At 44.6% G+C, this 287,094-nt stretch overlaps 3 protein-coding genes and 1 long non-coding RNA gene across 15 annotated transcripts; 3 read left to right on the top strand and 1 right to left on the bottom strand.

The window, feature by feature from the left end:
* The first annotated feature begins 2,425 nt into the window (after positions 1-2,425).
* Positions 2,426-96,384, top strand: WNK2 (WNK lysine deficient protein kinase 2). Of its 7 annotated transcripts, none has more exons than XM_053989212.1 (28): positions 2,426-3,250; positions 36,775-36,947; positions 37,927-38,147; positions 41,198-41,355; positions 48,055-48,143; positions 48,931-49,150; positions 51,528-51,816; positions 53,878-54,074; positions 54,647-54,793; positions 56,931-57,122; positions 58,150-58,635; positions 61,630-61,944; positions 64,718-64,767; positions 65,407-65,572; positions 65,653-65,769; positions 65,923-66,090; positions 66,300-66,345; positions 66,522-66,638; positions 67,080-68,104; positions 69,665-69,716; positions 70,163-70,218; positions 70,292-70,983; positions 71,486-71,700; positions 72,948-73,163; positions 74,062-74,160; positions 79,620-79,664; positions 81,149-81,402; positions 96,150-96,384. In XM_053989212.1, the coding sequence occupies exons 1-28, from the start codon at positions 2,543-2,545 to the stop codon at positions 96,255-96,257; spliced, it is 6,621 nt and encodes a 2,206-aa protein (XP_053845187.1). In that variant the 5' UTR covers positions 2,426-2,542; the 3' UTR covers positions 96,258-96,384. The 7 variants fall into 7 exon arrangements, with proteins under 7 accessions (XP_053845187.1, XP_053845185.1, XP_053845184.1 ...); XM_053989210.1 differs by lacking the exon at positions 96,150-96,384 and adding an exon at positions 88,414-88,800 and having other exon boundaries at positions 67,080-68,038; XM_053989209.1 differs by lacking the exon at positions 96,150-96,384 and adding an exon at positions 88,414-88,800.
* Positions 96,385-119,400: 23,016 nt separating this feature from the next.
* LOC128813681 (uncharacterized) lies at positions 119,401-139,655 on the bottom strand. 3 transcript variants are annotated; one of them, XR_008439129.1, is made up of 8 exons: positions 139,571-139,655; positions 136,814-136,971; positions 131,974-132,114; positions 129,087-129,173; positions 126,560-126,646; positions 124,960-125,499; positions 122,596-122,862; positions 119,401-121,518 (listed from the first exon to the last, which is right to left on the bottom strand). It is a non-coding gene; the product is annotated as an uncharacterized LOC128813681 (long non-coding RNA). The 3 variants fall into 3 exon arrangements; XR_008439130.1 differs by lacking the exon at positions 139,571-139,655 and adding an exon at positions 138,299-138,873; XR_008439131.1 differs by lacking the exon at positions 119,401-121,518 and adding an exon at positions 122,182-122,263.
* Positions 139,091-187,069, top strand: FAM120A (family with sequence similarity 120A). 3 transcript variants are annotated; one of them, XM_053988972.1, is made up of 18 exons: positions 139,091-140,045; positions 145,461-145,707; positions 150,383-150,465; positions 158,016-158,144; positions 158,622-158,718; positions 159,803-159,900; positions 160,185-160,468; positions 161,146-161,233; positions 164,557-164,781; positions 167,112-167,286; positions 172,895-173,144; positions 173,862-173,976; positions 175,512-175,721; positions 176,501-176,684; positions 177,547-177,684; positions 179,101-179,242; positions 182,556-182,652; positions 185,148-187,069. In XM_053988972.1, exons 1-18 carry the CDS (start codon positions 139,572-139,574, stop codon positions 185,457-185,459), a joined length of 3,348 nt encoding a protein of 1,115 aa, XP_053844947.1. In that variant the 5' UTR covers positions 139,091-139,571; the 3' UTR covers positions 185,460-187,069. The 3 variants fall into 3 exon arrangements, with proteins under 3 accessions (XP_053844947.1, XP_053844946.1, XP_053844948.1); XM_053988971.1 differs by having other exon boundaries at positions 159,800-159,900; XM_053988973.1 differs by lacking the exon at positions 177,547-177,684 and having other exon boundaries at positions 159,800-159,900.
* Positions 187,070-192,928: 5,859 nt separating this feature from the next.
* On the top strand, positions 192,929-247,050 carry PHF2 (PHD finger protein 2). Of its 2 annotated transcripts, XM_053989509.1 has the most exons (22): positions 192,930-193,388; positions 216,621-216,706; positions 222,363-222,477; positions 224,811-224,971; positions 225,475-225,616; positions 227,976-228,162; positions 228,712-228,874; positions 229,723-229,810; positions 230,369-230,475; positions 230,741-230,832; positions 231,231-231,320; positions 232,081-232,443; positions 233,227-233,346; positions 233,935-234,053; positions 234,390-234,568; positions 234,776-234,849; positions 235,981-236,138; positions 240,532-240,809; positions 241,870-241,965; positions 242,857-242,966; positions 244,115-244,376; positions 245,926-247,050. In XM_053989509.1, the coding sequence occupies exons 1-22, from the start codon at positions 193,291-193,293 to the stop codon at positions 246,012-246,014; spliced, it is 3,177 nt and encodes a 1,058-aa protein (XP_053845484.1). In that variant the 5' UTR covers positions 192,930-193,290; the 3' UTR covers positions 246,015-247,050. The 2 variants fall into 2 exon arrangements, with proteins under 2 accessions (XP_053845485.1, XP_053845484.1); XM_053989510.1 differs by lacking the exon at positions 244,115-244,376 and having other exon boundaries at positions 192,929-193,388.
* The last annotated feature ends 40,044 nt before the right edge of the window (positions 247,051-287,094 follow it).

Below are 287,094 nucleotides of genomic sequence, written 5' to 3'. Positions count from 1 at the left end.
CCCTTCTTTTCTCTTGGTAACTGCAGACTGCTCTCTGTGTACCAAATCTCCCTGTGCAGAGAGGTGCAGAGCGCAGCATACAGGACTAATATTTGGGAATTCGGGTTTCTATACAGCACACAAATCCGTATTTCATGCCACAATTGCAAGTCCTAGAAATATCACTGATATTTGAACACTTCAAAAAGCAAACCACTGAAAGATCAAATGCATCCATGAAGCTGAATTATTAGTGAAGTGTAATTTATAAAAATAAACCACCAGTGATTCTATTGACAATAACTATCCAGTTTCTTATTTTAAAAGGTTTTTTTAAAAAAATCGTTCCTAACTAAAAAATAATTAATTAAAAGAAGAACTAATTATGGTTGCCTGGCAGTCAACTTCCCTTCCCTCAGAAATCTCAGAGAATAATTACTTGGTAAACCTTCTCTTTTTATTTTTCTTTATTTACTTAAATTTTAATTATATATGGTATGTTTGTATGAACCTAATACTTGAGAAAGGAGCTTGGCAATAGTGGCAACCAGAGTCCTTTTGTGAATTTACAGAGCAGAAATGTCACAGCTGTTACAAGGCACAGCCTTTGGCAAAGCTGGTGTCCCATGTCTCTGACCTCACCTAAGGATGAATTACAGAAGTTTGGGCTGGAAGAAATCTTAAAGCCCATCTCATTCCTAACCCTGCCATGGGCAGGGACACCTTCCACTATCCCAGGATGCTCCAAGCCCTGTTCAAACTGGCCTTGGATATTTTCAGGGATGGGGCAGCCACAGCTTCTCTTGGAAACCTCTTCCAGGACCTCCCCACCCTCACAGCCAATAATTCCTTCCCCATATCCCATTTAACCCTGCCCCCTGGCAGTGGGAAGCCATTCCCTTCTGTCCTGGCCCTCTAGGCTGTTGCCCAAAGTCCCTCTCCAGCTCTCCTAGAGCCCTTCTTCTCCAGGTGAACACCCCCAGCTCTTCCAGCCTGTCTCCAGAGCAGATGGGCTCCAGCCCTCCAATTGTTTTTGTGGCTTCCTCTGTACCAGCTCCAACAAGTACAGGTATTCTTCTTGTGCTGAGGCCCCCAGAACTGGAGGCAGTGCTCCAGGTGGGTTCTTCGAATCACAGATGGGTGTCAAGATCAAAGTTTCCCTCTATCTAGGCTAATTTAAAGTGTTGGTCACAGGGAATTATGGGGTCAATATCCACAGAGTGATTATTGAACTGCCTGGAATAAAGAAAAAAAAAAAAACAAACAAAAAAGATAACCCAAGGTTTTGAGGCTTGTCATGTGTTGTGACCTGCCATGCAGTACATAGGTGGGCTGTGTGGTGTTTGTAGTGGCCACACCTGAGTCGGTCCCTGGTCACATTTTGCATTTGAGGAATGCTGAAAGGCACTGTGTGCAGAGAGCATCCAGTTCCCTTCAAGTCACCTTCCCTTTGCTTAAAACCGTGATAATCGGCTGCTTGCCACAGCCACCTCTTGGATCCAGAAATCAGATAGAGTTGAGGCCTGCGCCCTGCACTCATCCCACACCTGTGCGGGAGCTGAGCGCTCGGAGAGATGCTCTGGGGGAGATGTCTGGGAATGATGCACTCGGGGAACGCTTTGGAAGGGATGCTGTGGAGGGCAGGCTCTCGGTGGATGCTCTCGGCGGGATACTCTGGAGGGGATACACTCGGGAGATGACTGTAAGGAGGATGCCATGGGAAGACGCTCTCGGGGGATGGTCTCTGGGGATGCTCTCGGGCCCGTGGGGACACCTGCCAAGGGGCGGACGTTGCCGGACGCGGAGCGAGGCGGCGGCGGGGCGCGAGACCCTCCCATTGTCTGCGGCGGAGCGAGGCGGGGCGGGGGAACCGAGGACGGGGGGTGGCCGCCCACCCTCCGCAGCCTCATTGGCGGCCGCCGAGCACCGGTGCCCTAAATGGGCGCTGCCCGGGAGCGCTGCCATTGACAAAAAAAGCGGCGGCGGGTGGGGGCGCGGCAGGGCTGCCGCAGGGTGCCCGCGGGCGGGAGCGCAAGCCGCCGGGCGCGGACCGGGAGGCGCGGCAGGGCCGGCGCTGCGGCGGGGGCGGGCTGCGGCGCAGGGGCGGGCCGAGCCGAGCCGCGGAACCCCGCACCGGCAACGGCTCCCTCGGCCCCGCCGCGCACCCGGGCAGGCGCACGCTCGGCGGAGCCGCCCCTCCTCCGCCGCCCGCCTTCCCCCGCGCATGGCGCTGAGCGCGGTAGCCCCCAGCTCCGCACGTAAGTAACGGCCCCGCCGCGCCTTTGTGCGCGGGCCCTCCGCAGGTGAGGGGCTGCACCGGTCGTCTGGCGCTTTCGGCCGTGCCCCTGCCGGGGACAGGGGGGAGCCCGGTCAGAGCGGCCGCGGCCCGGCCCGGGGGCCCGGCTGGTCGGAGCCCCGGGGCCGGGGGAAGTGCCCGGGCGCCGGGCCGGGCCGTGGCGGCGCCTCAGCGCTGCGCTCTGCCCCGCGCAGGTGGTGGCGCGGGTGCGGCTCGCGGTGACTCCCCCGGGCCGGGGCGGCGGCGGGCGCTGAGCCCTCAGCCCGGATGGAAACTGGGGGTGATGCTAGAGCGGCACCTCGGCGGGGCAGCAGAGGTGGCGGCCGTGGCGGGGTTCCGGTGGCTGCCGAGCCCGGCGCTCCCCCGGCCGCGGAGACCGGCGTGAATATGGATGGGCCCGGCGGCAGGGGGAGCGGGGCAGCCGCGGACACGGACGCTGCTGCAGCGCCGGCGGCCCCCGGGGCCCCCGCCCGCCCGCCGGCCCGCGGCCCCGGGTCCAGGGACCCCAAGCTGGTCCATCAGCGGTTCCTGCGGAGGAGCGTGGTGGACTCGGACCAGGAGGAGCCTGCCTTCGACCTGCCCGAGGCGGAGCACCAGCGGAGAATCATCCTGCTCCCCAAAACCAGGAGGATAATCGCGGAGCGGGCGAAGACGGGTCAGGACGCGGCGGGCCGGGAGGCCGAGTGCTCCGGGGAGCCGCGGGCATCGCCGGCCGCGGGCAGCGCCGCGGGTGCCGAGGAGCAGAAGGAGCCAGGCAAGGATGCGGAGCGGAGAGAGGCGCAGGATGCTGCCAAGGACCAGGGCAAGGCTAAGAAAGAGGAGCCTGAGGAGGAGGCTGATATGAAAGCTGTTGCCACCTCGCCGGACGGCAGGTTCCTGAAGTTTGATATTGAACTCGGGCGAGGATCCTTCAAAACGGTCTACAAGGGTCTGGACACGGAGACGTGGGTGGAAGTCGCGTGGTGTGAACTGCAGGTAAGCCCAGCTGATCCTTCTGTACTTTTTTTTTTCTGCCTCATGAGCCGGGAACTAAAGGCACTGTGCTGGTGTCATTCAGAGCAGCTCAGCCCTGAGCAGCCTTTATGGTCACCATCGCGGTAGAATCCAGTGTCTAACTATAGCGCAATATCCCCATTGGCTCCGGATCCACCACCTTATGTACACTCCTCCCACGCTTAACCCCCTCGGTCCGGCGCCGCAGCCGCCGCGGGGGTTGCACAGGACCCGCCTGGTACAGAGAAGGTCACGCGTGGCTCCCGCGGCGTGGGAAAGGGCGGAGCGGGGATGCTCGGCTCGGCCCCAGCCCCTTCTCGGGGCAGCAGCTGCTGGTTAAAATGACGCCGTCAGTGATTTGAGTGCGTTTGCAGGAGGAAAATCTCCTTTTGTGTTATGGCTTCATAAAGGCTGAGGAGCTGCTCCCCCCGACCTTCCCTCTCCCTTGCCATGAAATTGTCACTGTCCTGGTGAATATGCCTGCCACATCAAACCTCCTAATATGCCCTGGTGCTTGCCCTTTTTTAGGCACCGTTTAGCAGTATTTTGGTTAGGTCAAAGACTTATCTGTCCAAATACCTTTTAAAAGGCGGATTTTTACATTAAAGTTCTAGATCTTCAGAATGAAGTAGTATCATTCAGTAATATCTAAAGGGAACGAAGGTTTAGATGCTGTCTTTTGCTGTTACCCTGTTCTTGGTGGGTTTTGTAGCTTTTGGTAAAAGTCACAGTAGTACATGCCTTTTTTTTTTTTTTTTTTTTTTTTTTTTTGCTTATAGTGAAGCTTATAGTGCCTGTTACCTCACTTTTGTTGGCATCCATTGGAATGAGACCTAGCTAAGAGAAAAAGCTAACACAGAATTAATATTGTTTTATTTTCAGTCTGAGTTACTCTGCAACTTAGGCGAAAGGAGATTTAACTCTTCATTATAATTTGGGATCTTTGCACTTCCATTGGGTAGCTGAGCTTTATGGCCTACAAGAGTGTTTGAAACTTACAATAACGTACTATTGGAGGGCTGAGCTCCTGGTCGGGTGTTTGTATTTTAACGTTGGCCCAATCTGTTTGTAAATTACTCCTGGCTGCCTGGGATAGCTAGGGATGGATGTACAGCCACATCTTTATTCTCTGATGATTTCATTACACAACATACTCATAGTTCACTGCAGTAGTGCTCTCTTTATAAGAATTATGGGGAACACTTCTCAGTCTTCATAGTCGTGCATTCCCCGGCTTTTATCAGACAGGGATGCAGAATGGGAGACATAGCAGCCAGGCAAGGTATGGAGGGCTGGTGGTGAAGGGCTGAACCCCTCTCTCCTCCAGCTCGGGGGTCCTGGTGGGTTTGTGGGGAAATGGGATCTGGGGGATTGTTAAGGGGATTTAAAAGAGAGCTGCTGGAGGAAAGCCTGGGGGCAGGCCTGGGCTTTTGTCTGGCTTTGCTGGGAACTGAATCCGGAGTCTGTAAATCTTCTACTTCAGCAGCCTGAAAACCACGAGGGATAGTGGCTGAGATGCTGCTGGAGGGCAGGTTGGAAGAGGCTGATGCTGCTCTTGTCAGTCCATGCAGCCCAGGCCAGCCCCATCACTGCCCAGCCATAGCACAGACCCAGAATTCAGCATGATGCCAGGTTTTCTCAGAATGCTCTAGCAGGGGGATTGACATGGATTTTCCACGTATTTTCTGTAATAGAGCAGTTTTAACAACCAAAGCCTGTCAAATGTATTGGTGAACACTGCTTGGAAGTGCTAGTCTGGATCATGTACACCTGAGGAAGAGACTGGGAAGGGAAAACTGCAGTGTGAAAGCATTCTTACCTGGTGAATGGCCTTCATATTCTTGATTACACTTGTTTAGGAATTCTTGTACTGACTGCGTGTGAAGAAATCTGTATAATGCTCAAATTTCCATTAGTTACATGTGCTTCAGCCCAAATCAGTTCTTACTGCTAGGTATTTTCAATTTGATACAGGATTTACTTTAGGATTCTAATTGGAAAGAAAACTATTGTTTGGCTGCTTTAGAGAATATGGTGTGAATCCCTTGGAGGCAGGGGCTGCTGGGTCTCCTTAAACTCTACTGTGTGCAGTTTTGAGTGATGCCGAAGATAAATGCGAGATGGTATGTGACTTTGGGAGCCAGTACTTCGGTCTGGATTGGGAAAGCCTCATTGAATGACGAAAGCCTTTAACGACTACAGGATTAAAGCCTGTGCCTCTGGACTGGATTTGCATGGAGGAGGCAATGGGAGAAGGTGTGAATGGCTGTGTTGTCTCTTTGATTTGTAGAATACTCTCATTTCAGCTGGGGAATTTTAGGGAAAACATTCAGAGGGTGCTGTCAAGTAAATCACTTTATTCATGGCTGCTTTTTTTTTTTTTTTTTTTTAACTGTGAGCTGTGCCAGTTAGATCTGCCCCGATTTGTGTTTCTCTGCACAAATTTGAAGTTCCCTATAGGTAGCAGGAGACTGAGTGGAAGCCATCATATCACCATGTCGTTGGAGGCAAAATGCCTTCCTCTGCAGCCTCACACCGTCAGAACCCAGGCCAGAGCCTTTTTGTGGAAAAGTTGCTGCAACCTGTAGTGTTTTTCTTGTAGAGATGCGCTTGTGCTTGTTCCACTTGGAGCAGGGAAATTTAAAGTGGACAGTGTTGAGGTTCCATGCAGGCATTAATCCTGTCCTGGCTCAGCGGTTTTTCAGCCCACTTGTGCTGTTGTCTGTGTGTCTTTGTCCATCTGTACAAAGGCCTTGCGAGCCATTCTTGTTCAGTAGCTTTATTTCATTGAAAAGACGGCTCTAGGGTTCAGAGCTGAAGTCATAGCTCTGGTTAGGGTGGGCCCCAAGCGCTAACCAAATGATCTGGGTTTTAGACCTGTCTGAAGAGGTGAAAGCTGTAGTTGAATTCTAGCTAGAAAATAAGGCTATTGTTCCTTCATGAAGTTAGAAGTGCTAGAGCAGGATTAGTGTGCCCTTGCAGTTTTGGAAGAGTTTGCATTCCAAGGTTTTCAGCAACTATAATTAATATTAATTGATGGCGTACAATTGCTGTGTGGTGAGGCTTTGGCATAACAGTATTGCAGTGTTGTACTCCTAAGTAAAGTGTTGGGTCATGAATAAGGAATACAGGCTTTGCCACTCCCCTGCTTACAAGCCAAATATTCGGTTTAGTTAGATCAATGGTTTCAAAATACCTATCATGTTTCCCTTTGGGAATATATAGGGACTCTGCAAAGAGTCAGACCTGGTATTGTGAAATGCAGAGGCCTCATTGTACTTCATGGTTCTTGCTTGCACTGTGAATACCACCATTGTATTTAATTTTAATTTTTTTAAATTGAGAAATGGGGAAAGGTTGAGTTGTCTTATCCTGCTGTTGCAGGAAGGTGCGAGATGCCTGGTGATCATCACAGTCTTATGCCCTGTATCAAAATTCCAGGGTTTTTTTTCCTGAAAAGGGTAGTAACTCCAGGATTTCAAGTAGTGTGGTAGTTTGGCTTTTGTTAGTGTCCTTGCTGGCTGGCAGCATTCATCTGATGTTGAAATAGTAGCAGGTTACTATCTGTGCTGGTAATTTATTGGCCAGATAGACTTCGTAGTGTAAATGAACAGAATAATTTAGAAAATCTGGGAGAAGAAGTGAGACAGACTATATCTGAAAGCTTGAGTTTGGTATTGCTGTCTGCTCACACTAAGTGAACTTCAAGACCAATTTTGTCTGTTTCCAATTAATAATTGTGACTGTGACTTCTGTTTAAATTGAAACAATTGGTATAGCTGTGCTCTACGGTGTCAGTGTGAAAATGTTTGCCTCTATCACTGGTGTTTGTTAGCAGAGCTGTTGCCCTGGCATGGAGAAGCAGGGCAGGGATATGGTAGTGAACTATTAATAGACTGCTTCTCAAATTCAGTAAATAAAATAGAGCTGGGTCAGGCTTCACATTCTGCTTGTGAATCACATAAGACTCCTTTCTTTTGCTTTGAGCACACTGTGCCTCAAGGTTGATTGTGTGCTCTTAATTCTGGTGAAACTCTTTATGCTAAATGTGTGGGTCCAGCTGCCATGAGAAAAAATTACTTCAAATCAGAGCTAGGTGTAAAGGATATTTCTGGTCCCTTTGGTCATCTCATATCCACATCTGATGGGGGGTGGAAAAAGTTGATGTTGCCAGCTGTCACTCTGGTGATCCTTGCAATTGATACACAGTCTGACATGAGTGACGTCTACACTGGTCATGTTGTTTTGTGTCTAGGGCGTAGCAGAGGTTTAAGAGTTTGGAGGCAATGGTAATGATGTGCTAAAATATGCTGGCTACTGGAGTTAATGCATTTTGGTAGTCTGAACGACTAGAGATGCTGCAGAAGTTTGAAAGAGTGTCTCCTGGAAGGTAGAAGACCCACTGTAAGGGTTAGGTGTGAAAGCATTGTTGAGGAAGGAGGCTCCTGCCTCAGGAGCCTACTGCAGTGGTGCATGTGGGTTCAGTGAGAATTGAGAAGTTTGGTTTTTAGATTTGCCACGATGTGGCTGTTGATGGCCAGCAGCAGGACACTTAGCTGTGTGTGCCTTAAGCTCTGGACTGGGTCTGCTGGCCAGAACACATAAATACAAGCTAAGTGCTGATGTGTGATGCCTGGACAGGCCATAGGTGTAAGGCAAGGGCAGCCAAAGGTGTGTCACACAAGATACGTGACACTTGGCACTCTTACTGGAAGAGACATCTTCACTGCACTGCAACAGGAGGGGCTTGCAGATAGCAGCTGGAGGATATCCAGAAGGGTCATGTGGAAGCAGAACTGGTTTGCTTCATGTTTAAATGTATATGTATGTAGTTATGTTTGGAAATGTATCTTTTCCCTCAAGTGACACTTGTGGACAGCATGAGTGCTATCCCAGTGTTGTTTTTGATGTGCCTGAAACCGAGGTTGGTCAAGAAGGGCAGCAGAGGATTTTCCTTGTGGTGTTGATGTCAAGTGGAAACAACCTTCAGTCCAGTACCTTGCTATTCCTGTGTAGCTCTGAAAGGAGGGAGCCCTCCTGCCTCCTGGGAAGCAGAGGTCAGCCCTCCTATAGGAGGGGTCACAGCCACCTTCTCCAACACTGCCTGGCTGCAGCTACTTCTGCCTGGACTCTGCACCAGTACAAGAGTAGTTGTACGTCCTTCTAAACCCAGTCTCTACATAAATCACAAAATAGAGCCCTTTTTATGTGTGACTGGTCCCTTGCTCTGGAATGGACTGATCTTCAAACCATAAGCAACTTCCTTTATCCTTGATTAAAATTTTGTTGTCCTCCAATGGAATCAGGTCCATATCTCATTCTGCCTTTATGCTTATCCCAAACAGTGTGCTTGTTGGGAATTTTTGTCCATTCAGAATTAGCTACATAGCTTCTGAGAGATTCTTTTCACATGCAAATACCCATGCCCTGTAAAAGACAATGGGAGTTTGGACATAGAGTGGATCACAAGTCCTGTTTGTTCTTCCCTGTCCCCTGCCATCACCTGTGTTGTGAATACAAGTTGTGACATGTCACTGAACACCTCTAAGCCTTAGGAAGGATCTTATTTTCCAGCTGGTTGTCTGTAACAATTGGTAAACCTGGATTGAGTTTCAAATCAGGTGGTAAAAAATGTGCACTGAAAACTTTCTGGAGTGACTCTTCTATGATGTGCAGATAGTGGGGGGTAGTGATACCTCTTCTCAATCCATTAAAGAAATATAAATAAACTCATACCTATACTCATCTTGAGTATCTGCTGCCCTTCTTGACCAGCCTCAGTTTCAGGCACATCAAAATCAACACTGGGATAGCACCCGTGCTGTCCACAAGTGTCACTTCAGGGAAAAGGTATTTTATGGGATATGCTCCATCTTGGTCTTTAATGGTCTTACTTGTGCTTTCAGTTTGCCATAATCCCCAAAATACTTTAAAAAAAAATTACACACACTGGAAAATTATTTTACTGTATAGTGTTAGTACAGCAATATGGCTGTGTGATACAGTGGTTAAATGTGCGATGGGAGTAATGGGCAAAATGAAAGACCATGTTCTGGGAATGTCCATCTTGTTTAAACTGTTAAGGAAGGGGTAACTGAAGACCTAGTACCATCTGTTCTTCAGTTGTTTGCTGCAGAGGGCTATAAAACACTTATTCATGATCTCTAAGGACAACCGAGAGAAGGCAGGGCTGAGTAACACTGTGGGGGATTCTAACTTGGCCATGTGAATTCAATCTGATCTTCATACTTAAAGGAAAATTAAATGTTAATTTAATTAACAGGTCTTAAAGGACCTTTTTAAAGGAAAATTAAATGTTTTTAGAATTTGATCCTGTGATGTATCTCAGCATCACCTTATTAAAGTTAATTTGAGTTTTAGATATTGATTAGATTAACATTTTTTGTTAAAAAAAAAAAAAGAGAAAACCTAAAAGGAAATGAGCATTTTTTTGTTACACACCAGTTGTGTTTTGTAATGCTTTTGTGTGGGGGAAGGCTGTACAGTAGCTGGTTGCTAAAGCTATTAATTAATATCTCTTTCAGATTCTGGACGTCCTGACCTAGTTCATCTCTCTCTATTTTAAAGACCTTTTGTTTCATCAAAATTCAGAGAATTTGAAAGCTGTATGGATGATGGCTGCCTTATTGTTTGTTTGGGGATTTGTTTATTTATGTAGTTTTGGGGAGCTGTCAAGTATTTTCCATCCATTAACTTTTTTGCAAAGCATGAGTCTCTAAACTGTGGTTCAGAACTGAGCATGGTAATGTGATATTCTGTATTCCTGAATTAACAGGGCTTGTCCAAAGGCAGTGTCAGTGCATCTCACATGCTTAAACTGCCTAAAACCCAGTCAGACTAAACAGATGGAGGAAGGGTTTTTTTCTTTAGCTGAATAATAAAATTTGTTCTATAGTCTATAAAATAAAACTTCATTAAAAAGAACAAATGATAGTTGATCACCTCATGTATTGAGACCTGAGTATTGATTTTACAGAAGTAGGATTTGATTGTAGCCACACAAATACTATCTGGACCAGGAACTGCCTCTGTCTGCTTATGAAATGGATGTTCCTTTCTCTCACTAGTGCGTGCTCAAAGAATTAAAGTTGTGGTGTATATTCCAGATTTTTATACAATAAGCAGCTTTTTCACGTGTCCTTTCCTGGTGCTGGATTGCTTCAGTTAGAGGAGCATTCCAGGTGCCCCACTGTGCTGGCCAGGGCTGGTGCAGCTGTGGTGCTTGACTGAGCAGAATCAATCCTACTGTTCAAATGGAATGCTTGGGAATGTGGTGGGGGGGAAATCACAAAATTTCCAGTGGATGTAGCTCTTTGCTGCAGGCCTGTGCTGCACTCTGCTGAAACCCTGGCATCAGTTTTACAGGAGACAAATATTATCAAAATAGGCTTGTTTTGTTTCAGGCTTTGCAGATTAAGGGAAACAGGCATGGTTGTGTGCATCTGAACTTGTTTTGTTTCTCTTTCATATCAGTGTGTGTTTGGAGAGTTGTTGTAGATAATATAGCAAGTGTTACACTAATGAAATGGGCTTGCTTTTATCTCAATTGTATTGCTAAGAATGGCAGAATATTCTGTTTTGAAAGCATGAAAGTGCAGGAGCTGTGCCTCTCACTCTTTCCTTAGCTGCCAGGGCACTAGTTTAAGGCAGTTTGGTCAAGGCTCCAATGAGCCTTACACATGTGAGAGGAGCTGGGAATGAATCTCCCCTCATGGTGTGAGTTCTTTAGTCTAAGTTTGGTCATGGTAGGAGGGGAGATGGGCACTACCTCTTCTAGGTGTCATGTCAGAGGAGAGTAGGTGCCATCACTCAGCTCTGTCTCCGTGTGATGGGTGTGCAGTTTGAGGAATGGCTGAAGAGTTAATTTCTGGGTCCCAGCTGTGCTCACACGTCGGGGGGCACATTGCAAGGCTGAAGCCATTGGGGTGTGTGCTGGAGGCAGGAGCTGTTGCGGGCACCTCACCTTGAGGAAAGGCACAGAGACCTTAGTCTGCTGGCAGCTGAGGACTGGCTGTCAGAGCCCAAGTGCCTTCAACTGAGTTCATTTGGACCCAGGTCAATTTTATGCCTTATTTTTACGGTCTCATGTTAAATTAAGCCGACTGGATATATTCTGATGTGATACAGGATATTGCTGTGGAGGCACGCTGTGGCTTCCTCTAGGCTATGGACGGCTCCGAATCCCTCTGTGAGCAAGAGGGTTAAGCTTTCTTTTCAAAGTACAGAAAGAAGAAACTTGTAGCAAATAACTGGTTGAAAGAGGGAAGTGAAATGTCTTTTTAAGTTGCTGGAATAAATGATAATTTTTATGTTTAGGACTTGATTGGTTGAATTTCTGTCCTCGCTCATGAGCACTCTGCCAGAACCCATTCTCCTGCCATACAATAGGTACACAACATCCCCAGAGGGGCTGCTAACATGGAAGGCTTTGATGAGAGACTGACATCCCTGACCATGAGAAACAGTTAGTGATTAAAAAGTGTGTGATTAAGATGTGTATCTGTTCTCTTGGATGAATCCATAACGACAAGTTTTTAACCAGTAAAGCTACAAAACTGTTAGAAAGAGCAATTCTTTCTCTAAGTAACACTAAAACATTAAATACAGCTTCATTTACTGAAGTATGGATATACTTTTTTTTTAGTATGTTTTTTGTTTGAGGGAAGGACATAACAAGCTCAGGCTTATGCATCTGTGGGCTTCAAAGAATGTTTTGCTTCATGGCTGTGTTTTGAGGCTTTCCAGTGGGAAATGAGACACTTGGTATAATGAATCCTGGGTATTCAAAAGCAACTGCCACAAGGACAGGGCTGGAGATTTGATTTTAGCCAGACAAATAGTATCCAGACTTCCTTTTACTTGTGATGTCTCTGAGTAACAGCCCCATTTATAACAAACACTGCTGGGGTTGTAGCCATGTTGGGAGGGAATCTCCCAGCCTGGAGCTGCTGATGGAGAGTGCCTGGAATGGGAAGGTCTGTGCCTGGGGCAGTTGGCTTTGTCCAAGCAGGACACCACAAAAAATACACACTTTACGAACTCGGGCCCTGAAAATTAAATCCAGTGATTGCTACTGAACCCTGCATTCTCTGGGTGTGATAGGTGTTACTGGTGCTGGTCTGTGGATTTGTTACAGGTTAGGGAAGGGTTACAGCGTGGTTCATCAGCCCCTTCCTGCCTGCCTTTGACATTTTTAGAATCACAGAAGGGTTTGGATTATAAAGGAACTTAAAGACCATCTCGTTTCAGTCCCCTGCCATGAGCTTGGACAATTTCCACTACACCAAGTTGTCCCAAGCTCCATCCACCCTGGCCTTGAACATGTCCAAGGATGGGGCATTCGCTGCTTCTCTGAGCAACCTGTGTCAGTGCCTCATCACTCTCACTGCCTTGTTAGGAAGGCTTTATTAGTAAAATGGATGCTACCTCACAAAAGCTTTCCAGCAGGCCTTTAATAAGCAGTTTAAATGACTTTTTTCCTTCTCATTCCTTCTCTTTCCTGTTTTCTGCCACCCCTCTAAAAGTTAAAAGGACCCGGTTCTGCTCTTAATACCTTCTACACTGCCACAGGGTATATACACATATCCTTTTTTCACATTCCTTATTTTTCTTTAGAGGGTCTTCTTAACAATTGCATTAAATTATCTTCTGTGATTAATCTGATGAGATGCCATTTTATCTGAGAGCCTCCCAGTTGTGCAGGGTGTTTCCTTGGGCACTGCTTTGTGCAGCCTTGGGACCATCAGTCAGTGAGCATCTGGTGTCTCTGAACATTCTGATGAACTGGGGAGAGAAATCAGAATTTGCAGAGAAACAAAGGAAAATAGGGTGGTACCTAGTGAGACAAGATACAAAGGCAATTTATAACCTCTTGTGCAATAATTGTTTCTGATTCTTAGCAGTGACCGATGGCTATCTTTCTGCCTGCCTTGTTGATGCTTTGGTACTGCAGTTCTGCTCCTGCAAGTACAGTCCACATGCAGGAAGTGCTTTTTTTAAAAACAAGCTTCCATAAAGCTTATATATTCTGCATTTTTTGTAGGCTTTATCCTGTTTGCAATATCTCTTGAGTTTTAGAATTGAAATTGTAATTTATGATTTCTGTTAGAGAAAGAAAAAAAGTCATTAAAACAATTTCCACAAAGCTAATTTTTGAGTGCAAAAAGAGATAACAGTGTAATGTTTTGTGAACTGTGACCTTGGTGCCTTGAAAGATGTATATATTTCCTAATGGATTTCTGACAGCTGGGTAACTAATGAAATTCTCTGGCAGTGCAGTCCTTGGTGCCTAATAGGATGTGAACTCCCTGTGTGGCTGCTTCAACAGTTTGGTTATTTCTGATAGTGCTCTATCAAGTTTACCAAAAATTGAGAAGTGCTTTGTTTCCATGTGTTGCTACCATGATTTACTCACTAAATGTATTGTGGAACATATTTTCCTCAAGAAGTAAAGGCCTTTGAATCAACCTTTGAATGTGTTTTTGACAATCACTAGAAATAACAAGAATGGGTGACTTTTCTTACTCTTATGATCACACAGTGGTTTATTTTAGAAGCCACCTTAAAGCCCATCCAGTGCCACCCCTGCCATGGCCAAGGACGCCTTCCACTGTCCCAGGCTGCTCCAAGCCCCATCCAGCCTGGCCTTGGACACTGCCAGGGATCCAGGGGTAGCCACAGCTGCTTTGGGCACCTGTGCCAGGGCCTCTCCACCCTCACAGGGAACAATTTGTCCCGTAAAAGAATTCTTTCTCTTCATAAGTTTAAGTTGATGCAAGATAACAAATTCCCAGTAGTTTTGTATGTATTTTTCTTGGACGATACATCCTTCACTAATCTATAATCTGTGACACAGCAAAGTGTTTAATTGTGTGACTGAAAAAAATGGATGGACTGGTTTAACTGGAAGATCTTACATATGCTGGAATGTTAATTAGTCTTAGAGGTCTAAGACAGATGACTAATTAGTCATAAAAACCTGATCACCTGTTTTTAAGGTGTTCAGTTAAAAAAAAAAAAAAACAACCAAACCTTAAAAAAGAAACATACTGTTTCTAAGGTGCTTGTGTACCGAAGTTTTAACCCCCCTGTGGCAGGGTTTATACATGTTTCAGTAAGTAAATAATTCTATCTAGTCTGTTCTTTAAGGATGTGACATATTTTGAAATGTGGTAACATTCTCAGAGCAGAAGCTTTTATTCTTAGGTTGCCCAAAATTCCCGTGTAAATTTACCTGCTTTAAAAATAACTGCATGCACTGATCGTGCTGGCATGGTGGCAGGTCTTAAGAATCTGGCATGATCAAAGTGAGTGCACAATTGTTTTAAATGGATGGGAGGCATGAGAAGCCATGCTGCAGCTGTGTAGAGTATGCAGCAGTGTGTAAGCCTGGACTGGGGCTGTAATCTCCACAGGGGAAATCTCAGTGCAAAATCAGCATGTTTGCAAATACGTGTATTTTTATAACACAGAGAGAGTTGGTGGTTCCAGGGCTTGACTTCTCCTTAACCTTAGATACAGAGGTGAAAATACAGGCTCAAATGCTTCCTTTGCTTTTCAGAGAATATTCTGATAATTCTACCTTTCTTTATGAAGCTGATTTAAGGAACATTGTAGCTGCTCTCTGGCTTCCTTTTTTAGTGTTACACTTTGTTTAAAAGCTGATGTGGGATAAATCTGGGAACAACAGTGCAAGTGGAGGTGGAATCCCTAAAGAGATGGCTGTGGAGTGATTTCACTTGATTTAGGTTGCTTCGGTCTCACTGTTGAATTGCTGTTTTCTTCCATGCTCATTGCAAGTGTTTTCTCTTTGTATTCTTAAGCCTTTGCTTAAGGCTTGTCCCTAAGAAGTATGTGAGCATTACTTTAAAAGACCACACACACCTGTGCAATAATTACCATAATAAAATGTTTGGACAGGTGACATAAATACAAGAATCTAAATTTGTCAGTGTCCTCCTAAATTTAAGAACTAGTAAATGAGATTATGGCAATGAGTATTAGTCTTTGTTAAAAGGTGTTTTGAGGCATATGGGCTTTGAAAGTTAATTGCAGTACATGGCATTCATAATGGAATAGGTAATGTGCTTCTGGTAGGTTGAATGATATAAAAAAAAACCCAAATCTTCTTTAGCTTGTGAGTTCTCAGGTGTTTTCTTTTAAAAGTGCCTGGAGTCATTTAGGTGGACTGTAAACGGTTAGGTAGTTCTGCCTAAGGCTTTTACAAACGTCTGGAAATGTCTTTACTCTGCAGCTGATGAATCAGCTCTCCCTTGAGTGCTGTGTGTGAGACGGGGCAGACATTCACTGTCATACTCTAAGGTGCTAGAAAGTTAAGAAATTTGGGGTTTAAAATGGAATTGCAGCTCCAATTAGGGCTGTGCTAAAACTTTTGTTTCATTGCAGTCAATAAATTTTTCATGACAGTTCTAATTTTGAAAGCTTCTGAAGGCAAAACTTTAAAATATTTTAAGTGAATCACTTCATGACTTACAGGTTTTTTTTTCCATCTTGAAAATGTCTGGGCTTTTGTATGGGATGGTAATCCATGTCTAGATCTTGATGTTTTATTGTTATCACTTTTGTGATATTGAAACCATTGACTTTCGTGAAAAACAGCTGAATCTGATGGCAAGACTAATCCAGCCTCCTGCTGCAAAAAGCCCTTTGCTGAATCCCTCTGAGCATCCTCTTCTGAGAGATCTAGAATTTAACTACAGCTACTTAGAATATCTTAGAGCTCCAACTTGTACATTTTTAATCTTGTAGACCAACATAATATACAAGAGCTGGAGTATTTAGTGCATTTATAATCTTGTAGACTAAAATAGGGATACCAAATGGATATCCCTATTATAAAGGGATCCCAGCTTACTGATGTCACAGACAATATTTTAAAGTACTCTACCTGAATTTTAGCCTTGCAGACTAAAAAACATGTTCTGGTAAAAGAATGCTATTTGCAGTAGATCATATTCTGTTTGTTTTCAAGAGTGCTAACACAAACTGAGTGGTCTCTGAGAACTTTCTAATTTAGAGCTTGATGAAAACCAAGCTTTTTTCCAGATGAAAAGCTTGGCATAGTGTGATGCTGCTACTGAATACCCAGGGAGGCTGCCCACTGCTCTAGTTCTTTGCACTGCAGCAGAGAAATCTCACTGATTATTTCTATAATCAGGTTAATTGAAAGAGTGGAAAGGGTAAGGAGAATTTTCCTGGATTTATAATTAAGGGAGAGTGGGAAGGACTGATGTGGCCTGTGCTGTGTCTTGGTAGCCAGAAGCTGGGAGTGCCTGCTGGGGGCCAGTGCCTGCAATGCTCTTTTAATAACATATTTTTCATGTGTATAGTGTTACAGGGGGAATTAATGTGTTTTTGTCTCATGGAAATGTCTAGTAAGAAAGGTGTGTGATAAGAAAAATCTCTTCAACCAGCCTTGTCTCAGTTTTCAGGGGAGAAAACTCCTGACCCTCACTTGTTTCTTCCATTCTAGGAAAGGTCATGGGAATTAAACGCAAAAAAGAAACTACCCTGGTGTAGTTCCGTTTTTTCCTTTTCGTGTTCAGTAGGTAAGGGCGTTTATTTTTCATCTTGTATTTCCTGGTTCCTTTCAGAAGCTGCAGATTGAGCCTGGTCTTTTACCTGTGCCACCTGCATAGTTGAAAGTTGGAATTACTGAATCCTATTCCAGGCCAAGCTCACAAGATTTTTAGAAGAAATTTGTTGTGTGTGTTTATTAAGTTGCAAAATCTTATTTTCATGTGAAATGTCTTAATATTGTGGTGCATGTTCTTGGTGTATGGTGCTTGTAGGGCTCCAGGTGTGTCATAGTAAGACCAAGGACTTCCCTTGCTTACCCACAGGGTGTACATCTGGGAGGTTTGTCAATTGAATCATAGCCCAAACCTCTGTTGACATATTTGTTTCCTATCCTATTTTCTTCTGTGTCATTTGAAACCATTTTTATTCAGGGTAGTGTTCTGAAGGACCTACTGTGTACTTCAATAGATTTTTTTAAGAAAGAAAAACCAACTAAAAATGTCCCATTAGGAATGAAGGGTCATCACAGAGCTTTTAATATGATATCCAACCAAGCAGCCGTGGTATTTAATCCGTCCTTGGAACAGCAGCCAACATATAAAAGCCACAATACGCAAATTATTAGTTATATCCTCCTCTCGGTTTAATGGGACGTCCTCTAAACTTACCTATATGGGCCTATGGTGGCTTCCTTTAAATGTGGTTTAGTTTTTTCCTCTAAGGTTTTAATAAATAATGAGAAGCTGTCTGGGCCTTATGGGATAACTCATTGCATTTAATCTCTTTATTTCCAGATAATTGTTCTTTGCAATGGGTATCCCTATTGTAACGGATTCCAACTACTAATGCCACAGAAAATATTTATTTATTCTGAACAGACCTATTCCTGTAATTTCTTCAGACTCCTATTTTTAGGTTAGTTAAGCTCTGCTGAGTTACTTAAGAGGTGTTTTTTGTTCTGGATTTAAGTGCACACCTATTTTTTGTAAGAGATTGTTTATATTCTCTCCATCTGTTTTGCATAACTTTTTAGGCTGAAGTATTCCTGAATTTCTTTCTCAAGAGCCTGCAAATTAAATTGAGTAAGGAAATCTTTTCTTCACTTTACACAACAATTTAAATAAACTATTGCATATCAAATCAAGCTTTTATTATAATGAATGCAAGGTGCACTGTAAGACTTGGTTGTGCCATATAATATTCTGTAGTTAATGAAAGATCTTCTGTCTGAAGGTAAAAATATGAAAACAATCAAGCAGATTCTTCTGTGACAGACAGTAGTTCTCAGCTGTTGCTTAGAAATTGAAGCTGTCTTCTGAGGAATGTATTCAGATATCTTTTTTTGTCATCAGAAATGAAACTTGGACAGAGATGGCTGCAGGTGTGTCTCCCTGTGTGGCCTCTGCATCTCCCCATTCTGCCTGGTGTGCAGGGTGGGCTGGGGCATCTCCATGGGTCCAAGCTGTGTCTGTAGGGCAGCAGCTCGGGGAGAGGGGTCTGGCCAAGCAGGGCACATGGGGCAGAGCAGGAAGGCAAGGATTAGTTGGGTTACCTGCTGTGAAATCTGTTTAGCGAGACATGTGTGGGTGTTTTGGGAATGGGAGATAAACTGTGATGGGATCAGTGGGTGGTGGTGATGGCCATGAGGCTACTGGGGGCCTTTGTGGGCACTGCCCTCCTGCTCTCTTAACTGGCACCGGCGAACAGAATCATAGACAAATTAAGGTTGGAAAAGATCTCTTAAGACCATCAAGTCCAACCATCCCCAGCACCACCACCATGTACACCACTAGACTGTGTCCCAAAGTGCCAAATCCACGCATTTCTTGGATACTTCTAGGGATGGTGACTCCACCACTGCCCTGGGCAGCCTGTGCTGGGGCTGAACAATAATTTCCATGAAGAATTTTTTCCTAATACTCAACTTCACCTTCCCTTAGTGCGACCTTAGGCCATCTCCTCTTGTCCCATCTCATTTGTTGCCTGGCTTGTTACCTGCATAACTTGTTGCATGAATAACTTCAGCTGTTTGGAAACAGGGAATTGTAACAGAGCCTCTTGTAAAGCAGGGCTGCAGGTCAGTCTGCCATTAGGGCCTTTTCTTCCCATGCACAAGTATTTCTTGCACAGGCTGTTGCTTGATTGCCTGTGCTATTGAGGAAGAGAATGGTTCATAGGAGCGAGTTCCTAATGTTCCTTCCTCTCAAAGCTGCTGTGAATGTACATGGGGAAATGCAGTGAAAGCTGGTCATGGAGAGCTCCGTCCACATGCAGAGGCACAGTTACACGACGTGGGCATGAGGAACAACAAGAGCTGTTGTCTGCAGTGAAACCGTGAGTGGTGGAGAACAGTGAGTTTGGCATTCCACACCAAAACACAGGGCAAAGGGAATTTGGATTGTCCCAGACACTGATTGGTCTGCTTGATCTCAGATGTCTGCATAGTATTCACTACTGTTTGGACACAGCAGAGGGAAAATGTAGCTCAGGAAAGTTAATCAAGGTCTTAAGATGAGTGAACCGTGCACTGCGCTGCCTTGTTGGGCACGCCAGGGCTTTCTGCCCGGCTGGTTTCTCATGGGCAGGTTATCCTTAGGGCTCTGCAGTAGCCTGGAACCTGACACACATCCAGCTTGTGTCAAGTTGAATTTGGCTACTGCTGGAAATCATGTTGCACTGCTTGGCTCTTTGGGTTTGGGCTTTTTTTTTTTTTCTTTTTTTGGGGAGGTAAATAATAACATAATGTCAGTGCAGCAGAAAATTGGGATGGCACTCCAAGTGTTTTTCCAGGGAAGATAAGGGAAATGAATGGATGCTTGCAAGAAGGGTGACTCAGGATGACTGAGGGAGGGGAGGAGGGAGGAGTTGGGATGTATTGGGATGGATGGTTGTGGAAAGGAACAAGCTCACAGTTCAGAAGCTGCCAGCAATATGCAGTCAGAGCAGGGATACCTTCTTATCCCCCTCTCTCCTGGGATGCCTGAACCCTCTCCTGGTTCCTTCACCTAAGTGGAGCTGGCTTGAGTCTTCAGTGTGAGGTGGGGCTTGGAGGCTTTCTTCCCTCTGGGTAGGATTTTGCCTGAATTACTCTTTCTCCTTTCGCATTACATTTGCAGTGAGTCCTGGAGAAAGTCCTTGCCCTTTCTCTGCCTTCCAGGTGGGATTCAGGATTGGTGCTGCCTTTCAGCTGCTGCTCTGAGCAGCACCTTTTGTGTCTGACTGGCCACCTGCCTTGCTGTGGTGGGCAGGGACAGCTGGCATCACATGCATGCAGCAGTGGGGCTGGGGGGAGATGTACACAAGTGGGCTGGCCCAGGTGGCTTGGATGTGAATGCAGTTGCTGGGAGAGGAGGATGCAGAACCTCCTCTGAGGTGTTGCTTTAGGAGGGATGTATCTAATTGGGATATATGAGCCACTTCAGGCTGTTCTGAAAAGCTGATTCTGTTGAAAGATTAATATCCCAAATGCTGCAGTGCCTGTTGCCTTTCCTGGATTTTCCTTCTAACTGGAGTGCCTTGTCCCATGGTTCTAAGGCAGAGCAAGTGCACCAAGATCCAAAAGGTTTTCCAGAAAATGAGTCAGTGCTGTATTGTGTACCTGGTCCCACAGGTAAACTAAACCTATGGCTCAATGTCTGAGCACTCACGTTAACCTCAGCTGGTGCTGAGTGTTGCAATGTCTGCTTTTCAGATTCATTTTAATTAAGAATCTGTTGAACACCTGCTGGGGCTCTGCTCTTCCCAAAAGCAGGGATATGTATCAGTAAGAGAGTTGTGAACCATGAACTCTGCTCTCAGATGATGTTCCCCAACCTTATTGTACAAAATGTTGGGCACTTCCCTTGGATAACTGGCCACAGGTTACTGGTGCAAACCACTGCATGCATCTCACTTCAAGAAAGATGTGGGACTGGTCCTTCAGAATCCAGCACGTGGTTACAACACCACACAGAGATCTCACATACATGGCTGATAGTGAGAGATGGTTTGTCCATTTGAAGAATAGCATCTGAAAAACAACCCTAACACTTTCTTAGAGGAGGACTTGAGTGAATGAGTCTTCCTGGCTGCCATGTACGGGCAAATAATTAATGGGCTCAAAATGAAACCAAGGACATGTAGGTTAGAGAACAGGGAGACCTTTCTAACTAAGAGCAGTTAGGCATTGACAAATATTCTGTAGGCAGGCTCACTGGAGCTGTGTGCAGGTCTGTCAGGAATAGTTTAAAAATCATTGCTCCTATCTTGGAGCAAGGGAGCAGATGTGATATTTCCTGGTGACTTCCAGATCCACTTGCTGTAATTCTCTTACTCTCTCCCATGGCATTGGTCACACACTCAGTGTCACAAGGTTTGCACTGACATTGATATGGTCAGTCCTGTGAGCACTGTTATTTCAACCAGCACATGGATAATATAAGTTTGGTTTAGTTTGGTAAGGAGGCAGCCTGAACTGAATAGTAATTTCATCTTTAAACTGAGATGTTGGCAAGTTCTGTTTGCAATTATTTCATAAACAGTGGGTTGAACTGGTTTGAGATAGCATAAGGCTTATGGTACATAACTGCAAATAACAGCCAGGCAACAAAAATTGTCCCTGTTCTGCTGCAGAGGAATCAAGCACCCGAGAGCAGCAGGGACTTGTCTGGGTGCAGGGACTGCCCTGACAGTTGTCTTTAAAATGGAAGAATATATCATGAAGGGCCACCAGAGTGAGTCAATGAAAGGAGAACCTTGCTTCTAAAACAAGGCTGGACCTCAGCTCAGTTAGCCTGGCAAGCCAAGAGGTTTGTAATAACTCTGTAGAAAGGCAAAGGCAGGGAGGGAGAAGGCACTATAAGGAAGAGAGCTGTGAAGGCCAGACGATGAAGTTGGCTTGGGAAGGACTGGCTTTGAGCAAACTAAACGAGGAGGAGTAAAGGTTTAGCACAGGTTTGCTTTTGCAGTAACATGACAAGAATTCTAATTGTTTTAATATGAAGGTTGCTAAGTTTATGAACAAGGTTGGTTATCTGGCATGTCCTGCACTTGACCTTGGCTCTCATGTAAGAGGCTTCCACAAGAAGAAGCTCTTTCTTCTAAGATCTTGAGCTACTGCTTGTCTCTTTTTTCAAATGTCAGGAACATATTGTCAAAATCTTTAGGTTTCATCCAACACCTTGTACTAGTGAAGGTGGAAACTTCAGAAAGAGAAAGATTAACCCCCCACACACACTTTAATTTGTAAATATATATTTTAAGAGCTCAAATTGCTTCTGAATTGCGAGTTTTTGTTTTTGTTTTTTTTTTTTTAAGATCTGTAGTATCCTGAAGTTATGTCAAGTTTGCTCCTGCAGGAATCCTTAAGTTTTGAATGTACCGGTAAACACAAAGATGTCTGTTTTCCAGAGAGTGCTTCCTATTTAAAAAGAAACAGGACAAAAGGCTCTTTTACTGCTGATGAGCCTTGGTGCCTCTAAGGTTGTGCATTTACACTTTTATTTATAGGTTTGATTTTTGTTGGAGTTGTTGGTGATGGCTGGAGGCTCAGAATCAGAAAACTCACCCAAAAGTATTATGCCAGTGGAGCCTTGAACTTGAAAGCAGAGATAAACTGATGTGACCTGATTAATAGTGGTTTATCCAGCACTGGAGGACTGGACTGGTTTTAAGCAAAATATTGCTCTGCACAGGAAGAGTGTGTGACTTGCTCAGTGTGCAGAGATGGTCACGGAGCCTTGTCAGCCGAGTCACTGAAGCCTCAGAGCAACGGGGGGCAGCATCAGTGCCTGCCCCTGGCTTTTGGGGTCTTGCCATTCCTCTGGGATTCACCTTCCAGCCCAAAGTGATTGGTGTCATATGTGAACTGATATTGTCATCCTTACTTTATCAACCTTCATTGTTACAACTGTGGAAGTGATGGTAGGGCGTTCCCAGTAGATGTTGATGTTTCCTGCTGTCTTTCTGATCTTGTTTTAAATAGCCTGTTAGTAGTGATTCTTTTTCCTTTTTTTCTTAATGACAGGGTTGAAAAAAAGGTTTTCAACCCGTGTTTCTATGACTTAATTTGCAAGGGTACCTGGACATCATACAGAATCCTGCTGAATGAAGGAGCCTTATCGTGACATCTTCTAGAAATGCTGGGAGCATTTGCCAAGGTTACTGTTTGTAAGAACACAGTCTTCCCAAGGATGCTATATCGAGTGTCTTGCTACCTTCTGTTCAGCATAATCTGAAAGTGTCGAGCTGGTGCCAATACTGCCACAGCATACATGGTGGGGTTTGGTCATAGTAGAGGAAAAAGGCAGCACTTAAATCTCAAAAGCAGTGAAGTGTTAATGTGCCATTTTTGGCTGATGCTAAAACACTGAGGTTAATGCTTACTTTTCCACAAAACCTCATATCTTGAGGGTAGGTCTGTTCCTGGCTTAGTGCATATTTAGTGATGAAGCCACATAAATAGACTAGAAGAAACTGTTGGTTATTAACTTAAGGTTGGTAAAGAAAGACAGCAGTAATAACAAAAGAGGAACTAATCTGATTTGTTGTAGTGGTAAATCAGCTCTAAATTTGTTACTGTAGTATCATTATGTTGAAGGGTTTTTTTGGTGAAATAATAACACTTTATTGGAAAGATTATTAAATTATTACTGTTTTTACTAGGCATTATTTTAACATACTGTATGGTTTCTATAAGGACACAGAATGAGTGTGTGTTTGCCCTCCTCCCTTTCTGTTATGGTAATACAGTTGCTTTCCTTTCTTCTTAATATAGCCCAAAATGAAATGGAAATGGTGTTGCTGTTGTGGCCAAGGTTTACAGTTGTGAACTATCTCATCAATCACACCTGCTTGCCTTCCAAATGTTTCCTTTGGCAAGAACATCTGTTGAGGAGAATAGCTTTATTCCCTAGGGTACCATTTTCCATGTGCTCCCATTTCAGGATAAAATTAAACCAGTGGACCTTGTCAGTGTTTTTGTAACCAAAAATGGGTCCTTGTGCTTCTGTTAGTAGAACATGAACAGTATTATTTAATAATGGCATGAGTCACTTCCACTGGTGCTCTTCTAGAGAGTAGTGCTGGCTGGTTGTGAGTGGAATTGTTCTTTGGCAAATGAAGCAGATGGCGTTTAGTCAGAGAAGTGTCGTATGTCCAATCTGGTGCTGCCTGGCTTGCTGGCAGAGTAGTAGTTTGTGGAATGAAGAGCTTGGAGGTATGGTAAGCACCAGGAGGAAGAAAACAGGGCTTCTGTATATTTCCTGTGAGGCTAGTAGAGTTGTCAAATGCCCAGATTTCCATGGGCATCTCCTCTTGATGAGTCTGTACATTTTGTGCAGGAAACTGAGGGCTCCCTGTGTGGTTGGCAGGGATCTGAGATGAGTGGGCAGGCTGTGCTCAGCCCAGCTCTCATGTGTGGGTGTGTGAATTTATTGTACATGCACAGTAAGTCCAGCCTGCTCTGGGTGATGATGGTCACAGGGTGGGATCAGGCTGACATCTCTGCCTCTCTGGGGATGGACCTGTATGGAAGCTGTATGGAGAGGGACAACCCAGGTGGGTTCAGGCTGGTGGTCATTTCTTGCTGCCCAGAAATCCCTGGCAGCTTTCAGGGATTGAAGCCCGTTGATAGTGTGTGCACATGAGGCTAAAGAGGTGCCAAATTGCACAGTGATGTAAAAAACAAACAAACCCCTTTTGTTTAAACTGTGCTTTCTGAACTTTTTCAGTACCTCTCCCCAACTACACATAAGCATGAACTGTGAAGAAAAGCAAAAATTGCTATTCCTGACTTCCTCTGGACTTTCAGGTGGACTCATACTGCTGTATGTGCCTTGTACTTGAGTAGAGTCCATGGCAGGCGACTGCGTGGCCTTGGGTTTTAATGTGCCAGTGAGTTCTAAAGACAGCCCTGCCCTCTTATGCAAGCTTTTAAGGCATGTTCATGGCTTGTGCTATTTATCATGGTGTCTTACTTGCATTTCCTCTGCAGTATTCAAAAATATGTTTCCTGCAAGGTCCTATCCTACAACCTTTCTTTTTTCCCAGGATGAGGCAGGTACTGCTGATACATGGTTAATACGCTGCTGCTTTTTTTCAAACGATGCTGCAGACATCTGCGCTTTTGTTTTTCTGTACAAGTACCATTTTCCCCAAGACTGCACAATAACTTGTTCACTGATGAAACCCTTTCATGTACTCACCTACCATTTATCCTGGGGACTGTGGGAAACAGTCCCAGGATTTAAATTCCGTACACCGGGCGTCCATTACTGCTGGTAATTTAAAAAGTCTTACTGCAATTGCAGTTTCCCTTTCAGTAGTAATTAAACTGTTGGTTTCACAGTTGGAAAAAGCTTTTATTCTATGCAATCACAAGGACCTCAGAGAGACCAGTTTTTGCAATCATAAATGGGCATATTGATTGGTCTTTATTAATAGAAAAGCCTTCATCCTCTAAGGAGAGATGAAGTACCTGAATTTTGTAAAGGTAAAAAAATAATTACAGAGCCTTTTAAAGTCACATGGAAACTAGGCATAGTTCCTAGGTCATTTCTCTAAACTTCTAGTCATGTTTTTCACGATGCTGTATTTTGTTTTCTAAAAAGTTTTACTGAGAAAAGAGATCCATCTTCAGAGAAAAAAAAAAAGATTTATTTTAAAAAATAACTTCTTAGTGAAAGTGTGTACCAGTAATGCTATTTATGGATTGATCTATCGAACCATTTTAAGGTGCATTGAACCCAATGGTTCTTCAATCCTACATTTTGCTGGCAATGCAATTTTCTTAAAAAAAACCCAAATAAACCAATCCAAGCAATCAAATGAAGTGCTGTTCACTGTAATTAATATGATATGTGTTTGCACTGCTGTTCTTTTCTTCAGATGTCTAATTCGAAGAGATTTTAGTCCTTTTATTTACTTAAATTGGTAGAGGGCAAATCCTTCTGTTGGGCTGTCTCTCTGGGGGGGGGGGTTCTTCAGTTCCATAGTACCTTGTTGGTGTGCCTGAAGTCAAACAGCAGCCAAATGGAAAGGATTTTTAGTTTGCTTTGTGTGGGTGCATGTCAAGGTAGCCAAGAGCAGTGTCATGTCTATAGATCCCCTCTTAAGGGAGTTGATAAAGTCAGCTTTTGCTGTTTTTTCCTGTCAGCTGAAAAGAGAGAGAGAACAGAGCAGAAGGTTTCCGTATTTTTTTCTAACTTGCATTGGGTTTTATGAATGTAGGAAACAATATGAGATTAAACATAAAACAAACCTTTTTTGGCAAATAGTCTCTGTAAACACTATCTTCTTGCACTACTCCATGAAATCTGAGTATGGAGCTCAAACTACCAGTCAGTTCTTTCCCATAATCTAGTTTTCCCATTTGAAAGCCTTTTGAGCATTCTTTAACCGTCTGGATCCTGGGCTGTGTCATCAGCCGGTTGAGGGACAGAATTCTCCCTCTCTGGTGGGGCCTGGAGCACTGCACCCAGCTCTTTGGCCTCCACAGGAGAATGGGGTGGACCTGCTGGAGAGATGCAGAGGAGGCATGGAACTGCTCCAGGGCTGGAGCCCCTCTGCTCTGGAGCCAGGCTGTGAGAGCTGGGAGTGCTCACCTGGAGAGGAGAAGGCTCCAGAGAGAGCTCGGAGCCCCTTGCAGGGCCTAAAGGGGCTCCAGGAGAGCTGGAGAGGGACTGGGGACAAGGGATGGAGGGACAGGACACAGGGAATGGCTTCCACTGCCAGAGGGCAGGGACAGATGGGATATGGGGAAGGAATTGTCCCCTGTGAGGGTGGTGAGGCTCTGGCACAGGGTGCCCAGAGCAGCTGTGGCTGCCCCTGGATCCCTGGAAGTGTCCAAGGCCAGGTTGGACAGGGCTTGGAGCAGCCTGGGATAGTGAAAGATATCCCTGCCTGTGGTTGGGGGAACAAGATGATCTTTAAGGTCCCTTCCAACTCAAATCATTCAGTGATTCTGTTCTTGAAATCTTTCAGGAAATTAATTGTAGCATTTCCTGATTATTGTTGCTTGACACAGAGTCTCTGTCCAATGTTGTTTGTTAACTACAGTCCATGTAATAATTCTTGCATCACATTGTAAAATCCAAACTGCTGTGGGCCACAGATTTTAAATTATGAAACAGCAGTGATCAAGGCTGAACAGACCAACTCATAAGGAATGTGTCTGTGCCCACCAGTTGGGAATCTGCAAGTATGAGATGGGGTTGTTTTTGCTGGTTTTTTTTTTGCTTATCCAGTTTTCAAATTCTTGCCATGTTGGGCTGCAGGGACTCCTATCACAGAGCATCACTAACATTTGTTTAGATTTGGGACTGCTGACTTTGTGTTTTCATAGGTGGTGTCTAGCCAAGATTTGAACTTTCTTGTTTGCATTTCGTAACGACCTTTTGAATCAGTATTTTGGGCCTTAGCCAAGGTCATGTGTCCTGTAACATAATGGGGGGCTGTAACAGAATAGTTTCACAGACTTCAAGCTACAAAGTACTTCTGTGGTTGTCTAATCGAGCCTCCTGTATGTGCCTTGGTTTGTAAGAGTTTCTTCAGTGAATTTGGTAATCCCTGACACTCTCAGAGAAACTGTTCAACCTGAACTCCTCAGCATGGACAGTATGGCCCAGTGCTCTACTGGTTATCACAGCCAGTCCTTAAATCAGGGTCTGTGCTAAGGGGCACAGTGCTCTCTGCGCTGGGAGCTGTTCTTCTCAGCAGGAGAGTACCTCAGTCTCTTTTGGGATCAGTCCCTGGCCAGGCTGGCTGTCCAGCCCCTGTGCTGCATCCCCTGCTCTGCTGGGATCAGTCTATGACTAGGCTGGCTGTCTAGCACCAGCATTGTTGAGCTCCTCGCACGCAGTTTACATGAGAAGCTCAGTCCCTCTTTGTGGCCTGTCACTTTTATGCTGCAGAATTCTCCTAATTATTTCTAAAGTGTCACATTTCTTACTAGTGATGAGCTTTTTTTCCACATTTTTTTTGTATAAATTCAAATCACTTTGTTAGAATAAAAACTGAGCCCTGCAAAACCTCATGAAAAATCCTCAAGGACGTGTATTTTTATTGCTTACCCAATTTTTAATTATTTTATGTAAACAGATATTTTCTGTTTCATTATCATTCTTAATGTGAAGCAAATGCATTGCAGAAATCTGAGTTTATTATGTCAATGTTATTATATTTATCAACCCAAACATATAATCTCCTTGGAAAATGGCCCAGATCTGTTTCTCACATACCCATGTTGACGTTACCCTTTCATGTCTTGCTGTCCAAGGGATGGAGAGTTCAATTTTTAACTATTAGTGTGTTTTAGTTGACAAGCTCCTGTTATTCTTTTGAGCAGGACTATAGAATGTCAAGTTTTGCTGGGGGGGAAATCAAGAAAAAGGAACTATTTCATTACAAATGGGATGCTTTCAGCTTAATTCCTAACCATTATGGGAGACTGTGATGAATGTATCCTGTCTGGGAGTGCAGCATTTGCCTTGGAGTGTTTTCTAACAGGTTGTCAAGTGGTGTTAGGAATGCACCAGAAGTGACAGCTCCTTACAGCACTTAGAAAGGTTCACAAGGAAGACGTTTCCAAACTCCAGACACATAGCTCTGTTAAATATTTAGGAGCTGGGATACCCCAGTCTGAAGAGTGGCATTGTGACAGTGAAAGGTCCCTCTCCTCAGTTTCCCAGAGCTTTGCAAGCATTGCAGCAAGGAATGCTTGTCCAGTCTCTTGAGTTGTTACAGCAGTTGGGCTGTTTGCTTTTTCCTTCGACTCCACACTATATTTTCCTCACTCATGTTTTCTTTGAATTTTACCTCCAGCAGCAGCAGTAAGCAGTTGGTCCTTTCTTGGGTGCTGCATACTGTGGAGCCAGACTGGAACAAGAGCAGAGTGTCCCTGGAGCACCTTCAGGGCCTCTGAGGCTCATGACTTTTCAGGTGCAGAAGTTTATAGGATCATGGAATCACAGGATGGTTTGAGTTAGAAGGGACCTTTAGGCAGGGACACCTTCCGTTAGACCAAGACCTGTCCAACCTGGCATTGGACATTTCCTGGGGAGCTGGGTATTTGCAATTATGTGACCCTCTTCAAGGATGTTTTTTTCAAAACAGAAAGAGGAAATTATTTTAAAGGAATATTTTCCTGTATTTCCCCCAAAGGTCCCTAGCTAGAACTAGAAGCAGGTTGGGATGAGAAGAGTTCTCAATACTGCAGGTTAGGGTGCTGCTCTTCCATAGATCTCCAGGGTGCACTGAGGAACTCCTTATCCTTTTTCTGTGTGCGTTAGAAATGTAAAATGTGGGCACAGAAGCATTAAATGACTTGGTGTAGGAGGCTCAGTAGGCCGCAGTGTGAGGGAAGAACTGAGAAAATTTAAATTCCAACAGTGGCTCAATGAATCCTGGAGAGAAACTAAGATCTGTGCAAAGACCCATCACTTTTATGTTTTCCAGCTATTTTACATTCCTATCCCTCAGTATAATTAAGTTCAGCATGTCTGTATAAAGGCACATATGAACTTGGTCAGTCTTACATGTTTTGTAGAAACAGGGACGTGAAAAGTTCTGAGATGCTGAACTTACACTGAAGTCTGTGCAGGCCTTGCTTTTGCTTGGCACCAGGACAGCTCTTCACTGGGAACAAGATAAAATATGTCCAGCTCAATAAGACTCCAGTCACTGGGGTGATAAAAGATGTGGCTATTACAAGATGTTCTCCTGCATAGAGAGCTCGAGGCAGCTGCTGCAGCTCTGGCCAGTGAGACTGATAATGGTGATGATGATGGTGACAATGAAAGACCTCATTGTGGTCTGCAGCTTCCTCCTGAGGGACAGGAGAGGGGGCAGGCACTGATCTCTTCCCTTTGGTGACCAATGATAGGACCTGAGTGACCAGCATGGAGCTGTGCCAGGGCAAGTTTAGGTTGGATCTCAGGGAAAGGTTCTTTCCCAGAGGGTACTGGGCACTGCCCAGGCTCCTCAGGGAATGGGCACGGCCCCGAGGCTGCCAGAGCTCCAGGAGCCTTTGGACATGGCTGCCAGGGATGCACAGGTGAGATTATTGGCATGTCTGGGCAGAGCTGGCGTTGGATTCAATGATCCTAGTGGGTTCTTCCCAACTCAGGGGATTCTGTGCTTCACTGGCCAAGGGGCTCTCCTCATGCTCAGTGCTCTCCTGGGCTCAGCACAGAATCAAGTGAGAAATGGCTTTTTAGTGCTGCTTTTATGTGACACAAGGTGATTTTATTGGAAGAGTGGTCACATTAGAGGTATATTCATGGCTGTGAGGAAAGATGATTTGAGGAACTGTGAAAATCTCGCCTACTGTTTACTCCATCTGTCTGGTTTGGTGGGGAATCTTAGGGTGTTTTGTGGGTTTCTGGTGATTTTCTTACTAATTTGAACTTGAGGTAGTTTCCTAAAATAAATGTACTTAGTGTGTAATTGAAGACTGCCAACCCTTCAGGGACATCAGCACAAGGCTTGAAGGGCTATTCCATGTGCATCTTCTAGGATTGGTAAGGCTGCCTAACCTGGGGTTCACTGTCAAATGCAACACAGTCCAAGGGCTTTATTTGAGAGTCAGAAAATACATATTCTACTCTCCATCCTGCCACAGAGGGCAAGGGGAAACAGGGTAGCGAGAGAAAGCAGTGTTTGGCTTGGAGAGTCTCATTGGGCAGAACTGAAATGGGGAATACCATTCCTAAGCCATCATCTCAGACCAACTGAGCATCCTATTGCCTGCTTAGGGTTCCTGGTGGACTATGATTAATTCACTGGTACAAATATTTCACTTTAAGAGTGTTCTACAGATTGAAGTATGCAATTGCTGGGTTATAACTAGACATAAAATGGTAGCAATAATGGCATGAAAAATCCTATTTTCTTGTTAGAAAGGCAGGATTGAATGCTGCCCCAAGATTAAACTTTCCAGAGCAAAGCTAAATCAAACTTTGCTGGTTCTGCTAATTCTTTGCACTGTTTATTTTAGTTGGTGAAGCTCATTGGCCAAGGGAGCATTAATGTCTGCATGCTGTTTGGTAGCATTGGGTAAATAACAACAGTTTTGGTGCCTCCTCTCAGGCTGCAGAGGGTGGTAGGGCTTCTCTGGCAGGCTCTCTGGTGGGCAAGGGGTGGCATCTCTCTTCTTTAGGAAAAATACCGTGTCTGTGTAGCAAACACACAGCAAAGCGAATCATAGAATCCATGAATGGTTTGAGTTGGAAGTGACCTCAGAGATCATCTTCCAAGCCCCATGAGTTCCATGGGGGTTGGAAGACCAGAAAATATAAGGGGATTTCATATCTATACAATAAGTTAATTTGCAAACTGCTGTAGAGTAAGGAGGTGAGATGGAAGAAGCACAAAGGGGATAGTTCTTCCCAGCACATGAGCGCTCTGCTGCTGGGCTGGTGCTGAGATGGGTTTTAATGGTCACAGCACACCAGGAAGCACAGCCCTTCAAGGGCAGTGGATTCTCTCTGGCTCCTCTCCCCCATTTCCACCTCTCTAAAGGTGATTTTTTAGGCAGCAGCACTGAAATGTCTCTCTCCACTCCTGCCGTGTGCCAACCCAGGATTGAGCCTCCAAGGGATAGCTGGAGCATCCCTCCTGTGCTGACAAGTCCAGCACTGGAATGAAGGTAATTTACCTGCCCAGTTACTGTGTTTGTGGGTTACAGGAAGTAGGTGAAGCAAAACGCTTTTTAAAAACACAACCAACTGTTGCTTAAACTTCAGTAAATGCTGGGCTCAGATGGGATTCCAGAAAATACTGAAACACCAGGTTCTCATGACATGCCTGAAGTGTGTTTTTTGTTTTTTTTTGTGGTTAGGGCTTTTTCTTTCAGGGAGGATCTGGTGTCATGGAGCTTTTTTCACACATTGATTTCAGAGTTTTCTTTGAAAAAGGTGTTTTGTGAGGCAAGTCAGAACTGTTTTGCTAGTCATTTGCAATCACAAGCTTATGTGGAACCTGTGAAGCACTGGTAATTAAGGAAGTTAAGGAGGTGCTACCTGAAGTTAATTTAATTACTTGTGGCAAGAACTTCTTTTGTTTGTTGGTTGTCATGGTGGGGTTATGTTTGAAGGTTTTCACCTCTAAAACGCGAGGTCTGTCCATAGTGTTGTGTTTCTTGGGTGTTTTTGTGGCTCTTCTGGGATTGGAGATTTGGGGTATTGATTCCCCTTCCTCCTGCCCTTGCAGGACGAGCTGCTGAAGTTCTGAGGTTCAATAGAATATATGAATCCCACTGTTCCTCTGCTGTAAAACTTTGAGGTGTACCTTAATTTAGAAAGCAGCAAGCTATGATTGCATCCAGCAATAAAGCACACTTAGCCTCTTCTACTGTGCCAAATTTAGCCATAAAGGTCTGAATTCAATTCCTAATTTTCCATAGATTTCTAACAATGACTCAGGCAAATAAGTAAATCTTCCTCAGCCTGTTCCATAGCTCCAGTTCACTGAATTGTGAGTATCCATGGGGACAAGGACTGCTTTTATGCCTTTGGAAAATGAGTTCCCCCTGGGAAAACCTCCCTGCGCTTCAGTAGTGCCGCTGACAAATAGCAGGCTGTAATTTGGCTGAGGGTTACTGACTGAAGAAGAATGTTGGCTGGATTCTGATAGGGAATGAAGCTGTAAAATCTTTTTTCTTCATTTGCAAGTTGTCTCATGGCATCTGCTGTTTGTTCACAGAGAGGGGATTTTATCCTTTAGGATTGCTGTAAGTGATAAGTGCTTATAACTGAGTATATGGGGTGTGGGAATGAAAGGTCCTGGGTGCTATTAAACAGTTATCGCATAGGCAGGATAATACTAAAGATATAGGGCTGGTACATGAACGCAGAACTGTGCTCCTGTCCATAAATCCACGGGAAACCGACAGACAGTTCCACAGAAGATAGCTGGCAGTGGATCCTGTGGCTGATTTCACACTTGAGGCCATCTCTGATTAGAAGAGTAGTTGCGGTACATGAGCAAAAGTATGTACTTGGAATGCAGATGTGAAAATGGAATGATCTGGACAGATGTTCATTCTGCTGTAGGTATTTGATTTCTGTCCCTGGCTCAGAAGTGGCTCTGGTTTTTCTTTCTTCGTCACCAGCATGGGTCAGGCTTCTGCATGATGGAGGTGGGCCCTGCCCTCATTTCTGACCTAGTGCTCCTACTTGCCTTACAGTCAGGCCTTCATCTGTTCAAAATGAGAGAAAATTAAATAACCATCAGTAAATGCAGCTATGTCACTTTTAAGAATTTAAAAACAAAACACAAAATTCTCAAGAAAACAGTATTTATAGGCTAGCTGGACACAGAAGTCCTTAGGCCAGGAAGTAGGTAAGATATCCAAGTGTTGAAAGTAATTTAAAATTTTCTAACATTTGTGAAAATTCAAGACTTTAAAAGGAGAAAAATTTAAAAATTCTGTGAAACTGCAAAGCAGCACAACTTTATAGTTTGCAACAGCCATCCTCCAGACCCTACTCCTACACAGTTCTATACATTGAATGTGAAAAATTTATGTAGTCTTCTTTGCAAGAACCCCTTTTCTTCATGGTGGGGGGATGGAGTTGTTTCCCAAATCTCTTTGCTCCTTGTAAGGAATTAGGCAAGAAACTTGACCTCATTTGTTAATCTTGGAAATCTTCTGAAGGCTCAGGTGAAAGCCAGTCTCCTGCTTGTATAATTTTCAGATCCTTAGTCAGAGCCCATATGTTACAACCTGGAGGAAATGATGCTTGGGGATGACTAACTGAACACGTTCCTGCTGTTAATTTGGGTGTCATTCCAGAAATTTAATTAGTAAGTTTTCCCTTTCCTTTTGTTAACACATCTACTTACTAATTCCTGTCTTTGCTGTTGTTCCCCATAAGGAACTTAATGAAGGGATAAATTTTATATTAACAGAGAGAAGCATTTTTCCCCCTAGCTGTGATAAGCAGGGAGAAGCAGAGAAGATGCATGTGTTGGATTAGCAGAAATTTGATTATAGATAGGATATTCACTTCTTTGTATCTTCCTGCTGTAACCATCATGTTAATCCAGTTTAAATGAGTGTGGGATTTACCAGAATTGAGGCTCTAAAGTGCTAGTTGGAAATTCGTGGAATCACAGAATGGTTTTTGTTGGAAGGGACCTTAAATCCCATCTTGTTCACCCCCTGCATGAGCAGGGACACCTTCCACTGTCCCAGGTTGCTCCAAGCCCTGTCCAGCCTGGCCGTGGACCCTTCCAGGGATCCAGGGGCAGCCACAGCTTCTCTGGGAAACCTGTGCCAGGGCCTCCCCACCCTCGCAGTGCAGAATTTCTTCCTCATACCCAGATGATCTTTCAGGCCCCTTCCAACCCAAACTATTCCATGAGTCTGTGACCACCTTTCTTTGTCATGACCTTTCCAAACAGTCCTGTTCCCTATCTTAAAATGTAATGCATGGAGGTTTCAGGCTTACACCCTTAGCTTCAGGATGAGGACATTTTGCCTTATGTAGGTTATATGACGGGGAATGAGTGTCTGTGACCCCAGTGAAGGTTTCTTGGGTTTGGATTAAACCCTGAGTGAGTCATGCAGTTAAACAGGTGTTTCTGCTGCTTCAGAGTAGAAAACACTTTGACCCTTAAGCCCTTTCAGAATCAGCTTATGTTTTTGCCAGTGACTCATGTGTCAGGTTCAGCCTGGAGGAATTTAGAGAGGCTGCTTGAGCCCTGATGGCACCGAGACCCCTCCCATGGTGGAGGCTGCAGCCGCAGGAGTGGCCACTCTGCCCTGGCCCTTGCCTTGCCTCTCCAGCTGGAAAACAATGCTCAATGCTTTTTCATCAATCTAATGAAAAAAAAAATCCAGATTTTTTTCTACTGTAATTACAAATAAAACACACATTTGCCTTCCAGAATCACGTTATTGCAGTTGCCAAAAAGGTCCTGCTCGTAATATGTAGAATATACAGAATATGGTTGTGTGCTGAAGGATAGTTTTCAAAGTTACCAATAAAGTAGCAGTGAAAAAGTTCTCACAGTGCTCAGAAACCTGGAAATGAGAGTCAAGGACTATGGTATTTTTTTTTTTTAATTGGAAAATATTTGCAAATCTGCTGGATCTATGTGGCCACTTTTCCTTTTCTCTGCCAGCTCCCACTCTGCTCTTCCTGCCTTGAACAGGGACATGCTCCTTCTCCTTCCTAACAGCAGTGTCTCTGATTTATTCTACAGGTTTTAAATTAGACGGAAACTCAGCAGTAGGGAAGAAGTGATGGATTTGAGAGCAGTTCTCTGGCTCTTCTTGCCTGTCTCGTTAGACAACCTGGTTTTTTGGTTGGGTTTTTTTGGTTTTATTTTTTGCTTTAGAAGAAAGGCAGCTGGTGCAGAGCAGCAGAGGTGCTGCCTGGCTCGGCTGTGGGTGTTCTGCGTGCTGCTGTCCCTGTGGGGCACGGGGGGCTCTGGCTGCCCTGGGGACCCAGGCTAGGTGACCACAGGCACCCTGCACTGCCCAGCCCCAGGGCTGCTGCTGCTGCTTGGGCAAGGTTTGCTCCACAGATCTGAGGGAACAGAGAGCACCACGGATCCTGCTCCATGGATCTCAGAGGGAACAGAGAGCACACTGAACAGCCCCAGTACCAATGGGAACGTTCCCCCCATGCACACACAGAGCTGTGGCAGGGTTTTGTCATCCACCAAGAGCCAAATCACAGTTCCAATCCTGTGTTTCCTCTGATGAAGTCTCTGTGTGAAGCGTTTGTAGCCATGGGAGTTCTCATTCCCATCTTGAACTGTCTGGGATTGTGAGTGAGGACAGGCTGTAGAAATGGCAGTGGCTGATCCTTTTGCATCTTGGCTACAAGTCAGCTGTGTTCCCATTTAATTCACTCTGTGTGCATAGGAGTGCAGCTCGTATAGATGCACCTAAGTGACTTGAGAGAAGAAAGAAGTCTGAGGTTAAAATATTAACTAATTAATCTTGGTTATTGGTGAGCCTCTGGCTTTCTGAGTAAGAGCACCTTCTAAAGATCCCAAAAGCTCCATTTCTAGGGTAGGGGTGGGCAGTGCTTTGGCCAAGTGGGGCAAACCAGGCAGGCATGATGGTGGGGTCTGGAGTGGAACTCCCCTGCTGCTCTGTTTCATCATCCTGAGATGTTGGAGTGAGTCTCCAGGCTGCTTGTTGAGGTCTCCATGTGCTGGGGAGGTCCAGGCAGCCCCGGAGCTTCTCCTGTGGGAGAGACAGAGAGGCTCTGCATGGACAGGCTGGACAGGCTCATGTCACAGCCAGGAGCTTGTGGGAAATGCCCTGAAATTCCCTAGGAAAACCAGAGTAGTAGAACATGACATTTTCATATTTCTAATCTAAAGAATTTCCATGCAGCCTATGCAAGAAGCTGGAGGACAGCTGCAAACACTTCCTTTACCAACAAAAAGGGAAAAGTCTGTAAAATGAAGCAGAACAGCAAACACATAGAAAAATTGATGCATTTGGATTTTTTTGGAAGGTACCATGGTTTTAATTTAGCCTGAGGTGAACAGGATGGGCTGTAGAGCCCAGTGTGGTGAGCAGCACAGACCTCAGCTGGTGCTCTGTACCAGAGCATCCCAGGAGCAGCTGAAGGCAGTGGGAGCCATCCTGGCTGTGAGAACATCAATACCTGGAAATGGCATCCTGTGGGTATTAATCCCTTGGATGAGGAGCCTCACAACACCCAAACATGAAGAAATAGCTGAGGGTTGATCCATCATGCCATGGGTGTGTTCATGGTGCCTGAAATATTAGTGCTGTCATGAGCATGGTGTAGCACAGGCATCTCTTTGTCTTCTTAATACTGGATTTAGGCCAAGTGCCCTAGTTCATAATGCTGCTGCTCTCTTACATATAATTGCTCTTGACACAAGCATAAAACAAATTTAAAATTCTGAATACCCTGGCAATGCAGAGCCTTTATTTTTGTCCATCACTAATAATAATGTCTCATTTTGGCTTATAGGACAGAAAACTCACAAAAGTAGAGAGGCAGAGATTTAAAGAGGAAGCAGAAATGTTGAAAGGTCTACAGCACCCAAACATCGTGAGGTTTTATGACTTCTGGGAATCCTGTGCAAAAGGCAAAAGATGCATTGTGCTGGTTACCGAGCTGATGACCTCTGGAACGCTGAAGACGTAAGTACTGCGCTCCTGGCAAAGGGCTAAGAATAGCAGCAGACATTTATAGCAAAATCCTACTTCTGTATGCTGAAAAAAGCCATCTTCAGATAAAAGCAAAAAATGGAGCTGTTCTCTGGTGTCTGTCATTTGTCCCTGCATTTGAACCGCAGTGGTTTGACAGGCAGAATTTGGCCTTCATCTCTTTCTGCCTGCTTCCCTGTTTTGGTTATGCAACTCGAAGCCGCTCTCTGGCGTGTTTCATCTTCCACCTGTGACGTTTGCATTTGTCAGGGTGTGTTTTGTGCTTGCTTTTGGGCTTGTATTTGCATGTTTTGTTAGGGAATTCAAATGGAATAGCATTTGAATGGTAGAATCTCTCAGAAGCTGAAGGTGCTCTAGGTTAACTCCTAAACAATATTAATTAATAGCTTCTGGTACCGACAGTCTTGTTAAGGCTGATGTAAAGCATTTGGCATGAATTCTGGAACAGATTTTCAGCCCCAATGGGAGCAGTACTCAACCAGTGTGCTGCTCTGCCAGTGCATTAGCAGATCCAACGTCTTCCCCAAATGTCCCCTTGCAACCAGCGCTTCAGGTAAATAGAAAGAAATGCAGGTGCGTGCTACAAAGGTCTAAGTCTTGTGGTTAAAATTAAACTTCGGTATTCTTCTGATTCGAAATATATGAGCATATTCTAAAGCTCTTCTCTGCATGAAATGAATCGCTGAACTATAAGACTTCAAAATATTTGGTTGTATTTGCACCCAAAATGCTTATCATCCTCCCTAAAACTGAATGCTCTAATTCCTCCTTTGAAAAGATCTATTTCATTCAATTTTGGGATATTTCTGTGTTGCTCTTGTGGCATCTAATAAGGGGCTTTTATCCACAGTGGAGTTTCAGAAAACTTAAGCTATCCTGTTAAAGCCCCTTAAATCTCTAACAAAATGCTTTCACTTCCTTTATACCTGCTTGTGTGTATGTTGTGCTCCAGGTACCTGAAGAGGTTTAAAGTGATGAAACCTAAAGTCCTGCGGAGTTGGTGTCGGCAAATCCTGAAGGGTCTTCTTTTCTTACATACAAGAACTCCACCAATAATTCACAGAGACTTGAAATGTGATAATATTTTTATTACTGGACCAACTGGATCTGTGAAAATAGGAGACTTGGGTCTGGCAACACTCAAAAGAGCTTCATTTGCCAAAAGTGTCATAGGTAATGCTCCTGTTCTCCTTGGCTTCCCTCGGTCAGTATTGTGGCTGTCTATTTAACGTCTTTCTTTCCCAATTTGCATTAGTGGTTTTTAAGTTGCAGATTGGTAGTGGAAGTTAAAGTGGGTTTGGGACTGTTGCCTCTATACCCCTATAAAAATAGGAATCAGTAGGTAATGGTGTCATAACTTGCTCTTCTCCTTCCTCCTGTATCATACTTAATGCATAGGGAGCCCAGAACCAGTGAAGTCAAAACAATAGAAATTTCATATATGTGCTTGACTGCTGTGGGTCTGCTTAATTTAATTGATTTTAATGAACTTGTGTTTGTTTATATTTGTTAAGTGTCTCTCATTTTTAACTTCTAGTAACTGGTGGTGTTTTTCTCTCTTGAGGGTCAGTATTTCTTAAAATAAATTTTTTGCAGGGTAGCAGTTGTTCATGGGACATATTGGAATAATATCAATAATAACAATAGCGGGAATAATATAAGTAATACCAATATTGGGAATAATTCCACAAGTACTAATACTGGGAATAGTATCAGTAGTACCAATCCAAGGAGTAGCATCAGTAATACCAATATTGGTAAGAATATTAGTAATACTTATACAGGTTTTTGTAAAATCAGTTATGAACAGAATACCATCAAAATACACTCATGTCTAAAGGAATTTGATACCTTTAAGGGCAGGATGCTGGCAAAGTGTCTGTGTTCATTTTGGCAATAAAACTGAGCTTATAATTTTCATGAGTAGTACTGCTCCAAGGTGAGAATTAAGGAGGCTTGGAAACACTGGTGATGAGTAATGCTGCCCCCTCTGCAGAGGGAGTAGCTCTAAAGGCATATCAGTAGCTGCATTTCACGTTGGCTGGAAGGGATGAAATCAGCACACTGCAGTGTCTCTGCAGGAGCCCAGCCAGGGCAAACCTGCTCCTGCCAAGAGCAGCTGAGTGGGTGCTGAACAGCTTCACGTTTAGCTGGGCTGTTGTGTTGAAGGATGCTTGTAGGTATTCCTTTCCACTTCAAGGAATGGGAGAAAATATAATTTTTGTCCTGTTTTGGAGTGGTGCCAAGTATTCAATTTGCTTCTTAGACTGTCGCTATCACTTTTTCAGATTTGTTTTAAATGCTCTGTAATTCATGAAATTCACTCCTGCTGCTGAGTCGTGTTCCTTCTAAAGCAAGGCAGCAGCTCCAAAATAATTTCCTGTGGCAGCTCTTAACCCTTTATGAGCAGCAGCCTCTGCCTTGGTGACAGCTGTAACAAACATCCAGAGAGAGGGACTGAGCCTCCATGACGCGGGTTTGGCTGATCTGCTAAGGCTGGAGGAGGAGGAAAGAGTGTCTTTGAGGTGGAAGGACAAGGTGGAAGAACATAAACAAGGGAAGAGATCAATCTTGAATTTTGCGAAATTAATTTTACAGAAATGCTTGTTCGCGAGTTAAGTCGAGTCTGCTTCAGAAATGTGTGCAAAAGCAGCCCCTAATTTTGAGGGTTGTCCTTTATGTTACCATTTAAACAGAGTTTAGGACAAGTCAGAAAATCCTAGAATGGTTTGGATTGGAAGGGGTCATAAAGATCATCTTGTCTGCTATGGCTGGGACACCTTCCACTACCCCAGGTTGCTCCAAGCTACATCCAACCTGGCCTGGGACACCTCCAGGTAGACATTTCCTTGATTTCTTTAGGGACTTGGCTGATGGCTTGTAACTGGAGGAGGGGAGATTTAGATTGGCTATTGGGAAGAAACATATTACTGTGAAGGTGCTGAGGCCCTGGCACAGGGTGCCCCGAGCAGATGTGGCTGCCCCTGGATCCCTGGAAGTGTTCAAGGCCAGGTTGGACAGGGCTTGGAGCCACATGGGATAGTGAGAGGTGTCCCTGCCTCTCAGGGTGTGGATCAGATGATTTTTAAGGTACCTTCCAATCCAAACCATCCTGAGATATGCCAGAACTACTTTTTCTCATTATATGTTACTTTAATTACAGTTGTGCTTTTGCTGCTGATTAGTGATGACATAACAAAGCATTGATGCAATCTGCCAGGGCTGGGGCAGTTTGGGTGCTGAGGCTGGACAAGCAGAGTTTATCTGGGTCTTTCTCATGGTCCAAGACCTGCCACTCTCTTTTTGGCATCCCAACAGCTTGCTGCTACTGTCCCTTGACACACCATTGCATTGATCTCTCTTCTTTCATCTTTTCTATGTAGAAAGGAAATAAATTAATTACAATATGAGATACAGTTCTTGGAATTAATTACCCAAGTGTTAATAGTTTTCTGTTTTGCTTTGTAAACCCCCCTCTTTTCAGAGTAGTTTGCTGAGCAAATGTTGCAGGTGTTGGAAGTTGCTGCTTGTCCCCAAGCTGCAGCTCCCAGTGCCTCACTTCATATTTACTGCGTTGCATCAGATTCCTGACACCCTAATTCCTATTGAATAGGACCTTGTTCTGTGAGTAGCCTCGTTGATTTGTCCCACTAAACCAGTGACAGAATTAGGTTTGATGTTTTGTGCATGACTCTGTAGGTGATTTATGATACTAGTGGCTTCCAAAGTGCTGTCTGCCTACTGGTGGTTACTCTGTATCTCTGGAGGAAACAAAAAAAAAAAAAGCAAATTCGCACTGATAAAAACAAGAGTGAAGGTTCTCGTTTCTTCTTCCCTTTTCACCTTCCCGGCTCTGTACAAATCCTTCTCTTCAGCGAGTCATAAACCATTCTGTCACTTCAGTATGGGCAGGAAATGAACCATAGCTCATTTTCATGTTCATTTTTGAAATTTTTCTTTCTTTTCCTTCCCCCTCCCTTCTGTCCTGTTTTTCCCTCTGCCCTGCTTCCCTGCTTTGGATTATTGTCAGCAAGCCATGGGCATGGAAGTACATACATTGACCTTGGATTTCCTCCCTGGAGGATGCTTGAGCTCTTTTGAAATTATCTTGCATGCACCTATACACAGTTGTACTGGGCACACTTCTCACAGGTGAAAAAGCTTGTGGTTAAAGCCATTTGACTCCTGTAAAAAATCAACATTATCTTTGTGTGTCTGTGTAGGAACTCCAGAATTCATGGCCCCGGAAATGTATGAGGAACACTATGATGAATCTGTGGATGTCTACGCGTTTGGAATGTGCATGCTGGAAATGGCTACCTCAGAATACCCTTACTCAGAATGCCAGAATGCTGCTCAAATCTACCGAAAAGTAACCTGTGTGAGTACGCATCCTTAATTGGTATTGGATCTTGTCACTGGAAGGTTCAAAAGCATATTTTGATGAGGTGTCAGTACTGCTGAGTGTATACTGCGTTCTAGAAGTTGAGGTATCTGAGCTCTGGGTTGTACAAACCTGTTTCAGTCTCATGTGTAAGTTTACAATTCTACACTTGGAGTGTGTTTTGATACAGCTACATCAAATATTTTCAGTTATCTTTGTCACTGATTTTATCTCCATCGGCCACAAATATAGCCCAATGGGCTGGTGCTTGGTAGTTTAATTCTTCTTAGAGTTTTGCTTTCAATCCAGAGCCACTTAGAAATAATTTTAAAGTCCACAAAAGGCCTCAGAAACTGCTCGGCAGTGCAGTTATCTTCATCCTGTGGATGCAGTGGCTCCCATGGCGTTGCAGGGAGGTGAATGTGTGCAGCCATGGATCTGCTAGCTGCTGACCATGCTCTGCACCATGCACTGGCTGCAAACCATGCTGCAGCTTCTCAGAGACATGGAATGGGTTTGATGGCTCAGGGGAGTTCCTTGCCTTTATCTCTGTTATTCAAGGCTAGGTTGGGCAGTGTTTGGAGCTACATGACCTAGTTTTCCTACTAGGGAAGGTGTCCCTGCCCATTAAAGGGAGGTTGGAATGAGATGGTTTTTAAGGTGCCTTCCAACCCAAACCATTCTGTGATTCTGTGATACTAGAGCCATATGGTTACTCCATGTTGTTATTCCATGGTTCTTTATCACAGTGTTTATTAGCTTTGGCACAAGGGATGTTGGCTCTGTCTTGATATGGTACTTCAGATGTGGCCTAAATGCTACCAGTGTGGGCAGCTTGGGGGACACCTCCTTGGACTCTATTTACAGAATGGCTGCAAGAGGCTCTACTAATTTCGGGCTCTATAGCCTCATGTGTCCTGCATGTGAGACCTGTCAGGTACTCAGTATCACTGTGGGAGCTGGTGTTACTGGGAAGGATTAGATGGTAAATTACTATAGTTTTGTAAAACTGGCTTTATAGTGGTGGCTTCAGAGAGGTGGGAGATGATGTTTATCACATAGAAAAAGTAATGGCGGAGAAGCTGTTGAAAGGTCCTTGTAGGGGGGTATTTTTGAAGCAGAACTGTCTGGCAGGGAAAGCTGAAGACAAAAGCATCAGGTACCAGCATGGAGGGTGTGCAGTTTTCATCTGAATTCAGGGTAGTAGCAGTGGGAGCAAAGGCACCAAGATTCCTTAGATGGCAAAATTGGCATTACTGTTTTTCCAAGGAAAGGGTTAACCAGCTCCCTGTGGAGTGAGGAAAGCCCTGTCAAAAGCCATGAGCTACACCACTGTCAGGCAGGTAGGAGGAGCAGGGGGTGGACCTCTGGGGTGAGGGTGCAGGAGGAGCCTCATCCTGGGGGAGATCCTCTGTCCCAGGAGGAACCTTCTGGTGGGCTCAACAGCTTCTCTAGCAGAGCTACGTCTGAAGGGGAGCTGCCGACAGAAGGGACCCTGCTCCAAGCAGCGTGAGTGGCCTGTGGGCTCTGAGGAGGAGGTGGAGGACTTTGGGGTGTGGGGTCCTGAGCCAGCACCATGCAGTGGGGTCTGCCCTAAGCTGGGGCAGTGACTACAAAAAGACAAAGTGACTCTAAGATCACTTGGATGAAGAGTTAGGTTTGGCGATGCAGCAGCCTTGTGTGAGCCTTGGGGCTTATTAGACTGAAATACAGTCCAAAATGGAGTGTAGGCTTGAACACAAGAGGCTGATTTAGACTGTTTTCTTCCAGTATTAGATTAGTTTTGGGGCTCTCACTAGAGCAGAAGGTGGCTCTGACCTTCTTGGATGGAGAGGATGCAGAGTCTCTGAATGCTGCAGCTTCTCAGTGGGACATTTGCTTCTTTATGAAGCTGGGACTTTTTTGCACCAGAAATATAAATATATTTCTAGTGTTTAAAATTGAGAGTCAGTGCATTGTGAAATGTGTTTGCTGGGTCTAGCTGTCTGATGCCTTTATTTAAAAAGTATAAAATAAAATAACTTTCTTTTCCTGCACTGGGCTCAGCATTGCAGTGGCAACCACCAGAGGTGTTTATAGCATCCTTAGGGATTGGAATTGCTGGCTAGAGTTTGCATCAAGGAGTGACAACCAACAAAATGTTTAGTCTGCCTACCTTCTGTTGGGTCCCACTGAACTGATATTCCCTCTGCTGCCCAGCATAGGCAGGGTGTGATTTGGGTTTTGCCACTATAGTATCTTTTTCAGTCATTTCTACTCTGTGTCCTAACACTCTACCACGCCCTTGCCTGCTACTGAGACATGAGATACACCCCAAGTCCCGGCTGTCCAAGTACCACACGTTGGTCATTGTTAATGGTGTAGAAAATGTAAACATTACCTCTCTGAGACATTATTTCAGCATATGTAACATTCTGCATGTCTTTAGTGTAAGATTATTATACTTAATTTATTTCAGTGACCTTTTATTCTGCCTGACTATTCTTATGGCTAAATTGATGCTTTAAGTTTTGCATTCCTGTTTTTCTGTGTGTGCCTGTACGTTTGCAGTTGTCTGGGATAAGGAGGTGATCATGTTTGGGAATGTGCAGAGGGGCTCATTTCTCTGCCAGATGAGACATGCTTGTTCCAACTTGTCACCTCTCTCTGCCCTTTCAGCCTGAATGATGGAGTGTAAACATTTCAAAAATGGATATGTATCATAAATAGAAAACACATCTTTCCCATGCAATGGAGCCAAGCCATGTTTACCACAGCTCACTTTGAAGTGATTTCCTGGTCAGCATATTTGCAGTGCCCTTCGTTCTGATGCCATAATCTCATTTTTCATGCATAACTTGATGGTTTTTCTTACTCAGATTTTTTTTGTGTTTAATCATTCTGCCAAGTGATTTTGATGTAGACAATAGTGATGAAAAGTTGGAATCTGTGACCTTCCCAGGCTGCTCCAGCCTAGTGTTTTCTTAGGCATGCGCTGCAGAATGCACAGCAGAGCAGCTGCATCTCCAGCGAGTTCCTGGCCATCTCCTTGGGTTTCGTGGTACAAACCTGTGCTTCAGAACAACCCACCCTATGACAGTGTTCTGGTTTGCATGTAAAGCTTTCCTATTGTTTGTTCTCATCAACTACTGAAGGTTTTCTCAGCATTCACAGGCTGCATGCCATAGTGCACACAGACAGAATTAATGCTGTGGCTGTGGCACAATGACAGCAGGCAAATAATGCTGTCAGTGTCATTGCATGGACTTCTTGTGGCTTTCTGAGATCTTCTTAGATCTGCAGGTAACCCTCTTAGCTTCGCATTAAGATGGAGCATCATTCTGGAGGGAAACAGAGATGAGTTTATAACTGTACACAGTGATGTCATGGAACAAAATCCTGGTAGAATTTAGAGCTTTACCTTCATTTCAGTGACTTCAGAGAGTGTGTGCCAGGGTGCAGTTTCAGTTGGAAACATGGCTTCACCTTTTGCTAGAGGGTTTTTTCCTTTTTTAGGAATGACATGAGCCTAGAGTTACCTTCAGGTGGAAGGTGGAGTGGTAGCCCAGAGCAGGCTGTCTCTGGGGTGGAAGGGCACTTCTAGGGGCCAGGAAAGCCTCTAGAAAACTGACTGATGTGGGTCAGACGTGCCAGTGACTTGTGTGGCATTCGCTGTGTCCCTTCAGAGCGTCAACGTGCTGCTCTTCCAAAGTGTGCTCTCTGATGGAAAATGGCAAGCGGCTGTTTTTAGACCCTGCAGAATAAGCAGCACGTTTTTTCCCTCAGCATGAAGGATGCAACTTTTTCTGTATGTTTCTGGCTGTAGACTCAGCTGCCTTGTACTGGAGGGCAATGGATCACAAATCTAAGTGCTTCAGAAAGAAGGGAATGGGAATAAGTGGTGGTGAGGGAGTCAGAATAAATCATCCTGTTTGAGACAGAGAAGCTCTCAATTTGATCTCTTGTTTTGCTGCTGGTTTATATATTTGTATATCTATTTTAACATTTAAGGAGTCTGTATTTTCAATATGCCCCTTATGCCACCCAATGAGCCCTGCCTTTCACATGTGGTGGCATTGAATTTATTTTAATTTATAAGAGGTTGTACAGTTTTCAAACGGTCATGGAATAATCTCTTAGCTAATACACTTTGAATTTTGGTGCCGTGTTTCCTTGGGAATGCTCAGGGAAGACCGATGGCTTTTGTTTATGTGAATTAGATGAGTCCTTTGATGGCAAATAGAGTCCCCCTTCATTGTCAGGGGCACTGTGCTGCAAGGGAGGCCAATGAGCTGGCCTTGGAGAGTTTAATGAAGAGTAAGGAAGAAAAGCATCCTATAGCACAGGGACACTGAGAAAACTACTTTGCAAAAGCAGCTCTGTTCAGTACTTCACCCCGCATGTTTTGTCCTCATTTGTTTTAGTCATCTAATCATAGCTTAGCTGTTCAGCAGATTAACGCAATGGATATTTGGAGAGGAGTCAGTGTTCCATTCAAAGATGGGGAAAATAAAGTGTTGGTGGAAGAGTCACTGTTTTAATTTGTGGAAGCAATTTGTAAGGGCAATATTGGGAACCAGTCGTCGAGGATCTGATGCTCTGGGCTCACTGTGCCAGGCTCTCCCCACCATCACAGGGAGGAATTTCTTTCTTATGTCTAATCTAAACCTGCCTCTCTTCAGGTTAAAGCCTTTATTAGATCTTATTACGCTTTCTTCCTGGAGAGTGTCACTCTAATATGGAAATCAGTTTTCTCATAGCAAACAACAGTGAATTGAAATGTATAGATTTATCCTTCTTCCTGATGGAGAGCACACTAGACTCCTGTAGCTTAAAGGTGAATTATGGTACAGAGGAGTCCTGCTGAAAATACATTTTGTTGGTGCTTTGTTTTCTTTCATTTCTAATTCAGGTATCAGAGCTCTCCTAAGAGCTCACCTTGGCACAGTGGAGCCAGGCTGGGCTTTGCACCCTGGGCACTCCAGTACCTTTTGACACGTTTTTCTAATATACAAAATTTGAACCCTTGTCTCATCAGTAAGATTTAGGTTTGCTTAAGCAAATCATTCTTGTTCTCACAAAAATGGGTTTCTTTGGATCTCCGCAGCTTTCTGCTGAAGCAAAACCAAGGAGATGAGTCTTTGAGTGACTGTTCTGTATATTTATTACTTTCTTTTCAAAATCTACAATTTACATATTTCACGCTAGAATTTCAAGACAAATAGGGGGTTGTTGAGCTAAAATTAATTAATAAAGTTTGAAGTAGAATCTGAGGCTGGAATAGCAACAGAATGTTCATAAAAGGATAAAAGTACAATCTGATGCTGAAATATTCGGAAATTCTGAGAGAGGCTCCAGCCCTCATTGAAATTCATCCATAAAATTTATTCAATACTTAATTCAGTGTATTACTTGCAGACCCTCTTTGAAAATACTTGTTTTCTTCTTTTAATCCATTGGGTGAGCCAAAAGTCCACTCTGTAGAGCTCCTTATCTGTGACTGCATGAGCCATTATTTACTGTTATTTCAGAGTGAAACTTTAAAAGGATTTGTATGGAGCTAAATGTCCAATTCCCATTCAGTTATGTGCTTAACCACATTCTGTTTTTTTAGATAAAGGAAATTGTGTTTCCTTTTTGTTCTGCTCATTGACTTCATTGGAAGTGCTTGGGTCCTTAAGTGATAGGGTCCAACTGCATAATCTCTTCTCAAACAGATTTTGTCATATTTTCATCCATATACATCTTGGTTTAGTAGGTAGAGGTAATAATGTGTTTTTAAAAGGGAACCAATTAATTCTGTGATTTATGCTGGACATCAAAAATAAACAGAAGAACTTCTTGCGCTGCCACTTTTCACCTGTATGCATGGATGTGGGGACACTGATTCTGCTTCCCAGGGTTTTATTCTGCAGTGGGTAGTTGGTTTTTCTCCTTGAAAGGCCATGCTCCTAGGTTGCTGTTCCAAATCTGTTCCCAGCAAAAATGCTAACATTTGACAGAGATTTAACTAGATTTATAGGTCGCACCTGCTCTATCACATATTCCCAAGGGGTTTCTAATAATATCCTGGGAAATTCAGGAGCAATGCAGAGATGTTGCATTCCTCCTGCTTCCCTGCTTGGTTTTGGGGATGATCTTTAATTTTTTATGAAGAGGGGAATGTCTTGGAGAGTGTTTGGGTCATGGAAAAGCAAAAGGTTTGTGGGAAACAGGCATATGGATGATTCCAAGGTATTTTTTACTCATTTTCAGTACTAGCTATCTGAAGAAAACTATGATTATCTGTCTTTATTCATTCAGTGCTTTGGGAGTTGAGGCAAAAGCATAAATGGAATAATTTCAGAAAATAGTTATTTTTGAAATTTAAAGTTAGCTGTTTCTTGAATATTCACTTCAGAGTCCAGAAGATATAAAGGTAAAATTTGCAAAGGTTGGTAAAGAAAAAGGCATACTTTCCCTGTGTATGGCTGAGCTCGTGTAAACTAGTGTATTAATTTTGAAGTGCAATGGTATTTAGAAATACCATTCTAAATGAGGATCCATGAGGATTAGTACCCATAAATCCTCAACTCAATTTTGCATTAAGACTAACAACTTAAAAGTATTAGTAACTTCCTGGGCTGAGTTACCTTTAAAATGCAGATAAAATATGCTTAATTAAGAGGTATAATGTAATTCTTCTTCACATTAAATTGTTTTTCTTTATGCTTTTAGGGTATAAAGCCAGCAAGCTTTGAGAAAGTTACTGATCCTGAAATTAAGGAGATAATTGGGGAGTGCATCTGCAAAAACAAAGAAGAAAGGTTTGTTTCAAGGGATCAAGTTTTATATTAAATAATGTGTATGCAGGGATTTCAGAACTGTCTGTGGATTTCTGCTCTGGTCTGTGGGTCTCCCCTGTGCATTAGAAAATGCAGCATGAAAGTGAAAATGTAAATTTTTTCTGCTTTCCTGACATTCAGTGTCAGGATAAGCAGTGCTGTTGTGTCTTTTGGCTGCTCAGCATCATGTGGAGCTGAGCTAGGGTATTCTTGCAATTTCTGGTTCAGCAGTCCAAAAAAAGTCACTGGGAAGGTTCTGTAGGGGGCAGGGAGGGTGATAAAAGTTGGTGTGGTGGATTCATCACGAGCTGTGGTAGCAGATTTCATTGCCCACTGGACATGGAGACATGCCTAGTTTCCAGCTTTGGTTTTAAAAATTAATGTTTTACTGGTCTCTCCCAGTTTGTCTCGTGCTGAGTATTTCCTGACTTTCGCGAATACAGTTTTTAGGGACTGCAGCTGACTGCCTACAGAGAATCTCTTCTCTGGTACTCTTTAAGCTTAAGAAAAGTTGAACAAAGCTATAATCTGCATTTCTCTAAGTTCTTGTGGTGTATGAATATTACTAAAACTTTGAGAAATGGGAAATGTAATTTTTTCAATTTTACTTCCTTTTCAAAATCCCACATCTTTTTAAAAAGAACACAAATTCATTATGGGTGAACACCAAACAGTGTAAATGTTTCCACCTTCAACAGCAGTTTCTTTTTACAAACCTTTCTAAATTTGTTGACTTGCAGTGTTTGATTCTTCTTTGTATCCTTTGCAGATATGAAATTAAAGATTTATTAAGCCATGCCTTTTTTGCTGAAGATACTGGGGTAAGAGTGGAACTTGCGGAGGAAGACCATGGTAGGAAATCCTCTATTGCCTTAAGACTCTGGGTAGAAGATCCTAAGAAACTGAAAGGAAAACCCAAAGATAATGGAGCCATTGAGTTTACTTTTGATCTGGAAAAGGAAACTCCTGATGATGTTGCACAAGAAATGGTAAAGTACATTTCTGATAAAAATGTGTATATATAGAAAGTAGTGCATAAATCTCCAAGGACAACAGGAACGAACTGGGTAAAGTAACTTCACTTGAACCACTCTAGGTGTCCAGTTTAGGCACTTTGCATTAATTTTGGAATGACTACTGCAAGAAAGGGGTGAACGGGGAGCAACTAACTGAAACATATTGTTTAAAAACAGATGCCTGAACTCACAGTTTACATAGCTTAGGGACCATAGAGGTCTGGTCTACTTTTATATTTTGCATGCTCTTCTGCCATTTTCTATAGGCTGATGAATGTCTTTAAATTTATTTGGAATCTGTTTAGTTCCAGACAGCAGCTAGAAATACATTAGAAGAATTCAGAAGTTCAAGAAGTTTACCCCATCTTTTCTGTTAGTGTTCCTTAGAAGGAATCTAGATGAGAAAGGTCTGTGTTAAGCTTCTCTACCCCCAAACTGTGATAGGAAACTGGATTCACTGAGTTAGGAGTAAGCTTTGGATTTTTTAACAGATAAGTTTCACTTGCTGAATTTCTGTACTTTTATAATTGTGGGGTTAGAGAATCTGTGTTCTGTTTTCCCCACATTGTCCTTGAACTCCTATTTTGATGGTGTCTTTGCTGCAGTTGTTTTGGTGTTCTAATGTCACAGAGGCTCGGGGTCAGTAAGCACTGAGCCAAGGGTCTGAACGTTCCTGCACTTGCAGAAACATTCCTGTGCTTGTGGAAACGTTCCTATTAGACTCTAAATCCCGAGGGATCCCATTTAATGATATCATCACCACGCGTGTTCTGCTCAGGAGGCACTCATTTTGGTAATGCTGCCTTGCTCTGCTGGAACTCATCACCATCTGCCCCAAGTTCAGTGGGAGGAATTCAGGCTCCTTTGTCTTCTTGTCGTTAGTAGCAGTAGGTCCAATGTTTTTCCAGCAATATATGATTACAGAACTCATTTAGTTTAAAAATTGCTCTGGTAATATTACTTACTGTTATATTTTACATGTAAATATTGATGGAAATATTTGGAATTTCAAAGTTCTCTAAATTGCTTGGTCCATAGTTGTGATGTTTTATTTTGAAGAGGAAATAATTCTCATCAAAAGTATATTTAAAAGGATCATGCCCAAACTACAGTGACACTGTACCCATTCCAAATAATTCAAAAATCTGTATTCTATATTAATGCGTACCTAAGAGACTGCCCATTAAATGCTTTCAAACCGGAGGCGCAGAAAAGGGGGACGTTTATTCCTAAATGTCTTTTTCTAGTCCTTATGAATTGTGGAACACCAAAGCCACATGCTTTCATCTGTTTGTTGCTTTGTGTGCTGTGAAAGAGAAGAATGCAGGAAACCTTCTGAGTACAGGGAATTATTTATCATTGCGGATGAGTTTTTGGTAGTCAGGCAATCCCACCTGCCCAAAGGATATGGGCAAAGGGAACTGGAAACATTGTAGTGGGTTGAAGTCTTGAAGCTGTGTTTTAAGATGCTTTACACCCATTAATTTTAGCAGTGAAAATCTAAGCTGTGAAAATGTCTTACGTTTGGACAAGAGCAAAGCAGGAAAGCCTCTAGATGTAAGTGGTTTCAAATCTGTCTAATATGCATGTTAAGAATGTAGAGAGCAGACAGAACTCTGGTAGGTCATTATTAAATGAAAATCCATACCCTACGCTGCAGGAGATTATGCAAACAAATAACACAAAGATGAATTTCCATTTTATCTGTTGAACAGTTGAGTTCTGAGAAGCCTTGTCCCTTTTTCCATCAAATGGGAACAGTCTGCTTTTTCTTTATAAAAGTCAATCAATACTGACTGACTTCACTATTTGAGAGAAGTTAATTTGAAGCATAATTCTGTTTACATCTTGTCCTTCATGATTTGCTGTGTTATTAAGCAGAGCAATTTGTATAACTCTGTGTGCTGGACAGGTTAAGACAATAAATTCAGATTTAGGGGCAGTTTGATTCACTCCAGGTACATTGTTCAGAGATGCTTTTTACTGTTATGTCTATTATTTTAGTGTTAAAAAGAAAAAAAAAAAAGGGAAACCCATCTGAGCCCATCTGCCATTAAACTTGCTCTCCTCAATGAATGTTCAGTGGTGGATAATTAGAGCCAGTATATATTCAGGTCTTAGACATTGCATCCTGGTTTTTTTTTAATTCATTAGGAATAGAAGTTTTACTGAGAAAGAACTCCACTCCATTAAGCTCTTGAGTTCCTGTTCTTGTCAGAAATTTATATAAATTCGTGTTGTTTCAATCGGATGTTTTTTGTTGGGAAGAAGTTCCAGTATTGTGTGTGTGTGCTTGTGTGCATGCCCAGCCACGTGCTCAGGACCTTGCTAAGTGTGTGCTCCTCTGCAGATTGACTCGGGGTTTTTCCACGAGAATGATCTCAAGATCGTGGCCAAGTCCATCCGTGACCGAGTGGCGCTGATCCTCTGGAGGAGGGAGCGCATCTGGCCCAGGATGCAGTCAGAGGAGCGCCGCGACTCGGAGTGCCTGGACAAGCTGAAGGCGCCGCACGCACAGCAGGTCCAAGTCACCTACCTGTCCCACACAGGCCACCACATCCTGTCGGAGCCTGAGGAGCCAGAGGCGGACCAGCACCCCTTCCAGCAGAACCTGCCCACCAGCGTCACCTCTGTTGCCTGTAAGTCCCATGTTGGCTTCGTGGGCACACAGGGATGAATGTCTGAAGGGGAAACCCACAGTGACCTGAGCTCAGATGAACTGATGTGGGTGGTTTTGCACAGTAGCTCAAAACCCACAAACATCTGGAACAGATGCATGACAAGTTTGAAAGCAATGAAGTTTCAAGAAAACAGTATTATATAGATATCTCTATATAACTCTCTATATTTTGGTACTAAATAATTATCACAGAGTTTCTGTTTTACTGTTCTGGGCTTGTACGTAAGCACATTTAAGTAAAAGATGCATTACCTTTAGCAAGGCAGCTGCTGCTTCAATTCAGGTATTTTATAAAGGGCTACAATGAGGTCTGCTTTGAATACTGAAATATCCATGTGTACCTGTACAGGAAAAATCCCTTTACATGATATAAGAAATAGCTACATTTGCATAACACTCACAACATTGCCACATTCACAGAGCTTTTTATCTGAAGCTAAAATGAGCTCATTTCATTTTTTGGGATCATGCACTCATTTCATGCTAATTCCTTTGAGGAACACTGCAATTATGGCTCTCTGTTTCTAGTGCTGTAATGAAGTGACTTGTGCTTCCCATGGCTGTGCTGGACATGAGTTGGCAAAATGTTATACTAAATATAACCCCCACAATTTATTTCCTACTCCTCCTCAACTTTTAACCAGAACTTGGTATTATTTGGCAATTTGCTATCAGTTTATTTGAACATTTTCTTAGCATAGGACCTCTATAAATTAGGGTGGCCCTCTATCATATAATTTGAGATTAAGTGTAAAAGTGGAAATGAATATCTTAATGTGTGCAATGTACATTCTATAAAAACCTGAGACTGACTCACAGCTTTTACTTTAGCTCTCTACCATTAGACTCTTTTTTTTCCTTTGAGTTCCTCAATAATTGTTTGTAATAAAACAGAATGTTAATGCAGCAGAAATCCCATCATGAGAGTAGGCCTATGTTGGCTCTTCAGAAATGAATTGAATAAATAGAGAGGGGAGTTTAATTTTGGGAAAAAAAAAAAAACAGTTGGGAGGATAGCTTGGGAGTACTGAAGAGAAATGTCATCTCTGGTGCTATTAAAAATAATTTGTTATTTAAAAGCCAAATAAGTAAAACTTTATTTAGAATATGGAAAAAAGAGACAGTGGAAGGTGTTGGGAAAAGAAATAGTATTTAAGTTTAGCTGTAACTTAAGATAGTTTTTGAAACTGTGTTGCAGTTTTCTTTCAATTTTGAACTTTAAATCCCTATTAGAAGCTATTTGTCCTTGGGATACATCTAGCTGCAGTCTGGTTGTCTCACTTCCTTTCTCAAGTGAAGAAAGCAGTAACTTAGGCTCAAACAGAGCTGGGCACTTTTTTTTACACACTTTAAAAGTTGTGAAAAGATTTTTTTAAGTCAGTAGTACCAATATTTCCAGTTCCCAAAGGACTCAGTACTTGCCCAGTGCCCGTAGCTGTGCAGTTCCACAGGTTAGCTGGGCAAATGAGAAACTCTCACAGAGCTGAGTGTGCCAAACCCACTGGAACCTGCACAGGGGTTTGTGTCTTACTTTAATTGCGCTACAGTGAAGCAGAACATGACTTGTTGAACTAAAATCATACAGCATAAAGAATTTTGTAATTTTCAGTGCTGCTAATAAAAGCAGTGTTAAAGTCAGTGCATCCCTGGAACATGGAACTCTAAAAGACCCCATGATCTGCTCTGAACATGACAATCGGGATTTCCTCTCCTTTCATCCTACAAAATCTATAAGCATCTGCAATTCATAATGTCAACCCAATATGCCAATTAAAGGATATAGTAATGTGCCTGAAATATCAGTGTGTGCAGAAATCCATGGGGATGGGTTTTGGCTTAAGAGAAGCATTGTGTGCCTTTTGTAGAGACTAACATTGGTGTTGTATAATTTATTTATATAAAGAAAGGGCTAGAGTAGTAAAAAGGTTAATTACATAAACTATATGGTTACCTTGCTCTAAAATCATCATTTGAACATGGGTGGCTGTTGAACTTTTAATAAAAATGACTGTTCTTCCAGCTGACAGCACATTTGACAGTGGCCAGGGCTCCACGGTTTATTCAGACTCACAGAGCAGCCAGCAAAGCGTCATCTACTCGTCCCTGCCAGACACTGTCCCTCCTGCCATCCAGAGGGTGTACAGCCCCCCCCTGAGTGAGGGCCAGCCTGTGCCCCACAGCCTCCCCCAGCTCAGCCACTACCAGCAGCCCTCAGCAGTAAGTCCAAAGCTTTTTCAAATAGTTCTGTATCCTGGGTCATATTTCATATTATCATTTATGCTCTTGTTCCCAGAGGATATGGGTTCCAGGGGTGTCTGTATGTATTCCTCACTCACCTCTGCGCATCATGATCTGCTCAGTCCCTTATCAGTGTGTTGGCACTGAACTGCATTAGTGGCTTTGCAGTAAAGCACAAGAAGGACATGGACCTGTTGAGTGTGTCCAGAGGAGGCAACAAAGATGCTCTGAGGGCTGGAGCCCCTCTACTCTGGAGCCAGGCTGGCAGAGCTGGGGGTGCTCACCTGGAGAAGAGAAGGCTCCAGGGAGAGCTCAGAGCTCCTTCCAGGGCCTAAAGCACCTCCAGGAGAGCTGGAGAAGGACTGGGGACAATGGATGGAGGGACAGGACACAGGGAATGGCTTCCACTGCCAGAGGGCAGGGTTTTATGGGATATTGAGAGGGAATTGTTCCCTGTGAGGGTGGGGAGGCCCTGGAAGAGGTTTCCCAGAGAAGCTGTAGTTGCTCTATCCATGGAAGTGTCCGTCTCTCATGCTGCTGTCTCTCTGCAGCCTGTCCTGCCCACGGTGCCAGCCACGCCTGCCGTGGTGCCCCAGCACTACCAGGAGCCAGCGATGCCATTCCCCGTGGTCCCCAGCACCGTGGCCTCACTCCCGCTGGGGCAGCCGCCGCCGCCACCCGTGCTGGCCGGCCAGCAGGTGAGAGCTGGGCTCTGCCATGGAGCCGTGTCCATCTCAGCCCTTCCCTATGGCTGCTCTGCCTCACACAGGGCACCCAGAGAAGCTGTGGCTGCCCCTGGATTCCTGGAAGTGTCCAAGGCCAGGTTGGACAGGGCTTGGAGCACACAGGGACAGTGGAAGGTATCTCAAGTTTCTCTGTAAAATGTCCCAGAGCACCTATGTTCCACAGAGACAGCAGTGACCAGTGAATGTCCATGCTATGGAGGGTAGGGTAGGACAGCAGAAGAACGGAAACTAGGGTGAGAAATTCATCACCTACAGAATGAATTGTTTTGATCTTGTATCAATATGCACTGGTGGATCAGACATGTGGAATCAATGTTTTATCTCCTAATTTTTATTTGTTTTTCCAATTTGGGTGTCTGTGCATGTATACTGCTAAAGTTATAATGAGGGAAAGTTACCTAATCTGCCTGCATATTTTCCCTTCCCTGTGCCTTACCCAACTCACAAGCATTTTTAAAGACACAAGCTGGATTTGAGAGGGAAGTTTTAGGAAGCAGCACAGTTTTCCTGCTCTAATGCCATGTCTCCTGGAGTGGGAGGTGACTGAGCCACAAGTGCCAGTGCCCTCTGTGCCCTTGGTGAACCGTGGGCAGCTGTTTGAGCTGCAGATTAACCCAGCTGGGGTGCGAGAGCAGAGCTAGCTCTGGGAGCTGGCAGCTTTATGAACTCCAGCCCAGCGCTGTGGGCATGTGGCTCTTCCACGCTGGAGCTGGGGCATGGTCCTGCAGGAGTTCCTCCATGGAGTGAGTGGGGTCCCTCCCATTCCAGGTGGGCCCCCTCCATCCCTCAGACAGTGTTCAGGTGCCTCAGCTGGTTTGCTCTGTCCCATCACCAGAGCCATGCCAGCCCCCGTGCTGCCGTTCCTGTGCATTTGGGATTGTAAATGGGGAGACGCCACATCTTTCCCAAAACATGAGGGGACAGAGGTTCTGGGTACTGCACGGCCTGGTGAAGCCACATGCTGTGGTCCCAAGTAAGTCACCCTGATGCCTCAGGGTCATCCTTTTGAACCAGAAGGGTATTTCAGAACTAATTAGAGGAACTGAAGAAGAAGATGCCAATAGCACATAAAATGTGGGGGTTTGTTACTGATGATTTCCAGCTTTAATGCAACTTTTTCTCTGTTCTGCTGTCTAAAGCCCGGCAGGCCAGGGGAACACTATTTTCTCTGGAAAAGTAAAGCTGCATTTTTGGCTACCACATTTTCACTACAGTACATCAGAAAAATCTGGAACCTAGCTTTTACTGCAATTATTGTTATTGATTGTGTCTCAGGTAATATGTATTGTATTTTCCGTGCCTGCTCCGTTATGTAGCAACTTCTGTTTGCCAGGATGAGCTGGGTATCAACTGTATCTTGGAAGTTAGTGATTGGGGATTTCACAGGACCAACTGGAACAATCTCTGGGATTTAAAGAGTCTGAGCCACTCCAAGACAGTTAGCACTTGTCATTTTAGGTACTGTATCTTGCATTTAAATATGTTTTGAGCGTGGGCTCCTGTGCAGTGTTTGAATTAAGAGTGCTTGTCTCTCTTGGGAGCTGTCCCTGCTGGAGCACATCCTGAGGGGCTGGAGCATGACCAAGGCAGGGAATGGAGCTGGGAAAAGGGCTCCATGCCTGGAGAAAAGGGGGCTCAGGGAGGACCTTCTGACTGCACAACTCCCACACAGGAGGGGGCAGCCAGGGAAGGGTTGGGCTTTGCTCCCGGGCAACAGGGACAGGATGAGAGAGAATGTGCTGGGGAAGGTTTAAGTCATATAGCAGCAAAATTTTCATCACTGAAATAGTGGTTAAGCATTGAAATAGGCTACCATGGGGAGTGGGGGAATCACCGTCCCTTGAAGTGTTCAAAAAACATCTTGATGTGGCACATGAGGACATGTTTTAATGGTGGACCTTTCAGTGCTTTGTTAGTGGTTGGACTCAGTGATCTTATAGGTGTTTTCCAATCTTAATGAGCCTGTGATTCTGTACTCCAAGCGCCAGGTCTGTCCTGACAGTGAGTTAGGGAGAAATGGGGAGCTTGGCTGGCCATCTGGTTCTTTTGCAGTACACAAGCAGTAATGTTTTCCTTCTTGTCCCTGCAGCAGCAGCCCATGTCGCAGGCAACCTCCCTGCAGCAGGTGCTCAGCAGCCAGCCTGTGTGCCCACTGCCGCCAGCCCCCCACCTGCTGCCGCCCTTCCCGGCGCAGGGCTCACAGGTGCCTGCTAGCAGCACCCCCCTGAAGCCCCTGCAGATCTCCACTGTGCCACAGCTCCCGCCCGCAGCCCCTTCCCAGGTAAGGAAAGTCTGTGAGCACAGCCATTTGAGGAGAAATTTACAGCTAATAATTAACATGATTTGCAGGTTTTGTGTGGCTATTTTCACTGCATGCCAGTTTAATTAGGCAATAAGAATATTATTGCTCTTTCCTATTCCTTGATATTTTTGTTATTTGTTTGGTGAATCAGAAATCTCCTTTGTGTCCAACTCTGTGCCATCCAGTTAATGGCGGTTCCAAAATGGCAATAATTTTTTTAGGGTTGGTTTCGCTTGGTCTTTTGCGCTGTCCCCTCTGGCACAATCTCTTCCTCATCCCAGGCTTTGAGGGCATGAGCAGTTGCCTGTTTTTATTGCTATTTTCTGATCTCCTGACTTTGCCACTTCCCCCAACACCTGCCAGCCATGTCGGTGTCATGCTGCTCTGGGTCTGTTCTCTGGAGCAGGGACAAACCCTTCCCTTGTCCTGGGAAGGTGGATGGTGCTGTCACTGTGTTTGGTAGTGACAGGCACCATAATGTGAAGCAGCTTGTGCCAAAGGGCAGGAGCAAACTGCTGCCATGATGCCAATGTCTGCTCCATCACTGGGAAGTTTTGCTTGTAAAAACTCTTTTTCTGGGCTCTTCTGTGCTGCCTGAGTTGAAGCTTGTTCGAAAACAAGGGTTTAAATTGCGCCACTGAATTTCGCATGAAAGAGTTTTGCATTAGGTCTGGCCCAATTCCTTTTAATTTCTGTTAAAATGACAGCAGCTTTTAATTAGGATGTTGCTTGAAGGCTTCAAGCTGGTGTTAGAAGTAGTCCTAAGCTTCTAAGGTATAAAAGAGTCCCCCTCAAATGTTGTTTTTTTGCTTTTAATAATGATTTAAGCATAAATCAGTTTTTATTACTGCTTGCGAAGCTCAGGGAATGAATGGAAGTGTGATTAACAAACAGACATAATTATCCTCCTGGCACAGGTGGTTTTTAGGGACTTGTGTAGCAAATTAATTGCTTTATACCATCAGTGAAAGTACTGGCAATTTATGCAATATTATATTTTTTTCAGATTCCTCAGTTTCCTGTCATTCCTGCAATTACTCCTCTGGCAGGACTTGACAGCCTTCCTCCAAATCTGTCTGACATCCCTGCTGCAAACGTGCCCCCCATTCCTGCTCCCTCCCAGTACTTTGCTCCAGCCGTGATCCTGCCCAGCCTGCCCATGAACCCCACGCTGCCCATGGCGCCTAACTCTCCTGCCCTGCCCATGCAGGCTGTCAACCTGCCTCACACCACCGTGGCTTCTCTGGTCCTGCCCTGCCAGCCCATCGTTCCAAACATGCCGGCAGCCACCATTCCGCTGCTGGCGGTGGCGCCACCGGGGGTGCCGCCGCTACCGCCACAGCCCGTGTTCCAGCCCGCCTTCCAGCCGCTGCTGCCCAGCGACACGCCCTCGCCACACCACGCGCCGAGCTCCCAGCCCATGTCCCAGCCACAGCCACCTCCTCCAGCCCTGCAGCCCAGCATGATCCACCCTCCTGAGCCGGCTCACCAGGTAAGTCCACCAGGCGCAGGGCCGTGCGCTGCAGCATGCTCCAGGGCACGGCCCTTCCTGGGGCTCTCTCCCTTGCCAACATTAATCCTTGTTCTTGAGATGTTTTGTTCACTTCTTGCCCTCAGTTCTGGAGGTGGTGGCTGAAGCTGTGAGCTGTGGGGTAGCAGGTGATATCCTCAGCCAAGAACAGGGTTATCAAGGATATAGGGCATAATACAACTGGTTTTGGACAGTAAATGAGCAGAACACTTTCTGAATTTTTTCTTCCTTCTTGGTCTCAGATCTTGGCAAGTGTGAGCTGTGGTTCTCCCAGGTCAGGAGGGTGTACCGAGCCTTGGCAGTGCCTGTAGCCCGGTCCATGTGGGATGCAGGGGCTGCTGGGTACACACAGCAAATACAGCGGAGCTGGTGGGAGCAGTGGAGTTGTTTTGGTGCAGAACATATTTAAAACAGCAAAGGGAAGTGGCCCTCTGGTAAGGACTCTGGAAAGAGAGTGCTCTGTGGAAGAGCACTGTCAGACTTGCAGGGCAGGGATGGATTCTAGCTGCAGACCGTTTCCCCCTTGAAAAAAAAACATAAGAAGCATAAACGAGCTCAAGCAGTATTTACACAGAAACTGCCTCAGGACTGAGAGTCTGTAAATACTTCTGTCGCCACATCTGTGATATGTCAATGTGAAACACAGTCTGACCAGAGCAGGAGAGGGCACTCAACCTGTTAATAAAGCATTTGGAAAATCTGTATTCTGCCACATCCCTTCACCATAACACACTAATAAAAATTTGTAACATCCCATCCCAACCTGTCATGGCGTCTTCAGAGCAGTACGTAGTTTTTTAAATTTCTCTCTTCAGCCATATATTTCGTACAGGATTAGTGTAGTTGAGAATGTCAGCAGCATGCAGCTTGGGAATGTTACTCAGTGTTCCCTGTGCCTTTAGAGGGAATGGAATCAAGCACATAGGACGCAGTGAGCATGGCAAATACCAGAACTGGAGAGCTGATGTTCCCAAACCATCCTGGCACAGTCATTAGCTATCAAATATGTGTAGAAGAATTGCATATGGAAGAATTTAGGATAAAAACCAGCTATTACAATGTGCAGAGGAATATTTTAAAAAACATTGTTTTGATTTGAAGACTTCTAATGGAGAGGTATTTCTGTATATAATGCCATGCCACAATTGATGTTTAGTACCTCTGAGTTTTGTTTTGCCTGGGTACATCTGTATGGGCATTCACTTAAGAGCTGCACTTGATGATCCTTTTGGGTGCCTTGCAAGTCAGAATATTCTGTGATTCTGTGATTTGACATTGAAATATTTTGTGAATTATTTTAGTTATACAAGAATTAAAATTGAACCACCCTTCTGTGGCATTACACTACACTTGTCAGTCTAACAACTCCCCCTTGGGCAGCCATGTAACTCTGAGGTGTTGTGAGGCACATCCTGCCTTTACTTTTATCTACATTAAAACCTGGAATAATAGCTTTGGCTCATACCCAGAGCCTTCTGAGAGCATGCAGCAATGAAATCATGTGGCCTAGTTCTCATCTGAGTCTTATTTTTTTTAGTGTATTTTCCAGTAGCCTTAAGTCTCTATCTGATGATACTTTGAAAAAATTAAAAATTGTGCACCCTTTTACCTAATATTAAAAGTCTTTTTTTCTTCCATATGCATCTTTCTTTCCCTCTTCCTCTTTCCACAAGCTCAGTCCCCTGGAAAAATACATGATGTACCTAAAAGGAGAATGTTCTGATTTTAAATGTACAACCTAAAAGGACTGATATGCAGAATAACAACCCAGTCTCTAAGGTAGCTGCCATGCTGTCACCTGAGTCTGGTTCCCACCAAGTGCTTACACACTCGAGTTATTTTAATGCACTGGAGAAATCCACTGAGATAAGTGAAACTCCCTCTGTCCACATGGAAGTGTTGGTAGGATTGGGGCCTTGGGGCTTGGCATATCAAAAGTTAAGTTGGGACTTCAGTGTGTAAGCTGCACTAAACTGAAGTAGGACACTGTTGTATTATTGTAAATAATACAATAAATGCAGATATGTGCCTGCCACAGGTGTATATTCAGTGAAAGGGTTTATTGTGTCATTTGTTCCAGCTCCTGGTTCTACTTATCTGGCAGATTTCTTAAAATATGCTGTTAGGTTATGGGTAGAATGTGTTTTTCTCTGCATGGAGAGTGTGGGGTTGTTGAAAGCAGAGCAAAGTATTCAGGAGAATGAATTCATCACCTAAGATCTTAAAAGGAAGTCCAGAGGAGGCCATGGAGATGCTCTGAGAGCTGGAGCCCCTCTGCTCTGGAGCCAGCCTGGGAGAGCTCACCTGGAGAGGAGAAGGATCCAGGGAGAGCTCAGAGCCCCTTGCAGGGCCTAAAGGGGCTCCAGGAGAGCTGGAGAGGGACTGGGAACCAAGGGATGGAGGGACAGGACACAGGGAATGGCTTCCCACTGCCAGAGGGCAGGGATGGATGGGATATGGGGAAAAAATTCTTGGCTGTGAGAGCGGGGAGACCGTGACACAGGTTGCCCAGAGCAGCTGTGGCTGCCCCTGGATCCCTGGAAGTGTCCATGGCCAGGTTGGACAGGGCTTGGAGCTCCCTGGGATAGTGGAAGGTGTCACTGCCCATGGCAGGGGATGGAATGAGATGAGCTTTGAGGTTCCATCTATCACAAACCATTCTGAAATTATGCAATTTTTCCTTTCTTAGCAAAATCTGGCTTTGTCCCTACTAATAAACTAGTACCTGAGCAATGCACATTGTCCTAATGGTACAGAAAGAATCCTTAGCGTTTATTTGGTTATTTCATAGGAGGTTTATCTCTGTAGTTGCTACTGAGAACACCCAAACCCAATCGACTCAAACTGCAAAGTTGGAGTCCTTTCTTCATGAACACCAGTGACTTTGCTTCCTTGTCACGTATGTGTTGAGCCTTGGCGCAGAGATGTGTGCTAACAGCTCTCGTTGTGTTGCAGCCTGTGCCTGGACACACTCAGTTTGCTCTGGAAGCTGGAGCCCAGGTGCCTGTGCTGCAAGTGCAACCCTCCATGGTCATGTCACCGCCGTTGCAGCTGCAGCCGGAGCTGGTGCCACCCTGCGTCGCTCCCGAAGGCGTTCCCCAGGTCCATGGCAGCCTTGCCACAGCTGCCCCATCCGCCCCCATAGAGCCTGGCCTGCCTCTCCAGCCCTCTGCTCTGCTGCAGCTTCAGCCTGATCTTTCCCAGCCACTGGGCCAGCAGCTCCCAGCTCCCTGCTTGGCTGTCACGGCAGGCACAGAGACATCTCAAGAGGTAGAGCCTTTCCTCTGAAGTAACTCATCAGCCTCAACCTTAATCTTCTTCGTTACTCCTGTGTGAAACAGTGGGCTTGTTGCACAAGAGAGGTTATCCCCTCAGTGTGTCGAGCTGCTGCTCCTTGATGCTAGAAGCTCTGGGTCAGCAAATAATTGGCTATTCCAAATGAACCTTCATGTTGTAGCTCAGGAAATGTCTCACTGAATTCATGAGGCAGCAGGACTAAGCACCTCCTTGTCCGTAGCTGAGCACAATCACGGAGATAGAAATCAAGAAATTCTCACTGTGGGTGAGTTAGAAATTGTTCTGTAGAGTTTCACCCATGTTTTGTCCAGTCTTGTTTTAAATGTCTCAAGCACTTGTTCAACCAACCATCATTTGCCTTAAGAAACTACTCCACAATCTGAGTCTTTGTATTGTGGAAGCCCTTCATACTCTTCAGTTTGAGCCTTATTCCCATTTCATTTAGCATTGTATCCTCATGTATTGCCTGGTGTCTGCTGTAGCCCTGGGATGCCTAGATACTCATAGGCATTCCCAATTCTCTGTGGTCACAGAAGCAGGATGCTTTTTATTGTTTTCTGTATAGAATTGTCAGCTCCTCGTCTGCTATTTTGACTTTTCTTTCCACTCCCATAATCGTTTAATCTTCAGTCTTGACAGAACATTTCCTTCTCTTCAGCTACCTGTTAACAAAACAAAAGCTTTGGCATTTCTACCTGATTTCAGGAAATAAGTCTGATTTTTTTCTCCACTCCTGGATGGAAATGTCCCTCTGTGATTCTTCATTCAGAGTGGTTCCTCTTGAGTCTCTGTTCTGAGTTATGCTTCCTCCCAAAGTATGTATTTCACCTTTTCAAAATTAATCTCATGGTTTTCCCACGTTTCCACGGCTTGTCACATGCCTTGACCCCAGTGCAGCCTGAAATTCCATTGGAGATACAACTTAATGCTGTCTCCAGAAGATGCTCCGGAAGGGCTGTGCTAACACTAAAAATGGATTCTAGTTCCCCATATTTCCTGTCCTTCAATGGCAGTTTAATTCTTACTGCATCAGCGTGCCTGCTGTGATGTAGGGTGTTTCCTGGTGAATGTCTGTATCCTGTTGGTTAAGTGTAGCAGGAATGGTAGAGCCTGTCTGCAGTGCTTCACCTGCAGACTCCCCAGAAAAGCTAGGCTGAGTCAGGCATATCCATCACTCAAGGTATTCCTTCTCCAGCTGTCTTTTTTCTGAATGCATAGCTCATGGCAGGGTCAGTGCTGGTGCCTTCAGTGCAGGGTCCATTCCATTAGAGATTCTGGAAATATGAACAAATCTCATTGCTGTGCACTGTGATATGGGGGATACAAGTTCTCCTAAGAAACTGATGGCCACTGAGGCACATGTCTGTCCTTCACATCTCGTATCCCTCAGAACATTTAACCACTGGTTTGCTAATTTCATTCTCATGTCCATCTCTAAGTTAACCCCTTTCTCTCATTCACTTTAAGAAATTAAGCAAGTACCAATCCACATCCTCTCCATGCTGGTTTTCTGACGTACATTGCTAAAGTTTCCCAGACTGTAAGAAAAGTTTCATACCTGTCTATATAATCAAAACACTACATTTTGTTGCTACTCTGCCATGACATTTTTATCTCTTCTGTTGTGTTCAGGCACGTGGCAGCACTTGCACTCAAACCTGAACCAGCCAGACAAAAGAGGTTTTGTAAGGCACTTGGTTAAGTGCTTTACCAGAATGTTGGTACATTATGTCTGTGTTCTCACTGTTCATTGATGTTGCAGTTTTATTGAAACTGCATTTAATAACTGGCATGGCTTATGTATGGTGCTTACAGCCAAGGAGTGGGCCTGGCTGGTTAGCTGCAGAGAACCAGTGGGGCTGACTGGTTAAGTGACACAGAACCAGTGGGGCTGACCAGTTTCCTTCTGAGCTTTTAACCCCAGCTCATCACTGCTTGAGTGCTCAGCGTAGCAATGGCAGTCGAGGGGCTTGTTTCAAGGTGTGTGTCTATAGAAGGCTTTTATAGATGTGTTTTTATAAATATATATAATATTATATATATTTATGGGTGTATCTGTTGCGAGTGTATATACACAGCTATATACATGTATGGATGTGTGTGTCTTTGTGCATACATGGTAAGTTTGTTACAGCAGGGCCTGCAGCATTGTCACAAATTCTGTGAGAATGAGTCTACCCGATGTGAAAATCATGCTATGATGTCTGTCCCAAAGCTGCAGCCAGTGAAGAGGGAAGCTTTTAGGGGAAATTCATGTAGAGGACAAGAGGACATTATGCAAGGGTGGTGTTCTTAAATGATGAATTTTCATCTTTTGTTTATAAGTTCCTCAGAAATTTTCCCACTAAGCCAAACACAATGAAAATACTGAGTATATTTCAGAAAACTATATAAAACAATGAACCAAATTAGCAGATACATTCAAAAATAAAAGACAGTGGGTGCTGATGTGGAATTGTCCCTCAATCCGGTTTTGCCACGGTGGTGAGAACTGCTTTATTCCTTTCACCATCTCATCTGCTGTGGGCAGAGGAAGGGAACTAGCAGGTTAGTGTCTCTGAAAAAGTGGTTGGTGCCTTGGACAGAAGTGATGTTGAAAGGGTAAAATAAGACATTTATTTTATTTCCAGGTTCCAAGAACTGGTTAACCAGAATGGTTTTAGAGTTACTGGTGCCAACCCTTTCCTAAAGGTGTTTTTCATCTGCTAATATGTGTTTGCTTAAATTACTTTTTCTTGCTTTTTAGGAGCAGGCAATACAGGACAAACTCCAGGCTCTGTCCCAGAGTTGCGAAAGGTATTATCACCTCTTTGGTGTAAGAAATGCTTGCATTTTGGAGGCTGTTTTTTCTGACATGATCAGAAGGAGGAGGACTGGGAGCATGTCTAGGGAGAAGCTGACAGTGGTCTGTGTTTAGTGTGCCCATTCTGGCACCTGCAACTCTTTTAATTCCGTAGTTTGGATGCAGCATCCTAGCCTTGGTGTATGTACAGCTGTATGGAACTTCTCTTTTCCTCCCTCTACAGCAAACCTAACCTGTTTGCCCTTCTGCTGGAAGGGCAGAAAGACAGGAGGTGTGAAAAATTCACCTTAGAAAAGTAGGAACTGGTGCAGTTCAGAGAGGGACTGTCAGGGCCCCTTAAGTGAAGGGATTAGGGGATGTAGGGATATATTCAGAGTGATGGGACTTTTGCTGTGTTACTACCAGAAACATTAATAGATCATTTCCTGGTAGGTGTTGCAGCCAGAGTATGTGCCTGGTGTAGAGTAGTGCCTTTCACTCACTGAGTATCTTCCAGCTGACTCAGTTTGGGCCAAAAAAATTGCAATTGTGCCCTTTTTTGCAACCTCTCTTATAGCTTAGATGTGATGCATGACTCCATTGTGTGTGACTCTGCCTTTATTTTGGGGCTGTTCTTTCTTTCCCTTGTGAAGCTACATGAGTCCAGATGTTGCTTCTGGTAAAGAGATGAGTGACAGCTTGGAAGGAGCAACAGGAAGTGGAAAGCAAGAAGGAAAGTCTTCAAAGAAGCATAAGAAATCCACGCGTGCTCGTTCGCGCCAGGAGAAGTCCAACAGACCCAAACTGACCATATTAAATGCAAGTACAACCTAGTGGAGGGTAACTCTAGGGTTCCTTTGGCTTTGCCAGGAATAAGGGTTGTTGATCTCTGCATGCAGGTGTGTAACACAGGGGATAAGATGGTGGAGTGCCAGCTTGAAACCCATAACCACAAAATGGTGACGTTCAAATTTGACTTGGATGGTGATGCGCCAGAGGAAATTGCTACTTACATGGTGAGATGTGGCTGCCCACAGGCTCTCAGTGTTCCCAGTTGCTTCAGGCAGCTCCTTGTGTGTGCTTATTGCCTGAGCTGCCTGGCAGCTGTGGAATGAGGCATTAATAAAAAAAATTACTCTTTTCCCCTTTATTTTGATGTGGCCTTCTAGGTGGAGAATGAATTCATCTTGCAAAGTGAAAAAGAGACTTTTATTGAGCAAATGAAGGATATCATTGATAAAGCAGAAGATATGCTCAGTGAGGATACAGAAGGAGAGCGAAGTTCTGACCAGGGAGCAAGTCCCCAACAAGATGCAGATAGGCTAGAAATAAGCGAGGTAAGAAAGACTAAATACAGATTGCTAGTTTGATTCCTTTTTCTTAACAGCCAGACACTTAAATTACTTTTGCATCTTGTGTTAAAAAAAAATAGAAAGGTTTCTTAACTAGAAAAATAATGCTTTTGCTGTGTTAAACCTTACAATATGAGTGGGATGCTGGTCCTCTTGCACTGATCCATCTACTTCTTCTGTTCTTTCTTTAACAGGAGAAGCGTCAGTCTCAAATGAAGACACCTGTGTATCAGCAAAATGGTAAGAGTGCCTTTGAATTTCTAGTGGAAGGTGTCCCTGCTCATAACAAGGAGTTGGAACTAGATGGCCTTTAAGGTCTCTTCCAACCCAAACCATCCTGCGAAATTAAGACAAAGTCATGATCTGGAGACAATGGAGATTCATGTGTTTACTTGTTATTTTCTTTTCATCCCTAGTTTTGCATACTGGAAAAAGGTGGTTTATTATATGTCCAGTGGTGGAAAACCCTACTACAGATGCCCCTGAGTTTTCTCCCCCAGTGCCTCCCAGTGCCCAGCAGACAGAAGGGCCAGGTATCTCTAAACTTTATAGAAAATGTCATCTCCAGAGCTGCTGTGTTGTCTTCCTTCTGTCCTCACCTCACTCGGCTGTGATGGTTTCACTTGATTTAGTCAGAGGAAGAAAATGATTAATTTTGTTAAGCTGTGCTTTTACATGTGCATGCGCATTTACATATGATCCTGGTGTTGAACCAAATTGGGAATCTTTATCTGAGTTTCAGTAAAGTGTCAGTATTTTAGCTATACCTTATGTTACGGGGTAGCTGAAATTTTCATCACTATAGTGTCTTTTCAGTTAAATATTTTTTGCATAATCTGAAAATTCTCGTTTGGTGTACGTAACAGCTATTTGCTGGTGGGAATTGCTAGTGGGTTGTCTCTGCAGCTGACCGGAGGGCTTGGCAATGATTTCCTTTCCTTTAAAGGTTGACCTTTTGCTTGTGTTCTCTTTAGACCCGGAGCAGTCAGATGACCAGCCGGTGAGCTCTGCAGTGACAGAGGCACCTGGGCTCGGGGCTGACCAGCAGCTTCCCCTGCACACAGGGGTCAGTGACAGCCCCCTTGGAGTCACCCCGTCCTTGGCACCAGCTCCTGTTGCAGCAGTTCCTGCCAGCATAGCAAGCCAGCCAGAGTTCCCAGCTCCAGCCCTGCTGGCATCTGGCCCGAGCATCGCAGAGCCTGCAATGGCCAGCAGGGCTCAGCCAGAGTACCCCCAGCCCGGCCCCATAACCCGAGCCGTGGGGCTGGAGGAGCCCCCCGAGGCCCTGGCCCCGCACCTGCAGCCACAGGCGGACGAGCCGGCGTGCGTGCCCGATGTGGAGATTGCCTGTTGCAGCGTGGGGCCGCCCGCGGCCGTGCCGGCAGCTCTGGGGCCGCTGCCTGTGCTTCCAGACGCCGCAGTGCTGGAGCGGCAGCCGGTGCCGCAGGGGCCACACCTGCTGGAGGGCGGCCAGCCCGGTGCGGGACTCTTCGGCATCCAGCCCTTCCCTGCGGCTGCCGGCCCTGACACCCTGGGCTTGGTGGGGTCCCAGCTCCAGAGCCCCACGCAGGTGCCGCTGGCCACGTCCCAGCAGCTGCCGATGGCACAGGGTAGCACGGGGATGGCTGGGGCAGGGGTCAGCCTGCTCCAGCAGCAGAACCCCCCTGGCACCGCCGAGTCCGATGGTGAGGGCCCCCCCAGGGTGGACTTCGTGGACAACACGATTAAAAGCCTTGATGAGAAGCTTCGCAATTTGCTGTACCAGGAATATGTTCCAACTTCTTCAGCATCAGCAGGGACGCCGGACACCTCTGTGCCACTCGAACAGGGTGATAGTGAATTTACCTTATCCCCTTTTCCTGAAGAGCAAGTTCCTGCCCCAGCGTTGGATGGGAGAGAACCAGCCTATAGCATCCCGGACACCGGCCAGGAGGTGAAAGCTGCTGCTGAGCCGCTGGTGCCCCTCGTGCCCTTGGAGATCTTGCCTTGCCCACCTCTGGTCAGTCCCCCACTGGCTCTGCCCTTCATCCCCTTAAAGCCAGCCTGCAGGGCTGGCCCCAGGGCAGAGCTCAGGACTCGCTCTCCTGCGGTGGGACAGGCATAGATCTTTTGCTTCCCTAAACATTTCCTATCTCTGTTCCAGGGTATGTTACCTTTGCCTGCTGACTGCTTTGCAGTGTGAAAGCTCACTTAAATTTTTCTTGTCAGATGCATCCCAACTCATTTTTCAGAAATGCTAGTTAGTGAAAGCCAGACTTTCCTTTTGGGTTTAGAAGTTGTATAATACTTTAATTCATCTCCTCTTGTGTCCTGTCCAAACAGGCAGAAATGTGTCAATTTCTTTGTAGTTTAAGAATGTAAAACACATGCATGGTATAATCATTCTAGTTCTAATGAAGGTGATTTTGCTTCAATTTTAAGTATAAATGAATGGTTGCAATTACTGCCTTCAAAGTCAGCCTGGATAAAGCAAACACTTCAAGTACCTTTGCCTTGTCCACATGCTGCAGCCAAAGGCAGACATTCCATTGGCAGGAGTTTCTTCTGTTTCCTGTAATAGTTTCTTTTGTCTTCTCCTGAGCTTGGTAGAGCAAGACTGCCACGGAAGCCTCTAAGGAAAGAGGTAGCAGGCAGTCTGGGTTACTCTGTCTCAGTTGAGCCCCCATGTTAGGTTTTTTCAGATAAAATTCCAAGTTTATGAAATCATCAGATTTGCAGCACATTGTGCTAGATCACTATCTATTCCAGGCCCTGGCACAGGTTACGCAGAGAAGCTGTGGCTGTCCCATTCCTATCAGTGTCCAGGGCCAGGTTGGATGGGGCTTGGAGCAACCTGGGATTAATGGAAAGTGCTCCTGTACGTGGCAGGGGAGGGAATGGCATGAGTTTTGAAGTCCTTTTCAACCCAAACCATTCTGTGATTCTATATCTTACTCAAAAGTAGCATTTCTGGAGACAACTCCATCCCCACTAGCAAGGCTGAGCCTGTTCTGTGTAGCGTCAGCTGGAGGGACTCTTATCAGCTGCTTGAGAGGTGCTGTATGGTATAGGAAAGTAGCTGTACTGGAGTGACTTTTTAGAGCGTCTTGTTTTCTAATGATAAATGACTTTCTACAGCAAACCAAATTCTCTCTCTGTGAAAGGTGCTATGTCTCTCTAGTAATTGGAATTTGTCCTGTTAAAATCTGTGCCAGTAAGGAAAGAGACATAGAACTTCTGAAGACAGACGTATAGATGAGGAATGTGTAGTCTGGCTGGAAAAGCAAACCAGAACAAAGCTCCAAGCGTGTGTGTATATATATATATATATAGTATACTGGGTTTCAGTAGCTTGGGCTGCAGTTCCAACTGTGATGCTGCCACTGCTTAATTTCTTCCAAGGAAAGAGGAAAAAATGGGGGAGTTGGAGGCACGACTTGAAGGCCATTTCCACAGGCATGTGAAATAGTTCAGTATTCACTGATAGTGCCCGGGCAACAAGGGGAAGTGAGGGAAGGAGAGCACATTCTGCTGTATGAGTGAGACTGAAATTGTGTTTCTTTTTTCCTTTTACTGAAAGTTGAACAAGCTGGAAATCACTGGTGTGAGTGCTCATCCCTCAGAGGCAAGAGGTGGGTCAGCAGGCAGAACAGGTAATGCTCCTGTGGCCATCCCTGCTCCGTGTCAGTGGGTGTCAGTGGCAGGAGTGGGGCAACAGCCCGTCCATGCCCAGCAGCCCTGTGTGTCTCTGAGACACCAAGGACACCAGAATAGTTCAGGCCCAATGTACCATGCAGGTTTCATTCTTCTTCTGTTTTTCTCCTTAAGCATTTTTAACTGAGTAATGAAATTCCACACACCTATTATTATTTGAATTCACAAAATCACGAGATCTGCCAACCTGCAGATATTTTATATCACCATTGCTATTGCCTCCTGCATTTTCAATCCTGTATTACAAAGACTGGGGTTTTAAATTATTCCTTAGTGGTACACTTCAGTTTATCACAATAAAACATTGGTTTTTATTATATTAAAGTATTCCAGACATAAATATTTTTTCCCAACTTTAAATCAGGTCCAGCCACAAGCATTGCTTCAGCTCCTGCTGCTCCAGCAAAAGGCCTCCTTCAGGTAACCAGAACTAGGAGTGGTTTTCTGCTTGATTGTTACAGTTCCTTTTGTTAAGCTCTCTTATTTTTTCCAGGTTGCACCTCTGTCATCAGGCACAGCACCACAGATGGAGACTTTCCAGAGGAGCAAGGAGGCAGAGAGGACAACTTCGCCCGCACACGCAGAGAGCGTAATGCGGCAAGCGACAGCAGATGGGGCAATGAGTAACTTCCACAGGGAAGGCTCTCCGGGCTCTGTTTCCTATGAAAAACAGGCTGAGGCTCAGGAGAGTGGCATGCCAGCCAAAACCATTGGCAGGTTTTCAGTCATCAGCACGCAGGATGAATTAACTTTAGCGGCACCACACTGCTTGAGGTTCTCAGCCCCCCCGGACGTGTACCTGGACGAGCTGCCCTCCAGCCCGGACATGAAGGCTGCTGTCCGCAGGGTCCAGACGGCCTCTTCTGTGGATGTCCTGTGTGACCAGGCCTCGAGCGACTCTGCCGATGAGCCCTTCCCGCGGCAGCCCGCAGCTGCTGCGGCTGCACAGCTCTCCCCCCCGAGCAGCAGCACAGCCACGGATTTAATCAAAAAAGCAGCTGCTTTTCTGCAGAGGTCTGCCAAAGTTGGCTCCCCTGGCCCAGAGTCGCCCAATGGGCAAGGTGCGAAGATTCCTACCATCAACATCACGTCCTTCCACTCACAGTCGTCCTATATGAGCAGTGACAATGACTCAGAGTTTGAAGATGCTGATATGAAGAAAGAATTGCAGAACCTGAGAGAAAAGTATGTTGGGTTGCAAGTAATGTGAGGGAAGCTTGTGTTACCATACCTTAGCAGCAACTCAGCTTAGGATGAGCAGAACTGTAAGGAGTAAACTGATTCTAGGCAAATCAGGCATTGCCAGGACCTTCCCCCACCTTCCTGCTTTTCATCACCTTATCTGCCAGTTCCAGTTAGAAGAATAACTCATAGAATCCCAGAATGTTTTGGGTTGGAAAGGACCTTAAAGATCATCTCATTCCAACCACTGCCATAGGCAGGGACACCTTCTATTATATAAAGTTGCTCCAAGCCCCATCCAACCTGGCCTTGGAGCCAGAGACTCCCCCTTCCAGGGATGGGGAGTCACCACAGATAGATTGTTGTAGCTTTGCATACTTAGGGATGAGCAGCTGATTGTTTTATAACCAACAACTGTTTTGTTTCTTCTTTTACAATTAATTATGCTGCCAGGATATGGTGCTTTATCAAATACATTGCTAGCAGAATCCTTTTATCTTTTTAGGCATATGAAAGAGATTGCTGAGCTGCAGACGCAGCAGAAGAACGAGATAGAGGCACTGTATATTCGCCTGGGGAAACCCCTTCCTCCCAACCTGGGCTTCCTTCACTCTGCCCCACCAAGCAGCCGGCGACGAAGAACCAGCAAAAACAAATTGAAAGCTGGAAAACTCTTAAACCCTCTGGTCCAGCAGCTAAGGAGCGGAACATCAAGCACAAGTAGGTAAACTAGGTGCTTCCCTTCACCTGTTGTTTGTATCAGTTGTGGCTGTGCTGTGTGATGTCTGGGACTGCTGGAAAGGATGGAGTTTTTGTTGATTTTGAGCTGGCATGCTTTTGGACGGGCTTGTCCCAGGTCCTAGTGGCAAGCCATACCTACCTGCTCTGCATTGGCTACAGTGCTTGGCAGAGGAATAACATTCCACTCTAATTTGGAAAACAGCCTGGTTACATCTTCTCCATTCTTCAAATGCAATTTACTAATGTTTGTATTCACTTCTTAGGTGCTGTTATGCTGTATTGATTAGGTGTTGTATCTTGTTGTTGTTTCCTTTTTTCTCCAAGATGCCATATATAAAAGATGGGATTGCATTTGCTCCCCTGAAGGATGGGAAGGAAGGATGGGAGATAAAGCATTTACAGAACTGTGGTGGATGCTTGGACCATCTGAAGTAGTGTGAGATTTTCACACAGCACTACAGTCTTGAGTTTTTATCTCTTGGAAAAGTACAAAAATATAATTTACCTGGGAAATAGCAATAAACCCCAGGCAATAAATTCTGTGGCCCATCTTGAGACTGAGTGCTTTTGCCCACAGGGACAGAAGCAGTGTTTGATACTGTCTGTACTTCTATATCTATCTAGATTATTATATATTGATACTTATCTGTAGATAAATGTCTCTATCTGTACTTTTGTCTACACAAATATCTCAGGTAAAGAGGCTTAAAAACCAAAATACCTTTGCAATCATGTGTTACATGAATTTATCAGTAGAAGTATCTAACAGTGGCAATGACAATTATACTCAAATAGCTAGTAATAAAAAGTTCCTTGTGTCTTTGCTGAAACTTTTTATTCTTCTCCATTTGCTTAATTTCACCTTTGGTGTGGGAAAGCAGACCTCTATGTCCTGTTTCGTTATTCTGTGTGTTCATCCTCCTCCTCTGCACCCCAGCTCTTTTATTCCAGCAGTGCTCCTTCTGAGGCATCTGAAAACAGAGGAGAAACTGTAAAAATCAAACCTGTTCCAGGAGCTTCTTGGAGAAACAGGATCAGTGATAGGAGGTGTGGATTATTTTCTGGTGCAGGCTGTCCCCATAGTCTGTGCTCCATCCAGTACATCAGAATGGTGAACAGCTGTTCCTCTTGGGGTCAAGATACGGATTATTTTTAGGCAGGGATTTTTTATTCAGAGTTTTCCTAGCTTTTGCCATTGCATGTGTTGTGTTTGTTTGCTCTTTCAGGTTACCTTTCAGACTCTAAAGACTCGCCCCACAAAGAAAGCAGTAACTCGCAGCCGGGCTTCCCCGAAGCCGCCGCGGTGCCTCCCGGTGCAGCCCCCGCCTTTGGCAAGGCTGTGCAGACCCAGCAGCCCTGCTCTGTCAAAGCCTCTCTGTCATCTGACATCTGCTCTGGCCTGGGCCCCGATGCAGCCGACGCCAACACAGGCTCTGGCCAAGGTGATTCTTCCTGCCGCCTGTTTCGTGTCTCTTCCAGCACGTGCTAAAAATTAGTTCCCTTCCCTTAGGCTTGAACTTTTTAGGAGTGATAGAGGAATGTGAACCTTTGGCAATCCAAATTACTGGCTTATCCTTAAAAAGAGTATTGCAGTATTGTCAGCAGAGCAAAATTTAAGTATCTTGCTGAGTGTTACCAGCACTTGAGAAGGCATGCCCCAAGACATCCCTAATTCTTAGGAAAGAAATACCTTTCAGTTTTGCCAGCAGTGGTTTTATCCTAATACCTTCTCTAGAGTCTGCCTTACAGATTCCTGAGAAAATATGAATGGAAAAACAAATAAGATAGAAAAGGCTAGGAGAGTGTTTGCTTTGTTTCATTTTTTTAGCCCCTTGATTCTGGTATAACCCCAAGTTCCTCATTATGAACTACCAAACCGTCTTGGGCATGAGAGAAAATAAAAATTATATGAAAAGTAAACCAAACACAGGGGACCAAGTTATGTTTCCTTTCTATGAGGGGTTCACTTTGTGCATAATTTTGGAGTCCAGCCACAGGACTGTGCTCCCATGACCCCAGTCCTGAGACCTCTGTGTATTGCCCCTGTCGTAGGCTTTGATTGATCTTGTTACCATGCATATGGGAAGTTCCAATGATGATTAAAATACCTTCCTCTCATTGCACATCCTGCCAAACTAATCTACAAAATATCTGTCCTCTTCTGCTGTTATTGCATCCTTTGTGTATGGTCAGTGAACTTGCTCCTCTTTGGCAGAGTTAAGAGGGAGATGTGGAGATTTAACTAACAAAGCTGATTTGACTGATGGTTTAGGACATCTGATCACAGCTACTTGTACTTTATAAGTGTCTTTGTTTTCTTCCCTTTATATTCATTTACAGGCTGGACGGTTTTCCACCAAACGTCTGAGAGAGTGACCTATAAATCTAGTAGCAAACCTCGTACCAGATTCCTCAGTGGACCTGTGTCTTTGTCCATCTGTTTGTATTTGTTCTTTTGTATTTTATCACAGTCCATCTTTCTTTTACCCCCTTTTCCCGATTCCATGGTTTATATCTCTAATATGTTTGGCAGGATGCCTCTTTTTCTCAACCATCTTTTCTTTCTTTTTCTCTTTCTTTTAAGTAATCATCATGAACACACCTTATTTATATTAATTTTTCATGTGAAAGCTTTTTTTGCACTGCTTTTGGCTCATGCCTGGGCACCAAAAGCATGTGTGGAAGATCTCATCATTTATTATATATAGCCTGATGATAAATTTTACCCTGGAGTTATCAAAGCTTTTGTACTTTATGTTCTGTTGAAGTAATTTTATTTGCAATGTGGCAAATATATATGTCTGCTGTCCCGGTTCCAGCGACAACAAAACGAAATCCATCCTTCTGTAGACGAATGGTCTCTTTCACACATGTTTGGACTCTGAAGACATGCATGTAGCAAGCTGATACAATTCTAGAAGGTCACTGGAGGGTATAACTTCCATACAAGGGCTGTATTAAATCAATATACAGTACTGTTTATATCCACTCTATTTTCTTTAATTTTTTTCCCCGCTCTTTGCATGTGGAAATGCTGAGACAACAGTGCTCCAGCTAGTTCTTTCCAAATCTGTGTCCCAGGTGGGCTTTTCCCCATGCAGTCACTTTAATTTAAGTGAGCAATTTTTTTATGGAGTCATAAGGCGCAGGAAGATCTGGTTACTCTAAGGGAGAGTCCCATCAACTTTTTGTGTAAGCTGATCTGGCTGAAGCACTTGACTCAGTTTATTTTCTTATGACCTTATGTGACCTCAGAGATGAAGTCAATTAGCAGTTCATCAAAGCATAAATAAGTAAAAAGCAATATCAGATATTTAGATGATACTTGGAAATGGATTGCTAGGATCCAGGAGTTTTGTCTCAAATAACTGTGCACCTTCTATTTGCGCCCTATTTGTCTGATTTCTAAAGTAATTGGCAATTCCACCAAACAATATCAAGCTATTTAATGAAAAAATTAAGACTTTTTTACCCAATTGTAGATGCTGCTTTTTAGGCAAACGGATTTTGCTTGTACAATAAAGATATGTTGTGCTGAACAGGTACTATAGGCCACTTACATATAACCTTAGAAGGGCTGATAATGTTTTTGAGAAAGTGTTTGGTTAAATAACTGTGGGTTTACCAGTAGTATCAGATCTCTCCTTGGAGTTCTGCACTGTTCATTACTATCCAAGTGGGTCAGGTCAAAGGCACAAGACCACTCCAATACACTCCTCCTAATTTATGAATAAACAGTGTTTTAAGAAAAAATCTCGAAATTTTTTCTTGTTTGAGCTCCCTGAAAGCACAAGCACTCATATGACTGACGTTTACAGAATTTATTATCATCTAAGCTTTTAATGACTGGTGAAGTCATGAGACAATTTTGCATTTAGGGATTTTTTCTGAGAACCTGCGGCCAATTCTCAGCTCCCAAATATTCCTGTTTGGTGTTATAGTGGCCACAGTAATTTCTTCTTCTGCACATGTAATTCCCAGAAGATGTTTCATTAATCTTCCATGGAATTACTATTCAGTAGGATGCAAAAAGTCTGGGAGATGGCAATTAAAAACAAGTGTATTAAAAATGTTTGGGTGCATGGATGTTGTGAATGAAACCAAGGGAATATGTAAATCCTTTGAATCGTGAAGTTTCCTCACGCTTAAATGACTCAGCATGACTAATTGCTTTCTGTTGTCAGCCCATGTGCTCTCTCGGGTTCTGGGTGAGTGCTGGGGGAGGTTTGGCCTCCCCCGTCCCTGTGTCACACCAGGAGATGGGTGCAGTTCAGGCACTTAATGTGACATTGCAATCCTAGGTGGATCCCTAAGGGTCCCATCCTGAGAGCACAGCTTGGCTGCCAGGGGAGCCTCTCACCTGAGGTGCCTCTCACCTGGGGAGCTTGGCAGGTCCCCATGGCTGAGCTGTGGGCAGGTTGGGTGGGGCAGGAGGCTATTCCAGCTTGATTTCCTGTGAGCCCAGCAGGTGGGATGTGTGTGTGAGTGCAGGACTGGGGCTGTGTGCATTCCTGTCCTTCCCCAGGGCGGCTGGGGCTGGGACAGCAGCTGGCAGGATGGACAGCAGGAAGTTCTGTGGAGCTGGGATCCAGAGCAGCTGTGTCTGGAGCCTCAGGAAGAGCAGTGCTTGAGGAAGGCCAAGTTGGATGGAGCTTGGAGCAGCCTAGTCTAGTGGAAGGTGTCCCTGCCCGTGGCAGGGGTTTGGAACAAGATGGGCTTTTAAGCTCTTCCAACATAAACCATCCTTTGATTCTATTATTTGAAGGTGATGATGTTGGCAATACCATCTGGCTCATGTTCCTTTCCCTCTGGAAAGGACGTCAGTGGACCCAGCAGGCAGGCAAAGCCAAGCACTTGCATTAGGTGCTAAGCATGTTTGCATCCACACCCCATCCCTGGAAGTGTTCCAGGACAGGCTGGATGGGGCTTGTAGCAGTTGGGATAGTGGAAGGTGTCCATGCCCATGGCAGGGGATGGAACTAGATGGGCTTTAAAGTCCCTTCCAACCCAAACCATTGTAAGTAGGAGTCCATCCTCTGTGCAGTTGTACAGGACTGGGACATGGCTGTCCAGTGCCAGCAGCTCAGTGGCACCTCCAGACAGTTGAGAGTCCTGTGTCTATTCCATAAGTTAAGGTTTCCCTGGTATTTTTTGTTTGAGAGCTGCTTGGAAACACTGTGTTGCATTTTCAGAAATGCTCTGAATGTTTGGTTAAGGAAAACCAGCCCCTTGGCGAGGTGGGATATGCCAGCAGGAGACCTGCTGCACTGGCAGAAAAGTTGGTGACAACTTTAAAAATAAATTTTCAGATGGATTAAAGACAGTATCACAAGGACCTTGCTCTGGTTACAAGATCCATTGGACTCGAACACTTTCACAGTGTTCTCCAGGGCATTTTGATTTGTTGCCTATGTCCAATATTGACTTCACCTTTGTATGTTTCATGAAATAAAATATTTTTTATGGGCTTTGGCATAATTTTATCCTGAGTTTCTTTCCTGGGTTAAACTGCAAGGGTGCCCTAGGGAAGAGTTTTCACTGATCGCGAGTGGAATTTTCAAAGCTCCATTTGGCCTAGGCTTGGAATCTTGTGTAATGCAATTTTTGCCAGGTTCATAGCAATTCATATACTGTATGTGCATATGCAATTATGGAAATGGTCTAGCAGTTTATTGCCATTTCCATTTTTTTGTAGCTTTCCAGCTTTTTGGCAGCTGTTAGTGCAAATATGGGACAGTGGATTTTTTCTGTTCTGTATGATATAATAGCTATTTAATTCCTCAAATAAGAGATCTGGAATTGGAGGTAAAATGCTCTGCTGAACTTTCACAGTCTTACATTAAATCTTAATTATGATTCATCTCCTTAACTTTACTGTTCTTAAATGTGTTAATTTTAGCAGTAATACAATTAATCAAGTAAATTAGATCTACAAAGTGAATTGTTAATTGAATTTGAGTTCATAACCAGCTGTTGCTGGTAACTGTCAGTCCCTGCTTGAGGCAGTCTCACCGCTTAGGGAATATTTCCCATCTCCCAAGCCCCACACTGGAGTGATGCTGCTGGAAAGAGCAGCTCTCTTCTCGGTGCCTGACTCTCCTGTGATATTTTCCTCAGAGCTGGAGCCCCTCATGCAGGTGTTTCGTGAGTGTGTCAAGAATTGCAGCTTCTGTCGCTTCCCTGGGTCGGATTTGACACCTGAGGTGCTGGGAAACCTGTGCCTGGGTGTACAGGAAGCAGAGGGCTTGGCAATGAATGTGTTTTTACACACATTCAAGCATGTACTGCAGTCAGCTGCCTGCTTTTATTTCTCGCAGGCAGGTGCTTTCCATTTGCATTCATATTGTGCTAAGAAGTGCCTGTTACTGCAGGAAATAGGCTCTAGGATTGCTGCTGTGGCCACTGCCTTCGAGGGGACTTGTTTCCATTGTGGGAATTGATAGCTAACTTTGGGATAGGCAAGGTAAGGTATATCTGAGGGAAAAGAAGGTAAAAGATATAAGAATGCAAGACAGATGGTTGAGTTGTGAATGTGACTGTGTTTGCTATCTGGGCTTTGAGATGAAAACTGAACTTGGTCTTGCTTGTGTTGTTGTAGTCATGTCCTTCTGATTTTCTCAGGGTAGAAATCCATATGAACAATATGAAATAATAAGAAATTCTTTCAAAGCAGTCTTCTGTTCCTCATGCCACCCATATCTAAGCACAAACATCTCTTCTCCCTTACTTCCTCTCTCCCTCGTTTCTTCACTTTCTCTTCCTCAGTCTCTGACTGAAATTGCTTTCTTCTCCTCTGAAGTCTCATTCAGGGCCTGTGTCAGCCTGGACCTGCAATATCTGAGTTTAAAGCTGCATTTTTGGCACAGTAACAAAATGTTACACCACTGTTTACTCTAGAGAAAAAGCACACCATCCTCTATCTTACTTTTTTGCCCCAGTCTGATTTTGCTCATGGTTTCAAGTGCTTCTTCCCAATGAACCCACCATAGCCCATGTCAGACACTCATCCCCCCCATCCCATAACAATATTCTTCTTATCAAGTCCAAAATACCTTTCAGGAAATTTTGGCACCCAAATAGCAACGGTGCCGATGTCTGGCAAGATCTGACAGTCGAGTTGGGGTCTCGGCACACTTCTAGCACTCTGCTATCTATCAACAGACTGTAAAATCATGATGAATGATGGAACGAGACAATAATGAAAAAAACAAGTAGTTTAGTTAAATTAAAACTCGACTACCCTGACGGATTAATTTTCTGCACTCGGACAAGGCATAAGGGAAACTCATTCACAGTTCCACTCAGTTGAAGTTCAGAGTCTCACATTTAGACATAAATCCTACAAATAAACTATTTGGAAACAATTGGCCTCAGACCTGCAGAACAATGTATCTTTTTGGACTTGTAAAACAAGATTTTTGGGGTTGTTTTATGGTTTGTCTTTGCAGCCAGACTAGCTTGACTTGTTCCTGAAAGCATTTTTGGCCTCCAATCACAAACTAAATTGACTTTATTTCCGGCATTAATAGGAAACAAATCAACACCTTCTATTAGGAAGCCAAGGCAATTTGGAAAAAAAATAAAAGAAAATAAGTTTAAAAAAATTTTAAAAACCAACAAACAAAAAAAAATCCAAACAAATGCATCTTTAAGTCACGAGCCCTTGCTTTTGGCATGCTGTGGTACTTCCCAAAGCTTTTGAATGGCTGCACATTAAGAAAGGTTTGAGCTGTCCAGTTATTTAGGCTTCCTTTACTCACCTGAACTGCTGACTTTGTCTGTCCTTTCTTGCATAATAACTACTTTTTGATTGCTTAAAAGTACAGAAGCTTGTCCGTCTGATTTGCTGTGTTTAGTCTTACCTAATTCTGTGTGTCTTGTATTGTTTTACCTTGTAGGGTCCACCTTGAAACGACTATGTCTAGGCAAAGATCACAGTAGTAGTAACTATCCCATTTTTGTTTATCAGTATTTCCTTCATGGCATGGGATGTTCTTTGCTTTTTTATTATTATTTTTTACTAAAAGCTAGTTCTTTAGTAACTAGAGCTGATGCACTTAGCGGAAGCTAGACTGTATAAATTGTGATACTTTGAGAGTAATGCATGTGCTGTGATGTCTTGAGAACCTTGCATGCTGTAAGAGAGTCGTGGTGTTCTGTGTGTGAGACCGTGCACGCATGCGGCCAGGAAACTGGGTCCAGTGTCTGTCTCTGAAATACACACCTCTATATGACTGCAGTTCTCTGCTGGAGGAATTGATAGCTTAAAACCATTCCAGCCCCCTTGAACTGCATGAAGTAATAAACACCAATTGAAGAGCTTTCTTCTAAAAATCTTTACTTTTCTCACTTATACCCCAAGAAAAGGAAAAGGAGTTAAGCGGTATTCACTTAGAAGTGACATTGCAGGTTGAATGCATGATCATTTAAAGATTATTAATGTATTTTATATAACTGTAAGACTAATTAGTGTACTCGGTTTCATTGGCTGGTAACTGATTAACAGAGGAAATATTCCATGTTCATGTTTGCTTATATAATCATTTTACTACAGTTCTATGAACTTTTTGCTTGGAGAGATGGTCTTTATTTCCAATCTTTAGCTGTCTCAAGTATGTTAGCTGAGAAGTTACTTTACATTTTCTACTTAGGTCAGATTCACACTCCTTCAGCTGCAGTCCCATGCTGAGCTTGCTGTGTCAGACTTGTAGTCACTGAGCAGAAAAAGGACAATTTTTTTTTTTTACTAGTTCTTCTAGAAAGAAGTGAACATACCAAATTAAATCTCTATCAATACTCTTCCTGATTGCTTTTATCTATACCAAAAGTTCTCTATGTTTGTCTCAAACAGTCACCCTGCCCACTACATCCTCTCTCCTCTCTCTTCTATACTTTCATGGTCCTGATGGGGTTTTTTCCCCCCAAAATACACAAATAGCCATGTGAATGGTCCTGGCATCATCGAGAAAGGTGGTGGGCTCCCAGAGGAGCAGGAATCAGCCCTGCCTGTAACCTCTGTGACAATAACATTTTTCCAGGAGGACAGTAAACTTAGGCAAGTGAAATGAATGGTAAATTCATTTTTAAAATGCTTGCAGTGTTAGCAATACATCCCACCTCCCTCTTCCTCATGGTTGTGTCTGAGGAGATGTTTTATGGGATGTCAGCTTTATAGGGCTGCATTCCTGGCTTTACTCCCTGTCCCTAATTTCACCTAAGACAAATTAGTAGCCAAGGTAACATGATGTGATAGAAAATGCAAACCCATTGGACTTGGACCATTTCTTTAAGCAAAGGTGTTCTGCAGCCAGGAAGGGGAGGGTTAGAAATCTGAAAAGCCAACATTGGAATGGCAGTAGGTGAGAAGGGCTTTGAGCTGCAGAGGTGAGGCAGAGACACCATCTCAGCTCTCTGTGTGATTTTCCAGGATCCTCGACCAACAGCCTGGTGACATGTCCTGAGCCTCTCCCACAGTCAACACTACAGGTTCAGGCCAACAACAGTAACAACAAGAAAGGGACGTTCACAGATGACCTGCACAAGCTGGTGGACCAGTGGACGAGCAAAACTGTTGGAGCTGCGCAAACAAAACCTTCTTTAAACCAACTGAAGCAGAACCAAAAAAGGCAAGACATGGAGCCAAAGGCTAACCCCATGCAAACGCAGAATGAGACATGTGGAGTAAGTGGCCCTCCTTGAAGGACATACCTTTTGCTATGTGTCTGACAGCCTTTGCAGAACTCAGATGTGGATGAGGACATAGACTAAAATTACTCCAGATAAATGCTTTCTATAAATGTCCAGCTCGTTTCATTCAGTACTAAATCAATTTTTTTTTAATTGTCCTTTGGAATAATCTTAAGGGATATATGGGCAGCAATATATATATATATAAATATATATTTTAAAATTCCAAACTGCTTATTAACAGTGATGCAGAGCAATACTCCTATTGTTATCATCTGTTGCTCAACTTCAGTTTCAACTATTACTAAAGTTTTCTTTTTGATGTTTAATATTAACCTTCCTCAGAGCAGGGGCTGGTGCCTCTGTACTTGGGAGTCATTGTTTGAGTGGAATTGGAGTGAGTCCTGTGCTGGGAGAGGGGACAGCTGGGAGTGTGCTGACCCTTGCGTGTTGGACAATACTATCCTCAGAAATGCTTTCAAAGTATCCTACAACAAATAGGGAACTGGAAAGCCCCCATTGGTCCCTTTATGTTCTCAGCAGCAGGACAAAGCCATTGCATCGTGTCTGCGTTCAGTGCTACTGAGGGCTGATACAGAGGCAGCACAGCAAGGAACGAGCACACATCCAGAGTCCCAGTTCACCATTCTGGCCCAGCCTGGTCTGGGTTTCCAAACCTCTTCCTTCTCACAGTTGGAGATTCTTTGACTAGTAATTTTTGCTGGGTTAATTTTCTTGGAAGACTGCAAATTGAGCTGAAATAGACGAAAATAACAGTGAGGAGCTATTTTGTAATCCCCTAAAAGCAAAACAACTAGATCTGGATAGCAAACCACTGCCTTTTTGGGATGTAGAAAGAAAAAATCCTGTAACAGTAGTAGCTCTGTAGCTGTTGGTGAGGTTAAATGTACCAAAGCAGGAACCTCACCAGTGCGTCTGCTTTGGTACCTGCTGCTTCCTGAGTCAGTAAATAATCCTTTTACTCAGTAATGCTTTAACCAGCTCAGGAGTAAGCAATGTCTACTTAAGACCCTAACAGTTTTCATAAAATAAGTCAAAATTGGTGCTAGTAAACCCAAACTAAAGATTTCCATAAAGGGGCAAGGAGGGCACAGATTTTGTTAAGTCACTTCTTACTTTCTTGTGATATACTTTTTGCAGCATTTTGGTGTCTTTCCCCTGAGACTGCTGCAGAAGTTTGAAGTATTAGATGTGGATGTTTGCCCACCTGTATCTCTGGAGAAACAAGTGGTTATTTTACGTATTCAAATCACCTGTTAGTATCAATTTAGGGTTGATTTTGCCTCCTGCAGTCTTGGTGTCTCTGTCTCAACGCCTGTGGAGAAGGCAGTGTGTCACTGTGAGAGCAGCAGGAATGTCCCTGTCTCAGTAGACTGATCTTAGAGGGTTTGTGTCTTTCTCAACTGTGGCAGTTGTTCCAGAGAATCAGCAGAGCTGACTGAAGTTTTTTGGAGGTGATTTACCAGGAGCATGGAGAGGCTGGGATTCCCTGCTCTTCATTTTGTGTCATTCCTGTTGTGTGGAGGAGTGGCATCAGCTGGAGCCCTGGGGTGGTATGGGGCATGAAGGCCTTGTAAAGACCGTGCTGGCTGCAGCAGAGATGCAAGGGCAGATAGCAAACACTCCTGGTGTAGCTTTTGTTGAGTGTTTAGCCATGAAGATAGCACAGGATGCTGCAAGTGGCAGGCATTATATAGAAGAGTTTGATAAGGGTTGGTTTGGGAGTTCAGCATTATTTTGCTGTTTGTACCCTCTGAAATTGACTCTAACGGGGAAATTGAAGTTGAGGGAGAAGAGGGCTGCATGGTGTTGGGAGAGAAATGGCCAAAGGAGGAGGAAGGGAACAGCATGAGAGGACTCCTGGTGTGGACAGCTGTACAAGTGACCTGTGTATTGGAGGGATGAGCTCCACTGGCAGATGTCCATGTGCTGAATCACAGCTAAGTCAACTGGAAAGACAAAAAGAACTTGGAAAATCACATAAAGGATGGAAAAAATAGCTTTCCAAGAGAGAAAATCTGAAGCTCAGGCTGTACTTCTTCAGTTCATCTGGTAACACCGTCTTTTGTCGCCTCTTTTGATCAAAAATGCCTTTTCAAGAAAAGAATAAGGAGCACTAAGCAGATTTCCAGCCCATCAGAGAAGGTTATAAGGTTTTATGTTGGAAATAAAGGCTGGATAAGTAGGAAACAAGGTGATTCTTATGCTTTTTGTGTTTTGTTTTTTTTTTTTTTTAAACTGGAACAAACTGGTATGGAGCTGTTAGGGTGGGCTGTCTCACATGGGCGTAGTTTTGGGAAAAGCTGTTGTTTTGGGAAAAGCAGTCCCTTGTGATGGTCAGAAATGAGGAGCTGGGAGTGGCAGGATTTGTACCTTCACTTCTGCCTTGTCTCTGGGGATTGTTGTAAAGAGAAATGCCTCCCTAAAGGATTTCATACAGGAGTAGGAGTGAAGGGAGTTGTCCCACAATGAAAAATACGCTAAACAATAAAAAAACCCCAAAATATTAACTATACATTTAAATAGAAAAATACATTTTTTACTTTAAAATTTTCTCTTACTGTTCACCCACTGTTATGAATATGCTGGGCAGTTGTGTGGCTGACTCAGAATCTTCTCTTTCCCCCTGGAACAGAGGACTCACTCCCTGAGTTACCTCTTTTTACTCAAGACTCCTACCATTAGCAGCAAATTGTTTGCTGTGAATAAAATATATTATTTTTTTATCTAAGTGAAAGCTACTCTTTAAGGCTGGAAATAGAAGAGAAACTGGTACTGTGTTTAATAAGAGTGAGTGATTTTCTTTTCATCCTCTGCCATCAGAGGTGTAGACAGCAATAATGTAATTGGGATGTGAAGGAAGACTTCATATTCTGCTTTGTTTCTATGGAAGTTACCTGTCCATTTGCCTGCAGATCCTGGTTGATCATATTAGAAATCTGGGGGAGACCTTTCAAAGGGGGAGGAGCCTTCATCCAGTTGTGTCACAGGAGCATTGAAATGTTCCTTTTCAAAAGGTTTTATGAAGCATGGAAATGCAGGTAGATTCTCATCAGCAGCAGTCTGAAATGCAGTAGGAAGTATTAGAAAGAACTGAGGTTAAACTGCCTGAGTGATTTCTCTCTGTGATCTTTGTGAAGATATGATGAAATAATCATTTTTACAGGTAATTTTGGTTAGCATTAGTCCAGGAATAAGTTTAGGAATATGAGCAGCCTTCTATGCAAAGAATACTGAATATTGTGTACTTAAAGACACTATTTGGAAATGCCTGAGAATTGAAGGGCTTGCCAAAAATGTTTATTATTCTCCATGCGGTGTGTAGCTCCATGGGATTTACAGAAAAAACATTACCCCCAAAAAGCTGAAACATGTTCCCAGTGCATAGTGAGGTTGTTTCTGAAAACACACAGGTCTGTGTCACTGGGTGCTGGGGGCTTGGGCACCTTCAGCAGCATCTGAACCTCTGCTGGCATTTCCTGACTCGTGGGCTTGGGTGTGCTGGCGGGAGCAGCCGGGCTGGACACGGCCACAATGCCAAAACCAAGCCATAGCCCCTTCACTGTGTCTTCCCTCTCCGTTGGATTGGGGAAATAAAAAATGAATCTGTATTTGAAACTATTCAACACTGCCTTGGTCTGAATAGTTTTCCAGGAATTAGAAAAGCACACACACATCTCTTCAGGAGTGCCTAAAAGCTTTGGGTTTTTGACAAACTGGGCAGAAGTGATAAAAGAGCTATCCACCTCTTTTATCATCCTTACCAGCTCGTGTTGGTAGCCAGCTCTGACTCTGCCCTATGACTCAGTTTCGTTTCAGTGGTAGCTGATCCATACAGGAGGAAAACAATGATGCTAATGGGGTAGCAAGCAAAAGAAAAATCATCTAAATCCTGCCTTTTCAAATGGGTTGTGATAGATATGGTCAGCTTTCACAACAGAATTACCTGTTTTCCTCTGTTCTGATATAAACCTAGAAGTATTTATGATGATGTTAAGTCACACCCAGTGCTTGGCTGTGTAATTTGACAGTACTGGAGCTGTGAGTATCACTGAGGTGGCACTTTGAAGTTTGCCTGATAGAGCACAGGAAAAATTGTAACAAGTCCAAACAATAGATTTGGGGTATTTGAACTACCCTAGCCTTTGTCTTGTGAGGTTTTTTCATTTTTACCAGTGTTTTCTGGTATGTTGTTCTCTGTGTATGTATTATTCTTGTTTTCTAAATGAGTTTGTGTGATTATGTGGGGGAAGGGGAGTAAACAGCCACAAAGGAAAAACTGTCAGGAGAGGGCAGGTGTGGGGGAAGCAGGAGCTGGTGGCTGGTACCTGCAGGGACATGTACAGGTGCTCAGAGCAGAAGTGTGTCCGTGCAGGGAGAGTTGGGTGTGTGCAGGTGAGGAGGTGGCACGAGCAGAGGTGCAAGGGTGGCGGGTGGAGGTGCCACTGTCTTTCTTGGCTCAGTGAGTTCATAGCTTCAGCAGAGGAGCCTAGTGGGATATGTAGAGGGGAAGAGCTTCCCTTCCTACCCATATGATACATGGCACCCTGCCCTCCTGAGACCTCACCCTCAGGACTGCCTGCAGGTCTAGGGTCCTCAGCACAGGGAGGCCATGGGGATGCTATGAGGGCTAAAGCTGGCCAGGCAGGAGTGACGGGAGCCCACGCAGGCTCATGGCTGCACCGGTGACTATCACCCCCAGCAACTCAGGCTCCTCCTCAGGTGAACCCTAACCATGGACACAGCAGTGTGCAGCACAGGGGCTTCCCTGGCTGTCATCCCACATCAGCCTGGCTGGCTTGAGATGCTGAGCCGGTCCTGTTCAGGGCTGTGCTGTGATCCCAGCAGAGCAATGCGCACATCTCGTTCAGTACTGCCTGAATGTCCACCTGCTGCCCTTTGAACGGGACCAGCAGAGGGACTTGCAGTCTCATGGCTTTCCTGGAGCTGGGAAATCCACAGCTTTGAGGCTGCTTTTCTGGCACATGTTAATTTCAGTCAGCACCTCCATGCAGGAATTGATAGGATGTGTGGACCTCCATCAGTGTTGAGTCATCAGAATTGGTTAAAAAGGTGATGGTTAAAAAAGGCCATACCCAAGAGGCTCCTACCAAGGGGAAGACACAAGAGCCAGGTGCCATAGCTCTTAAAGTGTGTATTTAGCTCACTTGAAGCATGGGAGGAAGGTAGAGAAAGCAAACTTAAACCATTAACTTGTGTTTGTCGTGATATTATCATGTTTAATGTGTATGTGTAATGTTGGGTTTGGGGCATGACAGTTTTTTCTGGTCACACATATGTAGCATTAAATGCAGCCACTGCTTTACTGAGGAATTCAGCTGAGAAGGAAAAAGTTCAGAACTGGAATGAGTCAGATTTCTCAGTACTTTAAAAGAGCTGAAAATAAGCTTTTTCAAATTAATTTTTTAAAACTGCAAAAATGTCACCTCGCATTTTTAGTGCCACCGAATAATCTCTTGCTAGTATAGTCCAACTCCTGGCTCTGCACAGGGCACCCCAAGAGCCCCACACATGCTTGGGAGCGTTGTCCAAAATGCAGCATTTTCACAAACATCTGTTGGCATTCCTCACAGGTACTTAGTTTGGTGGAAAACACCATTTTGAGGATGTTAAAACAAGAATCTAATAACAGCATACAGAAGTCTGCAGGTCTTAAAAATATATCCTTGATTCCTCTGTTTCTTGTTCTTTGGTTTCTGTTAATTTTGGTGGGGTTTTATACATTATTGGTGTTAAATTCATGATCCTGAAGCATCTCTTTCAGTTCAATGTTCACCATCAGATTCAGGTTTCAGGTGAGAAGGAGAGACAGGGAAGTGAAGGAGAGTATCAAATAGTTCTGTATTTTTCTAAAATTGCCCTTGGAACAGAGATTAATGCCCCAAAGTAGGACATCCTGGAGGACATTGCAATTTTTATTGTTCACAAACGTGGAGTAAGCATCCCACACAACCTTAAACATATATTCATTTTTTATGCTGAAATTTCACCTTCATACCAGTTTTATCAATTGAATGTGAAATACCACATTGATGGGAGACTCCCAGAATTAAATAACACCCTTTTTTCCTTATGCCATAAATAGGTGATGGCCTGGTAGGAACCCTGGCAGGGAGCTGTAAATTCTGTGACATGAAAAATGTAATGACATGCTGCAAACATTTGGGGTAACAGCAGTTCCCATGGCATCATGCAGGATGGAGTGTGTAATTTGGGAAGCTCTGCCATCCCATATTGAGGGAGGAGAGCTCTTTCTCTGCCCCTCACATGCAAAAGCTGAATAATTTAAGTGTATGTTAATAGAATTTTAGAAAAACAGCTGAAATTGATCCTGGCAGCCCATGAGGGAGAGCAGCCCAGTTGTGTCCTCACTGGCTTTGCCTCACCTGGCACGACCAGCACCAGTGCCAGGCACTGAGCCGCCGCGAGAGGTCTCCTGCCACCTCCAGCACCATCAGCTCCCTGCGGCTGTGTGAAACAATTTTGGATGGAAATAAGGGCTAGAATTTTTAAAGCTCTTTTGAGGCTGGCAGTAAAAGCATGGGATTTGGGTTAATTCTGTGTTTAGTGAAATTTATTTACTTTCATGCACAAGTTAACATTGAGTTCCTTTGGACATGCAAGGGTGTTAATTTTCACTTGTTTAATGATGCTTCCTCTCTTCTTAAAAAATGAGGTTATAGTGAGGTAACTGTCCCCTGTGCCTCATATCAGCCTTTTCTATTAAATTCCAAATATTCTGTCTTTTAAAAAACCCAAAAAAAAAAAACCAAAAAAAACCCCAACCCCCCAGCAAAAGTATAAAAGGAAAAAAGAAATGAGCCCAAAAGAAAGCCCCAAGGGCACCATGGCACTCCTGTGCCTGTGTCCGCAGCTGCCCAGGGTCCAGCGTTGGGCCGGGACGCTGCTGGCATGGGGACAGCAGTGACCTGTAGCAACATTTCTTGTGTTTCTCTTTTGTAGGTAAGTTCAGTAAGGACAGGACTGGGGAGCAAGTGCCCTGTTCCAGTGGCTTGCCCCATGCCCACAGGATTAGCTCCTGGAGCTGTGCCATCCCTGCCAGTGCCCGTGCCAGGGCCTGCCCTGGCTGGCGCAGTGACACCGTACGTGATGCCTCTCTGTCAGTACGGAGCAGTGTTCCCTTCGCCCGTGTATGGAGTGCCATGGCCGGGGCCGGTGGCACAGCCGGGACTGGTCCGAGGGCCCAGCATTGTGCGCTTCTCGCCGCTGGGCCGGAGCTGCCTGCGGATGTACCCGGTGCCGCTGCAGCACCCGGCCCGGCCAGCCAGCCCACGGCTGCGCATGACCTAGCATGGGGACCCTGCCACGGGGACCTTGATGTGGGTGACCTTGCCATGGGTGATCCTGCCCTGGGTCCCGGTGGTTTTGATGCCGTCATGTTGGAGTGCTTGCTCTGTACATGCCATGGTCTGTGTGGGGTGAGGTGGGCCCCCAGGCACAGCCATACCCTGCATCAGCAATCACTGTGAGGCGGCATCACCACAGATCATTTGTTGTCGAGGCAATACCTGCGTCTGTCCAATTGCTGAAGACACTTTATTCCTTGTATTCTGTTTCACACTTGCGATCCTTAACATAATTGTACTTGAATTGATAATTAGGAAATTGTACTAACCCTGCAGGAGTTCAGTGCCTTGAATCTCAGCTTTCCAGTCCCAGCTGGAAAGAGATGTACAATTATTTGAAAGGTGTATTTTATTTACAATCTGCTTGTGAGATGGAGGTCTTTTTATTTGCAAAGATATTGCAAGTTTACAGTTGATGTTCCTCATCAGCTTCATTCTGCTGTAAATGCTTTGTTTTTATTCACAGGTTGAATTTTCATTTCTGAAGCTTTTAGAAGTAAGAATTGTGAGGTGAGGTTTGTTTGACATGCTTGTTTGATGCACTGATCGTAAAATTGTTGGTGTTTGTACAAGGAGTAGTGAAGTGCACATTGTAATGTAGGAGCATTTACAGAGTGATCCAAGGAAGGTGTGATACAAGGACTCGGGAACAGCTTTGGGCAGCGCTCTCCATTCTCCTTCCCAGCCTGTGGTAAAGTAATTGTAGATGGCGACTTAATTCTGTAACAGGCAGCAAATGCTCTTTTTCCTCTGGATCAGCAGCACACTGGATTTCATTTCCTTTCCCTATATTGTGGGCTTTTCTAATTTAGTTAAATCACAAGCTCATGCATGTTCCATAAGTGAAGACAAGTAATGGAACTGTTGATTCTAGCAAATCATATCTGCAGGTGGCTGTGAGCCCCATGTGAGCAGAGCACGCACATGTTCAGGTTCTGCTCTGGCCACTGAGCTTGAGGGCGATGTCTGGTCCCTGGTGTGCCAGCTGTGTTCATGCTAAAACAGAATAAAAATGTGAAGCTGTTCTTTTTCATATCTGACACTTTAGGTTTTGTGTCTCACTGCCTTCTGTTTGGAATTACTTATTTATTTATTTATTTATCTTTATTTTTACCCAAGTTTGCGCTCCAGGTGGCATGGACACCTCTCTCCTGTTCGAAAGTTGCTTTTTTCCTATTTTACTGTGCATAGAGCCTCCACCTGCACTTAGTGTAAAGGCACAAGGTAACCACTAGAGCTGGTTTGCCATGGTAAGTCTCCTTCCTTCCCTGAGCGCTATGGACAGCGTTACAGGCACAGGACCCAGGTGTGGGCACACCCTAAGGCCCCACAACAACATTTTGTAGCCCTCTGCTGAGGGGCAGAGACATCCTGTGCTGCCAAGCTGTGAATTGTATAGTTCTATTGTACTTCAAGCATTATACCTGTCTAAATTACTTTGTTTGTACCCTTTGAAAATATTATTCCATCAATTCAGTTAGAATTGAATTTTATAGACAATTATGCAGAGTCTTCTGCCTGGGCAAAATACTTACTGCAGTAAGAGATTTCTGTTCTCTGTACCATGTATCTTTAATTTGTTTGGGTTTTTTAGATTCATGTCTGTATGTTTCATGAGCAAACATGGAAAATGTTCTCACACCGGGTTCCCTTCGGCTCACACTGAATCCTACAGTTTATGTCGCTGTTGCCTGTATAGTCTATCCCTTGTATACTGACAAAGTCAGTGGCACTAAAAGCCCCAAGAAATTGTATAGATTAAAAAGAAAAATAAACATTTTGTGCTTGAAAAAGGTGTGAAAAACCCAGTGTTTTCCTAAAACATAGAGCAGTGTCAATTTCCAGCTGTTCCAGGTAATTCTGTGTTTGTTTTCCAGACTCCTTGTGCCTGGATTGTGTAGCAGGAGCAGATGTGGTGCCTCCAGCAGTTGTTGGGTGCTCTCCACAGCGGTGCCCAGGGTGCATGATGGCACCCTGGGGGCACTGAGCCCTGAGCCCTACCTGGGGCTGCTCCTGGGGCTGCAGCCTCAGCTGGTTCCTTTGAGCATGTGGCTCCCTCAGGGCTGCTGGTGCTGCTCGTGAGGATGCTCAGTTTGGTAGGTGGGAAAGAGGCCCATGAACTGAGGCTCCTGAGCTGCAAAGCACTAGGGAAACCCTTCTGAAGGATCCTGGCATCATTTAAGTGTGAGGAAGCTCGGTCCTGTTGCCAGCACCCTCTTGGCATTGGGTGAGGCTGCAGGAGAAATGAGAGAAGGGCATGCAGGTGTGGCACTCCTGCTCTTGTCTCCGTGTGGCTTTGCTGTCTGTGCTATGTTGGTTGGGAAGTCTCTGGTCCACGCTGGTGCCCGTCTGCCCCACAGTGGCTGCGTTGCATGGCTGTGCTCCCGGGAGAGGTGGGGTAGCTGGGGAGCAGGGCATGGGCACAGCTTCCAGGGCCTTGGGAGGTGTGCACCTTCCTGTTGCACGGGGCCCAAGCAAGAGCTCAGAATGTGTTGCTGACATGGTCATACTCGTGATTTTTTAATTTCCTGATGGCCCTCTTGGCTGCAGCTCTTCTGGCTGTTCACTTCAAGCCATGTTTTTTTTTGCCCTCCGTTGTGAGGATTGTGTCACAGGGTACTTTGACCTCAGTGGCAATTAAGTAAATGACATGAGATTAAATAAATGGAGCAACTTCTTGAGCAAAAGGTGAGCCAAGAGTAAGACAGAACTGAGGGGTCCATGCTGCACCATCAGCGTGGGAAAACTGCACCTAAAAAGATCCCCTACAGATCCCAGAAATTAACTCGTTTTATTCCTGACTGAATATTGCTTCAACATGCAGCAAATGGGTCAAACATGCTGGTAGAATTCCTGGCCTTGCTGGTTCCAGTCCTGCATGTCCTGTAGCTCTGCCATCACCCAACATTCCAAACCAGCACTGTACTGCAGGGACATGTGGGAAGTCAGCACAGAGGCTCAGCTTCAAATACCAGGTTTCAATGAGGGAGCTCACAGATCTCCTGATTTTTAGTCTTTCAGTTATAGAAATTTAATACAAATCTTGAAAAAATGTTTATCCCCCCAAGGTCACTCACCCAATAGTGGGAAAGTTTTGCAGTTTTCAGTTTGGGAATTTGGGAAAGTAGTTGAAGTTTGCCTGTGTGACTTTTATTTGGCTTTCTGATTGCCTTATGTCGTGATGGAATATCTTAATGCACATCCTGCTTTCCCACTGCATTCCCAGCTTGCTTGGAGTAAGACTGGACATGGAGAGGAGCTGCTGCCATTGGCACTGCTCATCTGCCACAGGGATGCAAAGCTGGGCACTGGAGATGTCAGGGAGGAACACTGCAGTGGTTTAAGGCTCTTTTGCAAATCTGGATTCAACCTCCCTGGAACAGATTTCACTCAAAAGAATAATCGGGCCCTTGCAGATCGTTTTCGTGTTTAACTCTTGTCTCCAGTCCACAACTTTAAAGAGAGAATATTTTTTTAATTCCTTTAAAAAAGAAAAAAAAAAATCTTTAAGAAGGTGTTTTAAAGAGGAAATGTTGCCCAGAGAAGCTGTGGCTGGCCCTGGATCCCTGGAAGTGTCCAAGGCCGTGTTGGATGGGGCTTGGAACAGCCTGGGATAGTGGAAGGTGTCCCTGCCCAGGACAAGGAGTGGGGTGAGATGGGCTTTAAGGTCCCTTCCAACTTAAACCATTCTGGGACTCTGTGATTACTTAACCATTACTCCATATCTGTCTTTACAGTGCTCCGTCTGTGCCTTCTACTTTTCTCTGAAATCCTTGACATTAGCTGAGGGCAAGACAGGGGACTGAATGGGTGAGATGTGGCATTCTCTGTGCTCCTGCAGAGTTACCTGTGTTGGGAACAGGGTGCTAAGAGACAGGATTCCTGAAATGAGCTTCTTCCTCCAGGGGCAGGTATTGCTGTTTGGTGTTTGTGGAAGGAAATCACTAATACTTTGAATCATTAGTTTAACTTGGCTTTGCCAATGGTAGCTCTTTCCCTTCAAGCATTTTTCATTATCCCAGTGCATTACTGTCTGGTCTGGGAACATGCAGAGTTTTTCCAGAGAAGCCCCATGGATGTTTTGTGGGTCTGTGTTGATTTTGTTCAGCTTGTGCATATTTGAGCAGGAAAAAAATCTGTCCTCACACATGCCTTGGAAGTTGGCTTTGGAGAGTTTTAACCAGAAGTATCCCTTCTAAAATTTATATGATGTCAGTATTGCTTTGCCTGTCATCCCCACTCTCCCTACCACCCCCACTGTAATGTAGGAAAAGGTTCAAGGTTTTTGGAGTGAGATCGATGTTAATAATCAGGTACCAGCTATTATGGCAAAAGCTTGCCTTGTTTTCTGCCTTGCTACCAGCTAGTTCCCCCCAAGTTTTCCATGGATGCTGTTGAAATTGTTGGCTCAGAGACAGTCACATGTGAAACAGTTTCTGACTGTGTGTCATGTACAGTGAGGTTTCTTTGCCTTCTCCAATTCTGTGTCTGCCCTCCTCTGTCCTGATTTTGGGCAATTCCTGTGGGACAGTGTGGGCACGATCTCTCTACAGAGCATATGACAAGGAGATCACGCTCTTGTTGTCATGGCTGGATGAATGTTTGATATGGGATTGATTTTATAAAACCACAAAACCATGATTGTGTTTTATTTCTGGCTATGATTATTTATCATGGATTGAGTCCTTGAGGAGCACCTCAGTGGTTTGTGGTGTTGGGCACCTGACTGGTGCTTGGGCAGACTGAGCTTCAGTGGAGTTGTCTGATGTGCTGATCTCTGTTACAGTTTTATCCCTGACAGTCAGTTTCCTGTCTGAATACCCTAGAAATGAATACCCCAGTTTGTTGATCTGGTGGGAATTGTGCTGTGACTCATGTGTGCCTTTTGGCAGGGGCAACATTTCTGGCTATGGAGTGATCCCTGTAGATTCAGCAGGGCAAGGATGCTCCAGCCCAAACCATGCTGCTGCAGGGCTCCAGAAGTGCAGTGTAATGAGATAGATTTTAGGGGCTGTCAGGCTACAAATTCTGCTTTATGAAGAAATTTGTTGCTGCACTGCTGACTGTGTGAGCACAGAGATCACTTACACCTGATTCAGGTGGAAGTCAGGCTCGGACCAGGAGGTGGCTACTGTTGGGAATGATGTGATTCTCTCTCTGCTCCCTTCTCAGGGGTAGTTGTGTCCTATCAAGGCTGTTTCAGTCTGACACACAAAGTCTCAGGAAGCTTTAGGGCTCACTTGGTCATTGTGGAGAAGCTGTTCATAGACAATGCCCTATGATTTGATAAAATATCTGTTACAACAGTGAAATTCTTGTGAGAAGCTCTTGATTTTTCCAAATCTGGTAAGCATAGAGCACTTGGATGAATTTCTTTGTGCAGCAGGGTTGAATGCATGGTGAATATTGAGCGCATTGTTGTAGTCACAAGGTAGAGGGGAAAGTTAGGATTGTTTTTTCCTCTCAGAATGGAGCACATCCCTACACTTTGCCTTTCATGACTGAGGCACCACTTGAGCACCAGCTGTGGCACTGTGGCTTTTGAAGAGCTGGGGATGATGAGAGTCTCTCCAGACGCTTTTCAGGGGACTTCTCTGGGCCTGTTGCAGTTTTTGTGAGGCATTTAGGGCCCTGACACCTTGTAAAAACTTAGGAGATTTAGAAGGAAATAACCAGCTGCCAGTCTTTTTCAAATGGGGATTCTTCAGGTCTGACATAAAATAGCCCCAAAAAGTATTTACTCTGGTGTTGGTTTTTTTTTTCAATGACTTTGCAAATAAAGTAAAAACTTCCTCAGCATATCTAGTTTGTTTATCAGACTAGACAGACTGAATCTGGTATCTTTGTCCCTGTTAGGCAGCAACTACAGGGTGTGCCATGGCTGCCTTTTCCCACAGTTCTGCTGTCACCGAGCAAACTTGTGGGTGACTGCACTCCCCATCCTCTCCAGCACTGCTGCCCACCCAGCCTGGGAAAGCTCAGGTTGACTGAGCCTGGAGTAAGAAGTGGGCTGGTTGCCCATAGCTGAAGACCTGTTGGGGTTTGTTTTAGGAGCTAAGTGCCTGGGAAGCTGGCTCTGCTCTGGGTGTTGTGGCTGCCAGATTTTTTTTTTCCCAGTTACCTGGGGATAGTTAATTTTGTCCTATTTTCCTGGATGAAACTCCATGCCAAATGCTGGTTATCCACCATGAGCAGGCGTTGGGGTAGATCCAGGCAGATCTTCAGAGCTGATGTTGATCAGAAGCTCAGGAAGGAATTATGAGGAAGATATGCTTTTCCTTCCCTTAAAAGTCAATTCTTCCCATGAACAGGCAGAGCAGGCAATACAGGAGGGAGGAAGTTAGGGTTGCGTCTAACAAACACAAAGCCCAGACCACAGAGACACAGCAGAAGTTGTGCCAGATCCTGGCAGCGTCTGCACCGCGCGCTATCCCCAGCGTCAGCGTCTCCTGCCTCCCCCACTGCTCCAGGGACTCCCTGCATGGGCTCTGAGCGCTTCCCAAAGCTGTCTGCTCTGTCAGACCTGTCTGTGCTGCCCCTCCACAGCAGTATGCACGTGTTTGTCTGTCTCCGGGGTGCATGTCCCCCAGTATGTCCCCAGCGTGGCCAGTGCATGTGGTGGGCATGTGGTGCAGGCTGGGGAACACAAGGTGACAGCCTGTGCTGCTGCTGCCTCAGTGATGTGCTGCTCTCGGCACCTCCCTTGCCTTTTACGCTGGTTCTGTCATTGCTGTGCCCTTCATGTCTGTCCAAGCACCTTCCCTGTGCTCTGCTCCTGTGGCAGTGGATGGATCCCATCCCTGCCAGGATGGGGCACAGCATCTCTGTGGCCCTGCTGCAGGGAGGTCTCTTCCAAACCAACCATTCTGTGATCCTGTGATCCAAGGCTTGGACAAGGGAGTCTAGCTTGCAGGTGTGGGATCCGGTGCCACGACCTGCCCTGGCAAAACCACCCTCCCCTGACACCTGCACACAGCCTCACATCCATCTCCCCTCCTCCCAGCAAACTGAGCCAAACGCCGGCTGTCTCTGCTGGCTCTTTCCATCTCTGCCTCCTGGGAGCCTGGGTTTCCCCCCACAGGAATGAGAGCTCTGGGCTGAGGACCCTGTGAGGTGCCGAGGTTCTGCCACCAAAAAAAATGGTTTACACACCTGAGCTCTCAGCACAAGCGCCCATCCCAGCTCTGTCCCTGTTTCCAGGGAGTGGGACCAGATTGCGCTCTGGCAGCAGCACCTCTCACACACTTGAGGTGCCCTAGCTCACATGGCCTTTTTGGGTTTGGTTTGGGTTTTCCTAGATGTGAAATCCATATATGGATTTTTTTCTTTTAGATTCTGAAAATGAGACCATCAGTGACTGACACGTGGCCCCCACAGCTACAGTGCCAAGTGCAAGGCCCTGCCATGGCCAAGGAGGAGGAAGAAGAAGATGGGAAATGATTTATCGTGTGTGAGGAATTCTGTGCTGTTCTGGTCCATTCAACGCTATTTTGTAACTTCTTTCTAACCATTTTTTTATTTATAGTTGGAAATACAAAAATGTTATGCAATAAAAAATAAAGGAGAATTATTTTGGGGGAAAAGGATTTTGTTCCAAATTGTTCCCTTCTGTTGTGAGCCAGGTTTCCGTGAGCAGCAGATGGAGAAGAGGGAGGAAGAGGAAGAGGCACTCCTTCAAATGCTTTTTGTTTCACACAGTTAATTGTCATTTAAGCAATTTTCCAAGTGATAAACTAGGCATGCATATGAGAAAGAGAAGTTCCAGTTCCATTTAAATTTCTCACAGTTCTTTTTTAAAGATGAGATTCTATTTTAAATCAACTTAAATCAAGTTACAAACCTCCGGATCCTTCACCGGAGAATGAGTCTGCTTGTCACTTCCCTTTTTACCTCTCTCTTTTTCTCATAGTCTGGCCACATTTTCTCGCCAGATTTAAATACAGTCTCAAGTCACTGTTGATTTTAAATGTAAGACTAAAATACTTCCAAATATGAGTGGGTAATTTGAGCCATTTTTAAGACTCTAAAATGCCTTCAAAGATCTAAACCGATGCAGTGGGGGTTTCTTTCTCTGGGTTCACTGGTGGTGGCTTTCAGCTGTCTCATGGACTGAGGTGATGGACAGAGTAGTTCGTAGCAATAATCTCATGAGTAACCATTTATCCAAGGACTACTCACCTGATTTTCAGAAAGATGGGTTAGCATTGTCCTAAGAAGTGGGAAAATGCTGCTCCTGCTGTTACATCTGGCCCCCAAAGTCTCTGCACCCACGGGCCTCCCTTGTTCCCCCTGCATTCCCAGCCCCGGCTGTTCTCACCCTCACTCTTGTTTTTGGTACCAGAGCCACAGGAGCCTCCCCTGCCCATCAGCCTCTCAATACCACCCTCCCTCGCAGCTGGAGCCAGGCGTTCTTTTTTGTTGTTATCTGCCATGTCTGTCTCTTCCAAATCTTGGTTCTAAGTAATAAATCTTATTTTGATTCTGTTGTTCCCTATTTCCTTTCCACCGTGGCCCCTCCTGTCCACCAGCAGGGGTGAGGAGAGCACAGGTGGAGGTACATGTAAAGCTCCAGAACCATTCAAACATTTGGTTAATTCAGAATTTTGAAGCCCCAGGGCCAAAATATACATATTTGTGTTAATTTTCTGCTTCTCTGAGGTGCCTCCTGGCCTTTTTCTGAGGAAATGGGATGGATCCACCTGCACCAGGAGCAGGGACTGGTGAGTGGTAAATCATTGCTGGCCTTGGGCTTCCCTGCTCACAGGGGGTACCAACCTCTGTCCCTTCCCTAATGGGGGGAGAAGGGGGACCCAGGTGAGTGGGGCACCTTCCTGTTTCTCTTATGGTTCTCTTTTCCCTGGCTGGGAGTGCAGCTCCCTGCTGAGTGGGGGGACAGGGTGTCATGTCCCTGAGGTGCTTCTCCAGGGATGAGTCACTACTCCAGTGATCACAGAAACAAAGTACTGTGCCTTCATCTCAGATTTTTATTCCCGAGTTTAAAAGATGGTTTTCTCCAGGGAAATCCCTTGCAGGGTCTCCTGGGGTCCAGAACTTCCTTCATCAATTGTTCTGAACCTCTCCACTGCTTCTACAGACCCTTAAGCTCCTCCACAGTTGCAGGAAACCAAGGGGCCTCTGTCTCCAAATCAGCATTTTATAAATATTCTATTAATATTCAGATTAAAAAGAAGGATTAGCACCAGGATTAAGGTTCAGGAGTGGAAGCTGCAGCAAGCCCTGGCTGGTGGCTGCTCCCCACATCTGCCCAGCCCACCTAGCTTTGGATAATCTCTCCTCTGAAGGACTTGTCCCTCTGGGAGGGTACCCCTGTGTTTGCTGCTTGCTCTATACTTTGGAGCGGTTAAGGGTCCCTGAGCTCCTCTGGGATGAACCACTGAATGGGATCTGCTAATTCACCCCATGGTTCTGTGAGGGGGAACAGGTTTAAACTAAATAAGAATAAATTTAGATTGGATTCTAAGAAGACATTGTTCCCTGGGAGGGTGGGGAGGCCCTGGCACAGGGTACCCAGAGCAGCTGTGGCTGCCCCTGGATCCCTGGCAGTGTCCAAGGCCAGACTGGACAGGGCTTGGAGCAGCCTGGGACACTGGAAGGTGTCCTTGCCATGGCAGGGGTGTGAAAGGATGGCTTGTAAAGTCCCTTTCAACCCAAACCATCCCAGGATTCTGTGGTCCCAATGTTTCATCCCAGCCTCCCTGCTGGAGAAGAAGAAGATGTGAGTACTGGGGGTTTATGGCAATGGAAGGAAATTCCTGCAAATGTTGAAAGCACAGCTTAGTTCCCTGTGGCTTCAGGGGCTGCTGAAGCAGTGAAGTGTTTGGGTGGCTGCTGATTTGAGGGGCAGGGAAGACTGGAAATGTTTCAAATCCCCTCTGGATTTTTGCAGTTTCTGTAAGACTTTAGAGAATGTTTAAATGGTTTCTTTTCTGTGCAGTTTCTCAATGCTTTAGTTATCTGAGCAGGAGAGTTTCTGGAAAGTAAAAGAGGGAATACATTTGGTGAGAGACTGATGTGATGCCTGGGGGCATGTGGAGATGTTTGAGGCTGCTGGATGTTTAACAGGGATTCCAGGGGCTTGTAACACACTCATGGAAATGCAGAGCCAGTTAAAAATGTCAAAATGCAACATCATTCTCAAGTGTTTGCTGATGGCACGTGAGCTGCTGGACTCAATGGTGTGTGCTTTGGGAGAGGGATGGCTTGGGGACCCCATAGGGCTTTGCAGCCCTAAACCTTTTGTTTGGGGGCATTTTGGGAGGTAACTTGTGTTTATTATCCTTCTTAGAGCATGCACTGGTTTTTTTGTTTTTTTTTTTTTTAACCATAAACTGGTGTCAGTGGAGCTCTGCATTGCTGTGCTGCTTATTGGTGGCAGAATGAACTTTCTGTGTCCCGGTGCTGGCTGGTGATGCAGGGATGGGAGAAGGCATCTGGAAGAAGACACTCTCCTCCCAACACCCTCCCTGTGGGTTTGCTCTCACACATGAGAAACGATGAACACACTAAAAATCACTGGCAGTATCCCATTTGCTCTTGCAGTAGGATTCTAGGAGCATATTTCTGTATTTATTTTACATTTATTCAACACTGAGAGATGATATGAAGAAGCTGACAATTAGCAATGCAGAATATTTCTGCTTACTGATGAGCAAAGACAAGCAAAGGGACATGCAACTTGTAGAGTTCAGCAGTTGGAGACTTCTATTTGTCCTTTTCCTTCTATTTCCTTCTACCTACTGGAAGGTCTCCCTGCCTCTGGCAGGGGGTTGGAATTAGAAGAGCTTTAAGGTCACTTCAAACACAAACCATTCTGTGATTATATGATTATTCTTCACTGTTTTCTACCACCTCTTATTACAAAAGCAGACAAGGAAAATTGGAAATCACTTGCCTGGATGGTTTCTTCATGGGAAAACACAATTGCTGCAAAGCAAACCCAAATGCTCCACTTCAGCTGGAGCTGACACTATGAGCAGGTTTCCTGTGTCCAGCTCCAGCTGAATTAGAAGTGCCCAGAGTGGAGCTGTGCCCCTGTTCCAGAGGTGTGGGACCCTCTCGGAGCCAGGCTGGGCTCTCCATCTCTTTTTAATCAGCTCTGAGATGCTTTGAGTTACCTCCCTTCCCTGGGTGCTTCATCTCCATTCACACACATGCGGAGTTGGTCCTGTGGGAAAGTGCCTCAATTCCGTGCCTTTCTCACAGCACTGTTTATTTTCTTTATTTAATCTCTCTGGGTAAACTTTTGGCTGTGCTCAGCATCAGCAGCTCAGGCTCTAGTGACACACACAGTGTCCCCAGGAGTGATGGCCCCTGTGCAGGGCAGGTGGGACTGTGCTGGCCACCAGTGGGCAAGTGAGTGGGGAGCTCAGCTGGGCCAAGGGGTCCCTGCTGGACCCCAGTGGGGGGACAGCCTGAGATGACCTTTTCCAGATGAAAAAGCAAAGTTCCCCTTTCTTCTTTCCTCCCCTCCTTGTTCTGCAAAGCTGGAGCATCCCAAGGGGCTGTGCCCACCCTGGGGAAAGGGTCTCGGGGAGCTGGGGCTGTTCCATGAGGGCACCAGGATAGAAAAGGATACTCTGGGCTTTGGAGGGGATGCATGCCTGTACACCCTGTGACAATGTCATCCCTGTGACTGCCAACTCACTGCTCAGCCTGTCTCTTACCACAGAGTGAACCAGAGGGAAGGGCTGGGAGCAAACGGAGATTTTTTTATTGTCTTTTTGAATCAGATCTAGGACAAAATGTTCAAGATATGGGCTGGAGCCTGGAGAATTCCCCTGTGCCAGGCTGGGAGCTTGGGGCAGGCAGAGGCGCAGCATTCTGTTACAGGCCTCTAACTATTCAAATCTCTATTTTTTAAGAAACCTCTGTGTTACATCCTGGCTTCACTAGATACTCCTGTTACTGTTCATGAAATGACATGGACATGTGTGAGCTGCCCAAATCTGTTCCCAAACACTGATTTTTGCAGGGGACTAGAACTGGAGCGTGGAGTACAGCAGTGGCGGGGTGAGTTTTTCAGGGCCTGTTTTTCAGGGTGGGTTTTTCCACTCACACCGAATGCCTGATGGGCCGGAGCTGGCTCTCAGTGGCAGCAGTCCTCGGCTCTTTGTCATGGTGATCAGCAATGCTTCGCTGTTGTCATGGTTGCGGGGTTACTACTGAAGCCAAAGAACTGCACAGCCTCTTTATTCATAGTTTCAGTGTATAAACTAATTAAGTCAACTGAAAGCAGCAGTCTGTTCCCTGTGCCTTTTTTTTCTAATATGCGGGATCAGATAGACCTGATTCCTGCTGTATTCCAAAATATCCAGTCTGACTCCACTTCAGCTCCTTAGCTGAGTTTTGTACCTTAACACTGTCAGGAAAATTAATCCACAAACATCAGAGGTTTATGTCCAAAAAGGAGACAGAGGAGTCTTTTTTCTTTATTCGAATAAAGAGAGAGGCCATGGGGCATTCCCCTGAGGTCTCTCCAATTTTTGGAGGACACAGCCTCCTTTTTACCCTAATTTCCCGGCCACATTTCCCTTCTCTCTTTCCCCACTGGCTGAGGTACTTGAGAGGTACAGACTTCCCAATATGCCTGGTACCAGAGATTTCCCTCTAATGTATAACCCTCCCTTTTAATTTTTAATTCTTATGGAATTTAGGGTTTTCTCCCATTGTTTCTTTCATCTGTCAATGTCTAATTTAATTTATCAGCAAACCTAAAGTTTATTTGTAAAAGCAAATATCTTTTTCCATTCATCAATCAGTGGAATCCTTCCCATTGTTTCTTTTATCTCCCAGTGCTAGTTTTATCTACCAGCAGACCCACAGCTTGTTTGTAAAGACAAATTCACTATTCCTCTCAATCCCTCCTCTTTTATTTTTAATAATTGTCTTTACAAATTTTAGTTATCATTGACTTCATTTTCTGTTCCTGCGTCCTTTTTTGGTTTTGCAATTATTTGCAGAGACATCAGTTTCTGCCCTTTTGTAGCCATCTCTGGATCAGTAGGCATGGCTATTATCTGCACCCCTTTGATCACATGTTGAATAAGTTGTACTCAGCAAGGGATCGTGTATGGTAAAAAGATTAGAGTTGCCACAGCACATATGAGGAAAAAAGCATTTTTTAAACCCATAGTCCACCAGGTAGCCACAAAACATGTCCCATTCCCATCCTTTCCTTGTTTGGACCACCACCTTTCCATTGTAATTATGGAAGGAACACCTTACCCAGCTACGATTAGTGAGCTTAACAGGCCTTTGATTCCATCTGCCTTTATATCTGGAACACTCATAAGGGGAGCAGTTGGGGTCAAACAATCTAAACCCAAAGATAAAGTCCAGTCACAAACGCTTTTTCCCACATATATGTTCCCTGTTCTATTTAGACAATAAATGCCTCTTTCAGAAGAATTAAGCTCTTCCATGGACTTCCTTCTTCATCCCAAAATCCTCTTCCATTATGGACCTCACTCAGGGTGCTAACCCACCATTTAGGCTTGACTGGGCTGGCCACCCATGGCCAACTTTCAGATCCCTCTGGCCCTCCACAGACCCAACAATTGCTAAGGTTAAAGGTTTTTGCTACTTCTCCCAAAGTGATAAAAATTATTTTCCCACTTTTGGCCCCAACCTAACGGACAATATAAGGGTAAGATTATTAAGAGAAACATTCTAATGGTGTAATGTAATCTTCTAACCTAATTTTCACTTTCATGTTATCTTCCACACCACCTGTGGCGAGAGAAGGCACAGAAACAGCTTAACATAAAGAAAACAATGACAGCGAGGATGGGCCCCCAGTGACTGGAGGTCCAAGAGCAGAGATGCCCACACAGACTATTTCACCAGGCAGTCTGAGTAGGCACACAGGGATTCCCCCGATGTTGATGCACTGGCTGCTGCTCCAGTTCACCCCTGCGGAGTGTCAGTCGTGCCTTCCCATCCTTCTCCTCCCGCTGAGATGTCCAAATCTCCAGGGCTTCAGAGACCTTGACCCAAGTGTATGGGTCCTCCCATGTTCAGCTGTCTTGACGGCTGTTTCTCTGGTCAGTAACACATGGAAAGGTCCACCCACTTCGCCACCAGGGGTGCTTCTTTCCGCTCCTTAACTAGGACCCAATCTCCTGGATGGATGTGGTGAACAGCAAAGTCCAGAGGCAGGGGCTGTGCCAGCTGAGCTTCCTGTAGAAAAGATTTCACAAGAGATAGTATCCTGGCCACATATTGTTTCAAATATACATCACTTATCTCTACCCCCCCCCCTACTAGGCTGAGAATTACACGGGTAAGGAATTCCAAACATCAATTCAAAGGGAGATAACTGAATATCTCCCTTGGGTCTGGCCCTTATTTTTGCCAAAGCCAGTGGCAAGAGTCGTACCCACAGCATCTTAGTTTCTATCAGCAGCTTCAGGAGGTGTTTCTTTATTTCTCCATTCCTCCTCTCAACCCGGCCTGAACTCTGGGGGTGCCAGGGGGTATGGAGATTCCATTGTATCCCTAAGGCAGCCATAACTCCTTGAACAATTTTCCCTGTAAAATGAGTTCCATTATCTGAGTCTATTGCTTCCACAATCCCATATCTTGGAATTATTTGTTCCAAAAATACTTTAATAATGGATCCTGTAGTTGCTGAAACGGCTGGAAATGCTTCCAGCCGCCCTGTTAACTGACTCACTATTACCAGAAGACATTTAAATCTTGCCACTCCGGGCATTTCAGTAAAATCTACCTGGCATCTCTGGAAGGGACGTATAGCCCAAGGCCTCCCTCCCCTGGCATGTTTCTTTGTAACTCTGTTATTGGTTTTAGCACAAATAAAACGACCCTCAATAGCCTGCTTTGCCAGAGTAAAAAAACCCACAGCAGCATACGTTTTGAGGAAGGATTCTGCCAGTCCTCGGGAGCCCCAATGACTCCCTTCATAATGTTCTTTTAATAATTGTAAGGCCAGAGCTTTTGGTATCCACTGCTTACCATCCCTTGTAAACCAATTATCCCTTCTTTCCTCTGCCCCACTCTTTTTAATTATCTCAGGTTCCTCTGGTGGAAAAGACAGTTTCTCTGGCAGTGGTGCAGTTATTGGGAGCAAAGGGAGGATCTTAGATATTTTTGGCAACAATGCAGCTTTCTGAGCCTCTTCATCAGCCAGTCGGTTTCCTGTTACCTCCTCCCAGCACCCTGCCTGGTGCCCCCTTGATATGTTTGGGGGCTTTTTTTTTTTTGTTGGTTTTTTTTTTTTTTTTTTTTTTTTTTTTTTTTTTTTGTAAATTCATCACCTCCAATAGGCGAGAGATTAAGCTCTCATGAGCTAACGTCTCTTTCCCCTGCAGGTTAATAAAACCTCTTTCTTCCCATATTTTCTCAAATCCATATATCACCCCATATGCGTACTTAGAATCAGTAAAAACATTCCCTGTTTTGTGCCCGTATAATTCACAGGCTCTCACGAGGGCATACAGCTCCGCTGTCCGAGCTGACCAGCTGGGCGGTAACCTCCCCCCTTCCTTTAATTGCCTTCCATTCACGATAGAATATCCTGTAAATAGTTTCCGTTCTATCACCCCTGAAGACCCATCAATAAACACATTTTCTCCCTCAGGCCGGGGAGCATCCAAAAACCCTCCCCAGCCGGGTCCGGAGGCCAACCACCCCAACACAGCCATGGGTCTCCTCTTGGCCTCCCTCCCCAGGGCCGCCCAAACATGAGGCTGGGTTAAACCCCTCCCCACTTCCAAATTCTAAATCCTTCTGTTCCATCAAACAAGATTCACACTGTAACAACTGAGCGCTGGTCATCCACTTAGAGGCCCTCTCAGCTAACAAAGCTTTAATCTGATATGAAACTTCAACACCCTCCCCTTGTCAGCCTTCAGCCACCACCAGAGCTGTGGCTGCACAGTTCAGCAGACAATGGGGCCAGCTTCCGGCCACCAGCTCTAACAGCTTAGAAAAAAAGCAACAGGCCTCGGTGTTCCCCCATACTCTTGCACCAAAATTCCTTTAGCATGATCCTTTTTAACATCCACGTATAGTTCAAATTCCCCCTCCGAGTCCAGAAGAGCCAAGACTGGGGCATCAACCAACCCATCCTCCAATTCTCCCAAGCTTTGCTCTCCTTCTGACACCAGGACTATCCTGGTTAAAAAGTCACACAAAGGTCTGGCCACAACAGAGAAATCCTCAATCCATGCTCTGCAGCACCCCACCAACCCCAAAAACTGCCACAACTCCTTTCCTTGTATGGGGTAATGGTACTTGTAAAATCCCTTGTATTCTTTCTGGATCAACTCCCCAGTCAGAATGTGTCCCAAATATTTGACCTTTTTTTTTTTTTTTTTTTTTTTTTTTTTTTTTTTTTTTTTTTTTAACCCACCAACTGGGCCTTCTTTTTGGACACTCTAAGTCCTTTTTTAGCAAGAAAGTTAAGCAGCTTTACAGTAGCCTCCTCAAACACCTTTTCATGCTCCCCTGATAAAAGCAAATCATCCACATACTGCAACAACCTAACTCCTGAAGGTGGAGTAAACTCTCTTAATATTTTCTGCAAATAAAATCCCCAAAAGAAAATCCCAATCCTTCCATGTATAATCTGCATTTCCCAAATATTCCTCTATCTTTTCCCCCACCCCTATGGGATCATCCAAATATGGAGGTAATTCTTTTTTTTCAACTTTCTTATATCCTGGGTAGTAAGTGGTACAATTACAAACCCAAACCCTCCTCCTTGACCTCCCAAAGGAACTTGGCAGTGTGGCATCTGGTGTACCCCTGTCTCTTGGGTCCAAGGGGCTTGTGATGTCCTAAATTCAGTTCCTCTTCTAATTCTAGGGAGAGATACAATATGCTGCTGCCCTCCCCCCACACCATCATTATTCTCAGGTGAGGCCGTAGGAACAGCATTTCCCTGATCCCCTTGCTCCAGCAGGTGAGGATACAGGGGACTTGCATCCCAATCCTCACTGTTTTCCTCTTCCTCCCTTTTTTACTTAACACATAGATTTCTCCTGTTGCTTGTCTAATCTATATCAATCCACATTCCCTTTCAATCCATCCTTTCCAATTATCCTCTAAATATCTCCACAAAATGCAACACAAACAAATTCTATCTGTTCCAGAAGATGGCCATATAAGCCCCTTCAGCAACTTATACTCTGGCTACACAAGATAACAATATTTTACCATGATCTCTATAGTTATCTCTGGGTGAATGCCTGTTCCAAAACCTCAGCATTCTCCCCAAAGGACTCTCTGGGGGTATTATGGGATCGTCATCCCTTTTGCCAGGGCCCCTTCCCGGCTTTAACCCTGCAAACCTCCATGGGAGCCTTGTTTTACCTGTGCTACCGTCCATGGGTGCCCTCCCAGGTTTGCTCCCTGAAGATCCCATTTTACTCGCCGGTGAGATTTTCAGTGTTCCTTCCCTGTGGACTCTTCACAGACACCCCCTGGTCCGCCACTCATCTGCCAGTCTCGGGAACCCAAGGGGAGCTGATCACCAAAGCTGGGTGAGGCTCCCGTGGAAAGATCCCGGCCCGAGCCCCCAGCTTGTCAGGAAAATTAATCCACAAACATCAGAGGCTTATGTCCAAAAAGGAGACAGAGGAGTCCTTTTTCTTTATTTGAATAAAGGGAGAGGCCATGGGGCATTCCCCTGAGGTCTCTCCAATTTTTGGAGGATGAAGCCTCCTTTTTATCTTAATCTTTTTATCTTTTATCTTAATTTCCCGGCCACATTTCCCTTCTCTCTTTCCCCACTGGCTGAGGTACTTGAGAGGTACAGACTTCCCAATATGCCTGGTACCAGAGATTTCCCTCTAATGTATAACCCTCCCTTTTAATTTTTAATTCTTATGGAATTTAGGGTTTTCCCCCATTGTTTCTTTCATCTGTCAATGTCTAATTTAATTTATCAGCAAACCTAAAGTTTATTTGTAAAAGCAAATATCTTTTTCCATTCATCAATCAGTGGAATCCTTCCCATTGTTTCTTTTATTCCCAGTGCTAGTTTTATCTACCAGCAGACCCACAGCTTATTTGTAAAGACAAATCCACTATTCCTCTCAACACCAAGCAAAGTTCACTGATCATTTAATTGTCCCGAAACCTCCTTGCAAAATTGAAAAGGTCTGTGGAAAATGTCTTTTGAGCTGCTAAGATGAGGCGGAGAGCCAGTGTGTTGCAGCTGTGCTGCATTCCTTATCACTACTTTGCTCGGGGCAGGAACCTGGTCACTATGTTTAGTTTCTGAGTTTATGAATTGCTGGGTAAAAAAAGAAAATGGTGGCAAAATGCCTAGGGGAGGATCTCAGAGAAGCACCTCACTCCTGCCCCACCATGGGAGGATGGGAGGATGGAGAAGGACAACTTGGCATGGCACCAGCTGCAGCTGGCAGGCACAGAGTCCCCTCTGGCCAGGGGAAGGTCGGCTGCACAGTGACACACAGGCTCATTTTTTATTAAAACCAAATCTAAGCAGAAGCTCTTTGTGAGCCCGGGAGCGGTGGAAGGAGCCCCACTGTCTGTGTGAGGCAGCAGTGGTGGCGGCGGAGTTAGCCGCCGTCAGGGAAGGGTTTGGGAGATTTGGTGTCCTTGTCACTGCTCAGCTCAGGTGCAAAATAAAACCAGACAAAAATTATCTTAGCCCTGTCTGAGTGCTGCTGTGGTGTCTCCCAGGCTCGCTCTGGCACACAGCCCTGGAGGGCAGTGCCATGGGGGCAACCCCTCACCATCCTCCCAGGAAGGGGAGCAGCGATGGAGGAGATGTAGATGTCATTGGACCTTCTCAGGATACAAAGGGAGCTGGAATTTGCACTCTTGTCCCACATGGAGCTGGAATTTACACTCTTGTCCTACATGGAGCTGTTGGCTGTGGCCAGCACAGTGTCTGGGGGACATGTGCCCCTTCCAACGCTTTGTTGCTCCACAAACATGCAGCAATAATTACTTTGTTTGCTTTCTTAGCAAATATTTTTACTGTTAATCTCATTTTCACTGAATATTTGTGGGGAGCAAATACAATGCAGGCCCAAATATACTAAATCTATGAGTGGGAGATATCTTCTCTAGCTCCAGCCCCAGCTTGGGGGCTTTTATGGTGCTGAATGCACCAGCTGGAGTTTGTGCCCCTCCAGATGCCACAGGTTCACTGCTGGCATTGTCCTGGTACAGGAGATATGTGAGATTTGGGACAGGGGCGGAGGGAGGGGTGAAGTAGGGCTGTGCCCTGCCCAGCAGAGCTCAGAACTTGCAAGAACTCGCTGTAATAGTGCAGGGGCTAGAGATGGCAAACAGAGCAGGGTGTGAGGAAGGCAGTAGGGCATGGAGTGCAAGGCAGGGACAGGGCAACCCAGCAATCACCACAGAGAATTTAACCAGAACTGAAGGAAGTGCTCCCAAAGGCTCTTCAGTTTGCTAGTCAAAATCTGCCAGGATAATTTTTTTTTTTAAAGTAGTAATACTGTAGGAAAGTGACAGAGACAGGTCTGCAGAGGGAGGTGACAGTGACTCTTTGCTGCTGAGGGACGCTGGCACAGCTGAGCCCTCCCCCGCCAACGTGGCGGCTTTGTGAATTCACTGACCAGGACTCCTGCCCTGGTACCTGATCACCTTCGCTGCAAGCCAAAATTAAGCAACTTTTACATGTGAGAATACTGTGTTTTAGCAAACTGCAGACCCATGTGATAAATGGAAGTGATTTGTGCTGAATAAGTTGTACTTATATCAATAATTTGGGAAAATAATTGGAAAAGTATATGTGATTAGTGTTATGAAGCAGATGGGTTTCTTCAAGAATACATGTGGAAAGCAGGATACAGGAGTTGGATTCGGCCTTGGGAATGGAGGAAATCAGGAACTGACTCCCAAACCAAAACAGGCATCAACTGAAGTTAGAAGACAACTCCCAGAGCAGGATTGACCTTGAATATGAATAAAATTGGGACCATTCCAGATAGGGAAGCTAAAATAGTTGTCTTACCTACGAAATAATAAGGCTCAATTGGAACAAAATGCATCGAGCTCAATGTGCATGCGCAACCTGCCAGGTCATTCAGAGGACAGCGAGGAAGACCTTCGGCCTTCCTCCAAGAAGACCCCCAAAGACACAAGAAGACCCCCCAGCAACAATGGGAGCATGCACTGTGCAGTAGAGTGACGTAGATTTCAAGAATCAAAAATGGGAGGAGAGTTACAGGAACTATTGATGAATATGTATCAGCATGCAGTATGAAAGTTGTGCTTGGATTCTTCTGCCCTTTATACAGGTGGCAGGGCAAGAAGCCCTCCCCGTACCCCGATCAGTTTCGCTTTATTTGAACCATTGCCAAATAACACTTTGTAACCACTTTATTATATTTGATTGCATTATTATTATTTTATACCCCAATTAAAAATTGCTGCTAAATTTCAGTCTTGTGATTTATGAAATTGGACATATGGGACCCCATTCGTAACACCCATTCTGGGCTCCCCGGTGAAGGGACACACTCATTCCTGTAAACGAAGGATTTCATAAACATCAGTTTCTCTTTTTCAGCCCCACCAAAGAAAGCACAGCAAAATACAACTATTGGTAAATACACTTAGGGACAAGTATCAGGCTGGAAGAACTCAATCAGCTAAAAGTTAACTCCTCCCTTTTAACAGGAATCAATTAGTCTTGAGTTAATGCAGGCTGGAAATTAGAATACAGTTAATTGTAATGGGTGGATAAAAATTCAGAAGCACCTTGTGATTGCAGAGGTAGTTTGAGAAGCTTGTGGAAGGATTGTGGAACTAAGCAGAAATTCCGCAAGGGAGAAAATGGCTTTTTGTTGTGAGTCCTGAGGGATTTGGTGGACTACTGTAGTTGGAAACAGAAGGCACTTTTTGGTTTTCCCCTGCTAAACACACTACGGGCAGTGCCTGCACACCCAGAGGATCCAAATAAATTATCTATTCACCTTCTTTCCGCAACAGAGAAATAAAATCACTGGTTGATATATCATTATTAAAGTACATATATTTTTGGAATAAAATTCCATGTAGCACTAGAGAGTGATGTTTTATCACACATCATAAACTTTCCAGCTCTCCTGTGGATTTCTTTGGTCCCCTGTTAGCAGCCTCAGGACTGATTAAATGGTCTATTTCTGCCCGTTCTGTCACAGCCATAGCACTTCTGTGGCCTCTTAAGTGAACACCTTGCACTCTCCAGGCCATCGTCCTTTCTTGCTGTTACACAGTACAAGCCCAGAATATTTAAAGCATATGTGTTTCGTACCACATCAGGCTACTCTCAGAAAGAGCTCTTCACTGATTGTAAAGTAATTATGGAGGATGAGTTTCACTTAGTCCCAGAATAGCCTGGCATCAAATTCTCAGCTGAAATAAACTGCTGTCTTGCCATTGCCTTGGGCATAAACCAAACAGGATGGAGAAGCACAGGTCTGATCCCCAGTGGGAGCTGTGAATGCGGCAGAAGAGCTTGGTCATAAAACTAATGGTGACTCAGACTAATTTATTTTATTTCATTTCATTTATTGTTATGCTATTTCATCTTATTCTATTGTTTTTGCTTTATTTTAGGAACTGCTGTGAAGGCTGAGATTTAGTGGGGCCTCTCAGAATATCCAGGCCAAAGTAATTAATGATTTAAACCAAAGAGAGCTTTCTTCTGAGCCATTTTAGGTTGGTGGCGAAAAATAACCTCTGGTTGAAGGCTGGGAAAGCGAGCCATGAGGATCATGATTTAGCACAAGGATGACCTGTTCCTTTATGCCTGCATATGGGGCATGTGGGCATGGGGCAATATAAGCAAACATGAATAACAAAACTAGAGTATTCCTTGTTCAAGCAGCACAGCTCTAGCAGGAAAGGACTGGCAGATGGATTAGCCCACACTTCTTGTTCAGATTTAAGCCCTATTTAAGCAGTGAGGGTTTCTGCCTCCTGATCTTGATTCCTATTCTGAGAAAAGCTGCTTTTCTGATACATATCCTGATACAAACTCTCCTTGATAGCCCATAGGATCATCAGTAGAATCAAGCACCTGGTGAATGCTGCAAATACAGGGATGGACCTGTAGTTGCCACCCTTTAGGCATAACTTTGCAAAGTTTGAGTGGTTACTGGACTCATGGACTCCTGTAGGTCAGGATGCTGCTGGCTGAGAGCTGTTGGTCCTCATAGCTGTCATCTGTTCACTGTTGCTCCTCTAATTTTGAGGAAACACAGTGGCTCAAGGAGAAAGGAGTGCTGGGACAAGGGGCTTTACAGAGAAAACTGTGGGATTAAAAGATGGGGTCAGCTGTTACCATCAATAGTCTAAAGGCTTTGAGCTGGTGATAGAACGAGGGGGCAACAGGTAATAGCTGGGTTGCCAGCTGTTTCTGACCGAGGACTAGAGAGGGATGAGGATGAAGACATCTCAATAAATCATGTAAAAAAAAAAAGGAGCCTCCATGAGAAAGGTGCAGAGGAAGCAGCATCAACAAGGGTGGCTGCAGCTGGTGGTGAGCAAAGAGAGACAGAGGGGGACATGACCTCTTCAAAGTAAATCGAAGAGTTCGGTGACTTTACATCTTTCACTGTGCTCTGAGAATTTTTACTGGGTCACAGTTCCCCAACTTCCTAAATGTTTTTTCAATCTTAATAATATTTTAATATCAAACCAAGTAACTAGTGAACAGCATTGAAATCAAGCACATGAATGCTGTAAATGACACAGCAAAGTGGAAGACTAAGAGAATGAGAACGTATGACTGTGATGACAGTTTGGGATGTCAGGATTATCACGTGATGGCTGGATATAAGACAAAATATGTTTTTTATTAATTTAGTTAAAGCCATCTGTTTTTTTTTTTTTCACATATTGTCTCAAATTCTTTCATCTTCTTGCAGTGCCAGAGCTGACCCCTGTTGACTAAGTATCTTGGATTAGGGTAAATTTGGGAGAAAACCACCAAAGGGATTCCTCAAGACAGCAGATTTAAGTGGCCCTTCCTTTATCTGGCTTGGGAAAAGATTTCTTTGGAGGAAAGTTGAAAAAAACTCTTTATTTAACAGGCAAAATATTCACCAGCACAAAAAAATGAACAATATTAAACAACAAAATCTCTCGCTGCTTAGAAGAAATGACAAACTCAGAAAGTCCCCTTTGTGGGCTGTGGCTCTGCTCACTCATTCTGTTGTCAGTCCCTCTGGCCCTGGAAATGCCACAGCCCAGACCCAGCTCACAGGTGTGAGCTGCTGGTGTTCTTCTGGGTGTTCAGTCCAGAGCAGATTTAAACAGTTCCACAAAGAAAGAAAAACCACAGTCCAGCAAAATTCTCTGCCTCGGCTAGCTAAATACTAACTAAAAAGCAAAGGAGAGCTCTATCCCGCTGTCTGTCCCTGCCGCAGACAACACAGTCCAGGAGAAGGATGCAGGGGAGCAAGTGCAGTTTCTGATAACAAACTCCTTCTCGCCCCCCCTTCACTCTTGGAACCAGTCCTAAAGGTGCAAAACTTATTTCTGGGTTGAATAGACGAATGGGGATACAAGCATCAGAAAGTCACTGCAGGACATTCTACCTCTTATCTTTATATTGTCAGCTTACGACCAAAATTAATATATATTCTAACTCTACAAACACATACATTATATACACACACACATATATATATATATATATATATATATATATATATATATATACAGTATACAGCTATATACAATGGTAGTGATATTTAGTAAATAGTGATATATATATAAAGTGATATATATATAAATATATATATGATTTTCATTCAATAATCAGAGTTCTCTGAACAACACTGTGTTGTTTTATCTTTTTGCACTATCTACTATGTGTAACTTGGTCTCTGAGTAAAGACAATCCCACTAATGGATTTGTCTGTACTTGAGGCAGAATTAATTTAAACTGTTTTCTCTAACAAACTTTTGATATGTACTACTGGGTCTTTGTTTCTGTCTACTGTATGTAAGGGTTTAGATTGGGTAGGGCTTGCTTGGTTGGTGGAGCTTCTGGTGTTAACTAACTAGATGGTCTTTGTTAGATGCTGGTTTTAATTTTTGAAAGATCTTCTACTTAATGCTTTTAAGGTGGTTTTTAACAGTCTATTGTATCTCTCTACTTTGCTTGCAACAAGTGCATGGTAGGTGATATGGTACACCTACTCAATGTTCCTTAGACTAGGTTGATAAGGCTGTTCTTGAAATGAGTCTTGTTGTCTGACTCAATCTTCTCAGGGGTACCATGCCTCCAAAGCACTTGCTTTTTAAGGCTTAGGATGGTGTTACAGTCCATAGTGTGAGGTACAAGGTAGGTTTCCAGCTATCTCATGGTGGCTTCTACCATTGTGAGCCCACAGTGCTTACCTTGGCATGTCTGGAGCAGCATGATGTAGTCAGTCTGCCAGGCCTCCCCATACTTCTGTTTGGACCACCGCCCACCATACCATAGGGGTTTTAACTGCTTGGCTTGCTTGATTACAGCACATGTTTTACAGTCATGGATAACTTGAGAAATACTGTTCATAGTTAAATCTACCTCTCAGTCTCATGCCCACTTATACTTTGCATCTTTACTTCGATGACTTGAGGCATCATGAGCCTATTTAGCCAAGAACAACTTTCCCTTGTGTTGCTAATCTAAGTTTATCTTTGACACCTCTATCTTTGTAGCTTGATTTACTTACTTGTTATTTTGGTGCTCTTCATTGGCTTTACTCTTGGGGACATAGGCATCTACATGGTGGACTGATTGCTTTTCTACTTTGGTAGTGATGTCTTTCTACTCTTCAGCAGCCCAAATTAGTTTTCCTTTACCCTGCCAATTAGCCTTTTTCCACTTTTTCAGCCATCCCTATAGAGCACTGGCTACTATCTATGAATTAGTGTAGAGGTAGAGCTTTGGCTACTTTTTTCTTTTAGCAATGTTTAGAGCTAATTGAATGGCTTTGAGTTCAGTGAGTTGGCTTGATTTACTTTCTCTTTTAGTAGCTTCTGCAACTTGTCGTGTTGGGCTCCATACGGCTGCTTTCTACTTTTGCTTCATCCCTACAATGTGACAGGAAAAGTGAAGTAAAAAGTGTGTAACATTTTTTCTGCTGGCAGTTGGTTGTATGGTGGAGTTTTTATAGCACATGTCACTTGCTCTTATTCTTCTTTGTCAGCGAGACCAAAATTTTTACCTTCAGGCCAATTTGTAATTATCTCTAAAATCCCAGGGCAATTCAATTTTCTAACATGGGCGCACTGTGTGATGAGAGCAATCAATTTGCTCCATGTGGCATTGGTGGGCAGAGGAAACCTTTGCTTTGAACATCCACTCCAGCACTGGTAGAAGGGGTGCCAGGAGGAGTTGTGTTTCAGTGCTGATCACCTCTGAGGCAGCTTGGATTCCTTCATAGGCTGCTAAAATTTCTTTTTCTGTTGGAGTGTAGCTGGGCCTTAGACCCTCCATAGCTTTGGCTCCAAAATCCTAGTGTTTGACCTTGAGTTTCACTAGGCTTCAGGACAGACCATGGCTCCCAGCTGCAGAGAAGAGCACATTCTTCATATCTGGTTCTGTCTTGACTGGGCCAAAGGCTACTGCATGAGCAATCTCCTGCTTGATCTTGGTGAAGGCTTGTTGCTGTTCAGGGCTCCAGTAGAAATTGTTCTTTTTGCGGGTAACCAGGTACAGAGGGCTCACAATCTGGCTGTACTCAGGAATATGCATTCTCCAAAAACCTATGGTGCCTAGGAAAGCTTGTGTTTCCTTCTTGCTGGTTGGTGGAGACATTGCTGTGACCTCGTTGATGACATCAATAGAAATCTGATGCTGTCCATCTTGCCACTTCACTCCCAGAAACTGGATGTCTCGGGCAGGTCTCCTAACTTTGCTCTTCTTGATGGCAAAACCAGCTTTTAGGAGAATCTGGATGATTTTTTTCCCCTTCTTAAACACTTCTGCGGCTGTGTTCCCACACACAATGATGTCATCAATGTACTGCAGCTGTTCTGGAGCCTCACCCTTTTCTAGTGTAGTCTGAATCAGTTCCATGGCAGGTGGTGGGGCTGTGCTTCCACCCCTGGGGCAGTCAGTTCCAGGTGTACTGCACTTCCCTCTTCCCTCCATGTGAAGGTAAGCTGAGACCTGCATTCTGTTGTCAGAGGAATGGAGAAAAACGCGTTACAATGTCAACAGTGGCGTACCACTTCGCTGCCTTGGACTCCAGCTCGTACTGGAGTTCCAGCATGCAGCGCTCCGTGTGGAGTCACTTCATTTAAGCCACGATAGTCCACAGTCAATCTCCATTATTTTACAGATTTATGCACAGGCTAAATGGGGCTGTTGAAGGGTGTGTCCGTTTTGCTGACCACCCCTTGGCTCTCCAGATCACAGATCATTTTATGGGTGGGAATCACAGCATCTTGAGTTGTTCTGTACTGTCAGCGATGCATTGTTGAGGTGGCAATTGGCACTCGTTGCTCTTCCACCTTCAGGAGTCCTACTGCAGATGGGTTCTCTCATAGTACAGGCAAGGTGTTCAACTGCTTGATGCCCTCTGTCTCTACAGCCCTTATCCCGAACACCCTCCTTTTGGGTCTTTGAAATAACTGCTTCCGAGAAAGTCTATGCCCAAAATGCATGTGGCCTCTGGACCAGTCACAATAGAGTGTTTCTTCCACTCATTTCCAGTCAGGCTCGCATCAGCTTCCACCAAAGTAAAATCCTGTGATCCCCCTGTGATCACACCAGCAATAGAAACAGGTTCTGCCCTCTCCCAGATTGAAAGGCAAGATGTATTCCATTTGCCATCTGCATGGCAGTTGTCTTTTGTTAAGTGAGCAGTTTTTCCTTATCTCTTCCACAGCCAATCCTCTCTCAGGGGAGACATCTGCTGATAATGGGCTATTGAATGCCACTGCATGACTGATAAGAACTATAACATCCCATTGTGAGATGCTCCGCCCAGAGGGAGCAGCCAAGCATTCCTAACTAGGTATAATAATCTTGAGTTTCTGGAACCCCAGCACAGCTTTTTCTGCACTGGATTTCCCAGAGGAAGAGCTGCATCTTCCACTGCAGGAAGACTACACCCTTTTCTACAAGATCACTACTCCAACAGAACCACACCTGACACTCCAGGAGGACTGCAGCCATAATTCCCAACTGGACTGCTGCCAACACCCTGACCAACAGGGTGTCAGGTTGTATTCTGACTCTGTCAGTGTTGTTTTGGTTCACTGCATTTTATCTTTTTATTTTCTTCCCTAATAAAGAACTGTTATTCCTGCTCCCATATTTTTGCCTGAGAGCCCCACCTTAACTTCAAATTTATAACAATTTGGAGGGGGGGGGTGTCTACTTTTTTTTTTTTTTTTTTTTTTTATTTCAGGGAAGGCTCCTGCCTTCCTTAGCAGATACCTGTCTTTCCAAACCAAGACATGCCCCTACATGTCTCCATGGGATTAATGTGCACTGCGAACCACCAGTGACTAAAGCCTTATATTTTTGTGGTTCAGATGTGCCAGGCCAATGAATCTACACAATTCAAAAAACATGGTTTTCCCTAGCCCCTACCTGGATAGAGGCAGGGCGTCTCTAAGCTTGGTGATCCTTCTTTCCTTGGGCATATGTTTTGGAAGTTCTTTCAAGGGAATTGGACGTCATCATCATTATACCTGGCAGTTTGGCTATGGGCTACTGGAGCTGCTTCTTTTTTGGTGGAACTTCTCCTCTGTGTCTTGCTGTCTTTCAATTCAAGCACCCGTTGTGCAAGAGCAGCAGTGGATTTAGCAGCAGTAGATTTTCTATCCCATTTCTTCATATTTTCTCCACAATCACTCAGAAAGAACCACAGCTCATCTTGTAGGGTGTACCTTCTCTCCCTATCTGGGGGACGTCTGTGTTTGGTACCAGACATTTTGATTTGTATTGCTGAGATTTGGAGAAGGTAGTTTTTAATCTCTTCTCTGAGTTTCTTGAGAGTCTCCTCTATCTTATCTTTTAATTTCTGCAGATGTGTTTCAATAGCTGTGATTCTTGCATATGTTGGGCCATGCACAGCATCTGCATATGCTCAGAGCTTCTTTGCCATATTAAGTATGGTCTTCTCTCCGTCATCCTGCTTTATTATTGCTAAAACAGAAGCATATTCATGTGGCCCAAGTTGTACAAGTTTTTGCCACATCGCAGATGTACGTGGTACTAAGTTTGGATTTACAGTGTTTAGGTCATCTGGGAAGATAATCTCTGCCACTGCTATTTTTCTCAAGCATTGAATCTCTTGTTTTATGGTCTTCCATCGGATTTGCTGCATATAGAGATCATCTGCACACAGGTATCTTTGTGCCACACTTTCCAGGACCCGTGCCCAGAGGCTGTGAGGGTTAGCCCCCCTCATCATTCCTTGGTTGATGACAGGATCATGTGACAGGGATCCCAAATGCCTCACTTCAGTACCATCCAGAATTGTAGCCTCACCTGCAGCATCCCAAAGACAGACTAACCAACTAATTATAGACTCATCAGGTCTTTGAGTGTAATCCTTTCTTAGGCCACAAAGGTCTTTCAGGGAAAAGGACTCAGTATTGGCTTCTGATCTTTTGCCATTTGCTTTGACTCTGACTTTTGTGTCAGGAATTGGCATTGAGGGTCCTTCCCCCATATCATCATCATTGATCACTGGCTGTGTGCTGATTGTGTGCTTCTTTCCAGAGGTGACTACCAGTGGCTTAGGCTCACTGTCTGGCTTAGCTGCGGGCTTAGGCTCACTGTCTGGTTTAGCTACAACCTGAGTAGCTGTTGGCTACAGCCTGAGTGACTGGGGTAGCTGCTGATTTATCTCCCTGCCCCCTTTCCTCTGTCTGCTGCCCTACAGTATCTAGCAGTGTGCAATAAGCATATGCCAGGGCCCAGCTTACTGCAATGATCTTTTTCTCCTTAGAGTCATCATGGCACTTCTCTTCCAGATATTTCCCCACTTCATCTGGGTTCTAAATTTGTTTATGTAAAAATTCCCAAGCTGGGGGATAAGAAAATTCCTTCAGGGTTCGACCCGTTCTCATTCATTCTCCACACCATTCAGAATTTTCCACAGCTGGGTCTACTCCTGGGTCAGGGGTCTCATCATCTCTGCTGGACATCTCAGCCCACATTCTAGAGAAGTTGCAGACCACATAGAGGAAGCTTACCAGATTAAATACTAGGAAAGAGGTCTCTTTAACATTCAGGGACACTGAATATTCTCAAAAAGTGACTTAAAGAAGGGAAGGGAAGGGAAAGGGAGAGGGAGAGGGAGAGGGAGAGGGAGAGGGAGAGGGAGAGGGAGAGGGAGAGGGAGAGGGAGAGGGAGAGGGAGAGGGAAAGGGGAAGGGGAAGGGAAAGGGGAAGGGAAAGGGAAAGGGAAAGGGAAAGGGAAAGGGAAAGGGAAAGGGAAAGGGAAAGGGAAAGGGAAAGGGAAAGGGAAAGGGAAAGGGAAAGGAAAGGAAAGGAAAGGAAAGGAAAGGAAAGGAAAGGAAAGGAAAGGAAAGGAAAGGAAAGGAAAGGAAAGGAAAGGAAAGGAAAGGTTGAAAAGCCTTATCCCTTTCTCCTCCTCTAACAAACTGGGTGCAATTACTAATAAACCCCCAAAACATGCTACTGGTACAGGCACACAAAGTAGGATGAAGAAACCATAAACCATACATATCTTGAACAGACTCCAGTACCTTTGTACACTCCCTATAAATCATTATCACCAAACCCAGCACAATAGCTATTCTAATCTGTGCCCCTCTACTGTAAAAGCTACGTGTAAGGGACAATATTGGAGCTATTTCTGTACAAGAAAACAAGCCTAGAGACCAGAAAGTTATTAAAACTTTAAAAAAGCCTAGGGACTAAAAACAAATGAAGGGGTCTACCCCAAGAGACATTATGAATTCAAGCAACATAGCTACTGACAGCTTTATCCCATTACAGGATAACAAAAGGACAACAAAAATATCAATCAGTACAGGTTTTTTCCACTTTCTTGAGCCCAGTGTTGGGCACCAAAAAATTGTGTTTGTCTTGGTTTAGGGAAAATTTGGGAGAAAACTTCCAAAGGGGTTTCTCTAGACAGCAGATTCAAGTGGGTCCTCCTCCAACCGGTTCGGGAGAAGATTTCTTTGGAGGAAAGTGGAAAAAACATGCTTAACAGGCAAAATATTCACCAGCACAAAAAAAAATGAACAATATTAAACAATAAATCCTCTCACCGCTCTGAAGAGATGACAAACTCAGAAAGTCCCCTTTGTGGGCTGTGGCTCTGCTCACTCATTCTGTTGTCAGTCCCTCTGGCCCTGGAAATGCCACAGCCCAGACCCAGCCTGGTGTGCCACAGGTGTGAGCTGCTGGTGCTCTTCTGGGTGTTCAGTCCAGAGCAGGTTTAAACAGTTCCACAAAGAAAGAAAAACCACAGTCCAGCAAAATTCTCTGCCTCGGCTAGCTAAATACTAACTAAAAAGCAAAGGAGAGCTCTATCCCGCTGTCTGTCCCTGCTGCAGACAACACAGTCCAGGAGAAGGATGCAGGGGAGCAAGTGCAGTTTCTGATAACAAACTCCTCGCCCCCCCTTCACTCTTGGAACCAGTCCTAAAGGTGCAAAACTTATTTCTGGGTTGAATAGACGAATGGGGATACAAGCAACAGAAAGTCACCCCAGAACACAAAGATAACTCTCACTGAATAGGTTTGTACCCAAAAAAGCCCACTCCTTTTCCTTCAGTGAAGAAAATAGCAAGAATCATGTTTTTCCAAGGTTAAATGGGTTCTTTATTTCTATAGGCAGGAAAAGAGTACTTCTCAGTAGTACTACAATTGACTAAAATATCAAAGGATAATTACTTTTTGACCCTATCAAAGGACACCTGTGATTAGCATGTAATCAAACAAGGGCATACAGGCCTAGAATCACCCTGTCATGAACTAATGAGGTATTTTCTAGCCCAGAAAATGCTTTTCATTACCATTAGGGGCAACAGAAAAGTGCATATGATGCTAAGGGTTTGTTCTCAAGTTCTGAGATCTGCATGTTGCTGTAGCAAAACCTAATCTTTTTAACTCCTAATAATGCAAAGCTTTTTCCAGAAAAAAGGAAATTGCATAATTCATGAAGAATGATAGAACTGATGATAGAAGAATTGATGATAGAAGAACAATAATTAGAACTTCTCAGATTTAAAAGCCATGCAAAGATTTTGCATTAGATCCATATGATACAGATGATTTAGATGGCAATGTCTGTGCTATAAACTGAAGGCAAGGCCAGACATCCCTGATATTGACAAGACTGCAAGTCCAGAGTGCCTGCATTCATGACTGGACTTTGATCACCCACAGGAGGTAACAGGAAATCTGCAAAACTGAGAGTTGCAAATGGACTACCACTATTAGAAAAGGAAGTGCAGGTAGCTGGGAAATACCTTTACTTACTTTGTAAACCTTACTTTTGAACCACCTGTCCCCAGAATCATGGGGTAAATCAGGCTATCCTGATCTGGTTTTGGTCTTATATGTGATATTATATCAACAAACAGCACATTGGTACTAGTGGGAATGATTTCCCATGTTCACTGGCACAGAAGAGGCTCCAGTGACAGATAGTCTGAGAGACTCACATTACCACTATACCAACAACCAAAGCATGTGCACAGAGAAAAGGACTAAAATTCCCAGGAGAGGAACTAGCAGGGGAAAAAAAATCTCATTTCCTGATTTCCATTTATAGCCTAAAATAGCCTGTCTGCTATACCTGATATTTGGAAAAACAGCGATTATGAAGAATGGTGGTATTCAATTCCTGGCAGTGCTGCAGCACACTCATGGGGTACTTTGAGTTGCAAATTCTGCCTGGCAGAAACTCAGTGGAGTTAATCATATATAGCAAATTAAACAAACAAACAAAAAAGCTGGTGGGTTTAGGAGGATCTGCAGCAGCTGAATGTTTTCTTATCCTTTCTAGGCAAATGTTCCCAAATTGTAGGGAATAGGGAAGGTAAAGACAGAGGGCAGTTGTGGGTATTCTCAGCTCAGTCAGAGAGAAAGAGAAAGGTTTTCTAACTACTTCTCAGGCTCTCACCTTGTTAGAAAACCTTTCTCTTTCTGTCTGACTGAGCTGAGAATACCCACAGGCAGTGGTGGGTTTCGTATCCAGGATCAAACAACCTACACATGTATCTGCAATTCGTAGACTGAAGCAGACTGAGAAAATTGTCTATATTCTTACAAGAGTTAGAATTAAAGCTCTCCTGCAGTGAAATTGTTGAAGTTAGTCCACCAACATATCAGCTGTGCTCTGACAATGAGGTGATGAACTACTGTATGCCCCAGCTCCTGTCCCAAGGAGGCAGGTGCTACCGAAAGGGCTCCTAAAGCAGGAGGATGTTCACCAGCCATGGGCTGGCATTGCCAGCCACAGACATTTCAAGCAGTCTTGAAGCTAACATGGATTTGCAGCATGGAAAGAAAGGTATAAGAGGCAGGAAGTCAAGGTAGTTTTGGCACAGCTCAGCTGGATGCAGATATCCTCATCCTGAATCCTCGTGGAAACGGCTCCTGAACATCACCTTCTGCAGCACATCCTTCTGTTGCTGAGGAGGTTGCCTATAATATTCTTGCAGAAATGCACCTTTTTGCCATAGTTGACTTCGATGACATGAAAGAGTCTCAGTCCTGGTATCTTTCTCTCTAAAACCACAGAAAGGGTAAAATTAATCTCTGGTCAATGGTTAGGGTTAAGTTATAACAAGCTAACTCAAGCTCAGTGTAACTAAGCCCAGAACTTACAATAGAATCATGGCAGTTAGCATTTGTGGAAAGGAACACATGACTGCTTTAAAGGAAAACTATTTTGCCATTAGCTCAAAGTAGCTTGTAAAAGCTTTCACTGTGACTAAGATTTGCAGTAACGTTGGAGATCATTCAGCCAAAGATTGTGGTATAATGCCTATTTATGGCTTTAGCATTTTAAGGTTTTTGTGAAGTAAAGCAGTAGCGATGAAGCGGACTCCCTCACATCTGCTATGCCTTGGAAGAGAGCATGTGCCTGCTCAGGAATAAATTAGGAGTTACATATTCAAGAATACACGTGTACGGAGTTAAGAAAAGTTGAATGCTAAACTCTTATCCACCACTCCACAGGCATAAACAGAGCATGCTATAGTCACTTTGTTTGGAAAAGAAGACAACTCTGCTGGCATCTCACTGCAGCATCCCAGAGCCTCTCACCAAAAGGGTGGCTGGCTTCATCCCAGGAGTGGGGAAGGAGAAGCAAAAGGTGCTCTTAGTTCAGAGATGTCCCAGATGTGCTTTGTATTCTTCCAAAAGGAAAGTAAATCAGTGTTTGTACCAAAAAATGGGCTGTGGAGGTGAAGCTTACACAAGGCTCCACAACTCAAAGATGCACCAAGTTGAGATCCATTACATGTCTTTCCTGGGAAGATGCAAAAAGGATTGTGATTGCAATATCCTTCCTTAGGCAGGCTTTGTTTTTTTTTTTTTTTTCCCTGGCAAGAGAGATCTTTTCTAATAAATAACTGCTCTTTCTTATGAGCTAGCCATTGTCAGTGTCTAGAGGACATAAAATAGATCCTATCTGCCCACAACAGCTCACAGAAATCAACTATCATTTTGTTTTCTTTACTGGGTAAAAGGAGGAAGATGGCTTTTAAATTAGAAATTGAAGCCCTTCCAGAATTGCAATATAAGATATCAAACCAATCATTCTTCACACAGTTACCTCCTACTCCATCAGCTCCTACTTACCACAAAAATTGGTTGTTGCCAACTCAGCTGACTGAATAATTTGCAGTTTCATATTTGTTAGAGGAATTTTTCCTTTTTCTCTTTTCATTATTTGTCCACAAGCAGATTGATTTGCTTGAATATCTTTTTTCCAAACATGTGTGCAGTAACCATTCTGGAAGTAGCTCTTGCTGTAGATCATTTGTGAGCAACTGGTTGCAAGAAGTTTTCAAACATTTGTCCCAAGTCTATTCATTCTATATATACACTTGCATCACATGTCTATTTCTGTGAACAAAACATTAAAAGAGCCAGTCTTGAGTATTCTCCCTGAGAACAATTGAAATTATGCACAATTTTACCATTTAAAAATTACTTCATTCCTAGAAATAAGGGCAGGATTCTCCTGGTTGTTTTAACACGTGAATGAAAAGCAAGGCTGTATCGGAACCCCAGCTGAAGAGTCTAACCAGGACCATGCAAAGTTCTTCTTTCTCCATTTTTTAGATGGAGGAAAGTGCCCTCCTCAGACTGTAAAACACTGTCTTTTAAAAGAAAAGTTGAAAGGAGTGATTGCACTTTTCAGTGGGAGCTGGATTGGGTATCTTGCATCCTCTCACAAAGAAAAGCATTGGAGTGACTCTGACAATATGGAAAAGGAGGTAAAAGTCAAAGCCCAAGTGCCATGGCACATCAGAGCTAAGGAGCTTTAGAACTTCAAATCCAAGTCTCACGACCTGAAATGTTTGCTTTGAAGGTGCCTGTAAATTACAGACTTGCTTCTGGTTGATATGCCAGGGAAATGCTTTGCTGGTATTCCAGCTACAGTAAACAGCTGCTGCAGCTGCCACCCCAGCACTCTGTGATGTTAAGTAGGAAAAATGGAAATGAAAAAGTCATGGAATTCATGGATGATGATGTTTCTGATTGTAAATGGGACATGGACGGGCTCTCTTCCCTTGTTCCTTACTGTCCACTATGAAAACAGGAAGATTTTATTTAAAAATAAAATATTTTTATTTAAAATATTTTTAATTTAATTTTTTTAAAAAATCCACATAGAAATACTGCTAGTGAGAAACCAATTACCATTTTTTCAAATATGAATTTTGGAAAAGAAGTTTTATTTTATTTTTGCTCTCTAACTTCTTTTGAAATGATATTTAAATCTGTCAGTGCAGAAAAGACTTAGTGCACTGTGTTCATGTCCTTAACCAGCACCATCTGAGATGGACTGAAATGTTAACTCTTGCTGCTCATGAACAACTCCTCAGATAATGCAGTTTGTGACAGAAATAAGTTATTGATGTTAAGCATCAAAGTTCCCTGAACCCAAGGTTTAAACAATCAGTTTTAGGCTTGTCCACCAAGGTGGGCGCCAGATGCAGCCCAGTTATGGGGATGGGGGAGCCCCACCCATCTTGCCAAGGTCAACGGAACCCATAAAACCCATGAGAGCTCTGGCTGCGGCACAGAGTGAAATCACTGTGAGACATTCAAATGAAATAATTATATTGTTGCAATTTGTATCTCATTTTGGTGATGTAGTCGAACACTGCCAATACAGGGCTAGAAATCAATACAGCACAGCTCACGCCCTGTCATGTCACACTGCTGGCCCTTCAGAGTGAGAATCTGTTAACTCTGTACTCAGAAATCAAGTGCCCCAAGACAGGAAAATTATTATGAATCTGAACAACAATAATTTACACGTAGAAAAGCTCCCTACTTTTCCTTCCACCTGGAGCAGAACAGGGTTTAAGATGGTTTTACTGTCTGCTGAAGTGAAATTTTACTCTTTGGCAACAGCAAATAAATCCATGTTTCTTCTGCTGAGTTGCTTAACTAGTGTGGTGCTGTATTCATGCTATAGAAAGGCCTGTGCTTTCTTCTCAGAGAAGGCAATACTGCATGCAGGAGTGGAAAGTCTGCTTTGGAGCAGTGGCACAGCAATTTCTGCACCAAGTGATGTGTACAGTATTCCCCCTCCTGTTTGATGTGGATCTCAAACATAATAGAAACTTTAAATTTAGTTTTACTTATAGTTTATGCTGAATCATATAAAATGTGATCAACTCAGAGGCACAGCATTATTTCTTTACACTTTTCACCACTTGCTGATATTTTTTTCCCAGCACTTACGTGCTGCAACTTCACATTTGGTATTGTGATACCAATGGAGTTTGTACCAATAGGGCAAAGCAGTGAGGATGTGCTAGCATCAAATAAACTTTAAAAAATTAAAACTTTGTAAGAAGATAGATTCTTCCCATGCCTTTCTGGTAAGTAGTACAGAAACCTACCACAGTATACATCAGAGGGGAAAGCTACTATACTAAAAAACCTGCCTGCCTGACTTTGAATGTGCATGTTCAAGTTGACTACCTCACTGCAAGGGTGGCAGTCCCAAATGCAAGCCCCGTGAGCTGCAGCAGGCAGGCTGTGACCCCAGGCAGCCCCGATGCGGCGCTGCTCCGGACCGCGGCTCTCTGTGCAGCTCCCGCCTGCTCCCTGCCTGCGGCTCCCTTCCACCCGCTGCAGAATGGAATTTTCTTTCAGCTTCGTTGCGCTGGGGTCTGCTTTGCTGGAGTGAAATAGCACAAAATGAGGTACACCAGGTACTCCTACTCTAGAGAGCAGGCATAATCTCCATAATTACACCACAACTGCACGGCAAATACCAGGTAAATAGAGAGCAACTGCATGTTCCTGCAGCTTACTTGTTAATTATGCACCACTACTAACCAGTTCAAAGATAAATTATCATTGCAGGATTTAGGTGCCTGCTAGGGCGGGTCATAATGAAATTCATGCTATTGAAGGCTTGCTTTTGTTGATTTTCCAGTGGAATGGGGAAGGGGAAAAACTCACCTCATATGCCCAAAGGCTTAAGTGCCTATCATGTCCTGGTACAGCAGAGGCACACTACCATACAAAATAACATGGCACAATTAGGAAAACTGGGTGAATAAACAATCAAAAATAATTTCCAAGAATAAATCACTTCTCAAATTCCATTTAGTAATCCTCCTAAGCAAATATGTTTAAAATCACTGGTATTGCATGCAGTAGAACTCCTATGGGTTTCCTGGCTCAGTATTTAAACTTGTATGGGCTAAAATCAGAGGAAAACATCAATTCACCGATGTCACTAGCAAACCTGTCATTGCAGCAAGAACAGGGCTCTACCTATACAGCTTACCTGGGCTCTTGAAATAGTGCATTTCTTATGGCATCAGACATAGACCACCATGTGAGGCCAGTTCACAGCCTGTGCTAACTCTCCTCTGAGCTGCACTGCAGCATTTTGGACGACAACTTGTTACTTTTAATAGGTATTTTAATAGTATTCAAAAAGATAAAATTCACTTCTCTATAAACATTGCTCTTCTTCAAAGTGAAGATTCCCTTTAAATTATGACTCCATGACAGTTGTTTGGTCAGCCATTTATAATGACTTTTACAACCTGTGTTGGATCACCTTGGGTTTTATTTGTATTTTTTTTTTAATTTAATTAATCTCATATTGATTTTCTTCCTGAAAGGTGTTGTTGATGTTTCTGAGCCTTTTTTCTATTGAAGTTCTTGATGTATTTCTTCCCAAAAATGTCCAGGGTCTATTGCAAAGGAAGATGTTGGTCTTCAGGGATTGCAAAATCCAGACTAGCAGAGACAAAATAGCCAACTGTTATTGTCTGTTGCTTATAGAAACCTGAGGTAGAGAATGAGACCTCACTGAAACTGGCTGTGCATAACTGCAGATGAAAACAGCAAATAGCTTCAGATACAGAATGGCTGTTGGTTTGAATGGGTTTATGTTTATGCAATGTACATTGACTTCAAATAAAAGGGAACTTTTCATCTCCAGCACTGTGAACTGGGCAGTCTAATCGAGGCTCCTTAGCACAGCTGCTGCAGCTGATGGAATCCTCTGAAGATGGAAACCTGGACCATAAGGAGGATGAAAAAAGAGAAGGCAACATACCTTGTTTACTTTCACGCATTTTACTCCCTCCTCAGTCCACCCTGGAGCCTCAAGAACTGTTTGTAGGTTCTCCTAGAACACAGGCATCTGCCAAAGTGAATGCAAATGATGTTTCTTCACTCCCAGGGTCTGCTCTTGCTCTCCCTGAAATCTGCAGCAAGATTCTTGCTGTCTTCAGTAGTACCAGGCACAGGTTAACCAGGCCTTGAAAGTCCCTTAATGAAAAAGAGCTAAGAGTACTGAATGGGAAAGATATTAATAACTATTTAGGAGAACATGGTTTCCTTGAAAGGCTAATTTTCTTGAGAGTTACCCGTGAAAAAAGAAGTGTGATTAATGGAAGAACAAATTAAAAATGAAGAATCTCTCATAAAACCAGACAGTGAAATACTGCATTCAAGAGGACAGTCACAAATTAAAAGAAATGTCAACATATCAAGTGGCAGGAACTTCAGTAGGCATTTTTTCCCTCATTTCCATAGACATTCTTCATGAGCAACATCAAGAAGTATAACATGCTAATAGCTAATAAGAGGATAGGATTCACTAATTTACTAACTTAATGTGTATCAAAAGAATAGTTTTCTGATTTCATTCTTTATTTTTTAGATCTAACACTAAGCTGGGTATTATCAAGTAGACAAAACTGCATAGATTACAAGTCATTACTAAAATAGCCATTTTAGAATTAAGATTGCTTTTTTATGTTAGATGTCTCCTTTAGGTTTAAGGAATCACATACCATTTATCCTCATTATAACTCAGATTTCAAAAAAGAAATCAGGAAGGTATCTTTGTGGACATGTGATGTTTTGCTAAAAACAGTGTTTTGCAGAGACAGACCTGTCATGATCTTAAAATCTGATAATGTTGAGGACTGCAGAGGGAAGAGGTTACCCAGAGGGGGATACCAAACATTTGGCCAGATAAAATCAGAGGAGACCTAATTCAGTGTTGGCTCAGTCCTGCTTTGAGCAGAAGCTGATCTAAAGGCCCCGTCCAACCAGTATTTCTATGGTATAACTCAGATTTAAGCCAGTGGTGTTATGAAAATCTTAACACAGATGATGTCAAACAACTAAGTTAATATTCACACACCAGAAAAGAGGAAGGAAGACACACCTCCCCAGCTGGCTTGTTTTCTCAGAGCCAACTCCTTGCCAACAGGACACACCACTGCAATGTGTCACACACTGGTATCACCTTCCTCTACTCATATCTCAGCCACAAACATGAGGTGTTGTGATGCCCCTTTAATGGGGAAGGTCAGGCTGTTGGAACTAATGGTTTTGTGGCACATGGAGCAACATTTGCAATTGGGGAAAAAACAATCTCACGCTGCCAAGACATCAATAATTCCACTTTCTTGGAAATATTCTGTCACTGTCACCGCAACATGTAAAGTTCTCATGTAAATATGACTTCTTCCATGGAAAAAGGCGTGGTTCAACAGGCTTTTTGAGGACAAGGACCTCTCTGCACCTGTTTTGTCTCTCCTTCAAAACCATTTGCTTCCAGTCACAAATTTTCAGAGCTGCAGCCCCATGGGGGTGATACTCGTGGTGATTTCAGTGAGAGACAGGTGTAAGCAGGGCTGGCTTGGGCAGGCTGTCCCATGGTCCCCACTCAGTTGAACCAGGCAGACAGGACACAGTGAAATCCAGCAGGGAATGGCTTTCTTTGGTTTGTTTGCATATTTTTGCACACTGTATCTCATTGTGTGAATGCCTGTGTGCCTTACACTGTGAGAAAACCAAGAATTTCCAGATCTTCCTTTATACCACACAGTATTTTTCATAGCCTTACAATGTCTTTTATTAATTTACTTTTAGAAATAGACACTCATAATCCTTTCAAATTCTGCATCTATACAACGTCAAGTATTTCAGTGAATTTTTTCAGTCCATTTATATTCCAGCTGCCTGGTGCTGGAGTCAGATATGTGGTAGTCGTACTGCAGACAGTAAAGATGTCCAACCTCTCTGCAGTTCTCCTTGCTGTAATTATTGATCTCTGGGGAAAACACCAAAAAACCTTTCTGTGAAGCCCGACTGTTTAGCAGAAGGCAATGTCACCAGTGGGCTTTTAGTTTAAAAAGACAGCCATTGTCCCTCCACTGAGGAGGAGCTGAGATTTATTTTTAACTATACACTTTTCTATACATCATGACAAAAAGCTGAATAATTCTATTTTCATTTAGGAGGAAATTACAAGACAAAGAAATAGTCTGATAGATTTTAGATTAGAGCTGCTTCCCTGAGAGCAGGGGCTGTTGCAGTGTGGGTCCATGACAGAGATAATCTTCTTTTCCCCAATACTGTCAGCTGGACCAATATATTTTCAAGAATTGCTGCACTTAACTGAGAGTTCTCCAACATGATGTTTCTGCAAATTTAGATTACTCTCTCTCGGTCAGCACTGAGATTAAGAAGTCATGAAGGTAATCTGCATCACAGTGATATTATAATATTGCTCTGAAATGGAAAAATATCACACATCTGTTTGTATTCTCCAACTTGAGACATACCTTTAGGAAGTCAGTGTCTGATGACATGTTTGGGCAAATGATGCTTTATCTGCATGCTTTTTCCATGCATCATCCTGATCTGGGAACCTGAATGCCATAAGCAGAAAGCTATGTTAATTGTACAGTTTTGGAAGTCAGTGTAGTCCAAAACATATTCTTCAAGACCATCAGCCTCACAAGGTCTGCTCCAGAAGCTAGAGATGTTCTGTATCTGTTAGAGGAATCACAGAAAGTGTTTGTAACAAGAATCTCCAACAAAGCATCTTGGCCTTACGGATGTGACATATTTCTGTTTCCTAAAACTAAAACTCACTACATGTGTGAACTGCTACTGTAAACACAAGTGCAAGTAAAAGACTTCTACTGTTGCTGGATTCCTCCTCTTCCTCCGTTTAGGCAGTCAGCAAAATTACTTTCTCAGTATTGAGTTACATTTAAGAATTGTTAACTGTGATATAACTTAGAGCAAAGACAAAGTCAAGTCAAAGGGATTTGCTTCAGCTTGTGACACTTCAAATAAAGCCTCTATATTTGTTTAGATCATAAAATTGAAAGTATGAAATCCAGAGAAAATAATCATAAAAGTATAGAGAAAATATATGCTACAAAAATATAAGTTTCTTACTAAAGCAGTTTTTATGGAAATGCTCACAGTTGAGTTAGTGTAATTTGCTTCTAATTTGGGCTTCGTTCTCCATACTGTACGTTAACAAACTTAAGCCACTTAATGCCAAGTGCCTTACACATTTTTCTTTAATTAAATTTCTCCAAAGAATCACATTACACGAGCATTTGCCAATACAAAAAGCACACTCAGAGATTCTGGGTAAAATCCAGGCACCCCTACAGTGACCAGTAAAATTCCCATTGAAGACATTATTCTACTGTACAGATCTTTGCTATATATGGGTAATAAAAAGAATCTTGTCACTTATGAATTAAGTTCTTCAGTACACTAATTCTAAGTACCTCAGCTCTGAATGAGCTCCACACTAGCACTTACCACCTCCCTTACTAGATAAAAGCAATGCTACTTCAGAGTCCAATAATGTCCATTTTCAGGTATGTTTATAATTGCTGGAATATGCAGCAGATGTCAGTTTAGACAAGCTTCCTGCCTGTGGATAGAAGTAGGTACTCAGTCTAATAATATGCAGTTTTACTACAGAGTTTGAGCACAGGATTGCCTGCCCTGAGCTCTGGGAGAAACCTGAACCATTAGAATTTAGGGATCCTCTTAACTGTTCACTAATAAGTTATAGGTGATTAGTACATGAAAGTAGTGCAAAAATTAAGAAGATTTAGGACAATCTTTATGATCATTAACAGAAGACCAGGTGTAACAATTTACTTGTATTTCATTTTGAGCTATTTTTTGTCTGAGATGCTGAAGTGGGTAGTTCCGCGATTCTTCCTCTGACACAGGTTTTTAGCATCATTTTTTCTTCCAGAACTCAGCCATACATTACTGTGGGATTTGATGTTTGGGGAAAAAAAATCGATCAAGTCTTCTCTAGGCCAGCACTGCTCAGCAAGGGCACGAGCAGGGGGGTTTGAGCTGGTGCCAGCTCCTGCCATGGCTCTTGGGACATCACCATCCTGCAGCTGCAAGAAGGACAAAGGGCTGAGGGCTGCTTGTTTGCTTCAGCGCAAAGTTATTTTCCTAAATGGTATTTTTTTGCAGCTCTAAGATGTTACCTAGTTACCAGTGAATCACAGCCTGGTAACCACTCAGAGAATTCTGGGTTTATTTACAACAAGGTAAGTGACCCCGAATAAGTCAGGCTGGGGACACTTAGGCTGTCCAATTGTACAACAGGATGAGACTCACACAAAATTTATTTGAAGTGTTAAGATTAAACTTGCGGTATGAAATTCATTACCATTAGTCTTGACAACACTAATTCTATTTAAAATCTGTTGAACTGGTTTAAATTTAAACTTCAGGCTCCCTTCACCTGCAACCCAGCCCTGAAGCTGTCAAACCCTGTCTTGTCCATCCCATGCCAGATTTTACCATTTAGTTGGAAGATTGCTATTAAAAGACTGTAAGTGGATACAAAAAAAAAAAAAAAAGGAAAAGGTGAGATTACCCAATTACCCAATTCTGCAAGCAGCTATGTTTGCTTGCTTCAGTTTTGAGAAAGATTAGTTTCCAAAATTTAGTTTCCTGACAGGGCTTAATCCTCCCCTTTTGTGGCTCTGGACCATCCATCCCTCCTGCCTCCTCCAGTGCTGGCTAAGCGGGGTTGCTAAGCGACATGTTCTTCTCTTCTGTACTTTAGCAGAGAGGAACAGATCAAAGACACCCACAGCCCTGAATTATTTTATAAATGAATTTAAAGAGACACTCTCCAGTGCTGTATTATATGGGGGGAGATCAAAAGGGTATAGTGAGAGTAACTGGAGAATTAAGCTGACGTCTTCTGGAAGATAAGAATGCTCTCATATATGAGAGCTGTGTAGTATTTACCTTTTTTCTTGGTGTTTTTTTTTTCTTTTTCAGAACTTGATTACAAATTTTTTATGCTAATTAATGTTTCTAGTTTCATGGTAGTCAAGACACTGAGCACAGGCCAGGCTGCATGTGTGTACAACTTCCAGAAGTCAGGGTTTCTGTCATCAAGTGACAAGCTTGCAGGGTTTAACTCTTTTCGTCTCTTGCAAAAGAGATTATCTATTATACAAAAATATTTAATTCTTTAATTTTTAAACACTTTAAACATTCCTGACTGATCTTAGACAAGAAAGCCACAGGACAAAGTTCAAGTGATGTATCTTTAAAAGAATAAATGAAGCTATGAAGTAACCAGTGTAGATCAGACAGAAAACCTATGACACCAACATCTCAGATTTTGCTGAAAAGAATGAAAACCAAATGACTAACCTGTAATTACAAAAGCTGGGAATACACAAGTTTAAACATCGTCTTACAAGATCTTCACTTTCCTGGCATCAACTCAGCTCGGCTGCTCTGTGCAAGCTGTGAGGTTTGTAGGAGCAGGCTGGCAGCTGAGGCAGGTGCTTGCTGAAACAGAAAAGGGAGGAATTATTTGCCCTTGTATCTACTCAGTTTCAAATACCATCAACGACGTAAAAGGAAAAAAACCCCGGCACTTGGTAACAAAGTGCAAGAATTTTTCATGACTTTTCATTTCCAAAGCTGCCATGGTTCGTACAGCATTCAGAAAACGGAGAGACACACAAAAAACACACTTAAAACCTTCCTCAGACAAGCAAGACAGACAATTTATATAGAAAGTAAAACTCTTAGGTAAGTTTGCTGCAAAAAATTGCATGTAAAATTTTTCCCACATGTGAATCTCATTGTTCTGTACCAGCCACCTGAGCTGCACAAGCAAATGTCTCCTTTAAGGCTGTTTCAGGGGTTTGCTCAGGCAGAGGTGCTCTTGCAGCTCCAGGCACAACACCACTGGGGGAAGGAGTGCACAGAGGATCCCACTCTCTTCACCGCATGTCAGAGAGTGGAGCAAGCTCCTCACTCTTGTCCTAAGCCAGCAATCTCACATCAAATTGAGGGTAAATTTGTGAAACTAATACAGTCCAGGACTATAAAGTGATTAATCTCACATAAATCTTCATAAAAACAAACAAACAAACAAACAAACAAACAAAACCAAATAGCATTAGGATTTGTTTACATGCATTTTATTTTCCAATGAGAAAACAAGCCTCCCTTTTGTTCTTGCATCATTAACAGTCTCTTCCAAATTCTGACCACTTAGGTTTGGCATGTAAAATCCACTGTACTAGAGCTAACCTACATTCTTGTAAAAGCATGTATTTTAGAACAGGGCTCAGCCAGATTCCCCATTGGTAGATATCAATTACACAGGCAAGATATGTGCTTTACTCTCACTGACAGAGTGTTTTATGTATAAACATCTTGACCAGCACTACACTGCCCATGGATAGCACATTTGGTGTGTTTTGGCTGAATTTCTGAAGGGGAAAACTGTGACTTGCACTCTAAATATTTTTTCTGGAGAATAGATTGCTCCACACACTATGAGCATCTTGTACAGAATACAAGTAAACATTTGGGAAGGAATTTCATGCTTATGGCAGGTATTGATTTACTAGCCTTGGAAACTCTACTCCCTTGGACTCACTGCACAGCACAGCTCTGGCAGTGTGAGCTCTGCAGGCCAGCCACATTCCCACCACCTCACTGCTCCTGCTGCAACAGCAAGGAGAGAGTCAGAGAACCCTAGAGCTGAATGGCTTGGAAGGGACCTCAAAGATCATCCAGTGCCACCCCTGCATGGGCAGGGACATCTTCCACTATCCCAGGATCTTCCAAGCCCTGTCCAACCTGGCCTTGGACACTTCCAGGGATGGGGCTGACACAGCTTCTCTGGGCAGCCTTTGCCAGGGCCTCACCACTCTCACAGCCAAGAATTTCTTTCTATTATCTAACTTAAACCTGTCCTCTCTCAGTCTAAAGCCATTCTCCCTTGTTTGGTCACTCCAGGTTCTTGTAAACAGCCTCTTTTCATTTCTCTTGTAAGCTCCCTTCAGGTACTGGAAGGCTGCAACTGAGTCAGCCTGAAGCTTCTCTTCTCCAGGCTGAACAGCCCCAGTGCTCTCAGCCTTTCCCTGCAGCAGAGGTGCTCCATCCTGATCATCTTGGCAGCCTCCTCAGGACTTGCTCCAACAGATTGATGTTCTTCCTGGCTGTGCAGGCAGCTTGTTAGCATCTGCATTTCTGGTGAGTTTATTCAAACATTCTGACCACGCTGTGTTCAGGGATGCAGTTCAATTGAGCTAGTATTTTATTTTAAAGGAAAAAATATCTGAAGCAGCATTGTTGTAACAATTTTAGTTAATTTTTATTAATATTGGTAGAATTTTGTTTAATGAATGTAAGTAATTTTGATTCACTGCTTCTCTTTCTTTACTTCCAGACTGCTGCAACAACCTGTGGTGCAGCTGGGCTGCTGGATCCCAGATGTCAGCAGCCAGGGCTGTGCTTGGGATGCTTTTGACATGTGGGAGGGCAGTGAAGGCCTTTGAGAACATTAATAACATTACTTGATGCTTCTACATTGCTGCGCCCGCGCCTGCTTAAAGCTCAACACAGACTATGAGTAATTAGTGATCTGGATGTCTCTGAAAATATCAGCAGCAGCATTTAAATCATCATTAAAATACAATTAGCAGCCCTTTGAACAGAATGCTGTCATTCAGAGCAGTCTAATTGGTGGCTCGTGGGCCAGTTCTGGACAACAGGAAGATTGTCTGGAAATTCACCAGCTCAAGGTGCACCCTGTCGCAGGAGTGGTGGCTGTGCCTCTGGGATGGACATGGGAGAGCCATTATGTGACAGGAAAGGCAACAGCACAAAGTATCCCTTGTGTCCAGGCCACTACTTTGAAAACTTTGGATTTATGGACCTCATTTCATCCTGTGTGCTGATTCAAGCAGGTGCAGCACCAGAACTTTATACTTTGCAATTCAAATAAATTGAAATTTTTTTATACTTCCATTTTAGACTCTGCAGCAAGAACTGTAGGGATGAAATACAGGCAGACCACGGTAAGACAAATAACTGAGTGATCCACACCTACGGGTGGCGCGCTGGCAGATTGTGCTGCTGTGCGTTTGGGCAAGATGAAGAATTCAGTTGCTGTAGCAGACTGAAAGTGAAGGTCTGGCATGGATGGTATTCCCAAACCTGGCAGCCCTACCCCACATTTAGGTAGCTATTTCTACTACTTCCATGCCTGAGATACTTGTGTTAATTTCATAAATGCCAACAAAAATGACATGTTTTAAAAGTATTCCAAGTGTAAATAGCTGCTCTTCTGAAATGGCCACAGTAGATGTATTTTAGCTCAGATGTGCTCTCACAATACCACTGGCAAGTGGATCTTATCCGTTATAATATTAACCTGTAGAATTCTATTAGTATCTTTTTGTAATATTATTGATAGTCTTGCAAAAACTGCAGTAGAATATACTTTAAATACTGGCTTTTTGTATGTTTCACACAACTGCCACAGGAACAGCAGACTACTGTTCCAGTTTTTGAAGAAGCAGTGCTACTGCTCCCCAGCAGCTCCCACTGCCTGCTCCATAATGCCCTTATTATTTATGCTTTTTCTCTTGAAAATTCAAGTTTAGAACTTAAAATTTTCATGCTTTTGTCTCTTAAAACTAATCAAAGGAAGCTAATGGCCCTGATGTAATCTGTGTAGAGTGTGCTGTGGCTGAGCATCCAATCCTGTGAAAGCGCTGCTTGTTCTCTGAAAGGAGGAATTCTTTCAGCCAGCATCTTTGCCCCCTCCTCCTCCAGCCTGCTTCTCCCAGGCACTCGGAGGACTCACTGCCAGTCATTTTCTTGCCCTAAAAGTTTGCTGGAGCAACACCATCATACTCCATGTTACCCGACATATGCCAAGGGCCAAACTCCTCAAGGGTTGGCCTCTATGGACAATCAGAAATTTTGAGTATAGCAGTGGCTCTAGTAAAGTATGCTACCTTTTGAATCATCTTTTCTTTGGACTGGTGGTCCCTAGAGAGCTGATGCAGAGACCAATAAGTGTTTTAAATAACTCAGTGATGTGCCTTCTACATTCACATCTTTGTCCTAAGAGGAAAATCTTCCATCTGAAGTATCACAGATATTTGAAAAAGTTATTTTATGCTTAAGCAAGATGGTGTTTGTTGATGTTTTGTGGAGATATCTGAACATGAAAAAACCTCCTTCTATAAATGTTGTGTGCTGGTGTGTAATTTAATTGCAGCAACATAAGAGACAGGAACGGGATGTCACACATGGTAGTAAATATGATGATACAAAATCAGAGCAAGATTGCAACAAGTGACAAATTTTTTCCCCAATACTTTTTCAAACCTCAACATGTTTTTCTTCAATTTATTTTATTTTTGCAACTTTTTTCAACTAAGTGACAGGCACGCCTAGAACTGCAAGTGCTGAAGTAGCAATGCAGAAAAGCACCTGCCCATAGGGTGAGCCCATGGCCACTTGTAGAACTGGCAATGAGGTAAAGGGTGGGAGCTCTTCTACAGCAGCAAGAATGGGGAAATTCTGGGGCAGCAGGTCTACAGCATGATGCACCAGGCTGAGAAAAGAGGAGAAATATTAAAGGAAATTACACTGAACAACTGTTTCCCATGGATAACGTATGTATCTATTCCTCCCAGGCAGACATACCTTTCAGGTCACAGTGGCTAGTCTTTTCCGCAGTCTGTGTCCATGTTCATCTTGCTGTGCGACTGACCTTCCTTAACAGAGGAACCAAGACTAAACTGATAACATTCACCTCTGTTCTTGCTCTGACATGGTTATTTGTTAGTTCTTCCTAATGACTGTTCAGTTCCTTCCTTTGAGGGAGCCACTCCTAATTTGCCTCTGTTCAGGTTGGATAATGAGTCACTGACTTTAATACCAACTGCTATTAACCCTTCCTTTACACAACCAGCATCTGGGAACTGTGGAACACATTGTGCCTCAGTGCTAAGGAAGAAGATTGATGAATCCTGCAGCCTTTCTGCTGCTGGTTGATGAAAAACACTTTGTTTGCCTCATGTCTTTGATTAATTGCTCTTTAAGTCTAGCTTAATCTACCTGCTTTCCAGAGTAATTTTGTTTTCCATAAATTTAACTTATTTTCCACTGTCTTCTTGTCTGGCCAAACTTTTAGTTTATATTAAGTAAGTTCTGGAAGCACCTTGCTTACCCTTATGCTTTTCCTCGCTCCTTCTTCTCAATGGAGAGCGAGGGCTGTGTTTGTGGCTGGGCACAAGCTGGCAGTGCTCAGCTCTGCTGCGCCTCCCTGACTGCAAGGATGCTGACAGCCAGGCTTCTGGTGGCAGATGCTCTGGACTAGTTTCCTTCCTAAACAACAAAACAGAAAAAAAAACCAAGCAAATTTATCATCTTTTATTTATAGATTATTTGGCATTCTTATGACCATTGATCTTAAAGACCCTGTGAGACAATTAACAACAAGAAGTGAATTCTTCTTGACTCAGTTATTGCTCACAAGGCTACTTACAGAATGGCTTGTTTCTGATCAAGCTTTGCACTGTTGGAGCATTGGATAGATGCAGGGCTGTCTGAAAGTCTGATTTTTAGACACCTCATGGATGGCAGTACTTGTTATTTTGACCAAATTTTGGTGATTTTTAGGATATTTGAAATTCTGAAGTTCTTTCTCCTTGATCCCCTTTCCTTGTATTAGCACTATTGGCCTGTTACCATGTTTTCTGTGTTCCTCAAAGTGTTCCAAATAGTTTTATGATTTCAATGTTACTATAACATATCTATTCTTATAGGGTAATCTAAGAATTCTAAGGGAAAAGTAGTTCAGAAAAAGACCAGAATATTTACTTAGGAAACCACACTCTCAGATTACTGCAAAAACAGATCTCCAAGAAACATGCACTTGTCATTGATTACTTCCATAGCTTTTCCAGGATTCTTTATTCCATCATCCTGATGCTGCACCAGTTGGGCTCAGACACACACCCACGGCACTCACTGCTTGGGAGTGAGCTGGCCCACTCCTGCTGCAACAGCTATTCCCTGCTGGGAATATTTACTGTGGGTGCCAATCCAGCCTGACTGAAATCTCATTAACAATATACTTTTCCTCATTAACAAAATATTAATGTGAACATACAGCATCAGCAGCTTGACACTTCCTGTAGTTTTCCAACACCTGAACAGCAGAGAACTGCTCAGGTGTTGTGGTATTATTGCAATGATAAACTTGCAGGAAACCTCTGGAGCTCAGGCACCTTGGCCTTTTAAAAAATAACTTCTTCTGGTAAAATCCAAGACAGTTAATTCCTCACTGCCCGTGCAGTGAAGAGCAGGTTTCTTCCAGTAGTTGATACTAATGCTCATTTATGGGTTTCTTCCCTGGTAGTTGATACTTATGCTCATTTACCAGATATGGCAACAGTTTGGCTGCCCTGTTGATGGCAGATCTCAAGATGCAAGCAGTTGCCACTTTAAGTATGTCTAAGGTGAAAAGGCTACCACCTCAAGTCTCGTGTGCAGTTTCAGATGCCACGATACAAGAAAGATCTTAAGCAATTAGAGAATGTCCAAAGGAGGGCAGTGAAGATGGTGAAGGGTCTGAAGGGGCCCTACAAAGAGTGGCTGAGGGCACTTGGTTTGCTCAGCTGGAGAAGGGAAGATTGAGGTCAGAACTCACCAGGGGCTGCAGCTCCTGCCGAGGGCCAGCTCCAATCTCTGCTCCCTGAGACAGGGACAGCACCCAGGGAACAGCTGGAGCTGGGCCAGGGGAGGCTTAGGGTGGATATCGGGGAAAGATTCTTCCCCCAGAGGGTGCTGGGGCACTGAAGAGACTCCCCAGGGTTTGGCCATGTCCCCAAAGCTGCCAGAGCTCCAGGAGCATTTGGACAACACTCTCAGGGGTGGGATTGCTGGGGTGTCCTGTGCAGGGCTGGGAGCTGGACTCGATGATCCTTGTAGGTCCCTTCCAGCTCGGGGTATTCTACGATCTGGAAGCTTTACCACCAGCAGCAAGTGCTCAGCCGGGAGAAGCCAAGCCAACCGATCACTTTTCCCGGAGGCGCTATGGCCAGGTCGGGCGCGGCATCAGGCCAGGAGCCCCGCGGCGCCCCGCCGGAACCGAACCGCTGCGGGAACATTTCTCCTGCCCTGTCACGGCCGAAAACCCCCGAGCAACAGGTGCCCGGGGCGCCGCTCTCCCGAGCTGGGCCCGCCACGGCGGCCGCGGGGCTGATGGAGCGCCGCTGCCCGGCAGCACGGGGCTAGGACCAGGCCAGGCCGATCCGGGCCGAGACCGGAGAATTCTGCCCCGGTTCCCGCCGCCGCTCCCCGCCCCCGGCCCCCTCCCCTCCCCTCCCCTCCCCTCCCCTCCGCTCCCCCCCCCCGCCACTCGCTTCCGCCGTGCTCCCGCGCATGCCCGGGTTATGCAACGGCCCCGGCGGTCGGGCCGGGCCGGGCCAGAGCCGCAGGGTAGGGCAGAGCAGGGGGCCGTGAGGGGCTCCGGGCTCCGAGCACGGGCGGCGCCGAGGGCGCTCCGCTCTCCCCGCGCTCCCGCCGCGGCTCCGCGCGGTGTGTGAGTGGCAGCGGCGCCGCCGCCAAGTCCCGCCCGTTCCGCTCTCGCTGCCGCAGGCGGCGGCGGCGGCGGGTTGGCTTCCTGCGCGCCCGGCCGCTCCCCCGCCCCCCGGCAGTCGGAGCCGCAGCCGCCCGGATCCCCGAGCTATGGCTCTGTGAGCGCAGCACATGGCGGCCGTGGCAGCCATGAGCCCCCCACTAATCCATACAACTCCCCCCTGATCGGCCACCGACGGCAGCCAGCGCTCCCACCCGGCTCCACCGCTCCCACCGCCCGCCCGCCGCCGCCGCGCCGCCCGGCCCGAGCCCAGACCCCGCTGCTGCCGCCGCCGCCGCCGGGCCCCCGCTCGCCCGCCCGCCGCCGCCGCCCGGTCCTCACCATGGGAGTGCAGGGATTCCAGGACTACATCGAGAAGCACTGCCCCAGCGCCGTGGTGCCCGTCGAGCTGCAGAAGCTGGCGCGGGGCAGCCTCGTGGGTGGGGGCCGCCAGCGGCCCCCCCAGACCCCGCTGCGCCTCCTCATCGACGCCGACAACTGCCTGCACCGGCTCTACGGCGGCTTCTACACGGACTGGGTGAGCGGCGGGCAGTGGAATCACATGCTGGGCTACCTGGCGGCCCTGGCCAAGGCCTGCTTCAACGGGAACATCGAGCTCTTCGTCTTCTTCAACGGCGCCCTGGAGAAGGCCCGGCTGCACGAGTGGGTGAAGCGCCAGGGCAACGAGCGCCAGACGGCGCAGCAGATCGTCAGCCACGTCCAGAACAAGGGCACCCCGCCGCCCAAGGTCTGGTTCCTGCCGCCTGTCTGCATGGCGCACTGCATCCGCCTGGCCCTCATCCGCTTCCACATCAAGGTGAGGAGGAGCCTGGGGTCCCCCCCGCCCGGGGGTCCCGGCGCCCCCTCCCCGCCGCTCCCTCCCGGCTCCAAGATGGCAGCGGGGGCTGCCCGCGGGGGGAGGGAGGGCACCCTCAGCCGCTCCCCTCAGCGCCTCAAAATGTCGCCCAGACCCGCGGGGGCGGCACAACTTTCGGCGGCCTCAATCCCCGGGGGATTTTGGTTTATTTACATGGCGTTGCCCGCCGCCTCGCCAAGGCCGGAGGCCGGGAGGCCTTGGCGGGGCGACTGGCAGCGCCCATGGCCCGGCCCGGCAGCAGGGCGGCTTCTGCCTCCATGTTCTTTCGCTCCGTTGCCTCAAAATGTCCCTTCTTGCCTTGTGGCCTGTAGTACGGCAGGGGAGAGCGGGTGGGCGAAAAGCATCTCCGTAATTATTGAGGGGAGGAAATAATAATTAATCACTTTAGTTCTCGCGCAGGATGGATCTGCAACAAGTTCCTGGCTGAGCCGAGGTGTTTTAAACTTGGGCTGAAGGGGAAATGCCTCGCTGCAAAAAACACAGAGGTGCTACTTCTGGCTTTATGGAGGTTTTTGTGTTTGCTCAGCGTTTTTTCAGTATCAACAAGCTTTTAAAACCAGTTGTAGACTAACTGGCTCCTTACTCTGTAACAGCAACACTTCTAGTTTGTGCAATCAGCAATAGCAAGCTGAAAGTCCTTCTTTTAAACGCCTTATTTTGAGGGGCAACCTCAGTTTTCCCGCCCCACAAACAGCTCTTCATGTCGGAGCTAGGCTCCATGGCATCTTGTGCTCGAAGGCTAGTATTTCAAAGGTTGCAGGATATGACCACGTCGCATCTCTCCACATGGCGTTCCTGATTTAGGATGGTTTCTGTTCAGCTGAGCGATTGTGTATATTGAAACACAAGACGCTGGAAAAGCAATCCCAGGGATGAAGCTGCAGTTTTCGGAGTTGCCTGCTCACCTTCCTGCTAGGGAGAGAAGAGCAGCAGGAGGGAAGCACATACTCGTAGGCTTTATTATCTTTAATTGCTCTTCTGTGTAGAAAAATATTATGTAACCTTCGGAATTGCTCTGTCGCTAGCAGCACCTTAATGTTACTTGGCCTTTCAGCGGATTAGAAACATTCTGGCTGGGCTGCAGCCCTGGGGGTAGGGAGGCCTCTCTCCAAGGAACTCAGCCCACAGGTGGCTTTGGGTGAAGTTTCTCCTGGTTCTGCCAACAGGGCGGGAATCATATTGCTCCCTTGTAGTGCCCTGCTCGCTGGGCCAGGCCCATCCGTGGAGGAGCACCGAGCTGGAGCACAGCCATCCTGAGTTCAGTCCACTCGGCAATGGAGGTCCCACCCCGTGGTGGCTCCGGCCGTGGTGAGGATTGGGTCACCAGGCCGGGGCTGCTGCGCCAGGCAAAGCATGTGTGGAATGAACTGGAAGCGGAGGCGAAGCTTGTTCTTGCAGGGCACGTGCAGCTCTGCCAAACGTGATGCCTTGGGCTTGGCCTTGGTTAAAGTGAGGAGGTTATGGCCGTGTCTGCTGCAGTCATTTCTCCTGGTCATCGCAGAAGCCAAGTGGTGTTATGTTTTTTGGATGGTGGGAATTTGCAGGATAAGTAAAACATTCTATCATTTGAACTTTTGGGGACCTTTTGTAGCTAAGAAATAATTTTGTTCTTTCAGCAAAAAGTTTTAGGGCCCGTGCGGTGAAGGTCCTTACCTTGACCTGTTTGTGGATGCATTATAAATCTTATTTGTTATTGAGACCTAGAGATCATTAGTAAAAACAATGAATGGGGTAAAATAAGGATTTTTTTTTTCTTTTAATGTGTTAGAGACTTGGTTTAATGCAACATTGAAATGCATAGTACTCAACAGGAAGCCAGCTGTTTTGATATCAATGGGAATTTAGTGGTTGCAGTAGCTTTGTGGTATGTTGAAGTGGCTGTTAGTTTGTTAAGCATTTTCTGTTACAGACCTGACTCAGGTACATTAGATCTGAACCGAGTTGCTGCATTTCACAGTGGTATTACCTGTAGCATTTTGTTTACTTTCCAGTGCAGCTGCTTTAGCTCGTTTATGGTTTCTTGGTGACAGGCCTTATTCCTAATCTCTGGAAGCAGTTATAAGAGTGTAAGCACACTTATACTGTGTCCCTTTTCTGTCATTAAAAAAATACCCCAAACTTGCAAAATCTTGTTAAATACAGTATCCCCCCAGTTTGATGGAGAAGGTTTATGAGGTGTATATTTATTTGTCGGTGTTGGGTTAGCCCTGAGAGTTGGCAGCTTATTACAAGACACTGAGGGGTGTGGGGAGAGAGGTTGCTGTCCACACCACTGAGCTACCACCATGCATGTCCCAACTGCGCTGGTTCTTTGCATTGCTCAGCTGTCCCATTGGGGATGGGAAGGATATCAGCAATTTCTTTTTGATGCCTCATTTTTTTCAGTTGTCAAAAAACTCGGCTGATAAATCTAGTTGTAATGGATTAATTGTCAGGTTAGGAACGATGTTTCATGGTTATAGTGGTCACATGCATAATACACATCAAAGATACTGCTGAGCTTAAAGCACTTCTCTGCTGTTCTTCTTCTCTTACATGATTCATTATATTTCTAAACCTGCTTTGTTACATGTATCTCTTTTTCTCTAAATCCTCCTTCAGTTTTATTCTCTCACTCTGGTGTAGCCCTCCTCATGGGCACAGAGCAAATGCATCTTGAAAATGTGATTTTTATTTACATGTATATGTGATTTTAAAAATCTACATATGCATAAAGCAGTTGTTAAATTGTAGCATTTTCTCACTTTGTTTTGAGAACTTGGGTTTGAGAATACTGATTGACTTTAAATATGAAACTGATTTTCATATTTTTAGGAACATTTGAGTCTGGAGTAGATTTCTGTGTGAAGCAAGGAACTGGCCATTAATTTAATCAATTTTGGTAGTTAGAGAGGAGAAAAGGTAATGTCTTCTATTCAGAACAATTATAAATCACTCACAGGTGGTTTCAGCAGGATGTAAAAATAACAGGTTCCTCCAGGTTATAACAAATATCCTGCGGGTTCTTAGTTTCATCGTGACCTGGTGGTTTTCAGTTTGGGGAGAATAATTCTTAAAATAAACTTTTATGCTAAGTAGGTTTGCTAAAATTTAAATATTTAGGCAGTGGAGTTCTTAATAACTCTAATACTTGGGGTGACTTTTGTTCTCAGTACCTAAAGGTGCTCATGTGTATTTACTCAGGCAGGATTCTCTCTTTCTGAGCCAGCACCATTAATGTTTATACAAGATTTAGACTTGAAAATTATTCCAATTCCTGGCTGTGATTTCCACCACATCCCTCTCCCTGGGTTGCTTTTGAAGCCTGCGTATTCCTGAGTACCTCTGCATTTGTGGGAGCCATGAGGTATATCTCTGACTCCCATCTTGTTAGAGCTTTATGGGTTAACTGTACTTTGGTAAATACAACTCCTTTCCTTGTGATGGTTCAGTTATTTGAACATGGATTCTGGTATTCCCTGAACACACAGCAGGTTTGTGCTGGGTTAAAGAGCTCTATAAAATGGGGAGGGAACTGGACGCTGTGGAGGTAGAGGAAATAACTCATAGAAAATCAGAGGAGCTGCACACAGAGCTTCCTCTTGTGTTATCTGCACACCCATGTCACACCTAGTGCTGCAGAAGGAGTTTTCACTTGGTTTTTTATAGATCAGAGCTCTTTGTGAATGCAGAGAGGTTGGGTTTAGAGATAGGGACATAATTTAAATCTATCTACCCTTAATTAAAAAACATCGGAGGGATTTTTCTAATTTAAAACCTGTGAAGACTGGTGGGTGGGGGTGGTGGGGTGAAGCCTAAGTTGACTTCCTTTAGTTAGGAACTATGTAAATCTGATGTCTTTAAATTTTTCCAAAAATGTTTATGGTTTCTCCCACACCTTATGCTAGAGGGCAGCATCATTGCAAGAAAAATGTGTTTGTGTTCTTCTCACAAAGTGAATTTCAAAAACAGTCCATCAAGGAAGTTTCTGAAGAAGTAACATTTTCTGAAGACTACAGGATGGTAGAATTAGTAGTAGTGAGAGCTTAGTGAACTGGTCTTTGTTTGCAGGAGCAGGTGAGGTACCGACTGTTTCGCTGCTCAGGATCTGACTTGAAAGGGAGCATCTCACGAAAGTGCACGGGAGAAGTAAAATTTGACATACCTCTCTGGAATACGGTAGTTCAGCATCAGGTTCAGCAAGTGCAAGACATGAGTAGAAGAGGAAGGGTCACTGTAAACTTGCTGTGGGTGACTGCAGGGGCTGTGGAGTTTGGGGCCTTATCTCCTATTCTGCAGAGGAAATAAATAGCCTTGCTGGCACTAAGGCTGTGGTTATGTGTGCTGTGGAGACTGAAGCTAATAATTTTGTACTAGTCTGTTTTGGGATAGCTTGCTATCTATATTGTTGTTAAAAGGGAATACTCAATGAGGGTGGGTTATACCAACACCCAACTTCCAAGGGGATTTTCTGTATCACTGAATGTGTATTATGTCTGTGGATGGCAGAAGCATTAGGGATCCAAAGCCCTCAGCTGACTGTAGTTGAGTGTGCTTGTATGCATTCTGTAATTGTAGCAGTTCTGAAGCTGTGTTGGAATGCAGGACTGTAGGTCCTGACCTGTCCTCATGGGATTTTCAGTATAAGCTTCTTGATTAGAAAGGGTTCCTTCTATATATCCAATATTGGGCATTGGCCTATGTCTTCCTGCACATGTCTATTCAAGTCATCTGATTTCTGTAGCCCAAAATACATGCTTTGCTAGGCAACAGGAGTGGAGAGGTGAAGTTTGGGCTAAAAACTCAAAGCAGTTTGCACTCAGATACAGTTGTGCATGAAGGGATTAGGCTGAAGGTGGAAATGGGAAAACAGTTGGCTTAATACAGCAAGGTTTGCATTTGAAAGGTCAACAAAGTTATCTCTGCTCATCTGGGGTTGTGTTTGGCCCATTTAAAAGAGGGCCAAAAAACTTTAAAAAAGGTATCATGGGTTTGTTTGGTCATGGGAGGGCATCTTGGTGTGCTGAGCTGCTGGAGTACCCACAGCCTCAAGGCTTTCCCCATGAGCTGGTACGGACACTGGAACAGTAATGTCTTCAGAGTTCAAGTGTTTCTGGTAATAAGCAGTTTTTTCAGATAAGTTCACTATGCCACTGCAGCGTGCGGGCTTCCAGAAGTGTGTGCTGTGCTTCCGAGTGCTCCTTACATCCTGTTTGTATGTGCTGCATCACTGGATTTTTTTAAATTACTTAAATAATATCTCGAGTATTTTAAATTCACATGTATAGTTTCAGAAAGACCCACTATATCATAATAGTTGTGATCAATCAGTGCTTCCATTTACACTGAAGGTAATTTCTCTGTCTTCCACTATAGGTTGCGCAGAGCATTGAGGATCATCATCAAGAAGTAATTGCTTTCTGCAGAGAAAAAGGTTTCCATGGTTTGGTTGCATATGACTCCGATTATGCATTGTGCAACATCCCTTACTATTTCAGTGCCCATGCCCTAAAACTGAGCCGGAATGGGAAAAGCCTCACAACAAGCCAATACCTAATGCATGAAGTTGCCAAGCAACTGGACCTGAATCCAAATCGCTTTCCTATTTTTGCTGCTCTTTTAGGTAAGTGAAGATGCTGCTAGTCAGCCTTATGATTTCAGTTGCTATTAATGGTTTTAAAATAATATGTGTGTAATTTGACAAAGTACCTGGGGAAAGGCATCCCTTTGTTCCAGACATTCCTGCTGTGTGAGGTGGACTGGATGTGTGTTTAAGGTCAGACATGCCCAGATTATAGAAACCTTCGAGCAATGCAAATTGTGGCTGTCTAGAAAGAAGAGTTGAAAGCAAGGGTTCAGCAGAGCTCTGCCTAGCCAGAATGTTCTCTGTGGGTGGGGGAAATCAGGACAGTTGTGGTTCTAGTTTGGGTCTTGTATAGTGTATGAGGTCTAGTTTCAGTGGTACACTTTGCTGACAGGAAGTATGCTTTTGTCCTGAATTCTACCTAAAAATAAGACCTATGGAGTGAAGGTGCTTGGTTTGCTGGGGCATTTTTTTCTCCTCAGAAATGAGTATTGGGCAAATATGGCACCATGTCAGGTGCAACAGAAATATACTGAGCTATAATTGAGTGAAACTCTGCATTTCTGAAAGCACATGACTGACATTGTACCATTCCATTGGTTTTGGCTGTATGCTTTCTTAGCACTCCTGCTTCTCATGCCCATGAGGTTCTCATACTCAGTAGCATAGGTGGGAATGTCTCCAGTTTCACATTTCTGCTTAAATGGGACAGTTTTAAGACACTCTATTTCCATAGCAGTGATAGAGTATAACTGTCATACTCTCTCAGACAGAAGACTGAATTAAGTGCTCACAAAGTTGACTTTAATAAGATTTATTTATAATAGCATTCTAAATGCTCTTTGGGAACAGCCATGTTCTTGATCTTGTCATGCTGTGCAAACAAATTAAGAAAACTGAATTTTCTTTTTAGTTTCTCACTCACTTTGTTTCAGTATGGTTACACGATAGAGGAATAAAACCTCCTTGAAAGCTCTCAATGAGAGAGGCTTTGTGTTACTGTTTTAAATGCTAATATTTTAGCAGTCTTTAACATTGTTCCCAGTCCAGGAGGGCACCTTCTTTGTTAAGAAGGAAAGATCCAATGGATCTTGCAGTAGATAGCCACAAGTATTTGACTAGTTGGACTTGATTTTTGTCAGTTTGTTTTTCCTGCCTGCATGGGTGTAGGGAGGAAAGGCAATAGTAGGGATGGCTGAGCTGCCATTGCAGGAATTGCATGACAGACTACTATTCCTTGGCTTTGTTTTGGAGTCTATAAATAAGTTGGGGCATGCCAGTTCAGCGAGTAAGAATTACTGCTAGAAAAGCAGTTTCCCAGCTGCAGATATGCTTTATGGACTTCATGGGAGGTGTGGCTTTATGTTGCCACACAATGCCAGCTGCATGGCCTGCTAGGGCTTTGCTTGCTTATATCAAACAGTAGGTGAGATAAGTTCTGATAAAGTTTCTGAAGGCTTTGCAGTTTTATACAAGAAACTCTTGGTTGGTTTTCCTCTCGTGTCTTTCATGACCAAATAGTTTTCAGCATGTTCTTAGGAGAAAGAAATTGAAGGTAATTTCACTTGATTACTCTAGAGAGATTTGATTGCTTTCCCCCTTCCCTGTCAAATTGGTACAAAGGTTAAAAACCCCCAGGTCAGATACAAGTTTAGTTCTGAGTATTCCTTTGTATTTCTTGTGTATATGTATTCAGTATGAGTAAGAATAAAAGTTCATGGAAATCAGGGTTAGAACAGAAGATACTCTGAAGATCTTCCTGTGCTTGGAGCTTTTTTGTTATTTTTGTATGAGTGAATTTTAGGAACCTTAGATATTTGGATAGAAAGTGATTACGTAAGCTGACAACAGACAGATACAGTTTGGCTTGAAGTATGGGCAACATGTTTAACTTTTGCAAACTTGGTAATATAGTAACTTTTTTTTACCTATATGCATACAGGTGTGTGTAGCATGGAATGTGTTTAAATTAGGCTGGGTCATTTTCTAATCTAAATTTTTATATTTTTGTTGAATATCTGAGGACTTCTCTGGCTTCATAGGTTATTCTGTCCTTGTTCCTGTGGCCTCTTTGGGTCTTTTTTGATTGTGTTAAATAGAATAAAGAAAAGCACAATGGGAAGGAATTGAGTGAGCATTTCATGACATGGGAAGGCACGTGAATTTTTTTCTGGGTACAGCAGTATAACTCCCCATGCTAGTACTTTGTGTAGGAATAAAATAATGTATTCAGAAATAATCACAATTAAGTTGCTGGTTTAATGCTTGCAATTCCAGCAGGCCCAAACAATCACTATAGCTGTGATATCCATATTCAGCTTTAGGGCTGCAGATGTATTTCCTTGTATCCAGAAGACTAAAGTTTCTTTGTGTTCAGAATCTTTCTTGTCATTAATTCCAAGAATTAATTTGAGGAATGCTGAAAAAGGAAAATCATTCTCAACGTTTCAGTCTCACATTGGACAGTTGGAGATGTCTGAGGAACAACACTAAACTGGGCAGTTAAAAAATTGTTCTCAATGGCAAGTGATTTGGGATTGAGTTCTGATCAGGGATAAAGTCTCTATTGAAATATTCCCTCAAAATATTTTTCTGACTGTATCAACGAGGCAAACTTGTAAAGATTGCTTTCAGATGAGGTTCTGTGTACACTGTGGTTGGTTGGCTTGGTTTACAGGTTTTTTTCCTTCTTACAGCTTCTCATCAGAAAGGGGTTTATAGTTTGTAGCATTGTAATATAAAGGGTTATTCTTGGAATGGGTGGTTAAAATGTGGCCTGGATACTGCATCCTCCGAGCATGCTGTTAAAAATTTCTATTCTAATTGCTGCTGATGTAAACAGGGAGTTGATTTGGGTTATTTTGTAACTTTTGACTCAAATGCTTTGGAATAATTTTAAAAAATATAAACAACCCAAGCATCAGCAAGTAGAAAAATCCTGTATGAGATATAGGCTCTAATGCAGTGAACTCTTTAGAAAGAACAGCGGCTTCAATTAGTATCTAATTGCTTTAAAAAAAAAAACATACACTAAAATAAGTCATTAAATTGGCAAAAATCAATATATGTTGAGGTTGCTCAGCCAGGTCAAGAAATAGAGGTTGCTTATGTAACGCTGATCTCTTTCCCACTGTGACAGCACTTTGTAACATGTTTAGTTATGGAATCTTGTTCTGCTCCTCAGTAAAATTTTAGAACTACATAAGGTAAGTACAGGCATCACTTCTTAATTGGACCACAGAAGACACTGTTGCACTTCAGAGTACATGGTGAGAATTGATTGAACGCTGCCTATGTGTGTTCTGGGGGATGAATTAACTGCAATGACAGATGGAGACCAAACAAAATTGAGGTTTTGGTGGAAGGGAGAGAGGCCCTGACTGTTTTTAAAGGTAGCATCTGCAGGAGTGATTGTCAGTTATCACAGAACTGTCCTGCTCTGGCTACAATAGATTTTTGCAGGCCTGTACTAGAAAGACTGTCTAATCTTACCTTGACCAGATTAGTGGGTGTGGCTGTTATATGCAAACTTGTTGAATCTTTCTGATGTGAGATTAAAGTTTAGCTCCTAATGAAAAAAAATGATAGCATCTCCTTGCTGGAGATCTCTGTAGTGGGTGAAGTATTGATTGGACACAAAGACTTCCCACTCTTGAGAAGACAACTGCTTGTCACCAGGCAGCTTTCCAGGCTTTCACAGGTTAAAGAGCATTAAGAGCAAACTACATGATTTTATCAACAATATACCAAGAAAGAAAACAATTGTTGTAATATTCAAAGAATCTTTTCATATTCTTTATGAACAGTGCATTCACTAATAAACTGCTGCTCCATAAAGTCAGGTGTTGAACATATCCTGAAGTTTTCTTCCAGAATTAGCACATTCTGTTTAGCTCTTTGTAAAGTTGGGGTCCATAGCCACTGGACTCTAGCAGAGGTTGATTAGTTGTGTCTTTGATTAATACAAATATTTTAAATGTTTCCTAGTATTAATTTTTTTGAGTGTGATGTGCTTTGGGAAAAAAAAAACAACAATATAGGTGATCTTCCATTAGGTATGAGCAGTGTGGTAAATACAGTCTCTATCTCTGTCCATGGAAACAACAGAATAATTTCCCAGTTCCTTCTCTGCTGCCAGCCCAAGGTCCCATCTGACCTGGTCAGATCATCAAAAGAAACTTCAGGAACTGGGGACCTGCTATGTGTCACTGGAGCTGCTGGTGTTACTGAGGGTTAGATAAACCTGGCTGGTGCCTTGCTGCTTGACCCATGCTAGCAGAGTGCAGATTCCAGAGGCAGCTCCCGTGTGGATCAGTAATGGCATATGCTGGGCTGCAGAAAGGCCTTACCAGCATGTGTCGAGGAGCAACAGAACGGGTTCTTACTCTCTTGCACCTGCATTGTGAAATCTATTGAGGATTCCCTAATAGGACATGCTGGCTTGAGGTGGACTCTGTGTTGTGCCTGGATCTGTTGCTGCTGTAGGTGGGCTGGTTTCATGGAAGAGTGGTCCTCTCACACCAAGTGGCTCTTGCTGCTGCAGCAGCAGCATGCTAATTAGGTTCTTCTGGAGTAACAGAACGCTATCTGCGAGTTCAACCTGTTAATCCTCTTGATCAGGAGTTGAGGACTGATTGCAGATTTGTTTGCTGTATGTAGAAACAGTGTATAATGTTTTACAGCGCACTTAAATGAGTTCTGCATTATGTTCCAGGTAATCATATTCTACCTGATGAAGATTTGGCTTCCTTTCATTGGAGTTTACTTGGTCCAGAACATCCACTAGCTTCACTTAAGGTACAAATTTAATATAACTAGGAGAAATTAAGCTAAAATCAATGCTACTGGTTAACAAGAGCAATGTGATAGCGTAATTGAGAGCAGCTCTGCAAGGCTCTTGTGCTCGGTCACTCTCAAGTGTCCCAGTGCCTGGCTGCAGGGGATACCTGGGGTCATTGGCCTTACAAGGCTAAACTTAGCCTGTATCATCCCCCTCAGTGCCCTTCAGCTGCACAAGTCAGAGCTCCGGTGTGGTTTGGCTTGCAGAATGCAGCTTCTTGCTGTCCTCTTTCTTGAAGAGGAGAGTTTTTTGTTTAGTCCTGTTCTTCAGCTATCAAAAATAATGAGCCGTGTATCATCCTACCATCATGTTTTATTTTCTGCTGCTCTGAGTTTTTGTGTAATAATCTATTTTTGGTATTTAAAGTGTAAATATGCTGGAAAACAGATTGCATGAGAAAGCTAAAGTGGCCTGTGGTAGGTTGGGGGGTGGGGTTTGAGACAAGTAAATTGCCTGATGCTCTTAGTTTACAATATGTGTGTTCTGCTTCATCCCATTTGCCTCGTGCATCTGCCAAGTAGAGCGCTATAAAAGGGAAACTGGACACATCAGAGAATGGGATCATGGTGACCTTTCTCTCTGCCACAACAGATACATCTATTTGCCTTTCTCCTAAGGTGTACCATGTAGCAAATAATCTGCTTTTTGTAAATTCTGTCATACTGCTTAGTTATCTCTACAGCAAAAATAGGCGGGTTCTGAAAAAAATAGGCTTCTGGTCTGAAAGCTTGTTAAGCCTTGAAAACTTGTCTTGCCAAAGGTAGAATTTAAAACAAGATTCCAGATTTTCAGCAGAATTTTCAAGGCTTGCACATGCATTGCTTAGTGAACAGCAATTTGATGTTACACTCATCCTCTATTTTGCTGGTGCTCTGGTGTTTAGAAAGGTAAGTGTCAGCACATTCTAGTGGCAGAACAAAACCTGCATGTATGTTTGCTACTTCCTCTTAAAATCGGAGGTGTAAAAATGAGTGAGTGTGCCTGTATTTTCATTTTTTATTAACGAGGTTAAAATGTAGGGCTTCTTGCCAAGTGGACGATAAACTGTCTGGTGATTCTTTCCTGTGGTCTACCCTGAGTAGACTTGTTAGTCAGGTCAGATTATGACTTCAGACACCTAGACCTTCTGGAAAGCCCTCTAAATTTATACTGAATTACTTGAGTGAAAATTAGATATTTTTCATCTTTGCATCTAGATGTACCTGTTCAGTGGAAACACCAACTGGACTTTGTAGCTGGCATCCCAAGGAAGTGAAATGTGTACCCTCAGAGCATCTTGACCTGACATAGGCAGTCCTCCCTGCTGGGTTTTATCTGTTGGCCAATGTGATTAGATATGAAAGCAGTTCTCATTTGGCTGTTAAGGGTTCCATGAAAACTGCTGCACTTTTAGCAATGCAAAGCCCCAGATGACTGCCCTGACTGAGGAAAGACTATCACAACATAGGATTTGCTGAATTTCACAGCAGCTTGCTGGCCATTTGTTCAGTGCACAGCCCCAAACTGAGCACAGCACCTCTATCTCCTGCCTGGCGGGGCTGTCAGGTGGAAGGACAAATCTGCAGCAAACCAGTCTTCTTTAGTTACTGGTAATGGAACAACTGCCTGTTTGTTTCAGCTTTAATTTTTACAGTGCTCATGGTTTGAAATGATGACTTGTTTCGGGAGCTCATTAATTGAGTTTAATTTCTTTGACATGCTAGTATATCAGTGATGCACCACAGCTCTCTGTAGGGACATCTTCAGTGTACCTGTGCGCAAAGCAATATTGTACATTTTAGGAATGCTTAAAAAACCCTAAAAAACATTTTTATTAACCACAAGGCTGATAGCAAGGAGTAGTTTCAGAACAGTCCCAAAAAGCCCAAGCCTTCATGAAACCTAGAAATGGGGGGAAGTTGTTGTGTTTCCCCAGGATGTCCTTCCTGGGCTGTGCTTACAAACTTTGCTTTGTTGTGTCTATTTAGAGTCACAACTGGGTATTCTTCATGCTCAGGAACCAAGGGCTTTAATCCCACACCTCATTCAGCTCAGGATTTAGAAAGCTTTTTCTCATTGTGTAAAGATTTTAATCTTTTGTCTTTAGAACAGTATGGTCTTGAGCATCAAAGCTGACAGATTCTGTTCCAGTGGCCGGATTTGTTGCTTTTCAGGGAGAACTGTGACAGTTAATAAAGTACAAGTTATTTCCTGCATTCTCTTTCAATTTTTTATTATGCTGTAGCAAAATACTTTTCCTGCAAGAGAAGCTTTGCCAGTTCACCAGTGAAAAAGGGTAACTTAAAAAAGAAACTACCAGCTTTGCTGGTGGAAATTGCTGGGTCTCCCCTGGAGTCACCGTGGGGAGGGGGAAAAAAACAAACCAGAGGAACTCATACTTCTGTTTTAATTGGAGAGGTGTTTGCCCAGAAAGAGCTGAGTAGAAATTGGAAGATGGGAGGAAAATGAAAAACCTGACTGAAGAATCTGTACCTTAACATCTGGAAGGAAATGAACCTGAGAGTCAGGACAAGGTCTCTATGTGCTGGATGAAAAGCCTTTGAGCAGACACCAACAATTACTGTCAGCTGAGCAGAACTGGGAAGATTCCATGACCAAATTTAAATGAAGAGATATGAACTAATGTTGCTGCAACAGGGAGAAGGAATCAAAAGCTGGCTCTGTGACCTGGTCTGAGTCAGGATCTCATCTGTCCAAATATGCCTGTGGAAAAAATCTCGTAAGAGTGCACACCTGCACTTGAGTCCTGTGACCTACATGAGAGCAGAGTTCACTGAAATGACCACCCAAATCAGGGGTTTGAAACTAGAAGAGTTAATAGATTTCCTGAGAAATCATCTGATTGCTAGACCTTGTTTGTAAACCAGCATTATCATGCTTTTTGTTTGTGTTCTTTGGGATTTATCTTTAAGACAATTTGGTTCTTATTCTGGAAAAACTGGTTACAGTATGGAGCTTCAAAATCAATGTGTAATACTGTCAGAATGAGTTTGGGAAGTCAGTTTCTTACCTCTGGAAGGAACTGGTGCCTCTTTGGGATCACAGACCACTGAAGAAGTGCTGACTCTTCATTCACATGGTAACTTTAGAAACAAAGCTTAATGCAGTCTCCCTTTATAAATAAGAAGAGTATGCAGCGAAACTCCATTTCCTTGGTTGTTATGTCTCAGTGGAGAGGCAAAGATAATTCTAGAAAGCAATCCAGATTATGCAGTTCAGGCTTCTTCTCTGAATCTTTCTAGGAAATTCCTGTCTTACTGTCTTACTCCTCTGTTGACTTCAGAGGGTGTTTGCCAGAGGGAGACTAATATGTGTAGATGCTTAGGTAATTTGTTGCTGCTCAGATGACAAAGGTGACACTATGAAGATATATTTCAAGTAAATGCCTTGTCGTTCATGGGATTTTTTGATGCTAAGGGTCATCATAATGCAGGTCAGACGGAACCTCAGGAAGTCATCTAGTAGAGCCTCCTGTGAAAAGTGCGGTGAGCTTGAGGTCAGAGCAGATTGCTCAGGGCCCTGACTAGACTAGTCTTGAAAATCTCCAAGGTTGGAGACTGCACAGCCTGTCTGGGCAGCCTGCCCTGCGGTTTCATGGCCCTGACGGTGAAGATGCTTTGCCTTGTGTGCTGAGCCCTTCTTGTTTCAGGGTATGTCTGGTGTCTTTTGCTCTTGCACAACATACTGCTGTGAAGAGCTTGGCTCTCTGTGCTCAGTTACCTTTCTGTGGGTAGTGGAAGCCTTGTTTTTGCTGCGCTGGATAAGCCCCATTCCCTCAGCCCTTTCCAGAGCAATTGCTGCTGTCTGACGATCTGGATGGCCTGCAACCAGCTCAGCTGTTCTGACGTGGCTGGAGCCCCAGACAGAGTACAGTGCTCTGGAGTGGATCTGCTGTGCACTAAGGAGTGGGATCCCTGGGTCTGCCAGCTGTGCTCCTGCTGCACAGCCTAGGGTGCACTCGCTGCCTCCTCTTCAGTCTGCTGTGTCTTCTGGCTGCAGGTCCCTTTTGGCACACCTGTAGCCTCTGGAGTAGCCAGGGGTTATTCCTGCCCAGGTGCAAGGCTTCACTTCTATAGCTGTAGAATTTCTGAAGGCTCCTATTGGCTCATCCCTACGGCTTGTCAGGGAGTTTTGGATGGCAGCCCAGCCCTCAGGTTCGGAGTGTGCTGCGCTGTCCACGGGTCTCATGAAGTCTGTCTGTATCACATCTTTGGCTTGTGATTCTGCTCTCTCCTTTGCTTTCTGACATAATTTGTGTTCCTCATCATATCTTCAGCCTTTTCACTCATTAGCGAAAAAAAGTTGTTCCCTGTATGTTGCTTCACAGCAACGGAATGTTCAAGGTCTCTTTTTTAAAATGTTTTGAAAATGAAGCTGATCCAATTATCTGTTCCCGACAGGCACAACAGTAAATGTGGTGTTGATTAGTCTCTGCAGGTTTTGCTTCCTGAAGACAGTGGGGTGTTCCCAGAGTTGGGGAGCTTTTCCCAAATGTAGCTTAGGTACCTTCTACACTATCCTGATTATCCTATGGAGTTGTGCTTATGTGAGTCTGTTCTCTTCCAAAAAAGCATTTTTACAAGTTTATTTTGTCAAATACAAGACATTTTTATCTTGTTGCTTCCATGTTTGTAGTGCTACTCATTTTGACAAATGCCCCTATAGAATTCATTGCCTTTCCCCACTTTGTCTTTTCAGAATGCACAAATAAATGACTTGCGATTTTTGTCAGTGCTCTGTCACAAACTGAAGGAGTCCTTTTACAGCTAACAAAGAAACTGGGCCCCTCTCAGGTATAAGCTCTCCAACCTGATTGCCTGCAAGTATGGGACCCACTTCCATGTTTGCCTTCCAAAACTGATTTTCAGTGTTGTTGCTTGTCTGAAACATTTCTCTAGAGGATAAGGGGAAAAAAGTAACTTCTAATAAGAAATTGGTAAAACATGCTGCTGCTTTTGCTCTAAAATGCTTTGTGTGACACTAAAAATAAGTTTGAACCACCAACACAGGTCCTGTAACTTCTGCTGCAAGTTTGAATTTTTCCTAGCCCTAACATGCAGTAAGACTTAGCTTGTATTTTAATGCACACAGGATTAGAAACATTCTTTATGATTCAGTACAAGATCTACAATTTCAGATTTCTGGAAATTTCTGAAATTAATAGAAGGATATTTTATTCTTTAATATCAGGAAAGTACTTTTTATTTCACAGTTTTAATTTCAAACTTTTGTGTAATATAGGTCGTGATACTCTTAGTTTTGAGGATGTTCTCACATCTGCACTGGATGTCTTTGAAACAAGAAAGTCCAAATGCATGAGAGGTCTCTAGGCCTGTAAAACATACTTCCAGGTCTCACTTCAGGATTGAAGAGTATGGTCTAGTGAGATCTTGAGGCTGTTTACAGGCGGCTAAATGTGAGCAATATGCCAAGTGAGCCTTTGATAGGCCTCACTTGGGCTTCAAACTTCCGGGGCCTTAGATGGCTGTTAGTGCCCGAATGATGTGATGTCTTCTCGTGATGCCAGCTTTATATGGTTTATTCAATATTGCCATCATGGAGATCACATAAATTAACAGGACATTGCTTACTTCTGTCAGCCACTGTATTTCCAAGCAGAGATTGCAGGAACACTCAGGGAGCAGTGCAGTGCAGGGTTTCTGCAAGGGCTCTGCAGAGAGCACATCCAGCATGACACAGCCATGGAATGATTCAGCTGTTTTAGAGATTTGTTACAAATGGGAGGTGTTCAGCAACTGACTTGGATTACCAGGGAGAAGAAAATCTATTCCTCCTTCTAGAAAAAAGGTGGGCAAAATTTTGTCACCAATATTTGTGACTCTAAGCTTACATGTAGAGTGTGATCTATATTTAGTATTGTTGTCTATATTCAGAGTGCACACTAGTGGGAACTTAGTTCCCCTGCCACTGACTACACTAAACAAAACTGTTCTTAACTGTTCACTTTTCACAAGGGCATGGACTGACAGAACACGGGGTAATGGTCTTAACTGAAAGGGAGGGCAGGTTTAGGTTTGTTATTAGAAAGAAATTCTTCCCTGTGAGGGTGGGGAGGCCCTGGCACAGGTGCCCAGAGAAGCTGTGGCTGCCCCTGGGTCCCTGGAAGTGTCCAAGGCCAGGTTGGATGGGGCTTGGAGCAGCCTGGGACAGTGGAAGGTGTCCCTTCCGTGGTACTGGATGGGCTCTAAGGTTCCTTAACCATTCTGTTTCTTTGTTTAATTTAGGCTTATAAAATATAGAGCTCATTTCTGGTAGAGAATGACCAGATAAAGAATAAATATCCTGACATTTGTAAAAAGTAGACATTAGGAGAAGGAAATTAATAGAAATGGGTATCTGGCAAGAATTCCATGGTCTAAATATGAAGAGGGCAGTGTAAGAAATAACATCATAAGTAGATCAGATAAGGGCAGGGAGGAAAATAATCACATAGGGTAGACTCTGTATAAAATGAAAAGGAATTGTGGTATGGGTTTAAAATTTGCAAAGATAAAACTATCAGAGTATTAATCAGAATTTTGCATAAATGTTTCTGAGAAGTCTGAATTGCACTGTTTTCTAGTAAAGTGTGATCTCTCTGTGTAGAATGCAGTAAGGACTCAAAAAGATTTTTCAAATTCTTTTTGTATCTTAAAAATAGAACTATTAAATGATAATAGTCATCTCTCAGGTTCTGAATCACTGAATTTTGCAAACAGACAGATTAAAAGATGTTAAAAGCAAAAACCTAGCTGCCCCTATAGGCCCAAGCAGAGTGCTTCAGAATTGTGCAGAGCTTCCAGAGGCTTCCTCTGGAATGTAGGACTCATGTTTGGAGACCTTGTTCCTGGCTCTGTGAGCCAGCCTGTGCAGCACTTAGGTTGGGAGCAGAAGCTGCTGATGGTTGAGGAGTTCTTCAGATCCAGCTGGCAGCACTGCTCCCTGCCTGGAATTTTACAGAGGTACAGGATGGTTCCTTGGCCTGAAGCTTCTGTTCCCCATGAAGGATTACACAGGGCACATAGGAGCAGCCATTCCCATAATCATAGGCCAAGTCATAATTTATTTTCAGGAGTAACCAATTGAATGCTGAGGTGGAAGTCCAGGGTTTCCAATGGGTCTTTTTCATCAATTCTGCTATCACTTTACACTCAGAAAATAAACTGTGTCTAAATATTTCCTGGCATATGTATGATGAAGATTATAGTGTATGATTAATTAGATGAAGCATTTTGTACTGGAGGAAATGTGCAACTAGAAAGCAGTAAAAGAATCAGCATTGTTGACATTTGTTGTTGGAGCTGATACTTAACCAGCAGGTTTACATAGAGGTGAGTTGTAATTGTGTGAGTCCCTGTTTAAGGTGAAGTCTTAAAGTAGGAGGTCCAGAAGTAGTTAGATAGTACATGTGGGCATAGGGACTTTGTTGCAGGTGCTGTCAGTAGAGGGGAGGTCAGCTGTGTGCTGTGTAACCCACTGCATGCTCACCTGCCGTGTTTGCTCACAGGTACGTGCTCACCAGTTAGTTTTACCACCGTGTGACGTAGTGATCAAAGCCGTAGCTGACTACGTCCGCAACATTCAGGACACCGCTGATTTGGATGCCATAGCAAAAGATGTTTTTCAGCATTCGCAGGTAAAGTATAAAGCCAAATATTGTCTTGTTTTCTTTTTTTTTAATCTATTTTGCTGTATATTTGTGTTGAAGAATTGCACTTGATAAAATAGTGATTTGATCAGTTGATAATAGGAATCTCTTTGTATTTGCAGTGGCTCAGCTCTCCTAATTTCACGTTCCATGCTTTCTGAGGATGAAAATACTGTGCTTGCCCTCAGTGCTTTAAATTCTTGATAACCAGAGGGGTTTTTAGCCTAGCTGTGTGCACTGCCTTTGAGAATCAGCTGTAAATGAAGACTGAATGTTTAAACTTTACCCTTACATGGGTTGATATAACATTTCTTATACTGGAGCAGTGCTGCAGCCCATAGACATTACTCGTGAGATATTGTGTACATTAACTACTATACAACCCTGCGTTGACCTGCAGGTGACAAACCTGCACAGCTTCTGACAGATTTTTTTTTTTTTTTTTTTTTTTTTTTTTTTTTTTAGTCTAGAACAGATGACAAAGTTACTCGGTTTAAGAGAGCAGTTGCTTATTACTCGGCAACTAATAAGCCTATGCCATTTCATCCACCACATTACCTAGGTAAGTAATGACAACAGCCAGGCCTTTTGTTTTAACTAAAACCTAGGGTAACCCTAAATCAGAAATGGTATTGGTGGCAGCATCTTACAAAAATGTTTATATCTTCTGGCAATTCCCATTGACCTGTGAAGATGAGGCTTCAGAAGAAGGTTTTCCTAGGATATGTGCTGAGGTTGTGTTCTTGTCCCAAAAGAGAACAACCTGGATTACTTTTCTTCTTGGCTATTGCAGCATCCATTGGCACTGGGACTCTTGAGAGAATGGTGCTATGAACAACTGAAGTCTGGTGTCCACTCCCATTCATGAGGACAGTTGCTATTTCTACTCATGAATACATATTTACTCTTTCTCACTGGCCTTGCTGGCATGTTTTAGAAATCCCTTTATAGTCTTTGATTTTTTGGTGTAATAACAAACCTGCTCAAATTGCAGCCACACATTGTTGTGGTGTTGCAGATTATTCTCAAGGCTTAAAAATTAAAATGGGTGATCACAGGATTTCCTACTCGTGCACCAGTTTTAATGCTAAAATGTCATTTTAGCTGAAATTTTCTAAAGATCTTCAGTTACCATACTAGTACACTGACACAGATTTTTCCTGCTCTTCTAGAGGATGTGGGGTGTCTTATTTGCTTCCAAAGATCTGCATCAAAGGGTTAAGAAGCTACTCTAGGTCAAATATTTAAATGACAAAATCCCAGCATTCTGTATCTGCATGACTTGGCAGCATCTCCATTATGACACGTCTTGGGGTTTTTTTTCTTGTAAGCTACCTTTGATTCCCAGACAGAATAGGAATGTGCAGCAATGAGAGATCCAAACACCTGAAAGAAGGTGAGACACATAAAATACACTTCACAAGCTACAAAGTATTTCTATTGAAAGGTAAAAATGGATAAAACTGACTTAAAGGCATAGGAGAAAACAGTAATGCTAACTGAACAAGAATAAATAAACCATAGAAGCAAAAGGACAAACAGGGTAACATTTGTGTCAAATACTGAGTGTTTTCATGAGTGCTTGGGGGTTTTTTTTTCTTTTTTTTTTTCCTTCTCTTTTCCCCTCCTCCCCTGCAATACAGCAGCCAGACCGAATCAGTTTGGTATGCCTGGGATAGTGCCACCATATGTTCCTTCTCAGATGCTTAACATTCCACAGACCTCACTACAAGCAAAACCTGTGGTAAGTACAGCTTCTGCCCTGCTCCTTGGGGAGAGGTCTGCTGTGCTCAGCAAACTGGAATCCAGGTGGGAAAGGTGTAGCCAGCTTTTTCAGTGTGGGCAGTCACTGACTGAATTTTATATCTGAAACTAAAGTGATCCTCTGGTGGAACAGTTTTTGTGGATGCTCAAGATGGCTGAGTTTCAACACATACATTTGGAAAAGGCCACTTGATTAAAGAATGTATTTTGTTTTAAAAGCAAAGCCTTAGTTGCCCTCACTCAAGAGAGATCCCTTTATTTTAGGCCCAGCAGATGTCCGGTCAGGGTGGGGCCCAAGGCCAGGGTCCATACCCGTACAGCCTCTCTGAGCCAGCCATCACCTTGGAAACAGGTGGAAAAAGTCTGTCTGAGCAGAACAATTACAGTAACATTCCTCACGAAGGAAAACACACACCATTGTATGAACGGTCTTCTCCAATAAATCCAGCCCAGAGTGGGAGCCCTAATCATGTGGATTCAACCTATTTTCCTGCCTCTTCTACATCTTCGTCCTCTGACAATGATGAAGGCAATGGCAGTGCAGTGAAGTAAGTTTCTCATGAGGATATTCTCTTACTCAGCTTCTGTTAAAATGAATTTACTTTCAAAATAGTTTACCCGCATCCTGAAAGTAAGAATGCTAGAATCAATCATAGAATACCCTGAGCTGAAAGGGACCCACAAGCATAATTAAAGTCCAGTTCTTGGCAGAGTTGGACTTTGAAGAAATCTGCAAATTAGTGATATGATTGACCTTAAAAAGATGGTTTTGGGTCACTATGACTGCAGACATGTGCATTGTTCAATCTTATCGCCTTGTTCCCTAAGCAGGAATCCAAAACCAGAAAGTGTTGGGTGTTTTTCCTCTTCTGCCCTTACATTTTATTGAGAGAGTGAGGTTTTGGTAAATGTCATAAAGCCTTCCAGTCCTTTACTTTGTATAAAACATACTCCTGCTTCATAGTATAATTCATTAAAATTTCAGAAGCTAAAATCTACAGAACTTCACTGAACTTGTACTGTTTACATGTCCTAAATTTGGGTGTAATGTAATGTGAATGTCAGAAATTTTTTCAAGACTCCTGCAAATAGACATTTTTAATAGAGAGTGTCCCTTAAAATCAGAATATCTTGCTCAAAATTCCAGTCACAGACACCAAGGATTTATTTCACTGTCTCTCAAACTGCATTTTAGTATGATGATTTTCCTTCTGTTGTCCTTCAGCCATGTCAGTGGGAACAAAATAGGCTGGGAAAAGCCAGGAACCCAGTCAGAAGGTCAAACGCGTGGAGAGCTGGGAGACCAAACAAAGGTATTTCCTTAAATTCACATTTTATTACTTTGTGTTAAAACTTTACGGCAAACCTGGAGGAGGATTTTCAGTATAGATCCATAGCATTTAGTGCAAATCTGTACACTTTGTTAGTTACGAAACAACAACTTTGGAATACAGGAGGAAGTTTTCCAAGGACACTGTAGCATATACATAAAAACAAACATGAAATAGGATGTTTTAGAAACTACTAGATACAAACCAGGAGCAAATCAATAACTTTGGCCCTTAGCCAACAATCTTACCCTGAGATGTTGCTCTCTGGGCTTCCAGTAATGCATGTTGGACTTTTAGGAAGGAGTGTGACAGTCTGAGTGTCCACGGAGTCAGAGTCCATATCCTGTAACCCACAGTGGAGTAAGCACAGCTCTGACACCGTCAGTGTTAGCCACAGGCCACTGCAGGTGTATTAGAGCTCAGCTGAGGAGTTAAAAATCCTTTATAACTGCATGGTAGGAGTTTCACATAATGCTTGTTAAAGTAGCTCCATGGGACCAGTTAGTGTTGCTGTTTAACTAGGTAAAGATGGGCTAGATAGCCTTTGATAAAGATTTATCATTATTAAATTTGAGATTTCAAACCATATTCAAATCAAGAACATGATGGTTTCTATTCCAAGGTTGATCTCTGTTTGGAAAGAACATTCAGAGCATTTGCACTTAATATCTCTGTGCCTTGTTGGTGGAGCTGTACAATAGTTGTTAACTCTGTCAAAAATCCTTGATCTTGAGTTAGTTACACTATGAGCAAACAGAACATTTTCCCTGTACTTTTGGCGTAGGAATTCCAGTAAACTTGGGCTTTTGTGCTTAAAATATCAAGTGGATGATTTCATCCATCAGCAGTTATTATTTCTGCAGGCCATGCCTGTAACCGTGTCTGCCTGGGATTAGTCACCGTATGCAAATGCTAATTTGACCTATTACATTCCTTTCTTCTCTGCTGGGCTGGGCCTGTGTGCAGCCCTGTGGGTCCCCCAGCCTTGAGCATGTCCTTTCCAAAAGACAGCCCCTACACTGAGCCAGAGCTGAACGAGCACTCACTAAACTTTCCAGGAGATGTATGCACAGGCTGACTTAAATATATCCAGTTTAATGTAGTAATGCTCCTGAGCTTTACTTGCCTGTTTGTTTTTTATTATCAAACCACTTCGTCAGCCCTCAGTAGCAGGAGAAGGCAGAAGTATCTTTTGAGCACAAAAGGAAGGATTGTGAGTACATTTTCTCATTTCCTGGAGAAGTGAAATATTAATGACTGAGAAAAGAGGTAGTACTTCCTTAAGATGTTGCCCAGAGAAGCTTCCCCATCCTTGGAAGTGTCCAAGGCCAGATTGGACAGGGCCTGGAGCAACCTGTGACAGTGGAAGGTGTCCCTGGGCCATGGCAGGGGTGGAAAAAGATTGTCTCAAAGGTCCCTTCCAATCTGTGATTCTATGAAGATTTCAACTGAGTGAGCTGTGAGATTTTCTGAAGTGCTGAACATCCAGCATAGGTCAGGCAGGCAGTAGCAGTCTTGACACTCCTTTCACTTGACTTAAATGTCAAAATTCCTTGCAGTTACCTCACAGTGTGAATTCTACATTACAAAGATAAGCTCCTCTCATTTGACTGGATGCATATTTCTAAAGAAAAGAATCACCCTTTAACTGTGGTGTTTCCTCAGTTTAGGTGTTGGAATATTGCTGGAGCAGATGCAGAAAGAGCCTGGGTACTGCAGTCAGGGAAAGCATTGCTATCATGTGAGGGTTTTTGTCTTCTTCCCTGTGTGCTCTCAGTAATTGATAGTTCTGTAAACTCCTCGCTGTGGTTCAGTATTGCTGACTTAAGAGTTGTTGGGGTTGTAGAAGATAGGGAAAGTCTTTAACCTCACATATATATTTGATACTGTAACATGGATTTAATAAAGCTGTGATATAAAGGCATTTGTTATTAAGCATATTGGTTTGGAAATGTTCTGGTTTACAGGTTTTAACCATTTCATCTATATATTTTCATTTTTATAACTCAAATCCATATTACCAACTAAAATACAATCTTTCAGTAACATCCTCTTTGATTGTGTGATTAAAGCATCATCTGAAAAGAAGGTTGCCCTTTGGTATTTTACTAGAGCCTGTTATTACTACCTTCACCTTCCTGTAGAAGACTTTTGGAAGTTGTGTGGGGTTTTTTTGTTATTTGCATTCAGATTAGGATTTTTCAGGGGTCTGAGGTGAACCACCTGAGCTTGCTTGGGCCTATTTTTTATGTTACATATTTTGTGGGATTTCATGCTTTGCCCCTTTCAATTTCAGCCTTGCTTTTCAAGTCTTAGGAAGCATGTGAACTTCTTTACTCATATTGTGAAAATGCTCATACATGATGTATCATCAAGTGATGAAATTTTGCTCTCAAAAGTTTTTACTATTGCTATAATAATTTATAGGCATGAAGCTAACTTAACATGAACTCTTAAGCTAAAACCAGCTTTCTGTTTTGAAGATCAGGATTTTTAGGAATGAACTGGAAATTTTTTTTTGTTCTACCTGTGAGAATTTTTTTTTTTATTCTATCTGTGAGAAATCAACATAAAATCCTTATAAAGGCTGGGAGGTTTAAAGTATATTTTTATGCATCATATTTTTCCCATAAGTTTATGAACTGCATTTCTAGAACTGGAATAGAATGCCACTTCAGTTTTCCAGTCAGAAAACTTCAGCATTTTCTCTTACAGTCTTCTCAGACTAAGAGCTTTTATGTTAAAAAAAACCCCCAAACAGCCAAAAAAACCAACAGCATTTACAAGGTTTTGAGTTTGGACACTATGTATTTTACATGTTATTTAATTGAACCATGTAATTTCCCCTGTTTTGAGTAGAATTGCAAGCTGAGAAGGGCTACGTGGAAGTCTAGATAAATTACAGACTATGTGACTGTCAGTTAACACATTGAGTAGGGAGTATCTTGGAAATACTGAGTTAAAAGGCCATTCACAGGTCATTAAAAGGCCATCAGTCCACTTCTGCATTATGCAGTTTAAATTTTTAGAAAATAATAATTTATGTTGCTGTTAATAAGTTAAAAGTTTTATCATAATATTTATTTTCTTAGTAATTTGGTTCTACTAGCAAACAATGGCTGAAGGCTTCCTGAAAACCTTGCAGCCAGCTTTGGATAATGTATTCTGCACACTGCATCAGTGTGATGTGAAGATGTACTATTTTCTTTAGGGACGAGGGAGGAAGTTTGCTGTTTCTCTTGGTTGATCTCCTGGTATGTTTCTGGACACACACAAAGCACTCTATTTTGTATGTTCTATTGCAGGCAGAAGGTTCCTCTAGTGCTTCTTCAGGAAGTCAGGCAGCTGATGTCAAAGGGAATCAAACCAGTAATCCACAAATCCCATGCCTGTTGTCCATGCCCACCAGAAACCACATGGATATTACCACCCCTCCATTACCTCCAGTAGCACCTGAAGTATTGCGAGTGGCAGAGCACAGGCACAAGAAGGGGTTAATGTATCCTTACATCTTTCATGTCCTAACCAAGGTATGACATTTTAAAATGAGGTACTGTGAGATAATGATTCTGTGAAGATAATTGGCCTGGCATTTTTGGCTAGCATATCAGATTTTTATATCCTTTTTAATGTTCTAACTTCTGGTCGCTTTTTACTGACCACTTGAACCAGTTTCCCCCTCCCCCAGTTTTCTTACCAGTGATATGGTACATTGTTCCAGTAAATAGGAGATGGCTATAATTAGAAGTGTTTATTTACAAAATTAATTATTTTGTCCCAACTGTTTGCAGTTATTTGTATATATCTCTATGCATGGGTGTATATGTCTATGTGTGTGTTTATGTAGAGTCCATTTCCATCTAAAAATTCCTGCATATGTGCTTTGGTGTCTGTGCCAAGTCTTCTCTATTTTCAGTGTTCAAAAGTACTGAGATTGTTTTCTCTCCCAATCTGATCCCCCTCCCATTACTGATAGCTGGCCCCAAGAGAAATGCACCAACTCTAAGAAATCCCTTTTGTACCAGCAGCTAGCGAAATGGCACTGTCTCCATGCCTGTTAACTTTTATTCATCTTAAAAATCCTCTTCAAGACAATAAGGCCCACAGGCAGATCTGAAATCTATCAAACTAAAAGTTACTGCATCGAGGTTGAGGTTTGGCTTTCCTATTTCCCATTTGTTTGTTTAGTACCACAGCTCGTGTTCTTACACTTTTTTGTCAAAGACAAGTGAAGAAGAATCAAAAGGTCTGTGATGACCATTGATACCAGTTCTGTTTCACACTTTGCATAGCAAAATATTCTTAGCATGTTTAAATGCTACTTGATGTTTAATCACAGAATCATTTAGGTTAGAAAAGATCATTAAGATCATTGAGTACAACTGTTAATCCAGCACTGCCAAGGCCACCACTGAACCATGACCCCAAGTGCTGTATCTACGTGGCTTCACAGATGGGGACTCCACCACTGCCACCTGAAGCCACTTCCTTTGTCCTGTCCCTTGTTCCCTGGAAACAGAGCCTGACCACCCCTGGCTGCACTCTCCTGTCAGGGAGTTGTGCAGATTGAGAAGGTCCCTCCCGAGCCTCCTTTTCTCCAGACTGAGCTCCTTTCCCAGCTCCCTCAGCCCCTTCCCCAGCTCCGTTCCCTTCTCTGGACACACTCCAGCCCCTCAAGCTCTTTCTTGTTGTGAGGGGCTCAAAACTGACCCCAGAATGTCCAGGACAGGGGATGGGCACTGCCCTGGCCCTGCTGCCACACCAGGGCTGGAACAGCCCGAGTTGCCCTAGTCCTTCTGACCCACCTGGGCTCCTGCTCAGCCACTGCCACCAGCACCCCCAGGGCCTTTCCTGCTGGCCCTTTCCAGCGCCTCTGGCTCAGCCTGGAGTTGCAGGGGGTCTCTGTGACCCGAGTGCAGAACTCTTGAACCCTGTGGTGGAATTATGGGGATTCTTTAGAAATGGGCACATGTTCCAGGTTATGTTGCTGTTATGAAGAGTGACCTTTGAGACATAAACTTACACCTAAGGTAGTGTTGTCAGAGTTAAATCTGACAATATCCTAATGTAACCATTTCAAGGTGTCACCTTCAGAATTCATTACTGGGATAGTTTAAATTGGGGTTTTTTTTAAGAGAAAGTAGCACAATGGAGTGTTTTCTTGTTGGTGTTAAAAATAAAGGTTGATTTTTGGGGGCAGTGCAATCAGTCATTTTCCAAGAATATCTTAACATGTTTGGATGTGCAGTTATAGAAAACAGTGTTGCTGTTCTGAGAGAAAATGTTGTAAGGTTCTTACATGCTATTTTTTTAAAGGTATAAAATTCTAAATTTCTATATACATATAAAAACCTAGCCTTATTGTAGTAATTCCTAATTAGGTGTTTTTTCTCCAGGTGTGCTGATGCATTGTTTTTTACAGTGAGTCCCCAATGCTGTTTCAAATCCTGCAGCAAAAAGTCAGACTGGTGTTTTTAGACAGCATGAGTATTTTTTAAAATAACTGCCTGAAATCTAGATCAGCTTCAAATGTGCTTTGGCTGTCTAAAAGCACTTTGCTCTATTTCCATGTGTACTGTTTTTCCAAGTGCCTGTATTAAAAGAGCAATATTTAATTAATCCTCACATGTCCAGACAAATATGTGTGTGATGGAGAAGGGAAAGAGGAAAGCAACAGAACCGGGAGGAAATGAAGCAGGCTGAGCTAATCCTTCCCTGAGCTGAGATCCACTTTACTACTGAATCACATTTGGCTTGACTAGCTGACATGTATTAGGATTGGATTGGGTTGCCGTGCATACCTGATTGCTTCTTGTTCACTGTAACATATCATATTTCTCTGCTTTCTTTCATGCCAAAGGGTGAAATCAAAATCGCCGTTTCTATAGAAGATGAAGCCAACAAAGACTTGCCTCCTGCTGCTCTTCTGTATAGGCCAGTGCGTCAGTATGTTTACGGAGTCCTGTTTAGTTTGGCAGAAAGCAGAAAGAAAACTGAAAGGCTTGCTTTTAGAAAGAACAGACTTCCACCAGAATGTACGTACTGCAGAACCCATGCTTTATTCTTCTTCCCTTTGCTGTGGTTTCGGAGCCACTTGTACCATGATGTGAATGGAAATTGTGGCTAAAAGAAAAAGATGTTGTTAATTTGAAATTTTATTTCCTATTGTAGTTTAATGTTGCTGTTTCTAAGCAAGCTCTGCTTGCTTAGGCTTGGTTCTGAACGTCTGCTTAAGCTGCTGCCAGACCTGCAGTGAGTGATGTCAGTTTGTGATGTCATTTCTGTGTTTGGCAGAACTGGATTTTAGGAAACTTCTGTTCTCTGCACACACATACAAATCTGCCTGCTTTTTTCAAATATGAGAGGTGCACAGGTTGACTTGCCCTGGCTTCCCGAATGTGTCCCTGAAGGTACCTCAGGGAAATTTGCAGGTATCATGTGTCCTTCAGGTATTGGCATATAAAAACTTAGTTCAAACCCCACAGAAATCAGGGTGTAATGTAACCAAAGGTAGACCTGGGTGAGGACAGACTAAACTTTTGCAAACAACCTTGTCGAAAGATCCTTTGACTTGTTCAGAGATATGGATGTTAATCTTCTCATTAATCTGAAAGTTGTCTTTTCAAGTCTTCAGTTTCCAGGAATTACTGTCATTTCAGTCCTCATTCTAGAGTGCTTTTGTTATAATGAATGCATACAAAGAAATGACTGAACTTTTCAGTAGCAGCTTATAAAGGTTACAGGAATGCTGAAGCATTCAGTGTACGGCAGCAGCAGCACAAGTATTTAAATGTAGGAGTCTGCTGTCACTATGGTAGATTTAAGAATCAGATATTCAAAATGTATGAAATCATCATTCATAGGCTTCATGTGTAAAAGGATAAAAATAAGTATCAATTGTAAACTTTATATTCATTCCCTCTGCTCTTTCTATTTATGATAATGAATGTTTTTGTATGTTTGTAGTCAAGATGATAATCTCCCAATGATGTTTGAAAAACTATTTATCTTTGCCAGTTACTTTGTGGGAATCAATATTTATACCCTGTTCAAGATACCTCAGCACACCTACTCACAAACTTCTTACTTCTTAAAACTCACACAATATAGTGATATTTTGGGTTACAAGGTCATTTCAGGATTAAAACAGTGATTTTATTTGCAGTCGTCATTTATCCTCATGAGAATTCTGTCCTGAAAAGCATACTACAGCTTTTTTTTGGTGATGTGGCTGAGTGCTGGAGGTCTGCTTCAGCTTAATCTCGTAAACCTAGAATGTTCTCTGTAGGCTACTGGGGAAGCCTATATAATCTCTTGTTTTCTCTTCATTTATCCTGCTTTACAGAGTTTATCTCTGGAGGGTAAGCACACTGCTGCTGACTTGGTTTAGTTACAGGAGCTCTGGCAAATCTTGCTGCAGGACGCATTCAGCTATTGACCTGCTTCTAGCTTAGGACTGACCAAGCTCTTAAAAAAGCAGAAGCCAATTTGAACATATGCCCAAAAGTTCCCTGCTTCGCTGCAAAGCTGGCCATGCCGGTAAAGATAGATTTGGGCTGCTGTGCAGGTATGGGGTGTGAAAGAGCTCTGGTGCAGGAGCACCTTTATTTTGGTTGGCTCTCTTCCAAGGCTTGGGCAGTCTGTGCAAGACATAAGGAGAGAACAGTGTCTGAAGCACTGATTAGCCTTCTCTAACTTATCGGAGCACCCAGGCTATCATGAACTGGTGATGCTCATTCTCCTCCAGTGTGTAAATTATTTTGCTGCTCTCAAAAATGAGTACATTATGAAATGCAGTAATGAAGACAATTAAGAGAAAATCTAGGAATTAAGATATGTTAAGAGAATCAAGAAATTAGTTTCTGAGGAAATGTAAATGATCCTTAAGATTTATGTAGAGAGGTAATGAATATTAATATCTAAAATTGTGTCATCTTTTTTGTACAAACCAAACACTGGCAACTTAAAAATAGTGCCTGAATAATTGGCAAGGCTATTGTACGTGAAGGTTATGGGAGGCTGGGGAAAATGCATAATAAACTGACACATCAGGATTATTACTAAATATATAGATGGCAAGATAATGGATCTTTCATGAAATGGATGGCTTCTTGTCTTATAAATCATTAGTTTTTGTATGAAGTTTAAAAGCCAGTAAGAAACAGCAGAAGTAGCAATCAGTGGGGTTCTTCAGTCATCAGTGTCTACTAAGTGATGCCTTTGCTGTACAGAGCTCCTCTCTGCTCCCAGGGGACAGGAGATGTTGGGTCACAGAGTGCCTAATTGTGTTTGGCTGCCAAGGGCACAGTGCTTGCTGTGCTGCCCTTCCCTCACAGGGGGTGGAAACCAAGGGTCTCCCTTGCTCTTGTCAAGCCCTGAAACAGGTTATTTCTGTGTCCTGATAAATGCATGTGTGTAGTGAAACCATCTGCTCTTTCTGCTCGGTGGCAAAAGGCACACTTGCACAAGCTGTCAGAGCTCCTGGTTGGATCCCAAGGTTTGTTACTTTAAGCCCAGCAGCCTTGTGACATGCTGTTCCCATCGCAGATGTACTCAGCGGCGCCGGCCCTGCAAAGAGGAAAGCCGTGTCTCTTGGGCAGTAGCCCTTGTGCAAAATCAAATGTCCTGAGCTCAAGCTGTGCTGGCAGGAAGGATTGTAAGGTTAAAAATCATAGTTAATGAATAAGACCAGAACCACTGGTGCTGTGCTTGGCAACCAGAGGTCTGCTGGGCTGCTGTGGCTGATGCCTTCAGAGTCTGTAATGGCAGTCAGGTGTTCATTAAACGGGTTACTGTTGTGCAGGTTGATGTGGACCCTCTTTGCTTGGATTAACCATAGCATGTTGTGAGGGCACTGTTGAAAGCAGAGGTCCATGTATTGTGGGGTGCCTCAGGCCTCAGTGAGTATTCATACGTGCTGATGAGCAGTAGGATGAGGTTTGGTATGAAAACAGTATAATACACACCATGGTAATGGGGCTGAAAGTGCTGATTTTAGTTGTAGTCTATGTAGTTCTCAGGCACTGCTTATTTCTCAGTGGAAGTCATGGGAGGAAATGCCATACATCCTCTGACATATATGATTCTGTCAGCTGAGAATGCAGTGAGTTTGGCAGCAGTCTCAGTGGAGGTTGTTCAAAGGTTTAAGAAATGCCCTGGAAAAATTAGTGGGTATGGACAAGTCCTGGATTCATCTGTTAGGTTAAATGCTAATTTTGGGTGGACAGTGCTAGAGTTGCTTGTTAATGGATTCAGCTGCAATTCCTCATCCCCATCACTCAGAGAGGAAACTCTGTTCCAGCACACTAGATTGACCTTTGTGTTAAACTTTCCCACAAGAAGCATGGTTACTTGCACCCAGCTGTGGGTCCTCAGCACAGGGCATGGATCTGCAGGAGTAAGTCCAGAGAAGGCAATGAAGATGTTCTGAGGGCTGGAACTCTTCTGCTGTGGAGACACTCTGGAAGGACTCTTTAGCCTGGAGAAGACAAGGCTCCAAGGAGAATTAGATCCCTTTCCAGTACCTAAAGGGACTCCAAGAGAGCTGCAGATGGACTTTGGACAAGGGCCTGGAGTGACAGGACAAGGGCAATTGCTTCCTGAGGGCAATTATGGAATATTGGGAAGAAATTCTTCCTTGTGAAAGTGGTGAGGCTCCGGCACAGGTCGTCCTGCCACAGTGGGGGATGGAACAAGATGGGCTTTAAGGTCTGTTCCCACTCCAGCCATTCTATGGGTCTTGTATATTATTATTATTTAGAACAGCATAGAAGGCAGTGTGCATCTCTAGCGTGACCCGTGTAGCACATGGCTGAAGAACAGACTGAGATATTCTTCCTGTGGCCTTCATGTCACAGGGCCGTGGAAGTTCTCATCCACAGATTAAAAGCTTTGAACCATATTTGAATGTTGAAACATAAGGTAGAACACGTAGACGTAAAGCATAGATGTTTCCTTCTTCTAAGCTTAAGAAGTGTATTCAGTGTAAGTGAAAGAAACATTGGGAAACACTGGTGGTGTGTACAGCTTTGCTTCTGATATCTAAAGCAATTACAGAACAGTTTGAAAGCAGACATAAAAGACATACTTCTGTTTGTGTTTGCTGTTGCGGGCCTAAGCAAGCAGAGAAACCCAGACAGATGAGCTGTGCAGTAGGGCAGAGTAGCTCTGCTGCCTGTTAGAGCCCATCTTTAGAGTGTAGTGGTGTATAAAACCTGGGAGCAACCAAAATAGAACATGATTTTATAGTGAGGTGACCAACTAAATATATCAGAGTGTTTATTTGCATTGCTGCATCTGATCTTTGTAAAACTGCCCTGAGCTCTGTGAAGAATAACTGTAATGCTAGGCTGGGTTTATTCCCGAAAAGCAGGAGAGCTCTTTGGGATGTTCTGGAGCTTTTCTCTGTAATCCTGACCATCACCTCTGCTGTGGTTTGCCTGCCCCTGGCTATAGAATCACACATAAGGTTTTGCCCCATTGCTTTGTAGCCATCAGGCCTGTGCTGGCACCAGTGGGATGTATTCCCCAGGCTGTATCCAGTGGATTTCCAGCAGAAATAGCAGGTCTGGGCTCCTTCAGGGAATCTCCCCAGGCTGTAACCTGAACCTGCACTAACAAGTTCCTTGAACCTTTCCACACTGCATAACTGGCTCAGAGTTCAAAGGGTGCAGGCACACTGTGAACTCTCAGGCTCAGGGTTGCTCCAAGGCCAAAGGTATCGTGTCTCAGCCTTGACTTGAACTTGTATTCTGTTTTGGTTGTCTTCAATCAGAAGAATGGAGATGATTTAGCAGCAATGTAGAGTGAACTGTCTTTGTGCTGATGCAGATGAAAGGGAGATTAGGCACAAAATCACTAACCTTTTCATAGAAATCAGTGCAATAAATGGGAAGGCTTAATATAAAGTAATGTTTTGTAAAATTTTTAGGGAGAACTCCACACTTGCCTATATTTGAGATCTCATTCCATTGCAGTAGCTGAACAGCTACAAACAAGTATAGTAATACCAGGTTTAAATATGATTCAAATCACTAGGATCATATTGTTCTTAAAAGACCACCTATGGAATATGTTTGTGTTTATGTACTATTTTTATTTATTGCTGTAGGTTTCTGATCATACACAAGTATTGTCAAATATGACAGTATGATCACACACAGATATGACAAAGATATTAGAGGGGAAAATTGCACTTTTAAGTTAAAATCACAAAGTGATTTAGATTGGAAGGGACCTTAAACATCGTCCATTTCCAATCCTCTGCCGTGGGCAGGAACACATTCCAGTAGACCAGGTTTCTTCAAGGCCTGTCCACCCTGGCATTGAACACTTCCAGGGAAAATTGTGCTGTTTGTTTTAGAAAAATATGTGTATTTCCTCTATGTTGTATATTCATTTGAAAATATTAGAGTGATGTTCCTAGTGTACGCATGTCTGTATACACCTAATTTGTAAGTGATCACAATTAAAAGATATTTCATGCAGGGTTTGAATTACCTGGGCAGTGTAATCCAACACATTATTGCAGTCTCAAAGTGATGCTTTTTGAATCAAAATCTCTTGCATGTGAAGTTTGAAATAAGTGCTGGAATATGAAATACTAAGTCAGGCTGATTTCTTTCTGCTGTTGCCATTCTGCAGTTTCACCGGTGATAATTAAGGAATGGGCTGCTTACAAAGGCAAATCTCCTCAGACCCCTGAGCTGGTGGAAGCCCTCGCCTTCAGGGAGTGGACCTGCCCAAACCTGAAGAAGCTGTGGCTGGGCAAAGCCGTGGAAGACAAGAACCGACGGATGAGGGCATTCCTGGCCTGTATGCGATCAGACACACCAGCAATGCTCAACCCAACTAATGTGCCCACTCATCTTATGGTGCTCTGCTGTGTGCTGAGGTTAGTGTCACCTCCAGGGGCATCAGAACCGAGGAAAGGTTTTACTCTGGGATCTCTAGAAATTCATATTTGCAGCCTCACTGGGAGAGGGGGTTTGGTTGTAGAAAAGCATGTGTGTAGTTCTTTTTCAGTCTCTAAACGGAAGACAGAAAAGATCTTGCGTTGCAAAGAGGTTGTATCATTTGAATTAGTTTTACCTTAGTGTACTCAAGACTTCACCTCGGTAAAAAAAAAACAACTTTTGGGGCCTCAGAGCGTTCTGTGGGTGAAGTTGTACACAAAGGTTTCCAGATTTCCAAAGAAAAAGTCACGAGTTCCAAAATCCTGAACTGTTTAATTTACATATTGAAAATTGACAGAGGAATTGGGAGATGCTTACATTTGGGGTAATTATTTAAGACAACTAGCTTATAATTCTTTCAGAATCCAAGGTTAGCATCTTAAATATGGTAAAATCTAATTGAAATAAAATTTAATTTAATATCATTTTTGAGAATGATAAATGTAGATTTGTCTGTTGAAGTTCATCTTGCCTTTTGAGCACTAAAACACTGTTTCTCCTTATAGGCTACTTGGTATGCAAAAAAAAGTGGTATCTTAAAGCTCCTCTTTTCACTGGCACAGCATGTTTCTCTCCTATCACGTCCCATATCTGCCGTGCTGATTTCTGACTTAGCCATTAAGAAGCCACTGACTGAGGCTGTGCTTCCCTTGCAGGTATATGGTACAGTGGCCGGGGGTGCGCATTCTGCGTCGCCAAGAACTTGATGCTTTCCTTGCCCAAGCATTGTCTCCAAAGCTCTATGAACCTGACCAGCTTCAGGAACTCAAGGTAATTCTTAACTAGGACTTAGATAATTTAAGAGATTTGTTTCCAGCTGATCCAGGAATTAACTGTAGTGACTGATCTATATGTGCCTCACTAAAAGCCTATACGTTCCAAAATGTTAGTAATAGTGGCTTAAAGTATTGCAGAGATGGCTGAAATGGTCTGCAATGTCCATTTTCCAAACACAACACAATAAATCAAAATCACAGGCTGGGTTGGGTTGGGTTGGGAGGGACCTTAAAGCCCATCTCATTCCACTCCCTGACATGGGCAGGGACACCTTCCACTATCCCAAGTTGCTCCAAGCCCCAGCCAACCTGGCCTGGAACACTTCCAGGGATGTTGAGCCCACAGCCTAAATGACATCTAGGGGTAGAGATTTTGGCAAAGGTATCTATTACAGAGTTATCAAAGTCTCACTTCTTTCTTAAGATCTGATGCAAAGAGGAAGAAACTCCACTGTAAAAATCACTGTTCTTAGAGACCTAAGAAAGGAATTCCCAGAGAAAATATTCTTTCCATTCCAGCACAGAACAAATGGCCAGTGATAGCAGATAATATTTTGTTTTAATAGTAATTTTTTTGGTTTTCAATCATACATAAAGTAATGTGGATTACTTCCATAAGATATGTTGGTTAGCTGGAAGATGCAGTAATTCCCTCAGAGTTGTTACTGTCTTCACAGGAAGCAGCTTGTGAAGTCAGACATAAAGAGCAGCTGAATTTGATTGAACCTAGCCATGTGTCTGCAAAATGAGTGGGAGATTCTTTGGGCTCTTAAAGGTTGCTTATGCATAAGGAAGGTGGTAATGGAGTTTAATTTTAAAATTTAATACCAAGGTCTTGAAAATGTTCCCAAGCAAGGGCTGATATTTTGAGAAGTATTTCAGAGAACACTAGTAGTAATATTTTCTTATGCCAGAACTAAAAATACACTTGCTGCAAGCAAATCCTTTTTGCTTTCACTACTACCTATTATTCACTGTTTAATTCTACCTTAGTGTCCCTATCCTACCTCCTAAATAAAGCTGTTATATGCATTCACACTACTTTGTTATTAAGAAATGTGTTCTTAAAGCAAAATCTTGAATCAAATTAATAGAAAATCCATTATGAAGGAGTTAAGAAAGAAATGTGTTACATGGGAACAAAAATGGAATTGGAAAGTTGAGCTCATTCCTGAGATGTTCGGCTACACATCTCAGAAGCATTTAATTCTTTGGAATAAAATTTTGAATGAAGTTTTCTAGTGCTAATTTCCTGTAAGTGTCTTTAGAAATAGTTTCCTGCACTTCGTGTTGAGAAAATAGGGGTTTCTGTTTATCTCTGGTCTCCAGAGCCAGGTGTATGGGGCAACAGCTTTTCTGAAGATGCACAATTATGAGGTTCTGGGGCATTCTTCTGCTCAAACCTCTGAAAGTCTGGATAAGCTTTTAAAATCCCTCTGTTCGCAAGGGTTTTAAAAAGAATGTAACTATTGGAATAAGTTTGAATTATATCTCATTGCGATCTTACGTATTCACTCTGGTTTTGAACAGATTGAGAATCTGGATCCCCGCGGAATCCAGCTGTCTGCTCTCTTTATGAGTGGTGTGGACATGGCTCTTTTTGCCAATGACGCCTGCGGACAGCCGATTCCATGGGAGCACTGCTGTCCCTGGATGTATTTTGATGGGAAATTATTCCAGACCAAGCTCATCAAAGCAAGCCGGGAGAAAGTTCCGCTCATCGACCTCTGTGATGGTCAGGTGTGTAGTTGTGCAGGGTAATGGAGCGTCCATGTGTCCACAAGGGTTCCATGGCGCGGGTTGTCATTCACCACATGTGTCACGTCTGCTTTTAAAGGCAGATATGAGGGGAATGGCTAATGGGTGGGTTTTGCTGTTTAGTTCCTTATTTCTTGAGGAGTAGGATGGCATTTGAGTACATTTGGAAGAAGAGGCATCAAGTTGAATTTGATTTTTTTTTTCTCTCTGGAAATGGAAACACTGATATGATTAATGGCCAAGTTGGAAACTCTGCTCATTTGTTCAAGTCCCACCTTTTTGGGTCAGACTTTCCAAAGGACTAAGCTGCACTGGGTGTGTAGTGAAAGAAAATGGGTGTTTTTTAACTGATTTGACAGACTGTGTAGTCATTCTTGGGGTTCTCAGCTCAAAATCATGCAAAGTTACTATCCACCTGTAAAACCAGGAAACTGATAAAAGACTTTTCTGAATAACCCAAATTTTTTGTTTTTAACTTTTTGAAAGATATGAAATAGTGTCCCTTTTTTTGTGACTTGAGGGAACCTGAGCCTAACTTCGCTACTGATGGTGGCTGTGGTGCCTTCTCAGGGTTATAACCCTCCAGGCATGTTTCAGCCTGTATGCACAGACTTTGGTTTGCAGTCCAGGTTTAGGATGATGATTCTGTCTCTACTTCTCTATTATATTGGGTTTTCCTTTGAATTTGTTGTGTAAATGTAGCTTTATACAATTGAAATGAGAATTTTAATGTCCCTCTGTGACCTTCTCTTTATTCCTAGGCTGAGCAGGCAGCCAAGGTTGAAAAGATGCGTCAGAGCATCCTAGAAGGATTAAATTTCTCCAGGCAGAACCATCCTCTCCCTTTCCCACCTCCACCTGCCATGCCTTTCTATCCAGCTTCTATGTATCCTCGACACTTTGGGCCAGTCCCACCACCTCAGGGCAGGGGGAGAGGCTTTGCTGGTAAGTGATGGGACAGCGGTGCCACACATTACCTTACCTCGCACATTCCCAAAACTACCAACTCTGGTCAATTTCATAGGGAAAATACAGAAAAGCAAGTGGTCAGCTTGTGTTGGCATGTGCCAATCACTGTATTTTGGAGTTGCTTTTATTAGCCCAGTGGTATGGAATGTGCTGTATTGCTGTGTACTTTCATCAGGATTTTAGTAACTATGCCAGATCAAAATGTTTTTACTGTTGTTGTAGAACTAGAAAAAAGAGGAATGGATTGACACTGGGCAGTATGAAAAAGCTTTGATTTGCACAGTAAATTGGTTCAAAACATTTATAAATTACCAGACACAGTTCAACTGTCAGGGCTGAAGACAACCTTTCCCCCTCCCCACTCCTCTGTGTTTTGCTGCAGTCATATAACCATTGGCACCCTCAAGTGTAAATACTGACATAACCATTCCAGGCTGTTCCTAGAATTGCTCCCTTCCTCAAACTCTCTCCATACCAAGGCCCAGAGGTGTATAAATACTGGCCACAGGCATTTCAGGGGTGCCATGACTGTAGCTACCAGTGCTCACTGCCAGAAAAACTGTCACAAGCCTTTACAATGCCATAGAAGTTGGGATCCCATTCCAAGCCCCAAGGCCTGCCCTTCGGATCAGAGGCTCCCTGCTGGCTGAGACAGCAGGACACCTTTGGCCAGGGCTCCCTGCAGCATTGCCTACAGGAGCCTGGCCCGTGGGAGCGTGGCCCTCCCACCTGGCCCTGGAAGGGTGGAAGGAGGCAGCAACCTCTCTGCTGGGGCCTTCCCGGTTGCTTGGCCCCCTCACAGCTTTTCCCCTGTCTTTCTTTACCCTGGGTCTAACAGGAGTCTATGGCTTCGGAGGCCCTTATGGGGAAACAGTAGCCACAGGCACTTACCGGGCCTTCCGGGTGGCGGCAGCGGCAGGACACTCCGGAGCCTTCTCTGGCAATGACAGCAACAGGACTAGCAAGTTTCAGGGCGGTAATTATACCCAAACCCCTTTTCTTAGAGCTTCTGGCAACGGCTTCCTCCACTGTACGGGTTGGTCTGAGGCTTTCCTACTGACTCCCTGTCTTCTTAACTGTCTCAGCTTCCCTCTCTAGAGCCTGCCCGGCTGCTGTCCGCTCTGCTCCTGTCCCTGCCGCAAGCCCCCAGCGCCAGCCCTCCTTGTGCCAGAAACCTCCTCCAAACACAGGAGAGCCCAAAACCCAGTGGGCAGCCTGTCTCCTGTGCTCCCACTGGTGAAGAGGGCATCTGTAACCCACTGGCCTCTGTATTAACAGGGAATTTCCAAAATCTGGGGACAGTTGAGCTTTTTCAAAGACCAGCATAGAAATGACTGACTTTGGTATTACTGCTGAGCCCTAGTTTGCTGGCATCAGTGCTGGTGTGGACACAGGAGTGGGATTTACTTCCCTACCTGTGTACCCATTGCTCACTTCCTGTATGATGTGATATGATGGAAACCTGTTGAGGGTAAATTTTTCCCACATATTTAGCTGTTCTTTCTGGCCTCTGAGCTTTTATCCTAAGAGCAAACACACCTCTAGTGCTTCATACTAGTGTGGATAACTTTGGCCGAGCAAACCATCTGCATTTGGAGCTGAAGGACTTGCACAGGGAAGTAGAAGTCTTCTGGATGTAATCAGTAGTGTAGTTCCCAGCCTATAACATTTGGAGACTAATTATGCCTGTGTAAATGCTGTGGTTTGTAACCCTTTTTGTGCTGATGATCTTACCAGTAACATCTTGCTCAGTTCACATACCTGGATTTCTTGAAATATATGTTATGCCAGAGCTGATTTAGTATAAAGACATGAGCAACTTGAACAAAAGTTGTAGTTGCATCTTAGACAACTGTAACTTTAGCTGCCTTCTTTGAGGGGGAATGATGAATACACCTTTTAAACTAGATCTGTTTGAATGCTACATTTTTATAGCAACTTAGTGTTAGAGCTTATCCGGCCTAGTAAGTTCTTTATTGCCAATATAATCTGTGAGATCTGTGCTTATACTTGCTGTTGGCTAAAAAGTGCCTTGAACCTGCAAGAATTCCTTCTTCAAGAATGCAGGAAAAAAACAATCTTCAGCCAGCTTGTAAAATTCCCCTGGTTTCTTGAAGCCTATCTCAAGTATATTTTTAATTACTGAAACCGAAGCATTCATGTCAGATAATTTTTCTTTTCAGAATTCATATGTATTTTTAAAAAGGGGTGGGGAGAAACAGGCTCTTGGAATTCTAACACTTCTGGAATACTGCAAAATGAGCAATAATCTCACAGTATCCCTAGAGGAAATGGGTTATGTGGTGAAATCTGGGCAAACAGCTTTCCACTCACTTGGAACTTTACTGTGATTATTGTGAAGGTCAAAGTTTGGTTTTGCTTTTATGTGCAGGAGTCCAACCTATTCCTTCTCAGGGAGGGAAACTTGAAATTGCCGGCACTGTAGTCGGCCATTGGGCTGGAAGCAGACGTGGACGAGGGGGGAGAGGGCCATTTCCTCTGCAGGTGGTGTCCGTGGGAGGACCAGCCAGAGGGTAAGTGCCAGCCTGGGAATGTGTTTCTCACGTGGGATTTAATGACTGGGGAAGCAAGGAAAACAGGGAGAAGCTGGAAGCAGTAGAGATAGCATATGACACACTTTAGGACGCATAGGGTTAATTATACCCACTGAATATTCAAGAAAAACATTGGCCTTCCTTTTAAGATGCTTTTCACCAGTTATTTGTATAGGTATAAGCATTTTTATGTGCAAATAAAATTCATACTCAATCTGAAATATATATAGATATATATACACACACAGAGAGGTTGCTTTTGCATGAGGAGATGACTTTGGGACTTTTCCATTAAACCAGTAGATACATTACATTAAAATCCTTTCTTTTTTATGGAAGGACATTTATTAAGAAGCATGATAACAGTTTTAATAACTACATTATGTAAGCATGTGAAGCAGAAAACACCTGAAGGGCTGAGTTTAATAGTTTTCTGAGTTTAATAGTTCTCTGTTACAGTCATGATGGAATTGTGCTTAAAAGAATATTAATTTCTTCAGCTCTTCCACTTCATTTCACTACACTGAAGTTATAGGTGCTCAGCATGTCTGAAAACCAAGTACTTTATTGCAAAAATATCTAGTTTGTTACTTTTAAGATGGTATTTTTTCCATAGGCTTGCTGGTTCTGTGCCTTAAAGAACTCTCTTTATCTTTCATTAAGGTTGTGTCTATTACAGGAGACAATCCTAAAGTATTATGATTTATGTATGGTGTCTGTCTATATTAGGAGTGGTGTAAAGCTGATGGATTTATTGCCACCTTGAACTAGGGAGCAGCAGTGTGAAAGACTGCACTGCATGAATTTCATCTATCTGTTAATTTACTCCAATGTGCACTATGAAGCTTCATGCTGGAGTCAGCCAGAGCTGTTGGAATGCCTGTCATATTGGGCTGAGTGAAGAGTTGGGTTAATCTGAAGCACTGGGAGAATAGGAGCTGCTGTAGAGCCAGGGAGAGGCAGGAGCAATGGGAAACAAATGTCAACCAGTTCAGTGGCTGCAGAGCTGACCCTTTGAGGGGACCCTATTTAGCTAGGACTGCCCAGTTCTCAAGAATGAGATCCAGCTGCCAAAAGAGAAGCATTGCGTGTTGTTTTAGGCACCTGTGGCACCTGTCAGGCACCTGTGTGGGTGTGGGGGGGTTTTGGGAGCCCTGCGCTGATCCAGAGCAGCATCTGGAGAGAGTGGGAGTGAGCAAAGATGCCTCACTGAACCTCATTGAAATGAGGTTCTTGGATGATCATCAGTTCTGTTTTTCATGAGGGTACATGAGCAGAGCTGGTTGCTTCTCCCAATGATCTGCACTCTGTGTGGGGAGGTGCTGCTGATGATGGCCGGTGTCCTGCCAAAGCCAGTGTCTGCCAAAGCACCCTGAGCAAGGTCTGTGGGCAGCCTAGGGCTCAGAGCTCGCTTACATCCACACAAGACAGCAGTTCATCCATCTCCTGAAGAGGGAAATACCTGAATTCATGCAGAACATCGGTAGCCGGGAACTGAGAACTCTCCTTATCTGGGAAGTGAACAGATCACTGAAAGGGTGTTGCTGCTCCTGCCTGTAGCTTTATGACAGAGAAATACGATTTTTCAGTAGTAGATTTCAATTTGAGATAAAATGCATGAAGTTTCTTTTTGTTGGAGGTACTGTCTTAAGGCAGTAATGTTTGGTGCAGATTGTCGCTCCAAAGAGACAGGAAAACTATCAATGTCAGATCTTCCTGTTTCCATCAGATCAGCACTGATAGGACATTGGCCACATGTAGAGTTACTAGAATAGGCCAGAGGGAAAATGACTGCAGGCAGCTTACCTGTTTGTTGGGTCAGTTGATACTAAAGTAGAACCAATAGGAAAACATGAGTTAAGGGAAAACTTATGTCAAGGGTTCTGCCTAAAGACAGAATCACAGAACCATAGAATATTTTGAGTTAGAAAGGAGCCAAAAGGATCACGGAGTCCAACCCTTGGTCCTGCACAGACACCCCAACAATCCCACCCTGGGCATCCCTGGCAGCGCTGTCCAAACGCTCCTGGAGCTCTGGCAGCCTCGGGGCCATGGCCATTCCCTGGGGAGCCTGGGCAGTGCCCAGCACCCTCTGGGGGAAGAACCTTTCCTGATCTCCAATGCTTTAACAACAGGTTCATGTTGGTAGAGGTTGTTTCCTACCAAAGGTCACAACTAGGAAACAGCACAGCAGATTGTCTTAGTTCATGGCCCAGTTTTGCACACTTGTATTCCATTTTTATCTCTTTCAGCAGAGGGGACTGGGTCAGGCTTGTTCACCCCATTGCTTCATGTCTCTGCAATGCTGAGCTCAGATGTTGTTCTTACTGTGTAAAATTACACCAGCTGCTTTGTATTAGCGTCAATCCATCAGTGTATTTAGTTTGATTTTCTGAGGGGGAAAAGTTTTTCTCAGCTACTTGAAGGGCACGCTTTGACCTTGTAAAGAGAGCCAGTGAGATCGGCAAGGAGGGAACACAGTGAGAGGGACTCACATGCAAATCACAGCTCCTCTCTTTTCATTCTCTGCTGTTGCTTCTAAACCCCAGCACTGCCCTGGGCAGCCTGTACCAGGGCTTGACCCTTTCTGTGAACACATTTTTCCAAATATATCTAATCTAAGCCACCTCCCCTGGCACAACTTGAGACCAAGGTGAGAACGTTTGGTTTCATCTAATGTAATCTGTAGTGAATCACAACAAAAACTACCACGTAATGTGTCTAAGTTGGGAGTCTCCATTGGAAAACATCCCAACTTACCAACTGCCACATGCCAGATAAAGGTGAAACTCCTTTATTCCCTCAGTTTCTTAGATAATTTTGTGCCTACACAACTTTTTAATTCTGCCTCACTTTTTTTTATCAGAGCCTGTCTCTTGTGTTTACATTGGGAACTGTTACTTAATGGGGGAAATGGCTTTCTATGTGGTTCAAATTGCTATTTTTGTAAGGTGAAACTATTTTGAGCTCTGGTTTTAAAGTGCCATGAAGATAATTTGACACTTGGAAAATGTTTCTGCAAAGCTTGAAAATATAATTGTTTCATTTGAATGGAAATCTAGAAAGAGACATTTTATTGCTCTGGACCTGAAAGGTTTGTTGGGTTTGATACAATTGCAAACAGCAGAACCCTGCAATTCAGAATTAGGTATCTTTCCTCTTTCAAGATGTGTTGATGATAGGCACTAGACCGTAAAGCTACGGAAATAACAGTCTGGCAAAACTAAGTGTAAAGCAGTTGTAAACAAAACTGATCAGTGTTTTATTTTCTCCCCTTGCCCCACCCCTGCAGGCGACCTAGAGGAGTTATCTCCACTCCGGTGATAAGAACTTTTGGAAGAGGTGGAAGGTACTATGGGCGAGGTTATAAAAGCCAGGGAGCAATTCAGGTAATGAAGCCATGTGCCTGACTGCAGCACTCTCTGTGACGGGCTGGGCTGGGGTGGATTCCAGACCAGCACCACTTTAACAGCTACAAGTGTTTCTGGCGACCTGTGGAAGCTGTGAGCAGCACAGCGGTGACAGGACAGGCTGGTGTCACAGCTCACTTAAAGCAAACTTTGCTTCTAAAGACAGATGTGGAAGAATGTATTTTGACATGAATCCTGTGCCTACACAGCTCTAACCAGCCACGGGAGTAGAAGAAAATTTAGAAAATGGGAGAAATACAAAGCTGAAACAAATTAGCAGTTCTGTTCCTGCCCCACTCTTCCCTAGTTTCTTTTCTGGGACCACAGTCCAGCCTCATGAAGGAAAGTTTGTAGCAGTGAAGGATCTTTGCTGCTGCCGTGCTCCAGATGTAAGAGATCACTCTAAACTTCTTGGGAATAGCAGAGCAACCTTTCCCCCTGAGCATGCGGGTTCCTTCCTGGTGACACCCTGCAAACCGTCCATGGATCATGACTTCTGTCTGTTCCATGGATCCTTCAAATATAGCTGAGGCACACTGCTGATCTGTATGAGATGCCAGTTGCTTTCAGAGTTCTGTTTTCCTCCCTTTTCCATGGTTCTGGCTGCTATGCAGTTTGGATGAATGAGTAGTAAATAGTTGAAAAAACTTCCACAATAAATATGTCATGTGGATATGCCATTTGTCAGGGAGACCTGAGAGTAGGGGGATGTTTTCAGGTGTCAGACAGTAAAAGAATGTTCTCCAGTAGATAATGAAGCAACTGTTAACTTCCAGTAAAACTTATTGTTTTACAGGTGTAAAAATTCAAATGCTTCTTTCTTGTTAAATTGCTGTGTACGCAGACTATATGTCTACAAATGTACCTGTGGATCTGAAACTTTGCATCTTTAAGTAGAAAAGAAACCACTGTGTTAATAATAGGGCATCTAATTTCTGAGTACCTTAAGCTTTGAAATAAAGGAAATACTGAAAACGAGCTCCCAAATGCTCCAGGCTTACTACAGGTGTACATATTGGGAGTATAGTTCAAGTAGTAGCTGCAGGTGTCTTGACAACTGCCATCAAGGATGGGTATTTGCATTTTTATTAATGATATGTAATTTGGATGGTAAATACTTGTGATCACAAGGACCTATGTGTAAAATTGTGCCTGGAGAAGATAAATGGCATTTTCTATGGACCTGAGCTGATTGCATTTTGTGGTCATCAAGGCCATATAGGATGTTCCTTGTACAAGAAGAGAAAAAAGATTATTTAAAATGCACGTGGCAGGGAGAACTTGGGAAAGTTCCCACACAGTGAGTGGACTGTGAGGGCCAGATGAGGCTGGGAGGTGCCAGTGGCCCCTCTGCCTCACTGAGACAGTGCCTGTGCAGGGCCAGGCTCAGCCCGAGGCATTTCCTCCCCTCAGCTTGGGAATCTAACCAAAACGAGCTCTTTGGATTTATCCAAGACAACAGACTGGTCTGTTTTGTCCCAAGATGAGACTTTTTACTCTTGTTCTGGAAAGAAACTAAAGCATGTCTTGAAATCTGAACTTATGGATGTCTGTAAAGAGGCACAATGACAGTGATCAGTGTGCCTTGTGCAGTCCCATACCTGTGCAGTGGGACTGAGAATTGTGATTATCTGGATAATGAGAATGCTAGAGAACAGCAGTTCTGACCCACCTGCAAAGTCCTTCTGTAAAATCCTTCAGCAGCTTACTGCAGGTGTTCTAGTAGGTAACAGTGGAGGTTTTTATACTGCAGAGCTGTTTGCTGTTGTTTGAGGTGTCCCTGTCTTAAGCCATTTCTTAGCACTTGACTTTGTGAACAGTGTGACAGACCAGTGTGCTGCTTCTTAGCAGCCTAACCTGCTTATTTGGGTTTGTTTAAAGCCTATTATGTTTCTGGAATGCTAAGATTAATTATAAATACTTAAAAACTAATTGTATGCTGCATCAGTCTGGTTTTTATGGCTATACTCAGTCTTGTACAATTTTACTATATGCTTTTTTATGAAAGCCTTTCCTAATCTTGGAAACATATATCTTGGTGCAGGGAATAGTGCACGGTGCCTCTGCACTCCTCCAAACACTGGTTGGAAGCAGTCGTGTTTGTATTTGAGTAACATGGAATCCTGCCACTGAATCACAGCACACATTAACCAAGGAGCAAAGTGCAGCTGCACATTGATTCTCAGTTTCGGTGTTTCAGACATTTATGTAGCTCTGATGTTGTGAAAGGAGGGCAACAGCAAAGTTAAAACTAAAGCATTGCCCCAGGGGCATCAGAAGGCTCTGGGGAACACCGAAAATCCTCTCTGTGTATTTTGTGGGCCACTTCTTCCAGCGATGCCTAATATTTGGTGTTCACTCATGACCCTGTGCCCTGCATGCTGCCTACTGTAGTGTCCTTATATCAGACTGTACATTTATATACATTTTTAGCACTGGTTCTTCAGTAATTCTCTTCTTTTTTTAACAACTAGGGCAAACCTCCTTACGCTGCTTCAGCAGAAGAAGTAGCCAAAGAACTTAAGTCAAAATCCGAGGAATCTAAATCCTCACTTGTGTCTTCAGATGGATCCCTGGCTGAAAATGGAGTTGTGACTGAGGAAAAACCAGCTTCCCAGATGAATGGGAATACAGGAGACATCAGGGCTTCCAATCAGTCTGAAAGTGCCTTGAGTAATGACTCTAAAATGTGCAATACGAATCCTCACTTAAATGCACTAAATGCAGACAGTGTTTGCCATAAAGATGATGCTCTTGAGGCCACTGTCTTAAAAAAAGAAGAGTAAACTTATTTTTTATAGAGGGTGAAGGATGTTGGGAAGGGTCAGGATTAGGAATATCTGGAAAGAAAGAGAGCCTACAGTTACGTACATTTTTTCCTTTCCGTAAGAGAAAAATGAGGACTTTGGAAATTCGGATCCCTCTTTGATGTCAGAGATTTAAACAACACTTTTTTTAGTTTTAACCAGTTGTAGTCAAAATGCTACAATAAAACAAAAAACAAAAAAAAAAAAAAAAAAAAGAATGAAGAGCATTTGACTCCCGCACTTAAAACGAAGTATACATAAAGTTTAAACTGGTTATGACAAAAGCTTGTAGTTTTGTTTTTTGAAATATAAAGAAAACAAATTTTGGCAGTCTTTAAGTATATATAGCTTAAAACTATAATTTTTAGTACTTGGCACCATATGTATGCCATTATATTTGATTTTGCATTACTGTGTCACAATAAAGCTTTCTTTAAGGCTTTGATTTCATGATTATGGGGGGAAAAAGGCACAACCACAGTTTTTTCTTTCTGAAATCTCATCACCGTTGCCGTGGTTTTTTTGTGTTAAAAATGTGCAAACTCTCGAAACTACCAATTCTCAGTAACACTGCAGTTCTGCTGAGTTCAATAGACATCATACATATGTTACGAGCGAGTTAAACGGAGATAAACTTGAAATCATAGAAGATACAAATGACCTTTCAAAACAAACACAATGTGTTAGGAAACTTTTTGTGACTAATACCATGCATCCGTGATCAATGAACTATGTGGTTTTGAATCAGACGTAGACCATTAGTACTACTATTTGAGCTAAACTTCTGCATGGTTCATGATTTTTAAAGTGTGTAGTTAATATTATGCATGTTATTGTCCTCTTTCTTCCATTCTTACAAGTACTGTGCCCATTTGCAAAAGAAGAAAAAGCTAATAATCAGTAATAGTCCTATAAAAGATGTTAACTATGTTTAGTCATTGACTGATCTTGCTCTAACCTTAAAATTTTGTGATTATTGACCTCTGTTGCATTTATTCTAAAACTTAAAAAAAAAAATTATCTAGCCGTTTTGAATATCAACGTTACCCTGGTGTACTCATTGCTGTATGCATTATTGTTCTCTGTTGCTGTTTTATGCCTTCATATTAGCAAATATGAAATTCTGTGAAAAACAAAAAAAAAAAAACGCTTTGATCTTCAAAAAAAAAAGTACCCCCCTTCTGTAGCAGGAAACAAATGGCTTGTTCTTGAGAACTTTCCCATCAAGAATTTAGTATAAGCAAATATACCTGTATCATTTTGATGTTTTTGTTAGTGTTTCCAAACTTAATGTACTTCAAAATCAGAATCATTTCTTTATATTCGTTTTCATATAATTCTCCTGATGCTCTTCATCACACATTAGTGATCAGAAATGAGGTGTAATTCCCCATTCCCTGCCCGCCAGAGCTAAGTAGGTATCTTAATGTAAGTTGAAGGGAGTTCTGCCCCAACTCATGGATTGTGCAAGAATGAACTACTGTTGGGTTTGGCTGGTTGTAGATGGATTGTGGTGTGGTGTCTTTGAAGGCTATTGAATGCAACTTACAGTGCTTAATAAAAATCTTTATTCTTTTAGTATAAAATACTGTATGCCTTTTTTGTCAAGTATTTTTTTAATTAATATGTAAATAAAAGGTTTTCCTATGCCCAAGTCAAGTGGTTGAGTTACCAGGATCTGTGGTGTCCTCTTAAGAGGCAGAGGAGAGAAGCATGGCCTTTGGTTGTGGCTGCCCTATTCCTGGCAGTGTCCAAGGCCAGGTTGGACAGGGCTTGGAGCATCCTGGTCTAGTGGAAGGTGTCCCTGCCATGGCAGGGGTGGCACTGGATGGACTTTAAGGTCACTTCCAACCCAAATCATTCTGGGATTCTGTGATTCACTTATTTCTGGGGGACACCACACCTGGTTGGAGTCATGCCCTGGCTTTGCTGGTGTGTGCAGCTCCTTTAGATGTCACCTTTAAACGTCAGATGGTTGAAGAGATGCAAATAAGCCAGAAATAACAGGGGAGTTGTTCAAAGAAAAAGAACTGCAGGTGCTCACAGAGGTTGATGAGGGTGGACAGTGAGAGAGTGGTGAGCAATGCCTCTACAGAGCCGGGAACCAACGAGTCTGTTACACAAGATCCAACTGACAGAACACGAGGAGCTGCAGATTTACACCTCGGTGTAAACTGGGGAGCTTTCTCCCCTACTATGCCTGTCTGCTTGGTGCCCACAGCCATGTTAGTGACAGCCTGGCCCCCAGGCTGTGAGCAGTGGGCACAGCTCCCTCTGCCCTGCCTCAAAGCACAGCTATGTTTTCCACAAGGGACAGCAATCAGTCCTCTCTCCTTCCCGAGTCAGATTCCCCTGTAGCAGCCCGAGGGGTTGTGTCCCTGCCTTCCCTGCTCCATGCTGTGTGACATGCCCCATGCCAGCACCTGTCTGCTCTGACAGCATAACAGAGCATGACCCACTTCCAGGTTCTCATGCAGCTGCAGGGCACCCCTTGTCCCATTGGCCAGCAGGTTTCCTTTTCGAGCCCAACCTGGGAGCTGGAATGGCATAACTAGCATCAGCAAACCCAAGGTGCGTGGGAGTGGTCCCATGTGGCAGTGCCAGTCCCTGGTGTGGGTGCACTAGGAATGAGCTGGGAGGGGTGGGCGGTGAGAGCCCAGCAACGTTCTGTGACCCTGCACCCCTTGGGACGAGCACAGGGCTGCCTGCCTGCTGTCCCAAGCAGCTTCCTGTAGGACAGATGCATTTAGCACTGACACAGTCCCCTTACAGTGAACTAAACTGGCTCTGGAATCGGTGATCCTGTGGAATGACTGGCTGCTGCCTGGGCTTGCTCCTGAAGAATATCTTTGACACCTGAATTTATGAATAGAATTAGAATAGAATAGAATAGAATAGAATAGAATAGAATAGAATAGAATAGAATAGAATAATAGACTAGAAGATAGAATATAGGATAGGATGGGATATTTCAGTTGAAAGTGACCCACAAGGATCATTGAGTCAAACTGCACTGATCCCTTCAAGGCTGACCAAAAATTTAAGGACATTATCCAAATGCCCCTTGAACACTGAGTTTGGGGCACTGACCCACTCTCCAGTACCCTGATGCAGGGTCTGACCACCTTCTCGGTAAGGAAAGCCCGGGAGTATCTCATTAGCCAGCTCCAACACGAGTAAAACTGGGAGAATCCGCTCTTTGGGTGGGACGTGGGGCTACTGTCCGTTCTGTGCCATCAGCAACAGCATCGGGGCTCTTCCTTCACTAATTGTCTGTTAACGAGCAGTGATGCAGCCGGTCCCCGGTAGTGCGCGCTGTACCTCGGGCTTCCCCGGGTCCCCGCCAGGGCAGCGGCAGCGGGGAAGTTTTCGGGTCGGGGGACTCCTAGCGCAGCGTCCCGGCCCGGTTTTGTTCTCGGCTCCCGCCTGCGAGGCAGTGTCCGGGCAGCGGGGCGGCCCCGGGGCAAGAAGGCCTCGCCACCGCCACCGCCATCGCCGCTCCGCCCCTTCCTGCCCGGGGCTGGCCGGGCGAGGCGGGGCCGGGCCGTGGAGAGCCGCTGCCGCTCGGGTGTTCCCGGTCCGTGCTAGAGCTGCCGGAGGGGTGGGTTTCAGGGGGCTCTGAGAAGCCCTACCCGCGGCTGGGGCCGTTCTTTCTCTCGGTGAACAGCTCTGGTGTCCGCCGGACGGAGCCCCAGCTCCTGGTGCAGCCAGGAGGGGAATGGCGAATGGGGAATGAATGAGGAATGGGGAATGGGGCATGGGACGTGCAGCCATCGCTCCTGCGCTGGGACGAGATGAGGATGAGGCCGTGCCACGTCTTTTAGTGCTGCCGGTGCCTAGGAGCACCGTTTTCCAGCCCCGCAATTATCCAGCCCCACGGCAGATGGCAGTACCGGTGGTGGTGAGAGTCTGTGTGATCCTTTAGATTGCACCCAAAGCCTGTAAAGTGAATCCAGCCCCAGCCCAGTCGCACTGATCCGCCAAGTACAGGTGGGTCCCACCCGCTGGACAGAGATGGGATGAAGTGGCACAGTGTAGGATCCCAGAAGATAAGGGGTTAATAATGTGTGTTAATAATGTCTCAAGCACTGATAGCTGGACTAGCTGTGGAGCCAACCAAGGATAGTTGGTAATTACACCCTATTGGAAAAGAAAAATATGTGGCTGGAGAAGGGTGATGCAGAGGGAGGGCAGCACTTTTCTGGGACAAACATCCTTGTTCCAGTCTCTGGAGATAAGTGCAACGCAGTCCAGTGCAAGAACAGGAATGAGGCTGAGGAGTGAGCATCGGTTGTAGGAGGTGATCAAAACCACCCATGTCCCTCGAAGCCCTCTGACCCATATCCAGAAAGATCTGAAAGAATGGACTGCATGGGATGGGATGGGATGGGATGGGATGGGATGGGATGGGATGGGATGGGATGGGAGCAGAGGATTCATCTAACAGTGATTCCTCTGTTATCTTACTTCTGGTTCTTAACAGCTCTCAGCAAATAGAAAAGGTTCTAGACACTTGGAAAATCTCTTTTACCTGGGAAATTCCTGGGTGCTTTGAATTTGAGAAAAATGAATGTTCTGATGTCTCAGGAAGTGTCCTAATCCCTAGCGAGAGACAAAATAACTGGAGATCAGCCTGAGGCAGCGATGGGCTTGTGTGTCTCCCTCTTCTGTGGAGTTTTGGGCTAGAGAATGCTCATGGCCCTGCACAGCAACACTGTGAGGATCCCTGCCCTCTGTTTGGGCCTGTGCCACTTTTCTCCAATCAGTTTAAAAATACATATTAAAACTCATTTCAAGGTTTCAAACAGTGAACTCTATGATCAAATGGTGTTTTGCTGAGGCACCTGGGCACAGCTCCACTGCTCACCCTCCCCTCCCAAGGGCAGCCAGGCACCTTCTGGATTGAAATGTTCATGAAGAGCTCAGGACAGTGAGACAACCTCACCCATAAGTTTCTTAATTCACTAATCCCTGTTAAAATGATGAGTAAGATGTCTGAGCTGCCAGAACAGAGCTTCTACATTTCCATGCAGTATCAGCTCCAGTGTCCTCCAGCACAATTACAGATGGCCCAACTGACTATGGCACTTGGCAGTATTTACAAAAACATGAACGCTGTAAAAACAGGAGTAAAACCACAGACACACCACTCTGCTGCTAGGTATGGCATCACCTGAGGGCCAGCAATGGACAATGGAGAGCTGGACATGATTCCAACCCCTAGGAGCACCTGGCTGCACTCGGGCATGGCCCTGATGCCCTCTGTAAGGAGCACCAAACCCCCAGGGCATTCAGAGGGTTGGCTCACCCACTGCAGCAGCTGGGACATGATAACACTGGAATTCAGGTGGTGCCTTGGAAACAAATCTGTTTGCATGGAGATGCTCATGGGACTAAGGAAAGGGGATGAGAAAAATTCTTCACAGCTGATATGGGCTGGGTGAGCAAAGCCCATAAACAAAGCCCATAAAGAGGGAACATGGGCACAGAAAGTAGTGTGGAGAAGCTGCTTCAAGGGATAGTAATTTTGTTTGGAAAAGGCCTCCAAGATCATGGATCCATCCTGTGCTTCCATGCTCTGTAACATCACAACACTGGTTTCAGGAAGGGAGGGAGGCCCTTCGGGTTGCAGCAGCCGGTGTGTAGGGTGTGCAGAGGCACAAAGCCCATCCTGTACCAAAGGACATCCCAGTCTCTAGAGGCTCATTTAAACCCTGAGCTGAGTGGTGCTGGGAGATGTCCTTGGTATTGAGGGGCAGTGTAAAGGTGTGTGAAGCTCTGTGATGGCTCCCAAGCCATTCTGCCCCATCTGGCTGTACTCCCAGTACTTGATCTTCTACTTTCTGGCTGAAGCTCTGAACAATTAAAACCATGACCAATAGATTTACACTTAAAGAGGGCTGGTTTTAGGGGGCAGGTTCTTACATGGTGTATTGTGATGAAGGAAACAGGTCCCTTGGTACACTTTGAGACACTCAAAAGCACTGAGTTACAGTTTAGGACACGCACCTGGGGCCTCACACTGTGTCAGTGCACTTCCAGCTGTGTCAGAGGCAACCTGTGGCAGGGCTAAGTGTGTCAGACACACACAGTCCTGTGTGTGACAGTCCTGCCTGTGGCATATACATGCAGTGGGCAAGGGGAATGATCCTGACAGCACCTCTTCACCCATTCAACAACAACAGCTGCCTCTCTGTAGAAAATCTTGAAACTGAAATTTTTTGGCTTCATGAATCACCCTTTTCCTCCACAGGTGATTCTGAGGATTTTTGCAGACAGATGAAGAAAGTCTAAGAAATGTCAGGTTTAGTTTTTTGCTCAAAGACAAATTCCCTGTCACACCAGCAAACGTAATGGGTTCAAAATGAGTTAAAATCCCACCTTGGTTGGGAGGCCCTGGGAGCTCTCGCTCCTCAGGGGAAAATTGCCACTGGCCTTTGAACACTCTAGGAATAGAGGTCATTCCAAAAGCCCCCAGCCTGTTTGTTTAACCCCTGTCAGAGCCTTGGCATGGCATGGCAGCAAGGTTCTGCATCCTCAGCCCCGGCTCACACTATATGATTCTTCTTTGGCCTCTGCGTGGGAGGAGGTCGGTGGGGCTGTGCAGTGTTGGGGTTCATGGCCATTCAGTGCCTCAGTGTCCTCCCATAGCCCATATGCTGCTGTGATCTGGTTCTTGGTGGGCACAAGGTGTTCATTACCATCCCCTTGGTGTCACAGCAGGGAAAGGGCTGCTGTGAGCAGAGCTGGTGACTTTAAAAGCAGAAATTATACAAATGGAGAATCACAGGGTGCTTTGAGCTGGAGACCTTTAAGACCATCTCGTTCCAGTTTACCGTTTACCGCCCCGTAAACCCCCCATGTAGTTAAACCCCCATTAAGATCATGTTACTGAATAGAAAGAAGCTCGTTCTTTTGGGTTCTCTAGATGTGGACCAGCTGCAGTGTGTATCTGGTTGCCCCCACCCGCACATCCAGCCAGGCGTTATTCCCGCGGGTCACAGCGCACTTGCGGCCACTTCTCCGGGTTTCCTCGCCCTTGGGGCGGCCCGGAGCCCCCCGATCCCGCGGGCACCTCGCTCCTCTCCCGGGCTCTGCCAGCTGTCCCAGATACCTCCGGGCGCCCCGAGCGGGGATGCGCCCCGAGCGGGGTTCCCCCCTATTCCCCCAGCCCCCGAGCGCTCCCCGCTCCCGGTGCCCCCGCACCGCCCCCCAGGCCCCCCCGGCGGGGCGGGCGGGGGCGCTCCGGCTGGGGGCAGCTCCCTCCCGGCAGGCGGGGGTTAACAAAAACACGCGTTTTCCGCCGAGCCCCCGCCGCGCCCCGGCCCCGACCGGGGAGCCCCGCTCCGCCGCGCTCCGCTCCGCCCGGCCCGGCCCCGCTCGGCCCCGCTCCCTCCGGGCTGACGCAAGGCCGGGCCCGCCGGGGAGGCCGCGCGGGGCTGTCACCAGGGGGCACCGCCGCGATCGCCGAGCACCGGGAATCACCATCCTGGAGGGACAACAACAACAACAACAACAGAGAGCCCCGGCCCGCGGCGCCGGCGGGCGGCGGGACCTGGCCATGGCCCCCGGCTCCGGGCAGCCCTTCCCTGTCCTCCGCTCGCACCGCTCGCCCGCCCCTCTGGAGCCCTAAATCCACTGTCGCGGTTTTGTAGCGTTTTTTTATTATTTACATTATTTCTCTTTTTCCGCTCTCCCCTTCCTTCCCCGTGCCACCCCCCTCGGCGCCTCGGCCCCGCCGCGCTCCGCTCCGCTCGGCCGGGCGGGCGGGCGGCCGCGAGCGGAGCGGATCGGCGCGGTCGGCGCGAACATGGCGACGGTGCCCGTCTATTGCATCTGCCGGCTGCCCTACGACGTGACCCGCTTCATGATCGAGTGCGACGCCTGCAAGGACTGGTTCCACGGCAGGTAACGCACCGCGCTCGGCACCCCGACCCCGGCCCCGGGCCCGCCGCCCCCGGTGCTCCCGCCGCCGCGCTCCCTCTCGCAGGCCTTCCCGGAGCGGGGAAGGAGGAGCCGCGCTTCCCGGCGCCGCTCCCGCGCTCCTCGCGCGCTGGTTTTGTGTGTTTTGTGGGTTTGGTCCTGGATTCCCGACACAAAGCTGCTCCCCCCGCGGTGACACTGGAGCCCCGGGGTGGCGGGGGCCATTGTGCGCGCCCGGGGAGGGGATGGGGCCGCCCTGCGGCGACCGCCCGCGGCTCCGCGCCGCGTCCCTCCCGGAGCCGGGCCTGGGGCGGGGAGCGAGGGGCCGCGGCGGCGGCCGCGGGGCTCGGCCGCGCTGTCAGCGGGCTCGGCCCCCGCGCCTCGGCCTCCCGCCCGGGCAGGGCTCGGGCACCTCAGCCGCGGCTCTCCGCGGCGGTGGAGTGGGCCCGCGGGATGTTCCCGGGTAGCAGGGCGGCCATGGCCAGGGAGGGCCGGGGGCTGCGGAGAGCGCCCGCCCTGGCAGCCCCTCGGCGGCGGGGCCGGGCGGGGCGGTGGGAGCGGGCGGGCGAGCCCTCGCTGGCGCAGCGCCCGCCCCGCGGCCCCGCCGGGCAGCGCCCCCGCCCCCGGGGACCCCTGCGCACCCCCGGCCCTGCCCGAAGCCGGGGCCTGCCGTGGCGGGGCCGCGGGCAGGGGAGCGGCGGAGGAGGCCGGGCGGGGCGAAGGACTCGGCTTTTCGGCTCGTTTCTCCCCAAAGTGCTTCCCGGCGCGCAGACAATGGGCGGCCGCGGCGGAGTTGGGGCGGGCGGCGGAACTTCGGTGGCGCCTGGTGTGATGGGGGCGAGGGCGGCGACTGGGGTCCGAGAGCCTGAACAGACACCGCACCGCCCGGGCAGCCGTGCCGGCGAAAGGGGTCACTGGGCGAAAGGGGGTACACGCGGGGACAGCCCCCCGGCAGGACCCCTCGCTCCCTTCGGATGTGACGAAGGAGCGTCAGCGGCATCGCAGCAATTCCCCAGGAGTGACTGAAGTGTAAAAAGTGCAATTAAAATCAGGTAAATCACCTGGATGAGCACTTTTTACGACAGGGGTCCGGTCAGGTTAGGCTGTCGCTCTTTCATCGCAACCAGCGCCCAGCAGAGTCTCCGAACAGCTGTCAGAGGTGGAGGCGAGAGGCTCTGCCTGGTGCGGCTCACGGGTGCTCGAGCGGGCACTGGGGCATCCGCGGATCTTCCGTGCGCGGAATAAACTATTCAAGACGCTTTGCCGTGGCATTAGGAATGATGTTCTGCCGTTTAGAAGCTGTATAGAAATAGGAAGGGAAATACAGAAGCAGACAGTCCTAGTGCCAGTGCTGGCAGAAGGGTGCTCCGCACGTATGGTCCGGGACAGGAGGCTCGCAGGAATCGCGCTGGTCCGTGTCACTGAGGACGCGGGCACAGATGGTGAGGTGAGGCTGGAGAGAAGCCTCAAGCATGTGCACTTGAAACTTAGAAAGTTTAAGGACATGAAAAAATTAAGATTTTCAGGCAAAGTAATAACAGAGTGAATTGCTGAGGAGTAAACAGCAAAAGGAGGTAAACTGCTTGCACAGGATGGTGAATTCCCATTGAAACTGACAAAGAGAGGTTGCTTGTAGCTGATCAAGCAAATGATCATGTTGTGGGCAGCTCAGGGTCAATAGCAGGAGGAAAGGTGTTTAATTTTTTGGCGTAAGGGACAGAATTGATTTGTGGCACTGCTGGGGGGACGAGTTTGTACCCTTTTTCCTTAGTTTATAGTAGTGCCCAGAGGTTGATTTTAGAGAAAGAAAACTGAGGAGGAGTTCACTTTTCACAGTGTCAAAGCCTGAGATAATTGTATCAGAGAAGTTCATCGAGTATTAGGAGCAAACAGCTTATCTATGACACTGTTTGCTTTTCTTGGTAATATATAAGTAAATAAATAGAAAAAAACATCAGGATTTAGTTGTATAAAATTGTGTATGTCCTGGACACTCAAAGCACTGATGTTAATGTTTATACAAAACTGCAACAAAAATATTCAATGTTATATAGTACTGCAACAGAAGATACAATGTTACATAGGTTCGGCAACCAAATATGAGCCAGTGTGCCAAGCTGAACAGTGCTCAGGAGGATTGCCTGGTGTTTTAATCATACTTCTGTTTCTTTTTAACATGATGTACAGTGTGCAGTTCAGAAAAAAAAGGTGTCATTTCTGGTTTGGTTTTGTAGAAGCAGATCAGGTGTTTTCATGTTTCCCTTCTCACAGGGATTCCCAAATATCTAAAAGAAATATTCTTCATGGGTTTATTCCTGCAGCAGTCACAGTCTCCCTTTCATCTAAGGCTGGGCAACATCCCTGTGGCAACTTCAGCAGTTCTGATGGCAAATTGATATTTTCAGAGTATCTAAAGTGTGTAAGCTTATGTAATGTAGTTTAGAAGTTGGACACAGGGTAATGGAGCCCTCTCCACTTCTGGGACAAATGCACTGGGGACCCTTGGACACTGTTGAAGTGTGCTGAGCCGTGGAGCTGTTGGTGTGTTCACAGAACCCTGTGTCTCCTTATGAGACTGAGGTTTGATGATTCTTATTCTCTCTGTTTGCCTGAGCTGCTCCAGACAAGCAGCTTCCAGCTGTCTGGAAAGGACAGAGATGATCTTAGAGGCAAAGGGCACTAATGCCAAAGTGGGCATGGGACTGTTTGTCTCCTCCCCATGTCGTGTGTTCTCTGGTGTGGCTGTTTGGGCTGATGAAGTCCCACACACCTCAGTGCTCTGCTCTGAGCAGCCAGCCTGGTGCTCTGTGGTTTCCTGGCCCCTCCATTGCCTGTGCTGGCTCCTCTCCCCTTGGGTCCCATCCTAAGGAGGAGTCCTGGTGTTGTTCTGCCTGGTAGCAGGTCTGCAGGCAGCAGGGCCGGCCAGGGACTGGTTGGCATGGGAACTGGCTCTTTGAGGAAGACCAGGAAAGGAGGAGGAAGAGGGAGTGGTCTTGATGTGTGAAGAAGCTGAGATTCAGCAGATGCTATGGGTCACTCTGCTGCCTCAAGGCTAGGCCTGGCTGGACGGGAAGATTGGTGCCAGCTGTGCCACAGGCATGGGCCAGGGTCCCTGGGCCAGCCATGTGCTGCTCGGGCACAGGTGATGTGGGACAAGGGGGTTCAGCTGTATGGTGTGAGGAGCTCTGCCTTCTTCCCAGCTTGCAGGTGATGCTGCTGGCTGTCCGTGCCCAGTGACACTGTGCTGCCTTGCAGGGACACCCTCCATTCTCCCTTCCTGGGAGCAGCTTGCTGGCAAGTTGCTGGGCTGGGAAAAGTTGTACATGATGACCGGTCTCTGAGTGTCTTATCTGCAATGGAAATGTTACAGAACCTTGTATCCAAGACAAGTCTTTTTGTACCAGTTTGTTCAACTAGAAATCTAAATGGGGTTACTTGTTACAGCTGTAGGTGATGGGAGGTAAATTATTCATTTTCTCTGCAGTATTTTGTTACCTCTTCTTATAACCCATACCTGGTGCTGTAGGGATTGTGCTCACTAAATGAAATAACAAGTATTGATTTTATTACTTCATGTATATTTAACCTTCTTGCTCCAGGCCTAGCAGTGGTCAATAACTTAGTAAAAGGTTTAGTTACCTAAGAGCAGCTCGTGCAGTTATCAGAGCAGCCTGAAGTGATGGTGGGAGTTACTCAGGATGCCCTGGCACACAGAGTAAACATGGCTGGGTTAAGAAAAGCACTTCTCTGCTACACTGCAAAGCTAAACCCTGTGTGTGGGCAGATTTTATGCTCATAACAGAGCATTCAGCATTTTCCCTTTCAAAAACAGGTCTGATTTTACATGGCAGCATTTAGTTCTACTCTTTTATCCAGGCTTATCACTAGCTATGGGCAAATTGGGAAATTTGGGTAAAATCTGAAGATGAGGATAATCCTAAAACTAGAGTGCTATTTGCTTTGGTTTTATCACAGCAGAGGGAATCCCTGAGGTTAATTGTGCTGTGCCCAGAATGATTTCCTTTCATGTGCTGAGTTCAGATAGGACCAAAATGTAAGTTTTTCAAATAACTAAAAATCTCAGGTTATTTCAATTTTTCCTGAAGAGTTAGTTGACATGACAGGCTCAGTTTTTCTGGGAGCCTGCCCACAACAGGTATCATGAACGAGCCATGCTAATGCTTATACTAGAATGCTTTCGAAAATCCAAGTCTAAGTAATACCAAGAGTGGACAAGAGTTTAATTGAATTCCACACTACCAAGAGTAGTGTAGGTTCATGGCCTACATGAACTTCCTGGTACCTGAGAGCCAGTATAGATCACAGAAGATTTTTGTATATAAAGATTCTTCTAATTCTAGAAGATTTTACCAGATTTTACTTCTGAAAGGATAAAATCTTAGAAATATTAAACACAATTCATGTTTAATTAAAAAAAGACAAAAATGCTGTGGTTTAATGAGTACTCTCCAGCAGCCCAAGCATTGGGCTGCAGTGTTTTGTGAGCAGCCCTGTGGGCACCTAGGTACCCATTGAGCTCAGCACTAGCGGGATGACAGCCTTACCAGTCATGTCACAACAAAGAAATTAGTTCTGCAAGCAAAGGGGAACTTTTTCCTTTGTGCTGAATAGCTCCATAATAAAGGAAATGGGAAAGATGTCTTGACAAAAATTATCAAACAACTGTAACTACATATGAAGAGATACTGGTGACGAGAAAAATGTTATACAGTCACTCTAATGCTTTCCAAAACTCAGAGGCCACCATCTTTAATATTACCTTAATATATTTTCTTCTTTCTGACCAATATAAATTTTGTAGTAGCAGCATAGTATATTTACACTGAAAATTGAGTTGTGTTCTCCTTGCCCAGATAGCCCTCTCTTGTATGGCAGCCTGTAGGTCTACAGTTCTCAAAATATTTTATTAAAACATGGTTTGTGGCATTAAGAGTGTCTTATAAAGGTGCTCTGAAGCAGTGCTGGAGTTTTGTTTGTGCTACAGGTGAGATGATGCTCTGGAATCATGTGGGTTTTTCATAGTGACCATGTCATGCATCTTATCAGTGACTGATAACTCTGTAATATTATCAAATCTTACACTGGCTGACTGATACCAGTAGTAATTCCTTTCCAGAGTTTTATCTGAAAAAAAAAAAAAGAGCCTGGTCACAGTCTGTTTTATGACTTTATGCATGGCTATTTTTAGATGTTACTTGGCTGTTGCATCCAAGTACCTCTGGTATACAATATAATGGCAATAACAACATATTTGGCAAATCTCACCAGGTCTCTCGTTTAGATTTTTCCTGGGGTGTTGGTCTCCCATCCTGTGTGATGGCTGAGCATCTTCCCCTCCGCCCCTGACCCCCAGAGGGCACTGTCTGTGGGACAGGAGTGTCCCGGGGGCCATGGTCTCCAGCAGTGTGGTGTGATCAGGCTGCAACATCTCAATGTCTTAACGTTGTGCCAGGGAACGCTTCAATTGGATATTGGGGAAAATTTCTGCACCAAAAGGGTTGTCATCCCTGGCACAGACTGTCCAGGGCAGTGGTGGAGTCACCATCCCTGGATGGATTTAAGAGAGGTGTAGACTGGGGACGTGGTTAATGGTACACTTGGCCGTGCTGGGGGGATGACTGGAGCTGATGATTTTATGGTCTTTTCCAACCAAACAATTGCATGATTCTGTGAACTCCTGCTTTGTTCTGGTGCTTGGTGCTCTTCAGCACTGGGACCACAGCCCCAGACACCCAGGGATGAACATTTTCTCCTGATCTTGCAGAGTGCAAATCCCTCCTTGTTGCACTCTCCTGGGCCTTTGGAAGAGCTGTTGTAAGAGGCTGACAACATGTGCAGGGCTCCCAGCCAGCAGCCCATGGAGGAGTTCCTTCTTTTCCTCTCAGGCACATCCCCAAAAACTGACGGCTGCTGCTTCTCCAGGTGAGGCCAGGGCTTAGTACTGTGCTTACAGGCAGAGCAGGAGTGAGGACGCCGAGTTTCCCTGGGTGTAATTGTGCTTAGCTTCCCAGCTAACCAGGATAGACTTCTCCTGGGATATTCAGCAATTTTTAGTGCTTTATCCATTCGTTTTAGCAAGTAATCAAGACAAGCAGAAAGTTAAGCAATTGTATATTTTGACAGGAAAAAATAAACCAGAATTGCAGAAACAAAGATATTTTTAAATTTCCTGTTTGCAATTGTCAACCCAGTAATCTGGAACTATGTGAGAACTGCCTTATTGTTTTTATGGAATTGCTCATGGATTTCATTGTGTTTTCCTCTTTTAGCAAAATACACAGTACATTTACTCTCAGAAACAGCATTTCACCTCATCTGGCAGACTGGAAGGATGTAACAAGTGAAAAAAGAAGTGAAATATTTCTGTTAGGTATCAGTAGCTGTGATTTTTTATTAAACCTCCATTTTTGCTGTTAACATCTCAATGGAAGGGAATGGAAATGTGAAAATTGGCTGGAATGCTGTTCCTGTGCCATATGTGCCATGTCCCTTGTGTCAGCAGCACATGGATCATTGTGCAGGATCATTGTGCAGGAGCACAGTCCCCACAGCCAGGTTGTAAGTGAGATTTAATGCCTTTATTGAGCATCTCAGCAAAGCCTCTGGGTTGGGGCAGGTGGGGGAAGCAAAAGGACTTGCAGTGCTGTTGCTGCTGGGCTTATGTGTTAACAGGGACAGTGTCTCCTGGATCACCATACTATCCACTTGGGATTTCCTCTCCATTTGTGATCAGTCACTAAATACCCTTAAATAGATTGCAGTTATTAAGGAAGGTGGAGGGTATCTAGTGTACTCTTAATTTATTTAGCCAAAATGAGCAGTTTATTGGCCAGGAGCAGGACCACTGGAACCCCTGGCTCCTTACAGGCCATGGGGATAGCATATGGACAGCATATGAGCTCCTTCACATCCCAGAAATGTTTCCCAGGGAATTAAAGAAAAAAAAAAGAATAAAAAAAAAAGCTGTCACTGAGCAGTCCTCCTGGATACCTGAATGAGGAGTCATCGAGCAAAGAATGGTAAACACGTCGGGCTGCTAAGTCTTTTGTTCCATGATCACTTCAGAAATCCGAGTCACAGAGGTGCCATCAGAAGCCACAAGACCCTCAGAGAGCCCAAGTGCCTGAGGCTGGGAGTCCAGGGGCTTCTTGACAGCCTCTTCTCTCCTGCTCCTTCATATGGAACACTGACCATGCTACTCTGCAGCTGGTTGCTGATAAGGGATTCATCATTCCAAAGACTTGACTAATTCCCGCTCTGGCTTTGCCTTTCAATGAAACTTCCACTGAAAGGTGAAAAGGTTGGTAGAACATGTTAAAGAGGGTTGGAAAAGATGAGGATGCTATTTCCTTACAGGTGAAAATGGGGCTTGTTCTAAAAGGGGTGGATTTGCTTTTGTTGAGATGGCTGAGGAGGTCTTAAAACACTCAGTTGTGTTCTGAGAAGATCCTATGAATTCACAGCTTTTACTGCCAAAGTGGTTCTTGGCAGTATCTGGAACTCTTATCCACCAACTCTTTTGCATCAGGACAAACACACTAGCCAAATGAAAGGACGGCTGTTCTTGAGGGCAAGTCAACATATCCACTAATGACTTGTCCCAATGTTTATTAGTTCATTTTTGGAAAAAATCATGTGTATTTCCAATCCAAGTTTGCTTATTTTCAGTTTCCAAGTGCTGTATTATTGCATTAGTGAAGAACTTCTTTCTCACTGAGGTGTTTCTATCAATGTTTTGATATGCTTCTGCTCAAGTCAACAATTATGAGATGAAAAAATTGTTCATCTGGGTTTGGCTAAAATAGTAGAACATTTCTTCTACAGTCCAAGAAATACTCTCAATTTTCTAGTTCTATACTGAGACCTTTTAACTTTTGACCATGTTGAGGTGAATGTTTTTCCCATCTCTTCTACTCCACATTCAGGTTTCCCTTTTTCTTTGTTTATATTTGCAGTAACTTATCAGATGAATGTTGGTTATCTGCATTACACTTGTAAAGGAGCCAGATATGGCTGTACTAGTTACTTTTTAAGCAGTCTGGTTTTGAAACTGGGTTTCTACCTTTGGAATTGACTCATGAATAGCAGCAGAAAGCCTCAGCCATGTTCAGAGTTGGAGCAAGAAAAACCTCTCGTCTGCTGAACTAGCACTGATAAGACAAAGTGCTGAAGGACCAAGGAAAGCATACAGAAACATGTAACAGTCCCTCAAAATAAATTTTTAGACTATTACATGGGACTGTGACAAAGTTCAGCCTGGTGGAATCACAAGGTGCTGTAGTGGCCGCACACCAGCTCCTGCTGAGGGATGCCTGCCCACAGTGCTGTCCTTCCAGCACTCATGGGAACAGGCTTCACAGTCACCCCAGGCAGCAGCACATCATTCCCTGAGCCCTTGCTCCCAGCTTCAGCAGCACAGCCGCTCACCCCTCTGCTCAGCTGGCACTGCTGCACCCCCACAACCCCAGCTCCAGGTGCTGGGGAAGGAATGGCTGTGTGTCCATGGATGCAGCAATGTCCTTAGAAGTCAAGGATTGCTGGAACATGTGGGAGTAAAACTGCAGGGGACTGAGCAATACCAGGGTGAAATGCAGCTGTGGGTGAAAAACTGTTACTATTCCTGATGCTGCTTGTAAATCACAGACTGGAGGAGGCAGTGCAAGGCAGAGGCACAGCGTGTCAGGACACTTCGCTCGGAATGGATGGAGAGGGCTCACAAGGACTTGAACACATTATTTTCCTTCATTCTTTGGACACAGAGTTGCACAGAACTGTTAGGAACTGAGCAAATGATTTCAGAGACCCCCCCAGCCCTGCTCCTGGGCCCTGCCAGGCTTCGCAGGACCATTCTCCCGCAGCACTGTCAGTGCCCGTGGCATTTTCCGGTTTTATCAAGTTTTACCCTCTTTTTGACATTGCACCAGACTGACCAGAGAACAGGATAATTTTGCCCAAACACCTCCTGTAAAAGGCAGAGTGCTAAAGTTGGCTGTACAGTGGTGATTCCTGCTCAGCCCCATGGAGGAACACCTTATATCTCAGGTACCTCCGAGGTTTGGGTATGATCAGCTGTGTGCTCCTCCTGCAGGTTCACTGCTCCCCGTGAGCAGTTCACAGGGAATGTGGTGATACTCCTTTGCTTTGCAGGCAGGGCACAGCCCTCTGCCCCTGTGGGATGCTGTGAGTGTTACTGAAAAGTGGGAGTTCACGTTTCAGATTCACTTGTGACATTTGCAGAGTGCCTGGAGAGGGGAGCAGGTAAGGAAATGGGCGCTGTGAGTGACACCAGCAGCGAGGAGATGGTGTGAAGAGCAGTCTTGCACCAAGAGTGCTACTGGGCACAGCGTTCTGCTCCCAGTTACCATCTGGGGCTGCCCTGAACTGGTGTTGGCTGCTACCTAAGTCCCATATACAATTATGTCCCTTTTTACCCTACTGCTAAATTTTTCCATTTAAAAAATGCTGAACTGAAGTAGTTGCTGGAATTCAGTTACAGTCCTACTTGAAAAATACCCAAAGGGCTGGAATGAGTTGGAGCTGGGGTTGTTCCCTCATGCTTCCAAAGCAAGGGGCTGTAGGAAATGATCTATTCAATATTTCACTTGTAGTCAGAACTGGTGTTGCCTGTAGTGTTCAATGATGAGCCAAACCTTAAAATTTTTAAGTTCTCAGACCTAAGCTTTTTCCCAGGAGGATTTCTGCAGGGAGGGTGGGCAGGTTTTGTTGTTTAGGTGGGTTTTTTTTGGTTGCTTGGAACTTTTTATTTAGAACAAGAAAAACTGTTGTTTTATGCTTTGGTGCAAGGAAGTTTTTCAGACACAAAGCACTCACAAATGTTCTTCAGAATAATTATTTCTGCTTTTTTGTGGTGTGAGAGTTGACGAATGGTTTGAGAAAGGAAAATGTGTGTCAAGGAGGTGTTTCTGAAGAGCACTTACCTGGAATCTTACAGTGAGTGGGAGCAGAGCCATCTGGCTGCTTGCAGTCACAGCCTCAACCTGCTGGCTGCTGCTGCTGCCTTTTCATTGTTCCTTCTGAATTCTGTGTTTCTTTGCATTCTTGGAACTCTGAAATCCCTCTCTGAGCAGAACTGATTGCTTTAATTGCAAACCATGTTGATGGAGAGGCTCTGTGGCACTGGCCTGCTGGCATTCCAGGTCCTGCTCATGCTATGGGGCTTCTGTGGGACAGAAATGGCACAGAAAATGTCACAATCATTTTTTAAGGAAGGATGTCTTATGGAGCACTTTTAAAGAGTGTCTTGTGGAGCACATCCTGCATGGACTGGAAGGGCTAAGTCAGGTAAGGTTTTCCCTTTGAGAAGAGCAAGGTAGAGCTCTAATTTTGTGTTGATAAGTCACAAGCAGTGAAAGAATATTAACACTTCATGTTATGTTTATAAAAAGGCAAGAAAAGTATCTGGAGGAAAAGAGGAAATTTATGACTTTCCATAGAATCCTGGAGTCATTTGTGTTGGGAGGGACCTTAAGTCTCACCTGGTTCCTGCTTCCTGCCAGGGTGAATTGATGTGCAGCTGTTTGAATCAGCTGAAGAAAACAGCACTTTACATCAGCACTACAACAAGCAATCTCCACTGCTAACTTACTGCTAGTGGCACTGGGTGGCACTGGGTATTTTATTTTGAGCTGTTACTGATCCTCCACAGTTCAAAATCATGGATGATTAAGAAATATGTTGCGGTTTCCCTGTCAGTTACCAGGTGGAGCAAATCCTTACAAGTCCATGGACACGAAGGACACCACTTCACACCAGCCCAGTGCCCAGTCTGAATGCCTGATCCAAGGATACTCATGTGATTTATGGCTGTTGCTACCATGGTTTTCTTTTTAAACACTCAGGTTCTCTTTGTTTGCCTCTGTCAAGGATGTTATCCATCGTTCTCACACACACATGCCATATGCTGTCTCAAAGCATGATGGACCATCTCCACCATGGCTCTCTTCACAGTGGGGCGGTGCTGCGCATGCCATAGGCAGGGGATCCTTTGCTCTCACCTGGATTAGTGATGGTGGAGGTAAGCCAGCTGGAGAATGGCCTGGGAAGAACACACAGAGCACAACATGGAGGTACATGGAGACGTATAAAGCCAGTTTGCATCTTGAAGTAGGAATAAAATGTGATAAAGCTGTAATTGGGTCATTTGAAATTTGATGTTAATCTTTTGAAAATGTATTTGAAGTGCTGAAATGAAATTAAGGTACAAGAGCAGGTTATGCATCTCAACAGCAGGAACAGTCAAGAATGGTTTGAAGGTTCAGTTAATTATTTATCATTCTTTAATTGTGCGGTTGTTGGGTTTAATATAGTAAGTTCTTTTTAAATATGACAGTGAAAATCATTCCTGTTCCTTCTCCCTCCTTGTACTGTCGGCTCATTTTGGAGCTTCCCCTGTGAGTGTTGCAGTTGGTTCAGAGTGTTTGCCATGCAAAACAGAGCATTAAAAGGTAACGTCGGGGTACTATCGAGATTGCCATGTGTTTATATATTTATATGTATCTATAAAGAATACATGAAAATGGTCCTGTGACTGAAAAGGACAACCAACCATTGATCAGTATTTTTAGCAAGATCTGAGCATGCTTATGCAAATTACAGTGATAAGTTACCTCAGATTTAAAAGTAAGTTATATAAATGGTCATATAAATGGGTGTCACAATTAAAGCAAATCAAACACACACAGTAGTCAGATTTGTATTAATGTCTATAAATGCATACATGGACATATAAATACACAGGTACAATTAGTTGTTGCTGTACAAAGTTAATGATGTCTGGGGCCTTGCTGGTGTTTAGTTTATTTGCATTTATCTGTCATTTAATCACACATGTCCACTGCCCATCTCCAGCCTGCTCCTGCCATATGTGTGGCTGTGGATGTGACACACAGGGTGAGCCAGATCCTCAATGTAGTGAAGAGGAGAGAGAAGGAACATGAAATGCAAAGGAGTGGTGTTGCTCAGTGTTGTGGCTTTTGGAGGACAAGTGACAAAATCAGAAATTCCAGAGGGATCCATTGGTTGCAGGTGTGAGTTTGTAACAGGCCAGTGTTACAGGAGTTTGGTGAGTTGTGGGTCCTGCACAGCTGATGTTACAGCAGTGGTATTTATTTGCAGTAATGTTCCTGTTGGACGGAGAAATGGAACAACAGGGTTAGGGCAAGTCAGTTTGTAAGGGTTTACAGTGGCTGATTTCCTGGAGTGTATGTGCTCATTTTTAAAGGTAATTCCTAGAATTGCAGAGGGCAAAGCATAAGGGATATGTTTTACTGAGCAGTGCTTGGTAAACACAGGTTTGTATTGCAGCACAGGTGATCCTGGTGGCTGCTCCTCAGGGCTTAGGTTTAGCCCAGCTTTTGGGACTCCTTCTGCTGTGGGGCTCCCCCGGAAAGGTGGCCTACCTCCTTGGCCACTTGTGGGGTGCCATTTCTGATAGAGATGCTTATAATCTTCAGATCCTTGGGCCAGCAAAGAAACACTGAGGTTAAATCCAGTCTCATTTGCAGTGCTGCTTGCTGCCACACTGGGCTGTCAGGGCACACTCGGACCAGTCTGCCATGGGAGTTGGCTCTGTTGGTCTGTTTGGGTTTGGTTTGGATACATCCTGGTTGGAGAGTTGGCAGTGTCCACTCCTCATCCCTTGTGGATGTGTGGTGTGTTGTACTGAACCTTGAAACTGAGACCTCGTTCTGTAGGGTCTCAAGAAACTAAGCAGTGAGCCCTGGCTGATTTTGGGGGTTCTGATTTCCAACTTCCAATAACAGATTTGTTGCTGGCATGCACAGGTTCTAGTTAGGCCACATAACAGTGTAAGGCTGGCAAAGAATTGGGCTGTGCAGTAGGTGCAGGTTGCTGCAATCTAGAAACTTTCTGTTTGGTTGATTTCTTTTTTTCAAGGGTGGGTGATATTTCTATTATACAATGTCACCAGTTGGTTTTTGCTGAGGAACAAAAGGCACGTGCAAACAGTAGATATTTTTGTAAAGTAGTTTGACCTGTGCTTGGGCAGAAGGTGCCCTGTGAGTGAAAACACACAAAGGCTGGATTCCAGCACTTCTCTGTGGAGGATGATTTCCGCTGGGTATGTACAAGGCTGGTCTGACAGTGGGCTGTTCCCAGGGGCTGCCTCCTGGAGCTCTTCATAGAGCAGTGGTCAACAGCTGAGGTGACACATTGCATGAGGAAGAAGTGCTGAGCACTAATATCACAGTATTTTGTTGGTAATACAATAATTCAAGGATTATTTTCCCTGACACAATTCTCCTTCCTACTCCCTTCTGCACTAGGCAGAATAGAGCCTGTGGTTTCTAAAATGCTCATGAAAATCAGTCCATTCCTGGGGTCTTTTGTTTCCTGCTGTGCTTGCCTCAGTGCACATGAGAGAATGCACTCCATCACTCCATCCCTCAATTATGTGCAGCAGATAAACAAGGATTTATTTGACCAGCCCAACACTAATTCCATAGAGAAGTTTTGCAGTATGTTTGAAGATAGAAGAGGAGGTTTTTAGGGATCTGGAGAGTCGCCTGTGCAGACTGGGATGAGCTGGGAGCCAGAGGGAGGAAAGGTAAAGGGCAATTTTATGCATGAGTCCACTTTCCGGTGTATGGCCACAAACCTGACACAGCATTTACACTGAGGCAGAGCCCCAGGGCAGGATTCCTCTTGCAAGTGCCCTTAACTCTGTAAAGCTCTCAGTGACCTCAGCAGGACTGGATAACCTTGGTGTCCACCCCATTTGTATGTAGATCTCAGCCATGGGGAAGCTCCATGTGAGAGGTTATTCTGCTTACAGCGGCTTTGGTTAGGAGTGTCCTGTGAGGATGACAGATCTGAGGACATGGAGCCTGTAAGGTGAGTGTTAGGCTAGTCCATGGAGCAAAGTGGCAACAACCCCCAGTGCTATGGACTCCATCAGGGTGTGGAGCTGCTACTTTCTGTAGGATGGAGCAGAAAGGGTTTGAGGCACCCGGGGACATTAATTAGTGGTGGCATTGGCAATTCTGGGGAACGGTTGGACTCCATGTCCTTCAGATTATTTTCCAATGTAAATGATTCTGTGATTCTGTCATTCTGCTGGGCCAAGAGTCCTGTGTGGGTCATGGGTGGAGGAGCTGCTGTGTTGGTCATAGGGCTGAGTGCCACAGACTGGGGAGATGAGCTGTGGGGAAGGGCCCCTGCACTGCATCTGGCTGTGGCTGTGCAGGGGGAGCCGGGACATGTGCTGCCCACTCATTGGCTTTGTTTCTGAATTCTGTAGAATGCAGAGTGTCTGCTCAGGTGTATCTGTTTGAAGCTGTGTGGCAGCAGAGCAGGGCTGTGTGGATGGTGTCATGCCGAGTGGGATGGGTGTCACAACTCTGCTGGCTCTGTGGTTCTGGCTGACACCTGCACATCAGTTGAAGATGAAATAGAAACCATACACAGAGAACAGAGGGTGATTGATGAAAGGAGTGGGAGAGAGGAAGAAAATGCAGAGACAAGACATGTGCAGACCAGTTCATTTTTCACACCTGCAGCCTGTTGGTTCAGCCCTTGAGGTGGGAGCTCCATCATCCTCGCTGCACCCTTTGGGGCTGGGCTGGGACGCACTGGGGTGCTGTGGAGGGCCTGCACAATGGTGTTGTCTGCTTTGTCACCTCCCCTGCTCCCAGGCTGGGATGAGCCCTTCTTGCTCCCTGCAGTTGCAATATGGCCACCCTGCCTGAAAAAAGTTTTGGATGTGGCCAGATTCCTTTGTGGACCAGTGCCACTTCTTTCAGTGAAGTTACATAAGGAATAAACAAAAACTAACAGAATGATTTTGAGAGGAGAGTTTTTTTTTGTTCTGTTTGTTTAATGGACTTCTTGACCTTTTGGGTCAAGAATTTGAGACCTTGAAATTGAGCTTGGCAATTTTTTTCCTTCAATTTTGATTTATTCCTGCTTTTTGCCACTCTTTCTCTGGTTCCCTCCCTCTTGGCTTATTTCCCATCTGCTTTTGGGAAACCCAGTGATGAGAAGGAGGAGAACAAACATCAGGGCAGCTGTAATCACACAGGGCTGAGCAGCTTCTCTGCTGAACAGGCTGAGCTCAGTTTTCAGCAGCAGCAGCACCTTGGCACAGTAGTGGGTCCACAGATGTCCTGTGCCCAGCTCAGGTCCTTCACATGGCAGAGGATGGGGCCGGCACTGCCACGGGATAGGGCAAGTGATATGTTACTGTGCAAAAAACGGCATGAGGCATTCTCCCTAGTCAGTGGTGAAGGTGTTCACCTCATCAAGGTGTTGCCTCTGAGGTCATTGAGATGACAGGCATTTCAGTCAGCTGGAATTGTGTGATTGTTTGTTGGGGTAAGTCTCTAAGTCTTTAATTATTTTAAATTATATGACAGCAAGATTGAATAGAATTTTGAGTTGACATAAAATAATTAGGGGGAAAAGAGTCTCATCCAGCACTTTTCAGCCACATGTGTTTCATAAGAGAGTAATCTGCCAGCAGTAGGGATCAGGAGAGCTGGGCTTCACTTCTGAAGCAGGGTGTATTTCCTTGCTCTGTACATTCCCTTAGTGAGAAGAGGTTGTTGGAAAATGTAATGCATTCTAAACTAAGCAGTAATTCCCCTTCAAATTATATCTTAATAAAAAAGATAACATCTTGGGCAGTGTCTGATTTAGGCACACTGCATTTTAAATCTCTCCTAATTATAGTGCTCTTCGCTTAACATTCATTTAATGATGATCCTCATTTCTAAGGACAAGGTTGGCAAATAGGAATTAATGCCATTATAACCCGTGAGTTTCCCAAAGGAAACAAATCAAAAGCTCTGTGAAGGAAATGAAACCTTATTATTTATAGCAAGGCAAAGCACAGTCACCAGCCATACCTTGGTGTATCTGGCTCAGGGACCTGCAGCAGATGTGGTTTGGAAAGGACAGTGCCCTGCTGCTGTGGGCATCGCTCCAACTGGGGCACAGCTTCCCTTGAGGAGCCCCAGTCCAAGGCTCCTGTCTTGTCTTGCAAGTGGACCTTGGTTTTGTTTTGGTCTCAGTTTTTGATTCAAGACCAGGCTTCCTCTCATCAGCCCCAGAAATAACCACAGTGGTTCCCCAAGGCCCAGAACTAAGGATGGAAGGAAGACATCACAGTTGTCTCGGTGGATCTGGAATGTTGTGGTGGATGCACATCTCTGCTGCTGTCCTTTTATCTCATGCTGATGTCAGAACTGCTTGGTTTGAAGGAGCACTGTCAGATTGTCTTCACAGGTGTTGATTTCAACACACACAGGAGATGGATGATTCTACTGGCTCCTTAAAAACCTTGGTCATCCTGAACAATGTTTCACTGGTGGAATTCAAGTGATGGCAGTGAGAGTTATGTACCAGCCTAAGAGCCCTTAGAGCAGTGCAGACTTGCACAGGCCCCTGCAACCCTCACAAATATCTCCTTACTTACTTGGAGGCTCTGAGTCTCTGGTGACTCAAGAGAACGGCTGGAGCTGTGTCAGGGAGGATTAGGGTGGATCTCAGAGAAAGGTTCTTCCCCCAGAGGGTGCTGGGCACTGCCCTGGCTCCCCAGGGAATGGGCACGGCCCCGAGGCTGCCAGAGCTCCAGGAGCCTTTGGACAACGCTGCCAGGGATGCCCGGGGTGAGGTTGGTGGGGTGTCTGTGCAGGGACAGAGGTTGGACTCCATGATCCTTGTGGATCCTTTGAGCTGAGGATATTCCATGATTTTATGAAGCCTCTGAAAGCTCTCTGTGTAGGCAGCATAGCCACAGCAAATGCCCACTTGCCCAGAGCTGGGCATTTTCAAAGCACTGAAATGAGTGTTTGTCCATTCTACAACAGCAGCCTCGAGGTGTTGGTAGTGCTGCTGCCTGCAGGGGATAACTGAGTCAAAAAGCTGAGCTCATTTCCTGGGATGAAAAGCAGTCCAAGCAATCTGATAAGTGGTGAGGATTGTCCCTGTCCCTGCATTCAGGTGTTGCTGAAGCTGCTGGGCTCCTTCCAGGGACTGCGCAGATGCTGTTCAGTTTGCAAGAGGAGGCCTTTGCCCTTTTCTTTTCCCTTTTCCCTTCTTCTTTTTCCCTTTTCCCTTTTCCCTTTCCCCATCCCTTTCTCTCCACATTTGTGTTTCTGTGAGCAAAAGAGAGGTGATGTGAAATCCTGGTTGTCGAGCACAGCTCGAGTTCTCTTTCATTTAGGCCTTAATTAAAGATGTCCATGCAGGGGACCCTCACCCCGTGCCCACACCAGCACGTGGGTTCCTTCTGCTGTCCTTGGTCTTGGGTCTCCTGCTGAAGTGACACCAACGTCTGTCCCTGTTCTCCTGAATGACTCCTGAGCTCACTGCTCTGCTTTAACCCTAGCTGACAGCAGGCTTCATCTCTCCAAAATCTCTGTTTCATGAAAACATGTGACTGATTAGAAGAGACAAATCCTTCTACTTAGGAAAGGGCTTGTTTTTTTGCTCTGGAGATACTGGAGAGCACACAGGAGAGAGCTCTGGTCAGAGTTCCCCCCGTAAAGCCACCAGGAAAACAGCCCAGAAGACATGAACCCGTGGAACAACTCATTTACTTGCTCTCAAAATGGCCTCCCTCTTTCCCCTTTTTTGTCTTTTATTAAGTTCTCTTGTGCTCACAGTGTTAGCTGTTGCATTTCTGGATGCTGGGATGGACAATGAGCATTGGCCTGGCATCAAAACATGAATTGTGAGCCTCTCCATTGCTGGGCAGTGCTGCTTTTCTGCAGCACCTATGGCTTTGTCCAGGTGGTAGAGGCTCCTGGAACTGGACAGGTGTCTTCTGTACAAATTACAGAAGTGAATGAAATGACACCTTGTTAAGGAAGAGCGTTATTGTGCAACATGTGATTGGTGACACACGGAGGAGTGCCAGCTGTTCAGGGATAGGGATGAGCTCAGGGTAATCACTAATTGTGACCTGCAAAAGTGCTGTGAGTTCTTCTTCTGCGCTTCATGGGGCTTTGATGATTTGTCCTCATGAGTTGGGGTGGGGAAGGGAAGGGGAGGGGAGGGATGTTAGCCCATTTTTTTCTTTGGCTCTATTTCTGTTTTCCTAGATTTGATTTTCTTCCCCATCTAAGAGTCTTTTTCTTGTTTATTTTATTTTTCATATTTTTCTATATTGTCTTCTGGTTGATAATGGAGGTGACATGGTTTTGATAGAACAGATACTATGTAAGTTATTTTTTTTCCTGAAGCTACTTAAAATATCACCTCCCTGCAGATGACAACCCAAGGTTGGCAGAAACATTCATGCTATAAAACCAGTTTAGTTTACTCACCTTTTATTAGTGTTGCCTGCATAAGAAAAAAAATGATTAACTTTATCAGAATATTGAAACTTGAACATCTCTTCACTGCCAACACAGAAGCAATTTAATTTTAAAGTGGCAAAGGGCAGAGTTTCTGATAAAAATGTAATTTGTAGCCTCTGACTGCAAAAGCTTATAATGTGCTTATTCTCCTTTAAGTCTGTGTAACGTGGGTGAGATATCAGCTTAAACAGCTGCAATATCAAAGCCTTTACTTGTCATTATTATTTTTCCCCTACAACAGTTTTGGTGAAATTCAAATACATTTTTAATAATATTTCCCTTTTATCTCATGATCAAATTAGTTGTATGCTGCCTCAACATGAGTTAAATCACTTAATAACCATTTAAAAATCAACCATTAGGTTGGTTAAAATTGTTCCAACAAGATTCCTGGATGCAGGACAATTACTCTCTTAGACCATCTTTGCTGTGTTTGGGAAGAAAATTTTTTGAGCTGTGAGAGGTGTTGGTGGCTGCTGCTCCAGCATCCCACATCCCTGCCCCGCACAGCAGGTACATCCCCAGTTCCTGCTGGCATGGCTGCAGCCCCTCAGGCATTAGTGGCCATGGCACAGCAAGTGCGGGGCTTTGTGGGGTGTCTAGGAAGGGTTTCCTCTAACAAGAGAATTGTCCAGTCTTGGCACAGCTGCCCAGGGCAGTGCTGGAGTCCCCATCCCTGGAGGGATTTAACAGCCCTGTGGATGTGGCTATCAGGGACATGGGTTAGTAGTGGCCTTGGCAGTGCTGGGGAATGGTTGAACTTAATGGTCTTTGAGGGCTTTTGCAATCTAAACAATTCTATGGCTTTGTGATTCTGTCCTACACCAAACAAAAAAATTTTTCCTTCTAACTCAACAGTGCAACTGGGAGCTTTTCCCAGTTCTTCCCTGACAATGGTAATGCACCCAGGTCCCACACTGATACTGTGGGATCCTGCTCCTGAGCACGCTGCCCGGATCCCACACACACTGCCCGGATCCCACACACACTGCCCGGATCCCAAACACACTGCCTGGATCCCACACACGCTGCTGGATCCCACACACACTGCCTGATCCCAAACACACTGCCCGGATCCCAAACACACTGCCTGGATCCCACACACGCTGCTGGATCCCACACACACTGCCCGGATCCCAAACACACTGCCCGGATCCCAAACACACTGCCTGGATCCCACACACACTGCCTGGATCCCACACACACTGCCTGGATCCCACACACACTGCCTGGATCCCACACACACTGCCCGGATCCCAAACACACTGCCCGGATCCCACACACACTGCCCGGATCCCAAACACACTGCCTGGATCCCACACACGCTGCTGGATCCCACACACACTGCCTGATCCCAAACACACTGCCCGGATCCCACACACACTGCCCGGATCCCACACACACTGCCTGGATCCCACACACACTGCCCGGATCCCAAACACACTGCCCAGATCCCAGGCACATCACTGGTGATCAAGCACTGGCTGTGATCCCATGCCAACTGCCTTTAGACCCATCTGATCATTTTCCAATGCTTTTTTTTGATGTTTGTTTCTCTTGGGCAAATGTGGCTGAGAAAATAATCTGGAGGGACCAAAGTGAGTGTTCTCATGGGAAAAACCGATCGATGCCAGCCACAGAGTGCCATTTGTGCTGCAGTTCAGGGGCTGAGGGGGAGAACACCACTGTTCAGTCACCGTAGATGACTTGGTTTTCTTCTGCTTTGATTCTGTATTATTGGTAATTAACCACCCTGAGAAAAAACAGTAATTTGGGTAGAAGATGCTTCAGAACTGGGCCCTGGCTTTTACCACAGCTGGCAGTCCCCTTCTGCTTTTTATTCCCAGGTGGAAATGCTCCGACCGACCCAAGGGTCAGTCACAGCCCCTTGCTACCCAAATCTTGCTCTGTAAACCCAGCACAGGCAGCGGGAAAATCTTGTTCCTCTGCTGGCAGGAATGGTTGCCTGGGGCTGTCTGGCAGTCTGGCTTTAACTTTTGGTGGGAATTTGGTTTCCTGTGCCTATATCCATGTGGAAGCCACCAACAGTCTTGCTGGTGGCAGTGCCTGGAGAACCCAGTTCTGCTGGCTGAGAGGAGCAGCACAGCCTGGAGTGGGTTGGTGTTTTGGTTCCTGATCTCCCAAGGCAGTTCAGCTGAGGGATCCCTTGGACAGTTCACACTCCTGGTTTCCCACACAGAGAGGGCAGCAGCTTCTCTCTGTGAGCAGCTGTAAGTGGCCAAACCTTATTCCATGCTACAGCCATGCTGTAGTTGGAAAAGTTGACTGTGTCTTGTAGGGGCCCGCTGGAGTTTGAGGTCAGTTATTTTTACTTCTCTGTGTTGTTCTCTCAGATGTTTGACTCTCTCAGAACAATGGCTTCCACCATGCTGCAGCCACTGCCCTGTGCCACAGCTGCTCAAACCCCCTCAAACCCCCTCCCATCCCGTGCCAAGGGTCTCATCTCCTTACTTTAGCTAAATATATTAGCTAAATATATTAGCTCTCTTGCAGAGAGCCTAATCTATACCTTTACTGAGCTTAGCCAGCTGAATCCAGTGGCAAAAGCAGCTGACACAGCTTTGTGGGTAGAGGAATCTTCTACATTCTCTTACACGGGCTCTAATCTACCAAGATTTGTTTAAATTTTCTACTGATTAATCTACTGTTTTTCTACCATTTTTTCTGGTGTTTTCTACCAATCTGATATTTTTCTCTATATATGTACAGGATTCTGAGGACTGGATCGTTGTGATGGTGATTTTTCCTGTCGGCAAACTTCAGTTTTGTATGCTGGCTTCCCAGGAACACACAATAATTTTGTATTTTTTCAAGTAACTGTTTAATGAAAAAAATCAGCCAAATCTGCAGTTGCTTTGACACAATTCCAAAATAATGATTTCTGTTCCCAGTCTGGCTTCAGAGATGAGAGTGTCTCTGGCTTTAGTTGCAGAGCTTCTGTCACCCTGGGCTCTTTGTTTTGAAGGGAGCTGGGTCCCACATTGACAGTTGCAACAGGGGCACCATACCCACCAAGGTTTCTGGCAGGGTCTTATTTTGACACAACAGTTACAATGGTAAGAAAAAGGATGTGTTGCTGTATCTTAGCTAGTTTGGCCTTTCCCAGCATGGTTGCAGCCTTGATTTTGTTGCTGCTGTTCTCCAGCAGCAGGTGTGTCTGTGGTTTGCCATGGTGACGTGCACCACCGTGGGCCTTGGGGTCAGCAGGGGGTTCAAAACCACCTCTGGCAATGGGGGCTCACAGTGCATTTTAACAGCTGCTCCCCTGCCCCAGGTATGTTTCTGTTGGTTCTTGGACACCTGCACCCTGCCAGGGGCACCCAGAGCCCTTAGGGAGTGGGTCCAGGGACTCTCATGGGAAGGGTGGGCACAGGATTGTGTGTTATCCTCCTTTATCAGCACCCAGGTCATGGCCTTCCTGCTTCTGGATCAGCACCAGGTGCTGCTGGTGTGTCCACCCTGTATGAATTTCTCCCATTGCTGAACCAATTTGTGGACACGCTGGTGTCCTGCAGAGCTTGAATGGAGTGAGAATGATCTGAGAGGTTCTGCGAGGTCCTTGGTAGAACCGCTGCCTGGCCTTTGGGATGGAGCAGCCATCCTCTGCTCTGTTTCCTCTGGGCGGAAACAGGAGCTATAAACTCCAAACTCCTGCACCCGTCAGTGCTCAGCCCTGCTGGGGAATGCCAGGAGGCAGAATGTGGCCTTGTGCATGGAGGTGGCACTGCATGACCCCTGCCCATACCTTTTCCCTGGCAGAAAAGCAGTGTTGATGTTCTCTGCCAGCTGAGGAGCACTGAGGTGCTCTGTTTCCTGCTCCCTGCTCCCTGTTCCCTGTTCCCTGCAGAGCACTGGGGAGGCATTTCAGGAGATGAAGTTGAGAAAGCCCAGGAGAGCTCTTGGCACAGTGTGATCCAGCCTTTCTTGTGCTGGAGCTCAAGGTGCCTCTGATGCTTCTGGTGCCTCTGATGCCTCTGGTGATCTTGCCTCTGGTGATCTGGCTCCCACGGAGCCAAGGCGCCAGGGATGAATCCCACAGCACTCCACTGAACTCTTTTCCCTGTGTGGTGTCTTGCAGCCTGGGCTGCTGACAGCAGGAGGAGCAGCAGGAGCAGAGTCTCCTTTGCCCTTCCTCTGTGGTCAGGACAGTGCTGGACCTGGCTTCTTTGGCTGGCTGCTTGGCACTTGGACTGTGCAGACTTCTTGTCTTGGGTGCTTCAATGCTTAGCTGTGTGCTTGGCTCCTCCCCAGCCCTGTGCTCCCACAGGATTGTCCATGGGCATGCCCAGGGCTGCTGCTGGTGTGTCCCATCCAAACCCACCTCAGTGACATTCTGGCACAGCCAGGAGTGCTGAGCTGGGTGTCTGCTTCACCTCCTCATCTTCCTACATTGCAGCAGAGGTGAGACCTATGGAAGTTGTGCACATGGTATCCCTTGCCAAGATCCCTTTGGTATTTCACACCTGCCCACACATGTTTTGTGAAGGTGTGTTTTGTTAATCAGGTGTATGTGGGATGGTACTGGGAGACCTCTGTGCAGGTGCAAAATAGTCTCCTTGGAAAAAAAAAAAAATCTGTGGGTCTCTCTGTCACATTTTCATGGAGTTCCACAGTGGGCTACTGGGTGGGCTTCTGGCTGGCAGCTTTTGGAGCAAGCCCTCAGGAATGTAGGCTACAAAAACCCAGTCTGTATCAGTGTACACGGCCCCAAAGCTCGTTTGGGCAGGGTGCTGCTGGTCAGTGCAGCTGCATGGCAAACACATGGAGCTGTCATCATTAATGGTATGCTTGGGCATGGTGGGGCTAATGTCAGATTTACCTTCTTGTGTTCCAGCTGTGTTGGTGTGGAAGAAGAAGAGGCACCAGATATTGACATCTATCATTGTCCAAATTGTGAGAAAACCCACGGAAAGTCAACCTGTAAGTACCCTCGTGCAGCCAGTCCCCGACACACAGCAGGGTGGGGGTGTTTGAACAACAGGAGCTTTTTGTTTTGGTCATTACAAAAGGCACACCTCAGTATCATGCCATTAATACTGGAATTCAAACCAGAAGGTGAAGAAAGATGTTAGTGGGAGGAAGCTGCAGGTTGGATCACGGAGCTTTTGCTGCAGCCTTAGGCACCTGTGTGAGCTCGTACAGACACTTACCTGGAAAACTGCAGTCCCTGGCCCCACAAAAAACTGAGTGTCCTTCCTTGGTTGAATTGTGCCCACACTCAGTAATGTGGGCTAGAAAAACCCTGTGGAGGCAGCTAAGTGCTAATAGAGGGAGTTTTGGAACCTACATGGAGTCTTCTGTCTGCAGATGAGAAGAGTAAGAAGCAGTTTGTTGTGCTTGGCCTGGATATAGAATTGCAACGATTTCAATGTCAGTCAAAATTGTAGGATACACTGAGGGTGCCAGTTCTTGCAGTTCTTTCACAGGAAAAAGATTCTCCCGAGCAAAAGTGACAGTTGATCTCAGTGGGAGTTTTGTCTGGGAAGGAATCGTGGGATGTGTTTGCTTTGGTCAGATTAATTCACAAATTCTTTCTATTATACAATGGAGAAAAAAAAAGAAAAGAAACCAATCCCTGTGAAAGATGAAATGCTTTGCTTGAAAACCAGTTATTATAAATAAACAACAGTGCCAAAGAGGATCCTGCTGCTCTGCAACCTGAGGGCATCCTGCAGAGGAAGAGCACCACGCTCATCTGCTGGAGCTGAGGGAATCCTTATGACCTTTTATTTACTGTGAAATAAGGGATGACTGGAAAGTGACTCCTGTTGTGTTAAAATTCAGAATTTTTAACCCAAGCAATTATTTCTGTATTTCCTTAATTGTTAAAGTTTAAGAAATTTCTAGTGGGAATGGGCTGGAGTCTGAAGTGTTTGTTTTGTGGGCAAAAAATAGAATTGTATTTTCACTGTGATTTTTTAAAAATCAAATGTGAACTGTAAACCTGAATGACCTGCAGCTGCTCCTGTCTCCCAGAGGATCCAACTGAGAAGCTGGCAAAATCCCCATTGGGGGGTTGGTTTTGAAAGACTTAACAAAATCAGTATGTCCCTACAAAATATTGTGGTTTGAAAGGATCAGCTTTTCTACTGTTTTGTTTTCTTGGTTACACAAATAACCACAAATCATTTTGAAGTGAATGACTTGGGATTGGAGGGGTGGGGGAGTGTTTACAGGCTCTCCCAGACTGTTCCTAACCCAGGAGGGAAGAAGCAGCACAGGATCTCCACCCTCTGAGTCTGTCAGTGCATAACATTGAGATGGGTCTGATACTTTGATTTCTTTCACTTTTTAAAAAAATTATAAATTATGAAAGACACCTACTTTTCAGGGCAAGGCAAAACCCTATAATCAGGAATTGAATATCAGTTCCATAAAAACTGGGGTGCGTCATCCTAGAATTCAGACATGGCAGTTTTGATAAAAAGATTGCAGGTTTAATATACCAGTTATGATGAGGAGAGTTGAATTGACAACAACATTCTGATGCTTTTTAAAAGGTTTCTGTGTATCCAGTTATTTTTATCCAAATAAAATTCCACTGATGTGTCCCAGAGAGCATTCAGCCCAGCAGAGAGTGCTGCTGGAGCACAGTTCCAGCCCCTGCCATGGCAGGGACACCTTCCACTATCCCAGGCTGCTCCAAGCCCTGTTCAACCTGGCCTTGGGCACTGCCAGGGATCCAGGGGCAGCCACAGCTGCTCTGGGCACCCTGTGCCAGGGCCTGCCCACCCTCACAGGGAACAATTTCTTCCCCATATCCCATCCATCCCTGCCCTCTGGGAAGCTATTCCCTGTGTCCTGTCCCTCCATCCCTTGTCCCCAGTCCCTCTCCAGCTCTCCTGGAGGTGCTTTAGGCCCTGGAAGGGGCTCTGAGCTCTCCCTGGATCCTTCTCCTCTCCAGGTGAGCACCCCCAGCTCTGCCAGGCTGGCTCCAGAGCAGAGGGGCTCCAGCCCTCAGAGCAGCTCCAGGGCCTCCTCTGGATCTCTCCAACAGCTCCATGTCCTTCTGGTGTTGCAGCCTGCAGATCTAGGGCAGCTCTGCAGCTGTGGTCTCAGAAAGTGTCCCTTGACCCTCTTCCCTCTGGGGATGCAGTATGGAGGGAATGCAGACCAACATCCGTTCTGTAGGACAGCAAGGACACTTCCTTTTCTCCCTTTTACAGCATAGGCAGTTTAATGAGATGCAACACCAATCATCAAAGAAGTGAAGTGCAAAAAATTTATTTAAATATAAATCATTGCTATCCTTACCTTGAGTTTTGGTGACATGGACACAAGCTGCATAGTAATTTTCCCTGCTAATATGTAGAATCGTGGATTCTGTGGGAAAAGGAGGCTGTTCTACTCTAGCCCATCCTTGCAGGGTACACCAGGCCAGGGGAGTTAAAAGCTGGAAGAAGTGAAGGAGGGAGCTGCTTGGCTGGTGAATTCCATCTGCTGGAATTTGCATGGAGAATGTCCTGTTGCAGGGCTTGGGCACTGCTGGGAGATTGCTTCCTTTGCTTGTTAACTGCTCCAGAATCTGTTCAGATCCATTATCCAGCACTATCAGCTCTGTAATAAAAGAGCAGGAGTTGTTCCAGCGCCAGTAGTTCACTGGTAGGATTTAATTATTGTGAGACTAGCAAAGGGAAACACAGACACCAATTGTCTGTTATGCGACTTGTCTGGATTTAAAAATATAAGTGTATTTCTGGAGCTCACCTTCTACCAGATATGTTTTCCAGATGTCAAATTTAAAAATAATTTTCCTCTCCTTACATTTTTCCACTTTACCACTGTGGTGAGTGGCTGCTCTCAGAAGATTGCTTCCTGTCACATGGCATTTTAAGCCATCCCTGCTTAATGAAATGTGTAGGGACTTCTCTTTGGGAAAAATCATCCATATTCATCCAACATATTCTGACATAATTTCAATAAAATGTAAGGGCTTCATTTGGGCAGGCTTGGCTCATTTTCATAACACAGTCTGAAATGCTGAGTTTGATTGCTGCCTCATTTGCCACAGTGAAAATCAGGAGAAATCCTTTGGATTCAGTGGAGTTACAGAGCTGTGAGTGAGCCAAAGGCTGTGGCTGGCTTTAAGTACTTACAACCTTTGGTGCTGATCAGTAGAGAGCTCACAGGGTGCTCCTGGGTATCTCTGCTCTAGAGAAGCACCCTGGTCATGGCTGGAACAAGACGGGCTTTGAAGTCAAGCAGTCATTTAGGTTGGGAAAAACTCCAAGATCACTTAGTCCAACCTGTGACTGATCACCAGCTTGTTAAGACCAGAGCACTGAGTGCCATGTCCAGCACTTCCAGGGCATGGGGACTTCCATGAGCACTTCCAGGTATGGGGACTCCACCCCTCCCTGGGCAGCCCTGTCCCATGCTTGACCACCCTTTCATTCTTCCTGAGAATTCAAGTTGATGATCCCTTCTACACAAATAGGTTTGAAATAATATATGCATACCTGTGAATTACTCATTTTGAGATACAGTTTTTGTAAAAATTTATTCCCTTTTTCCCATGTTGGACTTCCCAAAGGTTAAATTTGTATCAGAAAGATCTGCAGAAAAATAAATCTGTGGTAAATTACAAAAAAGTAGCTTTTCTGGCCCAAGCTGGGATCTTGCACATGAGAATAAGTCTTTAGTCCTTACTGTGGTGTTCAAGGCAAAGATAAAATATAGAAAGTGTGCCTGAAAATGGCCAAGGGTCAAGTGTTTGATGCAGTGTAATGGACTCCAGCTGCCATCCAGGAGACAGCCCCTCCTGAGGAATGCTCTGGGGTGAGGAATCCAGGCTGCCTCTGCAGGAGGGCTGAATGGGAGAGCTGGATGGGAGAGCTGGATGGGGAGGTTCATGGGAAAGGTGGATGCCTGCCAGCTCTTGGTGCTGAGGCAAAGAACTCCCTGGAGGTTTTGGGAGAGTTGCAGTGAATTTGTTAATTCAGCACTGATCTGTTGCCTTCATTTCCCAACGCTCTGTGCTATCTGGAGTGTAATAAAGGAACGTGCTTAAGCTCTTTAATTTTCCTGTGGCAAGTGACACCTCTTTCCCTGGGACTTGCACTCAGTGCGAGTGCAATCAGTACACTCGTGGTGTGGATTCAGATGTGGAGGTTGGGAAGGGAGGGAGAGGAGGAAGGTTTGGCATTCAAGCCGGGCTTGTTTCCTTTGTTACCACGAGCATTGAATTAATACACTAAGCCTGAGAGTCATTAAGATAAAGAACTAGCAGCTTTAATGAATATCTCCAGCTAGGCTGGAGCCTGCATGGAACTAATAAACCCAACATGCTTTGTGCAAAACCTGGGATGGACTCACTCGGAGATGTTTTTCCTTGAATTATTCCAGGGCTGTGGTTGGGAAAGCAAAATTTGCTCTTTCCAAATCTCAACTATTATATCTCTAGCCTCCAGATTCCTTTCCTAATGGAAAAGTGTATGGATCTGTGTGTGTGCAAAGAGTGAGGAGTGGGTGCCATCTGTGAGAAGTCTGCTGCCTTCCCTTACTGTTTTGATAACTTGGGGTGAAATACTGAATTTCATGATGTAAAACAAGGGTGGAAAATGAAAGTATGTGACATATGAAAATTCTATTAACAGAGGTTTTGAATGATACAAATGAGGAAAACAAATGATACAAATGAGTTTCCTACCAAAGTGAGTTTCTCTAGACTCACTGTGGAAGCAGGAACAGCTGAGGGAGATAGTCTGACTCAGGGAAAAAGCTGGACCAGTTTTTCCTGCTTTGTGCTATCTGGCTATCGGAGGCAGGGGAAAACCACACTGAAACCTGACTGGCTCACGTGTGCTCATTCCTGCTGGCCCTTTATCCCTGATGGACTGTCCTGTGTGTCCATCCCTCACTGGGAGCACAGTCAAGGGGCCTCAATCAGCTGCAGCTCTGAGCCATAATAAATTCCCTTCCCTGCACTTACAGCAACTAATCCTTTTCCTTTTCCTTTTCCTTTTCCTTTTCCTTTTCCTTTTCCTTTTCCTTTTCCTTTTCCTTTTCCTTTTCCTTTTCCTTTTCCTTTTCCTTTTCCTTTTCCTTTTCCTTTTCCTTTTCCTTTTCCTTTTCCTTCTTTTCCTTTTCCTTTTCCTCCCCTTCCTCTCCTTGCTGTGTGTAGGGCATACTAAAATCCCATCAAACTTGGTGTCAAATGCAGCACTACTGGACAGAGCTTTATTCTGAGGTAATTCCTGATGAATGCATTCTCACAGATCTGTCCTGCAGGTTGTGCCAAGGGGCTTCTGGGGAGTTTCCTGGTGAGGATGAGGGGCAGTGTGAGAGCCCAGGGTGTCCAGAGCCCGTGCTTGTGTGAGGCTGCAGGCACTGTAGTTCAGCAATTACCCAACTGCTGCCCTCTGCTCCAAAATGCTCACTGCTCACCCTGTAATGGATGTTCAGCTGCACCACAATTGTTAAATGGGGCACTGAGAGCAATATTGAAATCTGCAGGGCAGCATACTGGGGGTTCCCTCCACTCTGCTCATGTGAGAAATTAAAATAAGATTCATCCTTCCTGCCAATGTCTTAATAATTATCTCCAATTTAACATAGTACAATTCATTTTTTTCAGTGAAGAAGAAAAGAAATTGGCATAAACATGATACCAGCCAGACAATGGAGGTCAAGCCTGTGCAGAATGGGAGCCAAGTGTTTATAAAAGAGCTGCGAAGTCGGACATTTCCAAGGTGGGTTTCGGTGTTGGTGGGGTACAGGGTGGGGTCCTGTGAGGTTGGGGATGGTCTGTGCTGGAAACACTGCAGAATATTGGTGATTAAATCAGTGCTGTTTGATTGCAGATGTCCCAGGCTCTTCCCTTTTTCACATTTGTGCAGGTGTATTTAGATCTCCTCTCAGTTGAGCCCAGTGCCTGTGGATTTCCATAGATGCTGGGATTTGGGAAGGCAAGGATCATGGAATCAGAGAATGGTTTGGGTGGGAAGGGACCTTAAAGTCCATCTTGTTCCACCTCTGCCATGAGCAGGGACACTTTCCACTACCCCAGGTTGCTCCAAGCCCCGTCCAACCTGGCCTTGGACACTTCCAGGGATCCAGGGGCAGCCACAGCTGCTCTGGTCACCCTGTGCCAGGGCCTCCCCACCCTCACAGGGAACAATTCCTTCCAAACATTCAATCTAAATCTCTCCTAGTTTAAAACTCTTCTCCCTTGTCCTATCACTATCTGCCTCTGGAGAAACTCACTCTTGCTGTTCTTTATAAGTTCCCTTTAGGCATTCAAAAGTGGCTCTAAGATCTCCCCAGAGCCTTCTCTTCTCCAGGCTGAACCAAAGCGTGTTTGGCCCGTAGAACATCCACTTGCATAAGAAACTAACCCACTTATTGCATAGAATTCTCCAGTTCTTAAAATTCTAATGACTTTGCTGAAGTCTGTCCCCGTCTTGGACAGAACAATGACATGCTCAGTCACTGGGTGACAAAGGCTCTCTCACTGGGGTAATGAATGGTGCTAATTGTTAGGTGACATGTCCCACATGTTATTAGGCTGCTTCACAGCCATTTGTGAGAGTGATCATTTTCTTTTGGCTCTTTAATGTAGGCTGTAGCCAAAGAAATCCTTAATTATTAATAACTAATTATTTTAGAAGAATCCTTGGAGACTGGCAAAATAAACACAGAACTTCTTCCTTTTTATGGAGAATTTAATTTCACACTTTATTTAAGATACTTGTCTTAGGATGCTTAAAGAAAAAACTGAAAACAATCCTGTAAAGTGTTTTGCAGCTTTTACAGATGTGTTTTGCTGAATTCAGGATCCAGTATTTTTACTTGCCTGTCTATTTCCATTGGGGCCTGCAAGGTTTTTTATCTTTGCTATTTGTCTTTTTATTTTTTTATTTTTTTTTTGTAATTTGTAATTTGACAGGTTGCACAGCTCATTTTAAGAAAGATTTATGGCCCAGGCAGACTGATTTCAGTAACCTTGGGTGACCTCTGAGACTACAGTCACATGTACAGTATCTCTGAGTCACTCCAAAATTGTTATAAATAATACAGCCCCCCCATTTTTTCTCTTTGTTACTCATTAATGTGTGCATAAGAAAATCCTGCTTCCAAATGAAATCTCCTGAGACAGGAGAGTCTGTAGCACAAAGAAATGTCTGCAAGATCTGGGACTCAGACACAAAGTCTTGTGGAGGAATTTTCTCCTCCAAAGCAAATGAACGGGATGTGCAGATGGGACTGACCAGGCCCCAGCACTCGGCACCCAGAGGCTGCTGGAGGGGACAGGGAGAGACCAGGAGCATAACTGGTGAGTCCCAACACGAGGCAGGGAATGACAACCCCGAGTGAGTGCTTGCGAGGGTCTCAGGTCAAAAGGAACACTGAAGGGAGCAAAAAGGCAAAAAATATTATTCATGTCATCCTGTTCTAAAATGTTGAATACCAAAATAGTGCTGGAGTAGCAAGAGTAGCAGTGATAGCAATTAAATTGATTATTCTCTGTGAGGGTGGAGAGGCTTGGCACAGGGTGCCCAGAGCAGCTGTGGCTGCCCCTAGATCCCTGACAGTGCCCAAGGCCAAATTGGACATTGGGGCTTGGAGTAGCCTGGACAGTGGAAAGTGTCCCTGCCACTTCAAAACGATCTGCAGAATACTTCCTGAATACATTATTTGACTGCTTTAAAATGATTTGCAAAGCATATCTAGGGCCATTTATTTGAGATTGGGTAACATTTTTAACCTCATCTTCTTTAGAGTGAAACATTTAACATCAGTTCTTTAACAGTGATCACTGGTAGCTCGACTGATCCTACAGCTGAGGAAAATGGTCTTTTGCTATAAGCTGTTATTTTAGGACTTCCCAGTAGTTGGAGCATGAGGCCATGTTGCATGACTTTTTTTGTGTCCTTTGTGCTTTGCAATAAATGGGGTTTTGGCTTATGTACCTAATTTGCCTATAATTCCTTTTTCACAGTGTCTTCCTTTCAGCAGTGAAATGCAGAACATTCCAAACTCAGCGTGGAGCTCCTCACCACTGAATCTGTGTTTGCTTTTGCAGTGCTGAAGACATAGTGGTGAAAGTGCCAGGCAGCCAGCTGACAGCAGAGTATTTGGAAGAGAAGGGCTTTGCAGAGCCCATCCTGGTCCCCAAGAAGGATGGGCTGGGCCTGGCTGTGCCTGCCCCCACCTTCTACGTCAGCGACGTCGAGAACTACGTTGGTGGGTACCTGGTATTGCAGTGCTTGGAGCTCAGCTGCTTTATAGAAATAATTAGTTGTGTGGAAAATTGTAAAATGCATTCTAAAATATTGTCTGTGCCGTGAGCTTGCTGGTCTCAGTGCTTTTTATGTAGTGGGAGGTTGTAGTTAGCAATTAAGTAATTCTTGTTTTGTGTGGCAGCTTGGCAGTGAGGCTGAGCTAGCCTGCACTGCTCTCCACAGCTCTGCATAAGCAGTAACAGCCAAAGTAGTATCAAGGAATGGTTTTCCCAGGGACATGACTACAGAAGCACCATTTGATAGGTATTATGTATATGCAGGTCTTTCATGCATGTGTGTCTGTGTGGGTACATACATAAGCAACAGGGAGGGTCCAAGGGATGAAAAGGTCAGAAAATCAGAAGATTGAGATGTTTCTGGGCAGGTTAACTCACCCTCAAGCATAGGAAAGGGGGCAGGCCAGGCTCTCCATCAACCTGTCCTCTCCACTGAATTCATGTGCAGGGCCGGAGCGGAGTGTTGATGTCACTGATGTCACCAAGCAGAAAGATTGCAAGATGAAGCTCAAGGAATTTGTGGATTACTACTACAGCACAAACAGGAAAAGGGTCTTAAATGTCACAAACCTGGAGTTCTCTGACACCAGGTAAGGGTCCAGCCTGCTACACAGTAATTACTACAGGTTTATTTTAATTTATAATTTTTATTTAATTTATTATTTTGTATATAACATATTTCTATATAATAACATAGCTGTATACTATGCTGTGTTGCCCTATGTGTTTATTTTTGAATTACATTAATATTGCTTACATAGAATTATATATAAATTATAATTTTAAATTACTGAATCTCGCATTGTGTCTGGGATACGTGGCTGGGTTCAGCCTCTGCCTTCACCAGTACTTTTCGTCCTTAGGGAAAGCTGTTTAGCAGCTTCTGGTTGCTCTGGCTTTAGGTGTAGGGTGACATGTCACTGGGTGTCCTTTGAGGAGAATAACTTTGGAATTTTGTTATAATTCTGTAATCCTACAGCATGTGTTCTAGTTCTGGTTTCAGTGCTTGTGCCAGGTAACCTGTGATCTGTCTGACAGCAGTTCAGGGTCAGGGTGATGCTGACTTCCCAGTGGGAGGCTGGAGGTGATGGTGCAGATCAGAGGGATCAGATATTGGGAAGAAATTCCTCCCTGTGAGGGTGGGCAGGCCCTGGCACAGGGTGTCCAGAGCAGCTGTGGCTGCCCCTGGATCCCTGGCAGTGCCCAAGGCCAAATTGGACATTGGGGCTTGGAGCAGCCTGGACAGTGGAAAGTGTCCCTGCCCAGGACTAGATGGGAATGAGATGGTCTTTAAGGTCCCTTCCAGCCTAAACCACCCTGTGATTCCATGGTTAGCTGACACAAATGCTGAGGGCATTGCCTGATGCTCTCTGTAGCTGTGCTGCCGTAACTGAGCAGGGATTTCCTTCCAGCAGTGGGCAGGGGCATCTCTGAGATACTGAACACCAAAAACTGTGCAGGTTATTTTCACAGGCCCTGGGTCCTTTGGGGTAGTTGATGCTTCCAGAAGGGAAGCACCAGGAAATGGAAAAGATCCTTTTACACACAAACACACTACACAGATGATAATGAATGTCAGCAGAAAAACAAAGAATGGTTGTTTTGGAAAGCATTCTGCTTCAGCACGAAGGCTGGAAAAAGAAGACTGGTGGATAATGACAAGCTCATTTTCCCCAGGCATTCCCCTGATCCCTGTGGCTGGGATTTAGTAGCTCACCCCCATCACTGCAGAGAGCAGCTCTGCTCACTGCAGGTTTGAGACCACCGGGATTCTCAGCAGAGATTTTTTCAGCTTTCTGCCATTATCCCCAAATAATGGGATGTCTTTTTTCCTGAAGGACTGCTGCAGCTGTCGTTCATACTCCGCTAATCGAGACATAAGTAGCAAATATTTTATTTCTTAGCATAGACAGTGACAGTTTAATTGAATGCACAGCTCCATCTTCCCTGCCATGGAAATGGAGTTATTGTCATTAGGGCTTGACACTGAGCGCAGTGACATGTGGGAGCACATAATATTGGCTTGAAGTGCAGATACTCTTTCTGATGTGGTATTTTAGAGTGTCTAGCAGTGAATCTTCACCTCCTGCACTATCAGCCCAAATTCTGGACTATTTGAATAAAAAATTTAGCACATTCTAGGATGAAACATTTAATATCTGGTTGTCATGCCACTGCATTGTCTTAGCTGTGATTATAGTATATGTTATGTATTTGACAAAAACATAATATATGAATGATATAAATAAATAGGAATATATGTTCAGTGTGAATGAAGATAATATTTTGTGTAGATTTAGATACATATCCAGTAAGAGTGTGTTCTTAATGTACATAAATAGATTAATTCATATAAATTATAGAAATATGTATTATATATCTTATATTTTAAATATATTCACATTGTCAACCCAAATTGGACTTCTTCCTTCTTTTGAGCTTTTAATGTTATTTACTCAATCTAAATAAGATTGCTGATTTTCACCATCAGATCAGGAGTTATTTATCTACAAGCATTAATGTTATTTGGATTATTAATATTAAGCTTGACTTGCTAATTTTTATGGTTTACCAGTGGATTTCTGTCCAAGTGCACACATTTCATTTCTGTTCTGAAGGGGGCTGGAAAGGTGACTGTGATCACATCAAGGTTGGTCCCTGAGCCTGCGTAGCAGGGGCTGGAAAACTACAACCAGCACATATTTGATCATAGATGATACTGCTGACAGAAGGCAAAGGATTGTTGTTAAGTCATCACACTTGAAAAACCTTAAATCTCTGTCTGTAAACAGTTTTCCCTAATTTTCTGAATGAAGAGCAGTTCCACTGCCACAAGAGGAGCTGCTCCAATTTGCTATGCAAGTATTTGTCACACTTGCTTCTTGCTGTACCAGGGTCCTGGTGCTCTGTTTTAAAAGCTGCCTGTCTGTTCTCCACTCTCTCTGTAAGGATGTCTAGCTTTGTAGAGCCTCCTGATATTGTTAAGAAGCTGTCCTGGGTGGAAAATTATTGGCCTGATGATGCTCTGCTGGCTAAACCCAAAGTGACCAAGTACTGCCTGATCTGCGTGAAGGACAGCTACACTGACTTCCACATAGACTCTGGGGGGGCTTCTGCCTGGTACCACGTGCTGAAGGTGAGGGAGCCTGGCTTTCGGGTGTAGCTAATAACAAACTCAATTTTATCCACAAAGACCATCAAAGAATTCTCTCCAAAATTCAGCTCTCGGGTTTTTTTGTCATTGTCCTGTTGTATCTGGGCCTTAACTGCTCTGAGTGCCCTCCCAGAGGTGCCAGGGTCTCCTGAGTGAGAAAGCACTTGGAGCATGGAAGTCCTCTGTGTATTTTCTCTCAGTTAGGATTTTAATATTTGTTTAGTGCCTTTTGACATACATTACCCTAGGCCTTAAAGATATCACATCCTATTTTTGCAGTGTGATGGAACCTGGCACTGTAAACCTTTTGTACCGTCACTCCCACAAATCTGAGCAGATGTGATCATGTGTGATTTAATTATTTCAGCCCTTCTGTAGAAAGTTGACTAATTAATTTTATTTAAATACTGCCAAAATATACATACATGTATATTTAGATAACTGTGCGTGTGTGTGTCTTTGTGTGTGTGTGCGCCAGTGCAATGTTGTTTCATTTGGCTGCTCATTGCTAATTTTATATTTCTAATTCAGGGAGAAAAGATCTTTTATCTCATCAAACCAGCCTCTGCAAATATTTCTCTGTATGAACGCTGGCAGTCAGCAGCAAATCACAGTGAGATGTTTTTTGCAGACCAAGTAGATAAATGTTACAAATGCACCGTTAAACAAGGCCAGACACTGTTCATCCCATCAGGTGAGCAGGTGGGGGAGGAGAGCTTTCCTTATGCTTTAGAGTAGCACATCCAAAATGCCAGAGGAGTGGGATTTGACAACTCACTCTGACAAAGTATGGAGTCTTATTCTCAGTAGAAGTTTTATTTCATGTGCTTACGAACAAAACAAATCAGAACTTTTACTCCTTTCTATTAATATTTTAGCAGCCTTTTAAAAGTTAAACTAGTAGGAGAGTGTTCCACTCATGGTCTAGCTGGGTTGTAGTAACTCATGAGTTCTCTTTCTGTATCCACCATGTCATTGGTGCTTTCTGACATCTAACAGACAATTTACATTGAGTGAATTTGACCATGCATTCTGACCATGACACCCCCAAATCCTTGTCACAGACATTAATCCCCTGTGACACTCAGGAACTACAGGTCACTGTGTGTGAGTAGATTCTAGCACCAAAGGTTTACACACTTGAATTTTACCTTGGGTATAAGAAGTGGAAAGTAGGTGTTTTTCTTATGACTATCTGTGGAGCAGATGGTGGAACAAACACAGAGCAATTTATAGAGATTCACTAACTTGAGTAGTTTTTTTATGAAAATATATGTTTGCAAAACACCTGATTCTGGCACTGTGATAAAGCATGACAGGGGCTGTTTCAGGTCTTTGTGGAGACAGGAAAGCAGCTGCCATTATGCAGCAAAACAAAGAAGGGACTAGAGGCAGCTTTGTTTAAAGTGTGTGTAGTTCTGGGGCTGGGCTGTGTGGGTACCTGTGGAGCAAGGTGCTCAGTGAAGTGTAGACATCATTTGGGATTGAAGTCTGTGCTAATGGCCTTCAAGTACTTGTCTTGAGGACTCCTCTCTCTTTTAGGTTGGATTTATGCAACTCTAACACCAGTAGACTGCCTGGCCTTTGCAGGACATTTTCTACACAGTCTAAGTGTGGAAATGCAGATGAGGTAATCTGTCTTTAAAATCTAATGTTATGTAGAGCTCATTTTTTAATAAATCAGTAATATTGAATCACTGACAGTAATGCTGATGTAGCTCTTGGGCAGTTTTGGCTGGTGCACCCACCTTTGTCCCCTCTGACCGTGTTCCCTCATGCTGACTTAACCTGAGCTGTCCTTACACCTGTTGATAATGCACGGGAGGATGCCTGAGGTGCCTGGATTGATGTGGCCACATCCTGAAGGCAGAACGGTTACACACTGCCTGGAGTTTTACCCTGGCACCTGCCACTTGCTGCTGGATCAGCCCCCACCTGCTCAGCTGGGCTCTTTGCCTAGTGTAAGACAATGCAATGAGTTCTTTACTGATTCTGGGCAAATAATGCAATAAAACCATCATACATCTGTATCTCAGTATTTTACCAGTGCTGTCATGTTTTGCTTTTGGCCTGAGGCCAGCCTGCGTAGCAGCAGGACAAAGAAGGGACCCACTGCAAAGTGACCCTGGCACTTCTGTGGCACACTCGTGCTCTGCCATGCTGAGTTTCCTGTGGCTTTGTCTTGCAGGGCATATGAAGTAGAAAGGCGATTGAAAATTGTCAGTCTGACCCAGTTTCCCAACTTTGAAACGGCGTGTTGGTATATGGGGAAGCATCTACTAGAGAAATTCAAAGGTAAAACTGCCTTTCCTTGCTCGCCCTGATGGCTCAGCTTTGGGATCTGGGGACACTTACCCTGAATTTCAGCAGCCATAACTGACAGTAGCACAGGATGGGAAGGCTCAGCTGGATTTGGGACACAGTAAAGCACTGCTTATTACCATCAGGTTGTAGCAGGGATTCATTTTTGGGGTCAACTCTCAAAGAGTTAACTTCCAGCTTTCTGTAAACAACTGTAGCTGTAAGTGGTTGAATGACACTGGTTTTTTTTTCTGCTTAGGTTTGCATAAAGCTGGACAACAACCTCCTGCTCATCTCCTTCAGGGAGCAAAGATTCTCAATGGTGCTTTCAGGTCATGGACTAAAAAACAGGTAGGAGAGGCAGCCTGCATTAATATTATGTGTTTGTCAGTTGCTGGAGCAGAGAGGGAATTCTGGAACAAAGAATATCTCCATTGCAAAACATCCAATTCTAAGATGCCAAAGAGAAGGAATTGCGAGAACGGGGGGTGAACAAAGTGATGTTGCAGTTGTGAAAATGAAATAATATCTGAAAAAAGATGATTGACTTTGTTGGTTTCTCAGGACAACTTGTTACAATAACATCCAGAACAGGAAAAAAAACCCTTTTTTTCTTATTTGAATGTCTAATGCAGTCAAGATTGATTGAAATACATAGGAAAAAATGCAGACAAGTCCCTTCAAGAGGTTTTTTTTATTTTTGAAGAAAACATGCACAGAAACAGCAATTCGGCTTTGTTGTGTTTTAGGCTTTAGCAGAGCATGAAGATGAACTACCAGAAAACTTCAAACCAGCACAACTTATCAAGGACCTTGCCAAAGAAATAAGATTAAGTGAGGTTTGTGCTGTTTTTATAATATTTACTGTATGGGGAGTCCAGGCTATAAAATGCATGGAGGTATCACCCACTGAGTGTGGTACCAAATCCTGCTGGGTGGAGACGTGTGACAGCAAAAGGTGACCACAGCTGGCTCAGCTCCTTCAGGAAGACATTGTGCTGCATTCCACCCTGCTCCTAACCACATCCAGAGACCTCAAAACTGAAACCTATCATGTCCTTTGATCCTCTTTGATGTAGTATTTAAGTTTTCTGATTGTCAGAACAGCAAGTTAAGCAGAAAATAATTTCTTTTTAATTAGTCAGTGTTAATTTTAATTGGGCAGCTATTTTACTGCTAATTTTTCCTGGAGGCATGAAATGTGATTCTGCTATATTTATCACATTAGAATTAAATGGAAAGGGTTTTTGCTCAAGCTGATCAGTATTTTAAGCAGAAGGCTGTTCATTTTATCCATCCTGTGTGGACAGGCTGCATGATGGTACAACCCAGTGAGGGTTACATTCTGTACCAAGCCTCTGGAGTTACTGCTGGCCAGGCTTGAGGAATGTGGGGGTGGGAACTGGGGGTGGGAATTGATGAGCAGAGCGTTATTGTGGCCTTGATGGGATCTTCATTCCTTGGTCAGACTGACCTATGCTGCACATCCCCTCCACCACATCTTTGGGCATCTTTGGGGTTGTTTCCCCATCTAACGGAGGGAATATCAAAAGCAGGGCAGGTGTGTCTGAACACCTTGTGCTTTGTGCCAAACCACAGAATGCTTCAAAGGCCAGCAAAGCAGACACGAGTGCCAACCCCACATCTGAGGAGATCTGTCCTGTGGAGAGGGAGGAGGCTCCATCGCCCGTCCAAGTCACCCCTCTGCCCCCACCTCTAGAAAAGCTTCCTAAAAAAAAGACTTCCAAAACTGTGAAAACCCCCAAACAACTCAAGCCGTCCAAACCCCCGAAGACTCCCAAACCCTCCAAACCTCCCAAAACACCGAAAGTGAAGGGAGAAGGCAAAAAGAAAGGAAAGAAGGTGAAGGAGAGCCCACCACCAGCCATCCCCAACCTCGACCTGCTGGAGGCACACACGAAGGAGGCTCTGACCAAGATCGAGACGCCAAAGAAGGGGAAGGTGGGTCGTGTTTTAACCTCTCCCTCTTCTCACACCCTCAGAGAGATAAAATCCCTCTGTAAGTTTGATGCAAAAAGTAATATGTGCAGCACATTGTGAAAGCCTGGCTCTGCAGAAGCAAAGGAATGATTTGTAACTGCTGGCTCATTGCCCTTCTCTTATGCAGCTGGTGGGTTTGATTTGACTCTTTGCTGGTTATTCATTGATGTTGAGCCTCCTAGAAACCCACTGATATCAAAAGGTGTCAGTGATGAAAGAACTTGTTTCTAAAGTATCTAATTTGCTTGAAATGTTACTCTAGAATGAGTGACTGAAACAGAACAGTGGTTTTTTTCCACTTTTACCCATGTAGAAACTTGTCAAGTTTCTTTTTGACGTCCTTTAGTTCTGATGCCCTGTAATTCAGCATGAATTTTGCTACTGATTTCAGTGGGCCTCAGGATCCATCAAGGCACTGATAGAGGAATGGCTGTACGCTGTTTGTGAAGAAATATCCATAAACCTTTCCTAAAATGCTTCTGAAGTTCTAAGAGTTTGTGTGTAGTTTGTGAAACCTGTCATGGGGTGACAGACAGGGAGAGGAGAGTATTGGTGTATCAAGGAGAACTGCAGCTGCTGTTCTGCATGCTCTGAATGAGCAATATTTGATTGAACCTCAATCTGGGATTCAAAAAAAATAAATTAGAGTTTTCAAAAATATGTCATGTTATTTCCCAATTAAAGCCTGTGTTTCTGACATGCCAACACTCCATTCAGAGGACTTTTTCCTGACTTTTTTCCCAGGCTTCAAAGAACGTTTTAAGTGTTCCCAATAAGGAATCTGCGAGCAAGCAGAATGAGGTGGAGAAATTTGAAGTTCGAGAGCAAAGTAAAAGCAAAACAGAAGCCAAATGGAAATACAAGGTGATGTCTGCTGTTAAATTCTGCCACATGATGATAAGCCAAGGGTAGGGAATTGTTTGTGGCTCTGCCCAAGCGGAGAGAACAAGGCACCAATTTTCAGTTCCCAAAGAAAAGAAAATAAAGCAGGAAATAATCAATTAATCCCTGATAAAGGAAGAGGGGGTGGATGGATTCTTCAAAAGCATGTGCTTTTTCACTAGACACCAGTGAGATGGTTCAGTGTTGATCCCTTTTGTGATCCTTGCTCTGACACCGTCCTACTAGTTTAAGTCTGAAATCAATAACTAATGAGAAATCAACAACTAACTAATAGCTAATAATCAATAACTAATTTTAATGGCATAAAATTAGAGTTAATGAAATCTGAATTATGCCCTAGGGATTAAAAGCTTGCCCTTCTTCAGGGCTAATGCAGGGTGAGTGGAATTCACTCACAGAGTAGAACATTTTGTTTGCAGAGAAAATTTGAAAGGATTTTTAATAAGGGAAAATTTAACAGGCTTAGATTCTGAGGGTACTTGGGAAGCTGGAACATAAAGGACTTATTTAACTGATTTATTTATTTTGTTTTGGTCTTTTGCCTTTCAGAACAGTAAACCTGATTCACTTCTAAAAATGGAAGAGGAACACAAATCAGAAAAGACGCCTTTATCTGGAAATAAAGACAACAAATTCACATTCTCTTTCTCTAATAAGAAGTTGCTTGGGTAAGTAAAAATATATGACAACATACATCAACTAAAAAAGGAAATTGAAAGGTCATTATTTGTATTTTTTATACAAGATGATGAAAACCTGCGTTTCTGGTCAATGTAGAAAATACCCTAACATTAAAACTTCTAGTAGTGCTCTAGTCAGAGTCCTATTTTGAGATATAAATAGTAGGTTCAGAAATGTGTTTGTAAAATTATTCTAGTCACTTTGGCACCCCTGAAGGAATTCAGTTTGACTGAGATTTCTGCACAGAGATACTAATTGTCTGTCAAGTCGCAAGCTGTTTTCTACTCAGAGTGTTGTTACTGATTTGTAAATTTTTTTTTCAGTTCAAAGGGAGTCAAAACTCATCTGAATACCAGTGTGTTTGGGTCACTGCAGAATTTTAAAGAGGACAAAGCCAAACCTGTACGGGATGAATATGAATATGTGTCAGATGACGGTGAACTAAAAATTGATGAGTTTCCAATCAGAAGAAAGAAGAACAGTGCAAAAAGAGAACTGCCCTGTAAGGATATTTCCTGGCTTATCTTTATCTGCTCAACAAAGTCTTAGGTGGTGATTGTCCAAAACAATCAATATAATCTTTAAAATCTATGTGATTTAGAATAAAGAAAGCCATGTCCTACCTGTCAGTAAAATGTGAGTGGAATAGGAAGGCTGGCTTTTGAAGGGAAAAAAAAACATGACTTTTTGTTTCTTTTTATTTATTCAGTTTTATCAGATAAAAAGGAAGCCCTACATCACACTCCTGTTAAGAAGCCAAAGGTGGAGTCGGTACCATACAAGGTATGAGGTTATTGTACCTTCACAAGGAGACACTCCTAGACCATGAAGTTCTTTAAGGACCTTTCCAACCCAAACCATTCTGTGATTCTCTTCCTGTGATGTAGTAACTCACATATTTGTTTTGTGCCACTTGGCAGAGCCTCTCTGCCCATTATGAGCTGAGATCTAGAATATTCCTGACCCAGGTGAGCCCAGCCCAGCCCCTGCAGTGTCAGTGAACCTGGGTGGAGCTCACCTGCAGGATGGGACAGCCCAGGTGTGAGTGTGCCCTGCGTCTGAAGCTCAGTGCTGGAAATCAAATTACATTAAAATTAAATGTTTTGCCCAACTGTGGTTAATGCAAATTCATATTATAATACCAGAATAAGTCAGAAAAAGCAAAATAGTTTGTTAAGACAGAACCAAAGATGACCAGAGTGTTTGGCCTTCAGTACTAAGGAGTTCTTTTCACCCTGTTTTGTGTCTGGGACACTCAGGGGTACAGAAGTACAGACCTCTGTCTGAGTCAGTACCTGAGGTCTGGGGTGTCTCCCTGTGCAGGAGCCTGAGGAGGGAGTCCCTGGAGACAAGACTGGCACCCCAAGCAATAAGGGCTGGTGCTGTAGCAGCCTGAAAACAGGGCAGGAAGGGGGAAGAACTTGTTTTCTTAGGCACCTGACTACAGTGCCTAGAAATCTCAGCCCCAGAGAGAGGACCAGATGTAGGCAGCTCCCTTCCAGAATCTGACATGGCACTATTGTACATGTCTGTCCCATTCCTCTGCCTGATCCTCCCAGTCTTCTGCTGTGGGGATGGAAACACCACTGTTAAAGGGAATTGATCCCATGAACAGGATCAGATCTCAAAGCTTTGGACAGGAGAAGAAAAACTTACCATGCCTACAGGCTACAAGGAAATGGATTTTTACCATGTACTTGGTTTTGTGGTGTTTTTTGGTTGGTTTTTTTTTTGGGTTTTTGTTTGTTTGTTTGTTTGTTTGTTTGCTTGCTTGGGTTTTTTTTAAAGAAAGCAAATTCCAAAGGCTAATCCTGTGTCTTTGGAGGAGCAGCAGGCTGCGAAAATCACTGTGCTGTTCTTGGGGACCAGCTCAGTGAGTTTCCACCTTTTTTAGCTCTTTCCTTGTTTTTGCAGAGCGAGGACTCATCAGATGAAGATTTGCTTCACATTGACACAGAGGTAAAGCCAGGACGCAATTCCAAAGTAAAGAAAGAGAGTGGAAGTTCAGCAGGAATTCTTGATCTTTTGCAGGCAAGCAAGGAAGTTGGGGGTTTAGAGTATAACACCAACAGGTACGCACCAGGGGACGCTTTTCCCTCTTACCTGTGAACAAAATTGCCCTTTTGTGGTTGTGTGTGAATGAGAAGGAATTTTTCAGCTTGGTAACTACTTTTTCTCCAGTAAGCAAAATTTTCCTTTATCCTGTGATCTGGAGGGAGAGGGAGGAAAGATTTTGCTAGTATAATTTGAATAAATAGAGGACTTCACATCTGTAGATGCTGAAGATCAGTTTTAGCAATAATGCTGTAACAGATGAATAACTCAAAAGGAGAGAGTTCAGTGACTGCAGCTTGAGGGTGGGAATGAAGGTTTTTAATGTAGTGATATTGTAATAAAGTTATCTAAATGGCCAGCATTTCTCCCATAAGGAACTCTAAGGTACTACAAATACCAGGTGCTTGAAAGAAGGATATAGGAAACTGTCTGCTCTCCCCGGCCCCACCCTCACCTCCCTCCTCTCCCTCACCTCCCTCCCTCCCCCCCCCCCCCCCCCCCCCCCCCTCCCTCCTTCCCATCTGTGGTTATCATTCTTCTTCCCACCATAAAATAAGGCTTGGGGGAAAAAAGCACACTCTTTCATGGGCACTTCTGTACCTGAAAGGGAAATGTCTGCCTGGGCTTAGTGGTGTCTTATGTGGAACGTGGAAACTGACACTGGATGTTTTGGGCTGTGGCCAGTAAGGTACAGCACCAGCTCCTTCAGTGATCCAAACAGTGAGTGGTGGAAGGAAATAATCACATTAATACTTGTCTGCTTGACCATCCCTGTGAATTCCTTTTCCATTCTGCATTATGGTCCATAATGGGATGAGTGTTTATGTTGATTTTGCAGTTACATTTTGGCAGGTGATTAGATACATCAAAAGTAGTTAGGTGTGTCTGACACTGTAATAAAGTTGCTGGGTTAATAAAACTCCCATGCTGGAAGTTTGGTATAAAAAAAGAAAAATTATCAACTATTATAAGAACGTAAAGAAATCCTCCTTGGCCCTGTGTACACTGCTGGCCATTCTGTGGTTAACACTGCTCACTGCATGCTTTGAAATGGTCCTTGACAATTGTCTGCCTTGCTCGGGGTGTGTTTTACTGTCTGCAAGGGGTTAAACCAAAATAGAGGTTAAACTCAGGCCTTTCCCCCCCTCAGCCTGGGCGCTGTACCCAGGGTGTTTGAAGGCTCTGTGGTTTCTGAAATCAAAGTCCCACCCCAGACTCGGCTGAGTTACTGCTCTGTGTGGGGTGGTTTAGTGGGAATGTGTCATATCAATGCTGGCTCTGGGATAAACACTGGGTTTTGGCAGTGTGTGCTGCATCTTAATTGGAAAAAGCCCCTGGTAAATGTAATTACTGTGTTTCATATCATAATTACACTTGGCTTTTCAAAGGGCCATAACGTGGTCTTTTTGAAAATAAATCAGAAGAAACATGATATGCAAACACACTGTGTCACAGCATGAAGCCAGTGCGGTCATGTCTGACTCTCAGGAACAATTCCCACCTTTCTCTCCTTGCAGGGCAGATGAGGGGTAGGGAACGTGTGCATTTATAGATCTGTATGTGTGTATTGTGGATGCTGTGGAGCAGCCCTATGTCACTGTGGGATCTCCTCCCACACAAGCAGTCAGTGCCTGCATCCCTGCCAGACTAGTGCTGGATTCCCAGTCACTGGGAAGCAGGTCAGGGCTTTTTGTGATAGTGGCCTTACCTGAACCATGGCAAGCCTTATTCTGTAAAACACTGAGCTGTCACTAGCAGCTGGCCACCCCAGAGACCCTGATGGCATTACCTAGAGCGCTCTAGAGAGCTGCAGCTCAACTATGTGTATCAGCAAGACAGAGAGAGGGAAGGACAGAGATCCTGCAGAAAGGCTGCTGTGAGTGTGGGAGCAGGCTGAAAGAACTGAAATGGAATATGCAAAAAGCTTGGAGGGCTGGTCATCACCTGATCTGGAAAGGAGCAAAATTACTTGTGGCCAGGTCTGACTCAAAAATGGAAGAAAACACTGGGTTTTGTACTTGAAATTGTTGGAGTTCTTTAGTTTTATACAACTGTGAGTTCTCCAGAGCAACCACTCAATCAGTAAGTGAAATATAAGTAAGTAAGTAAGTGAAATCAATATTTCGCTCTGCTGAATTATTACAAATTCAGTTTCTAATATGAGGATATAGGTAGGAAACTCAGTAATTCCTGATGGAAGGAAGGAGATGATCTGCCTAGAGAGGGTGAGAGAGATGGCAGTGGTAGAGTTGGTGGTGAAGAGCAAGGCACTGGCTCCCTACACAATATCCTGCACAATGGAGGGTGCTGGGATCATTCCTGTGCCTGCTCACTGAGGAGATAAAACCTGAGTCCATCAGTGCTTGTTCCTGTCCCCAGCACAGCTGTTTGCCTGCTCCACTGGCCCTGGGACATGCCAGGAACAGAATGGCAAACCTGGGTACCACAGTCCCCCTGAGCCTCCTTTTCTCAGACTGAGCCCCTTTCCCATCTCCCTCAGCCACTCCTGGTGCTCCAGCCCTTCTCCAAGTCTGCTCCCTTCTCTGGACATGCCCCAGCCCCTCAATGTCCTTCTTGTCATGAGGAGCCCAAAACTGACCCCAGGATTCCAGGTCAGGCTGCAGCAGTGCCAGCACAGGGGACGGGCACTGCCCTGGGCCTGCTGCCACACCAGGGCTGCCACAAGCAAGGTGAAGGCACAAACCACTGTGTCTGTTAGAGTGTCCTCCTCTCTGTGCACCCACAACAGCAGCTATCAGCCTGAGGACAGGACAACAAGGCTGCTGGGCTGGAGGCAGGTCTGAGCTATCCCCCAGTGACACCTCCAGTGTGTCTGGAGATGGCTGTGGGGATAGAGCAGGGGCAGAAGCACTTTGGTCGCTTTGTTCCTGCTCCAATATTCTTTGAAAATGTTTTTCTAAGCCATAATTGTAACTCACTGATAATTTACTTTCGTAAATGTGTTTTTTTAAAAATCATTGCTGAAGCTATAGAAAGGGGATATGGCTCTTCCAGAGCTTCAAAATTGCTTCCTGAGTCTTCTTGAATTTTTTTTTGGATTAGAAAGCTGAGATACTCCTGATGGAAGCACACCAGGCACATGCCCTAATGAGAAACACTCTGCCCCATGTGCAACTCTGAGACATTTCCCCCTCTTCAGGTTGGTGTTTGAGTCTCAGAACCACTGGTTTTGATCATATCCCACCATTTATTTGTTGAAGTTTGTGTTGCTTAAGGCAGTTCCTCTCTGATTTGCTCATTTAGTGGTCAGTATTTGATGGTCTGTTTGCAGTGTTTTGAGAGTCCAGTGTTTGGAAAAACAGTTCAGGGGAAAAGGCTGGAAGAAAATATGATAATTCCTTGTAGATGATGCAAAATATTTCTTTGCTGGGGAGAAGGCAGAGGAGAAGGCATGATATTGGAGGGATTTAAATGGCTCTTTCCTAAATAAGTTTTTTGATGTTCTTCTGTTTGTTGAGTTCTGAATTAGTCTTAACTCATTTTCAGGATTATGACTAAATGCCATTAGTGACCAGAAACTTCCTTTATGGTCTTGTACATTACTCTATTCAGAGCCCAGATTAAGCTCAAGTAGGAGAAAGTGACATGGTGCTGTTAATTTTCTTGTATGTATGTGGCTTCTATTGCACAACAAAGGTATAACAAGTATAACAAATATTATTGCCAGAACAAGGTTTATTTTGCATTTCACTACTTGCCCAAACTTCAAATTTCTGGAAATACTGGATGATGTGTTCTGCCAGTCTCAGAATGAATTTCCAGCAGCTCCTGGAGTGGTGACAGCCCATGATGGGAACTGGGACCAAAAACTTCCAGGCAGTTTTAAGCAGAGCCCCGCAAGACATCCCCCACCAGTGCTGATGCATAAGCTCTCCTTTTACAGGAGCTGATAGTGTAGATTATAAATAATACTATTAAAATATGATGATGAGGAGGAGGATGACTTGGTAGTAGAGAAAAATAACATTATGATAGATAGATAGATAGATAGATAGATAGATAGATAGATAGATAGATATTTAAAGATGATGATGATGAGAAGGAGGAGGAGGATGATGATGATGATGACAGTATGGTATAGAGACATTGCTCTGTCAGGGATTCTGCTGTGGGCTTTGGGAAGTTTCCTGAGCTGTGCCCAGAGTGCTGACAGCCCCAGGGATCTGCTCACACCTCCCTAGCTCCTGGGCCGTCACCCCCACATCTGAGGTGCTCTTTGTGGTATTCCTGTCCCATAAAATTTTCCACTGGCCCTGTTGGTATGTGCAGCTACTCTGAGGAATCGGGGGTCTCTCCTAGCACAACTGCCTGGCAGGAGCGAGCTGCCTGTGAGGGGTTGGTGTTTCTGGAATCACTAAGTACTCTGGCATCTCTCCCTGTGCCCCACAGCCAGCCACCTGCCTCCCCCAGCACGCAGGAAGCCATCCAGGGCATGCTCTCCATGGCAAACCTCCAGGCCTCAGAGTCCTGCCTGCAGACGTCATGGGGCACCAATCAGGCGAAGAACAACTCCTTCTCCACACAAAACTTGAAGAAAACTGGTGGTGGTGGCAACAAAACCGCTGGGAAACGGCTGCTGAAGAAAAGCACAAAGAACAGCATCGACATCGAGGATTACGATGAGGACCAGGACCACTTGGATGCCTGTTTTAAGGACTCAGATTATGGTGAGTAGGAGGGAAGCAGATTATGGTGAGTAGGAGGGAAGCATGCCTGGGGCTGCATGGACACGTGTGTGCCTGTTGGTGACTGTCCCTTTGCTTGTGGGTGCTTCTGCCCGCTCTGCCACTCTGGGATCGGCTAGGCGTGCGCAGGAGCAGTGCATGAACAGGGACCTGCACACCAAAGGGAGCAAAGACGTGGGACAGCAGACTGGCTGCAGAGCCCAGGGTCACACAGCCATCCAGGCAGGCTGGATTTGAGGCCAAAACCAGAAGTTTTGTGGCACAAAACTTCTTTTTTGAGAAGAAAAAACTGTTTTTTGAGAGAAACTCTCAAGAAACATGGAGAGCCCCCAAAACTGCAGCAGTCAACCCAGAAATGGGGGACTGTCCCAGAAATGTGGGTCAGGTACTGCTGCTTGTGACATAAATGTCCTTGTCTGCACAGTAGCAATTAAACCTCCAGCTGAGAGGAGTGAGAAGTCGAACTTGTACATGGAAAAAGGATCTAATGCTGTTTTGAGTTTTGGCAGAGAAGGCAAGCATCTGCAACAGAAATACACACAAAGACAGTTTACAGCAGTTACATCAGTTCTGCCATAATTATCATAGAATCAGAGAGTGGTTTAGCTTGGAAGGGACCTTCAAGGGCCATCTAGTTCCATCGTCTGCCATGGGCAGGGACACTTTTCACTAGATCAAGTTGCTCCAAGCTCTGTCCAGCCTGGCCTTGGACACTTGCAGAGATGGAGCAGCCACAGCTTTACTGGGCAGCCAAGTTGGACTTGATGATTCTTGTGGCTCCCTTGCAGCTCAGGATATTCTGTGATTAAAGAGGAATACAGAGAACCAGTCACAGTTTAATGACAGCAGCTCTCAATAGTAATGTGTGGATGAGAGCAGAGGAAAGTGCCCTGAGTGTCACAGCTGTGACAGAAGTGCTCAATGGCACTTCTGGGGATCATCCAGCTGTGATGTCTGTGGTCACTGCAACTGGACAGAGCAAGGGTCCTCTGTGCAGAGCTGTTTCCTAAACTGAAACTCTTGCTTTTGTTTCCTACTGTAGTTTACCCTTCTCTCGAATCAGATGAAGATAATCCAGTATTCAAGTCCCGATCAAAGAAAAGGAAAAGTTCAGATGATGCCCCTTACAGTCCGACGGGTAAGTCAATGTGGTCTGTGCTGCCCAGACTCAGGCTAAGTCATGCAAATCTCTAAATTTTTCAAGGAGTGTGGAAACTGTAACACACAATTAGTGATTTCTTTATCACATTAAGGATTAACCCTTTCCAGGGCAGTGGGAGGTGATCCAGGCACTGGAATTCCTCCCAAGCAATTTTAGCCTTCCTCCTGCAATCAGCTGGCACGAGAAAGTAATTCCTTGGTTGGTTTATTTTTCCTCACAGTCTTAGTAATAGATCATTTGATTGCCACCTTAGCAGTGGTGTAACAGTGAATCAAGCTCTGGACAGCTGAGTTGCTGTTGATTTCAGGTGTTGACTGTGGGAATAGTGAGAGAGAGCAGGAATAGTCTCCTTCAGGTTCAGCCAAAGCTCATGATCTGGAAGGGTTTGGTCTGCCCTGGGTTTGTTGGAGCTCACCAGGGGTAGTGACAGGCAAGAGGGCCCCTAGACCCCTTTGACCCCTGTAGCCCATGAGCAGGGCACCTTCTGTGTGTGCTGTGTGTGACAAGCAGCCCATGCATGGCCTCATCAGCTTGTGGCCCTGCATGTCCTCCCCCGGCTGCAGGTGAGCATTATCACTTTGGCAATAACACTCATAATCCAGGATGTGGGCACAAACCTGCATGGCTTTGGCTTCAGGTGGCTGTGGAGCTGCTCAGCTGTATGATATCTCTATCAGCAGCTTCTGCCCATGCCACTGTGCCCAGAGGCTGCTGGCTCTTGTGCCTTCACTTGTACCTGGGAAAGGGAAGGGCAGAGGCTGTCTCCATCTCTCCTTGCTGAGCAGGGCAGAGCGTGCTGCACTGTGGTGGCTGTGCTGCTCCCACAGGCACATTCCTGCCCCTCACCTACCTCTGCTCTCCTTGCAGCACGAGTTGGCCCCTCGGTGCCCCGGCAGGACAGACCGGTGCGAGAAGGCACGAGAGTCGCCTCCATCGAAACTGGACTCGCCGCCGCTGCTGCCAAGCTGTCACAGCAGGTGAGAGGCTGCCGGGAGAGTAGGAGCTGTCAGGAAAGGAGAGCCCTGTCCCCAGCAGCAGAGCTGTGCCCAAGCCTAGTGCTGTGCCAGCTCTGCATAGTGTTTGGTCCTGCCAGTGACACGAGGCTCTGCAGTCTCAGGGAAATAAATGGGATCTAAGCCCAGTGATGTCACAACACACCTGAACATGTCAGGTAGCAAGGGACAGAGAAGAGCACAGGGAAGGATGAGGGGGTGAGAATGGCTACTGGGGTAGAACAGGAGAAGGCTGCCTTGAAGGAGTGTATTTGATGTGTACTTGAGAACCTGACTGGTGTGATTGCCTGTCCGTGCAGATTGGCTGCTGGGAAGTGTCAGGGTTTGCTTCCAAAGGATTGGTGAACTGTGAGCAAAGAGTCAGTTTGGGAAAGGAACTGGGGCAGTTTGGATGTTTGGTAAGTGGTCTCTGAAGGGGTCAGAGAAGCCCCATAAAGGTGACATGGTGAGATGCTAAGGTGACAAGGTCTGCTGGAGTGAGGTTGGTGAGGTACCTCAGCAAGCTGGTGGAGACGCAGGTTGTGGTGGCCTTGGGCTTCTGCAATGTGGACTATTGAGTAGAAGAGCTTTAAGGATGGTGGCAAAGTTTCAAGAAGAAGGAACTGAAAATAGACAAGGGACACAGGACAGTAGGAGACCTCTGCCATCCCAGTGTGCATGTCCAGGTGCAGTTACAGGTCAGGAGATGATGTATGTGTCCTAGCAGGAAGCAGAGGCTGAATCAGTGGGATGTTTAATATCCTTCATGCTGTTGTGCAAGGGTGTGAAGATCCCTGAAGATAGGAGGTGCCAGGTTTTGTGGAAGATGGAAAGATTTGCCATGCTGACCACGCTGCTGTGCCAGGGCGGTGTCGGTGCGGCCCTGGCCGGCTCCCGCTCGCCGCAGTGGTAAGGAACGAGGAGGCCCCGCACAGAGCGAGGATGTAGAGGCACGAGAGGCAAACGTGTGTGTGCAGCTGTGAGCCAGACATGTTGGAACAGCCCCCGAGCGCTTGTCCATGGCCAACTCCTGGCATGTCGTTGTATCAGGACCCTAAGCAACGCCGCTGGCCCTTGCCCTGGCTAAAGGTCTTCTGGGGATTAATCTGAGCTTCATCTTTGTCATTTTAAAGGAGGAACAAAAAGGCAAGAAGAAAAAAAATACCAAAAAGAAGCTGTCAGCCCCCAACGCAAGCAAAGCGGGTCAGGAAGGCAGCTCCCCCAAGCCGAAGCTGGAGTCACAGGCCAGCAGCCTCACAGATCACGAGTACACCGCAGGGGCCAGCACCTTTGGGGTCACCCAGCCTAACAGGGGATCGCAGCCGATGGCACCCGGTGTTTTCCTCACACAGAGGAGACCCTCATCATCCTCGCAGAACAATGCCTCCGCCAAAGGTACCAGGAAACGCCTGGGTTGTGGTGCAGGAGTGGGGAAGGGTGAAGGGCCGTGGAATCCGAGCCTTCCGCAGGGCCTCCACTGCAGTGTGTGGTGTGGGCATGCACAGGTGCAGGTGTGTGGATGCAAGTCAGATCTGGTCAGGGATAGGGCCTGTGGCCTTGACTGTCCTGGCACTGCGGGGCCAAGTCGGTGTTTCTCTGCTGGACTGTTGGTTGCAGGGTGTGAGGTATCCCTGGCAGGAGCACTGCCCAACCCAACCCCAGCTCAGGAGGAGCACCTGCAGGGTCACATCCCAGACAGCCTGGCTGGTGGAGCCTTGGCCAGGGGAGGATGCATCCATGAAGGCTGTTCTGCCCAGGGCTGGGGCAGGCACTGTGGTGTTGGTGGTGGCTGTATACCAGCTCTGTGCTGACTGTAGCTGAGGGCAGTCCTCCCAGGACATGTAGAGCAGGGCACACTGCAGATCTCTCTCTGGAGGGTTGCCGCAAGGGAGCAAAGGAATATCAAACCTTGGAAATAACACAACTACAACTAAAGGCAGGAGAGAGGAAGAGGTTGCTCGCTGTCTGTCATAGGGAAAGTGTGAGAAAGCTGAGGCTGTCCCAGAGTCTGGGCTGGGACCTCCTGCTCTCCACTTGAACTTGGCTCAGGAAGTGTAACACTGAGGCAGGTGTGTGAGACAGGCACTGCATTAGCATGAAAATTGTGTGTGATCCCACTGGGAAAGACACCAGTGACAAGTGAGGCAATGTGGCAGATGTTTCCTGAATTCCATGTATTTGAGTGGAGCAGATTAGAGGTAGTGCACAGTACCCTGGCAGCTTGGATGGCTGTAGGGCAGGATGTGTGTAGCCTATGGTAGGGGCTGGGGTCCTGCCAGGAGCTGGTGGTACCTGTGGCTCTCTGCAGATCTGGAGTAGAAAAAATATATTTGCCTGGAATTGTGCTTTTGTGGTGAAATGGTGGGAAACAGGTCCAAGGCAGAGAGGTGCCCAGGAGCTAGGAGTTGCGAAAAGCTGTAGGGCATGTGTCTGTGTCTGTGTGTCTCTGTGTGTGTGCGGCCTCTCCCTGAGGAGCAGAATGGCACTGGTGAGGCTGGGTTTGACTGTCACCCTGTGGGCAAACAGGTGACCGTGAGCAGTGAGCCAGGGCAGGTGAGGGCACAGGGCAGCAGGGTTGGCACTGCGGGGACAGAAGGGTGCCTGGTAGAGCTGCGGGGTCAGGAGGGTGCCCAGGAGAGTTGTGGGGGCAGGAGGGTGCCCAGCAGAGCTGTGCCTCCCTGGAGCAGGTGTGAATGTGTCCATGGGGGTGGGTGTACACTGTGCCCCAGCTCAGCAGGGCTGGCTCTCCAGAGGCAGTTCTCCCAGCCAAGCCCTGTCCTCTGGCAAGCAGCCCCATTCCTGAGGGGTGCTGGTGGGTGTCCTTGAAGGTTCTGGGCAGGGCTGGCGGCAGGGCCGTGGAGGCAGGAGGCAGCTGGAGGGTCTGTGCCTGTGGGGTGGTGTGGGGTGGGCATGGGTCCTCACCCCACCCTTGCTGTCCTTCCAGGGAAGCGTACAAAGAAGGGGATGGCCACGGCCAAGCAGCGGCTCGGCAAGATCCTGAAGATCCACCGGAACGGGAAGCTACTGCTCTAGTGGCCCCAGGGACACTGCCACCAGTTCTGGGCCACCACTACAATAATCCCTTTAACTTTCAGCGGTTGGACTGTACAGAATCCTGCTATAAATATTTTTTAATATAGACGTCCTTTCTCAGAGTGCTGAGAGCAACTAGCCGCAAAAAGTTAATACTAATCTTGGCCACGGAGGAGCGCGCCGGGCCCCTCACTCTGGCACCGGCCCTGGCCTTGGGCCCCTCGTCCCGCCTGGCGAGTGGGCAGGGCGGGTGGCCGCAGCTGCTGTGGCAGCAGTGCCAGGAGCAGGAAGGGCCACAAGGCCACGTGGTGGGAGGGGACTGCAGGACTCGAGGCGTCGGGCAAGGAGGTGGCGGGCGCATTTCTCAGGCACCGCTGCCGCTCCACGCCGCCGCATGCCAGGCCCCTTTTCCTAGAATGTAGCTTGTACATAGCTTTTGGAATAACCACCGCCGGGTTTTTATACGGGGAGGGTCTCTCCGGGCGCTGCCCGCCGGTACCAGCTCTTTGCGTAACTTCTTGTACAAGGAGGGAGACAGTTATTTTACTAGCACCTTGTGGAGTGTTTCCGTGTTTTGTGACGATGTAATTTATTAATGTTTGTAGCTTTTTATATTTGTACATTTCTTATGGGCTTTGTTTATATACACACATTACTGGGGCGCGGCGCCTGTGGGGAACCAGAGCCACCTGCCGCCATGTGCCAGGGCCACCAGGGCCATCACCGGGGCCACCACCAGGGCCAACAGGGCCGCGCCGGCCCAGGCGTTGCGCTGGCTTTTTTTATTATGATTATGATTATGATTATGATTATGATTATGATTATTAGTATTATTATTTTTTCGCAACATGTACATTTCTAACAAAGTTTATCGTGGCTATCTATGACGGTGTTTTATTTACTGATTCATATCAAATGCTCTTGTATCGACTTCACAAAATCTTAAGTAAACCTAGAGCAAAGTTTAAAAAAAGATGAAAAAAAAAAGGAAAAAAAAAAGAAAGCAAAGTAAAACTATTTCAGGTTTTGTACACAATTGCCTGGGCCTGGCCTTTTTGTGGGGTTGGTGAACGAGGGGTGGGGAGGCAGCCAGGGCTCCCTGAGGGTAGGTGAAAGAGCCAGCAAGGACTCACAGCTGGCACAGACAGGGGATGGCTCTGCTGCCACTGCCCCATCTGTCACCCACCCCCTTACACACCTCTGCTTGCTACAGCACCACAAGAAGCCCATGTCGATTGGGCATGGTCTTGAGCATCCCAGTGAGACACCTCATGGTCCACCCAAAGGTGTCCACCCACCACCCAGCTCATCATCCGCCTCCCATGGACAAACATACATGTCTGTTTCTCTCTGCTTCCTCCCTCTTGGGGGTCACCAGGTGCTCCAGCCTTTCCCCTTCTTTGTGCTCACTGAAACATGCAGCATCTCACCATTTATTCCTGACCCTTGGGGAAATGCACAACCTGCATTTTTCTCTTTGCTGATGTAAGGCCATTCCCACCTCTCACTCTGCTTCCTGCTCTTGCACACCTTGTGCTGGCAGTGGTCCGAGCCACCTGCAGCCTGCACCTGTTCCCCCATGATGGGCACAGAGGCCCCAGGGGGCAGCCCCTGGCCCAGCCCCTTGCTCCGGACCGGCCGAGCGCTCATTCCCGGCTCCGCGGTTTTGGGGGAATCCTCGCAGTCCATCTTCGCAGGGACATTTCGGGCGGGCTGCGGTGGCTGGCGGTGATATCGAGCTATCGCCAGCTGGGGGAGTTCACAGTTCACAAACAGCCGCAGCCGGAAAAATGGGATCCGCCGGAATGGAACTTCCCGAGCACCTCCCGCGGCTCGGGGACACGCGTGCACCCCTGGCTCATCATAAAATATCCCGATATCCTGGAAGGGACCTGCAAGGATCACCAGCTGAGGGTGTGCTGTGACGGGTGAAAGTGAACACTCAGCCAGGGCACCCACCCAGCGCCCACCCAGGGCACCCACCCAGGACACCCACCCAGCGCCCACTGCCGGCTCTGTCCCAGCCCCGCAGAGCCTCCCGCAGAGCCTGGATGCTACAGCCGGGAGGAACCGCGGTCTGGAAATCCAGGGACAAGGGATGACAGTCGCTGTGCCAGCCTCCCTGTTCAGGAGCTCGGGGCTGCCACGAGGTGCTGAATGCCGATGTGGGACAATCGACTTACCTTTGGTATTACCTCTGCAGTGACTGGCACCTGTGAATTCATAAATGTGCTGATCAGTGTACAAAGGATGGCCCAGCCAGGGAGGTGTTCTCTGTGCACACGTGCAGAGAGGCTGTTGGCTGCTCCTGGTAAACCACTACTCACAACATTTGTGTTTCTGTTGTTTCTGTCTTTATACTGACAAGAATCACTCCAACCCAGACATTTGGCACAACCACACCTTAGTCTCACGGACCTCACATTCATCTTTCCCCCGGCCGGGGCAGGCTCTGCCCGGGCTCTAGGGTGCTTCCAGCAGTGGCCAGATGCCATCCCGCGCTGCAGGCGCCGTTCTTTCCATTCCATCTGCCACGGACCTCAGTTCCCGCCCCACAGGACTCACAGCATTTATGTAAACTGTTTGGAAGTTTTTCTCTGCATATCACAAGAGAAAGCCTGCTTCTCATCTTCTCTTGAAAGTGTAATAATTATAATGAATTAGATTTTCTTCTGTTTCCAGCCTGCAGGGAAGGCACACTTTGAGACTCATTTCAGGTCACTCTCCTGTCAAACTTCACGTACGTCTGTGCCCCAGCTCACTGTATTTGCTAAACATTGAGCTCCACGGTGCTCTCCTCTTCGGGGAGAGGCACGGACCAGCCTGGGGCTGTCCACCTCCCTGGCTCACTCCCTGGCTCACTGGGCTTGCTCCTGGCTCACTCCTCCCATCACACACTGCAAGTGTTTGCAGACTGTGTGTGACCACGTGTCTTCCTCTCACCTTCAACTCAATCAAATAATTAGCAGTCACTTAGGAGTCAATTAGGTGACATATCTTGAAAGTCTTTGTGTTTACCCTACTCCTTCATTTACAAGCTCTTTCTAGCAGCCCAAGGGAAACCCTTTCTTCCTGAGGTCACCAGGGCACCCTGGGTTCATCTTTGGACTGTAGAGGAGTTCACACTCATGTCTCACCACTGGCTGGGCAGTGGGCACCGTGGGCCAGACCCCTACTATGGCCACAGCTCTTGTGCTTCATGGTCTCTCAAAACCCACTGTCCCTTCACAACAACCCCTCCTGCTGTCTGTGGGGAGCATGTGGCTGTGCAGTAGAAACTCCCCTCCACTGGTCATTCTTTTCCCTTTCTTTGCTGAACTCAGCAGTTCCAGCCCACAGCCACTTCATTTGCTGCCATAAAACATATTTAGTGGGTTGGTTTGGAGAACAAACCTTTCACACGATGTGGAATATTAGATGTCTGAATCCAGAGGAGACAGAAAGGGAAGAAGGGGTGAAGGTTTTCTAGAAATACTTATGTATGAATTTATGGGAGCAGACCTTAAAATAGGACCTAGAACAAGTTACACAATTAAAACTGTGCACTAATGCTGTATGGCTTACATGTCCCTTGCCCAGGGTTAAAGACTGCAGCAGCTCCTTTCAACATACTTTCTTTATTCAAGATCACCAGTCTCGGTACTTTGCCTCAAAATGTGCAAACCTTTAACTTCCCCCAAGGGATAACTTACTCTGAGAATGAAATATTCATTAGAGACTCGTCATCCACCATCACTGTGTGGCCTCTCCGAAGCCTGGGGAAGCCAGACACCAGCCCCAAAGTGCTCCCTTTGTGTAGGGCTTTTGTTCCCCACATTCCACCCGTGGGGCCCTGTCACAGTGGATAAGAGCTCCCCAGGCCTGAAAGGGAACTGTCAGGCTGAGTGTAGCTGGCTGCTGACAGGGAGTATCACCATTAACCAGCTTGTTATCTTGAGTGGGGTTTGCACAAATCGCTCCCTGCCTGGCTTTTGCTATCAGTGGTGATGACAGCTCTTCGACAGATGCTAGTGAGGAGTGAATAAAGATGCTGTGGCTAAAGACCATCTGCAGGGATTAAACCTTCATCACATTCGGTGACTTTTCTACTCTTGAGACAAAGGGAACCTTTCTTTTTCCCCAGTCACACACCTTAGTTTCTCCAAGAGGCTGTTCCCTGCCAGACGCTTCCATTGCAGCTTGTCTATCATGGAGACATTTGAAAACCACCTTACACTGACTATTTGCACTTTTAATCCATGATTCTCTCTAATGCTTCTCTAAATCTCCAGTAACAACCCACCCTCATCCAGGACTGCTTCAGGAAATTGTTGATGGCCCTTAGGGCCACCAACTTCCAATGCCAGCCACAAAGGTCAAAAGAGAAAGTGGTGTGTGACCCTCAGAGTCTTGTCTTTCCATCTGAGCTATGTGCAGAAAGGGAGAACTAAACCGCCAAGAATGCTGTGATTCTCCATCTTCTGAGCAGTGACAAAAAGAGATTTGAGTAACAAAAGAACTGTGGAATCATAGAATATCCCAAGCTGGAAGGGATCCTCAAGGACCTTTGAATCTGACTCCTGGGCCTACACAGGACACCCCAACAATCCCACCCTGTGCCTGAGAGCATTGTACTAACACTTCTTAAGTAAGATTTGCTGTTTAAAACAAGGAGAATATTAAATCTTGAGTTTGTTTGTCCAATGCTTAAAACTGATCAGGGAATTAAATAGACCCAAGCAAAGCAATTAACTGCAGTGAAGAAATGCTGTTTGTTTTCAGTATGTTTTTGCTGTGTGCAGTAGCATATGAGGAGGAAACAATATCAGATGGGGATGTTTATCTCATGCAATGACTCAGTCCTCATGCCTGATGCTTCTCAAAACATCATGTCTCACTGCCCTTGTTGCAGTCCTGTTTCCATTGAGCTCCTGATGCTCACTAATGATTTGCACTCTTATTCCTTCCAGAGTCCTGCTGGGTGTGTTCCAGGTAGGACCCCCTGGATTCTGACAGACCTCACACTGACTGAGGCATCCTTGCAATAGAAAAGTTTTTATTTTCTCCCTGTGAGGGTGGTGGGGCCCTGGCACAGGTTGCCCAGAGAAGCTGCCGCTGCCTCATCCCTGGAAGTGTCAAAGGCCAGGCTGGACTTCTTCATTGTGTAGTCAGTAATGAAAGGGTCCTGACTATTCTAGCTGTCTTGTCAGCAGTAATTTATTTTTATGCAGAAATCAAGGAGATTTCTATCTGAAAACTGTCTCCCCTCTGGCCCCAATGGTCAGTAACTGCCTAGTTGGACGAGGATCTTCCCACACACATGCCTGTCCTTGAAGTCATGGGAATCCCATGCACAGAATGAATTTGCACTGGCATAAATAAACAGACAATTCTGGGCTGCAGGTCTCCAACCCAGCCACATTATGCTGGATGAGATAAACCTTGGCCCAGGTCCCTTTCCCAAGGCAGAGCCTGGCTCAGGCACTGGAGGTGGGCAGGGGCAGGAATTATGTGTTATCCATTCAGCAATTCCAACAAGGAGAAGGCTTGTTGGTGCTGCTGGTGAAGGATTTGCTTTTTCTTGGAGCATTGTTCTTGCCAGCATCCCATGAGCTAATTCCGTGTACCCAAGGCAGGCTGGCAGGACAGAGTAGCATTCCTTCTGGAAACGTGTGCTTAGCGTTCCTGTGAGCCAATTTGTGACTGATGGATCCCTGGGTGGTCAGTTTGGCTGCAGCCCTTCTACACGGCTCCGTGGGGGAATTCTTGGGCATGGCTCTGCCTATGGATTCACAAGACATACTACACTTCTTCCTAGGCATTATTTTCCAGAATGATTCAGAATTATTGAGAAATCTAGAACAGTTGGAGGGTTTATCTGGAAATGCATCACTTTGCCCTTAGGTACATTCATTTAATATACAGAAATGTATTTATTTATATGAAAAGCAAACCAACCTTAGGCAATAATAATAGCTAAAAGCCAAACTTTCAATTCTTATTCAGTGTTATTGCTATTAAGCGGCTGTTACTCATAACACAGGCGTACATACTTTGGATCTTAATCTCCTTTTGTGGTATTAAATGGGCCAAGCAGCTGCTAAATGGAACAAAAGTGTCATCCATCAGGATCAATTGGGATAAACATAAACATCCCATTTCCTTTCAGACAAACGTGGCATGGGCTGAGCAGCTTGCTTTGACTATCAGAATGATGCTCCTGGAACTCCAGCAGCTGGAAAATCGGGGTGTTAACCTAACCTGAGCCTGGCAGGTGGCACTGTTTTGGGGAATTGGGAGGTGTGAAAGGGGCTGGAACATGTGATGTCCGTGCTTTTTGTGAGGATGGGGCTTGGCAAAGATGACTTTGTAAGGTGCACCTGGGGCTTGGCTTGCACTGCCAGCTGTGCCTGCATCGGGGAGCACCTGGGGCAGATCCTTGCACTTGATCCCCTGTAATAGCAGGAGCAATCACACAGTGCTCAGCAAGGGGAGTACCAGGGGTTTGACTCTGGCACTACACGGCGCTTCCTTTTTATCTAAGCAGCCAGCCTCTTGCAAAAGAAATTATCAACAAGGCAGCTCTGTCAATAACAGATTTTATCATATCACAAGTGTGTGCAGGGAGCCTGTGTGCCCTGACCTACCATCATCCAGCCTCAGCGCTCCATTTGAGAGTAATCAGCTGTAGGGAAGTAATTGGAAAAATATGGCATAAACTGTGTGTGTATACATGCACATGAGTAAACCAGTTTTCATTAAACAGCATTAAACACAGAACCATATGCCAGATTGAAATCACTGAAGTTTCTTCTGATTCCTACAACCAGTACTGGGCCTGTGGAGTGGTACCTAGCTTGGCTTGGAGGTGGGCAGCCCTGGAATGTCCCAGCAAAGGGGTGAAGTCAAAAATGAGAGGTGGCTGGAAATTTGGGGAGTGACAGATAAGAACTGTGGAGGTTCAAGTGGCACATGACACCTGTGAGAGTGAGACCTCATCTGCTTGCAGCAGCAGTCAGTGCAAGGTCTGGTGGAGATATAAACTGATTTAGATCTACATGGTGAAAATATAAATTGATCACATTAAATGATCGCTCCACCTGTACCTGAAGGTAACAAAATTGGATTTTTCCTTCTTCAGCTTCCCCTACACTGGATTCTTTCTCCTCCCCTCTCCCCTCCTGTCTTTTCCAAGCTGTGCCGAGGACATGGGATATGGCATGTCCCATGCCACCATAAACACGTCAAGGAAAGGGCTGAGAGCAACTGCAGAAGAGACAGGAACAACCTTTGGAGTGGGGAAAAATGCTGACCCTGTAATGGCCCTATGATGCTGAGTATTTAGAAACATAAACCCAAAAAAGCCAGTAGGTTTTTTTTAATTGGGAGTATAGAGTTTTATTATTTAAAAGGTTTTATAAAGAAATTTTAAACAGGCCATAGAATTGCTGTAGCAGGTTGGGTTTTTTCCTCTTGGAAATTACTCAGCCATTTGGTTTCTATTTTTGCTCAAAGCACAAGCTTTTTGAACAATCATTTGATATGCTTGTTGATGCATCACAAAAAGGAGATATGCTTTGAATTCTCCTTAAAAACCCCATGTAAACACAAGGTTTATGGAGCATTGCAACAAAATACCATCTCTTTATTGAGTGCTTTCACATGTGATTTCCTCTTTGACTACTGCATGTAAACATACTTATTGTGTTTGGGCAGTTCCAAAACCTCAGACACAATCAGGCTCAATAGCTCAGCAAAGGCAAGTTATAGTTTAAAATATCCACATTTTGCAATGAGATGCGTGGATGGTAGCAGAGGAGGGAAGAGAGGGACATTTTAACACAGCAGGGTGGTTGGAAAGCCCCATTTTTCACTCCTTGGAGTCACAGACTCACCCTGCGCACACCAGCAGCATCCTCCCCACCCAGGGACTGCTGGTCCATTGTCTGTAGGAAAGACACCCAGACCCAGGATTGTCATTTCACACTGACTAGGGCATGGTCCTCTCCAGGCCCTTAACTGTCCACTGTGTTTCTATCATTTTGTAAAGAAAAGCCTTTCATACATAGGGGTTGTGTTCCTTTTTCTTGCATTTATGTTTCCTTAAGGCTTTATATTAGAAAAACCATAAAGAAATAAGCAACAATACCAAGATATTACACAGGTGAGAAGAAATAGCAACAAGTGTCAGATACAACATGACAAAAGACTGTGAGAAAATTATTAAATACCGCTGAAATAAGTGGATTTTCTTGTTTCCCACTGTGCACATAGCACACTGCTGATCATAGGGGTGATTGCTGCAGGACTGGGGTCCCTTTAGCTTCCCCTAAAGTCGGCCAGGATGTGCACACATCTCCCAGTTCCGAGTCTTCAGCGTCCCTGTGGAGACTTGCGAGGTCTTTTTAGTTTAGCGCATGAGCCACTGCCACCTTCCTCCCCACAGCTGAGCCTTCTTGAAAAATTGTTGAAAGTTTAAATCCTACTAATTTGTAAATGAATAAACATTAAATTCTCTTTGTTAAGTTCTAAATCACTATTTGTGCCCCTAAGGCTGTTTATTATTATAATTATAGAATCGTAACAGATTGGTTTGGGCTGGAAGGATCTTAAATATCATCTTAAATATCCCATGATGGGCAGGGACACCTTCCGCTATCCCAAGCTGCTCCGTCCAGCCCAGCCTTGGACTTCCAGGAATGGGGAACCACAGCTGCACTGGGCACCCTGTGCCAGTTCCATAATGACCATATGGTTATAATTTTCCTCTGCTAAAACTGATACTCAGATTTAAACCAGACATTTCTCCACCTGTACCTGAAGGCAACATAAACTGGGTTTCTGCTTCTGCAGCTTCCCCAGCCCCGAAGTGCATCGCTCTGGGCTGAGCACAGCAGGGCTCTGGGCTCTGCCAGCGTTGCCCCAAGGTAGAGCAGGAGCAGATCTGTCCATGCACAGGCAGCCACGGCACCAACAGTTTTGTTAGGCAAAAGGTCCGTGTAACATGAGTAACCTGCAAAAATGGCAGGGCTGCAGTATGAAATGACTCTCCCCTTCACTCTCTGTATATTTTTTATTTTCAAATTTGTTTCTGCTATGCCCTGATTTATCAAAGCCCTAAAACACATGCTTGACTTTAAATACCTCACTGCAGCTAAAACTAATTGCATACTTAGTCTTTGATGGCTCAAGGTCATAAAGAAATCACTCGCTTTTCCAAACAAATACTTCAGTATTTTAATTGCTTGCAAACCACATCCCACAGCCCCTGCAGAGATGGGTGTAGGACTGTGTGCCTGACTAGAGGGTGAACTGCCTGGGATTTCCCCAACCAAATTCAGGCACTGCACCCAGTTACTCGGGGCACAGTATGTCCAGTAAGGTCGGGTCAGGCCGGGTTTGGGTCTGATATGTGACAAAACACTGGGAAGAACATGTAGCTGTCCTAATCCTGCTGGCAGTGGCTGGGTGGGAGATGCCTGATGTGCCACAGTTACATGAACACATCTGGGAAGTCTTCAGCATCTCTTCAGCAGGCATTTCCCATATTGGGGAATCATAAATAAGATATCAATATCCCCACTGGGGATCTTGTTAGTTCATGTAAGTAACTACATAAATATATAAATATGCAAATCATATATAGAATTTAAACTTGCACATATATAAAGAAGTGGAAGCAGTACTGTACAAACAGAGTTCCCATCGACATTCACTCTGACAGCCTGGGGATATTCACTCCCTCCCTCTACACTCGCTGCTTTCCCCTCTAAAATTCTTAGTAGAATGATAATATTTTAACAGTTGCAGCTTTAAAAACCTTGATTATGACCAATCATTTCTCCCAGGCAATTGTATATTTAGCAGAAGGGAAAAATTAAACTTCCCAGGAATGAGGTTATTTAGGGCATAAAATTCAAGGAAATAGGTATTTAGGTCATTGTGGGCATGGTTTTTATTTTCCCTAATTTTCAGATTACTTTCAATTAGGGTCTGCTCAGAGTGGAAACTTCTTGATGTGAAATAGATACTATCTAAATCATTAGAGCTCATTCATTGCCATGTGCCACCTTTTAGAGCAATTAAACCTGACCTTGGGGTTACGGAGCTGAGCACTCACCGACCCAGGGCACTTCCTCTGAATATGAATAAGCTTGGAGTACAAATACAGTGGGGCAGGATTGCTCCTGGCACAGATAATGCCTTTGTTAGAGCAGGGCTCTTCGGGCTCTTAACTATGGAGTCCATTGATTCAGAACATTCACTGGTGGGATCAATTCTGGGAATTTTTTTCCTGTCTTTTTTTTTTTTTTTTTCCTTGACATCTGGAGTCTATCTCTTTGCCAACTTCTCAGCCCTCCACTCAAAAAGAGAAAGTGAGGAAAACAGATGGACAGGCTCACAAACACATAGAATAAGTACCAAAAAAAGTTTGACAAAAATTTTATAAGAAGAGGGAAAAGAAGAAGAAGAAAAATGTTTAAATTTTTAAGTCTTTTGGCCATTAATTTTTTTTGCCAAGTATTGCCAGATGAACATGAATTCAGTCTAAAAATCCCATGATTCTCACCAGAGTGGTTTCTTCTCACTTTCCAACTCTCAGTAGCTCTTCCAATGGCAGTGCCCACCATCTGCATGCCACATTTGGAGTCCTGTTTACAGTCCTGTTACAAAAAATGTCCAGAGCAAGGACTGTCCAGGATAGATTGTCCGATCTATCAGTAGGAGTTATTTCAATGCCTTCTTCGTTTGGCAGAAACAATGGGGAAGCTGCCTCTCCTTACAGGAAACAGAAAAGGAGATGCTGGTAAACAATTAGGTGGGGTCTTATTTAGAGAACAGAGCTTTTCATGCTCTGCCAAGCCATGTTAAACAATAACTGTCAGAATCTCCTAGAAGATGGAAAATTGGTATTGCTTGGTACAGAACTAATTCTGCTGGGGTTTGTACACAGACTGCATGGCACTTTTAGCCCTGTTTACCCACGAGCTCTCAGCAACCCAAGACAGCTCCAAACACTTTTCTTTCAGCTTTCAGCATGTGCTAGGGAGGGGAAAAAAGCCATCTGGCATTCCTTCACCTGGCAGGGCCACTCCTCATCAGGCTGCTGACCTAAAACATAATCTCCACCATGACCTATGGAGAAATGGGCAGGACCCACCTGCAAAGTAAAAGCCCCTTTTTGAGGCATAATACCAAATTCCTGATGGCTGATGTGTGCACGTTCACCTTTAGGACACTTTGCCAACTTGTATTTCATTGCCACAGTGTGCAAATGATTTCCAAGCAAGTCATTCTGCTCATTTGCAGGTAAAAGTTAAAGATACTGAGGGAACTACACCAAACCTCCTTGTTCCCCACTGACTTAGTCCAAGAGGACAAGACATGGCAATACTCTGTGTTGCAGCATTTCTGAATTCCTTTACACATCTTGTACACAGCATGAAGAAGCAAGGTCAGGACTTTATGTTGTGAAGTAAACATTTTCCCACTATAGCCTATAAAAGTATAAAGAATTAGGAAATATTCCCAGCCATGGCAGATTGAGGGATTCAGACTTTTTTTGCAGGTGTAATTATAAAAAAAAAAAATATGATTGAGACTATTTTAAATCAGCTTTATCTAAAAATGTCATCTGAAGCAAGCATACAGCTGAATTTAGTTGTTGCAAAAAATCAATTTCCTGTGGTGGCTGAACAGCTTCAGGGTGAAGTTTTGGCTTCACATACAAATACAGAATCAAACCAGCCATTATTATCCATTTCCAAGTGCAGCACTTGAGTTCATGAAAACAGCACTCTTCTCCTCTTGGAAGTTTCTCTCATGGTACATTCCCATCCTCGAGGGAGCAACTCATTCCCTGTGTTAACATTTTATTTGAGAACCATCTGCTCTGTCCATGAGGCAGAAAAATGAGGCCATTATCAGAAAGGAGCTGCAGAAGGAACCTGTATCCTGACAGGGAGGCTGAGAAATATGCCTCAGTGGGTCATAAAATCACAGAGTGATTTGGGCTGGAAGGGACCTGAAAGCTCATCTCTTGCCCTTCCTGCCCTGGCCTTGGACACTGCCAGGGATCCAGGGGCAGCCCGAGATGCTCTGGGTGCCGTGTTCCTGCAGAGGAGGACAGATGGACTGTCATTATTGGCTGGTGTTTATCTGCCAGAGAAGGCAGGATAAATGTACTGGCAGTCTAATTCCTTTTAACTGAATATGGGAGCCCCAAAATCACCCACACAAGCTGGGAGTGTTGGAAAAATGTCGGGGACTAGCTCACTGGTGTTTCAGGGGCAGTGCTGGCATCCACATGTTTATAGTGGCTTTCCATTACTTTTTAAACTAAATTACATTTTATCAAACTGGAAGTGTCCTATCGCTGAGTAGATCTCTCTTGTTCCAGGCACAGAACCACTGCTTTCATAGGAGAAATAAAGCAGAAAACCCTGGTTAAAACCAACCCATTTCTTGCAGAATTTTAAATATCTCACTTGGAACTCTGGCTCCCCTTTTCCATGTGCTGGGAATCAGGGCTGCAGAGCGAGGGCTGACTGTGAGCAGGCAGGGGGCTGGCGGCAGCAGGAAAGGCAATATTTCCAGCTCCACTCTAGTCATTAACAACAGCAATTTGCCCACAAACAATCTGGAAAGAGTTTTCTCAGATTACAGTAAAAGTTAATGGAGTTAGAAATTCCTTCTCTTTTGGATTAGCTCGTCCTTCTTTGTGCAGCACTTAAGTACATGGTGAAGTGCAAGGAAGGTTTGGTAGCAGCAGATGCAGCTGTGAGCATAAAACCCATGGTGAGGGGGCCTGATCCAGGATTCCTGGATCTCCTCACTGCTCCCATTAGTCCAGGTGGGAAAGCTCAGGACCTCCCTTTGCAGGTGCCTTTGAGAGGAAAATTAAAGCTCTTGTCAGCTGATTCTGCTGTAACTGGTTATTTAAGGAGGTGAGAGGAATTGGAATAAGCAATACAACTTTAACAAGATACAGCATGATTACTCTGATACCAGGTTTTGCTGCCAGAGCACTGCAGAACCTCATGAGCATGGAGAAAGCAGTTGAGAGGATAGACAAACAACAGACAGCAGAAAACGTTCATTCTAGGTTAAATAAAACTGACTGTTGGTTTGAGCCAAAGCCCATTAGGTGACACAGATTAATCACAACATCAGAAACCACCTCAGTTATCCTGCACATCAGGTTCTTCCATGGATCTCTGATCACCCCATTATGGATTCTTCAACTCATCATTTCCAACGTACCTTTACATCTCCTAAGAGCTCTTGTTATTGTGTCAAAGTAACCAGTTTTTAAAAAATTGAATGTCATCAATTTATATCAGAAGAAAATCACAGCTAAATTGTGTTTATGCTTCATCCATCTTTACTATATCTCAGATTTGATTAAAAAAAAGTGAGAACTCTATGTGGTCAGCAAAGAGCCTTACCACTTAGAGGTCAGCAGAATTTCCCCACCCATGTCCTTTACTGCCACATTGCAGCTGATCTGAAGCTGCCCCCTAAACTCAACAAACCTAGAAGAAAACAAGTCCACAGATAAGGTGGGGATAGGTTGGATTCAAACCCATCAAAGACCTCAGCCAACCCTGTTCTAGCTGAGATGCATCTATCCAACTGGCCAGAGAGCTGGGCAGAGAGAGGTCTCATCCCCTCAGCTATCTGAGCCTGGGAAATCCAAAGCCCCTGTGAAAGGGGCAGCCATATCAAACTCATGGCTATTTGCTGAGGTTTGTCGTGTGTCTATGTCCAACCCACGACTCCACATAACACTTTACCACCAGAGGAGAGCAAGCAGGGAATAAATTAACAGCTGCTGGAATCACCTCTGCCTGCAGAAGAAATGAAAAAATGCTAGTGCACTCTAGTTAAAAGATGGAAATCTCTTGCACTACATAAACTTGAGCCAAAACCTACCAGAGCCATTGCTGCTCACTGTAGAGGGCTCAAGGTCGATCTGTACAACAGGACGTGTCTTCTTCTCTTAATCATTAAATCAGATGAGGCAGAGCAGGAACAGGCACTCATTCTGTTTGAAGCCAAGTGGTGTTCACCAGGGATGAGCCCACAGACAGAGGTGGCCCCTTTCAGTCACAGCTGGCTCGTCCTCAGCATGGATGGAAGCTGCTGAGGAAATATCCTCCCTTTATCCCCACCTCCCCTTTCTGTTTAAGGGCATTACATTACTGAAAAAATACTTATAGTTAATCAGCACTACTTAATCCTGTTCACTTCCATCTGTGCCTCTTTGCAGCCTGACACCTCTCCTGTCCTGAGGCCATGGAAAGCACAGGGTATTTGGTGGGGAGGCCTCTGGAGAGCAGCTGTCCCCAATCATCCTGTCCACATCCCTTTTGTTCCCAGATTACATCTTGTACCAACAGTTTGTGTGTGGGAAAAATCAAAGCTGTCAGAGCTGCTCCCAGGATGTGCACAGCGCACAAGGTGCCCGATCAGGGGGGCACAGGCCTTGACCCCTGTGCTCACCCAAAATAATGAATGGGGGCAGGTTCCCAGCCTCCTCCAACTCCTCCAGAGCTCAGCAGCAGAGTAATCATGACATGCACAAGCAATGAAAGCAATCTGTTGTTAACTGGCTGAACAGGCTTGTCCAGAGACCCCAGACTTCCTCATTCAGGCATATTACACAACGGCAATTTTCTATTTAAATGAGGGGGAAAAAAACTCAACAGGCTAAAAGATGTCTCCTCACAGCCTTCCTTCCCCAGTCCAGGGCTTCAAAAACAATTGACAGAAAATCCAAGGAAAATTTCAGAAACCATGCACCATTATGAAAGTGGAATGACTGAATAAGTCCTAATGGACTAGGAAGAGTTGATAATAAAAAGCATTTCTTTAATATTAGTCCTTCACCCAAGCTCATGGGGATGAATCTATTGAGTTACTCACATTCACTGTCCTGGGAGGGGACTGAAGTCTTTAGTTATGGCTGACAAGGGTGTTTTTGAGGGATTGAAATGGAAACACTTCTACAATGGCCTTGTGGGTGCAGCTTTGAACCATAATTCACAACAAAATTCTGTATTTTGGGTGTCAATCCAGATAGCATGCAGGAGGACCAAAAACTTGCTGCCTGCTGAATTTCAGCTTGTCAGCAGCAGCATTGGCTCATCACATCCCAGTTCTCCAGTACTCACCTGTTACCAGTAGTTGCATATCTACTATTTTAATTGTCAATTTAGCATTTAATTAAGTATTGTCACAGAATGACCAAACACCATAGGATTCCTGCACACAGACGTGCTGACCCCATATGGCACCGGCTGGCTTTTGACTTCTGGTTATTTTTAGCTTCAAATGTGATCCTTTACACCACAATATCTTCATAAACCATAAAAATAAAGATTTTTACGGATGTGTCAGTAAAGGACAGGACAGGGAGTGCCCAGATAAGCTCATGGCACGACCTGAGCCCCTCAGCAAGGCAGATTCAGGAAGTCAGTAGATGTGGGTAAGAATTCAGGGCAGGCAGCATGAGAGGATCACATGGAACTGCTTTTAGTGCTTCGAAAAATTAAATCTCCACCCTCAGAGCAAATGATCTTTTTTCACTGCAGGAGCACTACTGCTGAGGATATCAATGGTATTGCTAGATAAACCTGTCAAAACTGGGTAATACCTTGAAGTAGGATAATATTTTGTGAGGGATTTAAGCACTTTTCCCCAGTGGCTCCTCTTCCAGCTTGGCCAGAGAAATGCTGCTTGGTGCCTGGGTCACCTGAGAAAAAACCACTGTTATTTTATGAGTGGAGTGAGATGACGGCTATCTCTTTCTTCCACACTTCAGCAGCTTCCTGTGGCTGCCTCGTTCGCAGGTATTTCGCAGGATTAAATGACCCGATGTTATCGAGCTGCCTGGCAGAGCTCTGTGTGTCCCATCTGATCACTGTGTCCCCTCTTCAGCGCCCACAGAAATCCCATTTCTCATGGCACATGCCAGGAAACATTGTCAGGCTTACATAAACAGATATTTTGACAAGGAAAATTAGGTTTTCCCTCTGTTATTTTGTCTAATACCTCTCATGTTTTGTCTACTGTATTGCAGATTGATTAAAACAGGAGTGCAGGCAAGGGCAAGATACATAGAATGCAAAGGTAATGTCCACTCAATTTTCCTATCAGGCAAAACTTAGGGCTTAAAGATCTACTCCAAGTTAAGAAAATATTCACATATTTCAATGCAAATGTTCTCATGTTTCAATGCAAACCCCTAAAAATGAAGTTTAACACTGGAAGTGTATATGCCACTTGACACTGACCCAGTCTTGCCCACCAATCCAGCTCAGCCCCGTTGTGTCTTAAAGGTTTTACAGAATTAGGGGTAAAGATCACCTCGTCCCAACCCCAGCACTTCCCACCAGACCAGGGTGCTCAAGGCCTCTCTTTCCACAAGACTCAAGACTGTCCCAAGGACACAAGACTGATGCGTAATAATTTTGGTTGTCCTGCTACACCAAGGGCCATTCCAGACCCTTGGGTACCCTTTAGCAGAAATTCATCAGTTCCTTACCAAGCATGATGAGAAACAAAGAGCAGAACTGTCACTAACTGGGAACATCTACAGTTGTCTCCTACCTCACTTGCAGCTTTTCAGTATTATTGTCGCATATAAATATATATTATGTCACATGTCACCTCAGGAAGGGTGGCTGAAGTTCTCACTATGGAGACCATTCTGCAGTGCACACAACCCCTGGTATTTCTGCCCTGCTCTGCCTGTCTTCGGCCCCTTACAAGGGTACAAAACACAGAACATATTTCTTAAACAGCTCCAATCACAGTCCCACCAGTGTAAGAGCAGCAGCTGGGGCTGTCTCCTTCAAAAACTGAAACCCAACTGCACCTTGAAAAACAAGGACATCTCACAGGGGATGAAACCTTGGCCCTTTGCAGGTGAGTGGGAAATCTCAGATTGTTCCAGCAGAGCTTGGCCATCACACCGTCTCTCTTGGGCTGGGACACAAAGGGAAATAATGGGACTGGCCTGGGGCCCCTCTCCTGGAAGGGAAGGTGTTGGCTTTAGGGTCTCAGCACTGGTGGTATATCTGCAAACAAGCTCAGAACTGATGCAAGTATCTCCAGTATAAGTTATGGCATTGTTAATCCTCCACAGGTTTTAATAATCATTTAGCATTTAGTGAATACGCTGGACTATAAATGTGTTATTAAACCTAAATTAAATGCAGATTTGGAACACAAATGTGCTATAGAAATTTATGAGGGATCTTAGCAGTGAATAATTTTTTTAGACATTGCTGTGAAAGCTACAGAATATCAGTTTCTGAGTTAGTATAAAATACTGTGTGTTACTTGTCCATTATTGGAGACTGTCCTACAACCCCCATGCAGTCCAAAACTTAATTCATTGGCAGGAATTTCCAGGTCTGAAAAAAACAAATGAACCATTTTCATGTCAGCACGCTACTGCTCCACCTGGAATTGCTGTGTGTGGGTCCCACTTTCTCCAGGCCTACCAAACTCAGGATGTGCAGAAATCACAGAACCTAGGACAAATTGGGTTGGAAGGGATCTTAAAGATCATCTCATCCCACCCTTGCCATGGCAGGGACACCTTCCATATCCCAGGGTGCTCCAAGCCCAGTCCAACCTGGCCTTGGACTTCCAGGAATGTGATTCACATACCAAAGACTTGAGGATTGTTTGGGCTGCCAGTGCTTGTACATTCCTCTTCTTCCCTGAGAAGGATCACCAGAGAGCCCTTCCTGCAAAACCTGGAAATGAGTTGATAAATTCAGGGAAGCCATTCCCAATGAATCTCAAGCACCTCACTCACCAGGAGGTATCAAAGGACAGTGCTGTATGGGCTGACATGCCCTTGATTGAATTTACATCAACAATACTGAATTAATTTGAATTGATTTTTAAAGGAAAAAAGCAAACCTATAACAATTTCGACCAGCTTACAAACCTGTTGATTACTGCAAAACCTGAAGATCCTGCACACTGCAGCCTTTTGGTCACTCTGAGGTAAAAGAGGATTCCATTTCCTGCAGGAGAACTGCAAGATTTAACAGCTTTGGGCAGAACAAAGCTGTTAGCTGAGAAATGAACCTCATCAGTATCATAGTTAGGAAACAGAATCTTCTTCAAACTCTGCAGCGGCCAGCAGGTCAGGGCAAACGTTAGAAAAGAGAGAATAGTGGACAAGCTAATTGATCTAATGATGGTGTTTCATTTTAGAGTCATGCCAAATTTCCTTCATGGTCTGCACCAAAAAATGAACATCCAGCTGTCATGAGTAACACACAGCTGTCCACATGCTGATTTCCTAAAGGACCATCTCTGTTTCTAGTAATTCCAGATGCAATTCTAAACCTTACCTTAATCAGGCATGATGGAAATCTGCTCCCACTCAGGGAAAGAAGGGGAGAAAGGAAGCAGCAGTGCAAGGGCAAGGTCCTGGAGCACTGGCTGAGCACTTGAGGTGGTTCCTGGAGAAACAAAAGGGACATTTTACATGGACTAAGTGCTCTCAGCAGAGCACGTATGTGTGGATGGCTTCCCCTCACTCATGAGACTGATGCATTCACTGTTTCTTTTGCCAGCCTGCACTTGATTAAAGGACACTCCACATCCAGAGCAGTGTTGTTGTACAGAATGCATGTGCTATCAAATAATAAACTATCTGTCACAATATTGGCTCAAAGTTTGGGAATTTTCTAATGTAAGAAGATTAAGACGAATGAACTTCAAATAAGTACCATTTCTGACTAATTGTTTGCAGATATGGCATAGAAGCAAGATAGCTTCTTTTGGGAAAGTAATGTGATTTTACTTTACAAGATTCTAGCTGAAAAATAAATGCTCAAAGTCCAAACTTGCTTAAATCTTACATTTGCAGTCACCTGAAGGGAAGCTGCACTTAGAGCACTGTAGAGTGTCCAAACATGCTGGTGTCTTCTTGAAAACTGGAATAAAAAGCAGTCACCATATTAGATTTAATCACCTGGGCCTAGATTTTGTTACAACCACATGGGCAGCTCTTCAGATCTGGTCTACAGACCAGACTTGACCTGGTCTTCCCTCCCCATACCCATGAAGACACACACAGAAATTCACTCTACAGAACTTACAGAGGCTCCCACTTCTTTTTATAACCATTACTACATGGCCTTTCCTGCATGGGAAGGTCACAAATGCCACCCTGCCTTCATCCTTCTCTTGGTGTTCTCCTGTGCTGATCTCCATAGGGTGACCTGCACAAGCATTTTCTCCCTGCAGGACATTGATCAACACAGCCAGAAAGATCTTGGTTCTCCATTCCAGCTGAGTCACAGGCTCAACATGCGGCCCTCTGTCACTTGGTCTTCTCATGTCAAAATCAAAATTGAGTTAAAATCTGAGAACACACTGAGAACCAGATGCTCCAGCTGAGCCAAACCTTTCTGGGTAAATACATTGCAAAGAGCACAAATCATCCCACTTCAAACTTTAGGGATCTGTATATATTTTAATGGATACAAAATTCTGCTGTTTTTTGACAATAGGGTCATGCTCTAGAAGAACAGAAATTCAGCAGGCTGAAATGAATAATACATTAGAATGAACACCAGTGCATTGTTTCCCATTTAAGGAACAGCCTGGATATAAATAAATCCTTACTCATATTCTATTATTTAAATAACAGAATAATTCTTACCATGAGTAACGATTGTACCTTTCATAAAAATAAGAGGTAAAAATTAGTTTTGAGAAGAAAAAAGTCTTAAACTTTGATGCTCTTGCTGTCAGTGTATTGAATGGGGCATGGTTCAAAACTATCTGCTAATGTCCCCAAAATGTCATTATTTAACCACAACCAGCCACCAGCCCCTCTCAGCCCTTCTCTCATTCCCCCACCACTGGGATCAGGGAGAGAATCGGAAGGGTAAAAGCTAGAAAACTTGTGGGTTTAGATAAAGACAGTTTAACAGTGCAAGCAGAACCTGGGCACACAAACACTGCAAAGCAAGGTATTAATTCGCTGCAAAGCGAGGTATTAATTCACTGCAAGCAACGTATTAATAACACTGCAAGCAAGGTATTAATTCACTGCTCCTCATGGCTGTGCAGGTGTTCAGCTCCTCCAGGAGAGCAGGGCCCCGTCCTGTGCAGCCGTGACTTGGAAAGACAAATGCCATCACTTCGAACCTCCCTCCTTCCCTTCTTGTCCCCCCAGCTTTATATCCTGAGTGTGATGTCACACGGTCAGTTTGTGTCACCTTTGGTCAGTTTGAGTCACCTGTCCTGGCTGTGGCTCCTCCCAGCTTCCTACCCAGTGTCAACACACAAAAGCAGGAAAGGCTTTGGCCCTGCCCATCCACAGCAAAAACATCTTTGTGTTATCAACCCCGTGTTCAGCACAAACCCAAACCAGCTCCAAACCAGACAATTAATTCTATCCCAGCCAAAACCAGCACATTAGGAAAAGACTAAATTGGATGAGTGGAATTCAAGCTAAGGCCATTTCTACTTTTGATGCTCTACCTGAAGGTGCTGTTTCCACCACATGGCCAAATCACGTGTTGCCCAAATTTGTGCCAGCATTGTATCTTTCTGAGGTTTCCTCTTGCAGAATGCAAGGAGCGTGCAGTGCATAGAAACAAATATTTGCCCAAAACAACATCAAAGGTAAAAAACCAACCAAACAAAAGAACATGGATCAGGGCTCGTGGACCCTCACTGAGACAGTTTTCTCAGTGATGGTGTTCTGGCACTGGTGAGAAAGTGTTGCTTTGCATCTGAAATCTCAGCTTGTAGTGAGAGCTACTCCTGAATATTCGAGTTCACTGGACAAGAGGCAGCTGAATTACTGTACATTTACACATCTCCAACAATACCTCCAAATAACACCAGAAAGAACTGAGGCAAATGCTTTAAAAACATCATTTTAAAAATCTGAAACACAAAGATTTCAGTTTAATAACTGGTTGTATAGTTCCAAAAAATGTAGGGTGCTATACATTCAAATCCAGTAACAAGATCCTTTTACCACAGCAGAGATCCCTTTAATTCCACAGCAGAGAAAGTTGGTCACAAAGTAGATTAATTATCCACTTGATTTTTTATTTGTGATATGTATAAGCCCAGAGTATTCTACTCTAAAATTCACTGCAGCATTTGGAGTGAACAAGTAAAAAAACCTCAAATCATAAAGTATTTTCCTTTGCTTATATTATCAGTTTGTGAAAACGAGTATCTGATGAACAAACCCTTTTAAACAAACAGGGGTTTAGGAGTGTGCAATACAGCAAATTGTGGTTATTTCTCACATAACTTTGTTACATGCCAAGCACTGATTTCCTTTTTATATAAATGAAAGCCTACAAACTGATGCAATTACTCTCCCCACATACATTAGTTTAAATGCTAGGGTGTTACAAACCCCATTTATCTTTCGTGCTTTCTGTTAGGCTGTGAGTCAGCTCTGAGGTTTAAATTTTGTTTAAAAGTTCTTGGCTAATGATCACTTTAGAGATGCTTTAAACACAGGTAAAACACCGACAAAGATGTTAAAAGTAAGCTTTCCTAATGGATGAATTGCAGCTATCCATCATCCTGCAGCTACTTCCCCACCACCCTCCCATTAAACCTAATAAGTTCTATTAGAGCTGTTAACATGTGGCATCTGTTAATGGAAAGTGCATAATGCACAAGATGTGACCAGACCTGAGGGCTCCAAGAAGTAAAGTTTGAAACAGAAAAGCAAATTCTGGCTATTCCCAAAGTTAATGCAAAGCCAGGTCAGTGCTCCAGGCCCTTCTCAGAGGTGATTCCAATTTAAAGCCTTGCTGGAGCAGAGGCAGCGAGGCTTCATTTGCTGGCACAGTTCACATGTTATATTTCAACTACAACAGCAGGCAAAATGTAGAAGTTGAAGGAAAAAGAGGAAATATATTTATTTTTGGGTTGAGAAAACAGTGTGACACATGACAAGCCTGGATCTCTTTTGGAGAGGCCGTGCTCTACATTACTGAGATTAAGTTTGATCATTGCTGAAGGAAGACAGAAACCCCCCAGCCTGGATGGCAGGGCTGTAATAGTGGCTGTTAATGTCTGCTGTGAGCTGGTTCCTGACATCTTGAACGCATTGCTGGGGCAGCTCCTGCGAGCCTTTGCCATGTGGATGCTCTGGCAGATGGAGAGCACGGAGCGTGGGGAGAGGCTGGCTGGGAGCTTCAAGGGCCGTGTGTAATCAAAGGCTTTGAAATGTTCCTAGCCTGTGAGACCACTTTCCTTGGTACTAGGGGGACTATTAGAAGATATTAAAATGAACAAAGCCAGCCCATATAATAACAGTTATAAGTGTAATCCAAAATTAGCTTATTAATTCACAGGAAAGTATTTTCTACTCGTCTTTCATTACAAAAAATGTGTCTGCTTGTTAGCAAAACCTAGAGCTTTAACAGGAATCTTTAAAACATTAGCAATGCATATGTGCTTTTCTATGCCTTACTGGGAGATTTATTGAGTTTATTCTCTAATCTTTGTTTACAAGCAGAAATATGACAAACATAAATCATTTGAATAAGACTTCAAGCTACAAATCCCCTTTGCTATTTTCCGGTATCCTCATGTTATTTCAAACCTGTAATTAATTCTTTTCTTTGCTGGCCCATTTGTTTTTAAAACAATTTCACTCCACTTGACCTTTGTATTTCTTGGAAAAGTGTTCAAAGTTGGAAATAACTCTAGATGTTATCTGTTAGTGCTTATTTACCATGCACAGTGAGCTCAGCTTAGGAGCTCACAGTGAGCTGAGCTTAGAAGCCCCAGAGATTCAAGATGAAGGGGCAAATTCCTACCAGTAGGAATGAGTATTGCAGGGAGGCTGTGATCATTATTAAGGACGGTCAGGCTGCTCTCCAAGTGGTGGCTCTTACAAAAACCTCAAATATTTAAAAAAGAATGGAAAAAAAAGATGTAACAAGAAAACACCTCTCCAGAGCTCTGCCTTGCAAGGTACTGGGCATACTGCCCACAACCTAAGCAAGTGCTAAAACAACCATTATGTAGGCACAGGTACAGAATTGGGCCCAAGGCCCTGAAACAGCAACAAATTGTCATTATTGTTAATTAATTCTAGTTATTGTCATGGACCAGGATAAAAATGCACTGTGTACTAACTGCATTACAGCAACTTCTAGAAACCCAGAATTCTACAAAGCTGGTGATTTCAGTGATTATGCAAGAATAACTTTTATCTTTCTAGGAAGCTTTATGTGTTTTCATGGGAAAAGTGTGGCTTAAAAGGGCTGCTCTGGTTTTGCAACTGCTGCCAGCTAAGAATCTGCTGAAACTTGTGTTTTCAGAAGTGCAGCCCATATATATTGGATCAACAACAGGGCAACAGCATTAACTAAACTATTACATCAATGGTATATAGTCCAGACACACAATCTCCACTTTTTATGCTTTTTATGGTAGAGGGAGTTCAAGTCCTGCCAAAAAAAAAAAAAAAAAAAAGAAAAAAAAAGAAAAAAAAAGAATACAGAAAGCCAACAATATTTACATTTAACAGATTGCAGCATTTTGGTTTTCAAAAGACTGAGTCCAAGGCAATTAAAACTTCGGTGGCCTTTTGGTTTTTAAATTGCAAATAAAGGGTACCAACACGGAGAGTGGGGTCTCTGCAGCACATGTGGCTGTCAGGGTTTGACAGGTGTGTGCTCGGGCGCTGCCGCTGCGCCGCTGCCTTGGCAACCCCGGGAAACCTGAGAGTGTTTGTAAACAGTCTGTGCTTTCTCAAAAGTGCCCTCGAGATTTGCTACAGGAAGTCAAATTGCTCAAATCTACCTAATTTGGCACGATACGTTGAAAGCATGCTTGAGTGATCATAATTGCACTGGGACCGACTTCATTTAGCAATCTCTGGGCATACCTTTCCAATAACAACTGCAGGCGATATAAATTCAATCTCTTGTTTGTTTCTGAAAGTGATTAGCCTAAAAAATTTGGAATTTAAACACTCATAATTGCAAAGTGTTATTTATATTCAATTTTGATTTATTAAAGAAAAAAGTGCCCTCGTTTTTTCTTTCTTTTTTTTTTTTCTTTTTTTTTTTTCCCCTATCCAGGAATGGCTAGAGTTTCTTTGGAAAGTGAAAGGGATAGAAAATAGAAATGAAAAAAAAAAAGACATGTCTTCTTGGTGGTGAACATTGCTCTTACAATGGGATTTTTTCTCTTACAACATATAGTTTTGCAACAAGAGCATCAAAGGTTCTGATGTTTACTTCAAGCCTGGGTTTTTTGCTGTGAAATGGCTCACTAGGATTAATTTAATTTTCACACCTATGCAGAAATATGTGCAAAAATAAGGCAAATCAACTGTGCTGTACAACTGCATGACCAGAAAGAGATCTGGAAGAGTCCCCTTTACATTCTGAGTACAAGAAACAGAATTGTTCAACATGAGAAACAAGGCTGAAATAAAGTTATTTATTTGGTGCATGCATTCAAGTTTTTAAAACCAATTCATCTAATACATATTTGCACCCTTTTTATATTTGTCTTCTCCAGAAACTGTTAGGATAAACGCTATGATGGGCAAGAATTTTCCTGAAAGTGAATTTTGGGAGATCTGCAGAAAGAAAATATTGATTCATAATGTAGGCAAAAATTCATAAAGACTTTTCAGCAGGATGCTAGCTCTAACATGTAAAATCATCGCCCAAAATCCCATAACATGTATAAACCCCAAATGTCAGATTTCCAATTAAAGAAAGATCCTGTGAACTCTTTAGAAATTTACTAATAAATTAAGAAATTAAATTCCCGACAATTGTCTTGCAAAGAGCAGTTTAAAATATCCAGAGAAAACCAAAAAATTCATTAGAAAAAACTGTTTCCTGAGAACATCTTGCTTTGCCCTAATCACAAACAGACCTGTGTGCAGCTCCCTTGTTCTAATTAAAACCAAGAAATGAGAGATGAAGCAAAGCAGTAAGATCTCCATCAGGGCTGACCCTGTGGCCCCAGCCCAACACGGCCAGGAAGGACTGGGCTCTCCTCACAGGAAAAACAGAAGCTGGACAAGTCTCTTTGCCACGTTGTTTTTTTCCATATCTTCTTTATAACCATCCTCATCCTCCTCCTCCTCCTCCTCCTCTGTTCCTGACCCTAATTGTCATTGAACGTGGCCAACTCTGTGCCCATGGGTGGGTGAAACCCTGTGCTCAGCACTAGGATCGTGGCTGGTGTCTTCACCACACCTGTGCACCTCTGAGAATCTGCTGAGCACTTGGACAGGCCAGGAGCACCAGCAGCCCCCAGCAGCAGGGTGGCAGCAAGGATGTCACCTTTGTCACACGTTGGCCACCTTCACGAGCCCATCTGGAGACCCCACTCCTCTCAACAACCACCTGAGAGGAGTGGGGAACCAGGGGGGTGGTCTTTTCTCCCAGATAACAAAGTGACAAGAGGAAATGTCCTCAAGTTGTGTCAAGGGATGTTCGGGTTGGATAATAGGGAAAAATTCTTCACTGAAAAGGTGAAGAACATTGGAACAGGGTCCCCAGGGCAGAGGTGGAGTCAGCATCCCTTCAGTGTCCAGAAGGCTTCAAGATGTGGCATTTGGGAACACAGTTCAGTGGTGAATGTGCCAGGGCTAAGTTAATTTTTGGATTTGAACACCTTAGAAGTCTTTTCCACCCATAACAATTCCATGATGGTTCCAGGATCTCTCCTGGCAGCAATGCCCACCCAGGTGCTACTGTTGAGGGATGCCCACAGCCCACCTGGACACCTGGAAAAGGACACCAGGAAAAGCATCTGAGCACATGGAGGCAAAGGCACCTGCACACACTGAAACTCCAGTGGACTCTTTCAGACATTTCTGAACACGTACAGGGCCCCGTGACAAGTCATGGGATCTCAGTGTCACAAGCCAGTGTGGTGCCAGCAGGTGTATCCAGGGGGAACAGGTCACTTAAGTGGTGCTGAAACAGAGAAGGAGCAGTTCTCAGACCCATCAAGCTCTACCTAAAGTTTACTTTGTTTTTAAAGTAACAAATTAACCAAATCATCCCTAAAACAAAGCCAAGCCTCAGGGTGGATGATTTAAAAAGGGTCTGTGTACAGACGGTCTCAAGCTAGGTGGGACCTTCACCTACTAAGCAAATAATTTAGTGCTATAATTATCCCATTTCCCTGTCAGCAGTATTACTGCTCATCCAAAAATTGCCATTTAGTTTTAAACCAAACACATTATTTACTTGATAGGAGGGAAGAGAACTTGATAGGAGGGAAAGAGCAGCACAACCTGAACATTCATCATTGTTGTTTGTGCACCTTGAAGGACAAAGGACATTGTTGAATTATTGTGATAAACATTCCACATTTGGCTAAATGTTGTTGATATAAACAAGGATTGTTCCTTATTAAGGTAATTTGGTGCAGTTTGAGAAACTGATTTATCAAGAGAATTAACTCAAGGCAGATATGATTTGTGTCTCTTTGTACTTGTAGATGTTTCAGCATAAACATCCCCATTAAAATTAAATTATGGCTAGTCTAGTCCTACTAACAATAGTTTTCAAATACACTTCACATATGCAGACATGATGTCCTTGCTCCAATTTGGAGCTGTGCAGCAGAGCCCCAAGCTCACCATTGTCATGGTGCCCAGGAGGCAGAAGAGCTTGGCAGATGCCTTGGGTGGTGTTGGGGACCTTCACATGGAAAGTTTGCTGGTTTTGGAGTGGGGCAGAGGTAAATTCTGTTTTCTCCTCCAGTCTTCCCATGAGGTACAGATTTTAAAGGACTTTTATGGGCTGGAGAGAGGATGTAACTAGTCAATTAAAATAAAAAACCTCTCCCTCCTTCTCTAATGTGCATTTTATGTAGTCCACAGAGGCAGGATGTAAATCAAGAACCAGTGCAACCAACTGCCCCTGAACCAAGCAAGATTTGTCTGTAGCACTTTGGTTCAGGAGCCAGTCCTACATGACATTTCCTAGCCTTCTTCTTTTTATCAGAAACAAGAGAACAACAGTCACAGTGGCAGATGGATGGACCTCAGGACACACATCTGTCACCCACATTCCCAGTTTCCTCTGACCCAGTGGAGCCCTGATAGAGCTGCACAGCTGGCACAGGGACACTCAGACCTGGAGCCCTGTGTCCTCCTGGGACAGCATCTGGAGACCCATCAGGAGTGAATGGCACTAAACCCTGATTCTGGACCCCGAGTCACCATTCTGCAGGTTCCTCAGCCCTTCTTTCACATAAATCTACCACAGAAAGGTTCACAAGCACTAACCAAAGCTCCTGAACTGTTGCTTCTCCTCCCCTTACCACTGGGAGCTCCTCCACAAAGCAAAACTGAAGTGCAAATTTGGCCCAGGGTATCCAAGTGCTTTAAAAGGTGCATGAACTGGGCAGCAGCAGCAGTTGTACCAGGTACCTGAAAAGCAGGTCTCTGCTCAAGGAGGTACTGAATAAAACTGTTACCATTTATTTTGTTTTCTGTGCTTGCTGATGAGAACTGGAAAAAAACCCATGGTGTGCTCCCTTGCTCCAAATGGACTTGCTCCTGAGAGTCAGGGGCTGGGTTTAGGACACTCTGGTTCCTGTGCTCTCACAGGTTGGTCCAGATTCCAGGGTAATCAGCCATGATCATGTCATACTGATTTTCTTGCCAGCCAGCAATACAGAACATAATCTGGTAGAGAAATCAAAGTCTTCTAATCTTGACCTAGAAAGAAATCAGGCATGAAAAGGAATGGGGAAGCAGATCAATCTAGCTTAGGTCATGGACATGTCTCATGCCTTAACTAACAGCCTCTCAAAGACTGAAGTACTTGCTGTTCAAAACAAAGCTGAAAATGCCTGGATTTATCTTCACTCAAAGGATACAGGCAGTTGGTGATTGAGGACAAGCCACCTTTCTGTTCCCAGTCTCAGTGATCAGTCCTGCAGGGATGTTGAACATCTTCAATCCACTGTTATTTGAGCCTGCTAATTACAGTGCTCAGCTATTCCCAAGCCATGGACACCACAGAGGCATATAGATTACATATTTACAGAGAGGGCCCTTGGGAAGTCTGGGGTAGTCCCAGCACAACTTGAAAGGAAAGATAAGGAAGCTTAAGGGGACTCTTCCTCTCCTGCAGCAGATGAATGAATTAGCAGAGAAGGCTCCAGCTCTGGTCAAAGGGAAGGGATAATGTAGTGATGAAGTAGGTCTTCAATCACTGTGAAGTATTTAAATGTCAGTCTAAAGAAGATTTAGAGATGTAGGGAGAAAACAAAGTATCGGTCAAAATCATCAGGCAAATTTGAGGACACCATGGCTCGGTTGCATACATATACTTTCTAGCATAAAATTCCTTTCACTTTTAAAGGATCTTTTGTATATTGTTCATTGAAGTGAAAGAACTTTCATTTAGTCAAGTTATTTATCCAATTTTATTAGCTCATTTGTCTTCACACCAGAGTCTCATGTAAGGGGTTTTATTTTCCATGCACAGAAGGTGTCCCGGGGCAGGGAGGCAGCTGTGCTGCTTGGCCAGAAGACTACAAACAGCTGTGGGGACTCTGGTGGCCCTGTAAAGGGGGCAAAGTCCTTCCCTGCTCTCTGCCTTTGGGCAGAGTCTGACATGTGGGCTCCAGCAGCAGAATGTGCTGCAGTTGCAGCAGCAGCACTGGAGTCAGCATCATAGTGGCACCCAAAGCTCCTAGATGAGGTGTGGTGAGAACCCTGATACCCTGAGAAGGGGAGTGTGGTGAGAGTCTCAGATGCTTTAGGGATGATGCAGCTCCTGAACTGCCAAGGGGCAGGAAAAGAGCAGTGAAGCTCCTCTGAGGTCACTGGTGTCAGTGCAGGGACAAGAGCATCACCTGGGATGTGACAGGGGGCAGAACAGAACCACACCAAGGCTGAACCTGACTGCAGAACCCCCTTGGGCCAGGCTTCAGCTCTGGTCATTGAAATAAAGGCAACAAAGACAATACATTGTGCTCTTCTATTGGAGGCCTGAATTTCACATCCTCTGGTATAAATCAGAAACTAGGCTCAGGGGAGCACAGGGTAAGATAAACTTCTTGCATTTACTTTTTCAGGAGTGAATACTTACCCTGGGATACACACACATAGCTGAGGCACTGCTCCATGGGATTTAAACCTAGCATTTCACTTATAATTAACTAGCAATTCATTAACATTTTTGGCCTTCATGGAAAAACTTATTTCAAGGAAATATGATGCATATACATCATCTGGGAGGGAGAGGGGAATGAAGAACTTATCTGCTAGGACTTGAGAAGATACAGAAGCCTCATGGCTCCACACTTCCCAGCATGGTGCTGTCAGCAGCTGCAGTAAGTGGCTGCATCCATTACGGGGATGGGAGTTGTCAGCAAAATGAATTAGAGACTTATTGGGCCATAGCTGCATTTTACACCCTCCTAGCAATTCCGTCTCACATGCTCATGGAAAGTAGACTGGGAAAAGAGGGCCCTAGTGCATAAGAACACGAAGTATGTAGATTGTTTTTAATTTCCATAATGGAATAATGTGGGCTTTTACAGCAATTTAAACACACCCTTTTTTTTTCTTCTCATATATCCCACTACTAAGGAACAGTTGTCATCCTAAATCTTAACTAAAGACTATTTAGAAAGCGTAATTAATGGCTGTGAGATAACATCCCCTCCACAAAGCTGGGTAATTAATGAGTAATAACTGATATACTTGTGATTGCCAACAAATGTGTGTCCACTTTAAACTGAAGAACAGACACAAATCCTAATTCATGTGGAACACCAATAAATGGGCACAGCAAAGCTCAGACAGGAATGGATCTGGCCCTTCACACACCAGTTCTGGAGGGAGGAAAAAGAGACAAATTGGATTTTAGTCTGCCCCCACATCCCCAATGCTGCTGGTAGTTTTGCTGGAGCAAAACTTGTACAGTCTGGGGAAATACCCATAACCCAGGTGGGCTTCTTTGAAGAAAATCTGCCAAGGGCCCTTTAGGCACTTACCAGCACAAGGAAACCTTGCTGCTCTTCCCAAGAGAGCTGTGCAGCAGTGATGGCAAGTGTGGCTCTCAGTGATGGCAAGTGTGGCTCACACAGGAGCCAGCAAAGCAGGGTAAGGATTGCCAGGGCACCAGGGCTCCATCTCCCTCCCCACAGCTGTTACAGCTTTTGCTGCTTCTGTTACCTGCCTCCTGAGTGACTGACACCAAGGAAACTGTCCAAATCTTGTTCTTATATTTACCAGAAAATTCTCTGCTGCCTCATACTCTCTTGAATCCAGCCTCTAAATGCCCAAATACATAGAAAGATCACAGGGAAGGTGCTTATTTAGAAATGAATGCATATTTTAATATTTTTAAAGCTTAAATAACGAGTATTTAGAATGCAGCATAGAAAGTGCAGTCTTTACATCTGTGCATTTATTTCCAGCAGTTACCTGTTCTTTGGGGATGAAGAAACTGTAGTGCAGGTACATTTTACCAGCAAAGAAGAAGGGTGGGAGGTAAGAGGGGGAAATGCTTATTGGATGAACATGTGTCTGTCTATTTTGGTTCCAAAATGCTGAGCAGCACTGAGTATATCAGTAGAAGAACCTTATAGCACCCAACACTGGAGGGGAACAGCCTGTGTGGAGTGTGCAGGTTCAAGGGATAGGTATTCACCTTCACAGCTCATTGGCAGTGTGCTGCAGGACTGGGATCCCACAAAGGCAGAGTTTCCTTCCTGGGAAGGTGCAAAGCCATTCATCACTTTCATGAGAGCACAAAACACCCACAGACTTTCCTTAATAAAAGAAGCTGTGTGTTGAAAATGTGAATTCCCTGTGTGGGAAGTGGGGCAGTTGGGCCATTCTGGCCTCACCTGCAGAGAACTAAAGACAAAACTCTGACAAGGCTGGAGTGGAAGTGTCTTATATAGTGTCACAAAAATCAGCCAACACTGCCCTCCCAATTTTTCTCGCCAACTCAGTCCATCTCTTGGCACCATTGCTTGTGGCTGAGCTTACTGACACCACCTTAGGGAACAAACACCCCAGAGCATGGAATTTTTCACTGTCAGTCCTGGTCTACAGCCCTGGTCCATCTGTTACCCCTGAGTCTGTGTTCACAATGTGGTGACAAGGGCTCAGTGCTCTGGTGGTACCACCCCATTTTTCAGAGAGCTGGGGACAACTCTGTGGCACAGTGTGGGAGCTCTGGAGTGTTGCAGAAAATACGAAAGCATCACAACTCTGTTTTAAAGTCTCCAAGCCTTCCTGGGGTTCCTGCATGTAGTTGTAATATGAAATTAATTTTGAACTTTGGGCTGCAATGTGAATGCAGCCTACTAATCACCGTGAAAAACAACATGACATGAAAAACAATAATCCAACAAAATGGGTCAAAGTCCCAGTTTAAGGAAATGGATAAATGTAATGATTGTATTTTTCTCATGCTGACCAGCCCAACACAATCAACAATAGGTTATATACATGAGGCTGTGAACCTTCAGCACCTCTGAGCTCCTTCCATGCAATCCATCCATCCTTCCAAGGCAAGAACTATGATAAAGAGATGAGATGGATAATTTCTCAACTCTGTAAATCACAGAATCATCCTAAATTTGCTCATTTACATTTGTGAAACAATACCCTGGGTCTCCTTCCTTCTGAATTAGCCCCAGATTGTGTTCTGTCACTGTTCTACTGAGGCTCTGGCCAGAGAAGCTGTGGCTGCCCCTGGATCCCTGGAAGTCTCCAAGGGATGGACAGGACTTGGAGCACCCTGGGACAGAGGAAAGTGTCCCTGCCCACGGCAGGGGGTGGAATGGGATGATCTGTAAGGTAACTTCTAACCCAACAATTCTGGGATGCTCTGAAGTAATTTTGCTTCTGTCTCTCTTGATCCAGAAGAAACAGCCCTTTAGATCTAGCCATTTGTATTTGGGCTCAATCAGCCCAACTGCAAATACAGACATGACTCGCACTCTTTGGACTTAGAGTGGCTTCCCCCAAACTGAAGACTCAGCAGCAAGAAAAGGGAGCTGTGAGGTTTGCAGGTCACCTCTCAATGCAGATGAGTTTATTGCAACCCCAGAGAAAAGCTCCTGTTGTGCAGCAGGCCATTTCCAAGTGCTAATCAAGGAGCCACTTTTGCCAAGCAACACTCCATCTCCCCAGGTTGTCATAAATAGTTGAGTATCCTGCCAAATTTCAGTGTGAACAATAAAGCACTTTCTGTTATCAGAGCACAAACCCCACTCTCAACTACTGTGAGTTGCCCCTTAACTTCAATTCCAGACACCCCCCAAAATCATTATCCCTGGCAGGCAGGGCTTGGAACCGCTGAAGCCAAGCCTGGCCGGGAGAGCCCAAGGCCTGACATTAATAAGGTGCTCTCTGCCTGAAAGACCATAAAGGGAAAACCTTAACTAGGTGTTATAACAAGGGGATATGAAGTGTCACAAAGTGTGTAAATGTCACGAGTTCTCTATGAGGCCTCTCTGTTAAAAAACTGCCTCAGCTCAGCTCCTCTGGGTAAAATATTTCCCTTCTGCTGCTGCTGTTTATAAAATATTTTGATAACAAGAATGAAAATGATAATTTCAGTGGCATGCGTGCTGGCAGCTTTGTGGGGATGGCAGCACAGATCACAGCACTGAGGTGGAACAGGGAGTACACAGCCTGATAACAAAACCCAAACACGTATTGCCATTAAAAGCTGTTCACAGAGGACTGCAAGCGTTTCAGATACAACATAAACCCTACTTCCTGCCACCAGCATTTACACTCTGACAGTTAGGATGTTTGTGACCTTATGCTCTTGGTAAAACCATGGGAAGGTTTCCATGGTTAATGCCTGCAGGGCTGGGGCGCTGTAAGCTCAGTCCTGCAAGTCCTGAGCCCCCACCCCAGTGGAGTTGATCGCTGCACCTCCACTTCCTCAGGCAACTGTGGGCACGGAGATCACAGCAGGAACATCTCTGCAGAGAAGGGCAGCTTTGGGGGGTTAGGTTGGGTTTTTTTGACAGATGATGTGTTGGAGAGATAATTTCCACTGTGAGATTAGAGAACCACACAAATCACCTGAGCTGGAAGGGACTAACAAGGACAACCAAGCCCAACCCCTGGTCCTGCACAGACACCCCAACAATCCCACTCTGTGCATGCCTGGGAATGAATGCTCCTGGAGTTCTGGCAGCCTCAGGGACGTGCCCATTCCCTGGGGATCCTGGGCAGTGCCCAGCACCCTCGGGAGGAAGAACCTTTCATTTGGGATGGTGTATTAAGTGTGATGTGATGATAGAAAATAGGCACGTAGAAGTTGATTCTACCATTCTCTATGCATGTGCAAAGAATTTTAAAAGTCACCATTACTCTCCTAGGGCCAAATATTCCAGAGTAGTTTTTAGTGCCTATGGAATGCTTTAGTGCCTAATTCCTGGTAGAACCAGAAATCTTAGATTAATGGAATGGTTTGAGTAGGAAATGATTCAGTTCTAACCCCCTGTCCTAAGGCAGGGACAGACCTCCCAGGCTGTTTCTCATTTTACACGTGGCCAGGGCAGGTGCCAGCACACAGGGGCCACCATCAGGGTGTTTCTGGCATGTCCCATAGGCTACCACAGCCCTGTCCTCACTGCCACAGCAGCCAGGGAGGCTCTTTTCACGTCTTGTTGTTAATGAGAAGAGAGTTGAAGGGCTGTGCAGAGCACCTTCCCCAGCCTCACACTGCTATGCCAGCCTGTGATGAATTGGGGCTGTGCTTGAACCTAAAGACCAGCAAATTAACAGTTAATTAGGAGATGATAAATAGCACAGTCATACAGCCCCTCTGGTTTAGGCTGTGTTCAGCTGCTGCCCCTCTCCCATATCTTGACACAGCAAGTGTTGATGTGCATCAACAAGTGTCTGAGTGGGCGCCGTGCCTGGCCTTTGTCAGGGCCAGGGCTCTCCCTGACACAGGAGCTTTATCAGCATTTATCCCCCAGATAAAGAGAGGTGACAGGGCTTTCAGGGAGAAGCTGGTGGGAGGGAAGGGCGTGTTTCCCAGTCCATCCCTGGGTAGAGCCTGGCTGACTCCCATGGAGGCACTCCTGGGTCAGGAGTCTCCTATCACCAGGAATTATATCTCATCTGACCACTTGAGACAAGGACTTGGCTCTGAAGGGGGTGTTAGACTAAACCAAGGGGACTGCAATTCATCCCTCCTCTATACAAGGCCAGTTTCCTCAATTCCTGTAGAATTGACTGGAAGAAGTTCCCCATTCCAGTGAAGCTTTGCTCCATCCACCTCGGGCAGAGAAGAAACTCTGTAAAGCTGGAGCCCAGAGCCTCTTTCATTTCCTGGCACTGTTGGTGGTTGCAGAGCACCAGGAGAGGTTGCCAGGAAAGACACACATGCCCAGGGAAGCTGTTGCTGCCCCTGGATGCCTGGAGGTGTCCAAGGCCAGGCTGGACAGGGCTTGGAGCACCCTGGGCTAGTGGAAGGTGTCCCTGCCCATGGCAGGGAGTGGAACATGGTGAGGTTTCAGGTTGTTCCAACCCAAACCATTCCATGATTCTGTGATAAAATCAAACTAACAGAAAAAATAACTAAATTTTGTTAAACCTGCCCAGGACTGGAAGAGGTAGATATTGGCAGGACCACCCCAGGCCCACAGACCACGATAACTGAGCCGTCTGCAGGGTGCGGGTGAGGGTGTTGGTGTCTCCAGGAACACTCAGCTCTCCTTCTGCTTCAGGGCTCCTGTCCGTGACAAGGCTGGAATAACTCTTTGAACTACATACCTGGTTTGAACAGGACCAAGATGTGATTCCAAAATATCGAAGGTAATAAGGTTTTTTTCCTTATGAAGAAGAAGCTGCAGAGTAAAGTAATAGAATAACTTGGAGAAGACCATTGAAATAATGAAGCATAACTTCCCTAGACAAACATCACATCATGAAATATTCGATTTTGTCACATTTTTCCTTAGCTGGTGGTTTTCTAACTCTGCTGGGTATGGGGTGTCCAGCACTCATATAGGCTATATAGCCTATTCCAGAAATTACTAGATTTGGCTAAACCCCATGAGAATAGACCCAAAACATTAGTCTTAATTTGAAGGGGCTGTATATTCATGAATGAGGATCTAAAGGTACCCTGGTTAATAAATACATAAATCAACAAAATCCCTTGAGTGCCTTAAAGATGATTAAACACACACTCAGATTAAATTAAATTCACTCTAGCTTTTATGCATTTCTTTAAGTGACTTGAATAGGTTTGTTTTCCCTTGGAGATAAATAGAACAACTGTGTGACATTCATATAAGAACATTGCTTCAGTCAATAAAGGTACATTCAATCAAATCCAGAAACTAACATTTAAATAATGTTACAGTAGGGCTTAAACAGAAAAGAGTACAGTGAGGCAGTGATACCACCTTCCCCCCCAGTCCCAGTTTATAAAACTCTAAAGGAGAAGCAATTTCCAAGTTTTACTCTGGGAGCCTCTATGCCTTTGCATCTCAAACACTCGGCTCCAAGATCCATGCAATTGTTTATTGTACTCAACTGACATGCTTGGATATGTGAAACAAGATATGTGAAAACAAGATATGTGAAACTTGTTTTGGAAGTTGTTTAACAGTTATCAGTCTCTGAGGTGAATGATCATCTGCAAATGCGCTCTAATTAATAGCAGGGAGTGGACATGGAATATCAGTTACCCCTTTCCATCCAGCCTCACTCCCTGTGCAACAGCACAGAGGAACTGGGCCAACTTAAATGAATGCCTCTATACTTGTAGACTGCTTTTACTATCAGAAATGTAGGATTTAAGAAAATCCAGGCTACTGAAAGTCAGTAGGAATTCCTTCTGTAAGAAGCAAATGGACTTTGGACCAAAAACTTCAAGAACTGACCAAGGAATTCTCAGTTTTTGTCTCTTCCCTGTTCAGCAGCATCCTGTACTGCTTTTCCTCAGCTTTTCTTATTCCCTACAGAGCATATTAGTGAATCCTTCTTCATTTTTTTCAAATAAGAAGTTGAGTTCTTAGTATTAACAGGCAGAAAGTAAAGGGTTTAATCTGGCTGTAAGTAATTATTTAATCATATTTCTATATCCCTGAGCATACATAATTTGAAGCAACAGGTTTAGACTTATATTTATCTGTTCTGAATATTCCACACCACTCCTTTGATTGCTCTCTGAGATTTTCCCAAACTGCCTTGAAGAGGATGTGATCATTCAAGGTTTGAGCTCACAGCAGCAATAACCTGCTGTTATTTTATTAATTGTGTGTTCTCGTAGGATTAACACAGTTCTGCAGTGCAGCACCCGAGTGTGTGTGTGGGGGAACAACCAGGGGTTACATTTAACTGTGTAATTTGGGCTCCCTGTTTAAGTAAAGGAAACAATAATGGTAGTCTTAATTGCAGAAATTACCAGCTACTCGGGGTCTGACATGTGCTTAATGACCAGGCGGTGGAAACGCCAGCTCTAATGCCACTTGGCAGACATTGGAACTGATAATCATCTCTTTAAATGCTATTGCTGGTAATCTGTTAGGAACAGATTTGGCTAATTCCAAGCAGAAGCAGCTTTAGGACACAGCCCCCATCCCCAGTCAGGAATGGGGAGTATTCACATTTCACTGCAAACACAAATCCTGTAAAGACAACCGTGAAGTACCAAAAGACAATGTTGTTCCATCACTAATGCTTCTAATAGAGGGTGCCTACTTTCAAGTGATAATGCCCTGCACATTATCACCTGTCCTGTATCATTGCCCTGACCTAGCCTGTGCATGGTCTTCCTGTCCCGTTGGTGCCACAGGCCCAAAGAACTCTTCCTGAAGTTCTGATGAAGCTTGCTGACAAGCTGCTCCGTATGAAAGTGGATGTGTCTTCCCCAGCAGGAAAGAACCTGCGTTCAGTGGAAGAAAAGCTTTCAAAGTGGTAATTGTAGGGCTGATATCGAGCAACTGAGTATCAGTGAGTATTCCAGGTGAATTTTCTTGTGTGCAAATGTGCAGGAGAATTTGCCTGTGTTGTTTCTTTGCTTTTTGTCTCCCTAACAGCTTGGTCAGTACTTCTCTTTTTAACTCTTAAAAAGTATTTCAACAGAATTTGCAGCTATCTTATATATTATGTGATTTGTATAGATAGCCATGGTCCATCCCAACCAAAATATTAACTGGATCCTGCACTGAGCCTATCAGTGACTTAAACAAAGCCACAGCAGAACGTGATAGCTTTGAGAAAATGTGTAATCGCTGGTATCACTTTTCCTCATCCATTCTCTAAAAGAGCTCTGATTTTCCTGTGCTGGTATACATTTAGAAATAAAATTATTAATAATAAATATTTATAGTCATATTTCTGTCCAGTCTACTATACATCACTCAGTACAACTAACTTTCCCTAACATATAAGGGAAAATGAACATTAAAAGCATGCCCAGAATGGAGCCAGAGGAAAATATGGATTTTCAGTCCCAAATTTAAGATAGGAATGAATGGTGCAATATAATGTGAGTATAAAAGAAATAAAAGTAAAAAAAAAAAGGCTCAACACAAATAAATAAAATCAAATTTGTTTGTTTGGAGTTTTTAATACACTGAATATCTACCTAATCACAAGAGGAGGACATTTAAAGATGTTTTAAAGGCCAGAAAAGACAGGCATACATTATATAAATCCATTTAATAGAGAAATAACTTTTAGGAAAAGTAAAAGGCAATGATAAAGAAGAAAACAAGCAGCCCTACTCCTTCAAGCTTTCTGCACCATGAACAAACATGAGAGTTTTCATCCCAAAAGTGTTGCATGTTTGAAGAAAGTTGAGGCATGAGAAAATGAAAGATAATAGTGAAAATCCAAATATACGCTTCCCTGAAGTTCAGCCTTTTGGCAAACGACAATGATGCAGAGTGATTCTGGAGACAGCAGGAGAGCTGCTACTGGAATATGAACATCAGGTTCTCAGTTTCAAAGAAGCAGTCTTTATAGCTAAAAATATTTTCCATGCAGGAAAAAAAAAAAGCAACTCCTGACTTACTTTATAATTTGGTGACATACTTCAGATTATATTTATTTCTTGCCCAACAGATTCATAACTAGCGTCTCTTCTGGACAAGCAATGATGTTTTTGTGACCAACCCATAAGGATGTCTCACCCACTGAAAATGCACTGAAATACAAGTAAGACTTGCAACTAATAATCTGTATTTTAAAACACTAAAACACTATTTTAGGTTTTGGTGCTTTTCTGGTACATATATTCCATACCAACAGGGTGTAATCACAAACAGGTTTCACATATTTGTTTCACATATATATATTTCACAAATTTTCCACTTTTTTGTGGTTTTTATGGGTGTTTTTAAGAATGAGGACTCCTTTTAACTGCATTCCTGACTGTGAGATAAATAAGATCCACAGAGCGGAAGTTTGCCACAAACAGAAGGAGTAGAGAATTTGCTGTGAAAGGTCGGAGAGAGCTCAATTACCAAAGCATGAGAAGTCATTCCCCTCCTTCATTCCAGGCAGGAGCCAAAGCCCACTTTGTGCCCGAGGTGCAGGCAGTGAGATCTGTCTGCAGCCCATGTGCTGGAGCCCTGCTGGTGTTACAGCAGCCTCACTGAGTAGGGCACTGCACAAATACACAAGCAAATTCCTTGTTTCCCTTTAAAGCACCCAACTCCAAATGATCTGCCATGAAAAAAAAAAAAAAAAACAACCCAAAAAAAACCCCCAAAAAAACAAGGCAGCAGCAATAGATACTATCTGCAAATATCATCAGGAAATTCAACACAGCACAGCTCTAGCTGTGATCTCACCATCTTCTAGGAATTTAAACATTTTTCTACATACACAATTTCACAAAGACTCAAAAAACCTCAAACTTTCAGAACATGGAGATTTGTTTTGTTTTATTCCTCTACATGAGATTCAAGGCTAAACATTGTTATAGGTCAGAGATTCTCTGGCCAGAACTACAGGCTTAGGAGCTGGACCACAAACTGCTGCTCTGAAACAGGAACTAACATTTAATCTGCTCCTTTCCACAAGTAGTATGAATTCAGAATAAAATACTTTACTACACAACATGGGGGCTGTTCAGGAATAACACCTCATTTCAGCATAATTCCACAGCACAGCCTTTGTACTTGGTCTCTGTATTAAGAACAAGTTCTGATCCTGATGCCCAGGTGACAAGCCAAGCCTAACTCAGGCAGCTTAAACTAGAACTAGAGTTTGTAGGCATCAGTAAATGATAGCTATTGAATACAGAGTGAAATCCCCACTTTTGATGATGCACACGTCATGCAAATCTAAACCAGGAAATGTGTACAGCATTAATCACAGTCACTGAGCACCTCCTACTGAAGATCTCATTTCCGTGGAATTTCTGCATTTGGATCACAGAACTGCTGAGGTTGCATGTCACCTCTGGAAATTATCCAGCCCAAATCCCATGGATGTGTCCAGGTTCTGATTACCTCCAAGACTGGGCCCCCATGGCCCCTCTGGGCAACCGGTTCCAGTGTCTGACCACCCTCTCTGTAAATCTCCACCTCTGCCTCTTATCCTGTCACTGAAGGCTCTGGCTCCCCCTTTTTTTCTCATTGTCCCTGCAGTATTTACGCACACCGCTAAGTTTCCCTTGAGCCTTCCCATCTTAAGACCTACAATGTAGAAGCTGAATTGTCCTGTTTGTTTAACAATAACAGATTTGTTAATGAATATAGACTGGGTGGGGGTCCCATGACTACCTCAAAGCTTCCTAAAGCTTTAATTGACTCTGGAGTGAGAGGCCGAGTCCCAAGGGTGACATTTGCTCTGAAAGTCTGCCCTTCACTGCAAAAAGTTGACAATTTGACATCAGTATTTCTACCATGAAGCAATACCCTAGAATACAGGTAATCTTATTTACACAACACTTGACGGAATCACACATGTAAAACCTCCAAAATTTGGGAGGTGTCTGGATCTTGTCAATAAGCTCCATTTGCTCTCATTAGAAAATAAATTACAGAGCAGCATCAGTCAACAGTAGAAAAGCCACGTGCTGCCAAGTGACTTCAAAGGCAGCCCCATATGTGCTGCTGCCTTTGATTTACAATGGCACCGATTACTTCAGCTCAACACCAGTGCTTTAAACCCATGACTAAATCCTAAAATAATGAAGCAAAACATTTTTGATTGGATTATTTTCCTTGCCTTCTGATTTATGATCCATAAGGCTTCCAATATTTAGGCAATCTCGCATGCATTGGGCCCACAGTTTGTTTTGAACTGAGAGATGATTCATAGAATTATTTGCCTGTAGAGTCCGGATCGTTAAGCGAAAGTGAAATATTAGGAAAATGATCATAAATTTCAAATGTTAACCACACTGCCACCCTACATATCAGAGTAAGGCCTTGTTTTATGCCTCTACACAAAATTCAAGGCTAAACATCATTTTGTGTCAGGGATTCTCTGGTCAGAATAACAGGACAATGAACTGGACCCCAAAATTGGTACTGGAAAAGGCACCAATTTTAAATGGTGACAGCCCATTTCCCAGCTGCAAGATGACTGCCAGGCTGAACTCCAATTGAACAGCCAGCACCAGTATCAAAAGCTCAGATAAATTTTGCACTGAGTTAAGGTTAAAATGCCTCCCTTTGACCAAGCACATCCAAACTGCACAACTTTCACATACGTATATATAATGTATTAAAGCAAAACTTAAAATTCATCTCCTTAGGAACATTATCCTTGAAAGCAGCCATCGATGATGCTGGTGTGAGATGAGAAAAAAAAAGTTCATGGATTACATTCTTCACCTTTTTATTATACACAGAATTCTAGTATCTGTAATGTTTTAAAGTACTTACATACACTATAGTCTAATATGATTTATTTGGTTATTGCAATAACATTTTAGTGCCATTTTATCTGAGAGTTCATGGGATGTTTTAAAACCCAAGCCTAATGGAAGCCAATCAATCATCACATTTTCAAAGAACAAATTATTTAAGTTTTTGTACTACACGGAGCTAATCACTGCACAGAGATATCTGATTGTTTTGACTGATGTCATTCATTTCTCTTTAGGCTGAC

The sequence above is a fragment of the Vidua macroura genome, chromosome 13 (genome assembly GCF_024509145.1).
Source record: "Vidua macroura isolate BioBank_ID:100142 chromosome 13, ASM2450914v1, whole genome shotgun sequence".
NCBI lineage: Eukaryota > Metazoa > Chordata > Aves > Passeriformes > Viduidae > Vidua > Vidua macroura.
This window is presented reverse-complemented; position numbering and strand designations above follow the sequence as displayed.

Excerpts from the sequence above, each read along its gene's own strand:
- PHF2 (XM_053989509.1), top strand. The coding sequence starts at position 193,291 with ATGGCGACGGTGCCCGTCTATTGCATCTGCCGGCTGCCCTACGACGTG. Across the intron at positions 230,833-231,230 it reads GGTCATGGACTAAAAAACAG|GCTTTAGCAGAGCATGAAGA; the intron begins GTAGGAGAGGCA and ends GTTGTGTTTTAG. Across the intron at positions 233,347-233,934 it reads AAGCCAAATGGAAATACAAG|AACAGTAAACCTGATTCACT; the intron begins GTGATGTCTGCT and ends TTTGCCTTTCAG.
- WNK2 (XM_053989209.1), top strand. The coding sequence starts at position 2,543 with ATGGAAACTGGGGGTGATGCTAGAGCGGCACCTCGGCGGGGCAGCAGA. Across the intron at positions 48,144-48,930 it reads TGCAAAAACAAAGAAGAAAG|ATATGAAATTAAAGATTTAT; the intron begins GTTTGTTTCAAG and ends TATCCTTTGCAG. Across the intron at positions 70,219-70,291 it reads CAGCAAAAGGCCTCCTTCAG|GTTGCACCTCTGTCATCAGG; the intron begins GTAACCAGAACT and ends TATTTTTTCCAG.
- FAM120A (XM_053988971.1), top strand. The coding sequence starts at position 139,572 with ATGGGAGTGCAGGGATTCCAGGACTACATCGAGAAGCACTGCCCCAGC. Across the intron at positions 159,901-160,184 it reads CACTACAAGCAAAACCTGTG|GCCCAGCAGATGTCCGGTCA; the intron begins GTAAGTACAGCT and ends CCTTTATTTTAG. Across the intron at positions 179,243-182,555 it reads GTGGGAGGACCAGCCAGAGG|GCGACCTAGAGGAGTTATCT; the intron begins GTAAGTGCCAGC and ends CCACCCCTGCAG.